The sequence below is a fragment of the Schistocerca cancellata genome, chromosome 3 (genome assembly GCF_023864275.1).
Source record: "Schistocerca cancellata isolate TAMUIC-IGC-003103 chromosome 3, iqSchCanc2.1, whole genome shotgun sequence".
Taxonomy (NCBI): Eukaryota; Metazoa; Arthropoda; class Insecta; order Orthoptera; family Acrididae; genus Schistocerca; species Schistocerca cancellata.
Genome location: NC_064628.1, coordinates 9,854,058 through 10,142,415, shown reverse-complemented (window position 1 = coordinate 10,142,415; position 288,358 = coordinate 9,854,058). Strand labels below are relative to the sequence as shown.

The 288,358-nt window shown below is 44.7% G+C and overlaps 1 protein-coding gene across 1 annotated transcript; it reads right to left on the bottom strand.

Annotated features, from left to right (window-relative positions):
- Positions 1 to 62,267: 62,267 nt before the first annotated feature.
- On the bottom strand, positions 62,268 to 271,804 carry LOC126176778 (uncharacterized). The gene is made up of 11 exons (XM_049923946.1): positions 271,566 to 271,804; positions 128,512 to 128,827; positions 115,316 to 115,442; positions 108,382 to 108,592; positions 104,074 to 104,294; positions 98,207 to 98,411; positions 90,806 to 90,990; positions 81,095 to 81,290; positions 76,927 to 77,139; positions 72,653 to 72,883; positions 62,268 to 64,547 (listed from the first exon to the last, which is right to left on the bottom strand). The coding sequence occupies exons 1-11, from the start codon at positions 271,675 to 271,677 to the stop codon at positions 64,399 to 64,401; spliced, it is 2,166 nt and encodes a 721-aa protein (XP_049779903.1). The 5' UTR covers positions 271,678 to 271,804; the 3' UTR covers positions 62,268 to 64,398.
- Positions 271,805 to 288,358: the final 16,554 nt, after the last annotated feature.

Sequence of the window (288,358 nt, the reverse complement as noted above, 5' to 3'; positions counted from 1 at the left end):
CTATAAGACGCACCTCACATGTACACAAGCAATATGACACACTGTGCAGTGCCAACATTTAAAAAAACCAAGCAATCCCTTGATCTGCACACTTCTCTTTCTATTAAGCTCTGCTGACACTTTATCACTAATGCTTAGAAAATAATGAAATCTATCTACAAGTTTTTGCCAGTACCTTACAACCTATCGCTATCAGCTAACAGGAAGAATACGTGTACTGTACACTACATTCTGCCTTAACTTAGGTGGAACAGAACTGGCCCGTGTAAACAGAACAATTTGTGCACTGTCCTATTGTTTAGCGATACTCATCTATGTGAACTCTGTCCATTTGCTCCATATTCTTATATCTTAGCAATTCAGAAAAGTTTGTTTACAACAGTAACAGTTCCATGGTAACCTTGCTTTTCTTGTGGATTTAGATGTTGTGACTTTGGAATTTATCTAAACCTTATTCCTCACAACATATCGATAAATGTACAAAATACTTCATCATACTCATAATTCTAACTTCTCATTTTCGCAATAAGTCTCCAGTACTGCACAATAAACTCAATATCTCTACAAACACATACCTCTCATTCTAAGAGAAAACAAGTACTCTAGTGCCCCCGCTTCATTGAGCTCTCCAAAACCACTGACCCAGATACAGGCAGTATTAACAGGTTCACTTGGCCTGTTCTTTGGGAAATGTCAGGGGAATGTTAAGTTCTGGGAAAAGTCAGGAATTTTACACATATTTCTGGAATTTTGTTCATAGCTTCTAAAACTGCCCGCTTTTGTAATGATGCTAAAATATTTGAACTGCGCTACTAGTGCCAAGTGTTACAGAGTTCGCATTACATGGCTCACTACAACAGGCTTTGCTGAGTAGCAGACAAATATCATGTACATGGGAGCCTTGCAACCGAGGACATCATGTGAAGCAAGGTATTTGTGCTGCTGTGCAGCTGGCATCTGTTAGTGTTTTGAACTGGGTGATGTCACAAGACGTGCAATTTCCCCATTTGGCATAGCCAATGTTAGTGCACCATGCTTCATCACCATTTTCTTTTCAGTTCGTATTCTTGAGGAAAAAAACCTTGTTTCCCAAAGCACCTAGCATCCAGCGTACATTGGTCTTCCAATTATTCATATGATTTTCAAACGCATCGTTGTTGGGTTTTGAACATTCTAAGTTGATTTCTGAATGAATCATAAGTTGACTTTTGAATGTGTGCATAGTTTATGTGATGTCTCTGCCTCTGCCAGGGGAATCCTTGTTGCATCTAAATATAAACTACCCTGCAGACAAAAGAGGACATGGCTATACAAGCTGAGTGGAATAAAGGCGAACGAGTGAACACCATTCGCTGTTTATGTGGTTGACTGGGTTTGCGAATAATCTGTGTTGTTATATTTACTAGCAAAATCTGCAGATTCAGACTACCAGAGTGGAAATAAACAACTAACAGTAATAACAGGGAAGAAAGAAAAAGACTGTGTATTCTCAGTGTGTCCAAGAAGATGAGATGTTGAAGAAAATTTTTGGCCAGACCGCTACACTAGTAAGGGCCAGTTGTACAGTCCCTGGCTGGCAGCTACTTAAGCTCTGTTCTGGGAGTAGGGAGGAAAAAGCATTGTACGAACGCGTAATAATGCCTAACCGGAGAATAAAAGTTGGATAACTAAACCGGTGATGGTGGTAGGGTTAGCGAAGTTAATTGGAGAATAAGCATAGTTACAGAATTAGTGATGACAAGTTTGTTTGTTAGAACGGGGAAGGAAATGAGTTGGGGACAAAACACAAAATATGAAAGAATGTGATGCTTATGCATTTATGTAAAAATTTCTTACTACTACTTTTCGATCTCATGCTTCAGAAGTTGGAGCTTATGAATGACATGTGAAACTATTTCCTAACATAAAATGTTTTGCTTGTAGTAGGCCTAAAATAGGCATCTGATAAGGTACTTCGTGAATTATATTCTGTCGTGTTATAAAAATGACCGTTTGTGCCAAAACAGTCTCATTTATTTGGTGTGTGTTGCAATTGCTGCAATATGAGTCATGTGACGAAGCAAGGCGGGATAATTTTACTTCCCCTCTTGTTTTGCCATCTGCCTCCTTAAATTCGTCTTTTTTTCTGTTTCACTTTTAACTAATTACCATTAACAAATGTGAATGTAATCTGCATTTTCACAAAAGAGAATGATTGGCCCTCAGTTTTAAAGAATATAACACAAGATCTAATTTTGAGCTTAGTTTTATGTATGTCATTAATTTTTAAATTTATTTTGACTATTCCTAGTTAGTATATTTCATTATATGGCGAATTCACAGGGTGTATACGACCCGGGACAACCGGGAGATCTGGGAAAAACCCGGGAATTTTTTAATCTGGGAGAAAACCGGGAAAAACCCGCGAATTGTTTAGAATTCCGGGAATTTTTCATTGTTTTAGTTTTCAGTTAAAGTTTTGTGATTTTGACTGGTAAGAATCAAAACTCTAACAATGGATGTTATTATATCCCGTTACTGCAGAGTAATACTGTAGCAACGAAACATGAACGGGAGAAAAGAAAAACGAAAATAAAACTTATCTTCCAACGGAAATGCGCCATATACAACAACAAAACAATGCTTATACAAGTGTCTGCCAACAGTAAAGTGTGTCAAAGGCTTTAGCACTACTATGCAATCCTTTATAACAAGAAATTGCCTCCGATGAGCGTGACGTGACAACTGTTTAAATTAGATTCGTTTGAGCAGTTGAGTCGCATATGAATAGTACCTTCTCCCGCTTCTGGTTACGGAAGTATGGCTGGGCGCCACTACTTAATACCGTATTGCCCCTGTTCGGAAATATCATAGATCCGGGGCTGATGCACAGAACAATCAGAATTGTGGTGGGGAGGGGGGTCGTCTCCACGTGACCTGTGTCTACGTTTAGTGATTTTGTTGTTTCCTCTTCCTTTATTGCTCTCACGTTAAATGATAACAAAATGGATTTTTGTGGCCGGGAGCTATCAAATGAATTAAAATACGTTCGCGTTATTACGGCAGGCCAAAATATGTTAATAGTTTCAGATTTTATTTCCACCTTTGACAGTCGAGCATTAATAGCCTTACAGAACATTGAAGTTATTTTTACCTGTTTGCAAAAGAGATTTGGCTTTTATTAATCCTTTCTACTGAGGCAGTCAATTTATTTGAAACGAAGTGTTTAATTTCACACTATTGGCCAGTTTCAACTGTTCGCTGCATTTCAAGTGCACGTATGGCATTACGCTATAATAAAGAACCAAACATGAGTACTGGTACTCCAAGAAAATTTACATACGGATGTGAATTTTAATCCGAATTATGCATTTTAATATGGTTCGCGAAATCCCGACGCTCTTGGAAGTATCCTTTGATATCTTGTTTCTTTTATGACATAATGTAAGATCTTTTAATGTTTTACACGTACGAACATATGGGCTTCCTGCGTTATCGTAGCTGCGCAAGCGCGGTGATGCCAGTTATCTGGCGCTTTCTTGCAACTGCTGAAATGAACCTATTTCTAACAGGTTGTGGGAAAATATTGCGAATGGTGGTTTGAAAAGCGTTACATTCAAAGCAGATTTCCTTTTACACAAGATGAACTATGTGCGAGAATGTACGATGAATGTCTTAAATCACAAAGCATGTGACTCTCATTTAAAATTCAACTCTGAGGACGACCATTTAGAAGAATTTCGAGCCCAGAAGATGAGACATTTCCGTCGTTCTTAAAAATTTTACTGGCACATTTGTGTGATGTATCTTAAAGTGTATCACACGCAAAAAAGATCAACATTATATGTGGAAGCTTAGCTTCTCTTCCAACTTATTAATCTTCGAGACCAATATTATATGTGAATGCTATGTATATTAATTTAAGCGATTAACTTTTCTTATTTGTGTATTCGCGCTACTTAAGACTGATCTTGCTATTGGCTGACTACATCTTGTGTCCTGCTGTCATCAGCTGGCGACATCACGTGAATGAGCTATGACGCTTACAAAAGCCCATTGCAATCTCGATTTCAATGCTTCGGAAAGTAACATGCGTTGTTTGGTGGTATTCAAATTTATACCTTCATAATACGAAAATATGCAGCGTACATGTTGCTGCACATCAAAGGTCTTTCAAAATGTGTTTTCCCCCATGAGTTTCGTTTTCTAAAGTGCCGGGAAATTCTACGTCGGTATATAAAATTCTGAAGGTGGCAGGGGTAAAATACAGGGAGCGTGAAATCGCTTCAATCATTTGTAATAACCCTGTATTTGTTTATAACTCAACAATAGAATTTAAGTTACGAAACAAGGTGTATATGTGGACAAGGGAAAAAAATTCCCAGATTTCCCAGTTAAAAAATACACTTTCTCCCGGGTGAAAATACACTTTTCCCGTGTTAAGTGGCAGGATACTCTTCCTCGGCTCTGTAAAAGCCATCAATCCTTTGAATGTTTGTGGTTTTATATGTTGTTGTTGTTGTTGTCTTCAGTCCAGAGACTGGTTTGATGCAGCTCTCCATGCTACTCTATCCCGTGCAAGTTTCTTCATCTCCAAGTACCTACTGCAACCTACATCCTTCTGCTTCTGAATCTGCTTAGTGTATTCGCTTCTTGGTCTCCCTCTACGATTTTTAACCTCCACGCTGCCCTCCAATAGTAGTTGGTGATCCTTTGATGCCTCAGAACATGTCCTACCACCCGATCCCTTCTTCTTGTCAAGTTGTGCCACAAACTCCTCTTCTCCCTAATCCTATTCAATACCTCCTCATTAGTTATGTGATCTACGCATCAAATCTTCAGCATTCTTCTGTAGCACCACATTTCGAAAGCTTCTATTCTCTTCTTGTCTAAGCTATTTATCATCCATGTTTCACTTCAATGTATGGCTACACTCCATACAAATACTTTCAGAAACGACTTCCTGACATTTAAATCTATACTCGATGTTAAGAAATTTCTCTTCTTCAGAAATGCATTCCTTGCCATTGCCAGTCTACATTTTATATCCTCTCTACTTCGACCATCATCAGTTATTTTGCTCCCCAAATAGCAAAACTCCTTTACTACTTTAAGTGTCTCATTTCCTAATCTAATTCCCTCACCATCACCCGACCGAATTCGATACATTCCATTATCCTCGTTTTGCTTTTGTTGATGTTCATCTTATACCCTCCTTTCAAGACACCATCCATTCCGTTCAACTGCTATTCCAAGTCCTTTGCTGTCTCTGACAGAATTACAATGTCATGGGAAAACCTCAAAAGTTTTTATTTCTTCTCCATGGATTTTGATTTTAATACCTACTCTGAATTTTTCTTTTGTTTCCTCTATTGCTTGCTCAATATACAGATTGAATAACATCGGGGACAGGCTACAACCCTGTCTCACTCTCTTCCCAACCACTGCTTCCCTTTCATACCCCTCGACTCGTAAACTGCCATCTGCTTTCTGTACAAATTGTAAATAGCCTCTCGCTCTCTGTATTTTACCCCTGCCACCTTAAGAATTTGAATGAGAGTATTCCAATCAACAATGTCAAAAGCTTTCTCTAAGTCTACAAATGCTAGAAATGTAGGTTTGCCTTTCCTTAAACTTTCTTCTAAGATAAGTCGTAGGGTCAGTATTGCCTCACGTGTTCCAACATTTCTACGGAATCCAAACTGATCTTCCCCGAAGTCGGCTTCTATCAGTTTTTCCATTCGTCTGTAAAGAATTCACGCTAGTATTTTGCAGCTGTGACTTATTAAACTGATAGTTCGGTAATTTTCACATCTGTCAACACCTGCTTTCTTTGGGATTGGAATTATTATATTCTTCTTGAAGTCTGAGGGTATTTCGCCTGTGTCATTTATCTTGCTCACCAGATGGTAGAGTTTTGTCAGGACTGGCTCTCCCAAGGCTGTCAGTAGTTCTAATGGAATGTTGTCTATTCCAGGGGCCTTGTTTTGACTCAGGTCTTTCAGTGCTCTGTCAAACTCTTCACACAATATCATATCTCCCATTTCATCTTCATCTACATCCTCTTCCATTTCCATAATATTGTCCTCAAGTACATCGCCCTTGTAGAGACCCTCTATATACTCCTTCTACCTTTCTGCTTTCCCTTCTTTGCTTAGAACTGGGTTTCCATCAAAGCTCTTGATATTCATGCAAGTGGTTCTCCTTTCTCCAAAGGTCTCTTTAATTTTCCTGTAGGCAGTATCTATCTTACCCCTAGTGAGATAAGCCTCTACATCCTTACATTTGTCATCTCGCCTCCATGCTTAGCCATTTTGCACTTCCTGTCAATCTCATTTTTGAGATGTTTGTATTCCTTTTTGCCTGCTTCATTTACTACATTTTTATATTTTCTCGTTTCATCAATTAAATTCAATATTTCTTCTGTTACCCAAGGGTTCCTACTAGCCCTCGTCTTTTTACCTACTTGATCCTCTGCTGCCTTCACTACTTCATCCCTCAAAGCTACCCATTCTTCTTCTACTGTATTTCTTTCCCCGATTCCTGTCAATTGTTCCCTTATGCTCTCCCTGAAACTCTGTACAACCTCTGGTTCTTTCAGTTTATCCAGGTCCCATCTCCTTAAATTCCCACTTTTTTGCAGTTTCTTCAGTTTTAATCTGCAGTCCATAACCAATAGATTTTGGTCAGAGTCCACATCTGCCCCTGGAAATGTCTTACAATTTAAAACCTGGTTCCTAAATCTCTGTCTTACCATTATGTAATCTATCTGATACCTTTTAGTATCTCCAGGGTTCTTCCATGTATACAACCTTCTATCATGATTCTTAAACCAAGTGTTAGCTATAGTTAAGTTGTGCTCTGTGCAAAATTCTACCAGGCGGCTTCCTCTTTCATTTCTTAGCCCCAATCCATATTCACCTACTATGTTTCCTTCTCTTCCTTTTCCTACACTCGAATTCCAGTCACCCATGACTATTAAATTTTCGTCTCCGTTCACTATCTGAATAATTTCTTTTATCTCATCATACATTTCATCAATATCTTTGTCATCTGCAAAGCTAGTTGGCATATAAACTTGTACTACTGTAGTTCACATGGGCTTCGTATCTATCTTGGCCACAATAATGCGTTCACTATGCTGTTTGTAGTAGCTTACCCGCATTCCTATTTTCCTATTCATTATTAAACCTACTCCTGCATTACCCCTATTTGATTTTGTATTTATAACCCTGTATTCACCTGACCAAAAGTCTTGTTCCTCCTGCCACCGAACGTCACTAGTTCCCACTATATCTAACTTTAAACTATCCATTTCCCTTTTTAAATTTTCTAACCTACCTGCCTGATTACGGGATCTGACATTCCACGCTCCGATCTGTAGAACGCCAGTTTTCTTTCTGCTGATAACAACGTCCTCTTGAGTAGTCCCCGCCCGGAGATCCGAATGGGGGATATTTTACCTCCGAAATATTTTACCCTAGAGGATGCCATCATCATTTAATCATACAGTAAAGCTGCATGCCCTCGGGAAAAATTACGGCTGTAGTTTCCCCTTGCTTTCAGCCGTTAAACAATAATACATTGGCCATATTAAATGTGTATATGGGGTGTTGTGAACAGTGAAAGCAAACAACTGTGAAACGCAAATCTGCACCTGTCAGCTACATCATTTAGAGTAGTCCGTGTTTGACTTCCACCCCCATTTTTTAGCCAGTATAGCAATGCAATACGTTGACACCGAGGACAACAAATGAAGAAAAAAAATCGGGCGAACCATCACATTTAGTGGCCCGTGTGAGGAATATTGTACGTAGCCACAATAAACTATGACTTGCGAACTCTGAACAGTCAACTCAACAGCGAATTACAGTGCAGTGGTGCAACAGCCAATCAGTGCATGGGTTTCATAGCCACAGTAGAACAGCAACTGATCAGCAAGTGGTTTCTATGGAATCAGCCATTGAGCACAGGAGCAGCCAAGCAGCGTGCAGGTGGACACAGCTGACCGAGATAAACAATATGCCTTGCCGAGAGAATTACAACTTGTTGCAGCCGTGCAGATTGAGATGACAACCGCAACAGCAGCAGTAGAGTAGCAGAAGAAGAGTGAATGGGGATAAGATAATTTCATAGCTGTTTTGTATTAAGTGATACATAATGAGCGGCCTTAATGAACAAGACAGTGTGACTGAGGTCAAAGCTGTACAGGTTAAATTGTTAAATGAACAGAATGACGTAAGTGCGACTGGTTCTGTAGACGATAGCGGTTAAAAATCAGACATGAATGTAACTTTGAATGAGGGGGATGAAAGTCCTATTGTAGATGAAATTATAAAAGCGGCATCTACATTGTGTGGTGATGTGAGCGAAATGGACAAAAACAGTACTGAAGTGGGTGATACCGCACACCCTCACATATCCATCCACACTCGTGTCTGTATATGTGCAGATGGATATGTGTGGGTGTGCAAGTGTCTACTGTCCTTTTTTCCCCCTAAGGTAAGTCTTTCCGCTACCGGGATTGGAATGACTCCTTACCCTCTCCCTTAAAACCCACATCCTTTCGTATTTCCCTCTCCTTTCCTCTTTCCTGATGAAGCAACCATTGGTTGCGAAAGATTGAAATTTGTGTGTGTGTTTGTGTTTGTTATTGTTTCTATCAACGTACCAACGCTTTCGTTTGGTAAGTTACAGAATCTTTGTTTTTAGATATATTTTTCCCACGTGGAATTTTCCTCCCCCCCCCCCCTCTCTCTCTCTCTATATATATATATATATATGTATATATATAAAAACAAAGATGATGTGACTTACCAAATGAAAGTGCTGGCATGTCGACAGACACACAAACAAACACAAACATACACACAAAATTCAAGCTTTCGCAACAAACTGTTGCCTCATCAGGAAAGAGGGAAGGAGAGGGAAAGACGAAAGGATGTGGGTTTTAAGGGAGAGGGTAAGGAGTCATTCCAGTCCCGGGAGCGGAAAGACTTACCTTAGGGGGAAAAAAGGACAGGTATACACTCGCACACACACACACACACACACACATATATATATATATATATATATATATATATATAAAAAACAAAGATGATGTGACTTACCAAATGAAAGTGCTGGCAGGTCGACAGACACACAAACGAACACAAACATACACACAAAATTCTAGCTTTCGCAACAAACTGTTGCCTCATCAGGAAAGAGGGAAGGAGAGGGAAAGACGAAAGGATGTGGGTTTTAAGGGAGAGGGTAAGGAGTCATTCCAGTCCCGGGAGCGGAAAGACTTACCTTAGGAGGAAAAAAGGACGGGTATACACTCGCACACACACACATATCCATCCACACATATACAGACACAAGCAGACATATTTAAAGACAAAGAGTTTGGGCAGAGATGTCAGTCGAGGCAGAAGTGCAGAGGCAAAGATGTTGTTGAATGACAGGTGAGGTATGAGTGGCGGCAACTTGAAATTAGCGGAGATTGAGGCCTGGTGGATAACGGGAAGAGAGGATATATTGAAGAGCAAGTTCCCATCTCCAGAGTTCGGATAGGTTGGTGTTAGTAGGAAGTATCCAGATAACCCGGACGGTGTAATACTGCGCCAAGATGTGCTGGTCGTGCACCAAGGCATCACAGGGTGATCCTCATTACCAACAAACACTGTCTGCCTGTGTCCATTCATGCGAATGGACAGTTTGTTGCTGATCATTCCCACATAGAATGCATCACAGTGTAGGCAGGTCAGTTGGTAGATCACGTGGGTGCTTTCACACGTGGCTCTGCCTTTGATTGTGTACACCTTCCGGGTTACAGGACTGGAGTAGGTGGTGGTGGGAGAGTGCATGGGACAGGTTTTACACCGGGGGCGGTTACAAGGGTAGGAGCCAGAGGGTAGGGAAGGTGGTTTGGGGATTTCATAGGGATGAACTAAGAGGTTACGAAGGTTAGGTGGACGGCGGAAAGACACTCTTGGTGGAGTGGGGAGGATTTCATGAAGGATGGATCTCATTTCAGGGCAGGATTTGAGGAAGTCGTATCCCTGCTGGAGAGCCACATTCAGAATCTGATCCAGTCCCGGAAAGTATCCTGTCACAAGTGGGGCACTTTTGTGGTTCTTCTGTGGGAGGTTCTGGGTTTGAGAGGATGAGGAAGTGGCTCTGGTTATTTGCTTCTGTACCAGGTCGGGAGGGTAGTTGCGGGATGCGAAAGCTGTTGTCAGGTTGTTGGTGTAATGCTTCAGGGATTCCGGACTGGAGCAGATTCGTTTGCCACGAAGACCTAGGCTGTAGTGAAGGGACCGTTTGATGTGGAATGGGTGGCAGCTGTCGTAATGGAGGTACTGTTGCTTGTTGGTGGGTTTGATGTGGACGGACGTGTGAAGCTGGCCATTGGACAGGTGAAGGTCAACATCAAGGAAAGTGGCATGGGATTTGGAGTAGGACCAGGTGAATCTGATGGAACCAAAGGAGTTGAGGTTGGAGAGGAAATTCTGGAGTTCTTCTTCACTGTGAGTCCAGATCATGAAGATGTCATCAATAAATCTGTACCAAACTTTGGGTTGGCAGACCTGGGTAACCAAGAAGGCTTCCTCTAAGCGACCCATGAATAGGCTGGCGTACGAGGGGGCCATCCTGGAACCCATGGCTGTTCCCTTTAATTGTTGGTATGTCTGGTTTTCAAAAGTGAAGAAGTTGTGGGTCAGGATGAAGGTAATGAGGAGAGAGGTTTTAGGTAGGGTGGCAGGTGATCGGCGTGAAAGGTAGTGCTCCATCGCAGCGAGGCCCTGGACGTGCGGGATATTTGTGTATAAGGAAGTGGCATCAATGGTTACAAGGATGGTTTCTGGGGGTAACAGATTGGGTAAGGATTCCAGGCGTTTGAGAAAGTGGTTGGTGTCTTTGATGAAGGATGGGAGACTGCATGTAATGGGTTGAAGGTGTTGATCTACGTAGGCAGAGATACGTTCTGTGGGGGCTTGGTAACCAGCTACAATGGGGCGGCCGGGATGATTGGGTTTGTGAATTTTAGGAAGAAGGTAGAAGGTAGGGGTGCGGGGTGTCGGTGGGGTCAGGAGGTTGATGGAGTCAGGTGAAAGGTTTTGTAGGGGGCCTAAGGTTCTGAGGATTCCTTGAAGCTCTGCCTGGACATCAGGAATGGGATAACCTTGGCAAACTTTGTATGTGGTGTTGTCTGAAAGCTGACACAGTCCCTCAGCCACATACTCCCGACGATCAAGTACCATGGTCGTGGAACCCTTGTCCGCCGGAAGAATAACGATGGACCGGTCAGCCTTCAGATCACGGATAGCCTGGGCTTCAGCAGTGGTGATGTTGGGAGTAGGATTAAGGTTTTTTAAGAAGGATTGAGAGGCAAGGCTGGAAGTCAGAAATTCCTGGAAGGTTTGGAGGGGGTGATTTTGAGGAAGAGGAGGTGGGTCCCGCTGTGACGGAGGACGGAACTGTTCCAGGCAGGGTTCAATTTGGACAGTGTCTTGGGGAGTTGGATCATTAGGGGTAGGATTAGGATCATTTTTCTTCGTGGCAAAGTGATACTTCCAGCAGAGAGTACGAGTGTAGGACAGTAAATCTTTGACGAGGGCTGTTTGGTTGAATCTGGGAGTGGGGCTGAAGGTGAGGCCTTTGGATAGGACAGAGGTTTCGGATTGGGAGAGAGGTTTGGAGGAAAGGTTAACTACTGAATTAGGGTGTTGTGGTGCCAGATTGTGTTGATCGGAATTTTGAGGTTTTGGAGGGAGTGGAGCTGGAAGTGGGAGATTGAGTAGATGGGAGAGACTGGGTTTGTGTGCAATGAGAGGTGGTTGAGGTTTGCTGGAAAGGTTGTGAAGGGTGAGTGAGTTGCCTTTCCGGAGGTGGGAAACCAGGAGATTGGATAGTTTTTTGAGGTGAAGGGTGGCATGCTGTTCTAATTGGCGGTTGGCCTGTAGGAGGATGCTCTGAATAGGCGGTGTGGATGTGGGAGAGGAAAGATTGAGGACTTTTATTAAGGATAGGGGTTGACGGGTGTGTTCATTGGCTGAGTTGATGTGTAGGTGAAGGATTAGGTGGGTGAGGGCAATGGATTGTTCAGTTTGGAACTGGTATAGGGACTGATGGAAAGAAGGGTTGCAGCCAGAGATGGGAACTTTAAGTGTGAGGCCTTTGGGGGTTATGCCAAATGTCAGACAAGCCTGAGAAAATAAAATATGTGAGCGTAATCTGGCTAGGGTGAAGGCATGTTTGCGGAGGGAATGTAAATAAAACTTAATGGGGTCGTTGTGGGGGTGTTGTGAGGGTGACATGGTATTAGAAGGTGGAAAGTTTAACATGAGGTTGAAATGAAAAAGAAAGATAGAAATGTATGGGGAGAGATAAAGGTGAACTAGAAAGCAATTGGAGATCTGGTATGAAAAAAGGCGAAAAAGTGTTGGTTAAGTTGATCCTGTGGTGAACTTGGGTTGGTAGACAGCGATGTGCAAAAAGGTTAGGTGGTTGTGTTGCCGCTAAATCACGTTAAAGGACGGAGAAATTCGGGAAAATTTCGAAAAAAACGTATTAAAGGAGTGATGTTGTGGTGAAAGATTACGAAAATGGGGCTAACAATTGTAGAAATAATGACGTTAAAACCTGTGGGGAGTGGCTAAAATGATCAGTGATGTGCGAAAAACGGAAGTGGAAATAAAGTTAAAGTTATTAGAACTAGCCGAAATGGTTGTTAAATACGTGAAAGCAGCTGTTATTGAACTAGAAACGGTGGATTTTATAGCAGCGGTAGTGTTGAAAGCGGAAAATAAAATTTTTTGGTTATGGTTGGGAAGTGGGTTATGTATTGTTGAGCATATATAGGCGGGATAAAATTATATAGTAGATTACGGTAAAAGGGGAAGGTGAATACAAAGTGAAACTACTGGTAAAAACAGAAAGAGAAAATAAAGAGAAAAAAGAGAAATAAGACGACAGGAAAGATTTCGAAATGCAAAGGCGACAATAACAAACGTAATTGTTGGGTTCAAATTAATGATATGGTTATAATAGAAGGAAACATTCCACGAAGGAAAAATATACCTAAAAACAAAGATGATGTGACTTACCAAATGAAAGTGCTGGCAGGTCGACAGACACACAACCCAACACAAAAATACACACAAAATTCAAGCTTTCGCAACAAACTGTTGCCTCATCAGGAAAGAGGGAAGGAGAGGGAAAGACGAAAGGATGTGGGTTTTAAGGGAGAGGGTAAGGAGTCATTCCAGTCCCGGGAGCGGAAAGACTTACCTTAGGGGGAAAAAAGGGCGGGTATACACTCGCACACACACACATATCCATCCACACATATACAGACACAAGCAGACATATTTAAAGACAAAGAGTTTGGGCAGAGATGTCAGTCGAGGCAGAAGTGCAGAGGCAAAGATGTTGTTGAATGACAGGTGAGGTATGAGTGGCGGCAACTTGAAATTAGCGGAGATTGAGGCCTGGTGGATAATGGGAAGAGAGGATATATTGAAGAGCAAGTTCCCATCTCCAGAGTTCGGATAGGTTGGTGTTAGTAGGAAGTATCCAGATAACCCGGACGGTGTAACACTGCGCCGAGATGTGCTGGTCGTGCACCAAGGCATGTTTAGCCACAGGGTGATCCTCATTACCAACAAACACTGTCTGCCTGTGTCCATTCATGTGAATGGACAGTTTGTTGCTGATCATTCCCACATAGAATGCATCACAGTGTAGGCAGGTCAGTTGGTAGATCACGTGGGTGCTTTCACACGTGGCTCTGCCTTTGATTGTGTACACCTTCTGGGTTACAGGACTGGAGTAGGTGGTGGTGGGAGGGTGCATGGGACAGGTTTTACACCGGGGGCGGTTACAAGGGTAGGAGCCAGAGGGTAGGGAAGGTGGTTTGGGGATTTCATAGGGATGAACTAAGAGGTTACGAAGGTTAGGTGGACGGCGGAAAGACACTCTTGGTGGAGTGGGGAGGATTTCATGAAGGATGGATCTCATTTCAGGGCAGGATTTGAGGAAGTCGTATCCCTGCTGGAGAGCCACATTCAGAATCTGATCCAGTCCCGGAAAGTATCCTGTCACAAGTGGGGCACTTTTGTGGTTCTTCTGTGGGAGGTTCTGGGTTTGAGAGGATGAGGAAGTGGCTCTGGTTATTTGCTTCTGTACCAGGTCGGGAGGGTAGTTGCGGGATGCGAAAGCTGTTGTCAGGTTGTTGGTGTAATGCTTCAGGGATTCCGGACTGGAGCAGATTCGTTTGCCACGAAGACCTAGGCTGTAGGGAAGGGACCGTTTGATGTGGAATGGGTGGCAGCTGTCGTAATGGAGGTACTGTTGCTTGTTGGTGGGTTTGATGTGGACGGACGTGTGAAGCTGGCCACTGGACAGGTGAAGGTCAACATCAAGGAAATTGGCATGGGATTTGGAGTAGGACCAGGTGAATCTGATGGAACCAAAGGAGTTGAGGTTGGAGAGGAAATTCTGGAGTTCTTCTTCACTGTGAGTCCAGATCATGAAGATGTCATCAATAAATCTGTACCAAACTTTGGTTTGGCAGACCTGGGTAACCAAGAAGGCTTCCTCTAAGCGACCCATGAATAGGTTGGCATACGAGGGGGCCATCCTGGTACCCATGGCTGTTCCCTTTAATTGTTGGTATGTCTGGTTTTCAAAAGTGAAGAAGTTGTGGGTCAGGATGAAGGTAATGAGGAGAGAGGTTTTAGGTAGGGTGGCAGGTGATCGGCGTGAAAGGAAGTGCTCCATCGCAGCAAGGCCCTGGACGTGCGGGATATTTGTGTATAAGGAAGTGGCATCAATGGTTACAAGGATGGTTTCTGGGGGTAACGGATTGGGTAAGGATTCCAGGCGTTTGAGAAAGTGGTTGGTGTCTTTGATGAAGGATGGGAGACTGCATGTAATGGTTTGAAGGTGTTGATCTACGTAGGCAGAGATACGTTCTGTGGGGGCTTGGTAACCAGCTACAATGGGGCGGCCGGGATGATTGGGTTTGTGAATTTTAGGAAGAAGGTAGAAGGTAGGGGTGCGGGGTGTCGGTGGGGTCAGGAGGTTGATGGAGTCAGGTGAAAGGTTTTGTAGGGGGCCTAAGGTTCTGAGGATTCCTTGAAGCTCTGCCTGGACATCAGGAATGGGATAACCTTGGCAAACTTTGTATGTGGTGTTGTCTGAAAGCTGACACAGTCCCTCAGCCACATACTCCCGACGATCAAGTACCATGGTCGTGGAACCCTTGTCCGCCGGAAGAATAACGATGGACCGGTCAGCCTTCAGATCACGGATAGCCTGGGCTTCAGCAGTGGTGATGTTGGGAGTAGGATTAAGGTTTTTTAAGAAGGATTGAGAGGCAAGGCTGGAAGTCAGAAATTCCTGGAAGGTTTGGAGGGGGTGATTTTGAGGAAGAGGAGGTGGGTCCCGCTGTGACGGAGGACGGAACTGTTCCAGGCAGGGTTCAATTTGGACAGTGTCTTGGGGAGTTGGATCATTAGGGGTAGGATTAGGATCATTTTTCTTCGTGGCAAAGTGATACTTCCAGCAGAGAGTACGAGTGTAGGACAGTAAATCTTTGACGAGGGCTGTTTGGTTGAATCTGGGAGTGGGGCTGAAGGTGAGGCCTTTGGATAGGACAGAGGTTTCGGATTGGGAGAGAGGTTTGGAGGAAAGGTTAACTACTGAATTAGGGTGTTGTGGTGCCAGATTGTGTTGATCGGAATTTTGAGGTTTTGGAGGGAGTGGAGCTGGAAGTGGGAGATTGAGTAGATGGGAGAGACTGGGTTTGTGTGCAATGAGAGGTGGTTGAGGTTTGCTGGAAAGGTTGTGAAGGGTGAGTGAGTTGCCTTTCCGGAGGTGGGAAACCAGGAGATTGGATAGTTTTTTGAGGTGAAGGGTGGCATGCTGTTCTAATTGGCGGTTGGCCTGTAGGAGGATGCTCTGAATAGGCGGTGTGGATGTGGGAGAGGAAAGATTGAGGACTTTTATTAAGGATAGGGGTTGACGGGTGTGTTCATTGGCTGAGTTGATGTGTAGGTGAAGGATTAGGTGGGTGAGGGCAATGGATTGTTCAGTTTGGAACTGGTATAGGGACTGATGGAAAGAAGGGTTGCAGCCAGAGATGGGAACTTTAAGTGTGAGGCCTTTGGGGGTTATGCCAAATGTCAGACAAGCCTGAGAAAATAAAATATGTGAGCGTAATCTGGCTAGGGTGAAGGCATGTTTGCGGAGGGAATGTAAATAAAACTTAATGGGGTCGTTGTGGGGGTGTTGTGAGGGTGACATGGTATTAGAAGGTGGAAAGTTTAACATGAGGTTGAAATGAAAAAGAAAGATAGAAATGTATGGGGAGAGATAAAGGTGAACTAGAAAGCAATTGGAGATCTGGTATGAAAAAAGGCGAAAAAGTGTTGGTTAAGTTGATCCTGTGGTGAACTTGGGTTGGTAGACAGCGATGTGCAAAAAGGTTAGGTGGTTGTGTTGCCGCTAAATCACGTTAAAGGACGGAGAAATTCGGGAAAATTTCGAAAAAAACGTATTAAAGGAGTGATGTTGTGGTGAAAGATTACGAAAATGGGGCTAACAATTGTAGAAATAATGACGTTAAAACCTGTGGGGAGTGGCTAAAATGATCAGTGATGTGCGAAAAACGGAAGTGGAAATAAAGTTAAAGTTATTAGAACTAGCCGAAATGGTTGTTAAATACGTGAAAGCAGCTGTTATTGAACTAGAAACGGTGGATTTTATAGCAGCGGTAGTGTTGAAAGCGGAAAATAAAATTTTTTGGTTATGGTTGGGAAGTGGGTTATGTATTGTTGAGCATATATAGGCGGGATAAAATTATATAGTAGATTACGGTAAAAGGGGAAGGTGAATACAAAGTGAAACTACTGGTAAAAACAGAAAGAGAAAATAAAGAGAAAAAAGAGAAATAAGACGACAGGAAAGATTTCGAAATGCAAAGGCGACAATAACAAACGTAATTGTTGGGTTCAAATTAATGATATGGTTATAATAGAAGGAAACATTCCACGAAGGAAAAATATACCTAAAAACAAAGATGATGTGACTTACCAAATGAAAGTGCTGGCAGGTCGACAGACACACAACCCAACACAAAAATACACACAAAATTCAAGCTTTCGCAACAAACTGTTGCCTCATCAGGAAAGAGGGAAGGAGAGGGAAAGACGAAAGGATGTGGGTTTTAAGGGAGAGGGTAAGGAGTCATTCCAGTCCCGGGAGCGGAAAGACTTACCTTAGGGGGAAAAAAGGGCGGGTATACACTCGCACACACACACATATCCATCCACACATATACAGACACAAGCAGACATATTTAAAGACAAAGAGTTTGGGCAGAGATGTCAGTCGAGGCAGAAGTGCAGAGGCAAAGATGTTGTTGAATGACAGGTGAGGTATGAGTGGCGGCAACTTGAAATTAGCGGAGATTGAGGCCTGGTGGATAATGGGAAGAGAGGATATATTGAAGAGCAAGTTCCCATCTCCAGAGTTCGGATAGGTTGGTGTTAGTAGGAAGTATCCAGATAACCCGGACGGTGTAACACTGCGCCGAGATGTGCTGGTCGTGCACCAAGGCATGTTTAGCCACAGGGTGATCCTCATTACCAACAAACACTGTCTGCCTGTGTCCATTCATGTGAATGGACAGTTTGTTGCTGATCATTCCCACATAGAATGCATCACAGTGTAGGCAGGTCAGTTGGTAGATCACGTGGGTGCTTTCACACGTGGCTCTGCCTTTGATTGTGTACACCTTCTGGGTTACAGGACTGGAGTAGGTGGTGGTGGGAGGGTGCATGGGACAGGTTTTACACCGGGGGCGGTTACAAGGGTAGGAGCCAGAGGGTAGGGAAGGTGGTTTGGGGATTTCATAGGGATGAACTAAGAGGTTACGAAGGTTAGGTGGACGGCGGAAAGACACTCTTGGTGGAGTGGGGAGGATTTCATGAAGGATGGATCTCATTTCAGGGCAGGATTTGAGGAAGTCGTATCCCTGCTGGAGAGCCACATTCAGAATCTGATCCAGTCCCGGAAAGTATCCTGTCACAAGTGGGGCACTTTTGTGGTTCTTCTGTGGGAGGTTCTGGGTTTGAGAGGATGAGGAAGTGGTTCTGGTTATTTGCTTCTGTACCAGGTCGGGAGGGTAGTTGCGGGATGCGAAAGCTGTTGTCAGGTTGTTGGTGTAATGCTTCAGGGATTCCGGACTGGAGCAGATTCGTTTGCCACGAAGACCTAGGCTGTAGTGAAGGGACTGTTTGATGTGGAATGGGTGGCAGCTGTCGTAATGGAGGTACTGTTGCTTGTTGGTGGGTTTGATGTGGACGGACGTGTGAAGCTGGCCATTGGACAGGTGAAGGTCAACATCAAGGAAAGTGGCATGGGATTTGGAGTAGGACCAGGTGAATCTGATGGAACCAAAGGAGTTGAGGTTGGAGAGGAAATTCTGGAGTTCTTCTTCACTGTGAGTCCAGATCATGAAGCTTCAAGGAATCCTCAGAACCTTAGGCCCCCTACATAACCTTTCACCTGACTCCATCAACCTCCTGACCCCACCGACACCCCGCACCCCTACCTTCTACCTTCTTCCTAAAATTCACAAACCCAATCATCCCGGCCGCCCCATTGTAGCTGGTTACCAAGCCCTCTCAGAACGTGTCTCTGCCTACGTAGATCAACACCTTCAACCCATTACATGCAGTCTCCCATCCTTCATCAAAGACACCAACCACTTTCTCAAACGCCTGGAATCCTCACCCAATCCGTTACCCCCAGAAACCGTCCTTGTAACCATTGATGCCACTTCCTTATACACAAATATCCCGCACGTCCAGGGTCTCGCTGCGATGGAGCACTTCCTTTCACGTCGATCACCTGCCACCCTACCTAAAACCTCTCTCCTCATTACCTTAGCCAGCTTCATCCTGACCCACAACTTCTTCACTTTTGAAAACCAGACATACCAACAATTAAAGGGAACATCCATGGGTACCAGGATGGCCCCCTCGTACGCCAACCTATTCATGGGTCGCTTAGAGGAAGCCTTCTTGGTTACCCAGGTCTGCCAACCCAAAGTTTGGTACAGATTTATTGATGACATCTTCATGGTCTGGACTCACAGTGAAGAAGAACTCCAGAATTTCCTCTCCAACCTCAACTCCTTTGGTTCCATCAGATTCACCTGGTCCTACTCCAAATCCCATGCCACTTTCCTTGATGTTGACCTTCACCTGTCCAATGGCCAGCTTCACACGTCCGTCCACATCAAACCCACCAACAAGCAACAGTACCTCCATTACGACAGCTGCCACCCATTCCACATCAAACGGTCCCTTCCCTACAGCCTAGGTCTTCGTGGCAAACGAATCTGCTCCAGTCCGGAATCCCTGAAGCATTACACCAACAACCTGACAACAGCTTTCGCATCCTGCAACTACCCTCCCGACCTGGTACAGAAGCAAATAACCAGAGCCACTTCCTCATCCTCTCAAACCCAGAACCTCCCACAGAAGAACCACAAAAGTGCCCCACTTGTGACAGGATACTTTCCGGGACTGGATCAGATTCTGAATGTGGCTCTCCAGCAGGGATACGACTTCCTCAAATCCTGCCCTGAAATGAGATCCATCCTTCATGAAATCCTCCCCACTCCACCAAGAGTGTCTTTCCGCCGTCCACCTAACCTTCGTAACCTCTTAGTTCATCCCTATGAAATCCCCAAACCACCTTCCCTACCCTCTGGATCCTACCCTTGTAACCACCCCCGGTGTAAAACCTGTCCCATGCACCCTCCCACCACCACCTACTCCAGTCCTGTAACCCGGAAGGTGTACACAATCAAAGGCAGAGCCACGTGTGAAAGCACCCACGTGATCTACCAACTGACCTGCCTACACTGTGATGCATTCTATCTGGGAATGACCAGCAACAAACTGTCCATTCGCATGAATGGACACAGGCAGACAGTGTTTGTTGGTAATGAGGATCACCCTGTGGCTAAACATGCTTTGGTGCACGACCAGCACATCTTGGCGCAATGTTACACCGTCCGGGTTATCTGGATACTTCCTACTAACACCAACCTATCCGAACTCCGGAGATGGGAACTTGCCCTTCAGCATATCCTCTCTTCTCGCTATCCGCCAGGCCTCAATCTCCGCTAATTTCTAATTTCAATTTGCCGCCGCTCATACCTCACCTGTCTTTCAACATCATCTTTGCCTTTGTACTTCCGCCCCGACTGACATCTCTTCCCAAACTCTTTGCCTTTACAAATGTCTGCTTGTTTCTGTGTATATGCGGATGGATATGTGTGTGTGTGTGTGAGTGTATACCTGTCCTTTTTTCCTCCTAAGGTAAGTCTTTCCGCTCCCGGGATTGGAATGACTCCTTACCCTCTCCCTTAAAACCCATATCCTTTTGTCTTTCCCTCTCCTTCCCTCTTTCCTGACGAGGCAACCGTTGGTTGCGAAAGCTAGAATTTTGTGTGTATGTTTGTGTTTGTCTGTGTGTCTATCGACCTGCCAGCGCTTTTGTTTGGTAAGTCTCATTATCTTTCTTTTTACATATATTTTTCCCACGTGGAATGTTTCCCTCTATTATATATATATACACTCCTGGAAATTGAAATAAGAACACCGTGAATTCATTGTCCCAGGAAGGGGAAACTTTATTGACACATTCCTGTGGTCAGATACATCACATGATCACACTGACAGAACCACAGGCACATAGACACAGGCAACAGAGCATGCACAATGTCGGCACTAGTACAGTGTATATCCACCTTTCGCAGCAATGCAGGCTGCTATTCTCCCATGGAGACGATCGTAGAGATGCTGGATGTAGTCCTGTGGAACGGAATGCCATGCTATTTCCACCTGGTGCCTCAGTTGGACCAGCGTTCGTGCTGGACGTGTAGACCGCGTAGACGACGCTTCATCCAGTCCCAAACATGCTCAATGGGGGACAGATCTGCTGATCTTGCTGGCCAGGGTAGTTGACTTACACCTTCTAGAGCACGTTGGGTGGCACGGGATACATGCAGACGTGCATTGTCCTGTTGGAACAGCAAGTTCCCTTGCCGGTCTAGGAATGGTAGAACGATGGGTTCGATGACGGTTTGGATGTACCGTGCACTATTCAGTGTCCCCTCGACGATCACCAGTGGTGTACGGCCAGTGTAGGAGAACACTCCCCACACCATGATGCCAGGTGTTGGCCCTGTGTGCCTCGGTCGTATGCAGTCCTGATTGTGGCGCTCACCTGCACGGCGCCAAACACGCATACGACCATCATTGGCACCAAGGCAGAAGCGACTCTCATCGCTGAAGACGACACGTCTCCATTCGTCCCTCCATTCACGCCTGTCGCGACACCACTGGAGGCGGGCTGCACGATGTTGGGGCGTGAGCGGAAGACGGCCTAACGGTGTGCGGGACCGTAGCCCAGCTTCATGGAGACGGTTGCGAATGGTCCTCGCCGATACCCCAGGAGCAACAGTGCTAATTTGCTGGGAAGTGGCGGTGCGGTCCCTTACGGCACTGCGTAGGATCCTACGGTCTTGGCGTGCATCCGTGCGTCGCTGCGGTCCGGTCCCAGGTCGACGGGCATGTGCACCTTCCGCCGACCACTGGCGACAACATCGATGTACTGTGGAGACCTCATGCCCCACGTGTTGAGCAATTCGGCGGTACGTCCACCCGGCCTCCCGCATGCCCACTATACGCCCTTGCTCAAAGTCCGTCAACTGCACATACGGTTCACGTCCACGCTGTCGCGGCATGCTACCAGTGTTAAAGACTGCGATGGAGCTCCGTGTGCCACGGCAAACTGGCTGACACTGACGGCGGCGGTGCACAAATGCTGCGCAGCTAGCGCCATTCGACGGGCAACACCGCGGTTCCTGGTGTGTCCACTGTGCCGTGCGTGTGATCATTGCTTGTACAGCCCTCTCGCAGTGTCCGGAGCAAGTATGGTGGGTCTGACACACCGGTGTCAATGTGTTCTTTTTTCCATTTCCAGGAGTGTGTATATATATATATATATATATATATAAAATCTCCTCCATCATTGATACACCACTCCCAGTGCCGTTTCCACTTCTGGAAGCAATCTTGGTATGCCTCTTCCTGGTTCATGCAAAGTGTTGTCTGCAAATTTTCTTTTATATCATCTATTGCAGCAAGTCTTCGTCCTTTCAGTGGGGTTTTCAGCTATGGAAATAAAAAATAGTCCACAGAGACCAGGTCTGCGGAGTACGGAGGATGAGTCAGCATAGTGGTTTCATTTTTTGTGCAACAGTCATGTACCAACAGGGATGAATGTGTGGGTTGTTACCGTGATGCAAGAGCCGTGAATTGTCTCACCACATTTCAGGCCTTTTCCTGCTCAGATTTTCTTGCAGGTGTGACAACGCTTCCAGATAGTACCATCGATTAACATTTGTGCCTGTGGCATGAATTCATGATGAATTAATCCTTCAGAGCCAGGAAAACTATCAGAATGTCTTTGACATTTGACCTGACGTGATGAGCTTTTTTTGGTTGTGGTGAACCCTTCCCTACCCATTTTGAAGACTGAATCTTGCTCTCAGCATCATAATTGTAGACCCACAACTCATCATCAGTTTTAATTTTCTTAAGGAACATCCCTTTCTCATTTGTGCAATCCAAAAGCTCTTCACAGATTGCGAGGCAAAGATGTTTGTGGTCTTGACTCATGAGCTGTGTGACGAACTTAGTGGCAGTACAGTGCATTCCAAGCTGCTGTGTCAGGATTTCCTGACATGATCCAGCTGAAATGTTACATTCTTCTGCAATCTCTTGGACAGTCAGTCTTCGATTAGCATGCACAATTTCATTGACTTTCCTGACATGAGTGTTGTCAGTAGATGTTGTTGGACGTCCCGAACGAGGATCATCTTTAACTTCTGTCCAACCATTTTAAAACCATGTGAACCATTTGTAACACTGATTATGGCTTAAGCACTCATCGCTATAGACTTCCTGTATCATCTGGTGTGTCTCTGTAAAGGTTTTCTTGGGTTTTACGCAAAATTTAATCCAGACACGCTGCTCCCCTTAACTGCCGTCTCAAAATTTGCAAACTGTGCGACACAATGTTCTACTCAATACAGCACTGAACAATAACTAGCAGACATATAACAATGACACTTCCAGCAATTGCACACTAAACACAGGCGTGTGCAGGGATGCCAACTAAATTTCACTCCAACATGCTATTGGCGCAAAATTACGAATGCTCCAGAATTTTTTGAACAGACCTCCTAAATAAAGAAAAGTGAAAATTTTTACAGAAAGCTTAAAAAACACACTAATACACAAATCTGATGAGTAACCTATTCTAAACTAATTGTTATTACAATCCAAATAACTTATCTTTACAAGAGTGCAAAACTGACATGTCTCATCTAGTGCAGGGCTGCCAGCGATGTTGCTCTGCAGCTCTTGCCATCGATTTGAAGACTGTATTGCTAAAAGCGTCTCTGATGTCCAGGAAGTTGAAGAGAGCAATTTCCTGAAAGTGTATTGCTTTTTCTACTTTTGCAACAAACTGATTAAGTGCTGTTTCACCTGATTTGCCCGTTTTATATGTATGTTGGTTTACATGTAGAGAAACCTCCTTTCCGTAAAATGCACATTAACCAATTTTTCTAATGTATTTAGGAGAAAGGATGACAGACTGATTGATCTCACATCCTTAGCCCATGTATGATCACTTCTCCCTCACTTCGAAATGAAAAAACCATCAGATTCTTCCAAGCATTAGGAATGACTCTTGCTGCTAGGCTGACTCGTAACATTCTGCATGGGAATGTAATCAGTTCCTTTCCTGTCTCTTGCAGTAGAGCCAGAAAAAGTCCATAAGATCCTGATGACTTGAATGGTTGAAACATTCCCACATCCCACTGGATTTTTTTAGTTTCCAGTTCTGCCTTTGGTTTCCTGTAAACCAGTACCTTCCAGGGACTGACTCTTGGTTTGTGTCATCTGCCAGCATGCATTGAGGGAACTGAGTCATGAGGTGCACATCCAGTGTTCCATGCACTGTCCTTGTGTATTCACTATCCTCCTTCCTTACAGTACCTCATGGACTGGTTGGTATTCTAGTGAGGATATCATAAAGTATGGAGTAAGTAGTTGTGCTTTCCCCCTCCTCACAGTATACCATCTAGGATAATAGCTCCGCTTGCTTAATCACAAGATTGTATTTAGCATGGGTCTCCAGATAGTTTGCTCGTTGTCCTTTCTTTCTTACAAGTTTGAACAGCCTTTCTTACCATCTTCCTTTGCAATCTCATGGTATGTTCCACCAAGGTGCATTCCTGTTGGCTCACTTCTTAATGGTATGACAGTTTTCTAAGTAAAAGGTCATAATGACAGAGGGCACTTCATCTGCCATTTCCTCAATGTCTCCTGGATTCCTTATTGACAGGCATGAGTTAAGGTCTTTCCTATATGAGGCCTAATCTGTTTCCGTAGGATTCTTATAGGCCATGGTCTTCGTAGCACTCATTTCAACCTTATACTTGATGTATGGTATATGTGGTAAGATAAGGATGGCTCCATTGGCACATGCCATTGTTTGACAAAACTACCCATTAGAGTGGACCCGAAAGTTCCATCAGTTATTTCTTCCTTTCATCTATTCCTGAAGGATGGTTCCCTGCCACTGGCCAAGATTTCTACACTATCTTCTAGTAGAAATTCAAGTAGGTGCTCTCCTCTGCTGTTGGTGTTGCTGCTTCCCCATGCAAAGTCGTGGGCATTGGCATCACAACCAACCAGCAGTTGTTAACTCTGCTGTGAGCATCTCTTTACTAGTCTCCTCAGTTCCTGGGAAGGAGGAGCTCGTCCTTGTAAGGAAAGTAAGCTGAAATTAGTACAATTTCCTTTGTGCTTCCTTCCTCACATTGTTTCATCCTGGTGGTCACTAAGTCCAGGAACAGAAGTCTGCCAATCAGTGTGAATGAAATTCCATTCATAACACAAATGCATGTTCTAGAGTTCTTTAGATTTCTAGCATAGTTGAGTTTACCTCCAGGTCCTCTGGGACCTGAAATGCCCCATATATATCGTTAAGGGTCCTGGATCGTAACCACATCCAACTCCTGTCTTCCCAGAAGGCGATTCAGGGTGGCAGTTACCTCTTACTGTGTTACACCTTTAGCTACAACACTTGCAGCTGTGAGCTTGCTGCAATAGTCCTTTTCAATGTCTTTGATTATCCTGATGGTAACCTGTGAGAACCCTAAGTACTGTTTCAGGTCGTTTTCTTACATTGCCTCAGGGATTCTTCACCATCTTCCTCCACAATGGTTTGGCCATCTAGTACAACCTTTTGGGTGATTATCCTCCTGTCCTCTGTCCTGACTGTCTGTTCCTGTACCCATAATTGCTTGAATAGTGTCTTCTTTGGAAGAGTATCCTTACGAGGTTTTGATACCCTATCTGATATCTTTGTGGTCTTGAAGAGATGAGCCACAGTCTTGACCAGCAGCATCGTCGCCTCCTATGGGGAACTCTTGGGCACCACCTGCTTAAGCCAGTCCACTGTTCCCATCATCTCACAGATGAAGATTAGAGCACCTTTGTCCAGACAGATGCTGCTGAATTAGGGGACTGGGCCTGCGTGCGTCAAATCTTCTCAAAGAGAGCCCATTGAATAAGCTCCAACTGCTGTGAGGTGATGACCAGTGGATATCCCTGTTGGATAACTGCCACCCTGGAAACCAAGACTGTGTTATTATGGGTCTGTTTCCCTATTTCTTGCCTTGGCTTGTTCTGTATCCAGTTATTCTGAGAATTGGATGTATTTGACTCCTCCCTTGTTCTGTTGTTCCCTGTCTGGGAGGTAGAAGCATTCTGTTTACCACCTTCTCTCTGAGACAGTCTTTTTTGGAAGTCTTAGGTTTGAGACCTTTTAATGCCCTCCATTTATGATTGGAAGTCATTTTTTCCCTTGCTTTCTCTTTTTGTTCTTTGGGATGTTTGATGCTGTGAACCCCAGAGAAGGACTGACTTTGACGCATCCAACTCCTCATTGATGTTTTCCACTTACTATATTAGTCTCTCACCTGATACAGTTGTAGAAACGGTTTCCATTGGTTCAAGCCCCAATGTTTGGTTATTTGAGGTCTCGCCAAGTCACTCAGTTTTTGTTTTGTTGTATTCTGTGTTCTCCATTTGGGTCCCTCGGGCATAGGGATTTGTTAGCCCCACATAGTGCAATGCTAATTACTCATGTATGTCACCTGGTGTTCCTGAGGTTGCATTCATGACACATCTTCCCTCGTGCCATGACTCTCTCTACATGGATCACATCACACATTCCCCCAAGCGGGCTCACGATTCTTTCATGAGTTTGTGTGTGGCGCACACGGGACCCCGAGCTATTGCAGCCAATTATTCCTTCCCTGGCTGCATTTCCTTCGCCCTGCCCTCCCTCCCCCCTCCCTCCCCCGCTCCCTCCCTCTTTCTCTGTTGCCACCTTCTTCCCCTCTCTCGGTGTTCTGATTTATGTCAACCTGGCTATCCATCTGGTTTTCTGTATTGGTTGCAATTTTGTTCCTTTTGCCTGTTCTTTCATCCTTTTTGATGTATAAGTTCCCACTTGAGGTTTGACCTCCACTTCAAAATTTCCTGTTTTTAATGTGAGCCATACGGGGAAGAACTCCCTCCCTAGCATCTATGGTGTGGATTCCTCTCCCCCCTTCCTTTCCCTCCCCCTTCCCCACTGGAGCCCCCTTCCACCCTGCTAGGTCACCAGCACATATAACCAGTCCGTGTGGTGGGGCTGATATGCACCCATATGACTGAGCCCCCGACAACACAGGGATCACACTACTGATACCTGAGCTGTTTCCTCCCCATGTATGACAAGGAGTGGTTGCTTGTCTTCTTGGAGCATCGGAACTCCTGGCAATGGCTGTCATACCACATGGCCCTTGCTGTGGCTGGGAGGCACCCATGGGGAGAGCCCCTGGTCAGAGTGGGGGGGGTATCAAGGCAGATGCATGACACCTGAAGTTTATCAAGCTGCAAAAATCTGGCCGTTCTCAAACGGCCGTCTCTTTGAATGGTAAAGGATCATTAAATGCTGCTTTGTATGACTCGGCAACCTTCCTTCCCTGGCTACACCATGGGAGGAAGGCCAGGCTCGCCATCTTGGGATGAAACCCTTCCTTCTTTGGTTTGATTTGATTTTGTCAGGGAAGCTAAAACAGCTTAGGTCCAACCCGCCACTGCCCGCACCAAAACCACGTTTATTGTGTGATGTCACTCACTGTAAATCTAGTAAAGCCAACCAATGCCCCTCAATAGTGCAAGGAGGCCCTCTATCAGGTTTTTGTTAGACACAATTTCTTCAGGTCTAGTTGTCCCGAAGATTCTGTATCTTTTGCTCTTCAATGCCATGCATTCAAAGATTAGGTGTGATGCAGTTTCTTCCCCCTCATCACAGATCCTACATTTAAGGTCTTCTTCCATTCTACCCATTGTGTGTAGGTGTTTTTTGAAATTCCCGTGGCTGGTCATCAGTCCAGTCGTGAGTTTGATCTCTTTCCTGTTTAATCCCAGGATTACAGAGCTTCCTTTAAAACTTGGCTTGGGCATCATTACCTTACCATGTTTTTGTTTATGGACCTTGGTCTAATATTCTACGCACTGTTTCCTGAGCCAGTTCTGTAGTTCTAGTTTGATCATAGCCTTGGTGATTGTCAGGACAGGTTCTGGTCCAATAAATGGAGTTGTTGCCCCCATCCTGGCCAATCTGTCAGCTTGTTCATTGCCACAGATCCCTGAGTTGACAGGGACCCACACTAGGTTTACCCTATTGCTTCCCCCTAGCTCCACCAGAGCCCTGTGGCATTCTGCAACAATCTTAGATTTTGTTGCAGGAGCTGCCAGTGATTTCAGGGCTGCCTGGCTGTCTAAATAGATGTAGTTGCTACGGTCATTGTGGCACCTAAGCATATTCTCCTCCGCAAATGCCCTGATTGGTGTAATTTCTGCTTGGAATACAGAGGCCAGTTTTTCTAGAGAGATGATGCCCTCCAGTCTTGGCTGAACCCCGTGCACCCCTGCCCCAATGTCTTGGTCTGATTTCGACCCATTGGTGAACCAATGTCCGCCGGACAGAGTTTAACTGTTTTTTCCCACTGCTCCCTGTTCCCAATTATTATATTGTAAGGCTTGTTGAAGCATTTGGGAGTTATTATATAGTCAGCAGGCATTTCCCCAGCCATTCCTATGTTTACCTCTCTCACTATGTTAGTGTGTGATTCTGGATATCCTGATGAGATCTAGTTTCTGAACAATCTTCTTAGGATTAACCCTCAGATCCTGTTTAATGCACCACTTTTGCACAATGTCCAATTCTCCTTGTGCCATATTTCTAACAGTGTCAATAAATTTGCCAAGTATTACTACGACAAGGTTAACTGCGTATCCTTGGCAGAAGCATTGTCTGAAATTTAGTTCCTCAATGAGTTCATTCACCACTAGATTCTGCAATAAAGGGAACAGTACTACTCCTTGTGGGCAGCCACTAGTGGTCTTAATTACCATCTTTTCGTTCATCATGGTAGCCTCTACCTTCCTTCCACTAAGCATGGCCCTGGTCCACCTACGTATAGAGGTCCCTAGGTCATGCACCTCTGCTGCCCTTACCATGGAATCGAAGGTCGTGTTATTGAAGGCCCCCTCGATATCCAGGAAGATGCAGAGGGCTTTTTCTTGGAAGTGAAGTGCTTTTCCCACCCTCCCAACGAGTTGGTGTACAGCTGTCTCACGTGAGTTACCTGGCTGATATGTGTGTTGGACTGAATGTAGAGGGGCCCTAATTAGCCTTTTCACCCCAATGTACACATTAACCAGTTTTTCCAATGTTTTGAAAATGAAGGAGGACAGACTGATTGGTCTCATATCCTTGGCCTTGGTATGATAAATTCTCCCTGGCTTTGGAATGAAGACAACCTTCACTGCCCTCCAAGCACTGAGAATGATTCCTACTGCTAGGCTAACCCTGAATAACCTGCATAGGACTCTTATGAGATTCTCTCCTGCCTGTTGCAGGAGAGCTGGAAAAATTCCATCTGGGCCAGATGACTTGAACGGTTGGAATGTTCCCACCGCCCGCTGGATTTTATTAAAGTCCACACATTCCTTGGCCGATTCCCAGTCCTCTCTTTGAGTGCCTGAACCATTGTCTCTCCGGGATCACATTCTGGTGTGTGTTGTCTGGCAGAGCATTTTGAGGAAAGTGAGTTTTGAGGAGCAGTTCCAGCGTCTCGTGTGCTGTCTTTGTTTATTCCCCATCCTCCTTCCTCAATGTACCTCTTGGATTGATTGGTACTCTAGTGAGGATTCTGTGAAGTCCGGCTAGAGCAGCTGTGCTCCCCACTTCCTCACAGAATGCCTTCCAGGAAGTCATCTTTGCTTGTCTGATTGCAAGGCTGTAGTTGACAAGAGCCTCATGATATTTAGCCCATTGTCCTTTACATCTCACAATGTTAAACAGTCTTCGCACCTGTTTTCTTTGAATTTCCAAGTTATTATTCCACCAAGGCACACTCCTATTTGTGCACTTCTTGGTGACTGTGCAGTTGTCGTGATATGAGGTGGCTATGGCAGCCTCTGCTACTTTCTCAAACTACTGGATTCCTTATCGAACACTTTCCTCATTACCTCGTCTGTACTAGGACGGATGGGGACACATTCACCGCCACAAAGCCATTACTTTTCGTGGAAAATATTGAGGACAAGTTTGGTGAAGTGTAGTCTCCTAGTAAGATGCGGTCGGGCTCCCTGTTGAACAAAGCTGCTTCTGCCACCCAATCTGCAGCTCTTCGTGCCTGTGATAATCTCGGCAATGTCCCAATGTCTATCACTCCTCACCAGTCTCTGAATATGGTCCAGGGAGTAATTTTTCATAGAGACCTCATCCTGGAAACTGATCAGGAACTCCAGGCTAATATAGAGCGGCGTGGCGATCCTTTTTGTTTGACGTCTACACAACTGCACCGATACTGGTGCTTTCATTCTGGCTTTCAAGGGGGATACCCGCCCAGAGAAGGTCAAGGTTATGTGCTACAGATGTATGTCCCTCCACCTATACAGTGCTTTTGGTGCTTGCACTTTGGGCATATGTCTTCCCACTGTATGGTGGACCCTTTGTGTGAAACCACCTCTTCAATACTTCACTGTTGGCACAACACATGACGGGTAACGCTCTCTAGGTATTTGCCAAACCTAAAGCTTTCCATCGGGTTCCCAAAGGCTACAGTGTGAACCATCACCTTAAATCACTCGTATACAGCCATCCACTGTCCAGTGGCTTCAGTCTCTACACCACCTGAAGTGGGGCTTAGCACTGACCACAGAAATGTCAGACGTTTCAGGACCTTCTCGATCAATGTACCCCATTCGGCTGAGAGTGGACATGCTTCCACTACACCTTTAGCTCAAGATGGAGGCAGCAGCTGGGGCATAGAGACTTAAAACTGGCAAAAACTGGATCTCATCGGGATATCCAGAATCACACACTAACATAGTGAGTGAGGTAAACATAGGACTGGCTGGGGAAATGCCTGCCGACTGTATAACAACTCCCAAATACTTCAACAAGCCTTACAATATAATAATTGGAGGCAGGGAGCAGTGGGAAAAAACAGTTCAACTCTGTGCGGGGGACATCGGTTCACCGATGGTTCGAAATCAGACCAAGGCACTGGGGCAGGGGTGTACAGGGTTCAGCCAAGACTGGAGGGCATCATCTCTCTAGAAAAACTGGCCTCTGTATTCCAAGCGGAAATTACACCAATCACGGCATTTGCGGAGGAGAATATGCGTAGGTGCCACAATGACCGTAGCAACTACATCTATTTAGACAGCCAGGCAGCCCTGAAATCACTGGCAGCTCCTGCAACAAAATCTAAGATTGTTGCAGAATGCCACAGGGCTCTGGTGGAGCTAGGGGGAAGCAATAGGGTAAACCTAGTGTGGGTCCCTGTCAACTCAGGGATCTGTGGCAATGAACAAGCTGACAGATTGGCCAGGATGGGGGCAACGACTCCATTTATTGGACCAGAACCTGTCCTGACAATCACCAAGGCTATGATCAAACTAGAACTACAGAACTGGCTCAGGAAACAGCACGTAGAATATTGGACCAAGGTCCATAAACAAAAACATGGTAAAGTTATGAAGCTCAAGCCATGTTTTAAAAGAAGCGCTGTAATCCTGTTATTAAACAGGAAAGAGATCAAACTCATGACTGGACTGACGACCGGCCATGGGAATTTCTAAAAACACCTACACACAATGGGTATAACGGAAGAAGACCCTAAATGTAGGATCTGTGATGAGGGGGAAGAAACTACATCACACTTAATCTTTGAATGCATGGCATTGGAGAGCAAAAGATACAGAATCTTCAGGACAGCTAGACCTGAAAAAAATTTATCTAACAAAAGTCTGGTAGAGGGACTCATTATCAGACTGCAAAAGACGGTCCTTGTGAAATATGATACCCTGGACCATATTTAAGCTCTTATGGGGCGTGATGGTTACAGAAACGCCGCCCAGCTTGTCACAAGTGACTGGTCAGAGGATGCTGTTTTGATCAAGACTGACCCAGATCTCATTTTGGACAATCCGTCCATCTCCCCAAGCTTGTCCTCTAAATGCTCAACAAGAAACTGAGGCTTAATTGTCATGAAAGATTCCTCATCAGCTCTCGAACATACAAGGTACCGGGGCGAATAAGAGATGCTGCCATCCTTAGCCTCACATTGCTCACATGATGTGGCCAGGGAGGGGAACAATTTGGGGTGGTACTTCTGCGCATTGAATTGAGCCTGTGGAAACTTAGACACTGCTGGTGTTTGACCACCAGCAAGAGATGATGTACTATACTTCATCACATGTCATCCACCCTGATGTCACCCACTCCAACACGGGGCCCTTTCCCACGGCTGTCCCCAGCCGCAGCAAAGGCCACCTGGCAGGATGACCATTGCCGGGTGTCCCGATGCCCCAGGGTGACAGGCATCTACTCCTTGGCATACGTGGGGAGTTAACAGCGCAGGCATCAGCAGAGTGATCCCTGTGTAGTCAGGTGGCTTCAACCAACAGGGGACATGGCGGTCCCACCACAGCGGACTGGCTACCGTGCTGGATATCAGGGGCATCCAAGCAAACAAGTTCTTTATCTTCATCAGCGTAGAAACCTATACTGCACAGTTGATGGAAAAATATGCACCCAGGAGGGTGACCTTGTCCAACAGTTGGAGAATGAGCAGAAGTGCAGATCCACGTCAATGAAGGATGCGATAGGTTTCAGCATATGGTGGACATGATGCACCATGTAAGGTGCCCTTCCCCATTTGGCTCGCTCTTCGGGAAAATTTTGAAAATTGGAGGTCAAACCATATAGGGGACCATCACATAAAGGCCGAAACATGTGAGACTCCTTTTAGTCGCCTCTTACGACAGACAGGAATACCTCAGGCCTGTTATAATCCCCGGACCTGCAGGGTGAGATTTTCCATTGTTTGAGTTTATTACAATAGTGTTTAATGATATGGAATTAATGTTTACTGTCAGCCCATTAATGCCTAGGGGCAACTAAAGTTGCCAATGAGTTTAAAAATTAATCTTGGCAACAGTGATAGTACTGTACACAATTTAACTTTTGGAAGCAGTTAAGGACACTTTTGTTTGTTGTTTAAAATTTGAAGTATTAGTATTCATTTTACTGTTGTCTCTTATGAATGCTAAATCTGTTGGTGTGTATGAGATTTAAATAATGGTTCAACGAAAAATGCAAGTACAGGACAGTATATGAGTATTTGAAATAAATTTTCTTTGCTGTCTTGCAATAAATAGTTCAAATCATACACAGTATTTCTTTGGAATTTGTGAATTTGTTTTTAACATGATTTATGTTGGGGAAAATACGTCTGGCATCTTTAGTTGCCAGTGCATGCTTATGTTGCCTTTCAGGTGTGATGATAATTATGGACTGTAGAGGAAATAATAAATTTTCTTGAAGCAGATCAAAACAGAAAAAATATGATCAGTTGGTGTCATCCCTGTTTATGGGCACAAGATACTGATGAAGATTCCGATCTGTCAGATGATGAAGTTAAAGGAAAACCATGTTATCTCCCTGCGCATATACTAAGAGCACGGGGACAGGTTCAGTTCAAGGAAAAAGCATGTTGTACATACAGAGGGAAAGAAGGAGGGATGTGAAGGCCAAATTTTGCAGTGACTGACAGAAGTGAATGAGAAAAAGAAATTGAAAACTCCACAAACATTCAAACTACACTTCCTGCTGCAAAAACTGAAGGAAATAGGAAGTTGAATTGAATTTTATTTGATCCTGTAAGATTACATTGTGTACAGTAAATGTACGTGTAATATAGGATACGTCAAAGTATTAACATTCTTTATCACTTATTTTTCTACACCTTTAGCTTACATTTTTACATCACTGATAATGAATAACAATATATACAAATTTAATGGCATAAGTATTCTGCAACACTGTAAAACTCTTTTTCAATGAGATAGTCTTTAAGTTTCTTTGGAAAGTCATTGTGAAGCACACTATCTTGCAGGTTTTTGGTCAGACTTCTTAGTAGTCTTATACCAGAGTACTGGGGTCCTTTTTCTAGCATTTCCAGTCAGTGGGATATGCTCCGTACTTCATTCTTCCTTCTTGTATTGTGGGTGTGTACACTAGCATTTGTAATCCAGTCCTCATTATCTTTTGTGATGTACATTATTGTTTTGTATATATACAATGATGAAAAAGTTAAGATACCTAAATTCTTGAAACAGTTTCTGCACGTTTCAGAGGTCTTTCTTCTTAAAATGGTCCTAATTGCTTTTTTTTTTGTAATGTGAACACTCGTTTTGTCTCTTGTTTGTTCGAGTTCCCCACACAGTCACTGCATACTGTAAGTATGGTTCGAAAAGTCCATGATACACTGTACCAGGTGGTTCTTGTCTGAATACTGTGATAGCTGCATCATTAAGAATATGACAGAGCTCAGTTTCGTACAGACATTATTAATATGTTTTTTCTATTTCAGTTCATTATCCACAAGAATACCTAAGAATCTAGCAGATTCTACTTCTTCCAGCCTTGTTCCATCAACCTCTAAATCCATGTCTACAGCCTTTTCCTTGTTTTTAAACACTGCATACATAGTCTTTTTTAGATTTATAACCAGTTCATTTTCCAACAGCAATTGAGCTGTGACATTTGCAGATATGTATGCTCTTCTCTCAAGCTGTTCCATATTTTTGTCACTATTTAGTATTGTCATGTCATCAACATACAATATTTTCTTTTCTTCCTCCTCAACACCTATATCATTAACAAACACATTAAATAACAATGGCCCCATTACCGAACCCTGCGGCACTCCATATTCGATGGGTTTGGTTTCTGATTGCTATGAGTTTCCTAATGATACATACTGCTTGCGGTTGCACAAGCATGATTTTATCCATTCACCTGGTTGCCCCCGAATGCCATAGATGCTTAATTTTTGTATCAGCATTTCATGGTCAGTGGTGTCAAATGCCTTTGAAAGATCCAGAAACATTGCAGAGACAACCTTTTTCTCATCCAAGGACTGTAAAATGTAGTCTTTTAGACTGGCAATTGCTGATTCTGTAGATTTACCCTTTCTGAAACCATGTTGTGAGGGTATGAGAATGTTATGTTTGTTGAAATATTTAACTAATCTGGTATACATAAGCATTTCTAGGATTTTTGAGAAACCTGATATCAGTGAAACTGGTCTGTAGTTGTTGGGATCATCCTTATACCTTTTCTTGTACACTGGCACTACCTTCGTTATCTTCAGTTTTTCTGGAAAAATTGCATCTCTGAAAGAACAGTTTGCTATGTTCAGCAGTGGTGTTATTATCTCCTCACATACCAGCTTTATTACATGATTTGATATTTCATCATCACCAGCTGATTTCTTGGACTTCAGTTTCTGTATAGTTTTTCGCAATTCATCTTCCGTGACTGGTCTTAAGAACATAATACTGCATGATCTTTTTGGTACCTTAATAGCCTTCTGTTTTTGACTATTTCTTTCCAATTTTAAGTTATTCAGTGTGTTTGCTATTTCCATACCATCTGTGACCACTGTGTTGTCTATTTTAATTGACCTAATACCTTCTTCTTTGTTTGACCCATCTTTTTCCTTTCTTTCAGCATTGATTGCATTCCAAGCTGCCTTTGCCTTGTTTTTTGAGTTCGCTATAGTGGTGTCAATTGCTCTTGCTTTGGCTTCTCTTATTGTTTTTCTATACTTCTTTTTTAACATTTTATAGTTTTCAGCTTCGCCCATCCGTCTCACATCTTGAAGCTTCCTTCGCTGTTCTAGTATTTCACTGGTAATCCACTGTGTTTGATCATGCTGCCTTTCTTGTCTCTTTACTTTGGGAAATGCTACATTAAAATGGTACTTAATTGTTGAAATAAATGCATCATATTTTTCATTTACACTCTGGGCCTGTAGGGTTTCATTCCAGGTTTCCTTACTTAACATTGTTCTAAAGATGTTGATATTTTGTTCACTGATGATCCTAATTTCTTTGGTTGTTTGTTTTGTTTCTGATACTGTGTCATTACTTCTGCAAAAGCTGATTAGTTGTCCATGATGATCAGATATTTCTGTCTGAACTACATGTGACTCATAGTTACACACATTAGTAATTATGTTGTCAATAACTGTCTCACTTTTGTTGGTCACTCTTGTTGGTGCAGTTATTGTTACTTTCATGTTATGCTGTATTAACAATTCTTCCAAATCCTGTCTTATTTTTGTATCTTTTCCCATGTCAATGTTGAAGTCTCCACATACAATAATATTTCTCTTCATATTCATTCTCAGTAAGCTAGCAATTTTTTTCAGAAAGATGCTAATATTGCCACATGGTGACCTGTACACACAAAACACTCTAAAATCCTCAGCCACTATACCAGTAACTTCAAAGACTTTTTCTCTAGCTATGGGCAATGTAGCAGCTTCACTGTTTACATTCTTTGATAGAGTAACTGTTTTAATATATATACAAATGCGAGCACCCTTATACGAGGGCAGTTCAATAAGTAATGCAACACATTTTTTTTCTCGGCCAATTTTGGTTGAAAAAACCGGAAATTTCTTGTGGAATATTTTCAAACATTCCCGCTTCATTTCGTATAGTTTCATTGACTTCCGACAGGTGGCAGCGCTGTACGGAGCTGTTAAAATGGCGTCTGCAACGGATGTGCGTTGCAAACAACGGGCAGTGATCGAGTTTCTTTTGGCGGAAAACCAGGGCATCTCGGATATTCATAGGCGCTTGCAGAATGTCTACGGTGATCTGGCAGTGGACAAAAGCACGGTGAGTCGTTGGGCAAAGCGTGTGTCATCATCGCCGCGAGGTCAAGCAAGACTGTCTGATCTCCCGCGTGCGGGCCGGCCGTGCACAGCTGTGACTCCTGCAATGGCGGAGCGTGCGAACACACTCGTTCGAGATGATCGACGGATCACCATCAAACAACTCAGTGCTGAACTTGACATCTCTGTTGGTAGTGCTGTCACAATTGTTCACCAGTTGGGATATTCAAAGGTTTGTTCCCGCTGGATCCCTCGTTGTCTAACCAAACACCATAAAGAGCAAAGGAGAACCATCTGTGCGGAATTGCTTGCTCGTCATGTGGCTGAGGGTGACAATTTCTTGTCAAAGATTGTTACAGGCGATGAAACATGGGTTCATCACTTCGAACCTGAATGAAAACGGCAATCAATGGAGTGGCGCCACACCCACTCCCCTACCAAGAAAAAGTTTAAAGCCATACTCTCAGCCGGTAAAGTCATGGTTACAGTCTTCTGGGACGCTGAAGGGGTTATTCTGTTCGATGTCCTTCCCCATGGTCAAACGATCAACTCTGAAGTGTATTGTGCTACTCTTCAGAAATTGAAGAAACGACTTCAGCGTGTTTGTAGGCACAAAAATCTGAACGAACTTCTCCTTCTTCATGACAACGCAAGACCTCACACAAGTCTTCGCACCTGAGAAGAGCTCACAAAACTTCAGTGGACTGTTCTTCCTCGTGCACCCTACAGCCCCGATCTCGCACCGTCGGATTTCCATATGTTTGGCCCAATGAAGGACGCAATCCGTGGGAGGCACTACGCGGATGATGAAGAAGTTATTGATGCAGTACGACGTTGGCTCCGACATCGACCAGTGGAATGGTATCGTGCAGGCATACAGGCCCTCATTTCAAGGTGGCGTAAGGCCGTAGCATTGAATGGAGATTACGTTGAAAAATAGTGTTGTGTAGCTAAAAGATTGGGGAATAACCTGGTGTATTTCAATACTGAATAAAACAACCCCTGTTTCAGAAAAAAAATGTGTTGCATTACTTATTGAACTGCCCTCGTATTTAGATCTGCAGAAGTAACTAGCTAGTTTGTAGTCCTTTATTGCAACATTATGTATTTTACTTTCAGTTAGTCCATGTTCACTTATGCATAATATGTCTGGTCTTACTTCACTCAGGAGTACTTCTGCTTCTAATTTTTTGTTACCAAAGTATTGAATATTTTGATGAAGTATTTTTATGTAATTTTTCTTTTGTTGGTTTACATGTTGTGATCTGTATTCTGGGACAAATTCTTTAGTATCATCTTTTTTTGTATGGTGCTTATATTTTTCTTTTCCAGCTGGAGTGTATGATTTTTCACCCCCTTCAGGCCATATTAGTTTCTCTTGCTTCTAATGATTTTGCAGACATCTGCAAACATTCTGCTGAACGTTACAGACCCCAGTCTATTTAAATGCAAGTCATCCTTTGCTAGTGAGTTTTCACATAGGAATTTGTTTGGGTCTATAAAAATTGCCCCAAGACGATCACATTGTTCTTTAAGAGCACAGTTTATTTTGGCAATATATTTTTCACTCACCGACCTTCTGTTTATGATTCCGCTAAGTATCAGCCGAGATCCTGCATACATATTTCTTGCAGAACGAATCATGTATCTTGTTTTGTTTGCCATTTCTTCCTCACTGCTGCTCCTTAACGAATTTGTTCCAACATGTATAAACACCCCTTTATAGTTATGTCTGGTTTCAGAATCTGGTTCTGTAGTATCTTGTCTTGCATTTACCATATTTTTGAAATGTTTACCGAGTTGTTGCATTGTAATTCCAGGTCGTACGTCGATCTTGCAATTGGGGACAGTGATATTCTTCAGCAGCGAATCGCCAATGATTAAAAAGTCATTTTCCTTTTGTTGCGTATCTGCCGCCTTGTTTTTCCTTTTGCTGTATGTTACCACCTTCCATTTATATTTATCTTCTGGTTTTTGGCTTACTGAGTTTACCGAGACATCAACGCAAACATTTGAAATGTTGTTTTTAAAGTCCGATTGGTCACTCATATTTTCGCGATCTTCTTGCTTTTCTGTTTGATGGCTTTTACACACACAGGACTTCTTTTCTTATATTAATGTATCGTTTTCTTTCTTGATGGTTGAAAGTTCGGTTTTTAATGCCTCAATGTCACTTTGTAGTAGCTTTATAATTTCGTTTTTTGTATCAACTGCACTTACAAGATCGGCCGTTTCGTCACGTAAACAACCGTGACATGTCCACGGAAAATCATCGCTGATGAACTTTAGATTTACTTTCGCGCACTTTTCGTGTAACCAGAAGTTGCATTTGATACACAGAATACCCTTCATCACACGCTTTTTATTTATTTATTTATTTCATGTTCTGTAGATCTCGTATTGTGAGCATGTCACATGAGATGTGGAACGAGTCAAACATACAAAACAACAAACATACAAAAAGATACAAAACAGTCTTCATTAAATATATAAAAAATTTCTACATAACTGCATATAGTTAATACAAAGTTTAGAGGAAAAACAGATATTGTACATATAACAGCAGATTTCTTTGAGTGTTAATACAAAATTTCATGTTTTAATTTGCAGAAAAATTGCAAGCACATTTCTTTGTTAACAAGATGGATAATTCTATCTAAATACTATTTCCCTTTTTGCATCATAAAACTCTTCTAATGTATAAATAGACATATTTAACAAATATTCCTTTAGTTTTGCTTTAAAAAGAGATTCATTTTCTCTTAAACATTTTATCTGATCAGGGAGACGGTTAAAAATTTTTGTTCCTGACCATTTGACACCTCTCTGAACAACTGTCAGGTTCTGAAGTTCACAATGAGGATTTTCTTGCCTGTATTATATTTGTGATAGTTCTTATTTGATGGAAATTGTGCAGGGTTCTTAATTACAAAACACATCAGCGAATATATGTACTGTGATACAGTGGTCATTATTTGCAGCTTTTTGAAAAGGTTATGGCATGATGTCCTAGGGGGTACTCTCCACAAAATTCTAATAGCCCTTTTCTGGGCCACAAAAATTTTCTTTGCCAAAGCTAAATTTCCCCAGAAGTTAATTCCGTAACACATAACGGAGTGAAAATACCCATAGCATGCGGACTTCATAGTGGTTAAATCTCCAATGGAAGACATCATTCTGATACCATACATAGCCGAGCTCAATTTCCATTCTCTACACGAAGAACTGTTCATTTTTTGCCTTTTTAGTGAGAGAGAAGCGTCACTACACTTTCCTATCGGCACCATTTAGAAAAAAAATGGTAATTCTGCAAAAATGCTGATACAACTATTACTTTTTACCCCTACAAAACTTCAATTAAAACCTCTTAACCAATTTCCCAATTATTAATATTACTGTTAGTGCTACAGATTGTGGTCTGCTTATTTTCAATTATTAGGATGCATCTCAATGATGTTTTTTCTCTGCTGCTGGATCCCCCTTGCACTACACCAGTCAGCAGCCATTGTCTGTTGGATTCCTTGGGCGTAGGGCAGCACGTCAGCAGAATTTTCACTTTACATGTGATTCCACAGTACACTGTAATGTCTTAGAATCCACACTTTCATTATCACTTGCACTATTGTAGTGTATTACTGGGTTCCAAGTCCTGCTACGAGGAAAGCCCTCTCAGAAGGCATAGAACACTACTATCTTGCATCAAAATGCAGTGTTCTTTGGTATGGCTGCCCCAGTGCATGTCAAGTCAGAATTTTGTAGTGAATGGAGGAAGTCAAGGGCTAAAAGAGGTAGAAGCTGGGGTTTGCGCAGAGATTCCAACTGTATCAACTGTTGTAAATACAAGTGGGAGGCTAAGTAAAATTTTTGCAGTGAGGGAAGTAAGCGAGGGACAAGAAGCAGTAGAAGATATTGACGACTCTGTAGAGTCTCCAAAAGCTTGAGAACCAAATGTTGTATAAAACCCATCGCCTCGACTTAGGACCAACTAAAGAAGCCAAGCTGGAAACCAGAAGAACTGAATGAGTCTTATCATCCACATTATTAGATTTTCTTTCAAATACAGTAAAATACCTGCTGAGTTCCTTTAAAAAGTTTTTCTATGTGGAATTAATAAATTTTTCATTTCTCGAACAAATTTATATGCTGCACAGAAAGATAAGCATAATCTGAATGTTTCCTTTGACGAGTTAAGCACTGTCCCAGAAATACTGATTGGCTCATGTTGTTATAGTTGGCAAATAAAAGGAAGTATTGGCAGGAGGAACTTGGTGGGAAAGTATCTTTAGTTTTGGAATCTATTAGGCAAAACAGATTTAAAGAAATCTTGCAATATATACACGTGAATGACAACACAAACATAAATGAAGATGGGTTTTATAAAGTAACGCCACTGTTAGACTTTCTCAGTGACGTTTTCAAGGAAGTTCCCTCTGTCAATGCAGTGTTTATTGACGAGTGTGTTATACCATATTATGGGAGGCATGTGGCTAAACAGTTTATCAAAGGCAAGCCAATTAGATTTCGTTTCAAGCTATGGATTTTGGCAAATCCTGATGGCCACATTATACTTGCAGAACCTTACTGGGGCATACATATGAAAATGCCTAAAACTGGTCGTGGTCAGTGTGGGGCTGTAGTAATTGGTTTGATTCAGCATGGAAATATTTCAGGTGGAACAAAAATCTACTTTGACAATCTGTTTACATCAGTTCCACTGTGGGAAGAACTGTGTAGAAGAAACCTGAACGGCGCAGGTACAGTGCGAGAGAACAGAGTTGGAAGCAACTGAATTTGCCATCGAAGAATGAGTTTGGAAAACAAGACAGAGGAAAATGTGTTTCAGTGTCTAATGACCGGATGACAGCAATGAATGGAATGACAATGCAGTAGAGACAGTTCTTCCCAACTGTGATTGTGTAAAACCTTTACGAAGTGTGAAAAGATTTAGCATAACAAAAAGAAAGATAAAGATGCCTAATGCTGTGAAACAATGTAGTCTGCATATGGGAGAGGTTGATAGGAATGACAAATTTACAGCTCCATACAGGTAAAAAATGAGAATTAAAAAATGGGGGTGGTCTCTGTTTGCATGGAGTATTGACCTATTTTATATAAAGGGATGGTTGTTATATCGGAGGTTGGGAAATGATCTGCCATATCTTCAGATTCAAAGGCAAGTTGTTCTTCAAATTTTGAAATCTCGTGGAACCCCAAGAACAAAGTCTCGTCCACCATCATGATTTCCTTTACGGGGGTAATCCCAAAAGTAAGGTCTCCTATTTTTTTATAAGTACATAGACCTGTTTATTTCTGCAATGGTTTACGTCTTGAACATTTAGCTATTTTCTGACATAATCACCATTTCTGTCGATGCATTTTTTGTAGACACTGTGGCAGTTTTTGTATCCCCATGTCATACCAGCTCGCTGCCATGCTGTTCAGGAAGTTATGAACCTCTTATTTCACCTCGTCGTCATCGACAGAGCACACACCAGGTGGACATCAGAGACATGTTGAACTGTCGAGCTGCACGGCGAACAGATTTCTGCGTTCTTGCATTCTTGTGAAACTATGGCGGTTGTGTTCGACGTGTGTGTCAGGTACTCTGGGACGCCCCGGCGATTTGCCTTTACACAAACAACCTGTTTCTCGGAGTTGTTCATGCCACTGCCTAATGCTCTGTGCTGTAGGAGAAACCACACCTTACCTAGTATGAAAGTCACACTGAACAGTTATTACTGACCCACACTGAAGTGGGCGCATACTACTGCTACCTAGCAGGAACCATGTAAAACTCGAGAGTTTGCTTTTTCCATCAGTACATTGTTCATGCACATATCTCAAATAACATAATAGTTATGATTTTTTTAAAAATCGGATGATTCTTTTTGATACATTCTGTATATTCTTCATCTTGTCTTCTGTGTCTGACCATTCTACGTCACTGTTCAGTTCTAACGGAAACATTTCTCTTACAAGGGAAAGATTTAGTGGTAATATGGCCCAATGGATAGCCCGTCAAAAACTGAACACTTATCAAGTATGAGAACAGGAAGATGATGTACCAAACTGTGAAAAAAGAGTCAAAATAGAAAGTGAGTGGTCCAAGCTTAAGATGTTGCAAGCTTACATTACACCACCACATAGACACAAATTTAAATACAGCGAACAGACAGATCAATGACTGGATGGACAGTTCATAATTTTGTGGAAAAAAATTGTACATGAGGGAGCTTTGAATGCAGATCTCCCCTTATGCAGTCCAACTCCGTGACCACATAGCCACTACGCCATTGCCATTGATCACTTGCTGTAACATATCTTTAGCTTGGACCACTCACTTTCTATTATGCTTCTTTTTTCTCAGTCCAGTACAGCTTTTTTCTGTTGTTGTGCTTGATTTGTGTTCAGTTTTCACAGGCTGTCAACTGGCATAATCTGATAGGCATGCAATGGGGAGTTTCCCTTGTTAAGACACATGTTAATTTCGTTCTCTCTTATATACACAGAGTCACGGTTTCCTCCGAATGTTATTAGTTCTTTTTCTTTCACAGTAGGCTCTTCGTCTGAACTGTCATTTACATTGGCCCTACCGACATCAAGCTTTACTTTGTACCTAGTGTATTTTTCGTGAACTTCAATAATTCGTAAACAATCGTTCGTATGTACTTCTTCCTCATTTCTGACAAAAGTTTGTTTGCTGGCGATTCGTTAGTTAGGAATACTTCATCAGCACCTTCTTCCATTTTCCTCATTGTGACCTCATCTCTTTCCTTACTATTGGGCCACATCCTATTCTCGAAGTCCGTTTTCCTTGTTTCACTATTACCTAACCTTTTGGTCGCATAATTCCTTTTGAAATCCTCCCACTCGCACTGCTTCAGCCCTCAGTACAGTTCATCAATTTATTCTTACCAACTAGTAATCCCTGACAACTTATTTTCGCAAATTTTATAGTTGTTCAAACTGTCATCAGCACTTTCTACCGCACCTAGGCGAACATGTTCACATTTTTGCTTGGGTCAGTGTCATTATCTGCCGAAACAGGTTCATTGCATTCTACTGTGACGTCTTCATTTTGTTCCATAGCCGTAACTACAGTTTCCATACGAACAGCAGATCGGCCTGATGTATTCTCTGCTGGCGGACACTCTATTCGCATGCTAGTATAAGTTTCATCGCCTGTCTGACATGACTTCCCTGAACACATCTGTCGCTTTGCTTGCAGCGACCTACGGTGCTTCGCAGCAGCTCTCTCTATCGAGTATAAGATTCATTAGGCCTACACTGTGAAAATCTGTTCGCGTTAGTTCGGCCCGCATCATTCGCGGTCTTCTATTTTCTGCCTTGTTGCTGTCATGTTAATGTCATGGTGCAAATCCGCTTCCACGAAAGGCTGCAGTACCTCGACTTCCGCCCCTACCTCGTTGAACAATATTAAACCGGTACCTATCGCCATCATTGTGTTGTATTGTCATTGTAATTAATCCTGTTGTTGTTATTATGGCGATAATCACAATTACTTCCTCAACGATCTCCATCCTCTATTCTTTCTGAAAACGAAAAGCTTTTATGATTGCTTCCTACATATCTCTTCAAATTCTGTGGCAGATTTTTCCACAGCTTCTATATAATTCCGGATACGGAGCGTCTACTTCATAAGTGCGTCAATTTTGTGTACCAGGATTCACAGAAATCTTTCATAGAGTTTCTGCCCCTATTATAATGCAGTCTAGTCATTATGAATTCTCACCATAAGTAATCTTGTTTTGGTTCTGATCAGGAGTTCTCGATAAACTTTTGTTTGAATTCGTTAATTTTCATCGGATCAGTGTCCCTATCATTCAGCATCACCTACTAATGCACTCATAACTATGCTAATCTTTTCCTGATCTGTCAAATATTCAGGAAAAATCCCTTCACAATTGTTCAGAAAATCCAATTTGTGCCAGCCAGTATGTCTTTTGGCAGGATCAAAGGGTTCTTCCACCCGCTAATAGTTTGTTATGAGGTATCCAATCATTGACACAACTATACTTGCCTCTTATTTTCTTTTCAAGGTCGCAGATCGTGCCTTGCATTTGTAAAGTGTTTTGGTTACACTTCTGTTCGAAAATATTTACCTTTTTGCTTATTTGTTTCTCAGAATCAATCACTATCTGTCTCAAAAGTGAGATTTAATTTCTACATTTCGGTTTTCAGACTGAAAGCTTTTTCGTCTACATTTGTTACTACTAAAGGTTCTACCGTTTATAACGATATGTTTACGTAATGTGTATACATAAACATACAGTTATAAATGTCCCCGTTCGTAGTCGCTAATTATAACAATATGTTTACTGTTGTGCTGTAACATATAGCTATAATCAGCGGTGGAAACATATTTGCGAACGCCGACCGTGTGCGGCTGTTTCTTGTTTGAATGTCTGATCAGTCGGAAGTTGCATTGCAGAGGAGAGTAAATGCCTGTTTAAAATATAATTATTTTTGGATAGCTCAACATGAATTTCTCAAGGGACCGTAGTTTATCATGCATTTACCAGTAGAATATGGCGCGGAGAAAATATTTCGCCGCATGCAACTTCCGTCCGAACTCGACGAAAGAATTCGTGACTGTGAACTCTCTATTTGGCAGAAACATAAAGAAAATTAAATAACTTCATGAAGGAGTGAGACATAGATTCTATATTAAATAAATAGTCCATACATCAGTTCCATTTAAGTCTGAATTTATGGCAATTAATAGACGAACTTACACTGCAATGAAGGATTTAACATGGATGCCGTTTTGACTGGCACTTCTCGTAATGAAAACAATTCATTCGACGTTTTCACATACACGTCGCACAATAAATCTACTGCTAGGCACTTTTAGTATTACACATTTACTTTACACTAAAACAATATTATTTTTAACGATAATAATACGGCGGCAAGACATGCACGTCCGACACAAGTTACAGGAGACAAGAGAAGAATGAGTAACTGTTCATCGAAAATATCTTGTACATAAAAAAAATGTGTAAAAGTGTTCTTCTTCTGTCCGCTTTTCGCGCCGCGGTTTTCAAAGTCAATAACTCACTGCATCTCTGACGGCGCTTCGACAATAAACAAGTTACGTCACAGGTCGTTCACCTTTTACATTCTCGCAACATTATTTGCCAGCGGTAGCTGTTGCCGAGCGACTGCTCGATTAGTGAATGATTTAAAATGATAAGGCAATCACATAATGTCACACGTTCCTTGGATCTGTATGATTTCTATATCAAATCTTTCGCCAATATAATTGATCTGCCCCTTCATAGTGGCCACTCTGGTATTTATGGAATTTATTTCAAGTCTCATGTCTTTGATTGCAGTACTGAAGATACCTACTGTCTCGTCTACTTCTTTGATATATTTACTAGTCTTTATGCTCTGTGTTGCCATTTGATTATTGAGGCTACTAATACTATTTGCCTGTGTTTTCAGTTGGTTGTCAAGATCATTAGCTTGCATTTTGTTTTGGTTACCAGGACCACTGACTTGTGACTAATTGGACTATTAATGCTGCTACATGTGCTTTAATTTGTGTAGATGAATTTTTTAACATACCATTCACGCTCAAGGGTTTTTCACTGCCATTCTCTAGTGTATCTTCATGTTCTGATTCTACCTCATGGTTTTTGATAGGTTCGTTCTCCGAACATATCAACTGATTCATTCGCATAATGAATGTGATCATTTATGTATGCGTGGTATGCTATGTAAGCCAATTGCTGTCCTGTGGCAGTACCAGTTCAGTAGATTTGAAGTTACCATACCGCGCGATAAAAAACTCATTTAGAGAAAAACGCGTTTGAAGTTTTGACTACATATAAATGCAATATTATGCAACTTATGTTCAATCTGCTATTCCGGGTCCATAAAATAGTCCTTCCTCTTCTCCATAGAGGGCGTTCTGCTCGACCTGGGCCATCCTGCGCTGCTCCAGAGCCGCTCATACAGCCGGTGACAAACGGTTTTTGGGCGCTTGAATACGGTGGTCGTCCGAATGCTTGGCGAACTGCATCGAATAGAGTCCCAGGGTGACGTCCATCCTTTTCATGGTCTTCAGAATTGCTGAATAGCCTTCGTTGAAGCTGCTCACTGCCAGGAAAGTCGCAATCTCCTCTGTCTTCGAACCAGAATGCAAATGTTTGGGGGCTAACTTCCAAACACACGCGTTCAAACTTTCGTTTGAATTTTGTGTGTTTCCTCCCAAGCACCGGTACAATAACTCGTACTCTGAAAGGGCCTCGTAGATTGGATGACTCACTTTTTGAACTTCTTTGGAGAGCTGCTGGTGGTGTTGATATTCGTCCAGATGTCCGGTAGCCTCTGCAATGCGCAATTTCGGTAACTCTTATCGGGCTCCATGGTGTTTATCGGCATATCCTGTACTGTCTCGTTCTGTTCGCTTTGATCTACTACTGTTTTTGTATCCATTTAATACTGAATACGAATCACAGTTTACTTTGTAATCTTCTGAAATATTTGCTTCATTTGTTTTATTGAATTTACTGCAAATTTATGCCGCTGGACATTCAGTGCCCATAATACGTTTGTTTCCCGCTTATGGCCTGTATTTTACTGCATAAGACGCTAACATATGTCATGTCACAGTCACCACATACAAAACTACCAGCTACTATTAAATTACTGATATGCCAATAATGTTATTCTTGTGAAAGGATTTTTATGTGACTGTGTGTAGTGGTAAGGTATCGGACTAATTTTGTTTCCTTAAAGATATTTATTGAAAGGATGCAGTAGCAAGACAACCAGGAATCGAACCAATATTCGATTAGTAATCAAGTCACCTGTAATTATATAAAAGGAAACAGTTGTCAGCCGAATTAGGCAAAGTTGTACCCAGTAGTAGCATGGCTCATAAAGAAGTTAGTTTTTGGGATAGACTATATTTTATACTGATCTTCTGTTTTGCTGATAAGATACAAAACAGTAGCACAGTTTAGCATGTGATGTACAACTGATTTGATTTGAAATACACAGGAGGAGCATTAATGCGTTTAGGCAACAACTGGTTCTCAGTAACACTCACTGTACATTACAGTGAGAAGATAATGATAACTATAGGTAAATGGTTGCTAATGGTGTAGCACTGCTGACTCGGGCAAGAGATTCTTTTCTCAGTTTAATTATAGAAAATTGCAACTGTTGCAATAGATAGGAAGTAATTGTACCTTTGGTACTGATTTTTATTTGCGTTCTCAAGGAATGTTCTCTTCATTACATTATTTAGCTCAAGTGGAGCATGTGATACCTGGATCTAGTATAGTTTGAATATTTGTAGCGAGTTGCTTATTCTTGATTGCTGACATAGTAATATGACATTTAAATCTGGCTCAACTATTAGCATGGGGACCCAGAAACTAATCTATAGGTAGACTCAGATCGAAGAGTCACAACGCAATATGGGAAACACTGTCAACCACCTAACACATGAAATTGTAAACAGTAGTATTTCAAGAAGAAAGATCTTTGAACTGAATACTTTAAATCTGCTCGTACTAATTGCACTTTGATGAAACTTTAACTGTCCATTTACGAGAACTATGGGGAGTGTTTCAGAGCTTATGCCTAGTAAATAATTATGTACTTGACAACTCATCAAAGTTTATTAACTTTTGTTAAGAAAGAGAATTGCTTTTCAGTTCAGTAACATAGGATATTTGGCTTCATCATAGCATTTGGGATAGGACCCTGTCTAGGTAAACAACTAAGGAAAAAATATGGTGGCTGAACACAAAGTTTACAGGTCATAAAATTACTACTGAAAATGAAACCACGTAACTGGTCCATGCAATTATACAGCACTTAACTGATAATTGGAGATGACAGTAGTGGCAACGTTGATGTACTATGCTATTCAAAAAAGGTGGCAAAAGTGTTCATGGATCTTCTTGTGTAACAAGCTCTGAAAATTCTCTTCTTATCGTTGTGTTTTCGTAGTACAGAGCTAACCAAAGTATACAATGAATAATAAGTTGAATTATTTCCATATCCAAGTTTATGTTATAAAATCTTGCCGTTCTTAGCTCTTTCAGTTCACAAGATGTGCACCCTTTGCCTGCTAGCCACCGATTATCTCGTGCCACACGGGAGCCTAGCAGTTTGACTGCCAGATCCAACTTTTCTATTTCTGCCTAGCCAGTTCCATTGCAGATATACTTCTTTCCAAGTTGACATGATTACAAACCTACTTTCCCTATGCATGAACCAGTATTACAATTAAGGTTTTAACTTTTACATTCCTTTACAGCAAATGACTTTTGAAATTGCAACCACAGGTTAACTACAATCACATAAATTATCATAAATAATGAATAAAACGTTTACATTGATGTTATATCAAAGAGCATGGATGTACAGAAGTCACATTAAGTCAGTCAAAGAAGTTTGATAAGACAGTTATAGGTAATATTAATGATAGTGTTACAATCTTTTTTAAAAATTTATTGTTAGAAATATCTGTTACAAATAAACTTTCTTTTGCAATGCTCCCATTCTCTTTAACAAAAATAAAATCATCTTCTGTGTCTTCTTTCCCTGTCTCTCTTTGAACAATATGCCATATTGATTTTACTTCATTATCTATTCTGTCAGTTTCTGACAAAAGTACGTACTCTTGGATTTTTTACAACTTTTCTTAATATATTATAGCAATATTTATAATAAGAAAATATTTCTGTGCCATTACTTGTTTTGGCTATTTTGAACTAGCCCATTTTTGTTATGGTCAGACTGATGCCTATATTGGTTTATGGCTACTTTAATGACTTACAATTATTACATTTAATTATCTACTTTCAAAAATGGGTACAAAACCATAAGAAATGTGTTGATTTTAGAGTTTGCATTAGCTGCGTTCTAAATCTCACACCACCCAACGTTTTTTTATGTTTTCTTTAAATTTTTCATTGGTTTTGTAATTGATCAGACACATTGTTTTCTTATAGTGTTTCTGAAGTGTATGTGGAGCTAAATGTATAATGTGACTCATTGTCCATGAATGAATACATTATCTATAAGGTTACTATTAACTTGATCAGCTTGAGTAGGGTATTTGTGACTGATACCAAATTATAAGTGGCTGAAAGCATCTGTAGATCACTTTTCCTGTGAGTTTTCTTTGAGAGATTTACATTAAAATCACTGCAATTTAATAAGTCCTTCTGTCTGACATATAGCACAATAAGTCACCAAAATATTTCATGGTAATTTCTCGACTATAGACGTGCATACTGTAAAAATCACAGATATTACATAATTACAATTAAGATTTTCTACTTGTATGGTTATGTGGTTCACAGACAGATAAATGCCATCAATTTTTGTCCAGCTACTAAGATCTTCCAAATAAATTAACAACTACTTTTTTTTTTTACCCCCTAATATTCTGATGAAGCAAATTGATTTCACTTTATAGAATGAGCTGGGGGGTCTTCACCAATTTCATTTCAATTAATGTTGTCCGTCTCAATTCTGAATTTGATCTTATATCCATGTCTCACCTGACCAGAGGGATTTGCCTTTGTGTGCTAGTGGCCCACTTGTTTTTTTGTTAATAGATCTAATGGCTTGTCCTTACCTCTCTTATCCTGGTGTAGGCCATGAGAAGTGTATCCACATCTTCCGATAGCCACTTTTACAGTAGCACCAATGTGAAATTTTGCATCCATTTGAAGGCGCCCTCTCAACTTCATGTTTACTTGCCTATGGTAGACTAAACCAAGGGCTGATAATGGTGCCACATAACCTCAACAAAACCCACATTTGTATGCTCAGCAGATGCTTCAATTTCGTACAGATCACTTCTAATACTGTACTTTTTCGTTTTTAGTCTGGCTGTTTCCAGCTGCCCCAGTTATCAACACCTAATATTCTCTCTTCAAATCCATGCATATTTGTCCTAAGTTTTCTGTTACCTGGCACTTGGTTTCACAAAATGTGAGACCTGGAACTTGGCACCTAATTTTTCTTGTAGCTGCTGGCCTACACCTCTCCTGTGACTGCTAGCTAGCAGCAGAACTCTTCTTTTTATGTTCTGTTTTTCACCCAGCTTATCTGCAAGTTTCTTAGCATTTTTCTTCTGCGACCTACATCTCTCTACATCTGTATGAAGTTCTTCTTTCTCTAATCCTGGTAGCTAGTGATATCTGTCGCTTAAGTGCATTTCTGATTTGTCAGACAACAAAACAATTGTAGTTCAGCAGTTCATAACTAAATGTCCCTTATTGATTTAAAACAATAGGAAAACATTGTCTCAACTTGCACGTCGTACAACCTCATGAAGCAATGAAGGCACTCCGTTCATCAGTGTGGAAGTTGCAAGGTTGATTTTGACATACTAATTATGTAATTGTTATTTATAAATTATGGAAAGTACAAAGAATTTCTTATTAATATAATACTTATATGATTAGTACAATACAAGGTTTTGTATAAAAGAAAAAAAAGAAATACTATTTGTCTGGAAGACAGTTCAAACCTTTGCTTGCTCTTCCATGTGAGTGTAATAAACATTCGTTCACTACTGAGCTCTAGTTTCATTGATCCCACTTTTGAATCCAGTGCATGATTCTGCTGACCATATGACTATATCCAAGGGAAGCAGAGGCTTCATTTTTAATAGAGACAGCTCTCATACCTATTATAAACACATACAGCTCCTTTGCAGCATTTTGGTTTATACCATTGACATTTTGACTATACTGACTGCATTATATGTAAGAAATAGTGAAGTAAGAAATCTGATGCAATTTTTTTCGAATGCCCATGAATTGAAAATGAACTCTTACAAAAACTATGGGAACTAAAATGCTGTGCAATCTTTGCTCATTTCGTTTATGAATCCTAAAATACGAGTGGTGTGATGCCTGAACCAGATCACTTCATTTTAGTTTGGTGCAATTAATCGTTTTTGTTATGTCAGGTATGATCCATTCAGCCTGTTCCAACCCTGGATGGCGTGATGCACTATTTCTCACATGTTTCTCCATTTATTCTTGAACAACTCTTATGATCCTGCAAAAATATTTTGTCATCTGATTCAAAATTTTAGTTTGTCATAGTAAATTATGTAATTATCGATTTTTTAGCCAAGAATTCCTATAATAATTTTCCTTAAATTTTCTTCATTGAACTGTGTCACAAGAAAGTCACTACAATGAAAGCTGGAGGGTTTTATTTTTTTTTCTCCTAAGTGTCTTGTTGAAATCAGCAACACTGCAGACAACTGTTCAACAGTTTTAACAGTATATCAATATTATGGCATACTGAGATGTTATTTGTGCACAGTTGATAAACAAGGTTGGTCCTGCTCTATTTCTTTATTTTTATTTCATCATCCTCACACTGCATGGGTAAACTGTGCGCAGTCTGTGGTAACACATCTGCCCTTGAGGTACTTAAAATATTTATTTATATAAATAGTTTAAACACTTAAAAAGATATTAAAATGCATATGATTTATAAATAAAAATGTTGGTGACTTACATGGAGTCTGCAAGAGATCCACATTTCTGCTGAGTGTGGGAATGTTGTTGGTGTCAGATGAAGTTGAGCTGACAGAGTGTTTATTGTAATGGCATAGCAGGAGGAGTATCATATTGCCTGAGAGTGTGCCCCCTCCACTGTGTGCTGATCCCTAGCAAAGAGAATCATACCAAATGGTGACAAAGTGATTTAGCAAAAGGTGATTAAAAAATGGAGTGCTGATATTATGGGCATGTGTCTTCTGCACCAGCCAATGGATTGCAGTGAGGCTAGTGTATGCCAATTATTACAATGGCATGTGACAATATTTCAGTCTATTTAACTTGTGTCAAGTTATATATATATATATATATATATATATATATATATATATATATATATATATATATAAAAACAAAGGTGATGTGACTTACCAAATGAAAGTGCTGGCAGGTCGACAGACACACAAACAAACACAAACATACACACAAAATTCAAGCTTTCGCAACCAACGGTTGCCTCGTCAGGAAAGAGGGAAGGAGAAGGAAAGACAAAAGGATATAGGTTTTAAGGGAGAGGGTAAGGAGTCATTCCAATCCCGGGAGCGGAAAGACTTACCTTAGGGGGAAAAAAGGACAGGTATACACTCGCACACACACACATATCCATCCACACATACACAGACACAAGCATGTCTGCTTGTGTCTGTGTATGTGTGGATGGATATGTGTGTGTGTGCGAGTGTATACCTGTCCTTTTTTCCCCCTAAGGTAAGTCTTTCCGCTCCCGGGATTGGAATGACTCCTTACCCTCTCCCTTAAAACCTATATCCTTTTGTCTTTCCTTCTCCTTCCCTCTTTCCTGACGAGGCAACCGTTGGTTGCGAAAGCTTGAATTTTGTGTGTATGTTTGTGTTTGTTTGTGTGTCTGTCGACCTGCCAGCACTTTCATTTGGTAAGTCACATCATCTTTGTTTTTAAATATATTTTTCCTTCGTGGAATGTTTCCTTCTATTATAACTATATATATATATATATATATATATATATATATACCTAAAAACAAAGATGATGTGACTTACCAAATGAAAGTGCTGGCAGGTCGACAGACACACAAACGAACACAAACATACACACAAAATCCAAGCTTTCGCAACAAACTGTTGCCTCATCAGGAAAGAGGGAAGGAGAGGGAAAGACGAAAGGATGTGGGTTTTAAGGGAGAGGGTAAGGAGTCATTCCAGTCCCGGGAGCGGAAAGACTTACCTTAGGGGGAAAAAAGGACGGGTATACACTCGCACACACACACATATCCATCCACACATATACAGACACAAGCAGACTGCTTGTTTTACATGGCTGTGTGTTTCGCCTTATAGGCGGATGACCTTGAAGCGGACTTAGCCGCAGAGCGAGGCAGCCTGGAGCTCAGGGCCCTAGTATTACTAGGCCCCGAGCGGGCTAAAATCAAGTTGCTTCCGGTTGCGCAATCCATTGATAAGCGCGCTGGCGCTGGGCGCGTGAATGAAGTGACGTAGTACAGGAGTGGGGGCAGGAAGTGCACATCCTGTTCTGAGGCAGCAGCATGCTCAGTCGACTCGAGGCACAAGCAGACTGCTTGTGTCTGTATATGTGTGGATGGATATGTGTGTGTGTGCGAGTGTATACCCGTCCTTTTTTCCCCCTAAGGTAAGTCTTTCCGCTCCCGGGACTGGAATGACTCCTTACCCTCTCCCTTAAAACCCACATCCTTTCGTCTTTCCCTCTCCTTCCCTCTTTCCTGATGAGGCAACAGTTTGTTGCGAAAGCTTGGATTTTGTGTGTATGTTTGTGTTCGTTTGTGTGTCTGTCGACCTGCCAGCACTTTCATTTGGTAATTCACATCATCTTTGTTTTTAGGTATATTTTTCCTTCGTGGAATGTTTCCTTCTATTATAACTATATATATATATATATATATATATATATATATATATATATATATATATATAGTAGAGGGAAACATTCCACGTGGGAAAAAATATATCTAAAAACAAAGATGATGTGACTTATCAAACGAAAGTGCTGGCAGGTTGATAGACACACAAACAAACACAAACATACACACAAAACTCGAGCTTTTGCAACCTAAGGTTGCTTCATCAGGAAAGAGGGAAGGAGATGGAAAGACGAAAGGATGTTGATTTAAAGGGAGAGGGTAAGGAGTCATTCCAATCCCGGGAGCGGAAAGACTTACCTTAGGGGGAAAAAGGACAGGTATACACTCGCACACACACACACACACACACACACACACACACACACATATCCATCCGCACAAACACAGACACACACATGTAGTGACTGTCTCAAATTGCAATTATAGTGAATATGTATAACTTTTCTTCGTGCCTACTTTTTGTGACTTTAATTAATGTAAAAACTTCCATTCTTTGGATGTAGCATTATTGAGCAGCCAAAATCCGATTGCAAGAACTCCCCTAGTCATCAGACTGGTTAGCATATGTCCCTTAGATCACAGTCATTTAAATAAAGAAGTTAGACTGCTACATTATTTGACAGCTAACAGTTCAATAATGTAATCAGAGGGGGAGGCGTGTTTTAAGTTTTTTCCTTAAAAGTTAAAGCTGATTTTTTATGGTTATATATGTAAAACTGATGTCTTTGTCTGGTGTTTAGTATTGTTAATATTGTTGCATGATTTACAATTGTCATAAGGGGAAAGTGAACGAAAAATGGGAATTGTTGAATTTGAGAAAGAAGTGAGCAATAGCTGGTGAGAGTCACTGTGTAAATGTGTTTTGGAAAGGATATATTTGGAAATGATAGGGATATGATCCCAAAACCTGCCATTCAAAGGGGGATGAGAGAAGCTGTGACATTAAGAGGAAGAAGAGTGTTCAGTTAAATATGGAGTGATGAGTAGATCTCTGAGCAGATCTTATGATGATGTAGAGGGAGATGGTTAAAAGTTTCATTGGGACATGATGTGAAAAGTATGTAGCTGTAAAGCCTGGGGTATATATTGGTATGACAGAAGTGGAGTATGACGGTTGGTAGTCCTACTCCACATCTTTCCATCACAGACCCCTTCTGAAATGCAACAAACCACCTCACCTACTGCTCATTTCCTATAACGTAGTGCAGTGAAGTGGTATGTATCTTTTTCATAAATACTATCGCCTATTTGTATTTTAGAAAAAACAATCTCTTACTTAAAAGCATTAATGTGCAACCGTTGATAATTTTAAATGTGAAGCTATGCTTCTAATATACACTGACTAGGAAAACATAAGGATGAATGTAATTTTCACATGATATATCACTGCCAAGTAACATAGCTTGATAAAACTAGGACCATGTGCAGAAAGACCTGCTACAGTATAGTACGGAAGACAACTGAAAGAAGTACATAATGAGACCAACAGAAATGACACTTTTATTCAAAGACTATAATTGCATGAAGTCACTATGATTTATTATGGTCCCCTAGACATTACAAAAGGTAGGACATTGTTCTTAGTAGGGTGTGTGATCACACATGGACAGTAATGCATAGTCTACAATGTGCTCACATGCTGGCCACAGGGTTGGTAAGGATATCTTGTGGTAGGGTGTACCATTCCTCTAATAGCATGACTGACAACTGTTGGATGGTTGCTAGTGCATATGGATGTGCTGCTATATGTTTCCCCATCACCTCTCACATGTGCTCAATGGGATTTAAATTGGGAGACAGGGCAAGGAGGCAATCCATTCGCCAGATATCCTCTCATTCCAAGAGCTGCTCCACTTGTACTGTTTGATAGGATTGTGTGTGAATATGTCACAACAATGTTGACCAATGTACTTTGTTCAAAGATTTGTAGGTCATTATGCCCGTGCAGTATTATGCCTCCACACTGTGAATGAATGGACCACCAAAATGATCATGTTCGATAATTTTCCTGGGTGCATGAAATATTCTCACTTTATGAGAGTACATCAATGATCACTACTCAGACTTGATCTGTTCTCACCTGAAAAGAGCATGCGACCCCACTCCTCATTGGTCTATTCCGCAGTCCGTATGCCCTTGGTACCCTCACAAACGGTGCCATTGATGTGCAGGTGTCAGTGGAACATAACATACTGCTTGTCAGACATGGAGACCATCCCTATACTGTTGTATTGTGCAGATTGTGTAATTGCATGCATTGCAGTCTTGTTAAATGTGGTTACAATTGCACCCAAACTTTGATGTGGGTCCCTTGTTACCTGATGCATGATACAGCAGTCATCTGCTGCTGCAGTTGACTTTGATCAGACTCAGCCTGTGCTCCAGGCAGCAATGACTGTGGTTCCGCCTGCTCCCAATGCACGTGGAACAATGGTGTGAGCAATACCAAACTCCTGGGCTACACTGGTCACACTTCATCCTTCTTCCAGTGTCCTGATGATTCATCCCTCTGTGAAGTCAGGCAAATGATGACTCTGGGCAACTTTATAATGAAGAAAACCACCACAGTGCACCATAACTGCTCTTTAGTTGACACACGTTGTTTTTTTTCTGCCCCTTCAACTGCCTCGTGTTGTGGGGCCAGCCCCATTTGGTGTTCCAGCTATGATGATCTCATACTGGTGTGCAGTTTAACATTCCGTGCACAACTGGGAGACCTCTGGAAACATGCTCCCACACTTTCATTCATTTCCACTGACTGGTTAATATGTTATCTCATCTATAAGTTTTGCGGAGAAGTTTATTTTGCAAATGGTGGTGGCTGAAGATCGAGAATGTACTGCTGCTATCCCACACTCACTATGATAAGCGTCTGAATGACTGGGGAATGACTACTGCTTGGGATGATCGATATCCTGTCAGTACGATTGTAAAGTGGCGTACAGGTTGATCTAGAGTGTTAGCTCGATGGTTGGGCACTGTGTACTTACGTGTGCAGCGATGATTGAACAATGCCTACTGTGGACTGGACTTCAGGTTCGCTTATTATTCCATACACTTCTGTTGTACACCAACTACATACATGTATGCCTCAGACTGCAAAGAGCAGGTGTTGAGTGACAAAATGTAATGCTTTTGGACAAATCTTTAAGTCCTGTTTGTGTTGTAAATGCTGTGGTCATTGCAGTCTAGTAATGTATATTTTTGAATGGCACACCTGAGGAATGCCAAGTGTCTATATTTTATGCAGTCTCCATTTCTACATACTGATGACAGTTTGAAGAACAGCTTCTGTATCGAGAATGGAGGTTCTGCCCTCCATCTGGTAACGTCGTATACCATAGCTCAATAGGAAAACATCTGACCATACTTGACAAGAAGTGTACAGGCCTTATTTGAAGAACAATTGTTACCAGTGTTTCCATTACCTACATGTCTCCTGATGCCTCACAGAACATGTAAGGGATATCTGTAGTAAGTAACCTCTTTGTTACGGTCCACCGTTAATGCCTTGTGGACTTTCAAATAAATTTTACTGAGAGAGACCCACTTAGAAACATATTCAAGCTACTTGGATACCATATTGCTGCTTTTGGAGATTCTAAATTAAGTATTCTGTGTATGGTGTGAAGTCCTCATATACACTCCTGGAAATTGAAATAAGAACACCGTGAATTCATTGTCCCAGGAAGGGGAAACTTTATTGACACATTCCTGGGGTCAGATACATCACATGATCACACTGACAGAACCACAGGCACATAGACACAGGCAACAGAGCATGCACAATGTCGGCACTAGTACAGTGTATATCCACCTTTCGCAGCAATGCAGGCTGCTATTCTCCCATGGAGACGGTCGTAGAGATGCTGGATGTAGTCCTGTGGAACGGCTTGCCATGCCATTTCCACCTGGCGCCTCAGTTGGACCAGCGTTCGTGCTGGACGTGCAGACCGCGTGAGACGACGCTTCATCCAGTCCCAAACATGCTCAATAGGGGACAGATCCGGAGATCTTGCTGGCCAGGGTAGTTGACTTACACCTTCTAGAGCACGTTGGGTGGCACGGGATACATGCGGACGTGCATTGTCCTGTTGGAACAGCAAGTTCCCTTGCCGGTCTAGGAATGGTAGAACGATGGGTTCGATGACGGTTTGGATGTACCGTGCACTATTCAGTGTCCCCTCGACGATCACCAGTGGTGTACGGCCAGTGTAGGAGATCGCTCCCCACACCATGATGCCGGGTGTTGGCCCTGTGTGCCTCGGTCGTATGCAGTCCTGATTGTGGCGCTCACCTGCACGGCGCCAGACACGCATACGACCATCATTGGCACCAAGGCAGAAGCGACTCTCATCGCTGAAGACGACACGTCTCCATTCGTCCCTCCATTCACGCCTGTCGCGACACCACTGGAGGCGGGCTGCACGATGTTGGGGCGTGAGCGGAAGACGGCCTAACGGTATGCGGGACCGTAGCCCAGCTTCATGGAGACGGTTGCGAATGGTCCTCGCCGATACCCCAGGAGCAACAGTGTCCCTAATTTGCTGGGAAGTGGCGGTGCGGTCCCCTACGGCACTGCTAGGATCCTACGGTCTTGGCGTGCATCCGTGCGTCGCTGCGGTCCGGTCCCAGGTCGACGGGCACGTGCACCTTCCGCCGACCACTGCCGACAACATCGATGTACTGTGGAGACCTCACGCCCCACGTGTTGAGCAATTCGGCGGTACGTCCACCCGGCCTCCCTCATGCCCACTATACGCCCTCGCTCAAAGTCCGTCAACTGCACATACGGTTCACGTCCACGCTGTCGCGGCATGCTACCAGTGTTAAAGACTGCGATGGTGCTCCGTATGCCACGGCAAACTGGCTGACACTGACGGCGGCGGTGCACAAATGCTGCACAGCTAGCGCCATTCGACGGCCAACACCGCGGTTCCTGGTGTGTCCGCTGTGCCGTGCGTGTGATCATTGCTTGTACAGCCCTCTCGCAGTGTCCGGAGCAAGTATGGTGGGTCTGACACACCGGTGTCAATGTGTTCTTTTTTCCATTTCCAGGAGTGTACTATGATATATACAAGGTGACTTTTTGATGCATGTGGAAATGTTTCATGCAGAGAAATGCAGAAAATTTGCAGACGAAAATTCCTCTTCCTTTTTACCACATTTTATTAGGTCACTTTCTCGACTGTCCCTATGATACATATTTTGCAATTTATTTTAAACTAACTCTCCGACGAGCCAGAGACTTGAAATTGTAAACTTAGTTCAGAATTGGTTGACAGTGCAATATGAGCCCGCTTTCTGTCAGTATTTTCGATAGGGGTGGGGGTGAAGGTGAGAAAGGTCGGTAACGCCAAATACCTCAGCTGCCCTGCAGGACCAGCTTGTTGTGCATGCAGTATCAGAATATGTCCCAGGTGGTATGCGAGTGGATGAGTATGACTGACGGGGGAAGAGGAGATGTATATTGCTCTCTTGTCTTTCTGTTTTGCACAAATTTTGTGATTGGTTTTAAGCTAACTTCCCAAATGAGCTAGAGGCTTGAACTGTTACACATACCTCAGTACTGGGTAACAATGTAATGCTGACTGCTACGAGGCCTTTGGCAGCCACAAGCACAGCCTCACGCCCGAAGCCGTGTACCTGCCGGCACTCGTAGCAGACTCTCACAACTAACGCCGAGTACCTGGTCTGGCCTGGTGGTGAGACATCCATCATTATGCATACGGCAGTCAATGTGTTAACTCGCTTTCTTGTCTGGTATGTGGCGGAAGGTACTTTGTTTACCCTGTTGTTTCTGGATGTGCTAGATACTTGAAACTATCAACATAGTTCAGAACTGGATGATAAATGCAGTATCAACTCCCTTCTTGTCGGTGTGTGGCAGAGGGTACTTTGCGTACCGCTGCTGTTTCCCCCTTTCCCTGTTCCAGTTGTGAATGGTTCGCAGGAAGAATGATTGCTGGTAAGCCTCCTTGTGAGCTCAGATATCTCTAACACTGTCTTTTTGCGAAACACACTACACCTGTAGTATACCACATGTCTCTGTTATAATCTCATCAAAATATTTGAAATTTCACACATGCTAGACTAAAAAGCAGAAAAAATTTAAATAAAAATTAATTTTTAATATACCGCAATTTTAAATCGGACTAGAAAGTATCGAGTAATTTCTCCTAGACGCAAACAGATTCCTAACCCCATAGAGGCAGTCCTGAAAGTTCCTGTTTGTGAATTTTTAATGGCAATGAATGAAAATATTTGTAAGGTTTAAAACGAAAGACGTGGACTGCAAGTAATACATACTTACTGACTGATGTATGAATAGTTCATCTTCTTACTGTTAACTGCTGCTTGTGTCCCACATTTATCGTTTTAAATCTTACAAGTATTTTCATAGCTTTTAAAAATTCACAATTACAAATTTTCCAGACTATCTGTATGGGGTTAGGAATCTATAGGGGGTTAGGAGAAATTGTTTTATCCATTTTAGTCCAAATTAAAAACGTGGATATTAAAAACTCATTTTTATTTAAGAAAGTATTTATTTTGTAGCCACGTGTTTAGTCAGTATCTAATGTCAAAGTTTTTTTTTATGGAAAATATTTTCAGAAACCATCTGTCGCCAGGACTTGCCGTCGCACGCGGATGTCGGAAAAAGTAGCAGTGCAGCAGAGTGGTGTGGTGGGAATGTGCAGGAAACAACTTGTCACATTTACTCGATGACGTTCCTCAAGTATTCTACCGGCCAGGTGTTTCCAAAGTTGTGATCCTCTTTCCCTTGGTTGACTACTGAAACTTTTGCTGCATTTTGTGATCAAAGTGCTTCGTTTACACGAAGTAGTTTCACAAAATCTTTGCATATGGATTACTTTTATGTTCTTCTGACTAGTCGTTTTTGAGTTAAAGAAAAGTAGCGATATCTTCATAAATATTTGTTTACGTGAAAAATGGTACACAACTTTTCGATCCCTTTCAGGATTACCTTTACATCGTTTGATTTTCCATAGACATCGAAAAGTCACCCTGTTTGGATTGGTTGGGACAAAGGTGAGGAATGAAACGTGCTGTTGTCTTTTCAGAGGAGACATTTCAGTAGTGTCTTAAGTGATGTAGGGTAACCAAGGCAAACTGTAGTCTTTGTCCTTGGACTAGAGCTGGGATTTCTCGCCTTCGTGTCTCAATCACTGCACCACCAATACAGGGTGAGTCAAAAAGGACCCTACAACTTTGGAAATATATAGAAATTTCTATCTCATTCCAAAGTTGTAAAAATCCTTTTTGACTCACCCTGTATCCCATTGGCTCTGCATAGCTCCATTCTCTCGTCATCATAAAACACAAACATAACATAACACTGTACGCACAGCCATTACAGTCACATACACTCAACATGTGTACTTAAGACCTAACTCTCGTACACCGCGTGGAAAGGGGCCGATGTGTACCAAGGAAGAAAATAGTTTTCGATTAGGCGGCTGAACAACCGCCTGATGATTCCCAGCCGACTACGCCGCACGACTCTCGTTTATGAAGCTCGTGTGCAGTTCTCATGTAAGTGGAAACTGTAAGGACAGTTGATTTTTCGAGTCACTAACTTACCTCTTTCATCAGTTAATGCCGTAGCGAAACCCAGTCTCCTTGTGAAATAAAGAATGGAATTGAAGGGGAAAAAACTGTAGAAGAGGACATTGCCGTGTCTATTTTTGAGATGGATGATGAACTGAGGCATCTTGAATACCATATTTCTACAGAATCTGGGTCCTGGCGTTTTTACATTCATCTTTCTCTGTACGTCGCTGTTGCGGCTTTCTAAATGACACTGGATATTACGATAAAATTGTTTTTTCGTGGATATTACGACGACCCAATGCTGTCATCTTGGATTGTATCTACGTCTAACGCTATTTAACTTTTGTATGAGCAACATATTGCTTCTCAGAACAAATCTGCCGTAAGTAGACCAAAAATATTTTTTGATGTCTTCTTTAAGGGCTGAATTGATTTCAGAAAAGTGTTATTCTCATTTTTTTTTACATATTTATGTATTTTATTAAGCGATATGATAGCCTGAGGGCATCACTACTAACTACCTTAACATACACCTGAGACTTACTAGCACGTTATTTTCTTCCATGTATCAGATTCTCACAACATAACTTCTGTTTGCTTCTTCTGTTAATGATTTACAACTTAAAATGAGACAGAACGAGGTGATTCTTCAGTTGTGTGAGAAGAAATTAATCTTCGATGCGAAGACGTAGAGCAGTGAAATGTACCACCAGAAATGATTCCTCCCCATAACAGTTAATAATAGTGTGTCTGGCAAAGGAGGTGTAGAAAAAACAGCTACTAAATTGCAAACATTTCAACAACTTTATTAACTGAAAAAATTATCGTGTACTTACATATATGCACAGGGCAAGCACTTCAAATACTGATACAGTTTTTACTAACTAAAAAGAATGGGATAACTTGAGTGTATCTTACGTTTTAACAATTAATGATATGGTGCCGCGAACAAGTAACAAGTAAAACGTAAGATAACCAAGTTACGTATTCTTCGCAACGGCGCGTCTGCAGGAACCCAAAAAGTGAAAAATTATGTATGTTATTAACAGAATTAGTACATGACATGAACAAATTTCATATACATCTGGAAACTGGATGACCGTTGCGTAATCTTCAAGTGTGCTTCACGGTAACTTTTCATATTTAGGAAGTTGGTGCATCACATTTAGCTATAAAATCAATCATTAACAACAAACAGAAAATAACACGTAGTATTTATGATATGTACAACCGTGAATATTGTCTTATGCACGTACCATTCTAGCTTTGTTTACATTAATGAGAGTTTAATTTCTCTTCCATTACTGGTACTAAATGAACGGTGTTAACATATTTAAATTCACATAAATACTAAAGCTCAATAAATACAGTTAAAAATATGGTACTGGTGTCATAAGTCGCGGATTTTCGCACCAGCCTTTTATGTACAGTGCTCCAGAGTCATTAAAATGGTACAGTAGTAGTGTTTCGAATACGCAGTGTCTTACGCTCTCGACATATGGTCACCGAAAAATAGTCACAAGCTGTTCTGAAAAGCTGGTGCGATGTTATTGTCACGACATGAAACTTTGTTTCGTAGTTGACAATGAAGAACGTGTGCTGTATGCAACGCGGGGGACGTGAGTATCTGGCGCTGACAGTGGGAGGCTCTGGGAGTGGGGGAAACAGAAGCCTGCGCCGTGCCGGCGCCGCTGCTGTCTGCGCCAAATGACACGTCTGGGTCAGACGTCGAGACAGGAAGGAAGGATCGTGTTCTGAAAACGAGAGAGGGTGGTGGGAGCGGTGATGGCAGGTGAATCTTTGGACGTCGGTCACAGCCGGCGGCAAGCGGCGGGCCTAGCGGGAATGTGAGAGGGAGGGAGGGGGGGGGGGGCAGGCGATGCGGGGATGAAGGGTCGGGCGAGGGACGACGACGTTCATGTCGAGAGGGTGAATCGCGGAATATTTTTTCGCTCAGATTCCAGTGACGGGAAACCTCCACAAAGCGGGTGCTTTCTGGTCGCTGGAAAACAGGAACTTGTATGTCGCATCCTCTCAGTGAATGAATGGGGGCGAGGGAACAACTCGTTTTCGGTAAGGTGCCTAAAAAAATTCACATCACCTGGATAGATATCCGAGTATCAGGCAAGAGGAAGGGTTGAAGGCAGTTTCACTATCAAAACATTCATTAGATCCCCACCAGTTCGAAAAAGTGCCTCAATCGGGACGAAGGATGTGTGGTCTGTTGGGTTTCTCTTCAGTTGTGGAACTGATTGTGGACAGACCACCGAATTTCCCTCAAAAAGCACTTTGTAAAGATGTTTCTCTGTGCTGTAATGGTCGGTTGGAACCAAATGGAGACACTTCCAAAGTGGAAAGGCACTACTACGTCAGTAGATGCAGTGATCTATGTTTCGCTGGGCATTTTGATGAATGCTAACCAAGCGGCCACTTCGGTTTACAGCTTTTAGTATAACAAAGTTTGTGCCTCTCAATTACAGTAGTATCATTTTACTTCAGGCTAAAGTGAAGTCTAATGATAAGGTCATTAGCGAAAATGTCCACGTTATTACGGTAGACTACAGTGAGCATCATATGACATGGCGCTATCGTACCTATGTCCGATTCGCTGTATAGCTAGCTGAAAGGACGATGTCTGAGAAGTACAAGCTGGACGTCTCCTTAGGTTCATCTTCCGCTGGATTCTGTCACTGCTAGGTTCACAATGGAAGCACATTTGCTGGTGGGGATTTATTAGGAGCTTTCTGTCAGGCCGTGTTTGATACTCTTTATAACTGTTCTTTTTGCAAGAAATCCAGTGTGGAGGAACTTTTTTGGGCGCCTTACAGCGGTGCGGGATTAGGCAAGGAGCGAGCTCGCTGTGGCGACCGCCTTTGCGCGCTGTCGATGGCCGGAGGCGAGGTGCGGGCTGCTCAGTGCAGCTCGATGGGTGGCAGGAAGTCGCCGCAGCGCGGGAACCCGGCGGGCACCGGCGGCAGGTCGGCGTGCGTGCCCACGTGCACGATCAGGTTCATGCCGATGACGATGTGGAACAGGAAGTGGCAGTGGAACAGCCAGTAGCCTGCAACACACCGAGCGCCGCGCCTCCGTCAGCAACAGTGCACGTTCAGTGAGGTGGGTCACCCCACGGTTTCCTAGCCTTCTCACTCCGCAGAAACAAGATTTCCGGCAAGTATTAGTGCCCCCAGGAACGAGTGCCTTGCTTTACAGTTAGTAATCTAACTACCAGTCAACCGTAGTCGCCAAAACCCAGTAACTCTGCTGTAGCTGCTGCGAGTCATCCGACCCACAATCTATCCACATAATTTAAGTCTATAGGCTTTCGTGGCCGTTGTCGCTGAAGTTAAAATCTTCTGGGTTGTTAGGCCACGTCATATTTCTTCAATGGACACCACAAGATCCTGAAGAAGATCCCAGCAGAGGCGTCGAAACGTCGATCATTTGAAGAAATACGATGCTACCTAACAACACAGAAGATTTTAACTTCACTATCTACACAATCTTTTAACAAAACAGTAACTGTCTTGTGGTGTGCGTACTGTAAGACCTTCGGTGCACACACCGTCAGATTATTTGACTTGTCGCTCTAACGAATTAGGCGAGCGTCAGCAATATGTCTCGTGGTCTTATCGTGGCGTGTTTATCTTCTGCCGTTAGGTCAGACGATAGAAATGCCACTTGCACGCTTAGAGTAGCAGATTGACGGTGACCAACTTTAAACAGAACTTGATTAATTTTCACACACATTTATTAAAATAATAAAAATCATGTATATTACGTAACTTGATTCTGCATGCTGTTTACAAATGACAATCTGAAGTTCATTTGGTCTTGGTACGTTAATCTTATTCTCTCATATCTCTGATAACTTGACAAAGTGTCTATACATTTCTCTTCGTGGCTATGTGCAGGAATATGATAATCTTATTAGGTGCAGACTGAAACTTGACTATAGACTAATGCAGACTGACTAATCGGAGGTCTGTAAACTCATAATAATACCTCGAGCGTTCATGTATCACTGCGCGAGTGTGATCTGCGAGGAGAAAAGGTTCTACGTTAGCAGCAATCTCATTGGCTGCGTTACATATTAATACGCGGATCGCCGGAAGCAGAATTTGGTCCGTCTCTGAGACAGCGCCATCTCGTAATGCGGAGACGGACGAGCGCTGCGCCTGCGCTTTTGTGCTTAGTGGGGCGCTCTCTAGTGGGAAAGTCATGTACGCGCTGATTACGCGGAACTATGTACACAACATGTCGACTTCTAGCTTGACCAGCATGTACACTATGTGATCAAAAGTATCCGCACACCCCTATAAACATACGTTTTTCACATTAGGTGCATTGTGCTGTCACCTACTGCCAGGTACTCCATATCAGCGACCTCAGTAGTCATTAGACATCGTGAGAGGGCAGAATGGGGTGCTCCACGGAACCCACTGACTTCAAAGGTGGTCAGGTGATTGGTTGTCACTTGTGTCATACGTCTGTACGCGAGATTTCCACACTACTAAACATCCCTAGGTCCACTGCTTCCGACGTGATAGTGAAGCGGAAACGTGAAGGGACACGTACAGCACAAAAGGGTACAGGCCGACATCGTCTGTTCACTGACAGATGCTGCGGACAGTTGAAGAGGGTCGTAATGTGTAATACGCAGACATCTATCCAGACCATCGCACAGGTATTCCAAACTGCATCAGGATCCACTGCAAGTACTATGACAGTTAGGCGGGAGGTGAGAAGACTTGGATTTCATGATCGAGTAGCTTCTCATAACCCACACATCACGCCGGTAAATGCCAAACGACGCCTCGCTTGGTGTAAGGAGCGTAAACATCGGACGATTGAACAGTGGAAAAACGTTGTGTGGAGTGACGAATGAAGACACACAATGTGGCGATCTGATGGCTGGGTGTGGATATGGCGAATGCCCAGTGAATCTCATCTGCCAGCGTGTGTACTGCCAACAGTAAAATTCGGAGGCTGTGGTGTTATGGTGTGGTCATGTTTTTCATGGAAGGGTCTTGCACCCCTTGTTGTTTTGCGTGGCACTATCACAGCACAGGCCTACATTGATGTTTTAAGCACCTCCTTGCTTCCCACTGTTGAAGAGCAGTTCAGGGATGGCGATTGCGTCTTTCAACACGACCGAGCACCTGTTCATAATGCACGGCCTGTGGCGGAGTGGTTACACGACAATAACATTACTGTAATGGAGTGGCCTACACAAAATCCTGATCTGAATCCTAAAGAACACTTTTGGGATGTTTTGGAACACCGTCTTTGTGCCAGGCCTCAACGACCGACATCGATACCTTTCCTCAGTGCAGCATTCCATGAAGAAAGGGCTCCCACTCCACAAGTAATCTTGCAGCACCTGACTGAACGTATGCCTGCGAGACTGAGAGCTGTCATCAAGTTTAAGGGTGGGCCAACACCATATTGAATTCCAACATTACCTATGGAGGGCGCCACGAACTTCTGTCATCAAGTTTAAGGGTGGGCCAACACCATATTGAATTCCAACATTACCTATGGAGGGCGCCACGAACTTCTGTCATCAAGTTTAAGGGTGGGCCAACACCATATTGAATTCCAACATTACCTATGGAGGGCGCCACGAACTTGTAAGTCATTTTCAGCCAGGTGTCCGGATGCTTTTGATCACATAATGTATGTTCTGATATCTTTCCATAAAAAAATAAACTATATTACTGCTGGCCTCATTTCTGTATTATGACACTTATTCACTAAAATAGCCAACTATAGTATGGTAAAAGTACCAGAAGTTAATCGGCAAAGGGGCAAGCTGGCCTTAGAACTAGTTCTAGAACAATAAATCAGTTTCAAGTGGTGAATGAAAGTTTAAGACAGAGCAGTGAGTTTGGAATGCTGCCTTCTCTAGGATTATTATATTTTAAGAAAGTTTTTGATTCAGTTTCAACAAATCTGGACAGTAAACCTTGAGAAATAAGGCATTGATTCAACCTATATTATTGTACTGACAGATGTACGTCATTGCGGTAGTGCGAAATTCAGAATTTAAAGAACGATCAGGTGGAGAGGTTTCTTATCAATTTATTCTCAGCAGACTTAGAGGAACCGTTCAGATCGTTCAACTGAAAAAAACGAACGAGCAGTACGTACATGCTACTGGAACCTTCATCACCGATTTCACCAGTGGTGCTTTTTATGTTTCATGTGTTGATACGTGCCATTTGTTTGTAATAGTAAGATTGTTTGTTTGAGGTGCAGCGGAAATCAAGTTACCTTTGAATGGCACTCAACTTTTATGCATTTTAGCACACATAGGCAAAAAGAAGATTTCTTATGCCACTTCGCCATCATGAAGATCCAGAGCGACGTACGTAGCCGACGGCACTGTACTGTGCTGCATTTGGTGCAGATAAACTTCAGCAATGACTGGCAGAACTTAACAAGCTTTAAATTATGCCAGAAACTCAATTACGATAAAACTAAAACAGCGCAAAATCAATACATCGAAAGGAAACTAGTACAAATCAGCGCTAAAACCATAGAAGTAGTGTATAATATAAGACACGGCGGATGGGGAAGAAAATAAATACACAGAGGGTCAGAGCTGACCTGGAATTCTTTGGTATACTAAATAGGCTTTTCAAAACTAAGCTTGTGATGTGCCTGGAAAGCAACGTTAATAGTCAGTGTATATTACTATTTCTGACTTACGGTAGCGACAGTTCAGGACTCTTAACGGGCAAACTATTCGGTAACTGAAGGTTTGTCAGCGAATGATGGAGTGGTACATGCTAAGAATTACTGTTAGTTACGTGGTAGGTGGTGGTAAGTTCCTATGGGACCAAACTGCTAATGTCATCGGTCCCTAGGCTTACACAGTACTTAATCTAACTTAAACTAACTCACGCTAAGGACAACGCACACACCCATGCCCGAGGGAGGACTCGAACCTTCGACGGGGGAGCCGCGCGAACCGTGGCAAAGTGCCTGAGTCCGCACGGCTACCCCGCGCGGCTGAGATGCATGATAGCAAACAAATAAACCAGGGGACAGAGTGAAGCGCAAGAAGGTATTATGACTGTGATAAAAGTGAAATTGAGGTCGGTCGGGATGTAAGGAGGTGTTACTGACAGGCGGACTAGGAAAGTTCTTCGCTGGATTCCAAGTGAGAAGAAAAGAACGAAAACCATGACCTAATGGAAGGTGGGCAGACGACGTTAGAAAACATGGAGAAGCAACTCATATGTGTATAGCCCGCAAATGCTGGGTAAAATCTAGAAGAGGCCTTTATACAGCAACTAACGGTGATCTACACCTTTTTCCAGGTTTAACAAAATCCACCCTTTCCATATCACTTTTCCTTCCTTCCTACTCCCATCCTTCCAACAGCTTGGTGTGAGATCCTATTACCACCCACCCCATCCTGTTACTTTTCCAAACATGCTCTCACATAAAATTCACATGAGCATTCGCCTTCTGGGCGTGTCATACATAATGCACACAGCATCATCAGAATCTACAAAAGTGGCAGTCTTTTTCTATCCTTACTTTTCACACCTACGGTGCAGGTCCTTCTCATAAAAATGATCTAGTGTCGTCACCTACAAAAAAAAAAGGGCAACGTAAATCAACAATTTTTCTTACTTAGACGTCAGCGAAGTCTGCTTTCACTCCAAGAAAGTGTCATATGTGTCTTAATTCTTAAAGCTCTGGTAGTTCATTCAATATTTATTGTTTTTGCATGTTTTAAATCCTTTCAGTAAAGAACAAATTAAATGTTATTACAGAATCGCTGGCGGCATAATCTCTATTGGTGTGGTACTATAAGAATGAAACATAAACAAATAATATGAAGATAAATAATCAAGAATAGCTTCATTTATATTACAGGTACATAATTCATTTACAGGTAGCTCTATAACATGTTTCACCACTTGACTTGCTCCTTATTTCTAAAGCATTTTCAAGAAAGTGTAGTTTTACTCTAGACCGGCTGCGCGTAGTTAGAAATTGTATGCTCCGACACCTACCTGTAGTTAAAATATCGAGGAATATAAGTATTGACATCACTGGGAATCGAACAGACTAACTTCGCATCTATCGCCACTTCGCCACTGCCATTTAGTGACCTCGCCCAGATGCTGTTACCTACCAATCTGTAATCTTCCTGTCAAAGTACACACGAATTTCAGTTTAACATACCTCTCACGTTATTCAGATTTATGCCGGTAAGCCTTAATGAGTACCCTCACAGCTTATCTCGCAACCTGCTGAATACAGAGCGCAGGGAGAGTAAGAAAGTTCTCACGGTCTGCACCGTATGATCCCGTGGGTATCGCCGACACGGAAGTATCGGTAAACCAGTTATCGATCTGATCTGCACCTCAACTGGGCTCTCGTGCCATTTCGTTCACTAAGACACAGTTTTCAGTTATATTGTTCACGAAACTTTGTAGCGATGCTTCACGCCTTCCACATGGTTTGCAATGTTTTGAAATGCAGCTTGCTGACTCCCATTCTAAATACACTCACAAAACTTCCACCACCTCTCGCGTCTCAGTAATCGATCTCTGACATACGCCGTTCCAGAAATATGGTACAAAGTTTGTAGTATATTTGCACCAAACGTGTAAATCGCAGTGGCATCGCTTGAATGTACGATGCACAAGTGAATACTTGGGTGTATTACACGTTTGGATCAGACAGTCCTTGAAAAGTGGATAGGCAGAGGAGGTCGTGCTTCGTAGCCAGCACATTCGCTTGATCTCACTCCAGTTGATTCATTCTGTTGAGACGGAAGAGGATCTCCTGGCAAGAATTCTCTCTTTCTGCGACATTGTTCGGACGTCACTGGGAATGTTAGAATGGGTACAACACAACTTTGTGTGACGATGCCATGCCTGCACTGACGCTGGGAGACGCCATTTTGAACAACTGTGTTGTAAATGTAGCAGCTTGTGAAACTTGTGCACGTAAATGGGATTCATTATTATATTACTGTACCATAGACTTGGGACTTTCTGCTTCTCTGACTTCACATTGCGTGCGCCATCAACGGGTGAAATTGTCTGAGGGTACTGAACAGTATTCAGCAGGAATCCCGTATATAGTGGTCAGGATTCCTATGTTGGGGCCCTTTGTTTGAACGGTGCGCAAGTCTAAGACGGAACTTTCGACTTGGTCGTTTGCGGACTACGATCAGTTACCTCAAATGGCTGAATTTACCCTTCTCCAACATTCCTGAAGGTTTGTACACATCACGGAAATACCACGTAAATCCATAATGCACAACCCACCTTACGCTATGCGCTAAAGAGTAGCCTACTTTTAGGTACACTATCATTACCTATCGAAATTTCAATAGGGTCTGACGAATTTATGCGGCCGCATTCCCGCGAATTATTTGTTGTCGTTACTGTTGTGACCTTCAGACTGAAGACTGATAGAGGCGGCTCTCCACGCTGATCTATGCTGAGCAAATCTTTTGATTTGTGCGTAACCACTACAACCTACATCTATTTGAAACCACTTACTGCAGTCAAACCCTAGTCTTCCTCTACAGTTTCTACCTTCCACACTTCCCTCCATTCCCAAATTTACTATCCCGTGATGCCTCAGGACGGGTCGTATCAACGTATCCCTTAAGTCAAGTTGTGCCATAAATTTCTTTTCTTTTTAATTCTTCAGAATTCTTTGGTAGCACTGTATTTCAAAAGCATCTGTATCCTTCTTATCCGAACTGTTTATCATCCACGTTTCAGTTCTGTACAAAGCTAGACACTGCAGATATACACTTTCAGAAACACTCTTCTTGCTGTAGCTAGTCTACATTTTATATTTTATCTGCTTCAGCAATCGTCAGTTATTTTGCTGCCCAAACAAAAACACTCTTCTACTATTTGTAGTGTAGCATTTCCTAATTTAATTTCCTCAGCGTCGCCTAATTTAATCCGACTTCATGCTATTACCATTTATATGCTCCTGTTGATGTTACTCTTATAAACTCTTGTCCTTACAATTGCTTTCCTGCACGACTCAACACTTGCCGTCTCTGACAAAATTACAATGTCTTCAGCAAACCTCAAAGTTTTAATTTCTTCTCCTTTAACCTCAATTCCCTCTCCAATTATCGCCTTAGTTTCCTTTACTTCTTACTCAGTGTGGAGATTGAATATCGTCTCACTCCCTTCTCAACCATTCGTTCCCTATCGTACATTCGGCATTTACAACTGTAGTTTTGCTGCTGTACACACCGAGAAATAATGCTTGACTGGTTCTTATGTTCTTTGTTTGAGTCATCGGTCTTCTGACCGGTTTCATGTGGTTCGTCACGAATGCCTCTCCTGTGCCAACATTTTCATCTCAGAATAGCACTTCCAACCTATGCCCTCAATTATTTGCTGTATTTATTCCAATCTCTGTTTTCCTCTACACTTTTTACCCTCTACAGATCCCTCTAGTACCAAGGAAGTTATTCCTTGATGCCTTAACTGATGTCCTACCGTCCTGTTCCTCCTTCTTGTCAGTGTTTTCCGTATGTTCGTTTCCTTGCCGATTCAGGGGACATCATCCTTATTCTTTACCATCAGTCCACCTAATTATCAACATTCTTCTGTTCCGATTTTCCCACAGTCCACCTCTCACTATCATACAATGCTGTGCTCCAAACGTATATTCTCAAAAATTTCTTCGTCAAATTACACCTTCGTTTGCTACTAGCAGATTTCTCTTGGTGAGGAATGCCTTTTTCGCCAGCGCTAGTCTGGTTCTTATGTCCTCCTTGCTACGTCCGTCATGAGTTATTTTGCTGGTTACGTTGCAGAGTTCCTTAACGTCATCTACGCTGTGATCACCAATTCTGATATTAAGTTTCTAATTTCTGCAACTTCTTATAACTTTGGTCTTTCTTCGATTTATTCACTAAAGCTTAAGGTTTGTATATCCTTGTATGTTTTGTAAATGCTCCCGGATGAGCAGCGCCAGTGTACTGCTCAAGCCCACGATCCACCTGACTGGCGAAGGAATGACATAACTTTTGGAGCGCGATACATTATACTGATACTCTTCCTCAGTGTACCGTAGAGTATGAAAAAAGTCAATCAAAAGCAGATGAAAGAAAAAACAGAACATAGGCGACAAAGGCAGACTGGCGCACGGCGCACTCACCGGGGTTGTCGGCACGGAACCTGAAGACGACGTATCCGTTGTTGGGCACGGCGATGGTGTCCTTCGCGGGTGGGTGGTTGAACTGACGGTGCAGCAGGCCGCGCCTGTCCAGGTCCAGCGCGTGCTTCAGGTTGATCTTCTTGACGTTGCGGTCCGGCGAACGGCCCATACCGATCACGTTGAAGGCGTACCCGTGCAGATGGAACGGGTGGCTGAGGTTGGGCTGCTGGACTGTAACAGAGGCAGGGAGGCGCCGGCTGTGGCCTTCAGTCTCGCCCAGCACACCTGCACACACACTGTGTCCTCTGCGCCATACACTAGACTGACATTCACATCCTAGCTGACCGATGACCACTTATAAGGGACGGTTACGGATAACTTCTGGACAGTTTATCTCTTGTGTGATGGTTTGAGAATATTGCAATAGCAGTTCTAAGAACATTGCAATACAAGTGAGAAAAACACAAGTGCAGCATTAATTCTGTTACCTTTTTTTTTTTAACTCAGCAGTCTTCCATGTACTCCTAAACTTTATTTTACATTATGGTACTATATGTCTACATAACAAGATTATTCAGCTGCCCCTATCTAGAGGTTTTATGCAACCCGCAATGCCTTCGAAAACCAGGTGCGAGATTTTCATATTCTCTTGCTTACTACACACGAGGTATTTGTCCTGCAGAAAAAATGATCAGGACCTTTCTGTAGCAAATTTAATGTAGTTAAATTTTGTACTGGGATACGGTTTCACTGGAGGCCACGGTTTTCGACTCATTAAAGAAAAACGTGTTTGAGGGTCACTTTTGTACGTTTTTCTAGAGTAATTCGAAAACTATGGCCTCTAGCGAAAATGTATCACAGAACAAAATTTAACGACATTTAACTCCCTACAGAAAGGTCCTGTTCACTTTTTTCTGTAGGACTTTGGCGTATAGCGACTGAGACAATATGAAGATCTTGTCTGTGTTATTTGAAGGTGTTGCAGGTTGCATAAAACCCATAGGAAGGGGTTGCTGAAACACCCTGTATGTAGCATCAAATATCGCCGTTTCAAAAACTTCCCTTGAAATTTCAGGCCATGATGCAGCTCAGAGTAGATATATTTTTTGCTACCCCTTCCTCCCTAATACGCTTTATTCCTTTTATGAACCTGTTCTAGAAATACACAGTTGAATCGCTTGTTTTGTTTTAGTTTTGGCAATATCTTACCGCTATACCAACTTTTTATTCATAATTATTATTGTGATTCAACTCTTTTGTCTTGCTTGCGTATTTTTGAACATCATTCTGTGTTATGCAGGGCGCAGATTAATTTAATAGTTGCGCTGCTGGCTTTCAGCTCTAAGAAAAATGTTGTCAGTAAAATTTACTATTTTCCTTGCGTATGTAATCTTGTGTTGCATATTGATTCTTCTAGATAGATCTTAAACGGAAGGGATGATAAACTATTTGTTGGAGTTTATAGGCGAATTGTTTTCTCGTGGTCCAGCAGGTATCTGCAATTTCGTCTCTGCAGACGGAAGAATCCCAAAGTAATATTATTCATCGTGCTTTTTCATTCGACGTTCAGCGTCGGCGGAAAACGTCTTTTCGTTTCTCTTTCAAACACTCTTTTTATGTACAATTTTTTGTTCGACTTCGTTAGAATGTTGACACATTAGTCCAGTGCGATATGTGTTGACAAGGACAACACAACACGAATAATAAGTAACATTCCATCAGCGACAGGGTTGCGGTAATGCATTGCGGTAACAGACACCGCGACTGGAGAGCATGCTCGTGACGGGGCAAGTCTGTTGTCGATTGACCGACAGTAAGCCACAGCTGTAGTTTAGCCTGTTACAGTTACCGTGCTCAAGATGTTTTCGCAGATCGCCGCGCTGTCTGCTACCACCACACAGCAGTAACACAAGGGCTGCTTGGAAAGTAACAGCCGATCGCTCGCTATATGGAAACCACGACGAATATGAAAAACGTTTAGCTATACCTACCAGCTACTTTTCTGCATAGTCGCCCATTCTACTTAGACATTTGTCGTTAAGTTTTACAAACTTTCCAACACCCCCGTCTTAGAAAGCAGCACCTGTGCTTTCTGTCAGTTCTCTACGCTAGTCTGCTTCTTGTGGTCTCTAGCAAACCGTTGTTTTCACAGGCAGCGATTCACGTGAACAGCTATGAAACTCAGGGGTAGCCAGTTAGGGGCTGTATTGTGGGTGATCAATCACTTCCTACCGAAAACGCTGCAGGAGTATCTTCTTTGTCCCTGGAGAGTGTGGCCGAGAACTGTCACGAAGAAGGAAACGCAGGGCAGTTATGTTATGTGGTCTGCATGACATCAGGCGAAATCTCTCATCAGGCCATCATACGAGGCGCATTCGGAAAGTAACGTCCGATTAGACACGAAATGGGTACCACTGGGAAAATCCGATGGAAATTTGCACAGATGTGTTGGGTAGTGTGTTTAGTGAGCCCGTTGGTCTTTTCAGTTCAGAGTGGAAAGTGATCACGTAGAAATGCCTGAAACAACAGTGTCTCCGCCAAGTATGTCGATCTGGCGAGAGGTTTCACCTGAAGCTATGCAGCCCACATAACATAAATGTTATGCCTTTTCTCTTCAAGACAATTTTCAGCCGCATTCTGCAGGGGCAATGAAGACGCTCCTGCAGCGTTTTCGATGGGAAGTGTTTCATCACCCACAATACAGCTCTTAATTGGCTCCCTCCGTTGTTCATCTCTGCTCACATGGACCGCTGACTACAAAGACAACATTTTGGCACAGACAACGAAAGGCAGGCCAGCGTAGACGTTGGCGGAAAGCACAGGCGGCTGCTTTATGTGACGAGCGTCCTGGAAAGTTTGTACAACGCCACGGCAAATGTCTAAGTCGGAGCGACGACTACTTTGAGATGTAGCTGGAAGGTGTGGCTAACTGTTGCGAATAAAAAAAATTTCATTTTCACTGTGGTTTTCATTTCGCAACCGATCGGCCCTTACTTTCCGAACAGCCTTCGTAACTGACACTCCGTCTTAAGACCACGAGTGGCCTACCGGTACCATCCGACCGCCGTGTCATCCTCAGTGGAGGATGCGGATAGGAGGGGCGTGGGGTCAGCACACCGCTCTCCCGGTCGTTATGATGGTATGCTTGACCGAAGCCGCTGCTATTCGGCCGAGTAGCTCCTCAATTGGCATCCCGAGGCTGAGTGCACCCCAAAAAATGGCGGCCTGGATGGTCACCCATCCAAGTGCCGATCACGCCCGACAGCGCTTAACTTCGGTGATCTCACGGAACCAGTGTAAACACTGCGGCAAGGTTCGTAACTGGCAGGAAACTATATTTTGTAGGCATCTTTACATGCTCGCTGTGCGCTGAGAACGAAAAGAGCGACGTATGCGATCGACAGGCATACTGTAGTCACTGCCCAACACACCTATGGAAATCTTCATCGGGTTTTCACTGTGGTTTCTGTCTCGCGGCCGATCGGAACTTAATTTTCGAACTGTGCGCGTACTAATCGCTGCTAGAATACTGATTATTCTTCGTGTTTTGGTGTCACTGTGTGTACATAAAGCAGCACGCTATACCAATTTGGGACAGGCCTATCGAATAAGAACCCAAAAATTACACCGTTAAAAAAATTGTAATGAGAAACAAATGCATGAAAAGCGCGATGTGCAATAGTAGTTTGCACTGCATCCATCTATACATTGCAAAGACGAAGCAGGAAGTACCTACCAGAATAGCAGACCTGTATGAGGCAAATTTAATGATACAATTCTTTTACAGATACGACAAAACGCGATGAATATGGGGTTTTGTGCTGTTCTTGCCCTATGTGAATAGCGTGCCGCCTGGAAGCTTTACACCACATTCGATGACTTAACAGAAACTAGCGCCATCGAGAGAAGCGGTACGTGAGGTTTGCGTTACTCTCGACGGAAAACGAAGTAAACGTTTGGGCGACGTGTCAGTGAACTGACTGCAGTAACAGCACAAAAAACCTGTATTTATTGTATTGCCAGTCTATAAAAACTGTCAGATGAAGCTGACTTTGAGTCGTTAAGAGTAAGGCCATATTTCTCAATCACTGAACTAATAACGTGTGTATCATGTATTCAGTAAAGGTACTCAAGACTTAACAACAGTGATGGATATGAATTGTGAGGAGTGTCATAGCTTAGGTGATGTCCCCGCTCCCTCTTCTGATCTGTTGACGTGAACCCCGGTGCCTGCTGTTGGGGACGGACACCCCTCGCGGCGCGCCGCCGCTTACCTTCGTCGACGAGCACCACCTCGACGATGGCGTTCAGCGGCACGTCCACCTTGTGCGTGCACATGCAGTTGGCGCCGCAGTCAGCCGGCCTGTTGTCACCGTTGCAGAACTGCTCGGGCGGGATGTCGTCTATCTGCGACAGCGGCGGCGACGGCGGGAACTGGAACGAGATCTCGTCCACCAGGCTGATCACGTGGTCGCCGTTGGGTGCCACTGCGGAAGAAATCGACTGTCAGCCTCTCTCGCGGCTCACTGCAATCTATGGAAAATCCGATGCGGGGCAGTAAAATGAACATCCGTGAATTACAAACTGTACTAGAATGATTGCAGAATGAGTGAGAATATATTGTCTGTGGGTCCCAACTCGTGTAGGATTTGATTACATCGATGAGGTAGACCAACTGGCGAAGGAGGCCAGTGTTCCAATGTAATTAACGTCAGTCTTCCGTTCTCCGATTTAAAGTTACAGATACGGAAATTGGCGGAGGAAGAATGTGCAGTGGTTGGCGCTTTACAGTCGGCTTTAAAGATCAGTACTACGCTGCGATCCAACCAGTAATTTCAAAGCTCTCCCTGATTTCGAAAATTTCACGCGACCGGCAACTTGGTCATCCCACTTATTTCGGCCAACTTTCAAGGATACCCTCTGTGGTACTGTCAGAATAAAGCAGGAGACGTAAACTACTTTCTGTTTCCAGGAGTTTCTTCGAAGCACAGCACGCGTACTGTAAATCCTTGTGGAATTGGGGATGCCTGTTCCAGAAAATGCTTCTCTTTTACTGTGTCACAAAGACACTCAAATATGAAATGATAATTAAATCGACACCCTAGCTGCAAACAGGCGTTGATATACATCATTGGGGACATGTTGAAAATGTGTGCCCCGACCGGGACTCGAACGCGGGATCCCCTGCTGACATGGCAGACGCTGTATCCATCTGAGCCACCGAGGGCACAGAGGATAGTGCGACTGCAGGGACTTATCCCTTGCACGCTCCCCGTGAGACTCACATTCCCAACACGTCCACACCACTACATTCGTACTGTGCCTAATACACGTTTGCCCATCGTACTCTCATTACTCGTGGCAGATTAATCTACCAAGTCCCGTACGAGTTGGGGCATAGCGTGTGCGTTCGCACAAGAAGGTCAATGGCCGGGTAGCCATATTTAAACTATATATGAAGGCAATATCTGTTTCCGAAAGAACAGATACCATTGATGACCGTGCAGCTTCTCTAGAATGAAATGGTAATTAAATCGACACCCTAGCTGCACTCAGATATACTTTTTGTTACTTTTTACGAGCTTTTAACAGATGCTTGTGAAACGTGGTTGCACAAACACACATCTCCAGGTTTACGATACTTGATCTCTGTTGAATTCTTGTTTATGTTCTATTTTGTATATAGTTAGTCAAGATTCTTTAGTTACACGTATTGTTCCCATGTAGATACAGTAAAATAAACGTAAATCACTGTTCAAGCTCTTTATATCGTGATTTCTCTGTATATATGTCTTTATGTTCGTATGAGCATCTTTACACAAGGTAAGTATGGTACATCGTGCGAACAAGTGGCATCGCTGTAATCACAGTAAATACACTCGAAAGCCCGCGGAAAGCAGTACCGAGATCAACCGACAGATCGCTATCGCATACGGGGATGGCTCGGTTCCAGCGCCTGAAACATTCAGTATGAGCTTGGCCGTCTTACAAGATGGTTGTAGAGACGAACAGTTAGCAAACGTCAAGATTACCTTTCTCATTGGCAAGAATTCTATTCAGCGTCATACGGAACTCCGAGCAGCTCTGGGTGACGGCGAAAACGAAGAGCACTGCTGGACAATGCAGTCTGCATGATAACGCTACAGCCCACACAGCAGGCGCCGTCAAGAATTGTGTGCACCATTGGGATGGGAAATCCTCTCTCATCCACTCCACACACCTGACCTCAATCCACACGACTTTGATCTCATTCGCATCTGAAGAAACCATTGTATGAGAGGAGCTCTACAGACATGGCGGATTTCCTTACGGCATTTCGGCGACAGGTGGTACTAATTAACGCCAATGACATTCAACGCCTTTCCCATCGTTGGCAACGTTGTCTGGATCCTCTAGTGGTAATTTTGAAGGACAGTAGTTGATTTTGATTCATTTTTGGTCCATTTGTACTCGTGCGCAATAAATTTTCACGGAATTCCAATGCGTGTGTTTTATTTCACGCTTTGCCGCGACCTCCTTTACTGGAACTAAACTGCACCAGATACACACAGCCTTACCGGTCAAACGCACATCGTGATGTAACACCGAAAATGCATGATGCATGGCACCTGCTAACGATATATAATTTTTTTTTTGAATTGTGTGTAAATATTTGTAATTTAAATGCTTTCTTTTAGTAAGGAAGGACATTGCTTCAGGGTATGTGTACATTTAGGTGAAAGTCTGTTGAAATTTCATTGTATTTATCTATGATTTAGTGTGAAAGTTATAAGCCCTGGGAAAAAGCCAAAGGAATTGTTATTTGCATCGACTAGCAACGATAATAGCGGTGCTTGTGCGTTGTAAAATCTTTGGCGGGGGGGTTGTTGCGCAGAGCGCGTGGAGAGAGCTGGAGACGGGTTGCAGCGCTTGTAGTTAACGGAAGTGTGGTGTTAACGCTCTCGCAGTAGAGAGTACCATTTCGGCGGCATCATGTACGCACGCCGGGCAGATGACTAGTAGCTGGAAGAAGGACAGTGGACGGGCGGAAGAGGCTGTATTAATTACGATTGCTCGTTCCTGTAATTAGCCGTGGCTCCACAAGATGCTACCGTCTTCAACAACAGCAGCAGTTCCAGCAACACAGATTCGTCGTCGGCTCCGAGATTCGTCGCACGCACAGCACTGAAGCAAGACTGTTCTTTGGTAGAAAGTATTATCGGCTAACCCAGCAGCACAGTACTAACATACAGTTTAAGTGAATATTTTCAAATCATTACTCGATTGCCTTTTTCAGAATTTAACGACAAACTTAACGTAAAAGTGACTTCTCAGTTTTCTTTATCATTACATACTCACTTGAAATTAGTGTCAAAAAACGTGACAACCGTCGGTTGCCATGTCAGTGTTTAATAATAGATGTTTTTCTTTCCCATCACCTTGTACAGGATTTTGGATGTAAATCGCCGTAGTGGGCTGGCGATCGAAATTATTTCCTTTTCGTTCATTAGTGTAACTTTGGGATTCATGATCAGTGGTACCCCTTTTCTGTCCAGTGTTGTTCGTGAGTGAGTGTACAAAATAACTTTCATTTTTCCAAATTGTATCCCTGTACGGTTTAATTACTTTTTTATTTTTAGTAGACTTTTCTATCAGAAAGATCGGTTGTACACTATCCCCCAACTTATCGGTATTACTTCTTCGGGAAAGATAGCCTTATCCAATTAGAAAAATTCCATTAGGTATACACTCGATCCACGGTCATATTTTATATCGCAAGCAGGATAGGTCGATTAGTAAGGGGGAGGTTACAGTGGAACACTATGTTGTCGCATTATCGTAAGATATACTATAGTTGCCACGACTTATGGAATGACCCTTGTATTAAACTGTCGGCAAATGGTTCAATAAATTCGAGTTAAGTTAGGAAAGAAAACTTATCACGTTCACAATGCCGTCAAGCTTCAGGATATTCACGCAAGAATTTCGCACTAACTTAAAGTATCACTCGAGCCATCCTCACACGAGACGTGAATCTGTACGTGGATTTGGATGGGAAAGACGGCATCGTGTTTAACGCGTTTGGTGAGGTTCAAACTGTCACAGTTGTGGATTTATAGAAAGCAAGGTGAGAACGTTTTGTGCGACAGATTTTATATGATGGCTACTGAGCGTGTATTAGCGGTTGCTGACAGCTTCGAATATCGAAACGCATTGCGATGCTTTGTGAAGACTTCTGGAAAGTGTATTGAAGGTACTGGTACCGATATTACAGTTGAGAAACGTTACATCTCCTGCTTGAGAGTCGGAGAGCAGAAGTTTGTGGTGGAAAAACTACCTTTCTGTGGTGGTCCTTTCCTATGGTATGGACATGTGCGCTGATATGTACGTGTAAAAATTACAATAAATTACAAACGGTTGAGCTGAGGGAAATGAAAGAAGTACTAGCTTGAGGCTACGTACCGAGGTATCTGTTGTAGACGTGCGGCACGAAGAGCTCCTCGGGCCTGTAGAAGAGGAAGCGGAAGGGCAGGAAGATCTTGACGTCGGGCCGCTCCTGCAGGATGCCGCGGTCCACGTGGCGCGCGTTGCGCAGCTGGTTGATGCACACCGCGTCCTGGCGGTCCGTGTTGCAGATGGCGTCCAGCGGGTTCAGCACCTGCGGCAGCCGTCCGGCGAATGAGCGCACCCGCTCTGCACCTCCCAGGTGGTTCGCCCAAAGACAGGGTGACCATCCAAACAGTTCTCTCACAGACCCAGAGCAGTCGCATTACACGCGCAGAAACTCACCGTTATCCGCTTTGTGGATTGTCCGTGCACAGTTTGGCGATTTAAAAACTTATAAGAAAACTATGCCTCAATATTCTGCTATAATCAGGTCATGTTTTCGTTCCCAATACACTGCTGTGGGTATGACTCATGTTTTTATATATTTCATAATAAAATTCAATCGTCAGTTGCTAATGCATTTTTAGTTTGCTTTACTGGTTTCCACAAATTAATTTGGAGTCTTCAGAACCCTAAAAAATTAGACATATTATATATCCTTAGATCTTGTGTAAAGCTTAAGAAGTATATTACAGAAATTTAATTAGTAGTTGTTTAGCAGATGTCAAGGTCTTCTTTATGGGATATATAATGCCACATAACCAAAACGGTACATATTATATGTAATTATTGTAAACACAGATTGAAAGTTTAAAGTAACTGAATCACACCTATGTACACGTCGAGCTATTGTGCTAGCAACAAGGAACTTATATAAAAGAATTAAAAAGTATAACTGAGGTATGTAAAACGCTCACAAGTTTCGTTCTGTGTGAGCGAACTGCAGGAGGAGGACCACGCTATCTGTCGGGTAGAAAGATCTGCCTGTCTGGTAATGATGAGTCGTGTCAGCCCATTTTTTTTTCAATTTTTGTGACTTGCTCAGCTTGGCAGCCAACCCGCCAATATGCCCGAGGCCACTTGCTTATCTATACGTTTAACGAGCCATTTGCCTTGAAGTGAAAGGTCGAGCAGTTTCAGCCTATTGTTTCAGGCGAGCTGTGCGCGACCAATACAGTGGATTTTCAAGTGTGACATGTAGCCTTTTTTTAAATTAACATGTGTAGGAATTTGCGGCAAAAACGCGTGTGCCGGCCGGGGTGGCCGAGCGGTTCTAGGCGCTACAGTCTGGAACCGCGCGACCGCTACGGTCGCAGGTTCGAATCCTGCCTCGGGCATAGATGTGTGTGATGTCCTTAGGTTAGTTAGGTTTAAGTAGTTCTAAGTTCTAGGGGACTGATGACCTGAGAAGTTAAGTCCCATAGTGCTCAGAGCCATTTGAACCATTTTTGAAAAACGCGTGTATTTTGGATTAATTTTTTTGGATTACTCGTGTTTTTCGTATCTGTGCAGTCTCGGGTTCGCCTTAAACCTGATAGTCGCTTACTGTATTTTGAAAAGCAACGACTCCGCTGGCAGATATATGTTAATCGACGACACCATTAGGTCATTTTTTCTGATTCTGAAATTTTTTGTTTTGTATGTTTTGGTATTTTGTTGTAAGGGTATCCTTAGATTTCGTTTCCTCTATCTATGTCTCTTCTTCTCTTCCTTTATTGTAATTTTATTTCCCTATAGGCATGGGCTGCCAACGGTTGTTCCCATTCTTCAGCCTTAGACATAAAATTTATCATGGAGATATTTCAGTGTTTCAGAAATAACAAAAGACAATTGAACAACAAACACGTATACTATGGCACGCGGCTTGATACGTCGGTTTAGATCACACTTGGTGGTTTTATAATGTACAGGTGCTGATGATGAGGTTTCATATTTTTTGCTATGCTGTTTCTGGTGGCAATGACAGTGTTGTGCGTTATCCTTTACTCGTGATCTGATGCAGGCAGACATAACTGGTAGACCGGATGGTGATATCTGCGCGTCTGATCGCGACTGGGTCATCACCGTCGAGAGGTTCATCTGCCGTGACCAAGAAGGTGTAGATCAACGGGGGCTACGAGCAACTGACTCTGCAACAATACCAATACGAGCCAAAACCCAGAAGATCATTCACCAATTAACTACTGCACAACATGTCAACAGCTGTGCCCTCCAGAACACGATACTTTCGCCAGTGAAATAGAATGCGTGACAAGGTTTTTGTCATCTCTCACAATCTGACAATATAGTAACATCATGGTATAACATACCAATCCAATGCTTTGGCGACTGCATCTTCTGCACCTTGCCAAGCAGCGTTAAACTCAACGAAAAGGAACATTCGTTTTGTTACTCACGTGCTCTCTGCTGGGAGAGGGCTGGGAGCAGTCGCGATAGTCTTTGATTTAAAAAGAAAGTTGGGACATATAAATATATCTGAACAGAGAGGAGTTCTTTCTGCTGGTATGAGGAAGAGAGGTCCTCTATGAAATTGTGATGCAGTTGTCGAATCGGATTACATTTCATTTGGAAAAAGACATGGAATTTGTGTGTGGGAAAAAACTTGACGCATAGAATGAGGGTTTTTAAAGGTTGGTACGTTTTGTCGATAGGAAGTAAAGGATGGTTTGCAGCCTTCATTTGGCATTGAGGGAGGTACAATTAATAGGACGCGAAAATGTCAGACGACTGTTTTCCGTATGTTGCTTTCTTCGCCGATTCTGCGGAGAACGCCATTCCACGTCTGTCCACCTAATTTGTAACATCCTTCTTTAGCACCACATCTGGAACTCTTCTACTCTATTTCCCCGCGTTTCCACAGTCCATGATTTATTGCCAGGCAGTATTGAGTTCCAAACGTGCATTCTGAGAAATTTCTTCCTCGAGTTAAGGCCTATGTTGATTACTGGTAGACGCCTTTTGGCCAGGCACGCCCTTTTTGCCTGTGCTGGTCTGCATTTTATGTCCTTGCTTCGTCTGTCATGTGTTATTTTGTTTCCAACGTAGCAGAATTATTTAACTCCGTCTACTTTGTGCTCTCAAATGTTGACCTTAAGTTTATTGTTGCTCTCATTTATGGTGCTCTTCATTACTTTCGTCTTCCTTCGGTTTACTGTCAGTCCATATTCTGTACTCATTAGACTGTTCCTTCCATTCAACACGTCCTGTAATTCTCCACTTTCAGTGAAGATACGAGCCTCATCAGCAAATTTTATCGTTGATATTCTTTCATCCTCGATTTTAATCCCACTTTTGATCCTCCGTCACTGCTTCCTCGACGTATAGATTGAACAATAGGGGCAAAAGAGTGCATACCTGTCTTGCACTGTTTTAATCCCGAGCCATTCGTTCTTGGTCTTCCACTCTTATTATCCCCTCTCGGTCCTTGCACGTATTGTATACTACCCACCTTTCCCAGTAGCCTACTCCTCTTTTTTTCAGTATTTATAATATCTTTCACCTTTTTACAACATTGAACACTTTCGGCAGGTCTACACATCCACTTAACGTATCTTGATTTTTAAAAAATCTTGTTTCCTTTATCAAGTCCAACGTCAGAAGTGCCTCTCTAGTGTCATTACCTTCCTAAAGCTAAACAGATCGTCATGTAACAGCTCCTCCATTTTCGAATGGAGGAGGCCAGGTTAGGAAATTTTATGAGCTGGTGAGCTACCGGGTGGTGAAGGTCAGTCGCAAGCCGGAAGCGAGGTGAAGTGCGTGTCATCTATAATTCGGGAAGTGCGTGGTTAAGCTCTGGAGGTGCCATGTACCACTATCATTTGCCTGCCTGCCTGCCTGCCTATTTGTCGCACTGTCAGTGTCGGCTAGATACCAAGACACGTGTGTATGTTTAGAAGCTCTTCGACGTCAAGAACGTGACCAACCGGGACTAGCCCACGAGTTCTGCAGCCGTGTGGCCGAGGACGTGACGTGGTCTAGCCCGTGCTAGCGCGGCGGTCGCACAGCCTCGCCGCCGATCTCTCACGTCAGCGTCGTAAAAGTGTACGACCCCGTTCCGCGCACACACTGCGACTCCGCCCAAAACAGCGACTCGCGAAATATGATAATGTACGCCCGATTCGAGCTGTAGATAAACAGCTGCTGAACGCTGATATTTAAGCCGGATTCGTGTTCCACGAAATTCTAAAAGCAGGTGGGAAGCTCTGTCACTAGATGTGAACCATTGGATGCCACGGCGGCACCATGGTTTAATACGAATTTTACGTGTACAGTTGCTTGCCAACAAGCACTAAAATAAGGAACATTTGTATTCGTTTCACAAAATGTGATTCTTGTACGCTAAACAGGAGAAGGATATAAATACCGTCAAACAATTTTTTTTTATAAATAATAGATTGTAAGTAGTCTTCGAAAAGAACTACTTGGACTGGAATGAGGTTTTTTTTTATCTAGTCATACTAAGGTTTTTGGTTCTAATCAACAGAAAATAGGAAATTAGTTATATACGTTTTCGTTTCTCAGGCGATCGATTCCATTTATTTATTCCCGTGATAACATGCTGCTTATTTGTTATGCACTGCGTTCATCTCATTTGCGATGCTGTCTGGGTCGTGAATGACGCGCAGTTACCTTAAGTAGGTCAGGAATGTAATTATTGTTACAGATGAAGAAGGAGATGAATGTTAGGTTGACTATTCTGCTTCATTTAATAACTTGGTCACAATCAAACACACCTTACTCTGATGGCTGAAATAGAACAGACTATGAAAAGTTTTGTACGTTTGACACAAAATAAGTCACCCTAGATGATGAACATACGATACGCGAAGCAGCTGTCTCTCAAGGATGGCAGCAATAGCGTTTTCCATATTCTGCAGTCCCCCTTCACACGTCTTGACGTTACTCGAGTACATCTGACGCGCGCGAGCGCGCCACACACACACACACAGAGGGAGAGAGAGAGAGAAGAGAGACATGAGGTGATTTTGGATTATTATTTTTTCCTAACTGTCCTCTACTAATCGAACACCTCATGATCTAATATTGTTACACGTGAGATGTGTGAGTTACTTCGTCTTGCCAAAAATATATCCACACTGTTCTTCATTTTCAGTTAGTCGATAACTACAAATTCAGTTCAACTTTAGGAGCCAATTTCAGTTTCACTGTCTTGTATAATTAGTTGTACAGAACAACCGGCGAAGGGCTTAGGTAGCACTTACACGCTTGTATGTAAATGCAGTCACCTTGCGTCCACCCGTAGCAAATCAGTGCCGTAAAAGATTTATAATGTTATGTGCGTTGTGGCTTCCCTTATATATACCAGGGATATTTCATGATACCAGAACTAATGTATGTGCTGCACTTATCTAGAACTGTGGGTAAGATTTACAAAAACAGCGGTAACAGATGTTTACTGCATGTTGTATCCATGAACAGCAACAGCGAAATTTGTCCTCGTTTGTTTACTTCATTCTTTAGGTCATTCGTAATAGTAAAGAGCTTGAAGAAGAGATGTACAGTCGTGGACAAAACGAGCGAGACCTCTCGCCTTTTCGTTATGCTGATCCGCACAGCTTTAGAGTCTGCTACGTAGCATAACAGGCGAGGCGACCAAGTGCTACCAACGTATTATGCAAGTTCGCTCAGCTGATGTGCTCAGATAGCTAGTACTGGAGAAACTCGCATCGTCTGCCACCACTTAGTGGGAAACGAAATACCTCAAGTATAAGCCAATGTGTTGTATTCGCATATCTGTGACTATGACTTGGATCTAAAGTGTGGTTATGGATAGTACGTATGCTCAGATTACGAATCTAACATCATGAATAAAGACAGCGGGAAATGAATTAGGCGTCCTTCCTCTTCCGTAACATGAAATATATTTTAGTTATTCTTTCTTAAGTGAGCTGCGCAGGAAATCATTCACCAGAAGTGAATAACTTTTTAGTAACACCAGATGATATTAACAGCTTGCCGGCGCGGGTTAGCCGTGCGTTCAAAGGCGTCATATCGCGGACCGCGCGGCTCCTTGCGCCGTCAGTTCGAATCCTACCCCGGGCATGGATGTGTGTTTGGTTAGGTAGGTTTAAATAGTTCTAGATCTAGGGGACTGATGACCTAAGCAGTTTGGTGGCATAGTTCTTAGAGCCATTTTTTGACCTTTCGCGTAAATTTTCTTTACATAAAGGGCCCTATCGTTAGATTGCGTTGACATAGCTCACATTTTTACACCACCAAGGGACCGTATACCGCAGGAAGTGCGATACATTTCAGCTTATAATGTCCACCTGTACTCGAGGTAAACGGGTTTTAACGGTTGGGTAGACAGATAGACGGTCAGGAAAGTGAGACTAGTAGGGTTCCATTTTTACCGATTTACTTGACGAAATCCTAACAACGAAAATAGTTACGACAGTTACTGAAGATGAGGGTCGCATGATAATTTCCCCTACTCTTTATTCGAAATGTTCCAGTTGCAGTCGATACAGCAGCATATTAATCGTAGCTACGCTTTCGATCCAAATCACGTTTACAGGAATGCAAATAAAATCCATTTGCCTATACACATGGTAATTCAGATCCCACTATTAATGCTACCGCGTTTTAGATGTGCGAGCATTCTCATTGCTAGAACACTTCGGCTGATGAACGTTTTCTGGCTGTGGCACGTCTAATGGAGAATTCGAAACATTGTAGAATACGTTTGGCAGCTACGTCTCCGTTTATTTCCTGGTGGTGCAGAATCATCCTACTAAATTTACTCGCTAGTAACAGTTTTTTGTTATTTCGATAAACATCCCGAATGATTGTCACATAAGTGGTGACACAAAGGTAGACAATTCATATTCTTGAGTCCAGAAAGCTCTATGCAACAGAAACTGCAGATCATTTTGCCATTTTCATTGCGAAATTGCCGTCTTATTCCCGTCTGGGGTAATAATAGAGGGCTGTTTGACTGGGTTGTCTGCTAGCGTAGTGAAAGGCGTTTGCTACTGCAAGGGAGGTCTGGTGTTTTCGGTTCTAATATCTATGGAGGCAGATAGACTATCAGTAAAGGAATTTTAAGTAATTCTCGGGCCCCCAATATGTTTTATTCCTACCTTTATTCTGTACTGGTGCCCTGTGGATGTCGATATGAAACACTTGTAGAATTTCATACTTGTTAGTGACTACTTTTTCCGCTTCTGTTAATAATTGAATTGACTTAAGTGTGGCACTGAATGATTTTTAACTGAATTTCGTTATGAATCTTCACGAATTGCTAAATTTGCACACTTTCATGGTAGGTCAGCAACGGTAATCCAGTACGACTGGTCTGAACGTTGAAACAGACCATTTCGCTGCCAAATGCGCAGAATATTTTGCTAATTCGTAACGATCTGGGGTACTTTGTCTTACTAAAACCGTTATGTTACCTCTATAAGCTGAAATTCATTTTTATTAGTACAGTTCATACTAATTAGCGTTTCTTCTTTCATTTATATCTTATATGTAGGTGTTGCGGTTAACACACTAATCAGCATTAATATAGTCTTACACATGATTGAAAACAGTCTGACAAATTTCGGATAGTTTTTCGATTTCACGCCTGTGCATAGTATGTTGGTAGCACTTCGTCGCCTAGCCTGTTATGCTGTGTAGCAGACTTTAAAGCTGTGCGGATCAGCGTAACGAAAAGGCGAGGGGTCTCGCTCGTTTTGTCCACGACTGTACGCCACAACAGCGAAGGTGAACGAGTGCTCGTAGCTCTCAACGTATGCATTTTAGAGCCCATGTTTATTGAACATTTTGTTCTTGTTTTGATGCATACTATCACCTCTCAAAATATGGAATACTTTTTTGTAACATGTTGTATAAAGCGACAGCTTCATTAGACATGGTGTGCTGGTTAATTTGAACCATACAGCAGCGCAGAATTGACCAGGGAACTGTGGAAGGAACAGTGTTGTTATCCTGCTGAAATGAGTAAAGAAACAACAGGAATACTTACCGCAATGCCTGGAGAAGTTTTCGACCACAGTTCTGTACCGTCGACTCGAATGAAGGAGGGGGGATGGAGCATCTCCATAAGACGAGAGAAAAACAAATCACCACGTTATTAGGGGGGAAACTCCCCATCGCACCCGTCCCTCACAATTAGTGGTAAGAGGGGCCAATGGACAGCCCGTCAGAAACTGAACACAGATCAAGCATGAAAACAGGAAGAAGGTGTACTATACAATACAGAGGTGTCGAGAACAGAAATGACGTAGTGGTTAGGCGGCTGCCGGCACGGTAGCTCAGCGTGTTCTGTCAGAGGGTTGCATGCTCTCTGTAATAAAAAAACTGAGTGAAGGAATCAACGATCAACTTGAACGGATGTCTTGTGAAGTCCGCAACGACCAAACACAACCATCAACAACGAACAAAATGAAAAAAAAAAAAATGAAAAAAAGTGGTAAAGCAGTTGGGGCTGTCACACGGGTGTGCCATGTTGAAACCTCCCTCGTGCTAACACTTTTTAAACCGCTACTCGCTGTATTCAAATTTGTATCTGTGTCGTGGTGTAACGTCCGTTTGGAACAGCGAGGTGTAAGCTAGGGGCCCACAATGACAGTTGATTCTGCACAGCTACTCTATTAGCAAAAAAATGGTTCAAATGGCTCTGAGCACTATGGGACTCAACTGCTGAGGTCATTAGTCCCCTAGAACTTAGAACTAGTTAAACCTAACTAACCTAAGGACATCACACACATCCATGCCCGAGGCAGGATTCGAATCTGCGACCGTAGCGGTCTTGCGGTTCCAGACTGCAGCGCCTTTAACCGCACGGCCACTTCGGCCGGCTACTCTATTAGCAGCCGAATGGAAGTGCCTTTCGAATGAGAACCGCAAACGTATGATGACAAGGCGACAAGTCACCTGATCCTCCACCGTAAAACAGGTCTGGTGTGTCATGTACGACATCACTGACATTACGTGTGCCATGTGACAGGAATCTCTTATCGAAGCACCTAATTTGTAGATTGGTAACTGAGTGACATATGCCTCCTTGCCTGATACTCGTGTTGGTATGAATATGAATGAGATGACTCCCAAGGAAACTATGAAAACATAATAATTTGTAGCATGAACTGCAACAAATGAACGCAACAGTTTCACAATCAGTTTGTGGTCTGGCAAAACACATGTTTTTAACGTTTTTGAAGTTGCGTTCCGTTTTGGAAGTCTTGACTCTTGAATTGCTTTGTTGTAACATAGTTCACACCCGTTTATTTGTTGTTTTCGTTTCTGTGAGACGTCTATGTGATATCTCGCCTGCTCTCGCTATTCATCATGTTACTTGCGACGGTAACGTATTCTTACCACATGAGTCATATTCTGTAAGCTATGTACAGTATGAGAACTGCCAACAGTACAGAAAAAGAGCAAACATTTCAGTGACGGGATGGGCAGTTTGTAATGTCGTGAAAAAAAAAGTAAATACGTACATAAATGGCACGAGGGAGATTGGAACACAGCTCGCTCGCTTGGCAGTCCACCACGATGACCACTTACCCACGACGCCGTTGATGTTTTAGGCTGCTCTGTATTGCACATTTTTTTTTTTTTTTGCAGTCCAGTACACCTTCTTCCTGTTCTCATGCTTGACCTGCGGCCAGTTTTTGACGGTCTACCCACTGGTCCACCTTACTGCTAAATCTGTGGGGGCTGCGATGGGGAGTTTCCGTTGTTAGTAATGGTCAGCCGACGCCGCTACCCTGTTGACTGGAAGTGAGCCAGCTGAGTGACGGATGCACTCACCACGCCCTGCGGCAGCCCCACGTCGTAGGTGGGCCTCTGGGTGAGCGGCTCGTAGGGCCCTCGCGCGTACCGCAGGACTCCGAGCTGCTGCACGCGCCGGTTGCCGCACTCTCCCAGGCCGCGCACCTGGATCCAGTAGGCGCCCACCGGCTGGTCCGCCGTGATCACGAAGTCGTACCGCTCACCTGCAGGGAAGGCAAACACCACCGTCACACCGGCTCCGTCAGTGCTCCAGGCGAGCACACCGTACATAGGCCGGTACTACACTATCAAATTTCTTTGTCAAATATCTTTGTGCAATATCATTGTCAAAGATATTTGATGGTGTAATAGGGTACTTTGTCAAATGTCGTCCAATATTTGATCAAATCTAGGGCCTCGCTGTAGATTTGATCAAAGAAGTCGCTTGTCTTCTGTTCACTGCAATGTGACATGTTACCACATAGAGCGCTAGCATCGCTGCAGCGTTCTGTCGTCTGTAGTGTTTTTATAAGCATTGCCGGTAAATACAATTGGTGTGTGCCGACAACTACAAAATTAATAGAGATGTGTGAAGCTGATGGGGCGCTTTACAACGTGACGCACGCTGAATACAAAAATAGATCTCTTCCGCATGCGCGCACTGTGCAATTGTGGTACATGTAACTGCTGCGGTTAATAACAAGTTGTTGTTGTCAGCCATCTTGAACTTTGACGAAAAATATGGTGACAGTGTTATACCTCTTCTAGCGCTACGTCAAAGATCTTTGTCAAATATATTTGACGGAATATTTGATCACACCTTTGATCAAATCTTTGACAAAGAAATTTGATAGTGTAACACCGGCCTTAGCTAGGCCGTGGTAACGCACTGACACTCGACCGAGAGGGGAGGTCATATAGGCAGTTTTGCTTGCTAGAATTAGGCGGAAAGCTGAGGAGAGTTGGCTGCATAGTGTGCTAGGTCGCCAGTTTAAGCGCTAATCTTACTGAATGACACCCGAACCGTTGCGCGGTTTTTTTGCGGATAGGACAGTTGTGCGCTACGGTTCAACATTTCTGACCTATTCTCGAGGGCATCGTTTTACATAAAAAGCCATTCGAAAGCCAACATCGCACAAAATATTTTTTATTTAAGACAAACGATTTCAACAGTCTTAGGTATCATCTTCAGGTCTTACATTTTTTTTAGTAACACATGTTAATTTTAGGCTGACCTCATGCTCAAGATATCAAGTGAATAAAACTCACCATATTATAAACGTTTATCCTCGGCAAAATACACTGAAGCGCCAAATAAGCTGGTATAGGCATCCGTATTCGAATACAGAGACATGTAAACGGGCACAAAACGGTGCTGCGGTCGGCAACGCCTGTGTAAAACGACAAGTATGTGGCGCAGTTGTTAGATCTGCAATTATATGCGTAGTACAGTTTCATTTTGAGAGGAACCTCAATTTTAACGTCATACATGTGAGAACGCGTAGGATCTTACCTCCCTAGGAAGGAGTAAACTCTCATGAACTAAAACTAGTTTGAAATGTTGGCCATAGTTTACTTGTTCCTCCTAGTTACTCACTCTACATACTTGTTCATAACGCAGACCGTTTGATGGACTGCTTCGGCATTCTAACTCAACGAGTCCTGACCTCTGCTGCTTCATTCTTTAGTCCTTATTTCGACAAAGCTCCCTGGAAACCTTCATCGTTACGAGGTGACTCACACATAATCAATGAAACTTAAAGGTCACATTCTTGCCGATCATTTTACAATAATAATTAAAAACAGGAGTTCTTGTGCTAGATAATTATCGCCCCGTTATGATGGAGCTGTAACGAGCGGTTAAGTTGGTTTACGTACAGAAAGACCAGTCGTCACCTTGAGCAAATAACTGTCTCACAACCGCAGTGTAGCGTTTTGTGAGAACAATGGCGTGTGTAGGTTACGGCGGTTTGTCTCTTGTGCACCCATGCAATAAACAGTTGGCCCTCAACTTTTCGGCATTTCCGTGAGAAAATGAGACTTTTGCACGCATGTAAGTTATCATTAAACTAGAATTTATCACAGCATTTTTGGATCGGTAGTTTCGAGAATTTGGCAGCCGTCCTTGGGCGTGTGGTAGTGTGCATATTAAGGCATGTGACATGGCATATCAGTAAGGTTAATCTGAGCTGAAATCTTTTTTCTTCTTAAAACAAAAAACGTTGTTCGCAGCAGTAGGTGTCACGGAAAACACAAACACACATCACCCGCTCCCAGCCCTCCTCCCCCCCCCCCATCCCCCCCCACACACACAAATATGAGTGTCACCTGAAGCAATTAAAATATGTTTGGTGAAAAAATAATATGTAGGATCGTAAGACATACTAAAGGTCTAACTTGATAACATGTACAGTAAAAGTTAAAATGACAAGGTTTTGCAAATAATTAAAAAAATTCACACATGTGTGTCAGCTGACGCAATTTAAATATATTTGGTGAAAAAATAATCTGTAGGATCGTAAAAAATAGTATAGGTCTAACTTGATAACACGTATGTGTCAAAGTTTTGCAAATAATTAAAACAATTCATCTCCATCCTCCAGCCAAAGACATAAACGGGTTACTTCCGTAAATCAATTAACAATATATACATGCCGTAAGTACGTTCTTTCCTTGTAAATAATATTTCATAATATGATTTTTATATAAATAACCAATAATTCAGTTTACATTCAAAGTCTCTTCGCCATGAACCTATTGTGAAAGTACTATCTATCTTCGTGAGAGGTGGAGGATGATTATGCGAAAAGGAATTCCATTTTCGTCCTTACAATGCTTGTTATGACCTTACTTTATTACTCACTGAGCCACTTGACAAAATGATCACTTGTCAATAAGAATTTTAACTTGAAATTTTTACGACCCTTTCGAAAGTAGAAATTTACGTTGATAAGCTTCTTGGAAGAAGACGGTGATAAATATAGTAAAAGGCATCACGACATTTTTCTGTGGTATATTTTTCGTTTCTCCCTGTGCTGTGGTGCTTTCATACGCAAATTTGGAAGGGCTGACGCGTCGAGTACTTGAATTTGTGTGGTGAAATTTTTTGAATTTAGGTAGTGAGAGTACTAAGGAACGATTCATATGACTTTTTGTAGCTGTGGTTTCCAGTTCGAGAGACCTTACCACAAATTTCCAAATTTTCCACTATCTGTTCCGTTCAGCTGATGTACGATGTCCTTTGCCGTCTTTGACGCAATTGCAATGTCATCGCACGCCTCCAAATTTTTATTTCTCCCCTTCCCAAATTTCTTCTTGCTTTCCTATACTGCTTGTTCAGTGGGCAGATTGACTAACATTGGGGATGCGCTACAAATCTATCTCATTCCTTTCTCAACTACGTTTTCCCTTTCATTTCCTTCGATGTTATGTCTGTAGTCTGTTTTATGTCCAAGTTTGAGGAACCTTCTACACCTACATTTATACTCCGCAAGCTACCCAACGGTGTGTGGCGGAGGCCACTTCACGTGCCACTGTTATTACGTCCCTTTCCTGTTTCAGTCGCGTATGGATCGGGGGAAGAACGACTGTCGGAAAGCCTCCGTGCGCGCTAGAATCTCTCTAATTTTACATTCGTGATCTCTCCGGGAGGTATAAGTAGGGGGAAGCAACATATTCGATACCTCATTCAGAAACGGACCCTCTCTAAATCTGGACAGCAAGCTACACCGCGACGCAGAGCGCCTCTCTTGCAGGGTCTGCCACTTGAGTTTGTTAAACATCTCCGTAACGCTATCACGCTTACCAAATAACCCTGTGACGAAACGCGCCGCTGTTCTTTGGATCTTCTCTATCTCCTCCGTCAACTCGACCTGGTACGGATCCCACACTGATGAGCAAAACTCAAGTGTAGGTCGAACGAGTGTGTTGTAAGCCACCTCCTTTGTTGATGGACTACATTTTCTAAGGACTCTCCCAATGAATCTCAACCTGGTAACCGCCTTACCAACAATTAATTTTATATGATCATTCCATTTCAAATCGTTCCGTACGCATACTCCCAGATATTTAATAGAAGTAACTGCTAACATTAGAACTACTGACATCCTTGGGAGAGCCAGTCCTGACGAAACTCTACCATCTGGTGAGCAAGATGTATGAGACAGGCGAAATGCCTTCAGACTTGATGAAGAATATAATAATTCCAATCCCAAAGAAAGCAGGTGTTGACAGATGTGAGAATTACCGAACTATCAGTTAATAAGTCACGGATGCAAAATACTAACGCGAATTCTTTACAGAGGAATGGAAAAACTAGTAGAAGCTGACCTCGGGGAAGATCAGTTTGGATTCCGCAGAAATATCGGAACACGTGAGGGAATACTGACCCCCCTGAACACTCTCTTTCAAATTCTGAATGTGGCAGGGGTAAAATACAGGGAGCGAAAAGCTATTTACAATTTGTACAGAAACCAGATGGGAGTTATAAGAGTCGAGGGACATCAAAGGGAGCAGTGGTTGGGAAGCGAGTGAGGCAAGGTTGTAGCCTCTCCCCGATGTTATTCAATCTCTATATTGGGCAAGCAGTGAAGGAAACAAAAGAAAAATTCGGAGTAGGTATTAAAGTCCATGGAGAAGAAATAAAAACTTTGAGGTTCGCCGATGACATTGTAAATCTGTCAGAGACAGCAAAGGACTTGGAAGAGCAGTTGAACGGAATGGATAGTGTCTTGAAAGGAGGGTATAAGATGAACATCAACAAAAGCAAAACGAGGATAATGGAATGTAGTCGAATTAAGTCGTGTTATGCTGAGGGAATTAGATTAGGAAATGAGATACTTAAAGTAGTAAAGGAGTTTTGCTATTTGGGGAGCAAAATAACTGATGATGGTCGAAGTAGAGAGGATATAAAATGTAGACTGGCAATGGCAAGGAAAGCGTTTCTGAAGAAGAGAAATTTGTTAACATCGAGTATAGATTTAAGTGTCAGGAAGTCATTTCTGAAGGTATTTGTATGGAGTGTAGCCATGTATGGAAGTGAAACATGGACGATAAATAGTTTAGACAAGAAGAGAATAGAAGCTTTCGAAATGTGGTGCTACAGAAGAATGCTGAAGATTAGATGGGTAGATCACATAACTAATAAGGAAGTATTGAATAGGATTGGGGAGAAGAGGAGTTTGTGACACAACTTGACTAGAAGAAGGGAGCGGTTGGTAGGACATGTTCTGAGGCGTCAAGGGATCACCAATTTAGTATTGGAGGGCAGCGTGGAGGGTAAAAATCGTAGAGGGAGACCAAGAGATGAATACACTAAGCAGATTCAGAAGGATGTAGGTTGCAGTAGGTACTGGGAGATGAAGAAGCTTGCACAGGATAGAGTAGCATGGAGAGCTGCATCAAACCAGTCTCAGGACTGAAGACCACAACAACAACAACAACAACAACTGATACCAGTGTTTGTTCCGCTATCATATAATCATACAATAAAGGATCCTTATTTCTATGTATTCGCAATACAAAAGATTTGTCTATGTTAAGGGTCAGTTGCCACTCCCTGCACCAAGTGCCTATCCGCTGCAGATCTTCCTGCATTTCGCTGCAATTTTCTAATGCTGCAACTTCTCTGTATACTGCAGCATCATCCGCGAAAAGCCGCATGGAACTTCCGACACTATCTACTAGGTCATATATATATATATATATATATATATATATATATATATATATATATATATATATACTCCAGGAAACTGAAATAAGAACACCGTGAATTCATTGTTCCAGGAAGGGGAAACTTTATTGACACATTCCTGGGGTCAGATACATCACATGATCACACTGACAGAACCATAGGCACATAGACACAGGCAACAGAGCATGCACAATGTCGGCACTAGTACAGTGTATATCCACCTTTCGCAGCAATGCAGGCTGCTATTCTCCCATGGAGACGATCGTAGAGATGCTGGATGTAGTCCTGTGGAACGGCTTGCCATGCCATTTCCACCTGGCGCCTCAGTTGGACCAGCGTTCGTGCTGGACGTGCAGACCGCGTGAGACGACGCTTCATCCAGTCCCAAACATGCTCAATGGGGGACAGATCCGGAGATCTTGCTGGCCAGGGTAGTTGACTTAGCACGTTGGGTGGCACGGGATACATGCGGACGTGCATTGTCCTGTTGGAACAGCAAGTTCCCTTGCCGGTCTAGGAATGGTAGAACGATGGGTTCGATGACGGTTTGGATGTACCGTGCACTATTCAGTGTCCCCTCGATGATCACCAGTGGTGTACGGCCAGTGTAGGAGATCGCTCCCCACACCATGATGCGGGGTGTTGGCCCTGTGTGCCTCGGTCGTATGCGGTCCTGATTGTGGCGCTCACCTGCACGGCGCCAAACACGCATACGACCATCATTGGCACCAAGGCAGAAGCGACTCTCATCGCTGAAGACGACACGTCTCCATTCGTCCCTCCATTCACGCCTGTCGCGACACCACTGGAGGCGGGCTGCACGATGTTGGGGCGTGAGCGGAAGACGGCCTAACGGTGTGCGGGACCGTAGCCCAGCTTCATGGAGACGGTTGCGAATGGTCCTCGCCGATACCCCAGGAGCAACAGTGTCCCTAATTTGCTGGGAAGTGGCGGTGCGGTCCCCTACGGCACTGCGTAGGATCCTACGGTCTTGGCGTGCATCCGTGCGTCGCTGCGGTCCGGTCCCAGGTCGACGGGCACGTGCACCTTCCGCCGACCACTGGCGACAACATCGATGTACTGTGGAGACCTCACGCCCCACGTGTTGAGCAATTCGGCGGTACGTCCACCCGGCCTCCCGCATGCCCACTATACGCCCTCGCTCAAAGTCCGTCAACTGCACATACGGTTCACGTCCACGCTGTCGCGGCATGCTACCAGTGTTAAAGACTGCGATAGAGCTCCGTATGCCACGGCAAACTGGTTGACACTGACGGCGGCGGTGCACAAATGCTGCGCAGCTAGCGCCATTCGACGGCCAACACCGCGGTTCCTGGTGTGTCCGCTGTGCCGTGCGTGTGATCATTGCTTGTACAGCCCTCTCGCAGTGTCCGGAGCAAGTATGGTGGGTCTGACACACCGGTGTCAATGTGTTCTTTTTTCCATTTCCAGGAGTGTATATATATATATATATATATATATATATATATATATTCCTGTATTTTATTCCTGATATCTTCAAAATTTCAATGAGTGTAGTCCAGTCAGTATTGTTAAAAGTTATCTCTAATCTAGAAATGCTATAGACGTAGGTTTTCCTTTCTTCAACCTCTGTTATAAGATGAGTCGTTGATTGCCTCGTGTTTTTCTTCGTTTTTCCGGAACCCTTACTGACTGGCTCCATTGTCGGGCCTCTCTTTGTCTTTCAGTGCTCGTAACGAAACTTACTTTTACTGTTAGTATACCTGAGAAGGATATGATGGTGTTGACAGCCACGGGCTGCACAGGTTCTCCGTCGGTGGCGATGATGACGAGCGGGTGGCCCTCGATGGTGAACTGCGCCGGGCAGACGGTGGCGAACGAGTTGATGAGGCGGAAGCGGTAGCGGCGGCCCGGCGTCATCGTGAAGATCTCCAGCGGCGTGTTCGTCACGAAGCCCGTGTTGGGGTCCTGCGGGCAAGAGGCGCTGTTAGGGCGAGCTAAGGGGACAGCCAAAAAGTTTGTTACTAACAGAAAATTACCGTTCTCGTGGTTTAGGCTTCCACTTCTGTCAGAAATTTTCGTGAAGGGTGGTGTGGCAGAAAATCAGTTCGAGGCAATACTGCCGGACGACCATTCTAGTGCACAGCTAAGGCGCAACAGAAAATATTGAGAGTTCAAAACCTTCATGGTTCAGAGTGCAAACATGTAAAATCTTGGAAGGTCCTGCCAATATACGAGGGCTATTCGGAAAGTAGGTATTAAAATCCATGGAGAAGAAATAAAAACTTTGAGGTTCGCCGATGACATTGTAATTCTGTCAGAGACAGCAAAGCACTTGGAAGCGCAGTTGAAAGGAATGGACAGTGTCTTGAAAGGAGGGTATAAGATGAACATCAACAAAAGCAAAACGAGGTTAATGGAATGTAGTCGAATTAAGTCGGGTCATGCTCAGGGGATTAGATTAGGAAATGAGACACTTAAAGTAGTAAAGGGGTTTTGCTACTTGGGGAGCAAAGTAGAGAAGTACAGAAGATATAAAATGTACACTGGCAATGGCAAGGATAGCGTTTCTGAGGAAGAGAAACTTGTTAACATCGAGTATAGACTTAAGTGTCAGGAAGTCGTTTCTGAAAGTATTTGTATGGAGTGTAGCCATGTGTGGAAGTGAAACATGGACGAGAAATAGTTTGGACAAGAAGAGAGTAGAAGCTTTCGAAATGTGGTGCTACAGAAGATTGCTGAAGATTAGATGGGTGGATCGCATAACTAATGAGGAGGTATTGAATAGAATTGGGGAGAGGAGGAGTTCGTGGCACAACATGACAACCGGTTGGTAGGACATGTTCTGCGGCGTCAGGGGATCACAAACTTAGTACTGGAGGACAGCGTGGAGGGTAAAAATCGTAGAGGGACACCAAGAGGTGAATACACTAAGCAGATTCAGAAGGATGTAGGTTGCAGTACGTACTGGGAGATGAAGAAGCTTGCACAGGATAGAGTAGCATCAAACCAGTCTCAGGACTGAAGACCACAACAACAACAACAACAACATTCGGAAAGTAAGATCCGAAGAAGGAAACGCATGACAGTTATGTGGGCTGCATCATATCAAGCGAAATCGCTCACCAGTCCCTCGTACAATATTTTTAGGCACCTTTACGTGCTCACTGTGCGATTAGATCGCGCGGTTTGGGGCTCCATGTCACGGATTGCGCCGCCCCTCCCGGTGGAGGTTGGAGTCCTCGCTCGGGCGTGGGTGTGTGTGTGTGTGTGTGTGCTGTTCTTAGCACAGTTTAAGTTGTGTGTAAGTCTAGGGACCGAGGATTAGAACTGGAAAGAGTGACGTGACACGATCGACGAGCATACTAGAGACGCTGCCCAAGACATCTGTGCAACGCTTCATCGGATTGTCACAGTGCTTTCAATTTCGCACCCGTTCGGAACTTACTTTCCGAATAGCTCTCGTAAATCGTCAGAAGCTTGTAAGAATTTATATATTGCACTTGGAACCGTGAAGGTTTTGAACTCTCAATTTCTTTTAATGCTGGTACTTGAAAAACATCGCATTTCAGTTGCCATCTTTATACGCAACAGGTTTCGATCTTCACATGTTTTAAGGTCGTTTGTAACAGTTTACATGGCAATATTAAAAGTGTGGCGTCAAATAACAAGAAAGTTGTTGACTGCCTCCAACGAAAGGACGGAACCAGATTGTATAAAGTAAAGAAGGATTAACAGTTTTAATATATTTTACTACTGACGACAGTCATGCAAGATGTCTTTTAGGTTGTTTGCGATTATTAGTTTAATATTTCTATGTCAGCTGTTACACATGACCTTAAGATAGCTGAATATCATCTGAACATTAACGCCGGTTGTGTTTAAAATATTATTTATCAGCAGCTCTTGGCGGTTGAAGTACGACGGCTTTTGTATTGCCAATGACAGGTCAAAATTTGAGACAAAACTTGAGAGAAATCTGTAGTTAACTAGCTTATTGCCCATGGGTTTCCTCTCGTACTCATCTATCACACATATCTGTATCTCATGTATATTTAACGTATTTTACTCATATTTGTACACAAATTTCATCTGTATCGAATTTCGCCCTACAGTTTCATCTGAATTCTAAGCAAAGTTTATTTCTGCCTGGGTAAGGAGTGTGCAGCATTATTGGCTCGCTGCGGTTCTCAGTCTTCAGACCTGGTTGACGCATTGATCAGTAAAAGAAAAGCGACAGATGGTGCTTCATACTTTTGAAATATTCCAAGTCAGCTAAATACAGGAAAGAAATGCAGGTGGTTTTCGAACGTTTTTACTTGCCCCTTCTCATTCCTACCCCCTCCACTAGAGGTATAAGGGGTTCCTTACCATCGCAGTGTTTTTATAAAAATAATAAGTCGTATATATACCAAATTTGGTTGAAATTGGTCCATATGTTTTTGAGTTATGTTGAATTATATAGTCATGGTGGTCATCAGCTTCTCTGTCTGCGAGAAACAGTTTGCGACGCAGCCACATAGCAGCAGAAGTTGTAAAGTATTCTGGTGTTTACGGCCGCTCATTGTATATGTAAAAAGGTCTTCTTTGCAAGAAAGTGAATCCAGGACTGAAGAATTAGAAAACAAATTTATGGAAGTAGAAGGTGATATGTATCAGTTGCAAACAATGTTAAAGAAGAGTAAATCTAGATATGAAAATTACTCATGGGTAGGACCATGAAAAGTCCCGAAAGTGATAGATACATCAAGAGTAACTATCAAATATTCTAAATAAAGTAATTTCTATTCAAAATGGCAATAATAAATTTGTGCAGTTGTTTAGTCAGTTAACATCTGGCAATTTATAGCTCAAGTAGAAAAGACAGCATTAAGAGCCTTTCTTAAAATTAAGCAGTCTTTTTAGATTAAACGAGTCTGAACAGAGCAATTTTTAGCGACTTAACATTGGCGCTTCGTGATTTCATTAGAATAGACAACACTTAACCTTTTCAAGCACGTCTTTGGTTAAAGAAAAAGTTAAATATGAACAATTGTTTAACTAGTTAATATCTCTCAATTCAGAGCTCATGCGTCTGTTAAAATAGACCGGGTATAAAACCTTTTTGAAGCTGAACAATGCGTAAACACATTAAAGAAAACAGTTTACCACGCACTAGCTCACAATTAATCATCTTAATAGAACTGTCGTACTTTCCCTTCTGTGGTGCTATTTCTGGTGTCAGGACAGCGTTTCCTCAACTTCTGACAATCACTGCTTGCAATCACCAATATACAACTTCTGCTGCTGGGTGGCTGCATTACAAACTGCTTCTCCAGACAGAGGACCTGATGATCATTATGGCTATCGAACAATACAGTTCTCAGTTGCACATATTACGGCTACAGCTTCTTATGCAACCAACAATGCAATCCCAGGCACCTGCCCCAGCTGACCGCCAAGACCAGCATAGCACAGCTAGGCGGTTATGTCTGTAGCCGATCAGGTTTTTTTTTTTACGTTTTACTGGACCATTTTATCCTTCATACTTGAAGGCATGTCTGTCATGTGATGTTATCATTGTAAACTCTTTTCGTAAAAAACATATGTTAGGGTGTGTAATTTGAGTGGCTCTTGTATTCTTCTTTGGTTTTTATTGCGTTTTCTTCTGTTCTGTTGTTTGTACAATACCGTGAGGGCGGCCAGTGACTGAAACCGATAGTAAATAAGTAATTTTACAAGACAGTATTGTGTCATGCATTTTTCCAGGAACATATAGGGTGATTCAGCTGCCCCTACCACCGGGACTATGCAACCCGCAACTCCCTCAAATACCCCTAGTAAGATTTTCATTTTCTCTCGCTTGTTACACACGAACTGTTAGTCCTACAGAAAAAATGGACACGGCATTTTTGTAGGAAATTTAATACTGTTAAATTTTGTACCAGTATGCGTTTTCTATAAATGCCGCAGTTTTAGAATTATTCAAGAAAAACGTGTAAAAGTTACCTTCAAACACGTTTTTCTTGAATAACTCGAAAACTTTGGCCTCCTGCGAAAACGTATCCCGGAACAAAATTTAACTATATTAAATTTCCTACAAAAAGATCCTATTCATTTTTTGTGTAGGACTATTAGTTTGCACGCAGTGAGTTAGGGAACAGTAAATTCTTGGCAGTGGTATTTGAAGGATCCGGCCAGAGTGGCCGAGCGTTTCTAGGCGCTTCAGTCTGGAACCGCGAGACCGCCACGGTCGCAGGTTCGAATCCTGCCTCGGGCATGGATGTGTGTGATGTTCTTAGGTCAGTTAGGTTTAAGTAGTTCTAAGTTCTAGGGGACTGATGACTTCAGATGTTAAGTACCATAGTGCTCAGAGCCATTTGAACCATTTTTGGTATTTGAAGGCGTTGCGGTCTGCATAAAACTCAGTGACTGATGCAGCTGAATCCCCATGTATGCGCTGTTACTGATGGCCTGAATAAAATCTTTGGAAATGGAAAGTATTTCACCCCAAAGCGCCAGTCCGATATTTATGTAGCTCTGTGGAGATGTCAGCACATTCCGAACTGATGCCCATCATCAGTATGAGGTGTGATCCCCAGAGGTAGAAATACAGGGTGATTTAAAAAGAATACCACAGCTTTAAGAATTTAAAACTCTGCAACGACAAAAGGCAGAGCTAAGCACTATCTGTCGGTGAATTAAGGGAGCTATAAAGTTTCATTTAGTTGTACATTTGTTCGCTTGAGGCGCTGTTGACTAGGCGTCAGCGTCAGTTGATGCTAACATGGCGACCGCTCAACAGAAAGCTTTTTGTGTTATTGAGTACGGCAGAAGTGAATCGACGACAGTTGTTCAGCGTGCATTTCGAACGACGTATGGTGTTAAACCTCCTGATAGGTGGTGTATTAAACGTTGGTATAAACAGTCAACTACCCGAGGCGATGGATCGGCCGCCAGGCAGCCCGTGACAGAGCACTTCATCACTGGCCTCCAAGAAGCCCTGATCTTACCCCCTGCGATTTTTTCTTATGGGGGTATGTTAAGGATATGGTGTTTCGGCCACCTCTCCCAGCCACCATTGATGATTTGAAACGAGAAATAAAAGCAGCTATGCAAACTGTTACGCCTGATATGCTACAGAGAGTGTGGAACGAGTTGGAGTATCGGGTTGATATTGCTCGAGTGTCTGGAGGGGGCCATATTGAACATCTCTGAACTTGTTTTTGAGTGAAAAAAACCTTTTTAAATACTCTTTGTAATGATGTATAACAGAAGGTTATATTATGTTTCTTTCATTAAATACACATTTTTAAAGTTGTGGTATTCTTTTTGAATCACCCTGTATATTCTTGTACTCGTTGTGGCATGGAAGCAAACAGTCTCTGAATCTCACCTAGAGGGATTTCTTACCATTGCCGAAACCTATACTGTCTCAGTTCACGAAGATTGCTGGCCGGAGCCTGGTATGAAAGTATACCTATCTTCCCATCGCGCCCCACCACGATACCGAGCAGCCCGGTTACGTATCCGTGCACTTGTTCTTCTGGAACTGATCGAACGGTTGTCGTGGTGTTGGACTGTGGGAAAACGGCAGCTCGCCCGCTCCTCGAGAGAGACGTGGGACGCGCTCAGTGGGTGGGAGGAGTACCTGGAACTGCCCCCTGCCGTTGATGAGCACGTTGTCCGGCTCCTGGCCGGGGTTGACGGCCAGCCGGCCGGGGAAGCGCTCGTTGGCCGACTCGTGCATCCAGTCGCTGATGAGCACCACGTGCGTGGTCAGGTCGTAGTCGTACAGGTGGCTGTTGGGGTCCTGCGACGGCGGCTGCCGCACCACGATGCTGCCGTACAGGCCGTCCAGCTTCTGCAGCCCTGTCGGCGAGAAACGGCAAGTTAGCTTCCCTCCTGTACCCCGCCCCCTGTGGGCCTCGTAGGCGAAAGCGGAGAACGGTGTCAGACGTTAGGTTTTCACCTGGGTAGCGATGAAATATTGCCAGAGTGTGGCTAGGAACAGAGTATCAAAGTAATAAATTGCTTGTAGGAAATCAGACATTTGACTGTGTAAATCAACATACTGTTTTCGAGAAATTTAACGTTTATGGAATTAATAAACAACTAGTTTGAATCAAAAATTAACAAAAATAATGCGAAACGTGTTGCCGAATGATTCTGAAAACGGAGAAAATGTTTTTGACTGGGTAGAAAAAACGAATGAATTTTCTGCCCACTACTACCTCTTGTATGTGTGAATGACCTTGCAATTGAAATTAGGTTTTCACCTGGGTAACGATGAAATGTTGCCGGAGTGTGGCTAGGAACAGAGTATCTAAGTAATAAATTGCTTGTAGGATATTAGAAATTTGATTGTGTACATCAACATACTGTTTTCGAAAAATTTAACGTTTATCGAATTAATAAACAACTAGTTTGAATCAAAATTAACAAAAATAATGCAAAACGTGTTGCTGATTGATTTTGAAAACGGAGAAAATTTTTGTGATTGGGTGGAAATCACGAATGAATTCCTTTGCCGTACAATTTTCTGTCCACTACTACCTCTTATATGTGTCTATGACCATGCAATTAATAGACATCGTACACGGTTGGTACTTTTGGTAAATGATATAAATATTACAATCAATCAGGTCTGGAAGACAGCAACAGAAGAAACTATGGACAACGTTTTTTTTTAAATAATAAGTACTTCTGTGCAAATAATTTAGAAAAAAAAAACAGAATATATCCAATTCTGTACGAGAAGTAGAATAACACAACGATTTATTTTGCAGTGAACACACAGTGTGCCGTGGGGCGATCACTCTGTTTTTAAAATAATTGAAAAGCCACGGTCGCTTCAATATCATTTACTAGATGACCGGTTTCATCACTCTGAAGGTGCCATCATCGGATCTGAAACGTGGATTAACATTTATAAAACCATATGGACATCATGGCACATGAGGCAGACCATCTGATAAAAATCATTGTCACAACCAATACAAAATGATTTTTATCAGATGGTCGGCCTCATGTGCCATGATGTCCATATGGTTTTATAAATGTTAATCCACGTTTCAGATCCGATGATGGCACCTTCAGAGTGCTGAAACCGGTCATCTAGTAGACGATATTGCAGCGATCGTGGCTTTTACATTATTTTAACAACGATTAATGCAGAACGTGAAGCGGAGTCACTGAATGCTCAGTACATAGCATGGAAAGAGTCACTGAATGCAGCACGTCCTTCCACATTCTTCTGTAATCCAATGCTAAGCTACGTCTTTAATGAGTTCGTTGTCGACGAGACGTTAAACCATATCTTACTTTCTTTGATACCATTTTCTCTTTGCACTGCGTACCATATTACGGATTCTACCCAACGTTATCTATCTTAGAGCTGCCAGTGTCATAATGCGTCGTATTAGTTCCTCGTTTGGAAACCAGTCTAAAAGCTATTTACAAGAATGGCGAAAACAGAACGTCGTTTTCGAGACTGGAACCTACCGGTGTTCGAGAGGAACGGCGAAACTTCGTTTACAAGTACCCGAATATGATCGAAATTTAAAAAGTTTGCTACACTGGCTGCTTATTTATTTTTAAATTAATAAGTGTAGGCTTTTATTAATTTAAATTGTTCAAAGACAGTGACCTTGCCATTGACTGATCACGAAATATCGCTGTTACTCTTTCATTATTTCTGTTTTTCTTTCTTAAAAAGACTAGAACTGAAAAAATTCGGAATTTTGGAATCCGCGAGGGTCTGCACAGTATTCGGGGACAGCATCCCCGCGACGAAATCTAGAACAATCTCTCGCACTTTATTTGCTGTCTTTCGGGACTCGAGTTCATTGTTCAGCTGAATACTGCTACGTTCTCTTCTGTACGTTGTCCTTGCCACAACAACGTGGATCGTAGCGGTGTGGCAGCTATTCGTGAGTAAGGGTGTTTTAGCAGTTGTTAATATAGCACGCTAACAGTGCAGACGATAAAACCGTCAGAAAACTATAAAATATCAGTCAGTAGGCTTATTCCTCAGATGTACATATGTGATCTACAAAACATTTCAGATGAGTTTAGAACAAGAAAAAATTCATCGGCAGATTCTTCAGAAAAAAAGATCAATTTTTTTTATTAAAAATGAAACTCCTCCAGCTGTACTTAAGATTTTATATGTATTTGGCTACTAGTTTCGACGTTGCGTCCACGCCATCTTCAGGTTCAAATGGTTGAAATGGCTCTGAGCAATATGGGACTTAACATCTCAGGTCATCAGTCCCCTAGAACTTAGAACTACATAAACCTAACTAACCTAAGGACATCAGACACATCCGTGCCCGAGACAGGATTCGAACCTGCGACCGTAGCGGTTGCGCGGTTCCGGACTGAAGCGCCTAGAACCGCTCGGCCACCAGCGGCCGGCCCATCTTCAGGCCCGTACACTTTGATGTAATCAGTTGTGTGTGGCTCAGTAACTGCCCGCCATCCATGTGGAGCACGTGTCGGTCTCACCGCGGTACTGAGCCACACACAATTGATTTCATCAAAGTGTACGGGCCTGAAGATGGCGTTGACGCAACGTCGAAATTAGTAGCCAAATAAATATAAAATCTTAAGTACAGCTGGAGGAGTTTCATTTGTAATAAAAAAATTATACGAGCTGTGTCCCACCTTCATCCTATTTAAATATGGATGTACGAAGAAAAGGAGCAATGTCGAATCACAACTATTTTCCAGAAACGGTTACTGCAGAGAAACAGGAACCGTCGTACCTAGTTTTAAAAGTACGTCATGAAGCTGAACTGTGAGGTAGGACAGTGCTGTAGGTTCATAATATAACACAACTGGCAACGTCAGTGAGCGATACAGTAACTGCTAACGAATGTTTCCTTTGACTCGATTTTAAGACCATTGGCTTCATTCAGTAGACAGGGCCTGGAAATTCATAATCGACACCAAATGGATGTTTCCAGTGAGCGTTTTGTTGTGTATTGGATCGACAGCATTGACAGGTGAGAATTGTGATCGAGAGATACGAGCTGCTGCGGTATAAAATGCTAACTGATGCATACCGGCATAGAGCAGTTTACAAAAAGCAGGGGGAGATCGAGAGGGGGTTACGGTAGAGTGGCGACGGAACTAGCATCATCATCATCATCATCATTTAAGACTGATTATGCCTTTTAGCGTTCAGTCCGGAGCGTAGCCCCCCTTATACAGTTCCTCCATGATCCCCTATTCAGTGCTAACATTGGTGCCTCTTCTGATGTTAAACCTATTACTTCAAAATCATTCTTAACCGAATCCAGGTACCTTCTCCTCGGTCTGCCCCGAATCCTCCTACTCTCTACTACTGAATCCATGAGTCTCTTGGGTAACCTTGCATCTCCCATGCGTGTAACATGACCCCACCATCTAAGCCTGTTCGCCCTGACTGCTACATCTATAGAGTTCATTCCCAGTTTTTCTTTCATTTCCTCATTGTGGACACCCTCCTGCCATTGTTCCCATCTACTAGTACCTGCAATCATCCTAGCTACTTTCATATCCGTAACCTCAACCTTGTTGATAAGGTAACCTGAATCCACCCAGCTTTCGCTCCCATACAACAAAGTTGGTCGACAGATTGAACGGTGCACAGATAACTTAGTCTCGGTACTGGCTTCCTTCTTGCAGAAGAGAGTAGATCGTAGCTGAGCGCTCACTGCATTAGCTTTGCTACACCTCGCTTCCAGTTCTTTCACTATGTTGCCATCCTGTGAGAATATGCATCCTAAGTACTTGAAACCGTCCACCTGTTCTAACTTTGTTCCTCCTATTTGGCACTCAATCCGTTTATATTTCTTTCCCACTGACATTACTTTCGTTTTGGAGATGCTAATCTTCATAGCGAGAAGGTAAAAATGTCTGCAGCTAGAAAGATGAGGGTGACGGTGAGACGTCGCCGTCGGTGGTGGCGTACCTGTGTGGGCGTGCCAGAAGTGCGTGCCCGCGTTGCTGGCGGTGAACTGGTAGCGGAAGGTGTTGCCCTGCTGGATGGGGCACTGCGTGACGAAGGGCACGCCGTCCGAGTACTGCGAGCCGCGCTGCCAGACGCCGTGCCAGTGGATCGTCACCTCCTGCCCGTCCATCGCGTTCTCCACGTCGATCACCACTTTGTCGTTCTCGCACACCTGCGGCCGCAGCAAGCGCGAGCGTTACAGCAGGCGACAACTGGGCGTTTCAGTGACTTACTGCGCCCGTATTTGTACAATCAGACCACACACCTCACTGCTTATGCTAGAGACATACGTGTGTTATGCGTGACAGCTAAACACGATGCGTTGATGCAGTGCTGCATCACTTTGTATTGACAAGTATATTCGCCCAACTATTGTTAAGTGCATGCGTGACAGAGGATGCTTCTTACTGTAGCACATACCGGGTAATCAAAAAGTCAGTATAAAATTGAAAACTAATAAATCACGGAATAATGTAAATAGAGAGGTACAAATTGACACACATGCATGGAATGACATGCGGTTTTATTAGAACCAAAAAAATACAAACGTTCAAAATATGTCCGACAGATTAGCATAACAAAGTAAGACAAAGCAAAGGAAATGCTCAATATGTCCACCATCATTCCTCAACAATAGCTGTTGTTGTTGTTGTGGGCTTCAGTCCTGAGACTGGTTTGATGCAGCTCTCCATGCTACTCTATCCTGTGCAAGCTTCTTCATCTCCCAGTACCTACTGCAACCTACATACTTCTGAGTCTGCTTAGTGTATTCATCTCTTGGTCTCACCCTACGATTTTTACCCTCCACGCTGCCCTCCAATACTAAATTGGTGATCCCTTGATGCCACAGAACATGTCCTACCAACCGATCCCTTCTTCTGGTCAAGTTGTGCCACAAACTTCTCTTCTCCCCAATCCTATTCAATACTTCCTTTTTAGTTATGTGATCTGCCCATCTAATCTTCAGCATTCTTCTGTAGCACCACATTTCAAAAGCTTCTATTCTCTTCTTGTCCAAACTATTTATCGTCCATGTTTCACTTCCATACATGGCTACACTCCATACAAATACTTTCAGAAACAAATTCCTGACACTGAAATCAATACTCGATGTTAACAAATTTCTCTTCTTCAGAAACGCTTTCCTTGCCATTGCCAGTCTACATTTTATATCCTCTCTACTTCGACCATCATTAAGTTATTTTGCTCCCCAAATAGCAAAACTCCTTTACTACTTAAAGTGTCTCATTTCCTAATCTAATACCCTTAGCATCACCTGACTTAATTCGACAAAATCCATTATCCTCGTTTTGCTTTTGTTGACGTTCATCTTATATCCTCCCTTCAAGACACCATCCATTCCGTTCAACTGCTCTTCCAAGTCCTTTGCTGCCTCTGACAGAATTACAATGTCATCGGCGAACCTCAAAGTTTTTATTTCTTCTCCATGGAATAATGTTGTGAACAGCACTGTAAAGCATGTCCGGAGTTATGGTGAGGCATTGGCGTCGGATGTTGTCTTTCAGCATCCCTAGAGATGTCTGTCGATCACGATACACTTGCGACTTCAGGTAACCCCAAAGCCAATAATCGCACGGACTGAGGTCTGGGGACCTGGGAGACCAAGCATGACGAAAGTGGCGGCTGAGCACACGATCATCACCAAGCGACGCGCGCAAGAGATCTTTCACGCGTCTAGCAATATGGGGTGGAGCGCCATCCTGCATAAACATCGTACGTTCCAGCAGGTGTTTATTAGCCAGGCCGGGGATGATGCGATTCTGTAACATATCGGCGTACCTCACACCCGTCACGGTAGCAGTTACAAAACCAGAATCACGCATTGCCTCGAAGAAAAAAGGCCCGATAACGGTAGATGTGGTAAATCCAACTCTTATCGTGACTTTCTCGTCGTGCAATGAAGTTTCCACGACAGTTTTAGGATTTTCGGTAGCCCAAATTCTGCAGTTGTGGGCGTTGACAGACCCTCGGAGCGTGAAATGAGCTTCGTCGGTCCACAACACGTAACTCAACCAATCGTCATCTTCCGCCATCTTTTGAAACACCTACACTGCAAATGCCCTCCGCTTCACTAAATCGCCAGGTAACAGTTCATAATGCCGATGGATTTTGTACGGATAGCATCGGAGGGTACGCCTCAGTGCCAACCAAACAGTAGTGTATGGAATGCCGGTGCGACGTGCGACTGCACGAGCGCTGACTTCCCCGTGCATAGACGAACCCGCTACGGTCTCCATTTCTTCCCGAACTGTCTCAGCAGCATTACGCCTTGTGCTCGGTCGGCCACTACGGGGTCTATCGTCTAAACAACCTGTGGCTTCAAACTTCGAAATCATTCTCGCCACAGCTGCATTTGTCAACGGACATTTACCCGTTCGAATCCCCTTCCTATGGCGGTAGGATCGTAACGCAGAACTAGCACATTCCCCATTCTGATAATACAGCTTCACTAAAAGCGCCTTTTCATGTAACGTCAACATGCTGCGACTGCTGGCGCATCTAATTCTCTCTCTCATTACAGCTCCTTTTATACACGATTCTCATGCGCGGTCACTGACGTTTTGCTGTCCAGCGCCATCTGTCGGACATTTTGTGAACTTTGTTTTTTTTTTTTGTTTCTAATAAAACCCCATGTCATTCCAAGCATGTGTGTCAATTTTTATGTCTCTATCTACATTATTCCGTGGTTTATTAAGTTTTCAAATTTATAATGACTTTTTGATCACCCGGTATTAACTGTTCTAGTACCATTCACGGGTTATGAGCTAAAAAGAATGGCTCCTTAACAGTAGTATAGTACACCTCTTAAATTGTGACACAAAATATGTATCACAGTCATAGTCACTGACACTGTTTTAAGCAAGGAAGCTAAATCCCATTAAGTTGTTATAATACCAACATAAAGAGAACAATATGTGAGAAGATCATTCTAGTTTCAAAATGACAAAAAAACCAGTGAAGTGGTGGAAGTAAGTATTCTTCTCTAAAATCGTTCATGTATTTCCACAAACCTGTCACGTATGGCCACTGTGCTGAGTGCGATATAGCTCACTGTATATCGACTCAAATGTGGGTAACTGGTGAAGGCATCACTAGATGAATCTATCAGTAAAATTCCGTGCGTAATTCTCAGATTTGACGTTGTTTAGACAACAGTGTTCTGAGCAACAGGAGGGTCTCTGATAACAGTGGGTTATGTTCTCCAGTAATGACGGTTTCTTCCTTTCATGACCCATTCAGCTGTACTTCCTGTCTGTGTACCTAAAGGTTCCACAGCAGATTAAACTCTTTCAGCTTAGTCAATATCTTCTCTGTGGATGCATCATTTTTAGAATGGGTTTGATTAGCAAAATAAAGTGACCCGCGTTTACTCATTAGCTGTTTTTGAAATATGCATCACATTCACAACAAAACGGTTCAGACGCTGATAAGAAAGTTACAAGTTGTATACAACTGGGTAACGTTTACGTTTCAATAATTATTTCTGTCGTATTCATGACAATAAAGGGCCATCACCTTCTAGACGACATACACTATTGAATTTTCGTTGATAACACCGCACCAGCTCGTCTGATAGCGGATGTTCAATTAAATAACAGAATTTAATGGGGGCAGAGTAACCATGCCGTGCATACTAGAGTTAAATGCCTCCGCTAGAGATTTTGTTAGTCTGCTCCTTATCTCGCTGATTCGTACGATTGTGCCATTTTGGAGGTTGTGGGGTATATATAGAATTCGTCGCCAAGAACAGTTCTTGCAGTTCTATAAGTAGATGTTCCTGTTATTAGAGGTATCATTCTACGAACATTTACCATTTCAGGTTGTTCAGCACTTGTCTGACAATTCCCAGCGCCTGACACAGTCCTTTTATCATTTCCCCTCTTCTTCTTTGTATGTGCTGTATGCCTGTTGCTAGTCCAACATGGTAAGAATCCCACAAAGTCAAGCAGCATTCTAGTACAGGCTGTACAAGCATTTCGCAATGCTTTCATACGCAAATGTAAATACGAAAGTGCCACAGCACTAAATTCGAATCTATAGCTCGTCCTTGATTCATTTTACATAGTGTTTCAGTTTCTTACCTTCGCATACTATTATTTCCTAATATTTGTATGATATTGCTGATTGTAGTTACTACCTTTTTAGGTTTCGTAAATTACACTATCTCACAAATGAACACATGTGACAAGTGCTAGACTGGGACACAAACTGAGATTCCCGCCTCTCTACTGTCGTACTCCTTACAAATGTACAGACTTCTCCTGTACTATAATCTACAGCTATTTACCAAAAATATCGTGGTTTATGGTACCTACCATTCATCATAGCGATATTCTTTCATTACAGCCGTTACACAATCATTACGGTTCTTTTTAAGATGTCGTTATTTACATATGTAATGAAGTGTTTTCATTCAGAGAGCTTTTCTACCATACCATAGCCTGTGTACCGGATGATGGTGCTGTGTACACTTTTGAGCCAAACATTATGGTCACCTGCTTAATGGAGTGTTGATCTACCTTTGGACACTAATACAGCGCCGATTATGCGTGGAGTGGATACGGAAAGTCCTTAGTAATTTTTCGGAGGTATTTTTCACCAGATGTCTATACTCAGGTGACACAATTAGCATAAGTTGCAGGCCAGTGGTTTTTGGGCACAAAGCTAGCACCGGTTTCATCGGTTTCAGATGGGGCAAGTTTTCGCTATCAAGACAAACATGAGCTCGCGGTCAAGCCGCTCGAGGCACTGTAGTACGCTTCTGGCCTTAGTTGTCCTGGTGCAAGACGCCATTGCTGTCTGGGGAGACATCGAGCGTTAATGGACACAGGCGATCCACAGTAAACCTCACGTACTCCACACCTGTATCACAGGTCCCATGGAACCCAGATTAATGTCAGCCATGGCATTGTAGCGCTCCTACTGGCCTTTGTTTGCGCTGCTTCTGCACGTTTCGAGCAGCTGTTCGCCTAGATGATGGCGTATCCGGACATCACAATCGACAAGGTGCAGCAAGAAACGTGATTCATCCGATTAGGGGACGTATTTCTGTCGATCCACGTTCCAGTTTCGAAGATACTGTGCCTAGTGCAGTTGCAGTAGGTGACGTCGCTGGGTCAACGTGGGAATGCGAAGGCATCGCCTGCTGTGGAGCCCCATGTCCACTACCGTGCACTGAACCACGTGCTTCGGAACACTTGTGCCTGTATCAGTACTGTATTCGGTCGTCAGACCTGCCACAGAACATCGCCTAGTGTGCTTGCTGCAATGATTCCCCATTCCTCTTTGCTTCGCCTATACCGAGTGGTCCAGCTGTCCCTATCGGTAGGTTTTATGCAACTGGCAATGCCTTCAAAAACCACGCGAGAGATTTTCATATCCTTTCGCTTGCTACGCGCAGACTATTAGTCCTATAGAAAAAATGAGCAGGACCTTTTTGTAGGGAATTTAATATAGAGAAATTTGGTAATTTTCCTAAAAAAATTCAAGTTCATTTTGTCTGTAGGACTAATAGTTTGCTTGTAGCGGGCGAAAGAATATGAAAATCTTTCGTGTGTTATTTGAAGGCGTTGTGTATTGCATAAAACCCACAGGTCGCGGCAGGTGAGTCATCCTATACACTTTTCTTTACTTTGTCATGTGCTTGCAACGTCACCAGATGGCATTTACACTCACAGTGGGCAGTTGTCATAATGTTTTGGATCATCGGCGTATATGTATTGTTTAATCTTTACTTTATGGAAGATATTATGTAACCACAATGGTATGTAGCACTTTCATTTCAGAAAACATTTATATGTATTACTCTTTACCTTTTGAGCTCCCAAGATACTGAAAGAATTACACTTGTTGCCAGTAGCAGGGTATATTATTATGACTTATTATCGAGAGTTCAGACACCACACAAGAGTTTAAAGCTTTACCACACTCTTCATGCCATCAGCTACAATAGAAGGCAGATCCCCACTTAAATTTTTGTGGCCTCTCACTATAATATAGAATGCACTTTGTTAAAAAGTTGTGTGTGGTGGTTTGTATGCCACATGCATCACAGACTGAGGAGGGCAAGGGGGAAGAGGGCCTCTCGCCGGAGTCTGAAGCAGTGTCATGCCAGTGTCCTATCCGAAAAACTGGCAGAGAAAGTAAAAAAAAAAAGAGCACTCCGTCTTCAGGCCACGAGTGGCCTATCGGGACCATCCGACCGCCGTGTCATCCCCAATGGAGGATGCGGATAAGAGGAGCGTGGGGTCAGCACACCGCTCTCCCGGTCGTTATGATGGTATTCTTGACCGAAGCCGCTACTATTCGGTCGAGTAGCTCCTCAATTGGCATCACGAGGCTGAGTGCTCCCCGAAAAATGGCAACAGCACATAGCGGCCTGGGTGGTCACCCATCCAAGTGCCGACCACGCCCGACACCGCTTAACTTCGATGACCTCACGGGAACCGGTGTACCCACTGCGGCAAGGCCGTTGCCTGGCAGAGAAAGTGCGCATTTAAAATGTTTTGCTTAGAATTTCTTGCTATTCTTGTTGGCGTGCTTCCTTTTCTTGGAGTTCGCTGCGTCACGAGTGAACTCGACGAATGTTGCGCCAACTGCAGCCTTCTTACGTTGTGTCACAGACAGGTGCGTGTAAACATTAGCTCTCACCAGCGGCTCGACTCCGAAATAATTACCGTTTCATAACCTCGCCGTAGAGAAGCAATTAGGCTGCGTTTCTGTAAACCTTTCGAGCGACGAAGTCCCGAGTCACTACTCCGTTGCACGGTTTCCCCGAGGACAGGAAATCTGCAATCATTGTCTCGTCGTCGTGCCCCTAACGACGGGAAGCCGCCTCAGATTACGGAAAGGCCGTGCCGTGAGACTCACTCACCTGTATGCTGGGTCCCGGCAGCATCCTGTTGACGGTGAGGATGCCGCGCTCGACGCCGTCGGCCAGCACGCACTGGCAGTGCGACCACACCGTGTTGGTCGCGTTGGGCGTGCACACCTGGCAGGCGCTGCAACACAAGGCAGGAGCTGGAGGCAGGGTCCAGGTGAAAAATACACTACTGGCCATTAAAACTGCTACACCAAGAAGAAATGCAGGTGATAAACGGGTATTCATTGGACAAATATATTATACTAGAACTGACATGTGATTACACTTTCACGCAAATTGGGTGTATAGATCCTGAGAAATCACGACCCAGAACAACCACCTCTGGCCGTAATAACGGCCTTGATACGCCTGGGCATTGAGTCAAATAGAGCTTGGATGGCGTGTACAGGTACAGCTGCCCGTGCAACTTCAACACGATACCACAGTTCATCAAGAGCAGTGACTGGCGTATTGTGACGAGCCAGTTGCTCGGCCACCATTCACCAGACGTTTTCAATTGGTGAGCGATATGGAGAATGTGCTGGCCAGGGCAGCAGTCGAATATTTTCTGTATACAGAAACACCCGTACAGGACCTGCAACATGCGGTCGTGCATTATCCTGCTGACATGTAGGCTTTCGCAGGGATCGAATGGAGGGTAGAGCCACGGGTCGTAACACATCTGAAATGTAACGTCCGCTGTTGAAAGTGCCATCAATGCGAACAAGAGGTGACCGAGACGGGTAACCAGTGGAACCCCATACGATCACGCCAGGTGATACGCCAGTATGTCGATGACGAATACACGCTTCCAATGTGCGTTCACCGCGATGTCGCCAAACACGGATGCGACATGATGATGCTGTAAACAGAACCTGGATTCATCCGCAAAAATGGCGTTCTGCCATTCATGCGCCCAGGTTCGTCGTCGAGTACACCATCGCAGGCGCTCCTCTCTGTGATGCAGCGTCAAAGGTAACCGCAGCCACGGTCTCCAGCTGACGGTCCATGCTGCTGCAAACGTCGTTGAAATGTTCGTGCAGATGGTTGTTGTCTTGCAAACGTCCCCATCTGTTGACTCAGGGATCGAGACGGGGCTGCACGATCCGTTACAGCCATGCGGATAAGATGCCTGTCATCTCGACTGCTAGTGATACGAGGCCGTTGGGATCCAGCACGACGTTCCGTATTACCCTCCTGAACCCACCGATTCTATATTCTGCTAACAGTCATTGGATCTCGACCAACGCGAGCAGCAATGTCGCGATACGACAAACCGCAATCGCGATAGGCTACAATCCGACCCTTATCAAAGTCGGAAACGTGATGGTACACATTTCTCCTCCTTACACGAGGCATCACAACAACGTTTCACCAGGCAACGCCGGTGAGCTCCTGTTTGTGTATGAGAAATCGGTTGGAAACATTCCTCATGTCAGCGCGTTGTAGATATCGCCACCGGCGTCAACCTTATGTGAATGCTCTGAAAAGCTAATCATTTGCATATCACAGCATCTTCTTCCTATCGGTTAAGTTTCGCGTCTGTAGCACGTCATCTTCGTGGTGTAGCAATTTTAATGGCCAGTAGTGTAGACGTTTGAGACTTGTCACTGGAAGCGTATAGCTTCACTTCATTAATAACTGTAGTTCAATAGTTGACTGTGGGCAAACAGACAAATAGACAAACAATCTGTAGGTCTACTGAAACAAAATTCAGTTTTCTAATCTCAGAGCGATTCTCGTACAATCTGAACAACTTTCTTGCTATACCAAAAGCGTGTTTATCTGTACTTCACCTACGGTGTAAATGTATCTATTGAAAAGAGAAAATACCATTTCGTGCGCCAGAAGGGAATGAGACAACGAGTGAAAAATCTACGTGGAGAAGATCTCCACTTCAAGAAACTGAGTGTTTTAAACCTCTTTTGGGTACCAGATAGCACAAAATGGTGTCATCTTGCTTCAGTCCTAGACACTTACGAGCCGATTGTACGGGGCAGTTTGTGATTGTTTGGAAGTTTTCGCACATTCATCTCGTCGAATGCTCGCCAAACAACCCATCAATGTAGCGTTGAAACCGCATGTTATTAAACTTGAATTATGACAGTCAAAACAAGAAGGCATTAAAATAATGCAATAAATTCACCAAAATGATGAGACGTGAAGTTTTGTACGCAAATACTATTGTACGTGGCATATGCGTTTTTACAGATTATTTTGTTTCAGACGTTTCTAAAGTTAATTTTCTGTTTCTCCACTTTGTCGATCATTAGTCAGTAAAATTTTTGCTGGTTATTTTTGTTAATAATGAACAGGATTTGGTCAGGTTCTCTGTAATCAGAAATGGCCATTTTAGAATCTTGTCTCGTCTTGCTCAAATCCATGTGGAGTACTTGGAGTGTTCAATAAAGAGGGGCACTAACTTTCTGAGTATGGAAGCTGTCTGTGTCTGTCTGAGAAAGCTACACGTCAGCCGCTTCAGACGCCCACGCTATCGTTCTTACCGCCCACGCTATTCAGTTGCAGCAGCGAATGGAAGTGACTTCATTTGTCACGACTCTAAAGCTGCGGCATGTGCTGCGTTTCGTGATCAGCGATACGCAATAAAATTTTGTGCTCATCTATGGTCTGTGACGAATTGAAGACAGTTTTTGGTGAGTTTGCAATGTCCCATCGAGCCTGTTTTCGATGAAACAAGCAGTTTCAAATTGGCGAGGCAAGTTGTGAGTTGTCTGTCACGGTCCTGGCATTGAGAACAGTTGTCACTATTTCGCAGTGACCCACGTCTCAAATCCGTCAGCTTGCGTGCATTCTGGAGATAACTGGAAGCATTCACACTCTTTTAAAGTCTAGAGTGCGCGAAAGCTAGATAGCGCTATTGACTAGTGTGGATCAAAGGAGAAATGTGTTGAGGTATGCTGCTACTGTAATCAGTGTGCGAATAAGGTCATCGTCTTGGAATCATCATCTGATCACTGTTACTGCAGTATAAGTCAAATGGACATGGGATGGACATCTGGTCAGGCTAATAGATGATAGGTAGGGGAATGAGATGGACATTTAATTGGACAAATAGATGGTAGATGGGCCAAAGTAATCCTTTTTTTTTTTTTTTTTTTGAATTCCAAGAGATCAGAAAAGAGTGTATGACCTAATAGAAGGTTGGTTGGTGTCAATAAAAAAAACATGTAGGAACGACATGGATGCGCTTAGAGCTGAACACCGTAATGTTAGGAGAAGTTTGCAGCAGGCATACGTCCAGCAGTGAATGTCGGATGGCTGATCTAATGACTAACATTTACGTGTAAGAGCTGTCAATAGTGTTGGGTATTAGGAAATTTTACCCTAACAAGAGTCCAACTAGCAGTCTGTAACACTGAAATGTGCCATGTTTACAAGAAGTTTACCGTTTGTAAGTCGCACAGCTTTCATGCAGCAGGTGATCAGGATTATTGTTTCTGATCCAGTTACTGGCAGACATTTTGCGAAACCGATATTTCATGCCTAACTGTCGAGTATTGTAATGAGGAAGTAAGCCGTACACCACAATTCTCGGAAAAAGTGTGTGGGAGAATTGCTTACTTGTGAAAGGCGTGTCGCACAAAACGGTCACGAGACGTGGTGGTGGAATGTCTTGTTTAACTGTTTTTTCACGCTCAAGACGGCTGAGATAGGCAGGGAAGTTCAGTTATATCGAAACCGTCCTGTACTACACGAAAATGTTCGCTTATTCAGCGCGAGACTGACAGGTGAAGAAGCAACTCCGCTTCGAACGGAAGGGAACACGTCGCTCCAATCGCAAAAAGCTTCTCTCTCAAGTTCCACCGGCCATTCTTCAAGCGGAATTCCGAGGCCATTTGACTGCCCACCACGTACCTCTGCCGCAGGGGCTGTGACGACTGGAGGAAAGAAACTGAGGCCTTTGAGGTGAAATACACTCGTTTTTGTCGCAGTTCGTCAGTCTGCATGGTAAGGCTAGGAGTGAGCTGTACCGGTAGCGCACGAGGCTACCGCAACAGGACAACAGCTGTCGTCTAATTGTCGCGTACATATTTGGACTTTCCACCGCTGACGGCGCTCGTTCGTCGCAACTTGCGCCGCTGCACGCTTCGAACCCATTCTGTGAGATGCTGTGAAATGAATCCTTCTCTCTATCGTATCAAATGCATAAAAAAAACTCGAAGGGGGTCGACGTACAAATGATATCAGACAATTTCTCTACAATGAAGAAAAAAATGAATTTTTACCTACTTCAGTTTGGCTCGCCGATTTATCAGGTGGCGTTGCCACTGTTATCAGTTAACAATGGATTTCCAAATAAATGTTCCGAGTTATTTGTTAACAGTATCGCGTTCAGTACTTATTATGTTTCTCAAAACAAATGAGCAGTGTTCTTGCAGTAGCTGACGAATTTTGTTTAGATCAAAATACATTCGTTGTGAAACGTGGTAATTAAATGAATGAAGCCCATTTCGCATACATTTTGGTAGTTTTTCCTTTCTTTGCTTGTTTTTGGTAATTGTTTTATTCCGCCCAATCAGATTAGAGTCTTTAGGAAAATTTTGCGTCACAACAGAAACTATACATACTAAAACCATGTAGAAAATTTGGTCCCTCGAGTTTTTCCTGTTTTTACATCACTGTCGCCTAGTAAAATATACATAAACATTTGAGTAACTATTATGACGAAGTTCATAATTAAAAATGAATGATAATGGGGATGATAGTAATAATAATAATGAAGCAACTTCAGGTTGTAACAGCAAGGAAATATCTTGATGATTGATTGTTTAATCCGATATAACCTGGGGTCTTTGAGAGCTTTAATGATTCTCTTGGGACGCCCGGCAAACAGATTATCAGCTTCAGATAGAAGGATGAAAGTCACATAATCGAATTTCAGAAGAGAAGACATTTCTCATGTCGAACGTCAGAGCAGCGCCTAGAAAAGTATTGATAAATCAGGCGGAAATAAAGCAGACAGAGAACTTTGAATACCCATCGTAGTTCATTCAGCTTAGAACAAACAAATAAAAAAAACAGAGTCTTTAGTCGAGGAGTTGTCACATGAAGTAATTAATATGAAAAATCAGGCAGAACAATTAGGAAACAAAGAAAAAAGGTTCTGGGAACGATCTTCGGCTCGATGGACTGAAGGGAAAAGAAAAGACTACAGAGGAAAACAAAATCAGTCTTACGTGAAGTCACGATCTCACATGACAGCAAAAGAAGAAGAAAAGGACAGGCGAGAAGGGGATCACTAAATGGTCGAAAGCTCACAGAAGGTGAATACGAGAATGTTGGGCGACGCTTGGAGCTCAAGGAGGAAAACGATTTTGAATACGTGGTAACCCAGATCGCCTGATTTGAGGTGGCAATAACAGCTCTAAACATATACATAAACAATACTTAACAACAATATCAGTTACAAGAAACATATTAATAATATCAATAACTTCAGTTTAAAGGCAGCAGTACCCGCGCCACTATTTCCTTACTGTGCATAATTCAGACGGATCATCACTGCCTGCATTACAGGAGCGATGAGTGTAAATATCCATTTGGTTCGTACTAATTATTTCCCAAAACCCAATTCAGGTGAGTGGTCTACGGTCCCTAAGTCCATTCATGTACAGCCGAATGAGTTTGCCAACCTTTTCTCCAATCAAGTCCAGCTGAGTCAGTGAAATACCCCCTGTGATCTGAAATCCGAAGTTGCTTCAACCATTAAATTGATCAAAGCAGAATGAGAACAACAAAACAGTTTCTCTTGTCTCTCAGACATTGGGGTTTTTGAACGATGTTGTATGTCTTACGAATTGTGGACCTCTGGGTACACACGTGATTGGCTAACGGAAAGAAAATGTGTGTAATTTTCAGTATTTTCTTGGTATTTTCCAAATTTAGAAACGTCTGGAAGTGGGTACACTTATTTTCCTGCCATTGACAATGGAGATACTTGAATAATGCATCACGCGAACTGATACTCATGCGTTGCCTGCACCCGTTGAAAGGGAGCGCTATTCTCGCATTTGTTCTACTTTTATTGCTTTGTACGATAGTAGTGAAACTGGATTTGGCTGCAACTCCAATCCGTGGTAGGATATCTACAAATTTACGATTTTGATTACCTAATTTCAGAGGAACAGTGTTTGTAAGTACGTTTTATAACCAAGATGCGCAGTCAGGAACGTGTTTTCGTTACGCCTACTTGTTATTCCGGCGGTTAATTGCTCCCGCCGCCTAACCAGAGCGGAGCGGCCGTGTAAGGCTGGGCTGTATACAGCGGCTACAGCATGCGACCTCTTTTTATTCAGGTTCACCAACAGTGGAGGCTAACGAAGGTAATGGCTATTTACAAGCTGAATTTCTACACACCGTGCTTTATTACCGTAGTAGTATATGTAGTGTAATTAGCTGGAAGCACGTGAGTTCTATTCAATTAGATGTATGTGAAAAACGTTCAAGTATTTTTTAGACAACGGATATACACTCATGCTCATAAATTAAGGATAATGCTGATACATGGTGAAACAACGCTCTGGTGGACGGTTTGCGGGTTTAAATCACCTCGGGGTATGACCATGCGGTGCATTTGACCTGCGGTCGTCGCACGGCGGCGTTGGCAGCAGTCCACATACGCAGAGTACGGTGCAGCGAGTAGGTGTGCAGACGTTTTCAGACGTGCTAATGGTGAGTGTGTTTTGAAAAATGGCTCAAAGAACACATATTGGTGACGTTATGAGAGGTAGAATACTAAGGCGACTGGAGGCTGGTCAAACACAGCAGATCGTAGCACGGGCCTTCCGTGTGCCACGAAGTGTGATCTCAAGAGTATGGGAACGATTGCAGCAGACAGGAAACGTGTCCAGGCGCTACAGTACGGGACGTCCACAGTGTACAACACCACAAGAAGACCGATATCTCACCATCAGTGCCCGCAGACGGCCACGGAGTACTGCAGGTAGCCTTGCTCGGGACCTTACCACAGCCACTGGAACAGTTGTCTCCAGACATACACTTTACAGACGACTGAACAGACATGGTTTATTCGCCCGGTGGCCTCCAAGGTGTATTCCACTGACCCTGTTCACAGCAGAGCCCGTAAAGCCTGGTGTCAAGAAAACTACATGGTCACTGGAACAGTGGTCCCAGGTTACGTTCATGGACAAGTCCAGGTATAGTCTGAACAGTGATTCTCTCCGGGTTTTCATCTGGCGTGAATCAGGAACCAGATACCAACCCCTTAACTTCCTTGAAAGGGACCTGGTTTGATGGTGTGGGGTGGGATTATCATTGGTGCATGTACACCCCTGCATGTCTTTGACAGAGGAACTGTAACAGGTCAGGTGTATCGGGACGTCATTTTGCACCAGTGTGTCCGCCTTTTCAGGGGTGCAGTTGGTCCCACCTTCCTCCTGATGGATGATAACGAACGGCCCCACCGAGCTGCCATCGTGGAGGAGTACCTTGAAACAGAATATATCAGGCGAATGGAGTGGCCTGCCTGTTCTCCAGACCTAAACCCCTTCGAGCACGTCTGGGATGCTCTCGGTCGACGTATCGCTGCACGTCTTTAAATCCCTAGGACACTTCAGGAGCTCCGACAGGCACTGGTGCAAGAATGGGAGGCTATACCCCAGCAGCTACTCGACCACCTGATCCAGAGTATGCCAACTGGTTGTGCGGCCTGTGTACATGTACATGGTGATCATATCCCATATTGATGTCGGAGTACATGCGCAGCAAACAGTGGCGTTTTGTAGCACATGTATTTAGGGACGGTTTTCTCAACTTATCAGCAATACCGTGGACTTACAGATCTGTGTCGTGTGTGTTCCCTATGTGCCTATGCTATTAGCGCCAGTTTTGTGTAGTGCCACAGTTGTGTGGCACCACATTCTGCAATTATCCTTAATTTATGAGCATGAGTGTAGAAATATGAAGAATAGGATCAACTCTGGATGGGTTGTTAAGCTCCTCGGGCACTCTTGATCACGCTTTTGGTCTCCCACTGGAGGAACTGTGAGTTTGGCTGAGAGGATCGACGCTGAATTTCACGAAACCCTTGAGTTGTCGTACCTTAATACACGCAGTGGCCTAATTGGCGTAATTAGGAGGGGAGCAATGTTTAACAGGGCGGATTTGTAAGCAGGAGTAACCGGAATCAGCACAGTCATTGGAGATCCTAATGTAACACTGTCGTAATGGATGAGAGGTACCAGGTCATTACCAGTGACTTTGTTAACCATCTTTCGCCTGCTTAGTCGGCCAATATGCACCCACCGAAGCACGCCTTGGAGTAAATAGATTGTTAGGTTCGCTTTCCCTCGCGACAAACTAACTAATGTGCTGGTATTGAAAAGCGTATGAATGCCTGCGGATATCTTCCGTCAACCAACAACACTAACTAGAACAATGTACCAGAAGTTGGTGTTGGCATTCAGTAATGTCACTTATCCATCAAAGCTAGTACTATGTTCCCAATTACCTCAAAACTGACGGTACTTTTTATAAAATGAAACGAGCAAACAGCTGATATCGGATCTCGAAGTATAGCTCTGTAATGGACTGACTACCGTTGTATAAACAGGCAGTAATAAAAGGACAAACATGACCAAATGGTGTATGTTTACACTGTCTGTGTTGCAAGGGGAGACGCGGTGTAGTTATGAATGTGGAGATCAGTGGCCTTCAGATACTACCGCCGTTCATAGTTTCGGCAGTTGGTTAGTTCCGTCGCACTCCATCAGAACTCTCTCTGTCTCTCGCTCTCTCTATCTCTCTGTCCTCGTTCAGACAGCGTCTGTAGGCGTTTCACCACTGCCGTGTTGTGGTGAGTCGGCAGCCAGGCATTCTTGACGGAAAAGTTGCCGTGCTTTCCCCAAAAAAGTTCCTACAACCCAGTGAAGAACGAGTGAAATGGTTCAAATGGCTCTGAGCTCTATGGGACTTAACTTCTGAGGTCATCAGTCCCTTGGAATTGAGAACTACCTAAACCTAACTGACCAATGGACATCACACACATCCATGCCCGAGGCAGGATTCGAACCTGCGGCGGTAGCGGTCGCGCGGTTCCAGACTGTAGCGCCCAGAACCGCTCGGCCACTTCGGCCGGCCGAAGAAAGAGTCAATTGGTAGCGTCTCTCCGCAGCGCAGCTATGTTTGGTAAAGCATAGGGCCATTCTTCTTGATCACGTAATAAGCTGAACAATGCCGTCACACTTTCTGTGCTGAACCCTCTTTCCCACAGTCCCAGGCAATACTGACGCGTCTAGTTGTGCTGTCAATATACACCTTGAACTCCTCCTTCCCTGGCGAGGATCTCTGAGCCCGCGGAAGGCTCGGAAGGAGCTCAATGCGGAGTAAGATGGTACATGGTAAGGCACTGGGCTCGCATTAATTAGGAACGGAATCCAAACCCCCAACTGATCATCCAGATTAAAGTTTCTCGTGGTATGTGCACCCGATCAGGGCACCAGATGAAGCGGATGGTGGAGGGTTGGGGGGTGGGATTTCCACGTTCGTCAAGTAGTTCTAATACAGCCAAGTGAGAAAGGGAGAGCGAGGAGGGGATGAGGAGGGCAGCAATCAGTGGAAACGAAAAGTAGACCACTAAAAATAATTGGTCAGAGTCTGCTTATTCTTCTCCATAGAGAAGGGACAATGACGATTTGGGAATACTGAAGGAAATAATTTTGTAAAATATGAAGTAATGTGTGTTAGTGCTTAGCTCTGCCAGTGGATTACGACACCCTACAAATGATTGTTTGTACTAGGTAGTAAGTTAACAAATGGTTCAAATGGCTCTGAGCACTGTGGGACTTAACTTGTGAGGTCATCAGTGCCCTAGAACTTAGAACTACTTAAACCAACTAACCTAAAGACATCACACACATCCATGTCCGAGGCAGGATTCGAACCTGCAACCGTAGCGGTCGCGGGGTTCCAGACTGAAGCGCCTAGAACCGCTCGGCCACACCGGCCGGCAGTAAGTTAACATGCCGATAGTTCTTTGTGTTAGTAGTAGTAGGCAAAGGCGCCCAACTTTTAGACATGCCTTGTAAGGGACGATGAAAGGAAACGCTAACGCTGAAGACCGAGTTCTGAGCCGCAGAAGGGTTGGCTGTGACGTCAGCGTCGCAGCTTGCTACTGTGCACACATCGCGTGATCCCTGTCATGTAGTCTACTAACCGTGCTTCAATCAGAACTCGACCAGATGCAAGTGGAATGTATGTTGCGCATAGCACTGTTGTGAAAAGTAATAGGGGAACAGCTGCAGTGCATTACTCCGTACGTATTTTTCTCCTATGAACTCTGTTTCAGGAGTGACAGAATGCTCAGTAGTTTGCGAGGGCATAAAGTGACTCCTGGATAGTCATTACCAAAGGATGGTGAGGGAAGCAATGGTCCAGAGGCTGTAGGCTGCTCAAGGAGTCAGTACAGATGACGAAGGACTCACCTGCGCAGGAGCAGACATGCTCAAGAGCGCCAGAGATGGCTACCAACTCTTCGTTGGAAACACTGCAGCCATCCGGCAAGGACCGCTGTTCAGTCTGGCCAACGTGAGTGTAAGCGAGCCATTTTGGGAGTCTGGAGAACATTCAAAAGAATGAGACCGACATGTTAAAGGCCCTACCAGTTGAATCCTTTCAGCGCTGCTACCACTACTGAGGACAACGACTCCGGCAGTGTATAGTTGCCGAATGGAAATACTTTGAAGGCAACAGTATTATTGTGTGAAACAAACAAAAACCTTGGTAGAAAGAATATTAGATTCATTACTTTTCCGACACACCTCGTATAATTTCGAAAATGCGTCTATACCTCTAGACAGAGATTTAGGAACCAGGTTTTAAATTGTAAGACATTTCCTGGGGCAGATGTGGATTCTGACCACAATCTATTGGTTATGAACTGCAGATTGAAACTAAAGAAACTGCAAAAAGGTGGGAATTTAAGGAGATGGGACCTGGATAAACTGAAAGAACCAGAGGTTGTACAGAGTTTCAGGGAGAGCATAAGGGAACAATTGACAGGAATGGGGGAAAGAAATACAGTAGAAGAAGAATGGGTAGCTCTGAGGGATGAAGTAGTGAAGGCAGCAGAGGATCAAGTAGGTAAAAAGACGATGGCTAGTAGAAATCCTTGGGTAACAGAAGAAATATTGAATTTAATTGATGAAAGGAGAAAATATGCAAATGCAGTAAATGAAGCAGGCAAAAAGGAATACAAACGTCTCAAAAATGATATCGACAGGAAGTGCAAAATGGCTAAGCAGGGATGGCTAGAGGACAAATGTAAGGATGTAGAGGCTTGTGTCACTAGGGGTAAGATTGATACTGCCTACAGGAAAATTAAAGAGACCTTTGGAGAAAAGAGAACCACTTGTATGAATATCAAGAGCTCAGATGGCAACCCAGTTCTAAGGAAAGAAGGGAAGGCAGAAAGGTGGAAGGACTATATAGAGGGTTTATACAAGGGCGATGTACTTGACGACAATATTATGGAAATGGAAGAGGATGTAGATGAAGACGAAATGGGAGATACGATACTGCGTGAAGAGTTTGACAGAGCACTGAAAGACCTGAGTCGAAACAAGGCCCCCGGAGTAGACAACATTCCGTTGGAACTACTGACAGCCTTGGGAGAGCCAGTCCTGACAAAACTCTACCATGTGGTGAGCAAGATGTATGAAACAGGCGAAATACCCTCAGACTTCAAGAAGAATATAATAATTCCAATCCCAAAGAAAGCAGGTGTTGACAGATGTGAGAATTACCGAACAATCAGCTTAATAAGTCACAGCTGCAAAGTACTAACACGAATTCTTTACAGACGAATGGGAAAACTAGTAGAAGCCGACCTCGGGGAAGATCAGTTTGGATTCCGTAGAAATACTGGAACACGTGAGGCAATACTGACCTTACGACTTATCTTAGAAGAATGAAGAAGGAAAGGCAAACCTACGTTCCTAGCATTTGTAGACTTAGAGAAAGCTTTTGACAATGTTGACTGGAATACTCTCTTTCAAATTCTAAAGGTGGCAGGGGTAAAATACAGGGAGCGAAAGGCTATTTACAATTTGTACAGAAACCAGATGGCAGTTATAAGAGTCGGGGGACATGAAAGCGAAGCAGTGGTTGGGAAGGGAGTGAGACAGGGTTGTAGCCTCTCCCCAATGTTATTCAATCTGTATATTGAGCAAGCTGTAAAGGAAACAAAAGAAAAATTCGGAGTAGGTATTAAAATCCATGGAGAAGAAATAAAAACTTTGAGGTTCGCCGATGACATTGTAATTCTGTCAGAGACAGCAAAGGACTTGGAAGAGCAGTTGAACGTAATGGACAGTGTCTTGAAAGGAGGGTATAAGATGAACATCAACAAAAGCAAAACGAGGATAATGGAATGTAGTCGGATTAAGTCGGGTGATTCTGAGGGAATTAGATTAGGAAATGAGACACTTAAAGTAATAAAGGAGTTTTGCTATTTAGGGAGTAAAATAACCGATGATGGTCGAAGTAGAGAGGATATAAAATGTAGACTGGCAATGGCAAGGAAAGCGTTTCTCAAGAAGAGGAATTTGTTAACAACGAGTATAGATTTAAGTGTCAGGAAGTCGTTTCTGAAAGTATTTGTATGGAGTGTAGCCATGTATGGAAGTGAAACATGGACGATAACTAGTTTGGACAAGAAGAGAATAGAAGCTTTCGAAATGTGGTGCTACAGAAGAATGCTGAAGATTAGATGGGTAGATCACATAACTAATGAGGAGGTATTGAATAGGATTGGGGAGAAGAGAAGTTTGTGGCACAACTTGACCAGAAGAAGGGATCGGTTGGTAGGACATGTTCTGAGGCATCAAGGGATCACCAATTTAAGATTGGAGGGAAGCGTGGAGGGTAAAAATCGTAAGGGGAGACCAAGAGATGAATACACTAAGCAGATTCAGAAGGATGTAGGTTGCAGTAGGTACTGGGAGATGAAGAAGCTTGCACAGGATAGAGTAGCATGGAGAGCTGCATCAAACCAGTCTCAGGACTGAAGACCAAACCTCTAGGTGCTGCGACACCTATTAGGGCTGCATAAAGCTGTTGGGACGCGTGAACAAACACACTGCACCACGAACTGTTGGGTGCCGCGGCTGATCCCACGGGCGTGTGGCGCTTACTGCTAGCCTAGGAGGAGAGCGGGGTGCTGTACTCACGCGCCCAGCACGTTGTAGAGCTCGAGCGTGAAGTGGTAGTAGCAGATGCGGGCGGGCTCGTCCTCGCGGCAGGCGCGCGCGCACTCGTCGGGCGCCGACAGCGACGGGTTGCGGCGCAGCTCGCTGAGCGCGCGGCTGCCGAAGTCGATGGTGCGGAGGCCGGCGGCGGCGGCGGCGCCGGGCCCGCGGGCCGGGTGCGTCTGCACCAGGCCGTGGCTGGCCGTGAAGTAGTTGGTGCCCGCCGTCTCGAAGACGGTGTCGGGCAGCCGCCACGAGGGCTCCGCCGTCTGGTCCACCACGACCGCCGCGCGGGGTTCTGCCGGGGCACACACACAAACACAAGCAGTCGTCAGTAAGCGCGCACTGCAGGCACACAGTATGCAGGGGTTAATAGTACAGCGTGACAATTACTGAAGTGTGGGAAATAAAAGGGTCGTGACATCTGAACGGTTTGCGTTAGGACGTTCAAACTGCACCACGGGGCGTGATGCGAATTAGTACGCGCATACGCAGTTGGTTTAGCAGAGAAGCCCACTTTCGTTTGGATGGGTTCGCCAATTAGTGCATTTGGGGGACTAAGAATTCACAATTCGCGATCGACAACTCTCTTCACCCTCAACGGGTGGTTCTGTGGCGTGCAATGTCCAGTCACGGAATAATTCCTTGACGGCACTGTGACTACCGAACGCCGGCCGAAGTGCTCGTGCGGTTCTAGGCGCTGCAGTCTGGGACCGCGAGACCCCTACGGTCGCAGGTTCGAATCCTGCCTCGGGCATGGATGTGTGTGATGTCCTTAGGTTAGTTAGGTTTAACTAGTTCTAAGTTCTAGGGGACTGATGACCTCAGAAGTTGAGTCCCATAGTGCTCAGAGCCATTTGAACCATTTGACTACCGAACGGTACGTGAATGTTCCATTCCGATTATCCAAAGAGACCCTGATTTCGACAAGATGTGGTTCGTGCAAGTCGGAGCTTGGCCCCATCGAAGCAGGAGAGTGGATGACGTCCTAGAGGAGCACTTTGGAAATCGTATCCTCGCTCTGGTATACCAACAGGCCACTGCCACCGACCTAGATTAGCCGCCATATTCTCTAGATCTCAACACATGCGACTCCTTTTTGTGGGGCTATATTAAGGGCAAGGCATACAGCAATAACGCCAATAATTGTGACCCAGTAAAAGAAGGTGATTGCTAATCTGTAACAGAAGTGTGGCGCCATTTTCTCTGAGTTCAGCGCCTGTGTTCAAATCAAATGGCTCTGAGCACTATGGGACTCAACATCTTAGGTCATTTGTCCCCTAGAACGTAGAACTACTTAAACCTAACTAACCTAAGGACATCACACACACACCCATGCCCGAGGCAGGATTCGAACCTGCGACCGTAGCAGCCTTGCGGTTCCGGACTGCAGCACCAGAACCGCACGGCCACCGCGGCCGGCGCAGCGCCTCTGTCATCACGATCATATGCTCACAGAGTTTCTCGTAGAGGCAGTAGGGAAGACAAGGAGACGTAAGAAATGTGTGGCAACATGGTTGTGGTCCTAAGGTGAGCGGCAAGTGTTTGAGTTTGTATCCAATGAAAGGACTAATTATTTCTTGTTAGTATGTTAACGCGTTCCAGGTTGATGTTATTAAAAATTCGAGAATGCGATATATCGATATTTAAAACAGTATCATAGTCGGCCATGATATATCGAAGTAAGTATCGATAAATCTGAAACTCTAGAATGTATTTAATTTATGAAAAAATGAATGAGCTGTTACGTTTTAAACTTTATGTTTAGAGAAAAATCAAATTTTGTAGTTAATCTTCTCAATTTTTAACCACAGTTTTTAATAGATTTGGAAAGTTCTAGAGTTTCATACACCTGTAAGTATGGTCCGAATGCTGTGCAAAATTCATCAAAGAATCTCTCTTACTTATGAAGAAAACTGTACCTATAGCAACAAATGCAGCCAGCAGTAAGTGAAATTTCATATTTTTTAAAAAATTATTTTGTTACGTTTTTGCACTTCCATTGCTGTGAGTGAGAATCCTGAATCCTTCCTGGTCATGCTGACAAAGTCTTATGACTTTATTTGTAAAAGTATAGACAGTAGAAAATAAAATGTCCTGTGGTGCCTCTCCTGCTCCAAGTCGGCCGGTCTGACGTCCTGCCCCCCTTAAGAAGTGTAAAGAAACAACACACCCTTTGCGGCAGAAATTGATATAAAGGCAGTTATCAATTGTTGTCAGAATAACCTGACGTATACACTAGATAGATCACAACTATGACCCAGTATTTAGTCACCCTCCATTGTTCTTAATTACTGCGAAAACCCTCGTAGTCATTGACTGTATAAGGGCAGGGATCTCTTCTTCCGAGATTGAGGTCTACTCCATTCGAATTGCATTTTTCAACTCGGCCAGTGTCTCAAACTGCCGTCGTTGCGATAAGCACGTCGCGCTATCATCTCCCATAGATCCTCAATGGAATTTAAGTCCGGACTTGTCGATGGCCAGCTCAGAAGTGGAATTCCTTTCTCTTGAAACCACGACTTTGTCTTGGCAGACTTGTGAATCCCAGCCTTATCGAGTTGGAATAGCAAATTATCATCGACATATTAATCAAACATACGGACCAATTCAATTTCCGACGTTCCCCTATAATCATCGGACTTCATTTTGTAGCGCAGCCGTGCGGCGATGGCACGCCTTTACCACAAAATGCTGCCGAGACCACAACGCTGCCACCGCCGAAGTTTCTGCTCATCCGACCGTGTTCTTCTGCACGGAGATCACGTCGGTAATACTGGAAACTATCTGGCGCATCCAAATTCAACTACTTCTCTTCACAGAAAATTATTTTGTTCCATAGTAAGCTCCATGACATATGTTGTTCCGAAAAGTTCAGTCGAACTTCCTGACATTCATTGTTTAAAGGCGGCGTACGGAGCCGTTTCTTGAATACCAGTTTCACGTCTTGAGCCAGCATTTGTCTGGTCGGTCTGGAAGTGACTGATGACTGCAAATCAGCCACGATTTGAGAGGAACACAAGCTGTTGGATTTTGTTTTACGCACAATTAAACGCACTTCTGGTAACGACAATTTTCGTGTCTGGCCATATTTACCATTTTTGCCATACTGTGCACCCAGTCTGACAACAGTTTTGATAAGAAAATTGGAACGCCCTAATATCTTAGTAATAAGGTTAGTAGATAGGTCTATTTCTTTGTAGCCCTTAATACTTGCTTGTTCGTCACCCCATAGAGGCCTTCCACGCGGCATTATCATAATAACCGTCGTACGACGTTAGCAGACACACCTCCAAACTGTATCTGTGGCGAACAGGTGACATTCACCACTGTGCGCATCATCTACCGGACCTGCCGTTATACCAACTTTCCGCCCGATCGTACCAGAAATTCCATCTTTTTTTCAACTTAAGTCCCTGTCCTAATTCTAATGGTGAGATTAGAATGTATTTCGTTTTGCTTTGTTGTAAACCGAACGGGAAAAATGCGTACAGAATCAAATACGTAAAGAAATATGTTATTCCACGAATAACCATGAGCCTTTATACCAATTTCCACCACTGTACATGACGTTCAAAACGCACACGCGAGATTTACATACTCTCTAGCTCGTTACACGCAAATTACTAGTCCGACAGAAAAAAATTAACAGGGTCACTTTTGTAGGAAATTTAAAGTACTTAAATTTTGTACTGGGATGTGTTTCCGCTAGAGGCCATAGTTTTCGAGTTATTGAAGAGAAACGTAAAAAAGTAACCTTTAAACGCACCCAACACTTCGCCCCTAGCGGTCGAGATTCCATGGCACTGTACAAAAATTTGCGACTGCACGAATTACTTCTCACATTCGACCTTTCCTAATTTTCATTGACCGGCCTTACTACGCTAGTGGCTTGGTAGAGTACTTACAAATTGTAAAATTGATGTTTGTGTAAATTTTTCCTAAAAATTTTTGTGAATTTCAACAGTATGAAATAAAAAATTGCGTCGTTGTATTCGTCAAGCCTTCTGACTACGAAAATACTGTGCTTGTAAGGGTTAAGTTTCGTTCGATTTGTCAACGTAAGTGTTTTTAGCGTAACGTTAACAAAAGCAGTTCTTCTTTCACAGAAAGGCAAAGATCTGCTGCACCAATAAAACTATGTTTAGTGAAATACAGTACTGTCCAAACCAATCTTAGACTTCATAAACTTTTTACTTGTAATGATTGGCTTACTGGTTAAAGAACGCAGCCTTTTGTTACTGATTTATCCAAAACACAGCAGAAACTCTAATTTTTACACAACCTTGACGTGGCCTTCACCTCTTGTGAAGAATGTTGAGCCGCGCAATAAACCGACAGGGGCGTTCGTACCAGCTGGGAAGCTGGACAACAGGTCCAGGAAAGGGAACGGCAAACCTGTTCCAGCAGCACGCTGTCTAGAAAGCGTTGACGCGGTGTCTTGCACGCAATTCTAGAGCCGCCGGACGTTTGAGGAGGAAAAAACCAGCTCCATAAATTGGATTAAGTGGCAACGAGAGGCGGCTGCTAACCATCTGTAGTCCGACGCGAAAGTCGTCTCAAGTGCCGTCGATGAACGGACTTGATAATCCAGTCGATAGTGCTATGTGTTCTCAAATGTCAATTCTGCTCGGTTCGAGATTCCTAGAATCGAGCCTCATTATACAAAGCGAGGCCGTGACACCGTAACCACCAGATGACATCCAGAACTGTCAAGCGGCGCAGTATGGACAGCGGTCGGGTTGAGAAAGTCTTGATGTGCAACTGTACTGCCGTAACTATTTGGAGTTACTCCAGTTTCAGTTCATATTACAGCTGTTAGCAGGCACGTGGTGAAGAACCAAATGAGTGACGAGAACGGCTGAGAGCATATCCAGATCCTCAGGACAAAATACGGAGCATTAAAATGGGAGGCAGCTAAGCTAAGATCTTAGTCATGATCTACCAGCCGTGGCCGGACATATACAACCGTACGACTTGTAACACTCTCTTGGAGGAATGTGAGGAATCGTGACTGGGTCATCACGATGCATACGAATGGCCGGATAAACGCACCGACTGGCAAATGTCTTCCACAGATTACTGTTGCCGAAGACGTTGGACTGATAACATGACAAGATTTTGTTTTCCTGTAGCTGAAAGTATTTGTCTAATTTTTTTTTTTTTTTTTTGGATTGTATACAGAATTCTGAGTTATCAAGTTTGTAACCTACCCCTCGTGTTATTCAGGCTGTACATAAAAGCTTTCGGGTCTGACAGTGGCATCGTAATTGTGTTAAATAAGACAAAGGACTTGGAAAATCAGTTGAACGGAATGTATTGTATCGTGGAAATAGGTTATGAGCTGGTCATTAATAAAAGTAAACAAGGGTTATGGAGTGTAGTCGAATTGAGTGCGGTTGTGAGGAGGGCATTGGACTAGAAAGTGATACACGGAAAATAGTAGACGAGTTTTCATATTTGGGCAGCAAAATAATGTGAAAGATTTGTACACCAAATGAAATGCTAGTAAATCACAGTTACTTTGGTATATTAACATTTGGTGTGCTTTGAATGCAAATGTAATGAAAAGTTTCAGTTTGTTCGGAAAGTCGTCACTTTAAATATCTTTGCATACTGAACACGTGAGCGATACACAGTCGCTGATTTCCAGAGGTTGCGTTGTTTAGAAAAGCGCGGGCGCCTTAGTGGGTAACGGGCGAATCGAATCGCAGGCTTGCGCAGTAGCAGTTGTGGAATCGTGGAGAGAGGGTATCGTTGTATCATGGCGGAATGATCAGCTTGGGTAGCAGACGTATGGCACAAAGATTTTGGATCAAGGATGATTTTTAAGTTGACTGGATAAAGAAACAGCACCTCAGAAAAGGGCAACTTATTTTCTTAGCGGCAAGCTTGAGTTCAGTAGCTACTGCTGTGCAAAGATTTTATCGTGTCCAGTAATATCTATTTGTTTGTAATCAGGGAGAACTATCAACTATGTGTTCAGTATTCTAAATATTCCTCCCCCGTTTAGAAGAGTTAAATAATAATGTATTACGAATTCAAGAAAAAAATTTTTGTGACAAAAATATTTTGTAGAATCAGACATTATCGAGTATGTCGATGCGGAGAAAGAGAATGCTGATTATTCGTATTAGATGGAGTTTACTTTTGGGTCATTAAAAGCGTTTCAAAATATTTCGTTTTGTCAGTTATAGATGTTTCATAAAGAATGTCCTCTATGTTCAGAGAAATATGTTGGGTAAAATTTGCATTGTCAAGAATTCCACTTTTGCATGAACAATAGTTAATAATTTTGAAAGAGAATCAAGAACTAATTTCGTGAAACATCAACTTGAAAGAAGAAAGAATAAGAAGGCAAACTGGCACGCAGTTATTTATTTCAGATCATTATTTGCGGTGCAGGCAGAGCAGAGCGAAGTTATTCGTTGTAGGATAAGAATTTATTGTACAGTCTGAAGGAACGTTCGAAGATATTTCGCTATTGTAGCCAGTCGTCTCCAGGTGTCTGGCAGGTGTCCAGCTGAAATATCGTGATGTTTACGACGACCGACTGCAATCCCGAAATTCACCGGGAAAATTTTATATTTCACTCTAAAGAAACGTTTTTGGCAGAATATTAGGAACAGATTTCAGTTAGTGAAATTTCATGTACATTCAACACTCGCGTTTTTGTTATAGGGCGCATTTAAAGTATTTAACAATTATGGGTATTCTTGTGAATCATTGTTTTGTGCAATCTAATGTACAGACAGTCAGATACATTTTAGATGACTGATAATCATATTCCTAAAAAGTAATTTTCACAAATAAGTTCATCTTCAGAAGTAGGGTCACTACACCGATCGTAGATCTGAATCTGGAATCGGAATTTAGAAGTCGGACAGTTCTCATATTTTCAGGCAACTTAAGGGGATTCAGCCAGGTAATATTAACAGCGACCGCCGATATTTCGGCTGGGGCACAGCCCGCCATTTTCAAGGCAAACTGCAACGGACAGGTCGCTGTTAGTACAAATATTACCTGTCTGAATTCCCGTAAGTTGTTTGAAAATTGTATACGCCAGGAGGACACTCAGTTCTCAGATTGTTATCGAGGAATTCAGTTACACGCAGTTTCTCCGTAAGACGCCCAGCTATAGAGGTAACTTTAAAACCGACTACGGTAGAAGTAAAGAAGATAGCAAAAAAAAGCGTTCCTGAAAAAGAGGAGTTTGCTAATAGTGAATATAAATTTAAGCGCCAGGAAATCTTTTCTGTAGGTATTTGATTGATGGTGAACGATGACCCTAAACGAGAAGAGAACAGAGGCTTTTCAAATGCAATGTTACGGAAGGATGGTGAAGGTTAGAAGAGAGCTGGGTTGTTTTGAAAATCAGCTTTATGCAAACAGAATTTCTTTTTGTATTTAGCCAGACATGTTTCGATACCTATGTGTCATCTTATGTGGGTCATTTTGTTATTTCTGTAAAATGCAATATCAAATTTATAATAATTTGTGTATTGTAGGACTAAGAATTAGAATATGTGGATTTTGCTTTGTTCCATTTAGACGTTCACCTTTAAGATTACGTCGGTAAATGAACTGCATTATTATTCATCTGTTTTTTGTGCCCTTTTTCGTCGTTTTTTTGACAGCATGTCATCTGCAAACTAGGCATGCTGGATCTGCAAAATGCACATATTGTAATTCTTAGGCCTACAGTAGATAATTATTATAAATTTGATATTGTATTTTAAAGAAATAAAAAAATCACCCACAGAAGATGAGACATAGGTGTCGAAACATGTCTGGCTAAATACAAAAATAAATTGTGTTTGCATAAGGTGGATTTTGAAAACAACTCAACTTTTAAATCGCAAACACGGAAAAACGTCAAGAGGAGCTTCAATCCTTAGTAAAATGAGTTCAAAGGCAGGTCGATGTGAATGTTTGGTGCAGTAATAGACGCGGGTACGAGTAGACTTGCAGAAGTTGATTACCGTAGAGATCTGCCTTTAGCCTTTAGACTGATGCGTGCAACGATGTTGGCGAGAGAGATATTTCGTGGACGTTATGACAAGTTCTTCGACAATAAACTAGCAATTTCGGAACGCGGACTCCCTTGTGTAAAGCAGTATAGTTTGGCGTCACTCGAAGTTTGTAGAAGTAGTTTTGTCCGCGCCGTGTGCAACGATCCGCCTGTCCGCGGGTGTAATTATCGCTGCACCGGGGCTCTCGTGAAAGGGACGGCTCGCGTGCCGGAGGTGTACACGCTGGGTGTGAGACGGAGTCCGGGCTGACTTTCGCCGCGTGATTTACGGCTGACAGGAGGGAGCAGGCGCGGAAGAGGGCGGCAAGTGGGCCAGCAGGCGGCCGGTCGCGTGCCCGCCTGCACTGCACCCGTTCTGCCACCCGGCGTCCCTCTGACTGCGCCAGGGGTGCCAAGTACTGCAGCTGTACCAGCGAGCGCGCACTTCCACGCCAACCGGTCTGCACTCGTCTACGGCGCTAACCGAAGAACGCCACCTCTTTAGCCCTCGCTGCAGCCACACCACTAATGGAATGTGCGTAGCAGGATTGTGCGTGCAGCCGGCGCACGCGGTGCCTTGTCCAGTGTTTCTGCTTCGGCGCTCAGGCACTGACTAGCACGGGTTCCGCTGTATAAGGCGCTGCAACTTGCTGGCGTATCGCCTGGCGCCGGCGCCGGGACCTGAAGCTGCCGGCATCCACTCACTTACCACGTTAACAGTAGAGATGTACCAGGTGTACCGGTATGAAATGAGCGTTTTTTTGTGAAAATGAAACATTAATTTTGAATTGAAAAGTAAAAACATTTTATTCAAAGTACTGACCATTGCTTTCTATACATTTTGACCACCTTTCTGGCATTTTGTGGACACCACGCCAATAGAAATTTTCGTCTTTTGAACCAAACCAATCAGACACCCAATTTTCGCCTTATTCGTAGGAATCGAAGTGTTCCTCAGCCAGTGCGTGTCCCATTGATGAAAACAAATGGTAGTCGGAAGGGGCAAAGTCTGGTGAATACGGCGGGTGGGTTAGCAGCTCGCAGCCAAGTGTTTTGATTGTATCCTGAACCAGTTTTGCTTTGTGTGCAGGTGCAGTGTCGTCTAAAAATATTACTTTGCCGTGTCTTCTGGCCCATTCTGGTCTTCTTTTCCATCAGTGCATAGTTAAAATTCATCATTTGTTGTCTGTAGCGATTAGTATTCACATTTTCACCGGGATTCAGAACCTCATGATACACCACACCTTTCTGATCCCACCAAACACAGAGCATTGTCTTCTTGCCGAATCGATCTGGTTTTGCAGTCGATGTTGATGGTTGTCCCGGATTAACCCATCATTTTTCCCGTTTATGATTCTTAAAATAAATCCATTTTTCATCGCCAGTAACAATTCGATGCAAAATTGATTTTCTTTCATGTCTTTGAAGCAAAATTTGAAAAATGGTTTTTCGGTTTTCCATCTGTCTTTCAGCCAATTCATGTGGCACCCATTTTCCACACTTTTGGATCTTTCCCATACCTTTCAAACGGTCAGAAATTGTTTGTTGTGCAACATTTAGCATTGCTGCCATTTGTTTCTGACTCAAAGTATCATCTTCATCCAATATTGCTTGCAATTCGGCGTCTTCGAACTTTTTTGTTGCTCTTCCACGTTCTTCATTTCTTACATCAAAATCATTATTTCTGAACCGTTGAAACTATCTTTTGCACGTTGCTTCTGATAGAGCACAATCACCATATGCCTCGACAAGCGTTTGATGCCACTCTGCAGCCCCTTTTTTCAAATGAAAACAAAAAATTAATGCTTTCCGCAAATCATCACTTTCTGGTACAAAATTCGACATTGTTAACACGATGAAAACGTATGACGTTGTTTGTTCCATGACTTGATGTATACTAAATATCTTTGACAGATGTCATACCAACCAAACAAAAAAAAAATTAAGGCTCGTTTACTACAAATGTTCCCTATCGACACATTTGTATCTTAACGCTCATTTCATACCGGTACACCTGGTATGATGTTTGCCGCTAGCATCTGGTTGCCGTGTTGCGCATGCTCAGAGGGCACTTTGCTCTTACCGTGCCCCTAGCGCCCCTGGTAGCGGACAGCTCGTGGCGCGACCACAGTGGTACCGAGGTGCCCCATCGTTCGCTGCTGCTTACAGAGACTGGAGTAGTAATGACTCATTTTGAAACGTGCACTCTCGCAATTTTGAAGTAACATTCTCCTCGATGTGCAGCACCTTTCTTGTAGCGTACACACCGTAGTTTCTAGGCACCTCGGTTGCATTTTCATACAATTCACTTTGAGCTAAATAGAGCGTGGCTGATAGGAAAAAATTGCACCATTACGGAATACGGGGAGCAAAAGAAAAAAAAAAATGGCTCTGAGCACTATGCGACTTAACTTCTGAGGTCATCAGTCGCCTAGAACTTAGAACTAATTAAACCTAACTAACCTAAGGACATCACACACATCCATGCCCGAGGCAGGATTCGAACCTGCGACCGTAGCGGTCGCGCGGTTCCAGACTGTAGCGCCCAGAATCGCACGGCCACTCCGGCCGCCTACGGGCAGCAGCTCACAAATGTTTCACCTCAAAAGGTCATTATTCATAATGTTGAGAATGGCTGTGATTTGTGGTCTGAGTGGGGTACGGTCAAGTGGGGTGTGTCTCAGGGATCAGTGTTGGGACCACACCTGTTCCTTATTTATATAAATGATATGCCCTCTAGTATTACAGGTAACTCTAAAATATTTCTGTTTGCTGATGACACTAGCTTGGTAGTCATGGATGTTGTGTGCAACATTGGCTCTGTTTCAAATAGTGCAGTTCATGACCTAAGTTCGTGGCTTGCAGAAAGTAAACTAACGCTAAATCACAGTAAGACTCAGTTTTTACAATTTGTAACGCACAATTCAACAAACCTTACGTTTTAATTTCACAGAATGGGCATATGATTAGCGAAACTGAACAGTTCAAATTCCTAGGTGTCATGGAAAGCCCACGTTCAGGATTTTATTCAAAGATTTAATGCCACCATTTTTACTATTCGAACGGTATCTGAAGTGAGTGACCGTTCGACACGAAAATTGGTCTACTTTGCTTATTTCCACTGCTTATGTTGTATGGTATTATATTTTGGGGTAACTCTTCCCATTCTGAAAGGATATTTTTGGCACAGAAACGGGCGGTTCGTGCAATAAGTCGTGTAAGTTCACGAACCTCTTGTCGATCCTTCTTCACGAGTCCGGGTATTTTGACAATATATATATATTGCTTACTATCGTTTCTTGTTAACAATATCAGCTTATTCCCAAGAATAAGCAGCTTTTACTCGGTTAATGCTCGGCAGAAATCAAACCTGCATTTGGATCGGTTCCTTAACTCCAGTGCAGTAATGTGTGCAGTATACTACTGCATGTATTTTCGATAAACTGCCACTCGAATTCAAAAATCTCAGCAGGAATCCATGTGCTTTCAAATCGAAACTGAAGAGTTTCCTCGTGGGTCACTCTTTCTATTCTGTCGAGGATTTCCTTGAAAAATTAAGCTGATTCTTGTTGGTATTGTCGCTTGGATTTACTTCAACTTACGATTTGCCTTTTTTCGGGTTCATAAACATTTTATTTTTATCTATTATTACTTTTACGTTGTAATTTCATGTACTGACACATTCCATTACCTTGGATCTTAGCTCCTCAATTTGGTCCAATGGAATGTGACGGTGGGCCGGTGTGGCGCTTCAGTCAGGAACCGCGCGACCGCTACGGTCGCAGGTTCGAATCCTGCCTCGGGCATGGATGTGTGTGATGTCCTTAGGTTAGTTAGGTTTAAGTAGTTCTAAGTTCTAGGGCACTGATGACCTCAGATGTTAAGTCCCATAGTGCTCAGAGCCATTTGAACCATTTTTGGAATGTGACGTATAAATAAAAAAAAACTGTCTTTTAATCTTATATTATCACTTCCTTTAACTGCTGTTCAGAGACTGTGTAACGCATAACTTCTAAGCATGTTTGTCAATTCAACCGAATTACAACATGAATTCAAATATAACCATTTCATTTTGGACGATGTATTTAGTATTTGGGGGAAAAGGTAACTGTTGGTGCACGGATTGGTGTGTTTGTCAAGGTCGATATATTTATGGGAGAAGTTCAAGTGGATAATAGAGACAATACCGAGAGAAAAGAGATCATTAGCAATTTGGAAAAGTGAGATAAGGTTTAGAGACACCACCTTAAAGCAACGTAGTAGAGGAAATGCTGGGCTACGATAACAGTCATGATTTTGACAGAGGACTATGTCGATGCAAGAAAAAATAAGAGATAAAGAATGAAGAATGTTCTCTCCACTAAGGAACTATTTATCCAGTCGTGTTGGTGCGCGGCTGTTTTTCTATCTCAAACAGAGTCGTCAACTCAGTGACAGATTACGAGATTTAGGGAAACGCAGGAAACTTAAGCCTGAATAACCGGAGACAGGTGTAAATGTCAGTGGTGCATCTGAACCACTGCACCATCTCTACTGCCACTGCGGTTCGAACCCGCTACTTGGACGAGCATGTATTACCGATACGAGCTAGGGAAGAGGGAAAATTAATGTGTAACTCTCATTCAAGCTATGCGGGCAGGTATCAGAAACAAGTAACGGGATGTGAGATACAAGTGCCCATTGTCTGCTGGCGATCTGGTTTTAAGGTCGAATGTCCTAAAACAAGCGAAGACCGTGAAATGGTGAGGTGAGAGAGAATGTGGCAAGCAGTTTCTTTTTTTTTTTTGTGAGAAGAGAATGGGCTAGAGGAACAAGGGCCGCAGCTGGGTGTCGCGAGCAGCTGAAGGTCGCTGGAGACGCGAGTGCCTGGCGGAGGGGGCCTGCGACGGGGGCGGGGCAAAAAGCCCGGCACCAGGCGGCGGCGGCAGCGCAAACCCCCCCCCCCCCCCCCCCCGCCCCCCGTCACGGGCGCTGCTTCCGCGTGCCGCTTTTTCGCCGCTGCGCGGTATTTGGCCAGCGGAGCGTGCAGCCGGCCACGGGAAATTCGAGAGAGCTCCCGTGAGGCGGCATTCGCCCGCCCGTGCCGTGGTACTAACCGGCCCCGCATTCAGTCTGCTCGCCGCCTAGGTCCGGGAAAACGTTTTCACCCGACGGTGCAAGAAATTTTTGCGGCACACGTCTCTCTAGGGACGGCGGTTATCACTGAAACAACCGGTTTTCGGTTGATTCAGTTTTTTTCACTTCTGTTTAACCTGAGTGTTAAAACCGCTCAAAATACCAGTTTCTGAAATAAACTATTTTCGGTTTTTATTTATACTGTTTCCTGAAATAAACATAGAAATCGGACAAAGATTGAAAAAAAAATTTTGCTCTCTCAGTTTCAAGATGCTTATAATCAAAATACCGCATGGTCACAAAATTGAAAGAACGGTTCCGGCGTTGACTTTCCTCCAGCGTTGCCACGAAAATGGCAGGAATTTCCGAACAGCATCGTGACTGGGAACGAGACATGCATGTGGTACGTGAACTCAAAAATGATTCAAATGGCTCTGAGCACTATGGGACTTAACTGCTGAGGTCATTAGTCCCCTAGAACTTAGAACTACTTAAACCTAACTAACCTGAGGACATCACACACATCCATACTCGAGGCAGGATTCGAACCTGCGATCGTAGCGGTCGCGCGGTTCCAGACTGAAGCGCCTAGAACCGCTCGGATACACAGGCCGGCACGTCAACTCAGAAACTAAGTAACAGTCCAAGCTGTGGATGCTCACTTATACTCCCAAAAAGCCCAAATCATTTAAGCAGAGTCTGTCAGATCGCAAAATGATGGTAACAGTTTTTTTGTGATCGCAGAGGAATTTTGACAAGAGATTTCATGAGAGTAGTGGTTGAGAATACTGGGACAGCACAGGTTTGTAGTGAGACTAGAGATACGACAAGAAGTCGTATAAGAAGCACGCAGCAACGTAATAGAATTGGAGAATTACTGCACAAAAGCTTAACAGGTCACTTACTAAAACGTCATCAACTGGTGAATGACTGACTTTATTATATTGTCGGGATAACCCGTCGTCAGATATGAGATACATCAATTTCTGCAGATCAACAGAAGTTATATGTTAGAAATATAACTGTCACAGGCTCCTAAGGTCAATCCAAAGCAAACACTGCCGGTTGGTTGCTAAGGGATCATTCTCTCCCCAAGATGAATGCCTTAGTCACTACTAAGCATTTCACGACCGACGATGAACTCAGAAGACATTGTTTACGACCAGCTGAAGCAGCTGGCAGTACTACTCTCTCACGAAGGAGAAAAGAAGCTGGTGTCACGGTGCCACAGATGTTCTAATTTGGGCGGCGTACACGCGAAGACTTAATGTCAACAGGATATCCTGCGAACAACGGATGAGGGGCAGCTGGCAGAATCGGTATACCCAGATATCCGGAAGCGTTTGACACAGTGTCCCACTGCAGAGTGTTAGCGAAGATCCGAAGACATGGAATAGGTTCTGAGATATGTGACGGGTTCGAAGACTTCTTTGCTAACAGACCCCAGCACATCGTACCATCAGAGACTAGGGTATCGTCAGGAGTGTCCCAGGAAAGTATGACAGGATCGATATTGTTCTCTGTATACAAGCGATCGGACACTTAGGCTGAGGGGCAATTTGTGACTGTTTTCCAATGACGCTCAAGTGTATGGGGAAGTGTCATCGCTGAGAGATCAAAGGGGGATGTAAGATGACTTAGAAAAAATTTGAAGTTGGTGTGGTGAATGGCTAGCTCTAAATGTAGAAAATGTAAGCTCGTGTAGACGATTAGGAAAAACAGTTATTTAATGCTCGAATACAGTATTAGTGGTGTGGCTCGTTTACGCAGTCATGTCGATTAAAAATATAGAAATAATTTTGCAGAGCGATGTGAAATGGAACGGCCAAGTAAGTCTGTTGTAAGAAAGGTGAATGGTCGACTTCGGTTTATTGGAAACTTATAGGAAAATGTAACTTATGTGTACAGGAGACAGCGTACGGAACATCATTGTTGAGTTCTGCTCGAGTAATTGAGATACTCAGGGGTCGGATTAAAGGAAGCCATCGAATCAAATCAGAGACGTGCGACTGGGTTAGTTACCTGTAGGTTCGGTCAACAGGAGGGGTGGGAGGAGATTAGTGTTTAACGTTCCGTCGACAACGAGGTCACTAGAGACGGAGCACAAGCTCGGATTAGGGAAGAATGGGGACGGAAATCGGCCGTACCCTTTTAAAGGAACGCTCCCGGCGTTTGCGTTAAGCGATTAAGGGAAATCACGGAAAGCCTAAATCAGGATGCCCGGATGGGGGTTTGAACAATCGCCCTCCCGAATGTGGAGCCAGCGCGCTAATCACTGCGCTAGAGCGCTCGGTGGATCGGTGAACGCCCGAGTATTACTGAGATACTTCGAGAACTCAAGTGGGACTCTCTCAACGGTAGACGACGTTCTTTTTGTGAAACTATAACAAGAAAATTTAGAGAACCGGGATATGCGGGTGAGTACAATACGATTCTGCTGCCGCCGACGTAAATTTCGTGTAATGCCTTGCATTTTTTTCTTTTTTTAGGACATTTCATTTCCTCTCTTGAGTGGGGAGTGCGGTTCTTATTAGAGCTTGGAGGTGTGCTTTTCTTTCAGCCACAGGTTATACCGTTTCACACGTTTGTTTTTGACTGCGTTTGATCCTAGGGCGGCTGGTCCCGGCGGAGGTTTGAGTCCACCCTCGGGCATGTGTGTGTGTGTGTGTGTGTGTGTGTGTGTGTGTGTGTTTGTCCTTAGGATAATTTAGGTTAAGTAGTGTGTAAGCTTAGGGACTGATGATCTTAGCAGTTAAGTCCCATAAGGTTTCGCACACATTTGAACATTTTGATGCTAGGGTATTGAGGGTAGAATTTTTGCTGATCTCGAAAAATAAAGACTGTAGGAGGAGTAGCAAGGGACGGTTGTGACATTAGGAGGAGGCGCAAGGACCGCGGAGAGAAGATAAATTACGACTTGTTCAAAGGTCTATAGACAGTAATTATTATTACACTCAGTTTGCGACTGGAACAGGAAACACAGTGAGTGGTAGGGGTACAATGTATCCTCAGTCATGCATCGTAAGGTGGCTTGCGGAGTGTGTATGTAAGTACAGGTTGCAAATTTTTAAACATTAACTGTGTTTTGTTTAAGAAATAGAAAATGTCAGTTTATGAAACTTCCTGGCAGATTAAAATTGTGTGTCGGACCGGGATCTTTGCCTTAGTGCTCTACCATCCTTTTTTTTCATTGCGTTTGGTCTGAGCGGACGTCGTTGATTCCTTGACTCAGTTTTTTTAATTTTTTTTTTATTACGGAGAGCATGCAGTCTTCTGACCGAACACGCTGAACTACCGTGCCGGCACCATCTGAGCTACCCAAGAATGAAATTTTCACTCTGCAGCGGTGTGTACGCCGATACGAAACTTCCTGTAGGAATTGAAGCTGTGAGGACGGCTCGTGAGACGTGGTTGGATAGCTCAGTTGGTTTGCCGGCACGGTAGCTCAGCGTGTTCGGTCAGAGGGTTACGCGCGCTATGTAATAAAAAAACTGAGTTAATCGATCAACAACGAACTTAAAAGGATGTCTTACGACGTCCGCCCCGAGCATACGCAACGAATAAAAGCGAACAAAATGAGATTAAAAAAAAAAAAGTTGGTAGAGCACTTGCCCGCGAAAGGCAAAGGTCCCGAAAGGTCCCGAGTTCGAGTCTCGGTCCGGCTCACAGTTTTAATCTGCCAGGAATGTTTCGTATCAGTACACACTCCGCTGCAGAGTGAAAATCTCATTCGGGAATGTCAGTTTAACTTATGATGATCACCGTAATCAACATTAATTTGGTTTCCGAGTGCGGGGCGAGGCAAAATTCATGATGCTGGGATTTGCCTTGAGATACTTAGGAAGATCACGCAAAGTGTGGATGTGGATGGCCGGCAGAGGATTTGGAGCCCACTGCTCGATGCTGCGCCTCAGGCAACGCACCAAGTAGTTCGGCCGTGCTGCACTCGGGCCACAGTCGAAGCCGGTTGCACCGTTCCCACGGGGCGGCGACGAGACTCGGCGAGGGACGCACAACGGACAGACCTGCGGGGGGGAGGCGGCGGCCAGCGCCGAGCGGGCGGTGCGCAGGCGGCGTGAGCGGTCGGCGGTCGCCGGTCGGCCATCCGGCCCGTTCCGCTCTGCCCGGGGCGGGGTGAAAGTCGGCCTGGGCCGGAACCTTGCGAAATGCTCAAAATCTGCCGGCGCGGCGGGACAAAGGAGGCGGCGGCGCCGGGCCGCGCCACCTCGCGGAAGGACGCCTTTTTCTCGGCCGCCGGCGCGCCGGTTCACAGTAGTGGTGGAGACAGGCGGCGCACCGGGGGGACACGCGCCGCGTTGCGACAGGCGGGCGGAAGGCGCGCGCGTTGCTCCCAGGGAAAACGACACTGCTGACCTCGAGGCCGTGGCGAGGTTGCTTTTTCCACTCGCTCTGACCCCCCCCCTGTGTCTGTCTCCTGTACGTATTGCATTTGTACAAATGCATCTACACGGTACAGGTTACCACCGAATTACGTGGTCATTCAGACTGAGAACACGACGCCAATTTCTTAACATGGCGCAGCAAAAATGTTGTGACAGACTAAGAGCAATTCTAGCGGGTGTCTAGGGAAGCAAATTCACGCATCCATACATACACAGAAACGCCAGACAACTGATATAGGCATGCAAATTCAAATACAGAGACATGTAAACAGGCAGAATACGGCGTTGCGGTCGGTAACGCCTATACAGGGTGTTACAAAAAGGTACGACCAAACTTTCAGGAAACATTCCTCACACACAAAGAAAGAAAATATGTTATGTGGACATGTGTCCGGAAACGCTTAATTTCCATGTTGGAGCTCATTTTAGTTTCTTCCACCTACGCTCAATGGAGCATACGGGATACTCTACCTGTGCCGCTAGAACATGTGCCTTTACGAGTACGACACAACATGTGGTTCATGCACGATGGAGCTCCTGCACATTTCAGTCCAAGTGTTCGTACGCTTCTCAACAACAGATTCGGTGCCCGATGGATTGGTAGAGGCGGACCAATTCCATGGCCTCCACGCTCTCCTGACCTCAACCCTCTCGACTTTTACTTATGGGGGCATTTGAAAGCTCTTGTCTACGCAATCCCGGTACCAAATGTAGAGACTCTTCGTGCTCGTATTGTGGACGGCTGTGATACAATACGCCATTCTCCAGGGCTGCATCAGCGCATCAGGGATCCCATGCGACGGAGGGTGGATGCATGTATCCTCGCTAACGGAGGGCATTTTGAACATTTCCTGTAACAAAGTGTTTGAAGTCACGCTGGTACGTTCTGTTGGTGTGTGTTTCCATTCCATGATTAATGTGATTTGAAGGGAAGTAATAAAATGAGCTCCAACATGGAAAGTAAGCATTTCCGGACACATGTCCACATAACATATTTTCTTTCTTTGTGTGTGAAGAATGTTTCCTGAAAGTTTGGCCGTACCTTTTTGTAACACCCTGTATACGACAACAAGCGTCTCGAGCAGTTGTTGGATCGGTTACTGCTGCTAAAATGGCAGGCTATCAAGATTTAAGTCACTTTGAACGTGGTGCTATAGTCGGCGCACGAGCGATGGAACACAGCATCTCCGAAGTAGTGATGAGTTGGGCGGTTTTCTCGTACCACCATTTCACGAGTGTACCATGATTATCTGGCAAAAAAACAAATCTCCAACATCGCTGCGGTTGGAAAGAGGTTCCGAATCGTTCAACGTGACAGAAGTGCAACCCTTTCGCAAATTACTGAAGATTTCAATGTTGGGCCATCAATAAGTGTCAGCGTCCGAACCATTCAACGAAACATCATCAATATCGGCATTCCGAGCCGAAGGTCCTCTCGTGTACCCTTGGTGACTGCACGACATAAAGCTTTACGCCTCGCCTGGGCCCGTCAACACCGACATTGGGCTGTTGACGACTGGAAACATGTTGCCTGATCGGACGAGTCTCGTTTCAAATTTATCGAGCGAATGGACGTGTACGGGTATGGAGACTACGTCATGAGTCATGGACTCTGCAAGTCAGCAAGGGTCTGTTCTAGCTAGTGAAGGCCCTATAATGCTTTGGGACGGCTACTGTTGGAGTGATATGAGATCCCTGACCTGTCTAGATATGACTCTGACAAGTACCACGTACGTAAGCACACTGTCTGATCACCCGCATCGATTCATGTTCATTGCGCTTTCCGACGTTTTTGGGCAATTGCAGCTGTACAACGCGATACCCCACATGTCCAGAATTGCTATAGAGTGACTCCAGGAACACTCTTCTGAGTTTAAACACTTCCGCTGGCCAGCAAATCCCCGGACACGAACATTGTTGTTCATATCTGGGATGCTTTGCAAAGTGCTGTTCAGGAGAGATCTCCAACCCCTCGTACTCTTACGGATTTATGGACAGCCCTGCAAGATTCGTGATGTCAGTTCCCTCCAGCACTGCTTCAGACATTAGTCGAGTCCTTACCACGTCGTGCTACGACACTTCTGCGTGCTCGCAGGGGCCCTACACGGTATTAGGCTGGTGCACCAGTTTCTTTCAGTCTACAGTGTATTATACAAATGTATGTTTATACGGGATATGTATCAGGTTATAAGTAACATGCGTCTACACGGAACAGGGTACTACTGAATGGCGTGGTGATTCATATTGAGAACACGACGTGAATTTTTTAATATGCTGTAACATTCCCTAAAACAAAACAAGCAAACATAATTGGTGGCCAGGTGTCGATGGGTGTGGTTTGTGAACTGGAAAGTAACGATTTAAGGGAGAGGGAATCGGGCAATAACTTTTGTACCTAATTGTGGAATGAGTTAATGAGGAGACAGGTATGTCGCGAGAATGGACAGATTGAAGAGATGTCCATAGAGCCTCCATTGCACTTTGTAGAAAACTCGCAATAGAAGACCCAAAAGCATACTTTTCCGCTCTGATAACGTCGCGAAGGTGCTTCTGTTTTCTGTTAGCGTGTCGATAGCCATCTGTGGGAAGCAGTATTTCTGAAGACTAAACTGGAGCCTACTACGTTATGGCTTCTGTACCTTCCATCGCCAGAGTTCTAACTGGGTACCGGCAGGTCTCGTTTCGGTCGTGGCTCGGCTGTTCGTCCCATTTCCATGACGGCTGTGCACTAGCTCTGCTCTCTGACGGTGAGCTCCTTGCTATGTGATACTCGGGCTCACGAGCGCGTCCTGAGGAACTCTCTACCGATTTCCTGGCTCGATAACACCCTGGCTGTCGGAGAGATTTCCGGAAGAAAGTGCGCAGCCGGCGGAGATGACCTCTGGTGAAGACAATTTGCGCTCCCGGCGCTCGCTGCTTTAATGGGTCTCCGGTGGGCAAGTGAAACTGCGAGGTCGGCGCGGGTGCCTTTAAACAAGTGAAACTAGACTTGATGGGCTGGCCTGCAGAAGGTGGCCTGTGCGGTCAAACCGGAGCACGAAACTGCGCAGGTGTTGTTTACTACGCAGGACACAGAAGGACATATATTGAGCAATTTGATATAGTGTTAAAGTTCATGGTGAAACCGTCAGCTGTCTTTTATTTAGCACAATTCGCTACTTGTTTCGGTCAGTGACGATTACCGAGGTTAGCTGCCAAAAGCGGCAACGAAGTTATACCATAAATTGTGCAAAATTACATTTTTAAGTCTACCGTAGTACTTAAAAAATTTCTCACAGTAATAACTGTGCACGATAATTTTAGTCAAGAAGCAAGTCCACATGCGTGTTATTAGCTGTCGATGTGGACCTGCTTCTTTGTTACGTTTTATCGTGGGATTAAAAATTTAGTTTTGTACAGGTGATGATGATGTTTGGATTGTGGGGCGCTCAACTGCTTGGTTATCAGCGCCCGTACAATTTCCCAATCTTTGCTCAGACCAATTTAACCACTTTCCTGGATGATGATGAAATGATGAGGATAACACAAACACCCAGTCATCTCGAGGCAGGTGAAAATCCCTGACCCCGCCGGGAATCGAACCCGGGACCCCGTGCTCGGGAAGCGAGAACGCTACCGCGAGACCACGAGCGGCGGACTAGTTTTGTACAATTTATAGTATAACTTCGCTGCCATTTTTGCCAGCTAACCCTGGTAATGGTCATTGATCCAAACTAGCAGCGAATTGTGCAGAATAAATGACAGGTAAAGGTTTCACTATGAGTTTTAATAATTATTATTATCCCCACCTGCAGGCATACATAAAAATAATTCAATATACCTGTGCAGTTCTTGATGATACATCCAAACCGGCGCGAGTGTGTGATGTCAACTATGCAGACAAATCGCAGTATGCATGTTGCTAAAACGGCAGTGCGTACGTTGATAAACATGGGGATGGTGCCTTGAGATGAAAGACGAGTCTATCGAGGTGTTTATAAAAGCCTACCGCAGCGAGACATCGAAACGGAGTATGGCACAGAGAAAGCCGAAATACTGAACGTCTTTTTCCAGTACTGTTTCGCAGAGGAACATCATACTGTAGGTATTGCTTTAAACCTTCGCACGAGCTTCAGAATGACAGACTTGGAAAGTGGCCACAGGAAAGAAAAGCAACTGAAACCGCGGAACAGAAGAAAGGAAACTGGACCTTACGGGTTATCAGCGTGGCTCTACATGGCGTATGAGAGAGAACTTCTCCTCTTCTAGCGGCTTTGTACCGTGCATCACTGGAGGTGTGAAGCGTCACCAATGATTCGAAGAAGTCATTCCCGTTTTAAAGAGGAGTCGTCGAACAGACGTGCAAAACTGTAAGCCTCTATCTCTGACGTCGGTCTGCTGTGGAATTTTGGAACACGTTTTATGCTCACGTATGATGAAATTTCTGTCCCCTGTAGGGATCAACATGGACTCCGAAAACAACGATCACGTGAAACCCAGGTCGCTCTCTCCGTCCACGAGACCCAGAAGGCAGTTCACTCCCTCGCTCAAGCTGATTCGCGTACCTTGACTTCCGGAAGGCGTCTGGTACAATTCCGCACGGCGCTAGTGGTCCCTTCTCGCTGAAGTCGAGTCTTCCCCTCTTATCAGATCTCCTCCAGATCCACTCACGCACACATCCAAGGTGTATACCTAGATCACAGCGTCGTCTGGACCTATCACAAGTCCCAAAAGACTCGTTTCATCTTGCGACCCTCCGCCACCGATTTCTGTCTATTCTTGACGCGTCCCATGGTTAAGAGGTAATTTACACTAATGGCTCGATGGTTGATGGTCACGATGTGTTCGCTTATGTTCATGCAGCACATACTGAACGGCGCCCCTTGCCAGATGGCCGCACTGTTTTGACTGCGGAGTTGGTAGCCGTCTCTCGCGCTCTTGAGCGTATCCGTTCCTGCGCCGGACAGTCCTTCCTCATTTGTAGCGACTCCTTGAGCGCCTTACAGGCTCTCGACCAGTGTTACCCTCGCCACCCTCTGTTAATGGTCAGCAAAGAATTCGTTTACGTCCTCGAACAACGTGGATGATCAGCTGTCTTCGTATGGGCTCCGGGAAAAGACGGAATCCCAGGAAATGAACGTGCCGACAGGATAGCCAGAGCGCTACTCATAAACCGAGGTTGGAGATCGGCACGCCGGAAACTGATGGCCGATCGGTATTACGCCGCAAAGTTTTCGGGATCTGGCATACTGGATGCCACAACCTAACTACGCTTGATAAATTACATGCTTCAAAGGAGACACCAGATGTGTGGAGGTCATCCATACTAGCCACTCTCAGCGACTCCATTGTCCTTTACTACCGTCATCCTCTACGTCGCGAGAACCCACCCCAGTGTCGCCGGATCTCTCGATTAACAGTGCTCCACATCCCGTTGGACTGTCCCAATCCAGCTGCCCTCAGGCGGACTTTTAACCCTCCTGACGTATTACAAAATGGTTCAAATGGCTCTGAGCACTATGGGACTCAACTGCTGAGGTCATTAGTCCCCTAGAACTTAGAACTAGTTAAACCTAACTAACCTAAGGACATCACAAACATGCATGCCCGAGGCAGGATTCGAACCTGCGACCGTAGTGGTCTTGCGGTTCCAGACTGCAGCGCCTTTAACCGCACGGCCACTTCGGCCGGCTTGACGTATTACCTTTGGTGTTAGGCGCCAATGCCTCGACGGGTGGTCTAGTTTTAAGTTTTATTCGAGAGGGGTTCGTTTTATCACTCAATCTAAGGGTGTGCGTCTGGCCTTCTCCTCAGGTCTTCACCCTACCTGTATTTTAATGCTTCCTCGTTTTCTCTGGCGCTCTTTTTTCGACTTGGGTTCGTCTTTTCACTATTTGTGTTTGTCTTGCCTGTGTTTTTAGGCTGGAGATTTTAGTGTGCTGCAGAGTGGGTGGGTCATCCTTTTTTTATTCTTGCGATCAGCCAGCCGAGGATGTTTGCTATAATGTTTTAGTACCTTCTACCGCTTTTTCGGTATAGGTAATGTCTTCCATTTTTGTTTTGTACTTTGGTTTTCTCTTTCAGTGTGGTTACACACTTAGTTTTACGCATTTTGTTCTTTTCCCGGATTCCAGGCGATAGGATTCATTTGGGGTATGTTTTTAACTCGAGATGTGTGTGACTAAGGAAACAGGGACTGATGACCACACAGTTTAGTCCCTTTAATCTTCAAACCAACCAACCAACCAACTTCCCTACTGGACAAAACACGACCGTACGGACTATCAGACGAGTAATGTGATTGGCCTGCAGAGTTTCTAGCAAACAGAACATAGCATGTCATTCTCAGAAGGGAGAAATCTTCGGAGGAAAAAGTGACATCGGGCATGTCACTGTTAAAGGCCCATAACTTTTCACAGTATATGTAAAGTTCCACGAGGCATTCTGTAGACGCTGCTGTTTAATACAGAGAAGTCACAAGGCTTAAAAACTGTAGCGAAACGCAGGAAGGCCTGCGGAGGACCAGCACCTGGTGCACGCAGCGGCAGTTGACCCTAAACATAAACAAATCTAACGTATTGCGTATAAATAAACAGAAATACGTGTTTCTGTGTGATTAAGCGATTGCAGAAAAATCACTGGAAGCAGTTACACCCATAAAACATCTAGGAGTATGCATACGGAGCGATTTCAAGTGGAACGACGACATGAAACTAACTGCAGGTAAGGCAGAAGCCAAACAGATTCATTGGAAGAATCCTCGGGAATTCCAGTCCACCCAGAAAGGAGTCAGTTTATACACCTCGTTTGACAAATATTTGAACGTTGCTCGTCAGTCTGGAATATGTGCCAGGTAGAATTCATAGAGGAAATACAAGGCTTGTCCAGAAAGTAAGTTCTGATCTGACGCGAAATGGAAACTACATTCAAAATCAGAAATGTTTTATTTGCGACAGTTGGCTTCGCCTTCCAGCTACTTCCCTACATAGTCGCCGCTCCAGCTAGGAGATCTGTCGCTCCGTTATACTAACATTCGCGTACCCTCGTCATAGAAGGCAGCCTCTTGTACTTCCCGCCAATTCTCTACGCTCATCTACAGGTCGTTGTCTGCGCGAAAATGTTGTCTTCATAGCCAGTGGTTAATGTGAGCAGAGATGAAACACAGAGGGAGACAATTAGCGGGCTATAGTGTGGCTGATCAAACACTTCCCCTGCAGATTGCGACCGAGAATTGTCACGAAGTGGGAATCCTATGGCAGTTCTGTAATGTGGGCTGCATAACATCAGGCGAAATCTCTCACCAGGGACTCATACTTGGCGGGAGACACTATTTTCTACGCATCTTTATGCGCTCGTAGCTGAAAAGAGCGAAGTGATGCAACCGACAAGGATACTAGAGACACTGTCGAACATAACTGTGCAAAGCTTCCATTTCTTGACCGATCGGAACTTAGTTTCCGAATATCCCTCGTAGAGAGGTCCAAAGAAGAGCTGCGCATTTCGTTACAGTTTCATTTAGTTAGCGCGAAAGCGTCACGGACATGATGCAGTAGCGGCTGCGAAAGAGGCGTTCTGCATGTTCTCAGAAGAGGCAACAAATATACAGTATTGCTTCCCTCCTACGTACATCTGGCGAAAAGACCATAAACGTAAAATCAGGGATATTCGAGCCCACACAGAGGCTTACCAGCGATCGTTCTTCCCGCGAACCATCCGCCTCTGGAACAGGGAAAGGGGTAAGCGACAGTAGTACACAAGTACCCTCCACCACACACCGTAAGGTAGCTTGCGGAGCATAGATGTAGATATAGATGAGCCTTGCCTGTCGCAAGGGAATCGCAAAGATGCTGTTGATCGAAAGGAGAAACAAATCGGCCATTCAAAATAAAATTTAAAAAAAAACGGAATAAAATGAAACAGAACCTGCTAACGACGGCCATTTCGTAGATTCAGAAATAAACAATATGAAAATTATCGGAAGGAAGTGAATAGAGTGAAGGAATCTTGAAAATTAGAAAGTTATTCAGGTGAAATACAACTAGTATAGCAGTGGTACTTCAACATTTTAAGTTTCGCGAGTGGTGTAGAGGTACCATGAAACCTGTGTTGAAATATCAGAAGTAATGGTGAGGGTGAAACTTCCTGGCAGATTAAAACTGTGTGCCGGACCGAGACTCGAATTCAAGTCGGGACCTTTGCCTTTCGCGGGCAAGTGCTCTACCCAAGCACGACTCACGACCCCTCCCCACAGCTTCAATTCTGCCAGTACCTCGTCTCCTACCTTCCAGACTTCACAGAAGCTCTTCTGCGAACCTTGCAGAACTAGCGCTCCGCTGCAGAGTGAAACTCTCATTCTGGAATGGTCATGGTGCTGGAAGTGGCACTAAGGCAAGTAAAGTAAAACAATTTCTTATAATATGTAGAAACGTTAAGACGCTATTGTTTACATAACATTTTTTGTCTGCAATAAAAGAAATTTGGCTTGTCAAAACTATATTGAGCGTCGGTAGTGAGTCGTCTGTCAAAGCCACGACGCACCGCGAAACTGACAGGCAACGTAGCGCGTCTGTGCAGTTGTTAACTGCACGGCCTGGAACCTCGGCAGCAGCTCTCGCGTCACTTTCTCGCCGCGGACCGCCGGGCCGCCTCCTCCGTCCGCTACCATCCGTGGTGTCACGTGACACAGCCCCAGGCGCTTAGCGCGACACTTCTCTCCTGGGCGCGTCAGTCCGCGAACGCCGCCTAGCAGCTCACCGCTATAACAGCACCGCACCGGTACAACTCTGACACACTGGCCGTCCCCCGAAATGTCGCGACACACTTCGAGAGGCCGTAGAGGGTGCACTGAGGAAGAAGTCGAGGATAGGAACCTGCGTCCGGAAACGTCATCCAGCGACGCTAAAGGGCGTCTAAGTTACAGGCGCCGGCACCTGGCTCTAGGCCACCCCTTGGGCGGTAAAAGTGACTTTTGTACGCCGACGAACAGCAGGCACATCGTCTCGCAATGTTGTTTGTTAATCAGTGATCGCTACTGTCTGCCATGGTCGCCAGTGGAAAAGATGGAAGCTAGCTGCTGCGTAGACAGCGCTTGTCTCTTATGAATGCGATGCTCTGTTGCCTTGATGAGTGACAATTGCCGGCCGGATTGGCCTAGCGGTTAAAGGCGCTGCAGTCTGGAACCGCACGTCTGCTACGGTCGCAGGTTCGAATCCTGCCTCGGGCATGGATGTGTGTGATGTCCTTAGGTTAGTTAGGTTCAAGTAGTTCTAAGTTCTAGGGGACTTATGACCACAGCAGTTGAGTCCCATAGTGCTCAGACCCATTTTTGAGTGACAATTTCGTACATGTGTTTCCACCTTCTACCAACCCTACCACAACAAAGGATCAAAAATTAATTACGATTGTAGTGTTGCTCACGCTGCTAAATATTGCATTTTCGGGCAACAACAAAGTTATATTATGTCGCAGGTGTCATTAGAGCACAGTTAATAAAGTCATTTCTTGAAATAATGGATAAACTGGGCACTCATCTTTTCGTGTTTCCCACGCTGGTCTCGTTGTGAACTCATGGCTCAATCGTCGAAAATCTAGATAATGATGATTCCAAGGTCGGATGCAAAGAGGCCTAGGTGTTATTCTGCGATATTCAAAATTTTTATAGTTGTGTTTCATAAACCATTCTTGAAGACTAAACTTTTGCAAGTTAGGACAATGGTGATGTAAAAAAGTAATCAGCACTCCGAATTTAAGTTACACTTCTTTTTTTATTACTTTTCTTGCAATATCACGTAACTCGTTCCAAAACATCACTTCACAATATAAAACATACTTGAAAATACCTTCCTCACCGATAAAGTTCACATTTCATAAACTGACTAAAATTTGCGTCTTTTTAACATGACGACCAAAGCTTGACTCTCTAATAACCGCTTACGCACCCAGAAATCAGAGTTACAAGTACGTCAGTGATCATAGTGACAAAAGAAAGAATACAGACAAGAATAATATCATTGCAATATATACATATCGATGTATCGAAGTACCTCTACATTAATGAAATCAAATCTGAATGTTGTCAGAGAAATATGTTAACTATTTTACAGAAACACAGTAGAATATTGCTGGTATCGAGATGTTGAGGTGAGGTGCCGTAATGGTTACGTAATTCAAGTACCATTACAACCTGCAGTTTATTTTTTTTCTATATACCGAAAAAATGGGAAATTTTACAGGGTTCCAGGAGGAAATAAACTGCAGATGCGAATCCATGTCTGAAACCGTCATCCACTGGGGCAACCAGAGTATCACATTTATAGGACGCAGCAGCTTCCTTCATCTTCTCCACTGATGATTATGGCAATCAATCACGCTTACTGAACGGCTAACAGCATTGCTGGACGCTCCGTCAGCATACAAAGGCATCTTTGCTGCCGAAGGGGTGGCCTAGTGTGTCAGGCGCCAGAGTGTACAACTTCGACGCTCTGTACCGCCGGTGGATGACGCTTCAGAACACGGGTTCCTATCCTCGATTTTTTCTTCAAGGCATCCTCTACCACCCCTCTTAGTTTTTCGCGACATTTGTTGGACACGCTGTATAGGCGTATCGCTTCTTCCTCACCGCAAGATCGAGACAGTCTATTTTCTACTTTTTATTTATCTAATTGCACTCATCCAACGAACTTTATTATTTTTTTAACAGGCACTACTTCTGCGGTGACATCATCATCATCGTCGTCGTCAGTACCGTCGTCATCATCAGCTATGAGGGGCAGAGAAATCCATTGTAAATCTCGTGAAGTGGGCGGGCCCGTTTCCGTACGTCTGCCATAATTCGTCAGTTATGTCGACTGTAAATTGCATTTGCGGACAGTAGGCTCCTCCCAGTTCCCAGAGATTCCTCGTTAATCACGCGCCAGTGTGAAGACTCTAAAGTGTTGAATGCCAGCCGTTACTTCTTTCTCTGAAGCTTGTCAAAGGAGCAATCTGGACCTCTTAACCTCACACCCACGCCCTGCGAGAACGGAGTACGTCATCGGCAGGGGAGAGGCAAGGCCGCGACCCACAACTCCGTTAGAGGGGGGGGGAGGGGAGGGGGAGACGAGGAAGGGGGGAGGGGTGCGGCGGTGTCGCCTGCCCGACGCCTGTGCAATTGTTCATTTTAATTTGTCCAGTGACAGAGAAACGGGCGCTTGAAATTAATTAAAATTACGAGAAAAAGGAGACTGGTGCGATACTGTCTATTCTGTTGATGAGACATGTCAATTTGTCGTTAAAAGAGTTTTACTAACTTTTTTACATTTCGTAACTCAAGGGAGGCGAATGCCCGAATGGTTCCTTTGAAGAGGTCATAGCCGATTTCCTTTCCAGTCTTTCCCCAATCCGAGTTCCGTCTCTAATGGCCTCGCAGTCTACCGTACGTCAAACTAAAATCTTTAAAACCGAAACAGATGGCGCAGCGGTTAGCACACTGGCCTCCCATTAGGGAGGACGGAGTTCAAATCCCCATCCGGCCACCCATATCTAGGTTTTCTGTGGTTTACGTAAATCTCTGCAGGCAAATGCTGGGATGTTTCCTCTGATAGCGCACGACCGATTTCCTTCTCTTTTCCTTTCGTAATTCCACGTTTTATTGCGTCGCTAATGACTGCTCTGTCGATGCCGTGTTAACCTCTAATTTCCCTTCTTCCTTTCTAATCTTCCACGTTCCTTTTACTAGCTGTGTATTTGTGGGAGGGGTATCTGGTTACGCCGGCCGCGGTGGCCGAGCGGTTCTAGGCGCTTCAGTAGGGAACCGCGCGACTGCTCTGGTCGCAGGTTCCAATCCTGCCTCGGGCATGGATGTGTGTGATGTCCTTAGGTTAGTTAGGTTTAAGTAGTTCTAAGTTCTAGGGGACTGATGACCTCAGATGTTAAGTCCCATGGTGCTCAGAGCCATTTTATCTGGTTACGCCATTTCCTTACAACCGAATTCTCAGGTCAAATTTGTGGATCCAAAGCGTTATTCTTGTATTGTTGGGGCACTAATTCCATGATTAGAAATTACAACCCATATTCGTACGTGTCGTTCTCTGCGTGTATCTTCACAATCTCGTGCTGTTGATTTGCCTGCGGTATAGTTTAGTTTGCCAATAGATGGTTCTGTGTAACTGCAGGTACGTTTATTTCTTTATTTTCCGATGTTTTGTACAGTCCTTAGCTTTTCCGCAACGTAAGTTGAATTTGTGGTAACTGGGGGCCTAGAAGAACGTAGAATTGATAAGCGTCGCAACAGACAGTTTTCCAGCCTTCGTGAGTGGCTACATCTACTTCTACTCCTACATCTACATGACTGCTCTGCAACCCACATTTAAGTGTTTAAAAGAGGGATCATCGTTTCGCAGAGTGTTCATCAAATTACCCTTAGACTGTTTCTCTACCATTTCTGTGCGACCTCTGATTTCTCATATTTTATTACGACCATCATTTCTCCCTATGTAGTTGAACGACGACAAAATATTTTCGCTTTCGTAGGAGAAAGTTGGTGATTGAACTTTCGCAAAAAGATCTCGCCGCAACGAAAAACAGCTTTCTTTTAATGATTGCCACCTCAACTCACGTATAAATCCGTTACAATCTGTCCCCTATTTAGCAATAATACAGGACGAGGTGACTTTCTCTGAACTTTTTCGATGTTCTCCGTCAAGCCCATCTGGTAAGGACTCCATACAACGCACCAGTTCCTCACAAGAGGACAAGCAGTGTTTCTTTTTTGCGGTTCACTGCGTATTACCGCCATTCGGATGGACTTTCGCTTTTCGGATACATCTGAAGCTGTTTCAGTTGTCGAGGAGACGGCAGTTTTTCCGCGCGAGACACTCGACAGTCTCCTGTAAGGGAAAAACCTGGACACGAAACTAGCTGTACAGATTGGCTTTCTTGCCGCTCCGATGTTTCATGGAAACGGTAAAGGGTATGGAGTGAAACCGTTGCATCAGACGTCTGGCGCTGCAGAAGAAGCGAGAAGTGACGCGGCCGGCGGCGATGCACGGTGGACGTGCTCGGTTTCGCGGTCGGTTTGCGACGGCGCGCATGCGCGTGTGGTCAGCCAGTGGCGGCAGTCGCCCCTTCCAGCTCCACAACCCGCTGGAGTGGCGAGGCCGCTCTCTGGTCCGTCACGACCCTCTCACGGCAGACGCTGGACTCACGAAAGCGTCCTAGACTGCGAGAGAAAACCGTGATTCTGCTTTATGAGGCTGCCAGGGGCATTTCGTCCCACCGCCGTAGCTCTTGCCGTTTCTACTGATACGGCGCTGGGCAGGCTGCGCCTTCCCAGTTGATAATTAAGTCGTAACTAACCGGCGCCAGATGCAGGCAAGAAGGAAAGGAGGATTAAGGTCAACGTGTCGCAGACATCAACATTACCATCAATTCATTTAGATGATGATGTTTGGTTTGTGGGGCGCTCAACTGCGCGGTCATCAGAGCCCGTATAAAGCCCGAGTTTTTAACACAGTCCAATTTTGACACAGTCCATTGTAGCACCTGTCACGAATGATGATGATGATGAAATGATGAGGACAACACAAACACCCATTCCCCGGGCAGAGAAAATCCCCAACCTGGCCGGGACATTTATTTAGAGAAAATGGGGAAAGGACGCCATTTTAGCGGCTTTAACTAGAAGAAATTTGAGGTAACAAATAAATCAGGATATCCGGACCGGGATTTCGTCTCCACTCCTCTGGAATACGACTCCTACTGCACTGCCGTCCTAGATTGACTAAGGCAATGACTTTGATGAGGGTCGCTTAAAAACGGAGTTACGGGTACCCTTTTTAAAACACATTCAGATCAACGCGGTTAAAATATCGGAAACCTAGAAACTGACAACACAAAATTTTCGATCAAACTTTCTCTCTTGCTCCATCTCCCTTCAGGTTTCAACGAGTATGGAATAACCATATTCCCTGTGCCTAAGTGATTCTGCGGTTCATAACTTTCTGCCAAAACATAAACACACAACCACACATGCAGCTTTCTAAAGCAGACCATAAACTTGTAATATGTAATAAACTTTAATATCTGATAGAGCGAGCGAGGTGGCGCAGTGGCTAGCACACTGGACTCGCATTCGGGAGGACGACGGTTCAATCCCGCGTCCGGCCATCCTGATTTAGGTTTTCCGTGATTTTTCTAAATCGCTCCAGGCAAATGCCGGGATGGTTCCTTTGAAAGGGCACGGCCGACTTCCTTCCCCGTCCTTTCGTAATCAAATGAGACCGATGACCTAGCTGTTTGGTCCCTTCCCCCAAACAACCCAAACCCCCTTTAATATGTAATAAATGTATGTGATGTACAACCTGTAATATTTATTTTGGTGCTCGTTTTCCAAACTTTTCTTTGGTACAGAGCTGTATAATCGTGTACATTTAATTTTTTGAAGTGCACTGTCAAGATACTTGTGAAACAAAAGCGTTGACGTCATTGACGGTAAAGGTTTTGAGCTTACGCACCGTCTCTTTGCACTAGTAGTAATGTTATCCACCGCTTCCAAGTCGTCACTCGATCAGAGGACTCCAGCAAGCAAGATGAAAGGTTGGACGCAAGAAGTAGTTTTAGTCCTGTTGCGATACTTAAATCGAGTAGTTTTTACTATCATTTAGAACTGAGAGAACATTAGCTGTCATGGCCGGTAGCATTAAGCGGGTTCTCGGTGTCGTGTGCGTTGAAGACAAATCTGTCTCACTTGAATAACAAATGGAGTTAACAAATGAAGTGAAGACATACAATTAGTACGATCGCTTCGTAAATCTAATGGAGAAAAATTTCGAGTTGACCGTAACTGCCAGTTAGAGCAATAGAAAAGATGAATTGTTGATTTATTTTTCAAAACTGTGGATAATTAATACGATCGCTTCATAAGTCTCACGGAGAAAATTGTCGACTCGAGTGCGATTAGCAGCTGAAGTAACAGAAAAGGTAAATTGCTGTTTCATTTTTCAAAACTGTAACAACGATCAAGTTTTGAACCCAACCAGGAGAAATAATTCTTCCCGATAAGCCTGTAATTTACTGCCCTCGGTTTCTACTTATCTGTACAGTACTACTGAAGTCACCAGTCCTCCTCAATCACTCAAAGCAATATGCATCGAGTGTCGAAAACGTAAGTGTGAAGTAGATATTTATAACTGAACTAAGAATGCACATTTATCGCCCTTCAAAAATGAGCAAAGAATGCTTGCCTACTTGACCGTGGCTAAAGATGTCTTTAAATATAGAAATTGCATGTTCATGCAGAAACGTGTTTTGGTATTCCATGTTTGTACGCATTTCCAGAGCTAAGTTGCTTTTGCACATGTAGTACTTTTCACATCAAAACTGATTTCTGGTATCAGCGCAACTGTTTGAGAAGTGATACAACATTTTGATTTTCTAGCGGAAATCGTTTATCAGGAGAAGCGAAAGAAAGGAAAGCAAGTCAAAGAGTTTAATGTCCCGTCTCTCTCGAGGTTATTAGAGACAGAAGACAGTTCAGATTTGGTAATATAGAGCGAAGGAATAGGCCGTGACTCTTGTGATAAACATCCTGGCGTCTTGCTGAAGTCACATAAGGGAACAATGGCAAAACTAATTCTCGAGTGTCGATCAGCAATGTCAATCCCCGTCTTGACGGGCTGTAAGCTAAAGAGGTGACAGTGAAACTACGTGTCTCGGTGTCTCGAGGACGTATAACATACAAGATACATTCAAAGAGAAGCGGTCCGGAGGCTGTTAACTGAAAACCGCTGAAGTGATCGCTGAGGTCCCAAAATGTCCTCCACAAGCTGCGACATGGTCGCGAATGGAACAGTGACCCGAAAATGTACAATAAATTTCTTTTATTTCACGTCTATGGTCACAAACTTGTAGGTCCTCGGACAACCTGTTTCGGGTAACAGTGACCATCTTCACGCCTATTTTGTATTAGGACATGTTTTTAAGAAAACAGATCTAAAGATGACCTACAAGTTTGTGACCATAGATGTGAAATAAAAGAATTTTTTCCGGTAAACATCTATGCCGTCTTCCAACTTCAGATTCTATTTGGTTATTTTTGTAGAAGATAGAGATTTTCTATGGCCACACGTAACGGAGCGCAGTTTGCGCTGCCTCCAGACCATCCTTGTCGGTATAACGTTGCACCTTTGCACATTAAACGTGAGATTCGAACTAATTTAAATCAGGCTGTGGCGGTCAGCATTTCAGTGTAGTGTTGCGGTGAGGTGGCGTATCTGAAAACTACAGCGCAACTGACTCAGGCAGAGTCTGGACGAGTGGCTTCCGCCACGGAAATTGCGTGTCAGACAGCGACGTGTTGCAGTGCCGCAGATCAAGTGGTGCGTTGTTACTGAGCTACAGACACGGGTACCGCGTGAAAGCTGTAAACCACCTGTTATGTAAAGTCGCAGCGGATGTCTGCGGTCTCGAGGAGTTCCTTTTCTGCTACCAGAAGAAGAGCGGTAGCAGACGCAAACTACCCTGCTTACTTCAATTATCCCGTAACTCGAATATCTGCTCCGCACTGTCCACTCACGCGCCCGTTTTCGAAAACGGAAAGGGAAACTCGAGATTGACTTTCTACGGCTCGCTGGTTCTTCAGATGTGGAGCAGTGTCACTTTTCAGAGCAGTCGGGGAGAAACTGGGTCCAGTGGAGCGGCTGCTGCTGCTCTAGGTGATGCGTGTGTGTGTGTGTGTGTGTGTGTGTGTGTGAGTCGGAGCCGCCCAGTCAAGTTCCGCCCGCCTCCTCATTCGGTCCGCCCCGGACGTCGCACGGATGGCGGCGGCTTTCTTCGCGCTGTCAGAGAAAGCGTGGAAAAATGGACGGACCCTTGCGGCGCGCATTCAGAGTCGGCTGACTCCCTTCCCGCGGGCCGCCTGCGGTTAACGGGGACAGATGGACAACCTGGGGACCGGCCGAGCCGGCCTGTTCGAGCGGGCGACAGCAGGTTTAGGCCTTGGTAGCCAGCAGCTTTGGAGCGAATTACGGCAGCAGTGCGGTATGTCGGTGGGCAGATGCAGTGTGGTTTGGGCCCAGGTGACGTCTCGTGATCGTCAGTTGCTACAAACATGGGTGGTGTCGGCGTGAACTCCAGATAAACCCAGAGACGCATAGGATTCAAGTCAGAGACCGTAGCTGGCCACTGCAGGTGTGGAAAGTTGCACATATGCTCCTCTCCTCGAACCAGTCGCTGACATTCCTGGATCTGTGGTACCTGAAAATTACTGTCCGCTTTGCGTGTTGTTTGAGATAAGTCTACAGGTCTCTTATGAATTGCACGTTAAGCGAACGACCTAGTTATTGAGGACGTGAGGAGACCAACACCTGCTCCTCCACAATATCATGCACCTTAACCAGTATTATACTACTGGCCATTAAAATTGCTACACCAAGAAGAAATGCAGATGACAAACGGGCATTCATTGGACAGATATATTATACCAGAACTGACATATGATTACATTTTCACGCAATTTGGGTGCATAGATCCTGAGAAATCAGTACCCAGAACAACCACCTCTGGCCGTAATAACGGCCGTGATACGCCTGGGCATTGAGTCAAACAGAGCTTGGATGGCGTGTGCAGGTACAGCTGCCCATGCAGCTTCAACACGATACCGCAGTTTATCAAGAGTAGTGACTGGCGTATTGTGACGAACCAGTTGCTCGGCCACCATTGACCAGACCTTTTCAATTGGTGAGAGATCTGGAGAATGTGCTGGCCAGTGCAGCAGTCGAACATTTCCTGTATCCAGAAAGTCCCGTACAGGACCTCCAACATGCGGTGGTGCATTGTTGTTGTTGTGGTCTTCAGTCCTGAGACTGGTTTGATGCAGCTCTCCATGCTACTCTATCTTGTGCAAGCTTCTTCATCTCCCAGTACCTACTGCAACCTACATCCTTCTGAATCTGCTTAGTGTATTGATCTCTTGGTCTCCCTCTACGATTTTTACCCTCCACGCTGCCCTCCAATGCTAAATTTGTGATCCCTCGATGCCTCAGAACATGTCCTACCAACCGATCCCTTCTTCTAGTCAAGTTGTGCCACAAACTTCTCTTCTCCCCAATACTATTCAATACCTCCTCATTAGTTACGTGATCTACCCACCTTATCTTCAGCATTCTTCTGTAGCAGGTGGTGCATTATCCTGCTGAAATGTAGGGTTTCGCTGGGATCGAATGAAGGGTAGAGCCACGGGTCGTAACACATCTGAAATGTAACGTCCACTGTTCAAAGTGCCGTCAATGCGAACAAGAGGTGACCGAGACGTGTAACCAATGGCACCCCATACCATCACTCCGGGTAATACGCCAGTATGGCGATTACGAGTACACGCTTCCATTTTGCGTTCACCGCGATGTCGCCAAACACGGATGCGACCATCATGATGCTGTAAACAGAACCTGGCTTCATCCGCGAAAATGACGTTTTGCCATTCGTGTACCCAGGTTCGTCGTTGAGTACACCATCGCCGACGCTCCTGTCTGTGATGCAGCGCCAAGGCTAACCGCAGCCACGGTCTCCGAGCTGATAGTCTATGCTGCTGCAAACGTCATCGAACTGTTCGTGCAGATGGTTGTTGTCTTGCAAACGTCCCCATCTGTTGACTCAGGGATCGAGACGTGGCTGCACGATCCGTTACAGCCCTGCGGTTAAGATGCCTGTCATCTCGACTGTTAGTGATACGAGGCCGTTGGGATCCAGCACGGCGTTCCGTATTACCCTCCTGAACCCACCGATTCCATATTCTGCTAACAGTCATCGAATCTCGACCAGCGCGAGCAGCAATGTCGCGATACGATAAACCGCAATCGCGATAGGCTACAATCCGACCTTTATCAAAGCCGGAAACGTGATGGTACGCATTTCTCCTCCTTACACGAGGCATCACAACAACGTTTCACGAGGCAACGCCGGTCAAGTGCTGTTTGTATATGAGAAATCGGTTGGAAACTTTCCTCATGTCAGCACGTTGTATGTGTCGCCACTGGCGCCAACCTTGTGTGAATGCTCTGAAAAGCTAATCATTTGCACATCACAGCATCGTCTTCCTGTCGGTTAAATTTCGTGTCTGTAGCACGTCATCTTCGTGGTGTAGCAATTTTAATGGCCAGTACTGTAGTATTGTGTCCAGCTTACATCTCATGTTGAGTACAAGACATTCACAATTGTTGTTACCAGTTTCGTGATATGGTAACTTCAATTGCATAAAAACGTATTTATTTTCCGGAGCGGTTACGGCTCCTACGCCATCACCGAGGGGTACAGAAGTCGTGTCATAAATAAAATTCACCACTTGATAGCGCTCTCGGAGTCGAAACAGCAGGGGGAAAATAAACACGTTTTTATGCAGTCACAGCTGGAATTTAATAAAATTTTGAGCACTTTGCCACCAAGCGCAGTACGATAAAAGGAAGGAAGATTACATTCTATCGTCCCGTCGACGGCATGGTCATTGTAGACTTCGTACAGTAGTGTAAGGTACGAGAAAGCGATGTCACAGGCCTTTGTACGTACTTCGAATATTTTGTGGCTATTTCTTCAGAGTCAATGTTTTACCCGCCGAGCCCAAACTGCAGCTCCCTGTTCGCATTTGCAGAACCGTAATGAAGAAGAAACGAGAACAGTGTGTTAATAAACAATGGTAAAATTCTGTCCGTAGGAAAAGGAACAGCTGTCAGAGGTTCCTGATCACCAATGCCGCGTTGTCTGAAACTCTTGATTCTTGTATTTTGTACTTAGATCTGTTGCAGGATGAATGATACAGAGAGACGATAAGGGAAATTATCTGGTTAGCGCACGATAAATCGCAATCTCTCGACCGCATCGCCTGGCACGGTGGTTTTGCTGCACATGCAATTTTATTCTGTGTACAGGAAACAGAATAGACATATACGTACACTAAGCGTACACAACTTACTTTTCTCTGGGATCATATGTGCCAAAATTAAATTAAAAAACATTTCTCATCCCCCGGACTGACCAAGATTTTTGGGATGTTTGTCTCAAGGCGAATTCCGGAGACAGAAATCCCCTGCCAAATTTTCTGAACTTGGACTCACTCTGTCCGCAATTACAGCTCGCTTGAATTTTTGCTGTGAAGACTCTGGCCCTGAAATGTTCCTTTCGTCGAAGCTTCAGAGCTTCACCAGCGCGGCCAGAATCGACATAAAGATGCCGACGTGTGGCGCACGAGGCAAATTACCTGATGTACTGCTCCACAGATTTAAACGCAAACGTTTATTGGCGGACCTGGCTTAATTCTCTACACCGCTACACATGTAAAAGAAAGGGTTATCAGCCTCGCTTTGACGTACGAGGCGAGGTTAAACTTCTCACAACTCCAAAGTTAATGATTAAAATTGGAGTACGTACCTAATTACTATCGAAAAATATTCCGAGATCCGACTACTGGGATGTTGACCGATGACAGTTGACAGCACCGCCTGCAACTGGTTACTAGCGACACCCGCCCATTCTCCCGACAACAACAAAACAGGACTACAGTTCATAGTCAGTAGGAAAAGGGTCAGACAAATACATCACACTCAAATTTGTACGGAAATGTAGGGAATTATTAGCGTGAATTAACGCTATCCAAGTCTGTCGCTTGACCCGGCAGTCACACCGCCTCGAGCTAGCTAATGGCTCGATGTTTAGCTCTGAGGCGCTTTTTTTTGGCGAACAAGTTCACGCTCGCTAATCCGCGCAACTCGCCGTGATAAATCAGTAAAGTGCCTAAGCTGAATTCCACGCCCGCGCACGGGACCGTAATTTCAGTGCACTTTTTAAGCTTTCCGTAGCGGCAAAGAAATCTCGTTGATCACGGAGGAGGACTGACTCCAGAACTGCGGAATGATAATTAGTTTAAAACATCGAGCGCCCATCACTTCTCGATTCAACGCCACGACGACAGCTGGCGCCAATTCCACCACATTATTTAGCACACAGGCCTTTCAGCCAATCGGAATCAGGGGCAGAATGTAGACATTCTCATTGGCCATTTTCTGCTGCTCCTCACAGCGCTTGTGTGAGGTGCTGCCATCTGCCCGGTCATTGAGAACTTTTTGGGCGCCGGAAGTCGGAAACACTGCCCTTCATGGCGAAATAACTCCCTCTCTGAGTCCGCCACATATACTCCGACCGCTACCCATTTAGGAGGAGGATTATGGAAAGACGACATCATTATCTGGAGGCTGGAGAAAGCCTATTCTCATGGCGGACTAAACAGTCACCGAAAGGAGCAAACAGGCGGAGTCCGTAAATGATATCTTACAATTCTACAGTGGGTAAGAAGTCGAACAGCGCACATTATCTTTAGCTGTAGAGGATGGGGAAAAAACGGTGGAAACTTTTGGTTTCTGTGGCTCTGGTGTGAAGAACACGAAAGAAGTTTCGGACTGAGGATACACCAACTAGTCTACATATACGTACACACTCCGGAAGCCACCTTACGGTGCGTGGCGGCGGTTTCCCTGTACCACTACCAGCCGTTTTCTTTCGTGTTCCACTCGCAGACAGAGCGAGAGAAAAATGCCCATCTACATGCCTCCAAATGAGCCCTAAATTCTCGTATCTTATCTTCGTGGTCCTTCAGCGAAATGCATGTCCGCCCCGGTAGCTGAGTGGTCAGCGCGACAGACTGTCAATCCTGAGGGCCCGGGTTCGATTCCCGGCTGCGTCGGAGATTTTTCTCCGCTCACGAACTGGGTGTTGTGTTGTCCTAATCGTCATCATTTCATCCCCATCGACGCACAGGTCTCCGAAGTGGCGTCAAATCGAAAGACTTGCACCTGGCGAGCGGTCTACCCGACGGGAGGTCCTCGCCACACGACATTATTATAGCTAAATGTATGTTGGCGACAGCAGAATCGTTGTGCAGTCAGCTTCAAATGCCGGTTCGCCAAATATTCTCAAGAGCGCTCCTGCAGAAGAACGTCGCGTTCGCTCCAGAGATTCCATTTGAGTTTCCGAAGCTTGTGCGTAACATTAGCATGTTGTTCGAATCTACCGCTAACAAATCTATCAACCTGCATTTGAAATGCTTCGATGTCTTCCTTCAATCCGACCTGATACGTATCCCAAACACCCTAGCAGTATCCAAGAATAGGTGGCACTAGCGTCCTATATGTGACGCCACCTTTACAGGTGAACCACTCTTTCGTAAAATTCTCTCAATAAACCGAAGTCGACCATTCGCCTTCGCAAGGACGGTTGTCACATGCTCGTTCTATTTCATAGCGATTTGCAACGTTACGCCCAGATATTTAAATGACGCCCCTACGTGGGGCAAGACGCCGCTACTGGAGTATACGAACGCTATAGATTTCTTCCTACTCATCCGTATTAAATTATATTTTTCTACGTTTAGAGCCAGCTGACATCTATCGCATCAACTAGAAATGGCGTATGAGTCATCTTGTATCGTCCTGCAGTTGGTCAACTGGCCGGCGGATATGGCCGAGCGGTTCTAGGCGCTTCAGTTTGGAACCGAGTGACCTCTGCGCTCGGAGGTTCGAATCCTGCCTCGGTCATGGATGTGTGTGATGTCCTCAGGTTAGGTAGGTTTAAGTAGTTCTAAGTTCTAGAGGACTGATGATCTTAGATGTTAAGTCCCACAGTGATCAGAGCCATTTGAACCATTTGAATTGGTCAACTGGACATGTTTCCGTACACTTGAGCATCATCAGCAAACAACTGCAGATTGGTGCTCACCCTGTCGGTGAAGTCATTTGTGTATATAGAAAATAACAGCGGTCGTATGACACTTGTCTGGGCGCCCCTGACGATGCCCTTGTCTCTGATGAACAGCCGCCGTTGACGACAACGTACTCGTTTCTCTTAGTTAAGAAGTCTTCGAGCCAGTCGCATATCTGGGCGTCTGTTCAGAATGCCCGTACCTTCTTTAACAGACTGCAATAAGGCACCGTGTCAAATGCTTTTCAGATTTGTAGGAATATGGAATCTGTGTGTTACCCTTCATCCGTAGTTCGCAGTGTATCTTGTGAGGAAAGGGCAATCTGAGTTTCACACGAGCGACGCGTTCTAAAACCTTGCTGATCCGTGGAGGTAAGCGTTTCCGTCTCTAGGAAATTCGTTACATTAGAACTCAGAATACGTTCTGGATTTATGCAGAAAACAGACGTTAAGGATATTGGTGTGAACTTTTGCAGGTCCGTTCTTTTAGCCTTCTTATATACAGGAGTCACCTGCGCTTTTTTTTTCACGTGCTTGGGACTTTGCACTGGGCGAGACATTTACGGTGAATGTAATTTAAGTAAGGAGCCAATGCTGTAGTGCGCTCTTCGTAAAACCGAACTGGGTTTCCAGCCTCACCTCGGGACTTATTTATTTTCAACCCTTTCAGTTGTTTCTCTGCGTCCCGAGTGTGTGGTGTCACCGCCAGACACCACACTTGCTAGGTGGTAGCGTTTAAATCGGCCACGGTCCGTTAGTATACGTCGGACCCGCGTGTCGCCACTGTCAGTGATTGCAGACCGAGCGCCGCCACACGCCCGGTCTAGTCGAGAGAGACTCCCTAGCACTCGCCCCAGTTGTACAGCCGACTTTGCTAGCCATGGTTCACTGTCTACATACGCTCTCATTTGCAGAGACGACAGTTTAGCATAGGCTTCAGCTACGTCATTTGCTACGACCTAGCAAGGCGCCATATTCAGTTAGTATAATTACTATCGTCAAGAATGTATTCTGAACAGATAATATTGTGAATCATGTACCGTCAAGAGCGAAGTTCATCATTAATGGATTAAAGTTAACTATCAAACTAATTACGTCCGCTTTCTGAATTCTAATTCCTTGTCATGTTCCAGACTTCACGTCAGTATAGTTCAAATGGTTCAAATGGCTCTGAGCACTATGGGGCTCAACTGCTGAGGTTATTAGTCCCCTAGAACTTAGAACTAGTTAAACCTAACTAACCTAAGGACATCAGAAACATCCATGCCCGAGGCAGGATTCGAACCTGCGACCGTAGCGGTCTTGCGGTTCCAGACTGCAGCGCCTTTAACCGCACGGCCACTTCGGCCGGCCGTCAGTATAGTTCTTCCCTCCTCACGCCAGCCTGCCTGAGCTAAAACGCGTGCATTTCGGCCTCCACTAGTAACACGGTGTTGGCTCTTCTGCTAACACAAAAGAATGCTTATTACTACGTCACGCATACGGGACTGTGTACATGGTCAAACGACGCTCTTTTTGTACGATTCACCTGCTTGAACGATTTCTTAGATGCCGAATTTATAATTTCGGCAAAAGGCGAGGGTGGAATAACGTGGGAGTGAAGGCGTAAACGCACATTGCACAGTGACTCCTCCTCGTGGCAGCCTCTGAGTTACTTCCCGCGGTAGACGCACACACCGTGGTGTTTACACAGCTTCCCGGGCCCCGTCCGCCGTCTGCTGCCCGTGTGGACACTGGGCGGGCGAAACCGGCCAGCGGGTGGCCTCCAGCGACGAGTTTCTCCGCCGTAAAACTCTCGCGGCCGCGCCCGGCGGCGCCAGCGTCGCAGTGGGCCCCGGACCCGTGTGCCGTCTCGTCCCGCGCCTCTGCGCCGGGTCCCAAGCCGTCCTGTCCGCGAGGCTGCGGCAGAAACTGGGCCGCGCCAGCCCGCGCCAGTCGCGGGTGGACGGCGACTCCCACGCGACCGCCGGCCGATCCGCCCACCCGCAGCGGGGGCGGACCCGTCTGTCCGAGAGTCGAACCGGACCGGCTGACTGCGCGGACCATCTGCGCGCCTGCTCCGATGCGAGTGGACCACCACAAACTAAAGGGAGTGGTGGTCATTTGTTTCGGGTGCGCAGCGCGTTGCGGAAACTACGTCGGTGCACACACACGGCCGCCAAAAGAATGCAACACCCCGAGGACAATTTTAAAGTGCAGACACAGGTAACTCACCACTGCATGAGTATACGATAACAAATTCAGACCACATGAAATTCGTATGTCAGAGCACAGGGTGCACGAACAGTCGCATCATTACACATTCGACCCCCGCCTCCCCTTCTAACGGCAAGGCATACGTGTATTCTCGCCTCGAAACGACCACCCTTATATGGATATGGTGTCCGAAAGAACAGACGCGATTTATGACCTGCAACCGTTTAGAACGAAATTAGAATCGTATTAATACCTTCAACTACCTGGGAAGCATGATTGAAAGTAAGGGGGGGAAACGCAATGGAAATAAATGAAAGGTGCAGAAAAGCAGGGCAGTTCTACAAATGCATTAGGGGGCTTATTTGGAGCAAGGGGGTGCCACAGAAATCCAAGGGAATTATATACCGAACCTACTTTGTCCCCATATTGGCATACGGAAGTGAGACATGGGTAATGCACAAAAGCGACAAAAGTAGAATACAGGCTAGTGAAATGAAGTTCCAGAGGAGCAGGTTGAGTGTCACAAGACGAGACAGATTGCGAAATGTGTATGTGAGGGAAAGACTAAAGGAGGAACCAGTACAGGACAGGATAGAAAAATCAAGACTGCAGTGGTATGGACACATGAAGAGAATGGATGAGGGAAGAATTCCAAAGAGGATGTTTGATCTGCAACTGGAGGGGAAGAGGCCCAGAAGAAGACCAAGAGATAGATGGGTGAAGGGAGTGAAGGAATGTGTGACGAGAAGAGGAGAGAACTGGAAGAAGGTGGAAGAGGGGGAATGGTGGAAAGACACAACACGATGGAGAGGCTTGTGTTCCCGACAGACCCAGCCAGTGGCTGGAAACTGTCCAAGATGATGATGATTAATACCTTCAGCTGCTAACGGGCGTTCATATATACCAACGGGGGCAAGTAAAAATGTGTGCCCCGACCGGGACTAGAACTCAGAATCTCCTGCTTACATGGCAGACGCTCTATCCATTTTTTTAAAAATCTCCTTTTGTTGTATCTGCTCGGGGCGGACGTCGGAAGACACCCATTTCGGTTCGTTGTTGATTGGTCAACTCAGTTTTTTTTACTACAGAGGACAGGTAACCCTCTGACCGAACACGCTGAGGTACCGGGCCGGCATCCACCTGAGCCACCGCAACTGCAGGGATATCTCGCGCACGCCTCTCGCGAGACCCACACTCTCACCTTATACGTCCACACTCTGCATTCGTAGTGTGCCCCTCGCGGGAGACGTGCGCGAGATAGTCCCTGCAGTCGCACCAGCCTGCACGGTAAATCGGCGTGTTCGGTCAGAGGGTTAGCTGCCCTCTGTAAAAAAAAAAAAAAAAAAAAAAGAGTTAATGGACCAACGACGAAGTGACACAGATGTTTTGCGACATCCACCCCGACCAGGTACAACGAACGAAAACGAACAAAATGAGATTACAATTTAAAAAAAATATGGATAGAGCGCCTGCCATGTAAGCAGGAGATCCTGCGTTCGAGTCCCGGTCGGGGCACACATTTTCACTTGTCCCCGTTCATATATTAGCATCTGAAGGTATTAATACAATTCCAATCCTCTATCTGGTGAACTGCGCGGCCTTTAATAATCGTCGGCGAACGACGCGAGCAGCCACAAATACTTTTTAAACGTTTTACTTTAGTGCCACAATCGGTTTTGGGCTGCCATGCCCACCTTCAGATGCCTAACATTTTTAGTCACACAGATGTGTTCACCATCAACATGTGTTCTGCTCCCACATTGCACAAGATTATTTGAGTATTCAGTGCCACTTGTTAAGTTCTTTGATCAATAAAAGTGCGCTGAAGTGCTTTCATTTGCTTACATATGATCCAAAATAGTTGCTTTACGTACCTAAGTTCCAGTAGATGGCAATTTGTTTTATAGTGAATGCAACTGTTTTGCAACATGTATAAGTTAATGTAAGCACTCAACCGTATTTTTATTACTGAAACAACTTACGAAGTGGCACTAAATACTCAAACATTCTCGTGTAGTGTCGGAGCAGAACAGATGCTGTTGGTCAAAACATTTGTGTAAGTAAAAATAGTGGCCGAGCGGTTCTAGGCGCTTCAGTGCGAAACAGCGCTGCTGCTACGGTCGCAGGTTCGAATCCTGCCTCGGGCATGGATGTGTGTGACGTCCTTAGGTTAGTTAGGTTTAAGTAGTTCTAAGTCTAGGGGACCGATGACGTCAGATGTTCAGTCCCATAGTGCTCAGAGCCATTTCCACCTCAAACTTTTATCTATCTTGGATGTGAAACACTGCGACTGTGATGAGTAAACCTTTCCAGAAATTAGCCGGCCGGTGTGGTCGTGCGGTTCTAGGCGCTTCAGTCTGGAACCGCGTGACCATTACGGTCGCAGGTTCGAATCCTGCCTCGGGCATGGATGTGTGTGATGTCCTTAGGTTGGTTAGGTTTAAGTAGTTCTAAGTTCTAGGGGACTGATGACCATAGATGTTAAGTCCCATAGTGCTCAGAGCCATTTGAACCAATTTTTCCAGAAATTACTGCAACCAATCGCTGTACAATAAAAATTTAAAAATAAAACAAAAGGCGACTGGTTGCACTAATTTCTGGAAACCTTTAAATTATTCTTTCTCTACACAGCTATATTTCGTGACATGACCTCACTGCCACACCCAGCGAATAGCCTTCATCACCCTTCAGACTGGATGCATATGACTGTGATGCACCTGATGATTACAGCATCCTGCCGAAACGTGTTGTGCTAAAACTGTGAGTAGCAAGTGACTAAGCAGTGAGAATTATTTCATAAAAGGCTGGCGCTACTTTGTTCCTTCACTTCTTACTACCAACCGCCGCACTCAGTACACACACTATTTGAAAGTGGAGCACTACACAACCTGTCAGCTGTCATCGGGACCTTGGCGACGATGTTTGTTTTTCATTTTGCGTACCGCAGCTTCCCATCTGACAAGTAATAGAGGACGAGTGCTACTCTGACACGAAGACGTTGAAACAATAGAGAAAGTCGTGGTGGGCGGCATCGATCCAGTCGGAAGACTGATGACTCCTGTCTCAGAATTAAACGTAGTCGATGTCAGTGAGTGCAGCGGCATACGGCTGACGCTGCATTTGAAAGCAACCGAACTTCTTTTCCAATTCACCGTCATTGCCTAGAAGTCCGTCACATTTGAGGCAAACTAAATGTCGTAGAGAATTTTCTTCTGACATCGTGTGTTCGCCTAGATACTTCGCGTGCTCATTTCTGTGTTGTCCGAAGACAGCACTGTGAAAAGCCTTTCGGTAGTCTTCGAGTGCGGAATGTCCTCGTCGCTCGAGTCATTAACTCGACTCGTGCAACGCAGTTTACCAGAAAAAAAGTATAATGAGAACTTAGGAAGCCTGTAGCCTGTACTCAGAACCTGTAGTTGTGGTCGAGGTGAGCCGCCTGCTGATTGCGAGATGCGATGCCCGGCCGTGTGACGGACGTCACAGAGTAACATATATCTTTGTCTGTGCGGACGTGCGTGAGCGCCAGGGGGGGGGGGCGGTATCCCAGGCGCCTGACCGCGGCGCCGCTGCCAAGTTCAAGGCGGCGCCAGCCCCAGCCAGCCCGGCCGGTTTCGGCGTCCTTGCCCGACACCTGTCCTCCGGACACCAACCCGTCAGCCAGTGCCGCCACTCGAGTTACGGCCGCCGGCGCCTGTCCTGTCCTGTCCAGCGTGCTAAATATCCCACGAAGCAGCCGGTACGAGGGAACAGGTATCGGTCGAAAAGCCTGTTTCTGTACCAGTCCAACGAACCTGGAGGATGGAGGAGAAGGCGGAGACTTCGTGTGGGATAAATTCCAGTTGCAGCATTCACACGAGGCGACTTGGCAACGCCGTAACAGAATTTTTCCCACCGCACTTATTAGTGCAGGCTCGCCCACTTCTCACTACATTACCTTTTTTGGTGAACTGCGTAATACCGTCTCATATTTTTGACAAAAAGAATTAACCATTGGGTAGAGTACCGATACTGCTGGAATCGTCGTGACAGTCGGCAGCAGAACTGTGAAGATGTAGCTGTAGAGTGTTGCCGTGCCAGACTCTCGGCAAACCATGAACAAACGTCCGCAGTGGGTGAGAGACACCTGGAGAACCTGCTCGTTAGGGCAACAGTCGGACACCCTCCCTGTCTGTGTACATCAGGACCGCACCAGCAACATGCAGTCTTGCGTTATCTTGTTGAAATACGAGGGGCGCACAACAAGTAATGCAACAGTTTTTTCTCGCCCAATTTCGGTTGAAAAAAATACGCAGTTTGTTGTGTGACAACGTGAAATGTTCCTGCTTCAGTTCCTATAGTTTCACGAAGTTCCGATACATGGCGGAGCTATACGTAGGGTTCAAAATGGCATCTGTAACGGAGGTGCTTTCCAAGCAAAGAACTGTCATTGGGTTTCTTTTGGCAGAAAACCAGAGTGTCCCAAATATTCATAAGGCGCTTGTAGAGCGTCTACGGAGACCTGGCAGTGAACAAAAGCACGGCGAGTCGTTGGGCGAGGCGGCCGCCATCAGCACAGTGAGGTCGCACAGACCTGTCCCATCTCCCGCGTGCGGACCGGCCGTGCACAGTTGTGACTCCTGCAGGGTTGTAACGTGCGGACACACTCATTCGAGTTGATCGACGGATCGCAATCGAACACCTCGCTGCTCAACTGGGCGTCTCTGTTGGTACTACTGACACATTCGTCCATCAGTTGCCGTACTCAAAAGCTGAGTGGCCACTGTGTTCCTCGCTGCCTAACAGAAGACCATAAAGAGCAACGAAGGACCATCTGTGTGGAGTTACTTTCGCGTTACGAGACTGATTGTGACCATTTTTTGTCAAACACTGTCACAGGCGCTGCAATGTGAGTTCGTCACAGTGAACTGGAAACAAAACGGCAATCCGTGGACGGGCGCCACATCACCTCTCCTCCGAACAAAAAAATTCAAAGCCTCACCGTCAGCCCGTCAGAGGTTATTCTGTGTGACACCCTTATGGTGCAACGGTCAAATTTGAAGTACATTATTCTACCCTCAGGAAATTGAAGAAACGACTTCAGCATGTTCGCCGCTACAAAAATGCAAACAAATTTCACCTTCTCCATGACATCGGAAGTTCACTGAGGCTTTTTGCGCATGATGCTGTGGTATATCGAGAGGTTGTAAAAATAGAAAATTCTACTGAAATGCAGGATGATCTGCAGCGAATTGACGCATGGTGCAGGGAATGGCAATTGAATCTCAATGTAGACAATTGTAATGTGCCGCGAATACATATCAAGAAAGATCCCTTATCATTTAGCTACAAAATAGCAGGTCAGCAACTGGAAGCAGTTAATTCCATAAATTATCTGGGAGTACGCATTAGGAGTGATTTAAAATGGAATGATCATATGAAGTTTATCATCGGTAAAGCAGATGCCAGACTGAGGTTCATTGGAAGAATCCTGTTGTTGTTGTTGTGGTCTTCAGTCCTGAGACTGGTTTGATGCAGCTCTCCATGCTACTCTGTCCTGTGCAAGCCTCTTTATCTCCCAATACCTACCGCAACCTACATGCTTCTGTATCTGCTTAGTGTATTCATCTCTTGGTCTCCCCCTACGATTTTTACCCTCCACGCTGCCCTCCAATACTAAATTGGTGATCCCTTGATGCCTCAGAACATGTCCTACCAACCGATCCCTTCTTCTGGTCAAGTTGTGCAACAAACTCCTCTTCTCCCCAATCCTATTCAGTAGCTCCTCATTAGTTATGTGATCTACCCATCTAATCTTCAGCATTCTTCTGTAGCACCACATTTCGAAAGCTTCTATTCTCTTCTTGTCCAAACTATTTACCATCCATGTTTCACTTCCATACATGCCTACACTCCATACAAATACTTTCAGAAATGACTTCCTGACACTTAAATCTATACTCGATGTTAACAAATTTCTCTTCTTCAGAAACGCTTTCCTTGCCATTGCCAGTCTACATTTTACATCCTCTCTACTTCGACCATTATCAGTTATTTTGCTCCCCAAATAGCAAAAGTCCTTTGCTGTCTCTGACAGAATTACAATGTCATCGGCGAACCTCAAAGTTTTTATTTCTTCTCCATGGATTTTAATACTTACTCCGAATTTTTCTTTTGTTTCCTTTACTGCTTGCTCAATATACGGATTGAATAACATCGGGGAAAGGCTACAACCCTGTCTCACTCCCTTCCCAACCACTGCTTCCCTTTCATGTCCCTCGACTCTTATAACTGCCATCTGGTTTCTGTACAAATTGTAAATAGCCTTTCGCTCCCTGTATTTTACCCACCTTTAGAATTTGAAAGAGAGTATTCCAGTCAACATTGTCAAAAGCTTTCTCTAAGTCTACAAATGCTACAAACGTAGGTTTGCGTTTCCTTAATCTTTCTTCTAAGATAAGTCGTAAGGTCAGTATTGCCTCACGTGTTGCAGTATTTCTACGTAATCCAAACTGATCTTCCCCGAGGTCGGCTTCTACTAGTTTTTCCATTCGTCTGTAAAGAATTCGTGTTAGTATTTTGCAGCTGTGACTTATTAAACTGATAGTTCGGTAATTCTCACATCTGTCAACACCTGCTTTCTTTGTGATTGGGAAGAATCCTAAGGAAATGCAATCCGAAAGAAAAAAGGAAGTAGGTTATAGTACGCTTGTTCGCCCACTGCTTGAATACTGCTCACAGGCGTGGGATCCGTACCAGATAGGGTTGATAGAAGAGATAGAGAAGATCCAACGGAGAGCAGCGCGCTTCGTTACAGGATCATTTAGTAATCGCGAAAACGTTACGGAGATGATAGATAAACTCCAGTGGAATACTCTGCAGGAGAGACGCTCAGTAGCTCGGTACGGCCTTTTGTTGAAGTTTCGAGAACATACCTTCACCGAAGAGTCAAGCAGTATATTGCTCCCTCCTACGTATATCTCGCGAAGAGACGATGAGGATAAAATCAGAGACATTACAGCCCACACAGAGGCATACCGACAATCTTTCTTTCCACGAACAATACGAGACTGGAATAGAAGGGAGAACCGATAGAGGTACTCAAGGTACCCTCCGCCACACACTGTCAGGTGGCTTGCGGAGTATGGATGTAGATGTAGTTGTAGAACGCAAGGCATCACACAAGGTCCCATCCCCATCCCAGCTACACGCTGTGAGGAAGCCATCAGTTGCAGCTCGCGGTCACGTTTGGTGTTTCTGCAGGGTAAAGTAACCACTGCCAGGCCCTTATTCCCGTGCTACAGCCATTTGTTCGACAGAAAGGTGCTGGGCTGTTCCAGCCGGGAAATGCACGGCCACATAAGGCTTCTGCGATGGAAGGTGCTCTACATAGTGTGCAAAACAGCGCTGGCCAGCAAGCTCTCCAGATGTCTGCCGGACTAAAGACGTGTGGGACAAGATGAAGCGGGAACTTAGTCGTTCTCCAGGGTCTTCAAGAACCGTTACCGAACTGCAACAGAAGGTCTACCCCAATACGCCGTTCGGCATCTTTATGATCGTTGGTGAATGACGCAACCAGCCACGAATATTTTTTAAATGTTTTATTTTAGTGCCATAACCGGTTCCTTTCCTTGCCTATTCTGAGGAGAACCCTGTCGTTTCTCACCTTACCAGTCCGCTCAGTTTTGAAGGTCCTTCTGTAACATCACATCCCATCATCTTCCGTTACCTTATTTTCATTATCTTCATTTCCCGTCTACCCAAAGTCCACGACGATTTCAAGACAATATTGTGCTCCAGCTGTACATTCTCAGAAATTTCTTCCTCACATCTTCCAGGGTAGCACAATTACTTTGTTTAGTCTACTACATGGCCTTACTTTTGATGTCAACTTAATCACTGATCTCATTTCTGCTACTTTCTGTTCCTCAGACTCTTGATTCAGTTCAAAAAGTTCTATAATTCTTCCCCGCTTGCAGTCAGAATTGCAAAGTCATCAGCGAATATTACAGTTGATATTCCTTCATCCTGAGTTTTACCACATTGCTCAGCCTTTCCTTTTTACTCGTCAATAATTCTACAGTGCGGGAGAAAGACTAAATCATTGCGTTCTCCGTCTCTCTGAATTCAGGCCCCTTTTTCTTATTAATGTTTAAGAATCTCCAAACTGCAAGCGGTTCTCTGCTCTAGGTTCATTCATTGTCATAATCTTCGATTACACGGAATCGCATGATTCATAGTATGAAACTCGGGATGAATGTGTGCGGATATGAACTTCAAGTACACCACTAATTACCAGTCCGCAGCACTGGCACAACAAACAGTCGTCGTTTTCATCTTTGCTTGACGGTGAGTGATTTTTAAATGCATCAGTGCTTTTACTAGGTTTGTAGTATTTACTTTCGTAAAACTAGCAGAAGTTACATATCACAAACATTTTAAAGGGTTTTACACTCTTTAGCCATCAATTATAACGGCTGCAATTATTTCTTGCATTAGGTCTTATCGCTCCATGTGTACAGTTTGAGAGTCACCTTCTACTTACAATGCTAATTTTACTATTAACAACAGCCCCTAATCGATCAGTATTATCGATTTCCTGTTACATTATGGGACATTGTAGCTTCCCGATTGTTTGAAGACTAATCATGTGAGTAATGGTTTTTAAAAGTGTTTTCCACAATTTTTCTGCTCATGCACGTTCGACAAATATTTTTGAAAATTTTTACAAAAAAATTTTTCCCTCTTTATAAAATCCTATTCTAAAAATTGCATTGTAGCTAACGGTGCATCAACTTAGGATGCTCCTAGAACGGTAGTAATCCTAGTAAAGGACTATATAACAGCTGAAGGTGCTTCAAGAGTCTTTATTCACTGTGAATCCGAAGTGAACTGAACAGTTAAAATAAGTTGAAAGAGGGGAATTTGGAGCAAATAGGCTTGTTCAGCAAGCTGAGGAAGGAAAGCTTTCTCGTTACTCGTAGGAAATATATGATAGGACCGCATTACGTACCGTTGTCATTGGATGGTCTGTATATCAACTTCATTTAACTCGTACGACGAAAATTCAGACAGAAATCCGGCCATTCATGTTTAGATTTCCCGTGGTTTTCCTAAATTATTGCAATCAAACCGCGACGGAATTATTATCGCATCCTTGTCCAATTAAGCCAATTATCCGCGTCTAAATGACCTCGACGTTGACAGCTGAGCAGCAGCCTATTTGCCTCTGCGGCGAAGACTTTTTTTTTCGACCTTATCGGGGACAAAAGAACTGCTCGGCCGAATGACAACGGCAGTCCGCGTCCGAGAACCCAATTAAGCGGCATCCGGACGCAGCGCGCTGGCCGCTCGCTCGGGTAGCGCCAGCATCGCCTGCCAGGACCAGACAACCGTGCGTAATCCCCAGGCGATACTCTGCGCGCCGGAACGTAACAGGATTTACATTTCGGCGATGTTTTTAAGACCCTTGACACAACTCCTTAAATTTTGTTAACTCGACTGTGGAACACTGCTGTCGACGGGAGGTTAAATCTGAAAAAGAAGAGACTGAAGAAACTTGGTCCATGTTACGCGGGGGAAGCGTTAGAGGCGGGGAAAGATCTTTGGTATTAACAGTGTGGGATATCATTACGTACATTACCGGGAAATGCAAGCAATTCATTCGCTCCTCTTGATATGCATCATGGTGTTAAGGACCCTTCAGTCTGATGACGGGATGGAAAGTGTTTAAAAAACACTGCGAGACACGATTTATTTGAGGTACTTTATGCGGGTTCCTGATGACTGAGTCATACCTAGGTCCTGTGCGTCGTATAATCCGACAAGATACACCCACACTGAGGCTTCGCGTTAGCCATGACAGCTGTGTTCTTACGCAACGGGGACTTCTTACACGCACAGCTCCTTGCGAGAGTTGAAATATGTGTTACGTGTATGAAAAATCTCTAGAAAATCACCGAACCGACGACAAGGTGTTAGAGTTTACTCCTTCATCAAGTCCCACGTAAATTGCGTATGTTGTGGAAGACCTCACTGTTGGATTAGCCGAGCGGTCTACGGCGCTGCAGTCATGGACTGTGTGGCTGGTCCCGGCGGAGGTTCGAGTCCTCCCTCGGGCATGGGTGTGTGTGTGTGTTTGTCCTTAGGATAATTTACCTTAGGTAGTGTGTAAGCTTAGGGACTGATGACCTTAGCAGTTAAGTGCCATTAGATTTCCCACACATTTGAACATTTTTCTCACAGTTCGCTTTCACGAGCGCAATACATGACAAGTAGCGAGTCGGCACAAGGCGCGTTTGACGCTCTACTCGATGTCTCACAAGCGAACAGAATTCGATTCGAGTCGCTACAGTAAGGAACCGCTGGAACAATATGTGAGCTTAAGTATAAAACGGGAACTGCTTCGTGTCCAGTACTTTATGGAAGACATGCACAAAGAAATATTTCGTAATTAGCTGACGAGTTAGGAAGGAGATGGGTAGAAATTAACCTTCATGTTACAAGGTGTAATATCAGAACACATATCACAAGGGCGTGTCGTACTCGACACTTAGACAAAAAACTGTTTCTCCCTTTATGAATCAGGTTTATTCGGTTTACTGACTCAACGCATTAGCGACCACCAGTGCTGTTTCTTGAGGAAAAGAAAACAAACAAGACTTGTCGCATCCGACACTGCCTTGTCACAGGAAGGTTAATATCACCGACTTTTTTGGGAATACTCACAAAAACACACTCAGACATCCATTTTTGTATGTATAAATCCGATAACTCTCGAGGAATGCGTTGATGTAGGCCTTTTCTATGTTTAAACTGTAAGTATTCCAAGTGCTTCCAAGCATTCCACGATGGAGATGAAATATTTCACTGAACCCTTTTTAAACGATGTTTACGTGTCGTAGAGGTGCAACTGCACTGTGTCAGCAACATAGGTATTTGCGTTAAACTTAATGTAAACCTGCCTTTACTGAAAAGTTCCACTGCTAACTTGAGCCAATAAAATATTGCTACACTCATTCGAAACACCACGAACTTCTCTGTCAGAATAAAAAAAAGTAAACAAGAATGACAGGTACTTCAGTAAATGAATGGCTGAAACACTGATGAGTATTAATCATAAAGAGAATTGTTCGCGACTTGGCGTACTATCGCTTGCCGAAAACGTTATTTTATTGCCCGGAGTGTTTATGAAATATTCGCGGGGTTCTGCCGTGAAAGACGTGATTATGAGTGCAGTAGGAATGACACAGGAACAGAAAGGTCTTGTACTCAGGACAATAGATAGTGGGTAATATTATTACGTGTGATTCAATAGCCGAGTGCAAGTCTTTCAGTAGGACGCTATTTCGGTATCCCTAATCTACTCCAGTTATCCAACCAACGAAACGAGACCTGCACTTTAATGTACAATCGGAACCAAGTGCCGGTCCTGCCAACTCATTGAGAGTTGAAGGGTAAATTAAAGGCACACTGCAAATTTCCGTGGTCCTCCCGGGATTCAATCCCGAGACCTCTCGGTTACCAGGCACGCATTTTACTGCTAGACCGCCAGGCCCGACAGTTCAAGAATTTAAAAAAAATGATCAAGAAGACGAACCAGGGGAAGATGAATGTATCAAACTGGAAAACATGCTCGGCCAACGTGGAATCATGTAGGTGAAGGCCGTAAAGTATGGATTAATCTGGAGGAGGTAGCCACCGTTGGACGTCGAATGGCTAACGATGTTGATGATAAACTGGTATATGCGGTGTCTGTTCTTTCCGACATGAGTGAATAATTGAGGCCCAATGATATCTTCAATGCGGGCTCGAACTCTTACGGAAATCGGCGAAACGCCGCGAGTAATGAGGATAATGACCGAGGGAGCACTACATTCGTAGTATGTGGACAAGTTGGGGATTTGGGTCTGACGGGAGGCATGGTAGGAGAGTCCGTGTAGTTGCCATGACAACTGTGTCCAGATGGCGCAGTGGTCGGCGCATCTCCCTAGTAAGCAGAAGACTCGGATTCGAATTCCGGTCCAGTACAAATTTCCAACTTTCTCTATTGTTTTAAATCAACGCTCAACTGAGGGCAATGTCTGTATTCTTTTGTGTCTGGATTGGTAATAGCTGAAAGTATAGAAATTACAGAGTCCCTTTTAAAAAGCTGGGGCAACGGCCTTGCCGGAGTGGATACACCGAAGTTAAGAGTTGTCGGGCGTGGCTGGCACTTGGATGGGTGACCATCCAGGCCGCCATGCGCTGTTGCCATTTTTCGGGGTGCACTCAGCCTCGTAATGCCAATTGAGGAGCTACTCGACCGGCTCCGGTCACAGAAAACCAACATAACGACCGGGGGAGTGGTGTGCTGACCACACGCCCCTCCTATCCGCATGCTCAACTGAGGATGACACGGCGGTCGGATGGTCCCGATCGGACACTTGTGGTCTGAAGACGGAGTGCTTTTTTTTTTTTTTAAAAAAAAGCTACCAATAACGGTTTATTAAAAGTTGTAAATAAAGTATAATGTAGCAGTTGATAGAAAAACGTTTTGCTTCGATAGCTCAGTTGCTTTTGTCCAGTGCGTGCTGCGAATAGCCTCGACTGCAAGCGTTTGGTACAGAGGATTTGCCCAGCGCAGTAAACAGCGGAAGGATGCAAAGAGTTACGACGCGCGCCGCAAGGAATTTGGTAACAACCGACGCCGGAGCATGCTGCCGGTGGGCGGATGCTCCGCAATAAGAGTAAACAGAAAGTTTGACCTGAGTAACGGGCGGCTGGTTGGGCAGCCGTGTCCCGCCCGCTACGCGACAAAACTATTAAACCCGGCGAGCGGCTTGTTAACACGCTAACACACGTCCACGTAATAAATACGGCCGCGGAGATAAGAATTGTGGGGCGCGCCAACGTATATAACGAGGCGAATTCTCCGAGGACGAAACTTTTTTTTGGTGCTGGTGTGGCCACTACTTACACGTACACGGTACTCGCCTAATCGCATCCCTCGTCTACCGTTCGTCACGCATTGTAAACCGTATCCTCATAACGCCGTGATAGTAACTTGCGGTAGGTTGTCGTAAGTGAAATCATTCTGCCCCGAGCTTTTCTTAGAAAGGACGGAAGGACGGAGACTGGAATAAAGCCGTCAGAAGTTCGCTGTCGACAGAGTAAAATCACTATTTTACACCAATTCGCTACAAAGAGCTACACTGCTGAAGGTGAGGCAGCAAGAACAGGAGGGTGAAACGAAATGAAACGTAACAGATTGAGGCGGTACGTGGTTTTTATTACAATGATTACAAAATCGAGCGTAATTTACGAAGAACTTGGCAACATGAAGTTCACTTGTCAGTATTACGTTGCAACCTCTCTGGCCTCGATACACGCACCTATTCGGATGGAAAAGTGTCATCAAGTCGTTGTGTACTCTCCTGAGGTATGCTGGTCCACAACCAACAAGTCTGTTTGCATGGCCGTCTTCCGCAGCAAGTTCTGTATACGAAAACCGCCTTTTCTAACTGCACTGTATTTTATTTCTCCCAGAGGCTGGTCCCGTCGGAGGTTCGAGTCCTCCCTCGGGCATGGGTGCGTGTGTTCGTCCCTAAGGTAATTTAGGTTAAGTAGTGTGTAAGCTTAGGGACTGAAGACCTTAGCAGTTAAGTCCCATAAGATTTCACACACATTTGAACATTTGAACATTTCTCCCAGACGCGTTTCGCCTTTTTTAGTTTACGGTATCTTCAGTTGGATGCAAGATGGCAAAGTTATATTTTGGTATGTCTTATTTGTAGATTATGAAACAGTTGACATCTCGTTTTTTGTGTAAGTAAGTAGTTACTTACAATTCTTCGCGTTTTCCGTTTTTATGTTCCAAATTTTCGTAAATGAAGTTATAGCGCGACCTCCAGCATGTGACCAGATGAGAGGAAACGCAGATGCCTGCCTAAAACGCGAAGAACTGTAAATAATCACTTATTTACATAAAAAACGAGACATGAACTGTTTTATTATCTAAAAATAACGCATATCAAAACGAAACTGTATGATTCTAGATTCCACTTAAGATACCTTAAAGTCAAAATGGCGAAACGCTTCTGGCAGAAATGAAATACAGTGCAGCAAGAAAAGACTGTTTTTCTTTACAAAACAAATATGGTCCACAACTGTTGTAGCTGGTCCTAGATGTTCCCGACACTGACACCGGGACAGAGATGACTTCGGCAGTCGTCCGAAGCGTGTTATATCGGGGACAGATCTGGAGATGTTGCAGGCCACGCCAGTAGCTCAACATCACGCAAACAGTTCATGGAGATATGTGACATGTGTCCTGTTAAGAAACAGCATCACCGTAGTTTCACGTGAAAAGTAACACATCACAACACAGCCAGTACCTCGTCTCCTACCTTCCAAACTATACAGAAGCTCTCCTGCGAACCTTGCAGAACTAGCACTCCTGGAAGAAAGGATATTGCGGAGACATGGCTTAGCCACAGCCTTGGGGATGTTTGCAGAATGAGATTTTCACTCTGCAGCGGAGTGTGCGCTGATATGAAACTTCCTGGCAGATCAAAACTGCGTGCCGGACCGAGACTCGAACTCGGCACCTTCGCCTTTCGCGGGCAAGGTATGCAGGAGAGGTTCTGTGAAGTTTCGAAGGTAGGAGACGAGATACTCGCAGAAGTGAAGCTGTGTGGACGGGTTGTGAGTCGTGCTTGGGTAGCTCAGATGGTAGAGCACTTGCCCGCGAAAGGCAAAGGTCCCGAGTTCGAGTCTCGATCCAGCACACAGTTTTAATCTGCCAGGAAGTTTCAAGACAATGATGATTTTGGAAGTTTTCTAGCTTTGTTCGTCATTTTTTGAGCTCCTCTCTGATACAGTCAAGGCATACCTGTGTCGGAATTTGTAACCGGGTCCTTGCTTAGACTCACGGAGAAAATAAATTCACTGTAAAGTTGCATGATAGGTGCATATCTTGTTAGCCAGAAGAAAGAAGAACGATGATTTGCTTGAGTGTTACGAACAGAAACAGATAACTGGTTAAATAAAACGGCGTGTAGTGTATGAAGTACCGCGGCACATTTGCTTCGTAAGGTCGGCATGCCTGCAATACTTGCGTGCTCGCCGGAGCGTTGCGCGTATGCCAGGTCTGTCTTATTGTCCTCGTATCATTAGTCCCTCGTTAGGAGGTTTATTCTGCATTCATTGTCAGCGGAATTGAAAAAATGGGGAAGAGAGTAGGAGGAATGTAGTTGCGTTTGACTGGGAGTCTGTTTTAAGAGCCAATGGACTACGTGTAGGGAGAATATAATTACTCCCCTGTCACTACTGGTATGTAACGAAACAGTGCTGCAGTACTGAGTGGTGGTCCTTCATCGACTGATAACCATCGTTATGGCTGATATTATTTGATTAACTGAAGTTTCTTTTTTTTTTAAAATATACAGTTAACTATTCAAACAAGTAGACAGGTAAATGTAAGGATAATGACTTTTATCATATCAAATTTTGAATCTTTTTCGGGCCACCCGCGTATGCTGGCCTTATTCAGTGTTGTAGACGTTCGGCCAGTTTGCGGCTGCAGGGGAAAGGGTGTTTTTGTTCGACCCGAAGAAGTTAGGACGCTCTTTTCCTAATCCTCCTAAATGTGTGACGGTCGGAACCGACTGGGTCGACTTTAAGGGCGAGTAAATCCCCCATGTCGGCCGGTGTTCACCGAGCCCATCTGGAGAAAAAGCCGTAAAAGTCCTACCAGAAAGCAGCACCTTCCATAAGGCCTATTAGAGAGAGCAGAAGGTCGTCAGTGAAAATGCCTATATTCTGCTCCTGATTCGCATTGGCTGTGAGCCTCGAATGTGTAGTAATTTCATGGCTAGGTGAAATCGATTAGGCGGCTAGCCCCTGGAGCAGAGGTGGTGATTTCGTAAAGTAAGATGCCGGGAGGAGATGATCTTTCGTGACCAGCTGAGTTATTTCTTGCAGTACGGAAAATTGAGAGGTTCCGAAACTGCGTTATCGTGCACGGCTGCGTATTTCGCGCTGAGCTTTCCGGTGTTGTAGACGAGGCTTGCCGTTAGGGTAGCGTGCGCAGACACACCCTTACATCAGATGGCGGAGCGAGTAGCCAGTTGGACAGTGGGGTCTTGGTGGACGAGGCTGACTTGTCGAGATTTTGATAGGACCAAGTAAATTCTATTTGCTTCCGCTGATATTTGAGTGCTCCGTTATTCTGAAACTTTTCCATTCGTCGGCATGGAACCGTATTTCTGTTTTTCTATGCGGAGATTATCGGCGGAAGCTGCTAGGAGCCAGGTGGAGGCAGTGCGTGAACAGTTAGCGGCGTACACATTCCAGTCGAGTGGTCGGATCTCTGAATCTTCTTGAGAGTAGTTAGATAGCTCTTTGGCTCTTAATTATTGACTTTGGAGCTGGGAGAAGTTTAACCCTGTCTCGCGCGTAAAAGCCAGGTTGGAGTTCCTTACTCAGACTGACTTTACACGTGACTGTACGTCGTTTTCTGGTGGGTTACGCAGGAACTGCTGCTGCTGGAAAACTTCTACACCAAAACACGCGTCCACTGCCACTGAGTTGATCCATTTTGATGAATTTTGTCTCTGCTTGAGGACACAATTCGACATGGAAAATCCGTCGCGTATTTACATGCCACAGAAAATTGTCCTCGTTTAATGCCAGCAGTCAAGAAAGCTCTTTGCCGGGAAGTTTCTTTTATTTTTGGCCATCACCCTACTGACTGGTTTGATGCGGCCCGCCACGAATTCCTTTCCTGTGCTGACCTCTTCATCTCAGAGTAGCACTTGCAACCTACGTCCTCAATTATTTGCTTGACGTATTCCAATCTCTGACTTCCTCTACAGTTTTTGCCCTCTACAGCTCCCTCTAGTACCATGGAAGTCATTCCCTCATGTCTTAGCAGATGTCCTATCATCCTGTCCCTTCTCCTTATCAGTGTTTTCCACATATTCCTTTCCTCTCCGATTCTGCGTAGAACCTCCTCATCCCTTACCTTATCAGTCCACCTAATTTTCAACATTCGTCTATAGCACCACATCTCAAATGCTTCGATTCTCTTCTGTTCCGGTTTTCCCACAGTCCATGTTTCACTACCATACAATGCTGTACTCCAGACGTACATCCTCAGAAATTTCTTCTTCAAATTAAGGCCGGTATTTGATTTTAGTAGACTTCTCTTGGGCAGAAATGCCTTTTTTGCCATAGCGAGTCTGCTTTTGATGTCCTCCTTGCTCCGTCCGTCATTGGTTATTTTATTGCCTAGGCAGCAGAATTCCTTAACTTCATTGACTTCGTGACCATCAATCCTGATGTTAAGTTTCTCGCTGTTCTCATTTCTACTACTTCTCATTACCCTCGTCTTTCTCCGATTTACTCTCAAACCATACTGTGTACTCATTAGACTGTTCATTCCGTTCAGCAGATCATTTAATTCTTCTTCACTTAGGATAGCAATGTCATCTGCGAATCGTATCATTGATATCCTTTCACCTTGTATTTTAATTCCACTCCTGAACCTTTCTTTTATTTCCATAATTGCTTCCTCGATGTACAGATTGAAGAGTAGGGGCGAAAGGCTACAGCCTTGTCTTACACCCTTCTTAATACGAGCACTTCGTTCTTGATCGTCCACTCTTATTATTCCCTCTTGGTTGTTGTGCATATTGTATATGACCCGTCTCTCCCTATAGCTTACCCCTACTTTTTTCAGAATCTCGAACAGCTTGCACCATTTTATATTGTCAAACGCTTTTTCCAGGTCGACAAATCCTATGAGAGTGTCTTGATTTTTCTTTAGCCTTGCTTCCATTATTAGCCGTAACGTCAGAATTGCCTCTCCCGTCCCTTTACTTTTCCTAAAGCCAAACTGATCGTCACCTAGCGCATTCTCAATTTTCTTTTCCATTCTTCTGTATATTATTCTTGTAAGCAGCTTTGATGCATGAGCTGTTAAGCTGATTGTGCTATAATTCTCGCACTTGTCAGCTCTTGCCGTCTTCGGAATTGTGTGGATGATGCTTTTCCGAAAGTCAGATGGTATATCGCCAGACATATATTCTACACACCAACGTGAATAGTCGTTTTGTTGCCACTTCCCCCAATGATTTTAAAAATTCTGATGGAATATTATCTATCCCTTCTGCCTTATTTGACCGTAAGTCCTCCAAAGCTTTTTTAAATTCCGATTCTAATACTGGATCCCCTATCTCTTCTAAATCGACTCCTGTTTCTTCTTCTATCACATCAGACAAATCTTCACCCTCATAGAGGCTTTCAATGTATTCTTTCCACCTATCTGCTCTCTCCTCTGCATTTAACAGAGGAATTCCCGTTGCACTCTTAATGTTACCACCGTTGCTTTTAATGTCACCAAAGGTTGTTTTGACTTTCCTGTATGCTGAGTCTGTCCTTCCGACAATCATATATTTTTCGATGTCTTCACATTTTTCCTGCAGCCATTTCGTCTTAGCTTTCCTGCACTTCCTATTTATTTCATTCCTCAGCGACTTGTATTTCTGTATTGCTGATTTTCCCGGAACATGTTTGTACCGCAAGTCTCTAGAGGAACAGAAGGTTCCAAATGATTGGAAAAGAGCACAGGTAGTCCCAGTCTTCAAGAAGGGTCGTCGAGCAGATGCGCAAAACTATAGACCTATCTCTCTGACGTCGATCTGTTGTAGAATTTTAGAACATGTCTTTTGCTCGAGTATCATGTCGTTTTTGGAAACTCAGAATCTACTATGTAGGAATCAACATGGATTCCGGAAACAGCGATCGTGTGAAACCCAACTCGCTTTATTTGTTCATGAGACCCAGAAAATATTAGATACAGGCTCCCAGGTAGATGCCATTTTCCTTGACTTCCGGAAGGCGTTCGATACAGTTCCGCACTGTCGCCTGATAAACAAAGTAAGAGCCTACGGAGTATCAGACCAGCTGTGTGGCTGGATTGAAGAGTTTTTAGCAAACAGAACACAGCATGTTGTTCTCAATGGAGAGACATCTACAGACGTTAAAGTAACCTCTGGCGTGCCACAGGGGAGTGTTATGGGACCATTGCTTTTCACAATATATATAAATGACCTAGTAGATAGTGTCGGAAGTTCCATGCGGCTTTTCGCGGATGATGCTGTAGTATACAGAGAAGTTGCAGCATTAGAAAATTGTAGCGAAATGCAGGAAGATCTGCAGCGGATAGGCACTTGGTGCAGGGAGTGGCAACTGACCCTTAACATAGACAAATGTAATGTATTGCGAATACATAGAAAGAAGGATCCTTTATTGAATGATTATATGATAGCGGAACAAACACTGGTAGCAGTTACTTCTGTAAAATATCTGGGAGTATGCGTGCGGAACGATTTGAAGTGGAATGATCATATAAAATTAATTGTTGGTAAGGCGGGTACCAGGTTGAGATTCATTGGGAGAGTCCTTAGAAAATGTAGTCCATCAACAAAGGAGGTGGCTTACAAAACACTCGTTCGACCTATACTTGAGTATTGCTCATCAGTGTGGGATCCGTACCAGATCGGGTTGACGGAGGAGATAGAGAAGATCCAAAGAAGAGCGGCGCGTTTCGTCACAGGGTTATTTGGTAACCGTGATAGCGTTACGGAGATGTTTAACAAACTCAAGTGGCAGACTCTGCAAGAGAGGCGCTCTGCATCGCGGTGTAGCTTGCTCGCCAGGTTTCGAGAGGGTGCGTTTCTGGATGAGGTATCGAATATATTGCTTCCCCCTACTTATACCTCCCGAGGAGATCACGAATGTAAAATTAGAGAGATTAGAGCGCGCACAGAGGCTTTCAGACAGTCGTTCTTCCCGCGAACCATACGCGACTGGAACAGGAAAGGGAGATAATGACAGTGGCACGTAAAGTGCCCTCCGCCACACACCGTTGGGTGGCTTGCGGAGTATAAATGTAGATGTAGATGTACTTCCTCCTTTCATCAATCAGCTGGAGTATTTCTTCTGTTACCCATGGTTTCTTCGCAGCTACCTTCTTTGTACCTATGTTTTCCTTCCCAACTTTTGTGATGGCCCTTTTTCGAGATGTCCATTCCTCTTCAACTGTACTGCCTACTGCGCTATTCCTTATTGCTGTATCTATAGCGTTAGAGAACTTCAAACGTATCTCGTCATTCCTTAGTACTTCCGTATCCCACTTCTTTGCGTATTGATTCTTCCTGACTAATGTCTTGAACTTCAGCCTACTCTTCATCACTACTATATTGTGATCTGAGTCTATATCTGCTCCTGGGTACGCCTTACAATCCAGTATCTGATTTCGGAATCTCTGTCTGACCATGATGTAATCTAATTGAAATCTTCCCGTATGTCCTGGCCTTTTCCAAGTATACCTCCTCCTCTTGTCATCCTCGAACAGGGTATTCGCTATTACTAGTCGCTATTACTGTCGGGAAGTACGCAACCCGAAAGTGGCTGCTAAGTGTCAGGAAGGCGATACCAATATACTTACGTAACAGCTACTGAGTGCTATCATCGGAATATTTTACATTCCGTCCATTACAGGACGTTGTCCATGCAGCAGCTGGTGCTGGTGCAGTTATTGATCCGGTTCGCGAGGCGGTGGAATCTCAGTTGTGACTGAGACGCTTCTAGTCGCTTGGTTAATGAGGGTCATGCGGTTGAGTGTAAGTACGACCTGCACGCAGTAGCACCCTGCCACCTGCGGCTCGCGATGCGGCTCTCGTGCTGGATGTTACCGCAAGTGGCTGCGCGAGGCCGCGGAGAAGACAGTAGCAGTGTTGTAGCACTGGCGGAGAGGCTGTAGTGCAGAGCTGGCAGAGAACAGCGTGCCGGGGAGGGGAGAAAGTGCAGCGGGGTGAGGGGGGAGGAGGGAGGGGGGAGGGGGGAGGGGGGAGGGGGGAGAGCGACCTGCGACCTCTGCTGGCGAGCCCAGCCGACGCCCTGTCCTCTGGCTGGCTGACTACAACTAGCAACTAGCACAACTAGCAACTAGCAACGCTGCCGGCAAATGTCCACCATCCTGGAGAGTGGCTGGCAGCGCTGACGTCTCTGGAGGAAGGCGTAATGGGATGGCGATGACGGCGCTAGGGAGGCACGCTATTTCTGTCCAAGCCATTCACTTACTATTAATTTCCAGAAAAAGGAAGGGGGCCGAAGTGTGTCCCTAGATTCTTCACTTAATACTGGTTCTCGAAACTTTGTAAGGGAACTTTCGCTGAATAATTGGCATCATCCTCTAAGCGGCTGCTATTGCAGATTATTCATTGTTGCGTGACGCTATTCCGTGAGTAAAACAAACTTGTGACTATTCGTGGTGCTCTTCTTTTGTATGTTCAATACTGCCTTTTAGTCCTATTTAATACGGGACCCAAATAATTTAACAATTTTGTGAGACGAGACGCAGGCCGGAGTGGCCGAGCGGTTCTAGGCGCTACAGTCTGGGACCGCGCTGCTGCTACGGTCGCAGATTCGAATCCTGTCTCGGGCATGGATGTGTGTGATGTCTTTAGGTTAGTTAGGTTTAAGTAGTTCTGAGTTCTAGGGGACTGATGACCTCAGAAGTTAACTCCATTTGAACCATTTTAAGAAGAGACGCTTAAGTGGTTTGTAGGCAGTCTCCTTTGTACACTCCTGGAAATGGAAAAAAGAACACATTGACACCGGTGTGTCAGACCCACCATACTTGCTCCGGACACTGCGAGAGGGCTGTACAAGCAATGATCACACGCACGGCACAGCGGACACACCAGGAACCGCGGTGTTGGCCGTCGAATGGCGCTAGCTGCGCAGCATTTGTGCACCGCCGCCTTCAGTGTCAGCCAGTTTGCCGTGGCATACGGAGCTCCATCGCAGTCTTTAACACTGGTAGCATGCCGCGACAGCGTGGACGTGAACCGTATTGTGCAGTTGACGGACTTTGAGCGAGGGCGTATAGTGGGCATGCGGGAGGCCGGGTGGACGTACCGCCGAATTGCTCAACACGTGGGGCGTGAGGTCTCCACAGTACATCGATGTTGTCGCCAGTGGTCGGCGGAAGGTGCACGTGCCCGTCGACCTGGGACCGGACCGCAGCGACGCACGGATGCACGCCAAGACCGTAGGATCCTACGCAGTGCCGTAGGGGACCGCACCGCCACTTCCCAGCAAATTAGGGACACTGTTGCTCCTGGGGTATCGGCGAGGACCATTCGCAACCGTCTCCATGAAGCTGGGCTACGGTCCCGCACACCGTTAGGCCGTCTTCCGCTCACGCCCCAACATCGTGCAGCCCGCCTCCAGTGGTGTCGCGACAGGCGTGAATGGAGGGACGAATGGAGACGTGTCGTCTTCAGCGATGAGAGCCGCTTCTGCTTTGGTGCCAATGATGGTCGTATGCGTGTTTGGCGCCGTGCAGATGAGCGCCACAATCAGGACTGCATACGACCGAGGCACACAGGGCCAACACCCGGCATCATGGTGTGGGGAGCGATCTCCTACACTGGCCGTACACCACTGGTGATCGTCGAGGGGACACTGAATAGTGCACGGTACATCCAAACCGTCATCGAACCCATCGTTCTAGCATTCCTAGACCGGCAAGGGAACTTGCTGTTCCAACAAGACAATGCACGTCCGCATGTATCCCGTGCCACCCAACGTGCTCTAGAAGGTGTAAGTCAACTACCCTGGCCAGCAAGATCTCCGGATCTGTCCGCCATTGAGCATGTTTGGGACTGGATGAAGCGTCGTCTCACGCGGTCTGCACGTCCAGCACGAACGCTGGTCCAACTGAGGCGCCAGGTGGAAATGGCATGGCAAGCCGTTCCACAGGACTACATCCAGCATCTGTACGATCGTCTCCATGGGAGAATAGCAGCCTGCATTGCTGCGAAAGGTGGATATACACTGTACTAGTGCCGACATTGTGCATGCTCTGTTGCCTGTGTCTATGTGCCTGTGGTTCTGTCAGTGTGATCATGTGATGTATCTGACCCCAGGAATGTGTCAATAAAGTTTCCCCTTCCTGGGACAATGAATTCACGGTGTTCTTATTTCAATTTCCAGGAGTGTAGATTGATTGGACTTTCCCAGTATCTTGCCACTGCATTAACTGCATTAACCTGCTTAACTTACCACTGATCCGATGTCATCATTCCTTTTCTTATCCTCACAATGCGTTACACTCGGATACTCGTGTGAGTCAGTTGACTCACTTGTGACTCACTGATATTGATATGGTGTTCTGTGATGCGCTCACTTTCATGATTGTGAACTTTTAAAACAAGGTGACAATCTTTGCACCATTTTAAAATCTTATCATGGTCTGTCTGAATATTTGTGCACCTGTTTTCACATAGGCCACTCTGAGGAATACCACCTCCAAGTTTAAAGTTAGAGGTGAGCTTTCTGAGAATTTCACCATTGAAATGGAACTTCGACAGCGTTGTGTACTGGAGAAGATTGTCAGGGAATGGACTAGCTCAGTGTCATGGCTATATGCAATGAAGATTCATGACTAACATCAAGTGAGCCCCATGTTCAATTCCATTAGAAAGCACCACTATTCGTTAAGTCACTCCAGCCAAGTATTTAGGAGAGTAGATTTCAGATGTGCTAAGCTGAAGAGCATCAAGAGCATTCACATCTCGAAGTACCTTTCCGTGAACCTTAAACCGAAACATTCCAGCTCAGCAGTAAGGCCCTCCATTTCGTACGCCTCTGACTGCCTCTTAGTGAACAGGAATGGCCCACTGAGGAAACTGGAGGTCAAGGAACGGAAAATCATAAGGAGAATTCAAATGGTTCAAATGGCTCTGAGCACTATGGGACTTAACATCTGAGGTCATCAGTCCGCTAGAACTTAGAACTACTTAAACCTGACTAACCTAAGGACATCACACACATCCAGGCCCGAAAAAAATGGTTCAAATGGCTCTGAGCAGTATGGGACTAAACTGCTGAGGTCATCAGTCCCCTAGAACTTAGAACTACTTAAACCTAACTAACCTAAGGACATCAGTCACATCCATGTCCGAGGCAGGATTCGAACCTGCGACCGGAGCGGTCCCGCGGTTCCAGACCGTAGCGCCTAGAACCGTTCGGCCACTCCGGCCGGCCCTTAGGAGAATACTAGGGACAAGAAGAGAAGAGGATGGCACATACACGATCAGACGCTTCAGTGACCTGCGTTACCTCGAATAAGACATCAATATCATACGTGTGAGGAAAAGGCGACTGGCCTTCCTTGTGCGTTTGACCGCATCAACCCTTGCCGACTCACGAACAGGACTGGCGATAGATAGGGGGAAAACCTCCAAGAACAAGTGGATCACCACAGTGAAATTAGACCTGGAGGAACTTGTAATTCCACTAGAAACCATGCAGGACCGTCCCAGATTGCAGCGGATGACTGCAAGGATCATTCCCAGAGTCCCTTAGCACCAAACAGAGCACGGGAACCAGCAGACCAAAGTGGACAGACGAAAGGAAGCTTGCTCACAGCCACAAAATGGAAGCCTTCTGGGCCAAGGGGAAATAGATGACACGCGTAAAGAGTCAAAACGAGCCCCATGTTCTTAAGTACGAGGTGCATTCAAGTTCTGAGGCCTCCGATATTTTTTCTAATTAACTACTCACCCGAAATCGATGAAACTGGCGTTACTTCTCGACGTAATCGCCCTGCAGACGTACACATTTTTCACAACGCTGACGCCATGATTCCATGGCAGCGGCGAAGGCTCCTTTAGGAGTGTGTTTTGACCACTGGAAAATCGCTGAGGCAATAGCAGCACGGCTGGTGAATGTGCGGCCACGGAGAGTGTCTTTCATTGTTGGAAAAAGCCAAAAGTCACTAGGAGCCAGGTCAGGTGAGTAGGGAGCATGAGGAATCACTTCAAAGTTGTTATCACGAGGAAACTGTTGCGTAACGTTAGCTCGATGTGCGGGTGCGTTGTTTTGGTGAAACAGTATACACGCAGCCCTTCCCGGACGTTTTTGTTGCAGTGCAGGAAGGAATTTGTTGTTCAAAACATTTTCGTAGGATGCACCTGTTACCGTAGTGCCCTTTGTAACGCAATGGGTAAGGATTACGCCCTCGCTGTCCCAGAACATGGACACCATCATTTTTTCAGCACTGGCGGTTACCCGAAATTTTTTTGGTGGCGGTGAATCTGTGTGCTTACATTGAGCTGACTGGCGCTTTGTTTCTGGATTGAAAAATGGCATCCACGTCACATCCATTGTCACAACCGACGAAAAGAAAGTCCCATTCGTGCTGTCGTTGCACGTCAACATTGCTCGGCAACATGCCACACGGGCAGCCGTGTGGTCGTCTGTCAGCATTCGTGGCACCCACCTGGATGACACTTTTCGCATTTTCAGGTCGTCATGCAGGATTGTGTGCACAGAACCCACAGAAATGCCAACTCTGGAGGCGATCTGTTCAACAGTCATTCGGCGATCCCCCAAAACAATTCTCTCCACTTTCCCTTCGTGTCGTCAGCCCAGCTTGTGCGAGCCCAAGGTTGTTTCGGTTTGTTGTCACACGATGTTCTGCCTTCATTAAACTGTCGCACCCACGAACGCACTTTCGACACATGCATAACTCCATCACCACATGTCTCCTTCAACTGTCGACGAATTTCAATTGGTTTCACACCACGCAAATTCAGAAAACGAATCATTGCACGCTGTTCAAGTAAGAAAAACGTCGCCATTTTAAGTATTTAAAACAGTTCTCATTCTCGCCGCTGGCGGTAAAATTCCATCTGCCGTACGGTGCTGCCATCTCTGGGACGTATTGACAATGAACGCGGCCTCATTTTAAAACAATGCGCATGTTTCTATCTCTTTCCAGTCCGGAGAAAAAAAAAATCGGAGGCCTTAGAACTTGAATGCAGCTCGTAGTTTCAAACGAAAAGAACAAGAAGAAGAAATAAATACAATGTTGGTTCTGATAAGAGCGAAAGTTAAGTAGCAGTAGCAGCAGAGACAATGATGTACAGTATATATGTATATATATAGGCAATTAATCAGAAACTTTCAACGGATATTTAAAAAGAAACTGTTGGTCATGCGTTGTCGACGGAATACGTAACGCTCCGGAGCGTTTCCGGCGCGGTGGGAGCTGGCCTGGGACTGGCTGCCTCTCACGGCTGGCCCTCACGGCTGGCTCTCGGGGTGACAGCGCTGGAGGCGGGCGTCTCCCAGCTGGTCGGCATCGGCGAGCCCCACCCTGCGCGATAGCCATTGTTTGGCGCGCAGCGCCGCCGAGGCAGTAAATAACCCCGTGGGGGCAGTCCCACCAGCTCCACGCCCGCGTCCCTCTCCGCTTAGGAGAACACGGCTCGCGAAGTTTCCTTCAACATCTCATAAGAAAAGACCCAGTTTGAGTGTGGGTGCTGCAAAGCTGTGTTTCGTCATATGGACAGATTATGCACTGTCGACAGTGACGGTCGTTCGCAAGTGTGAGGTCTACCAGATGAACAACTGCCCGAGTGTGTGACTCACTCACATGGCATCAGTGTCAGATCTGACTACAGTTTCTTCTGAATATCATTAATCTGAGTCCCCCACCAATAACATAGATTCCCAGAGTAACGACTTTCATGGATATCCTTATCCTGTAGTAGTGTGTTGTCTACGGTTGCACATCCATGGCTTCATGTGTGGATTAAGGTGTATTTTAGCTTTATAAGCAACGAGCAAAACTTCGAATAATATTTGTTTAATGTTCTAGACAAATATGATAACATAAGATCGATGCACTGAAATATTTCGCTGCCTCTGTGATTCGGTGTTGCCACCTACACCCTAGGCAAAACCAGTACAGCGCCATCATGGAAACAGACGCAATTTGTACCCGTATGCCAACTATAGTCGTCAGTATTGTGTTCAGAGTGTCACCACAGCTGCCCGGGTATGAAGTGTCCCTGTTCAGGTGATGGTACTGCCTTTATTATGATGCTTGTGACGTAATTCCATTGGCGTCAGAGAGTAACTGAACGAGTTAAGTGGTAAGCGTCTTATGACCCACATTAGTTTTAATATAATTTTAAGCTGTATTGATCGCTAATTATGCAGATAATTCAGTGCATCCAAATGACACAGGGACAGCCTTACAAATTTCCTATCACTTGCAAATAAAGTTTATAATATGGAAAGGCTAAAGCAAACTAAAACAAAAATCAGTAGAAAAAAGTCAAAATAAAAATCATACAGAATGTTACCGTGATGTATATCAAACCTTTCCAATTGATCAGAGGATTAGGAAACTGTAAGTAGATTGTCTCTAGGTAAAGTATTATGAGCGTTGTCGATGTGTCTTAATCCATGTATGTAATTAATTGAAAGTAATTGAAGCATCTTCCTTTAAGTAAAACTAAGTATGAGGGTAGAGGTATTTCGACTTCGTGCTTCGATTGAAACATGTCAATTACTTAAAGGTTTTTCTGAATGAACATGAAAATTAAGATGAGCAGTGTTGAGAATATCAGGTTTTGTAGAATTGGTGAAAAGGAGCTACACACAGAAAACATGTTAAGTCACTGGGAATAAGACGTAGTTCTGAATCAAATACACGTAAGGCTGGCGGTTATTTCTAAAAGAGAAACGAAATATGGTAACTGAAGCACACGAAGAAAATTGATAAGTAAAGATAAGTTAAAAGATTAATATTGAAAGGGACGAATAATTTCGGGCAATTTTGTGTTGTGGCCGAAAACGGTCTGTTATGTTACATTGGAAACACCATTTATTTAGTAGAATTTACGCTATCGTGAACAAAGCGGGTTTCACCTGATGCAACCCATTTGAAATAATTGATTGGTCGCAGTAGACCTCGGATCTATGACCGAACGAGACGGGTGAGTGGTCGGCACGCTGGACTCGCATTCGGGAGGACGACGGCTCAAACCCGCTTCGGACACCCAAATTTAGATTTTCCGTAGATTCCGTAAATCGTACCAGGGGAATGCCGGGATGGTTCCTTTGAAAGGGCACGGCCGATTTCCTTCCGGATCCTTGCACCATTTCGAGCTTGTCTTCCGTCTCTAATGGCATCGACATCGACGAACGTTAAATCCTAATCTCCCTTCCTTCATCTTCCTTACCTTCCTTCGAACGCATTTCCGACCATATATTCATGTGACCTTTTCTGCTCATCCCTCCGGGATCGTTTCCTGTGCTTTCTTCCCACTTGCCAAATTACCATGTATGTCTGGCAACATCTTTTGGCGAATGCGACTCTTGATGGACATAGCATCGAACGCTGTCCCCCTGCATAAGGTTTATCACGTCACTATTATGAGTATGATTAAAGAACTGCGTTTTAACTAGAGGAGGGTGTAGAAGACTCTCGAATTGTCTACAAATGGCTCTGAGCACTATGGGACTTAACTTCTATGTCATCAGTCCCCTAGAACTTAGAACTACTTAAACCCAACTAACCTAAGGACATCACACACATCCATGCCCGAGGCAGGATTCGAACCTGCAACCGTAGCGGTCTCGCGGTTCCAGACTGTAGCGCCTAGAACCGCACGGCCCGAATTGTCTACAGGTGAAAGGGATTGTGATTATGTTTATGACAGAGTAAAATGATGCAAGACGATCTGAAATCTCAGAAACGTACGTATAAAATTTTCGGAAAGACAACAGGTCATATACAATATCTACAACAGCTAATACGGGACAATAACAATTGAAGGCTGAAACCAAAGTGGGCGTGGTGAAAGGGTGTCAGAGAGGGATGCGGTGTCTCGCCCCTGCTCTTCAACCTGTACACTGAAGTAGCAGTGATGGATGTAAAAGAAAGGTTGCAGAGTGCGATTAAAATTGGGGGTGGAAAGATATCGATGATAAGATTTGCTGACGACATTGCTGTAGTGAGTGAAAGTGAAGAGGGTTACAGGATCTGCTGAATGGAACGAACAGTCCCGTGAGCACAGTGTATGGTCTAACAGTATATCGATGAAAGATAAAAGTAATGAGGAGTAAGAGAAAAGCGATTTAGTGATAATTGGGGGCCACGTAGTAGACGAAGTGAAGGAATTCAGCTACCTTGGAAGCAAAATAACACATAATGGACGAAACAAGGAATTAGTAATTTTTGAGAACATTTCTCGTGGAGAAGAGCGGTTTTTGTAGCGCTTTAAAATGAGCGTTAACAGTACCGCCAGAAAGCTTTATTTTTGGTGTAACTGATTTCGGTCATTTTTTGACCATTTTCAGACTTCACACCTTGAAGCGGTCAAAAACTGACCGCTTCTTGTGGTCGAGACTGTTCAGTTTAATGAAACAAGGAAGATGTAAGAAGCAGATCAGCACAGGTAGAGATGCCTTTTCTCGTAAAACACAGCACTTAATTTGAGGAACAAATTCGTGGAATTGAGCGTCTGGAGCCGAGCATTGTTTGCAAGAGAATAGTATACTGTGGGAAAACAAAAAAAATGAAGAGAATCGAAGCGTTTTCGATTTGCTGCTGTAGAAAGATTCTTAAAATGAAGTGAAGTAATGAGAAGTTAGGGGTTCTCTGCAGAACCGGCGAGGAAATGAGTATATGGAAAATAACAAGAAGAAGGTACATGAGGACAGCACATGTGTTAAGGCGCGAGGAAATAACTTGCATGGTGTAGCAGGGATCCGTGGAGGGAAAGAAACTGCAGGACAAGACAGAAATTGGAATATATCCAGAAAATAATTGAGGACTTTGGATGTCAAATGTTCAAATGTATGTGAAATCTTATGGGACTTAACTGCTAAGGTCACCGGTCCTAAGCTTACACACTACTTAACCTAAATTATCCTAAGGACAAACACAGACACCCATGCCCGAGGGAGGACTCGAACCTCCGCCGGGACCAGCCGCAGAGTCTATGACTGCAGCGCCTGAGACCGCTCGGCTAATCCCGCGCGGCCTTTGGGTGTCAGTGCTTCTCTAAGATGAAGAGGTTCACTCAGTGGAGCAAATCGTAAGCCGACAGCAAACCAGGCAGGGGACTTGCAACCTAACCTCGTACAAGTTGTACACAGTGGGCCTCTTCTAATTTTCGTCGGTGTGTTGCTGTTACTCTGAACTCGCAGTCTCTTCCAGCTGCCACAACCCAAACGCTCGGTCGAGTTTCGGCTGGCGAGGCCAGCTGACCAGCTGAGCGCGAGGTTAACCGCGTCGGAAATATTTGTGGCGGTGAGGGAAGCCGAAGAAGGGAAAGGGTCGGCCGCGCTGGGCGGTTCCGTGACCGTATCTGGGGGAGGGGGTGGGGGCGACCGTGCGGCCTGTGCGGGCTCCTACGGTCAGCGGCGTTTATCGGGGCGCGGCATCGGCGAGCCAAAAGTCAGTGGGGCTGTGCAAGTGGAGCAGAAACGGCGGCGGCAGCGCGAGGCAAGGCTGCTGCCCGCCGCCGCCGCTGTTATCTCAGCACGACCGCTTTGTTACCCGCTCTCCGCACGGGAGTTAAATTTTACGGCCGCGGCCTTGACGATTTTCGGGATACAAATCTCGACAAATAAAGCGAACGGGCTCCAGCCGTCACAGGCGTAAACACCACCTGCTCTCGTCTTATCACGTTTACTAGAAAGTTTCCAGAACCGTGACTTGTAACCGGAATGTTGACGCAGGTCTACGGACTGGACCCGAAACCGTTAAGTCGACTAGGTGCTGACAGATCGGTGTAGCACGCTTTTATATCTTTATTGTCGGAGCAGAATGCAACTTTTAGGTGTTTTTTTTTTTTTTTTTTTAGATATTAGGTTTGATAGGAGTCGAGTTCGTGACAACGGCACACTGGGTGTTTCAGAAGGACAAGTGCATACATTCTTAGGTGACAGACTGCAACAGTATAAGCCCTATTCATAATACAAATGTCGTCAGCCTTCTGTCCTTTCCATTTGCGTTTCGATTTGTGTGCTTCGATGTGGAGCTCAGCATTATTTATTTTGGCTCATGCCGACTTGAATATCTAGCCAATTTTAGTATTTCATAGTACAGGTCACAAATCTATACAAAAGATGTACAATTATTTGTAAAAATACATAACTAGTTGGGGCTGCCATAAATGAACAGTGGGACAAATACTAAGTGGTTCAGCTCCCCATGCCGACGTCGTTTTATGCAACCTGCACCTACATCAGGATTGTTATCTAGACAGGTAACAGCCAGGTGATCGATGTTAAGTTCTCTCTCAGAGCTTTGGACGACTTCTAGCAAACCGAATCATACTGTACGAAATACAACTGAGAATTGACCATGAGTTAAATAGTATTTTTGGACCAAAACGTAAATTTGGAGTGTAGTCACACAGACCGAAGTCTGTGCACAGATGTCTCTGTAAAATTTTATTCTGTGTATGGTACTTAATCGTTCGTAAATAGTTCAAAACGTTGCCTTATAAAGCGTGCTTCACCATCAGAAACAACGAAATTAACATGAAATGAGAAGTGTGGAAGTAACCGCTTTCCGGTATATGACCCAATGAAAAGATAAATACTGTATATAGGTTGATTCAACTGCCCCTACCGATGTCATTTTATGCAACCCCGCATAACAGAACAATGTCGTTGGCCAGTTCGCCCAGGAGATGTGAAGTACAATAACTGGTGATGTAAAGAAAGACATCTTAGTCCTATTGTGCACATGTTGTTTATGAAACTACGTTGTTGCTGCTTGTTATGATTAATCTTTCCACTCGGTTATATACCTGATAGTCGTGACTTCTACACTTATTATTTTAATACTCCTGTTAATTTCGTTGTTTTCGATGGCGAAACACACTTTATGAGGCAATGTTTCTGAATTATTTACGAAAGGTTAAGTATTATAAACGGGAGACATCCAAATATTGGAGACACTTGGACAAGTATGGCGGAAGTAAGGTATACCTTGGTCCACAAATACAGAATCAGTCATGACCAGTCCTCACTTGTACTTTTTAGAGAACTATTAATTTTGATAATAGTCGCCCATAGGTCTGAGAGTTGACGTATATCGATTACGTGACTGTCGCCTCTCAGGATACCGTTCCATATACAGATGTAGTGCAGATTGCATAAAACGACATCGCTAGGGGCAGCTTTCAAGAAAACTGCTTGAAAATTTCCTTTTATAACAGTAAGACTGTAACAACCATGGAAGTCCAATGTATTTTTCCTGGTAACTGTGAAGAAAAAAGGAATGGATTGGGGCGGCAAAAACTGTCTGCGGTCGTCATGGGTATGACAGTATCAAAAACATTATGTCTTGGGGTCTTTTACGGCATTACCTACGGCTTGGAAAGCCCCAGATGAAGGGCTAAGATGCACTGTCGTGATCTAGCAGCGGTAGTGTATTGGAAATTCTGTCGCATTCGGAATACAACAGACCGAGATGCGCTTTATATTGCCCCAGCACCGGTATTGCCAATTCAAAGTGCCGCTCCTGTATCCTGTCGTGCAACTGACGCACACACAACACTCTACATATAGTAGGTGCAGAACATCGGCAGCAATTGCTGGAACGCCAAGTCTGCCACCAGTAATAAGTACCTGAAAGTCATGTTATCTAGATTTTTATTGCTATGCACATGCCCCACTCACATTGGCGTTAGGTAATCACATGTAAAATCCTATTCTAGTCATACAAGTTGCATAGGATAGTTACTAAGTTAATGTCTTAACCGTTGAATGGCTATCATGAAACATAAACTCCGTCCTATTCTAATCCCTTCGTTTAGAATTAACTACGGTCACGAATTGATGGTTGAGCGAAAGACACAACGCCCAAGGAACGAAGTGTTTGATGTGCGAAACGTCGGCAGTAAAGCACGGCACTCAAACCTAGCGTCGTCTTTCTGCACGTCTGCTCCTCTCACGGTCCCTGTGGCTGCTGCCTTTTCAAACCTTCTTCTCCTGACAGGCTCAGAGAACCAGTGGGTGAGCTGACCACTCGGAAGCTGGCATATCCCTTAAGTCTTTATTTTTAATTTTTATATCAACTCCCAGTTGTACAAGGGAAAAAATCTGCCCAGATGACGTGCAGGCGCAATTTTTGCAGTGAAGTTGACTGACCCTTTTATAGTAAAGAGCAAATCCACAATTCAAGTGCCGGCCTGTGATTTGTTCATTTTTATTCTGGCGGTTACCAGCGTGCTTTTGCCGGCAAGGGAGAGCAGGCTGCGGTGCAAGCCGCTGCGTCTGACTCCGCTGGGTTTTGGCGCCTTGTTGTCGAAGGCATGTACGCCCCCAGTGTCCCTTTTGAGCCAGGTGTCACTTGGTAACACAAGCGGTAGCGGCAGGTTCTTTTCACTAAAAGGGTTTTGCAATACACGAAATACGTTTCACAAAAATAAGTGAAGTATTAACTTTCTGTTAGGTGAATGTGTTCCTCTGTAATATGACTGTGGAATGAAATTACGATCATTTCTATCCTAAAATGGAACGCTACTGTAAGTAAAATAAGGCCAAAGCACGAGACGGACACCTGCGTCTTACAAAGAACCTGAAGTATCACCATCTGGGCTTTTATGGAGATCAGGTAGATACAGGTAATGGAAGCTTTCGCTCATGGGACTACTGGGTGGTTATAATTAAAGTGCTTTGTGGGCTGTAATTATTGTGTGGCAGCGAACCTTGGGTAGAGATGCTAATGCGTTAATGCAGAACCGATTTAAGCTAAAAAAATTAGTTCCAATTTTGGCCAACAGGTGCAAATCTGGCGCTGTATAGTCCCACGTCGACGTCTCCGGTGCCCATACTGAAGTGATAGTGTATGCAGCAGTTAATAAGGAAACCAGTGTTGTGTCTTTCTCCCTGGTTTGGTCTTTTCCGTCAACATCCCGTTCCTGAAGTTGGAACCATTTATTTTCCAGCGCAAATCGCTTGCGCATTAACGTATTGTACTGTAGTTTGTACCATGCGACAGTCACAGCCAATTTTGCACCTCTGTAAGTAGCTGCACTTTAGTTCTGACCAGTATCTCGGTACTCGCCTGAAGCGGTTAAAGGAAAACTGCTGAAAGCATGAATCATGATGGAAATTTGCCTCTCACCTCTCGAGTAAAAATGCGGGGTCTCGAGTCGTCCTATATATGTCCACCGATGGCTCATTCCCGACTTTAGTTTTCATGCGTCACGTAAAATCTGGAGTAATAAGCACTATAATTTCAAGCAGTTCTCTGCTCTTTCAGGGCAAAACCTTTTAGTCTGATGCTGCCTCGACAAGCTGCACTCTAATTTCGTGTGGGAGGCACGTGCGGTTAAAAAAAAAAAAAAAGTGTCGCAATGACGCTGCGAGTTCATCCACCACTTCAGCATCGAGGGAAGGGCCCGCCAGCAGCCCCTCCCTAGAAACTTTCACACACCTTAATATGGAAACAACATTTCCTGCGGTAGATTTTGGAGCTCGAATAATTTCACCCACTCTTTCCGGCTCCGAGCCGGCGAGCTGGGGAGTCTTAGATGTGGTGCGTCGCCCACCTACCGGTGGACAGTTACAGAAATTATATATTTGTGGAGGAAGGAGTCGAGCAGTCCTCTCGTCTCCACTTCACTGCGGCCGTTTTTCTTTCCCCTCAGCACTGAGTACGCGCCTTTCACTGAGCTCTGAGCTGGACAAGGCGCCCCACTCATTCAGAGCGCGAATAACCGGTTCGGGTTGCCGTGTTTCAGCTGAGTAGTCGCACGCCGACACCTCTTGCGGACTACCGTCTGGGGTAGGCTTCCTGGAAAGACTCTGTCGTCAGCTACATGCTGCAGAGAGGAGAGGTTTACTGAGCCTGCAGGGGCTGTGTAGTAGCAGGTATCGGCGTTACCTGCGCAAAAGCGCTCCTAATCTCGACTCCCGTTGTCGACCTGACCGTTATATATAACCAGTCATCTGCTACCAAATTTACTTACTTGAAGTTAAAAAAGATATTGTTCTACGTGAAAACCTTATAAGAACGGAGCAACTGTCACCATTCTATTCTGCCAAATTCAGTCTCTGCATGGCGACTTTCCAACTTTTTACTCCTTGTACTGCTGTACAACTTCTAGGTACTTCTTTCTGATGGGTCGCCGAAGTTCTGGTGAAATGTTAGTTGCAGAGTACTACATCGAACAAGGTCTACCTTTTTCCCTGCCTATGTTGTCAGGGCGATCTCTTTGATGTTTTGACACATTGCAGACGATCAAGGTCTTCGGGAGGTTTTCCGTGGATGGGGGTCAAATATTGGAATAAGAAATCCCCACCAAGCAATGCGTAACTCCGTTGCGTCAGTTCTAGCTCGTTGGAATCCGACCGAAAAGAGCTCTAGCGAAAATGATCAGGGAAAAAGATAGGGCTAATTGGCTATTTTACACGCTAATGCGTTCTGTCGTCTGACGAAACCGTATCTTCGGAGAGAAATCGTTGAATTTACAGTCACGTTCGCCGTAATCAGATTTAAACTGGATATGCAACGTATAAGTTCTGCGCCGCGACCATCGACACTGTATTAACTCAGGTACTGTAAATGAGTCATTCCCGCGTACAGTATACTTCGATTTGCAGATGTAAAACATGGCTAAAGGGTGCTGACCTGGCCCGACCTGGCGGTTTTCGAAGGCGAGTTTTTCCATAGGATGACTGGTGTTTCGAATCATCCTACGGGAACAAACTAACGAAGGTTCCGGCAGACAGTAGTATTTTACAGCAGTGGTATCAACAATAAAAGGTTTCGGTGATTGGTCCAAAGCGTGCATGCTAAATAATCAGAATCTGTCAGATAAACAGAATAAATGAGAAGTAATATTATTGGAATAATTAGCCGGCCGCGGTGGTCTCGCGGTTCTAGGCGCGCAGTCCGGAACCGCGCGACTGCTACGGTCGCAGGTTCGAATCCTGCCTCGGGCATGGATGTGTGTGATGTCCTTAGGTTAGTTAGGTTTAAGTAGTTCTAAGTTATAGGGGACTGATGACCACAGCTGTTAAGTCCCATAGTGCTCAGAGCCATTTGAACCATTTTTTGGAATAATTACGATAATAGAATATAAAAAATTGAATGAAGACCCATCACATTCAAAAACTCAATGCACTGTATCTCCTGTCTGTTGTCAGTGGTACACCGTTACAATAACTACTGCTGTTTAGTGAACCAGCGTCCTTAGATAACACTTTGTAACCCTTAGGTGTCATTTAAAGCAAGGGGACTTGTCAATGTTAATTACAAGTAAAACATACAGGCATTTCATAAAATATGGAAATGTCCCGCTGAAATTCAAAATATCCTCTATACATTGAGCATACCGTCATTACATAAAAAATAATCTGTTAAAATAATGACTGCGTCTTCTGACGTTAAAAACTCAAATTTATGTGACATATTAAGGGCACTGTCATTTCATAAACATTAGTCTGTAAAAATTAAAATGGAGAATTGTGCTGATAAAACATTTCAGCGTATATCTATGACATTCTACAAGGCAGACGTTAACATAACTTTCGTTCTACTGTAAGGTATCTAAGCATATATTTCAACAACTTTCGTAAGCTGAGCTTATAAAGCGTAACGGCTTTATATTAAAATATATAGCAACGCATTAATTAAATAATAAATTCTGTTTTACTGCAATGGAAATTTAACATACGGATTTCTTCTGTATCATCTTTGTTTTTAGACTGAGGTCGTGTGCTGCTTACAAAGCAGGTGGTAGAAATCGGTTGTTGCCGATGTACTGAGCAACTGCGGTCTTCACTGTCCAATCCAATTGTCGATTTTTTTGTTCTTTCTCTTTGAAGTAGTCTGATCGCTTCAGGGTGATCAATGGTATAGAGAAAGTGACGATTTCAACCCTGTATCGCTCGCCAAAGCGAGCCTGGCGACTGTTATTTAGGTTGGTAGTATACAGCACTGCGCAGAGAGTATCCCAGTCCACCATCAAATGTTTCCGAGGAAGTCTGCGAAGCAATACATATTGTGTTCGTTGACTCTGTCAGCGTTGTCTCGGACGCATTGCCACGGTTCGTGCGGCTCCCCCCGTCGGAGATTCGAGTCCTCCCTCCGCCATGGGTGTGTGTGTTAAGTTAGATTAAGTAGCGTGTAAGCCTAGGGACCGATGGCCTCAGCAGTTTGGTGCCATAGGCACTTACCACCACCCGCGGCCGCCAGTGTGACTTCCCGAGATGCTATAAAAAAAACCGTGCGCAGAACGAGTTTCAAAAGAGTTGAACGACCTAGTATTTCCTGATGATGACAAGTACGAAACGTGCCGAAACTTAGCTCAAGGGTACGACGTCAATTGGCTGCTAACCCGTAGTGATTTCGCCTTTAAATTGTACAGAGAAAGTGTGCATTATGTTGTGATTTATAAGGCGCAGCTGCGGTAGCTTCCTGCATGCGCGGTCAGTACGCTACGTTCGCGCGGCCGGCACTTTGGTGTGATTTAGAGGGGCACCTGGGCGGAGCGGCGCGGCCGGGCTCCCTAAATAATACCCGGCAGCTCATTTGCCTAGTTGACAAAGGCCCGGCGGAAGATTTAACGGCCATCGCGTCGCGTAATGCTGCGCTAATTGAACCATAAACATCTGCAAGGGCGGGCTCACAATCGAGAAATTAAAAAGTACGGCCCGCGTGGGTCGTAAGAGAGCGCGCGCGGCGAGCGGCCGCCCGGCTCGCTTAGGGAGCGCGTAAATCCCTACCAGAGCTGGTCGGCCAGAGAGCCGGACCAGGGGCTAGGCGGCGACCGGGGACTAGGTACCAGGGACCAGCGACCGGGGACACGCCCACCCTCCGCGCCGCGGCTGCCGTCGCCGCACTCCCCACCAATCACCACCGTCTGCGTTGTGCCTTCTCATCTCTTCCTTGTCGCTCGACGATGTGTTTATTTACGAACAGTCACTTACAGAGACTAACTCACGAGGACTGAGAATTACCTTCTAGAGGCCTTAGTTTATTTGTTAGTTATTAAAATCTGGAGACTTCAATGCATGATTAGAACAGCAACTCTCAGCAGCAGGTGTGGCGAATGATGTGCAGAACTATAGACCTGTATCTCTAACGCCGATCAATTGCAGAATTTGGGAACACGTATTATGTTCGAGTATAATGACTTTTCTGGAGACTAGAAATCTACTCTGTAGGAATCAGCATGGGATTCGAAAACGACGATCGTGTGAAACCCAGCTCGCGCTATTCGTCCACGAGACTCAGAGGGCCATAGACACGGGTTCACAGGTAGATGCCGTGTTTCTTCACTTCCGCAAGGCGTTCGATACGGTTCCCCACAGTCGTTTAGTGAACAAAGTAAGAGCATATGGACTATCAGACGAATCGTGTGATTGGATTGAAGAGTTCCTAGATAACAGAACGCAGCAAGTCATTCTCAATGGAGAGAAGTCTACCGAAGTAAGAGTGAATTCAGGTGTGCCGCAGGCGACTGTCGTAGGACCGTTGCTATTCACAATATACATAAATGACCTTGTGGATGACATCGGAAGTTCACTGAGGCTCTTTGTGGATGATGTTGTGGTATATCGAGAAGTTGTAACAATGGAAAATTGTTCTGAAATGCAGGAGGATCTGCAGCGAATTGACGCATGGTGCAGGGAATGGCAATTAAATCTCAGTGTAGACAAGTGTAACATGCTGCGAATACATAGAAAGAAAGATCCCTTACCATTTAGCTACACTATATCAGGTCAGCAGCTGGAAGCATATAATTCCATAAATTATCTGGGAGTACGCATTAAGAGTGACTCAAAATGGAATGATCATATAAAGTTAATCGTTGGTAAAGCAGATGCCAGACTGAGATTCATTGGAAGAATCCTAAGGAAATGCAATCCGAGAACAAAGGAAGTAGGTTACAGTACGCTTGTTCGCCCACTGCTTGAATACTGCTCACCGGTGTGGGATCCGTATCAGATAGGGTTCATAGAAGAGATAGGGAAGATCCAACGGAGAGCAGCGCGTTTCGTTACAGGATCATTTAGTAATCGCGAAAGCATTACGGAGATGAAAGATAAACTCCAGTGGAAGACTCTACAAGAGAGACGCTCAGTAGCTCGGTACGGGCTTTTGTTGAAGTTTCGAGAACATACCTTCACCGAGGACTCAAGCAGTATATTGCTCCCTCCTACGTATATCTCGCGAAGAGACCATGAAGATAAAATCAGAGAGATTAGAGCCCACACAGAGGCATACCGACAATCTTTCTTTCCACGAACAATAGAAGTACTCAAGTACCCTATAGATAGATAGAGGTACTCAAGTACCCTCCGCCACACACCGTCAGGTGGCTTGCGGAGTATGGATGTAGATGTAGATGTAGAATGTACGGCCACGGCACCGAAAGCCCCGTCTATTATTAGAGACAACGATGATTGACGGACACATCGATTTATTTAATCTGGCAAGATTACACCCATCAGACCCTCTCTTAAATCTAATCAGGCATTCTACATTTTTTCATTGCATTCGTTGCCACAAGCATATGTTACATCTCGTGTCTACATCTACATCTACATTCATACTCCGCGAGCCACCCAACGGTGTGTGGCGGAGGGCACTTTACGTGCCACTGTCATCACCTCCCTTTCCTCTTCCAGTCGCGTATGGTTCGCGGGAAGAACGACTGCCGGAAAGCCTCCGTGCGCGCTCGAATATCTCTAATTTTACATTCGTGATCTCCACAGGAGGTATAAGTAGGGGGAAGCAATATATTCGATATCTCATTATTAAGTATATAGTAATTAATGTAGAAGCCACCTTCCGTTTAGGGGTTTACCAGGAGTAATTTAGTAATAATTAAAAAAAAATTCTCGCTGGTGGTTTTGCACTCCGTACCTAGCACTCTTTCCCATTGCCAAACCAAAAGTGAGCCCGTATTTCAGATCGGCAGCAGTTAATTCTAGTTCGCGTTGCCGACAGGCCACGCTTTTCCGAGCGGCGTCTGTAGGTGACCAGCAGCATGAGTGGGAGGAGAGCCGTGTTGTGTCCGGCAGAGCACGCGGCCAGGGCAGCGGCCGGGTAACGCCCTCCTCCCACCCCACCTCCCCCGTCTCTCGCAGGACTTGGCTCAGGGCCCAGAGTGACGCATCCCTCCGACTCTCCGTCTTCCTGACACCTTCTCAAACTGTGTCCAAGCGCCAACCGCTCCTGTGGCTCATCTGAATAACTGATGGCTACTGCGTCGACCCACGGTGCGTGACCTACGTACCACGTACCAAAAATACACATTACATTTTTATTTTTCAAATTCCCTCTTTTTATCACGCCCATATCGGACGCCCACTCCTTTCTCCGTCCTGGCACCGGTACATTAATATAGTGCATGAAGAGGAAAAACCGAACAAGTGCTATTAGGACTCGCCCCACTAGGGTTCCTTACAAACTTACTTATCTATATAGATGCCTCATCCGTCCCGGGAATCAAGAATGTCGATGATTTTCGCCTGCTGTCGGTATTGATACTGGCGAGATATCGGTCCCGGGGATTGCAAGACGTTCGAGAATATTTTAACTTGAATTGCCATTTATTTTATTAATTTCGGAGTTATCTTAACGTGCTATGCTAAGTGGGAATGGCAGATACGTTGACTTCACCTGCTCTCGCCCCTGTTGCGATTGCTGGTAGCATTCGACCGAAGTCTCCAGAGAAGAAAATGGATCATCCGACCATTGTGCTGTCGTTGTTACCCAGACGTCGAACTGTGCTGTGGAATGCTTCACCGGATATTTTGTGAGACATCAGGACCTGATGCCAAACAATGGAAGTGCAATCCTATGTGAAATACCGGTATTACATTGCTCCGAAACATTACAGATGTTATGCGTGTTGTACAGGCATGCACTGTCAGGGAATGTTTGCAAAATAGGCAGTTCGTAAAAAAAACTTGCGATGCTGGCGTCAGAGTGGCGCAGTAGTTTGGCGACCGTACGGCTATCACTGCTAGATGGCAAAGGCATCGTTTTCACGGTGCACAGGGGAATGCACTTCACCGTAGCTCGTCCAATTAGCACGAAACATTTGTAAATTATATGCAAAAACCTTCTCATCACTGTTGCTGAAAACCAGATAAAAATCCCTGCAGCAGTTCCTGAGATTTTTAACGGATTACTCCAGTGCGAAGTAAGCTTCCAATGGCAAAAAATATTTTTATCTGATATAATTGCAAATTAAGAATTTTAGAATGTTTTTCTCTACTTGTGCTCTGGAAACTTGATTGCCGTGAAATTTCTTGATTCTAGGTCAACGGGAAGTACCCTCTAGGTTTTGGTGAGTGAATTTGCGGGCATCTAAAAGTTTCCGTATCTTTTGACTCCATTGGCTTATAAGCTTACAGTTTGTACACAGCCAAGGGTCCATACATCTTAGTGTGTGACTTAAGTTACAACTTGATACCTCTGCCCGTTGCTGAGAGAAATTGGTCTTAACAGTCGGACAGACAGACAGACACACGGACACAAAGACGGACAACAAAGTGATCGCATAATTGGTGCGTATTTACCGATTCATGCACGGAAGCCTAAAAGGAAACGGAGAACATGGGGAGGTAGCTTTAAATTGGGAGCACTAGCAGCAATGGGCGTCACAGATATGGTGGAAGAGAGAGAAAGAGTAACGTGATGAAACACATTTTATGTAGATAGGGGAAAGGAAAGTGACGTGACTGGCTGATAAATGAAAAGTGCTAGAAGCGTAAACGAGAAAAGACGGAAACATGTGCTTTGCTGTTTAATGGAGAGAAAGCTGGCCATAAGCTTAATTTTTAGCGAAACTTTATGAGTGACAGGAGGAAGTGTTTCAACTTATTAGTGGAAGCAACAGGGCATTTTATTGTGAGCAGAGTGTTGCCTATTTCTTTCCATAGGCGGGTGGCAGTAACAGAGAAACACAAAATTGTTAAGGCTTTCGTGGCCACTTGTTGACAAACTGCCTATTGGCTTCTGTCTCGGGTTCTTCGGCCGACGTTCATCTAATGATTTTTCTGACGTTTCGCCAGCACGAGTGACTGGCGAAACGTCAGAAAAATCATTAGATGAACGTCGGCCGAAGAACCCGAGACAGAAGCCAATAGGCAGTTTGTCAACAGAGAAACAGTTTGCGAATGCTTTTGTTTTATGGATGGGCACAGCTATGGTACTGAAAAAATGAGATCTTGTGTTTAAATTCTGATGTGATGACAGAGAGCTGATCTCTACGCCAAGGTACTGGATGCTTACACACTGAGGTGCCGGTGAAGTAAACATAGCGCGTGACAGACACGTAAGTTGCCTGGCTGCAATCAACCTAACTGGAGCCTTGAAGCAATGAGATGATCGTATAGACAGGTGTTGCAGATAGAACGCACATAAGATTTCATAGTTAGTTCTAACCATCTAGCGTTAGTTGTAGGTAAGATTTCGTGACTAGTTCGGCCGCGTCATATTCCTCTTCAGTTTCAGCAGTTCGACCCCTCTGCTGGGACCGGTATCGCTCCACTTCAGGCTACAAGATTCCGACTTCAGTGCCTTTCCGTCACTGCAGGCAGGGACTATAAACAACCAGGAGTGAAACTGTTGGCATTCTCGCGGCCACTTGCTGGGTTGGCCGGCGGTGCTCGCCTCGACTGACGGATGGTTCTTCTGACGTACTGGGGCGCGCTAACGTCTGGGACTTTTCCCTTCACATTACCGCCATAGTTTTCCTCTCGCAATCTGTAACAATTGTTGGTTACGGCAGAGGGATCTAGGCTCCGTATATCTTCCTTGTTGTTGAAAGTATTGTCATGTTTCTGAATTTCGATTGCTTCCCTGGACAGACATGTGTGGTAATAGAAAAAAAAAGAGGAGTCCCTTCGCCAGCAAGATTCTGACAAAATATATGCACTCCGCGACCGCAATCGGAGTCAGTACCTGCCGGGATCAATGTCACAGGCTTTCTGCAAAATCGCGACTTCAAGAGTAAATACGGGCTGGCGAGTTCTGTGTGATGCTTCATGGCTCTGAGCACTATGGGGCTTAACTTCTAAGGTCATCAGTCCCCTAGAAGTAAGAACTACTTAAACCTAACTAACCTAAGGACATCACACACATCCATACCCGAGGCAGGATTCGAACCTGCGACCGTAGCGGCGCGCGGTTCCAGACTGTAGCGCCTAGAACCGCTCGGCCACTCTGGCCGGCTTGATGCTTCATACTCAGGACAACTCTTCGAGAAAGATGACTATGATATAGTCTTTCATGTATTGTAGGTTTGTGATGTTGAAGATTGGAAATGAACTAATTAAGTACATTAAATGAATTCGCAATTGCGAATGAGGACAAGCATCAGCTGTAGAATGGAATGACGACAATGAAAATTTTTTGCCCGACCGGTACTCCAATCCGGATATCCTGTTTATCGCGAGCGGTCGCCTTACCATTATTTTTCCTCTTTTGCTGATCTTATTTCGTTCGTTATCGTTCGTTGTATTTGTTCGGGGCGGACGTTCCTTGACATCTGTTTTCAAGTTCATCGTTGATCCGTTTTTTTACTACAGAGGGCAGCTAGCCCCATGACCAAACACGCTGAGCTACCGTGCCGGCACCATTTGGCTATCTGTGCACGACCACAACCAAACTCAAACTTCCATATGTCGTCAACACTGCGGCTACGACCTGTACCCGTGCATCCGTGCATGCATGTCCAAAGGACATGACCGCGTAGCAAATCAGCGGTCCGTTATTTAAGCGTATTACATGACTTGTGCATAGACATGCAAAGCTACATACGTCCAGAAACCTCCTGAAGAACGTCGGATACCTGATACGGATAATCAGTGATGCATTTCGTTCCAAAGGGCTATCCACAAAGTACATTACGTTTTGGAATTAAAAATAAATAAAGTATTGGAAATTTTTTTAATTATATAGAGATGAAAGCCACACTTCAATACTACTTTTCTGCATAGTTGCCATTTAAATTAAGGCACTTATCGTAGCGATGGACGAGCTTCGAAATTCCTTCGTCGTAAAAGTCGGCCGCCTGCGCCTTCAACCACGTGGTTACCTCTTCTTGAAGCTGTGCGTCGTCATCAAAACGCTGCATAGCCAAGCACTTCTTCATTGCTGGGAATAAGTGGAAGTCGCTCGGTGCCAGGTCGGGACTGTACGGTGGATGAGGAAACAACTCCCACTTAAAAGATTCGAGAACTTCACGAGTGGCATTTGCCGTGTGGGCCCGGTCGTTGTCGTGAATCAGCAAGATCTTTGAGCCCAACTTTCCACTGCGCTTGTTTTGTATTGCTCTTCTGAGGTTGTGCAGAGTTTGGCAATACCTTTGAGAGTTTATTGTAGTGCCTCTTTCCAGGAAATCCACAAAAATCGTATTTCTACCGGGTTACTGATTAACCACGTGGTTGAAGGCGCAGGCGGCCGAATTTTACGACGAAGGAATTTCCAAGCTCGTCCATCGCTACGATAAGTGCCTTAATTTAAATGGCAACTATGTAGAAAAGTAGTATTGAAGTGTGGCTTTCATCTGTATATAATAAAAAAAAATTCCAATACTTTATTTATTTTTATTTGCAAAACGTAATGTACGAGGGCAGTTCAATAAGTAATGCAACACATTTTTTTTCTGAAACAGGGGTTGTTTTATTCAGCATTGAAATACACCAGGTTATTCCCCAATCTTTTAGCTACACAACACTATTTTTCAACCTAATCTCCATTCAATGCTACGGCCTTACGCCACCTTGAAATGAGGGCCTGTATGCCTGCACGGTACCATTCCACTGGTCGATGTCGGACCCAACGTCGTACTGCATCAATAACTTCTTCATCATCCGCTTAGTGCCTCCCACGGATTGCGTCCTTCATTGGGCCAAACATATGGAAATCCGACGGTGCGAGATCGGGGCTGTAGAGTGCATGAGGAAGAACAGTCCACTGAAGTTTTGTGAGCTGCTCTCGGGTGCGAAGACTTGTGTGAGGTCTTGCGTTGTCATGAAGAAGGGGAAGTTCGTTCAGATTTTTGTGCCTACGAACACGCTGAAGTCGTTTCTTCAATTTCTGAAGAGTAGCACAATACACTTCAGAGTTGATCGTTTGACCACGGGGAAGGACATCGAACAGAATAACCCCTTCAGCGTCCCAGAAGACTGTAACCGTGACTTTACCGGCTGAGGGTATGGCTTTAAACTTTTTCTTGGTAGGGGAGTGGGTGTGGCGCCACTCCATTGATTGCCGTTTTGTTTCAGGTTCGAAGTGATGAACCCATGTTTCATCGCCTGTAACAATCTTTGACAAGAAATTGTCACCCTCAGCCACATGACGAGCAAGCAATTCCGCACAAATGGTTCTCCTTTGCTCTTTACGGTGTTCGGTTAGACAACGAGGGACCCAGCGGGAACAAACCTTTGAATATCCCAACTGGTGAACAATTGTGACAGCACTACCAACAGAGATGTCAAGTTGAGCACCGAGTTGTTTGATGGTGATCCGTCGATCATCTCGAACGAGTGTGTTGGCACGCTCCGCCATTGCAGGAGTCACAGCTGTGCACGGCCGGCTCGCACGCGGGAGATCAGACAGTCTCGCTTGACCTTGCGGCGATGATGACACACGCTTTGCCCAACGACTCACCGTGCTTCTGTCCTGCCAGATCACCGTAGACATTCTGCAAGCGCCTATGAATATCAGAGAGGCCCTGGTTTTCCGCCAAAAGAAACTCGATCACTGCCCGTTGTTTGCAACGCACATCCGTTACAGACGCCATTTTAACAGCTCCGTACAGCGCTGCCACCTGTCGGAAGTCAATGAAACTATACGAGACGAAGCGGGAATGTTTGAAAATATTCCACAAGAAATTTCCGGTTTTTTCAACCAAAATTGGCCGAGAAAAAAAAAGTGTTGCATTACTTATTGAACTGCCCTCGTACTTTGTGGATAGCCCTCGTATTAAGAAGGCGTTCATAATGGTTTGGGTCATCAGTGCACGACGACGGTGTCTTCCGGTGCCCACACGGTTTTCTAGAACGTGAGGGAACACAGTCAGTCTGTACAATCGCGCTCTCGCAGGCTCCACGACGTAGCTGGTGGTGTACCGTAGTTGTAGCCGTCTCTCGCGGTAGTGTTCCGGATAGTGACTCAGGTCGGCTGGGAAGTGTGACGCGGCGTAACGGCTGCCTCGCAGGTCGCGGTCCGGAAGGCGCGCAGAACAACGGTGGGCGGTCGCAGCGACTCAGCTAGCTGCGCTTTGTAAGCCTAAGGGGGCGGAAACTGACGCAAGAGCGCAACCGCCCCCGAGGACACGGCGCGCCGGAGCACTGCCGGCGCGTGGGACGCAGTAGATGTGTGTGTGTGTGTGTGTGTGTGTGTGTGTGTGCTGCTAGCTGCGAGGTTGCGCGCCCGCGCACGCCCCTATCAACCTCCAAGGGCTTAGTCACTCAGCGACCTACTGACCGGCGTTGCTGTCACGGCAAATCGCCAACAGATCACAGCAAGCGTAAACTTCGATGAGAGCTTCGGGCACTGTGGTACCAAGCAGGAGGTAACATACACTACTGGCCATTCAAATTGCTACACCACGAAGATGACGTGCTACACACGCGAAATGTAACCGACAGGAAGAAGATGCTGTGATATGGAAATGATTAGCTTTTCACAGCATTCACGCAAGGTTGGAGCCGGTGGCGACACCTACAACGTGCTGACATGAGGAAAGTTTCCAACCGATTTCTCATACACAAACAGCAGTTGACCGGCGTTGCCTAGTGAAACGCTGTTGTGATGCCTCGTGTAAGGAGGAGAAATGCGTACCATCAAGTTTTCGACTTTGACAAAGGTCGGATGGTAGCCTATCGCGATTGCTGTATATCGTATCGCGACATTGCTGCTCGCGTTGGTCGAGGTCCAATGACTGTTAGCAAAATATGGAATCGGTGGATTTAGGAGGGTAATACGGAACGCCGTGCTGGATCGCAACGGCCTCGTATCACTAGCAGTCGAGATGACAGGCATCTTATCCACATGGCTGTAACGGATCGTGCAGCCACGTCTCGATCCCTGAGTCAACAGATGGGGACGTTTGCAAGACAACAACCATATGTACGAACAATTCGACGACGTTTGCAGCAGCATGCTCGGAGACCACGGCTGCGGTTACCCTTGACGCTGCATCACAGACAGGAGCGCCTGCGATGGTGTACTCAACGACGAACCTGGGTGCACGAATGGCAATACGTCATTTTCGCGGATGAATCCAGGTTTTGTTTACAGCATCATGGTGGTCGCATCCGTGTTTGACGACATCGCGGTGAACGCACATTCGAAGCGTGTATTCGTCACCGCCATACCGGCGTATCACCCGGCGTGGTGGCATGGGGTGCCATTGGTTACACGTCTCGGTCACGTCTTGTTCGCATTGACGGCACTTTGAACAGTGGACGTTACATTTCAGATGTGTTACGACCCGTGGCTCTACCCTTCATTCGATCCCTGCGAAACCCTACATTTCAGCAGGATAATGCACGAGCTCATGTTGCAGGTCCTGTACGGGCCTTTCTGGATATAGAAAATGTTCGACTGCTGCCCTGGCCAGCACATTCTCCAGACCTCTCACCAATTGAAAACGTCTGGTCAATGGTGTCCGAGCAACTGGCTCGTCACAATACGCCAGTCACTATTCTTGGTGAACTGTGGTATGGTGTTGAAGCTGCACGGGCAGCTGTACCTGTAGACGCCATCCAAGCCATGTTTGGCTCAATGCCCAGGCGTATCAAGTGAAGTACATGCTTGGAAATGTGAATGACTAGTATTTCACAAAGTAGACACGAGTGACGCCATCAAATTTCTATGTTAAGGACGATTCAGCTATGCCTAGCGAGGTGTTTTCTGCAACCTGTAACACCTTAAAATATCACATGCAAGATTTTCACATTGCATCGCTCGCTACGCGCCGACTAGTAATCCTACAGAAAAAAGTGAACAGGAGCTTGGTTCAAATGGTTCAAATGGCTCTGAGCACTATGGGACTCAACTGCTGAGGTCATTAGTCCCCTAGAACTTAGAACTACTTAAACCTAACTAACCTAAGGACATCACAAACATCCATGCCCGAGGCAGGATTCGAACCTGCGACCGTAGCGGTCTTGCGGCTCCACACTGCAGCGCCTTTAACCGCACGGCCACTTCGGCCGGCGAACAGGAGCTTGTTGTAGGAAATTTAACGTAGTTAAACTTTGTACTGGGTTTAAGTTGTCGCTGGAGGCTACGTCTGCTGATGTAGCAGTTTGAATGGCCAGAGTCGCATTTTCCGATGGAGGCTTGTTTACGCTCGACGTACGGAGATTGCTCCCACGTTATGGACGCCGGCAGCGACCGGAAGCTGGAGGACGGAGGTGGCGAGGTGAGTACGGCGCGCCGTTAGCGCGCGGGCGCTGGACCGGTTTCTGAGCTCACCGGCCGAGAGTGAGAGGGACGGGGCGGTCTCCGTGGTTGGCCAGACAAGGCGTCCGGCCGAGAGCCGTGGGCGGCGGCGGTGACGCTGCACTCTGCTCTCTCTCTCCCCCTGTCGCCCCCGCGCCAGCCCGGCCTCCTCCTCCGCCGCCGGCGGTTTCTCCGATCGGGGAAAAGTGGCCGCCGTCACGCTCCGGTCTTCCCTGGACCCCCCCGCTGTGGCGCCCGCCCGTCCCGTCCCGTCGCCTCCAAAAACAACTCGCCTGCCCGAACCGCGTTTCACGCCGCTACTTTGTGGAAGGTGTAGGTCCGGTCGGCGCGTCGCGTCTCAGTTTCTGACGGTAAAAGTTCTGCGGCACCGAAATGGGCGCGTCGGTAGGAAAACTCCCTTTCGTTCGTCCCTGCAGCTACCATGACTTCACGCGAAGTCCCGACTGTCAACGATGAGCGACGCGCGAGACGGATTTCGCAACGTCCTGCCCTGCTGGCATACAGCGTGTCCCAGGAGGAATCGTCATTATTCAGACATACGGCAGGAGAGGCCGTTCGATGCAAAAAATTTGGTAAACACTGATTCTAAAATGCATACTTTAACAACCACAAGCACTTCTTCATCTTCGATACTATGAAAAAATCTCCTCTACTGCATGTTCTTCGGTTTCCATATTTTGGTAATAGGTAGTGTGAACCAAAACAAGGAAAAAATTGTGTAGTAAACATGGGCTCTAAAATGCATATGCATAAGTGCATATGTATAAGATGCATGCATACGGAGGTGTCCAATAGAAGCGATGTGTTTCACAGTATCCAAGAAGAACAACTCCTCGTGAGTCTTATGTGGGGTAGGACGTCAAACGGGCGGTCTTGGAGCAGGAGAGGCACCACAGGACATTTTAATTTCCACCGTCTATACTTTTACGAATAAATTCATAAAACTTTGTCAGCATGACCAGGAAGGATTCAGGTTTCACAGTCATAGCAGTGGGAGTTCAAAAACATAACAAAATAATTTTTTTTACATGTGAAAGTTCATCATTTTCTCACTTCTATTGGTTGCGTTTGTTGCTATAGGTACACGTTTCTTCATAAGTAACAGAGATTCTTCTATCAATTTTACGCAGCATACAAACCATACTTACAAATGTATGAAACTGTAGAAAGTATTTAATTTATGAAAAAATGAATGTGCTGTTATATTTTAAACTTAATGTATAGAAAAAACTCAAATTTTATAGTTAATTATCTCAATTTTTACCGCAGTTTTTAATAGATTTGGAAAATTCTAGAGTTTCATACATCTCTAGGTATGCTTTGTACGCTGTGCAGAATTCATGGAAGAATATCCCTTACTTATGAAGAAAAGTGTACCTATAGCAACAAATGCAGCCAATGGTAAGTGAAAAAAAGGTGAAATACAAATGTAAAAAAAAAAATTATTTTCTTATATTTTTGAACTTCCACCACTATAAGTGTAAATCCTGAATCCTTTCTGGTCATGCTGACAAAGTTTTATGAATTTATTCGTAAAAGTATAGACAGTGGAAATTAAAATGTTCTGTGCTGTCTCTCCTGCTCCAAGTCGTCCCGTTTGACGTCCTACCCCCATTAAGATATGTCCTTTAGAGCCCATCTTTAGTATACATCTTTTATTCTGCTTTGGTCCATACTACCATCTCTCAAGACATGGCAATCGAAGAACTTGCATTAGGATAGATTTGTTTCACAGTATTGAAGACGAAGAGGTGCTGATAGCTCTTAAGATGTGCTGCATAGAGCCGGCGTTCTTGGATTTTTTGCTTGGAATGATCGTTCCTGTCGTATCCCTGAATACTGACTGCTCCTCCTGGAACACGCTGTATTCGGAAACGTTTATTGGCGGGCCCGAATCAATCCTTTGCACTGGTACATTACCAGGTCAGTGTGAAAGTAGCCAGCCACGCTCTGATCTGCGAGACAGCTTAAATGTGTGCAATAATGATAATAACTTCAGATGTATATATTACCATAGTTATACATAACTAGTAGCTGCTGTCCCAATACCCGTTACAAAATGGATGTTTATAAAACGATTAAATTTATCTCTGCTGCAAGGTCAATAATTAAAAGCTCGTTCATACAGCGCTTGCACCTGGCTCCTAGTAACCTGTTATGATAATTTCCCCAACAACAAAGACAGGAATGCACTTCAAAGGCAGCGGGGAAAATGTCACGCAAAAGCAAGACAAACTTGCACAGGAAAAAATTTAATTTATTAGTTTCAATCGAACCTCGTTCACTGAACACAGCTAGGTGCTGCATCCAGGGTCTGACAAAGTGCGATCGAAAAGACGCGCGTACCTGAAAATGCAGGTGTCTGTGAATTGGATTCGTTCGATCAGCCACCGCATGATATTATCGACGACAAAGCCGAAACTGTAACGGACAGAAGTCATATAACATTCGTAGTATTGCAGCGTTCATTACTTGGCAAAAATATCATTACTACAAGAGCAACTACTTTCAAATGGCTCTGAGCACTATGCGACTTAACTTCTGAGGTCATCAGTCCCCTAGAACTTAGAACTAATTAAACCTAACTGACCTAAGGAGATCACACACATCCACGCCCGAGGCAGGATTCGAACCTGCGACCGTAGCGGTCGCTCGACTGCAGACTGTAGCGCCTAGAACCCCACGGCCACCCCGGCCGGCAACTACTTTCCATTATTCAATAGTATTTTGGCAGTTCAGTTGTTTGCATGGTCTTGTTGTAGACGCATTTCGTGGCAAACATAGTGATACTGCAGTGCCGAACAACTAAACTATAGCGAGAGTAATCGCCTGTTTCCGGGAAGGCGGACAGTTACAGAGGCGAAGAGAACCAGCACGCCGCCCATTTTGGCGGACGATAAACCATGTGAGGTGAGGAATGTGATGCTGTGTTGACCTTAAAAAAAGTTTAAGGAGACCGTTGGTCCACTCTCCGATTTCTTATGCTAGGGCTCACAGAACGACGCAGAAGTTTTAAATTTGGTGCATACAGGGCTATTACAAATGATTGAAGCGCTTTCATAAATTCACTGTTGCTCCATTCATTGACATATGGTCACGACACACTACAGATACGTAGAAAAACTCATAAAGTTTAATTCGGCTGAAGCCGCACTTCAGGTTTCTGCTGTCAGAGCCCTCGAGACCGCAGTGAGACAAAATGGCGACAGGAGCCGAGAAAGCGTATGTCGTGCTTGAAATGCACTCACATCCGTCAGTCATAACAGTGCAACGACACTTCAGGACGAAGTTCAGTGAAGATCCACCAACTGCTAACTGCATTCAGCGATGGTATGCGCAGTTTAAAGCTTCTGGATGCCTCTGTAGGGGGAAATCAACGGGTCGGCCTGCAGTGAGCGAAGAAACGGTTGAACACGTGCGGGCAAGTTTCACGTGTAGCCCACGGAAAATTGGGTCATGCCAGAACTGGAGACCGACAGCGCCGACTTCATCTTTCAACAGGATGGTGCTCCACCGCACTTCCATCATGATGTTCGGCATTTCTTAAACAGGAGATTGGAAAACCGATGGATCGGTCGTGGTGGAGATCATGATCAGCAATTCATGTCATGGCCTCCACGCTCTCCTGACTTAACCCCATGTGATTTCTTTCTGTGGGGTTATGTGAAAGATTCAGTGTTTAAACCTCCTCTTCCAAGAAACGTGCCAGAACTGCGAGCTCGCATCAACGATGCTTTCGAACTCATTCATGGTAACGTGCTGCGCCGAGTGTGGGAGGAACTTGATTATCGGCTTGATGTCTGCCGAATCACTAAAGGGGCACATATTGAACATTTGTGAATGCCTAAAAAAACTTTTTGAGTTTTTGTATGTGTGTGCAAAGCATTGTGAAAATATCTCAAATAATAAAGTTATTGTAGAGCTGTGAAATCGCTTCAATCATTTGTAATAACCCTGTATTATTTCCGCAGACTGCAGGAAGTGAAGGCACCGGATGAAGAAAAACCTCTAGCGTGTTCTACATGGTTTCGGTCACGTCCGTGGAATCGCTGAACTGCGCCGTGTTTTGTTCACTGATAAGGCATGATTTCACCGTAATGGATACGTGAATTTCTTCAGCCGAAAACACGTCGGTCTGTGGAGTGTGGTGTGCCGTATCGCGTTGTCAGAAAGTGAGTCATATTTTCTTTGAAACTACAGTGAACGGCGTTGTGTACCAAAACACTGTTACACAGTTTGTTTCGCTTCATCAGCATGACTTTTCAGTCACCCTGTATAAGACGTCTGTCTGCCGAGTATGTCAACACGAACTAAGCAGCAACACCCGCACGAAAACCAGGAACAGGTTGAGCAGAATTCCATGCTCGCGCACTGGGGCGCGCCTTAGAAATCGTGTAGGCTTTCCGTAGCGGTAACGCAACCTCACCGATCGCGAAGAATCCGCTAACTGCCGGCTTATGAAATTATAACCACTTCAAAACAGAGGGTAAACGGCTTTCCTCGTACCTTAGCGAGGGCTAGCGGCCAAGTACGTTACACAAGAGAACTTTATTTAATTTCTGCAATAGTGAGTTAAATCGCCAACAACGTTAATCTTGTAACAGTTGAGTGCTCCTTTCACCCGAACACACACAGACTCAGATTCGTTGATTTTGCGATGATTCCTCGTCACATTTTTTTCCTTTTACACCGTCAGCCACAGGAACTGAATTCATGCATTTCCTTTGGTCATTTCCTGCTCCCACTAATAGTACTTTCTACCAGACTAAAAGGTTTATTTCTCGACTGTGTGGGAAAACACCTACCTTAAGACAACGACGCAAGCTCTCAAAGAAGCGTTATGGATTGACAACAATCCATTTAGAAGGAATACGGAGAGATCGGCCTATCTCCCTCCAGGCTGAACAAAAGACCTCCTCTTCTGGATACCAGAAATTGCGTCTAGCACCCACAATAGCCAACAGGCCGATCCTTCCGGTGAAGCAAACAAGCGGAATGTTACACGCTGATAAAATGGAAATTACATAACTAATTTTAATGCTTCGCCATGTGTTAAGAAGGATGGGAGATTAGTGTTTAATGGTCAGCAGAGATGTGGCAGCTAGAACCGAACGCAAGTCCAGACACAACAAGGAACGCTCAGAAAATGGAAACGTCTCAGCGTTTACCCTGATCGATTTAGGAGAACAACGTGAGACGTAAAGCAGTGCGACAGCATGGGCTTTGGAACAGAGGTCAGAAATGAGCTCCATATACTCGCTTTAAATTCGCGAGCGGGTCGTATGGCGTCATCTCCGAACTGGCCGTCTCTGTATGCTCTGAGACTCAACTCGCGAGTCTACGCCACTGGACGTTCAACGGAAACCCGTCCCTCGGGTCTGCTATCGACTTTTTTTTCCCTTTATTGTCGTTTCCATTCCCCATCAGGGGCGGGCTGGCAGCAGGTTCAGCGCTGCTCTCCAGCCGAGAGGCATAAATAGACAGGAAGACATTTTGAAAACAATATGAAGAAGATAACATGGCGTAATATAGAAACAAAAATGGCGGAACAGAAGAAAAGAAAGCATACAAAGCGGTGACTGTAAATCGGAGATAGAAATCTAAAAAAGTATGTTACACAAAGAAAACACACACACTACATCAACAGGCACCAGACAAAGTACGGCCGGAGCATAAAAATTCGTAGAGCGATGAAAAGAGCCACGTGACGGACGGCTAGCAAGGAACAGTCATTGACGAAAAACACGTCGAGCACACAATTAAAACCACATCACTAGGTGACACCGTGTAACGGCACCCTGCTGTATTTTTTTTTTTTCTTTATTGAGTTTCGATCCCCCGCGAAGGGGTCGGGCTGGCAGCAGCTTAGTACGCCGCTCTTCAGCCTACAAAATTTGTTTTAAAAAGATGAAGATAATAAATAATAAAAACAGGCGATAAAAATCGGTGACTTAAATGGTAAAATGGCGTAAAATCGTGGAACTTAAAACATAGAACTTTTTTTTTTTTCTTTATTGAGTTTCGAGCTGCTGTCTAGTTAAATTGGACTATACCAGCGTAGAAAGGAAAGCGAGTGCACGAGTGTAGCCGAGGATTCACCGCATTGGCGCTACATACCCAACCGATGGACATTACGATTATTACGTATACGTATACCCTGCTATATGGTTGCGAAACCTGGACGTTATATCGCTGTGATCTGAAGAAACTAGAAGGCTTCAACCAACAGAAGCTAACATATATCATGAACCTGAAATGGGACGACTTCATATCCAACACGGCTGTTCTCGAGAAAGCAAAAATGTATAGCATGGAAGCTCTTATCATTGGGCATCAAGTCAGATGGGTCGGACATGTCCAGCGGATGAAAAATGACAGACTTCCACGCCAAATGCTGTACAGCGAAGTGAGCACAGGTAAAAGGCCACGAGGTGCCCCTCTCAAACGTCGAAGAATGGAGGATGACAAACGCCGGAGACGTAAACTCCTCCAGGCTCAGCCACGTCCTCCACCTTCCATCAGCTGTAATGTCTGTGGCCGCCTGTTCCACGCTAGGATTGGATTGCTAAGCCATCAACGACACTTCCACGCCTGAACCGTGACAAAGGAAATCTCAGGAGAGAAATGAAAACTCGGATACGAGTATCAGCCGACGACGACGAGTATAGTGACTGGTCGGTTAGCAATGAATATCATTCTGCCCGTGCGTACAGGGTGAACATTAGTGAAACCGACAAACTGCAGGTACGGGTTCCTGACTGCAAATCGAGAGAAGAAGTTCCAATGAGCGTCTGTCCGGAAATGCGTCGTTGCCACGGTAGATGGCGGTGACGAATGAAAGTTCCTCTGATCAGGTGCCGTGTGTTGCTTGTGCGTCGCAGGCTGTGCGATTGACGCAGCGTACTGTTAAGCAGCAGAATGGCCCGGTATTCACGTCGGGAACAAGCAGAGGTGGTGCTTGTGTACGGACAAACTGAGGGAAACGGTCGAGAGGCAGCGCAGCCACACCAAAACAGACATCGTCCACATCACACAACATTTCAAGCCCTTTTTTGGGCGTTTGTGTGCTAATGGGTTCCTTCAGACAGACGAAGGTGCAGGGAGGCGGCGGACTGTACGTACGCCAGATTTGTAGGACCGGTCTGTAGGAGATATCGAGAGGAACATACAAGATCCAGAGAAGTGACGTACGAAAATGGTGTAAACCAAAGTGCGATTAAGTGTATCCTGCACGACAGCCGCTATTATACCTATCACCTGCAGCGAGTGCAAGCATTGTCAGCAGCGGATTTTCCCCTGCGGGAAGGTTTCGTCCTTAGCAGACCATAGCAGTTATGGGGATATCTGTCATCAGCCCTCTTTACCGAGCGGAGCAACCTTCACAAGAACTGGCGTCATCTACCCGCATAATCGTCACCTGTGGGGTACAGACACGTCACGTGGTAGGAGGAACTTTCATTCATCGACACCATCTACCGTGGCTACGCTGCATTTCCGGTCACATGTTCATAGGACTCTTTTTTTTTCCCCTTCACTTCCAGTCAGTTATCCGTCCCTGCAGTTTGACGGTTTTATTACTGTTCACCCCGTATATGTATCATTGTGAATGTGTGTTTGCATATGTATATTTGCTTGTATTTATGTATACGTATGAAACTTTTTCGACGGTTACTGTACATTTATTGTAATATTTAATTTCCATTCACCTTGTTTAGTTGCCATCTCATGCCGGCAGTCGGTCATTGTATGTTACGACTAGCCTTACTTTTCTGCACATTTCAGTAAGACAAATAGTCGGTATGTAGGAATACATCAAAGCGCGGCCGTTGTCAGACTCTCCAAACTCGCGGAACTGCGACGAGAAGAAAGGGAGCCGTTACGGTACTGACGTAACGGCGGTGTCTCGATTTCTAATGTATACGACCCGGGATGTCAGACTGGTACTTCGTTCCTCATACCTAGTTTAGAAGCCCACTGCTCCCAATTACAAGTCCAGATCTCTAACCACTGCGCTATGTCGCTCGGTAGGCGGGTATGTAGATCAGTGTTTACTCGCCACAAGCTTAGCTGCAAGAGAAGAAGCCGCGTCCGCAAGAACTTCAAGTCATTTTACGTGATTCAGTCACAATTTATTTATGCAAAACAGGGTCACAGAGAGCTCTCTAATAGGCACTGATAACTGTAATTGTTTTCTAGCTTCAATGGTGATTAGTGCACGCTGATAAAGAACGGGATTTCAAATTCGAGTGTGTGGAAGTTTTTTAACTCGTGCACAAGGGGGTAGTGAATGGGATTAATTTAGAAGGAAAAGTGACTGAAAGGAGAAGATCTGTCATGAATGCAACACTCCTCTGAAACCAGGAAATGTATCTAGCGAAGAACTAACGCTAGGAGAGTGGCACCTGTCACAGAAGTCGTAGATTTCTACTGTGACGGTGGAAGAAATTTGGTCGGAAGGGGGAGGGGGACAAATTGTTATGTGAATGGTCGGCTCCATTTGGTTCCCAATTGTGATGTATATCTCCGCAGTGTTTCGGGGAATGACAGCAAGTGACTGTGTAGGTTACGATCCACTGGTCAGACGAGATATTCGTTACATCCAGTTTAGATTAGATTAGATTAATTTTTCATTCCATAGATCCATAAAAGAGTGAATCCTCGTGGGTGTGGAACATGTCTGATACATTACAAAAATGTAATTAGAAAAACTTGAATTTCATCAATTTTAATGATCCCCAGTCAATAAACAGTAAAACTATCTACATGAATTAAATTTAAACTTCTAATATTTACAAGTTTAATACTTGTTGCTTTGTTGTTGACAAGAGAAATACGGTGAGTGATGTTAGTGAGGTTGTTTTTCCTCAGTTTTTCTCTGCCTCGTGATGGCTGGGAGTTGTGTGCTGTCCTTAGGTTAGTTAGGTTTAAGTAGTTCTAAGTTCTAGGGGACTTATGACCTAAGATGTTGAGTCCCATAGTGCTCAGAGCCAACCAGCCATTTTCCACAGTTGTAGCAACAATTAAATGCTTACACACGACACACATAATCACTTGGCACATTACACCGACGAATGTTGTGGGCTAACGTCTGAAAGTCTCGCAAATAACCATGAAAGTGACTCACAACGCTCACGTCTGTACCAGTATGTTGGACATCTTCCCGTAAGTATGTTAATATACAGGGGGTATCAGAAACAATCATCCGATTTAAAAAAAATCATAACTATTGTCTTATGTGAGATATTTCCGTGAATAACGTAGTATGGGGTGAACAAACCCTCGAATTTTACAAAATGAGACGGACTCTCCAAAATTTAATGTCTTTCGTGCAGTTTCACGGGAAAAGGTGTGTGGTTCATTTGTTATAGGAAGCAAATATGTCGATATGCTTGAGAACTTTCTTTTCTCACAGCTGGAGGCTTATTCGAACGACTTGATTTACCAACAGGATGGAGCACCGCCACACTGGCATTTGGAAGTGCAGGAATTTTTACGTCAAAGGATTGCCGAACGACGAATCGATCGCAATACACCAAATGATTCAGCCGTACATAACTGGCCTCCAAGGTCACCGGACTTGACTGTATGTGATTGTTTCTTGTGGGGTTTATAAGAGGCTCTGTTTATGTGCCTCAGTTACCAACAACAATGAATGAAGTGAGACATCGCACAATAGTAGCTGTCGAAGCTAGAACTCAAGACACGCTCGCCGAAGTTTGGGAACAATATGAATACCGCACTGACATGTGCCGTGCATCTCAAGGGTGGCATGTCGAACATCTATGAAAAGATGAGAAAAAATGAGTTTCCCGTTCATCAAAGAAACAAAATTCATTGTATATGTTTATTACTTTCAGAAATATAGACGTGCCAAATCGGATGATTCTTTTTGATTCACCCTGTGTTTAGTGCAAAAAATTGATTGACTGCGGCTGTTTCGTAAAGGTAGGAAGATCAAATTCTGTGAGCGGTTTGGTGATGAGTCGAGGCTTAACTCCATAAATCAACAAAAACCAGAGTTTCTGCTATTCACAAACTGCACCTTGAAATATTAGTACTAAGTCAGAAGGAGAAGAGAGGTATGTTCGACACGTTATACGTCGCTACAAGACATTCCAATTTCAAGAGAAATGTGTTAAACAGCGACTTCCACGGTAGTCTAATGAAAGAGCATGTAGCGGGTACCGTGTCACAGTCCCTATGTGGACGACGGCCATCCGCAAGCGCAGCAAGTGTTTCTGCCGCTGCCGCTGCCTCAGCCCTGCTAGACAGCACCGGCAGTGCCGGCCAGTTATGCAACGTGCGGCGCGCTCCAGACGGCCAGCTGCAGCCCACGGCGTCACGGCGTCCAGGCCGGCTGCAAGCCGCATCGTTTCACGGACTCGGAGCGCCACTTGCCGAGCGAAAACCTGCCGGACAGCAGGTAGGTAGTCTTTCCCACGACGTGCCGCTATTTGTACGAACGTCGACGTAACGTCTCGCGGCATATTCAGTTGCAAAACACAAACGTGAATAAAAAAATTCCGCCATGCTGATGCTTCCAGTTTGAACTGGATGGTGCTCTACAATAACGGTTTAACGAAACGCCTACGATTTCACTAGTAATCCACAGTATTCGTCTATATTATGCAACTGTCCGTCCTGTTTGATAAACAACTCGTCAGGTTAGCGGCAGAGTATCCCATGATAACCCATCCCACATTTAATGAACCGCCACACATTATTTTCAGACATCACGTGGTAGATATCTGTTCTGGAAGACGCTACTAAATCCGTGAAGTCCACATGCTTTCCATCATCATGACCGGCTGACCTCTGTCTATGCAACCAGATGTCAAAAATGGCTCCGAGCACTATGGGACTTAACTACTGAGGTCACCGGTCCCCTAGAACTTAGAACTACTTAAACCTAACTAACCTAAGGACATCACACACATCCATGCCCGAGGCAGGATTCGAACCTGCGACCGTAGCAGTCGCGCGGTTCCGGACTGCAGCGCCTAGAACCGCGTGGCCAGCGCGGTCGGCGCAACCAGATGTCAGTTTAAACAGAAAGTAATAGAGATAATTCAGGTTGTGATCTGAATAACAAGTGGAACCTGTTATTTGCTTGTATTAGAGTGCGGTATACTCATTTTCACCGATCAGTATTAAATATTCTTGACGTGACAGATCCATTTCACATACCCCGACAGGCCTTTCCCTAAATCGCTCCAGGCAAATGCCGGGATGGTTCCTTTGAAAGGGCACGGCCGAATTCCTTCCCCGTCCTTCCCTAATCCCATGAGACCGATCACCTCGCTGTTTGGTCTCTTCCCCCAAACAACCCAACGCAACCCCGACACGGTATCGAGACTGGATTATTAAAAAGTAGAGAAAAGTTGCGATGGTGGTTTCAGTGCTTCAAGTGTTCTACATAGTCTTCCCCTATTGAGTTCAACGTACAGCACGTTCACACAACCGTGTGAAACTCTCAGAAAAGTCCTTCTTTGGGATGTTATTCAACCCGCCTCTTACATTGGCTTCAATGTCGGTTATGTCGTCAAAGCGTTGACCATTCATTTGAATTTCCCCACTTTGTGGTTTTGTGGTAGTTTCGTATTGATGACGTCAACTCTCGTAACCCGCGATGATTTTTTTTTCCCAGAAAACAACTGTACGCGTTTTTCATTTCAGTATATTCGCAGCAGGCGCCCACCCAGCTGTTTTTGTTCGGGAGTCGAGGTGCGCGGCACAAACTTGGCATATTTCCCTCTTCTTCAAAACATTCTGGAGAATGTCTTGCATACCTGTCCACAGCGATTTTTAACACAACGCGTTGACACACTACGGCCGTAAGTGCACTACTTAACACCGCCTGCGCATAGCTGACTCATGGAATGCACACCTATTGTTTCCAGTAGTTACTGTGCTGGCGTCGCTTGTACGCCAAGAATAGAATCGCTCTCGGAACATTTTGGACGGACGGCGCGCAGTGACGGCGGCCAACTTTGATATTTTATGTGTTTGCCGCCACACAATTCCTTACACACTGCTGAAATATGCCTTGCGGATCATGACTGCATGACTAAAACTAGTGGCTACTTACGACCACACTCTGAACGGCCACTTTGGATATTTCGTGATAGAATTCCTCAAACACATTCGAGCAGCAGAGCACTGGCAGTATAAAATTTCTATACGTGAGTATTTTCAGGATTTTATATCTTTTTTTGCAACTAGTTGCGGCTCACTCTCTATGACAGTTCTTGAATAATCCTACAAACCCTTTTGGTACGGCTATCGCGTTCTTGTGTAGCGTTAGGTATAGACCTCTAGGTAAGACGATAAAAACCAAACTGACCTAATACAAGCTCTTATTTTATTACATCACCAGACCAATACCTGGCCTACAACACTACATACAACACATTACGTCATTGTGTCAGCACATGTTTGCCTAAAAGGGTCACAGCCTGTTATTCAGACTTCCCACGAGACTCTGAATCAATGGAACGTATTTGTTCCTGAAGTGACTTCGCCAGCTGCCGGAAAGAACCTGGCGTGACCTCGCAATCAAGGCAGCGACGCTGTTGCCGTCGCGACCTGCACTCCACCACTACCTGCACTGGCACCCGGTATGTGCGGGAGGAATTTTGCACCTTTCGCGTCCATTTTCCTTCACTGTTACTGCCCAATGAAAAACTGGTGCACACCAAGTTCAGCAGCCACTGAAGAAGCAACTCTCATTGACAGAGACTGCTGCCACATTTAGACAGCGCCTTCCCCATACACATGTACGTCAACGCGTCTACACACCTTACAGCGTGTGGCAGAGGGTACTTCTGACACTCCTACGGTATACTCCCTGTCCTCTTCCAACCGCGAATGGTGCCCGTGAAGAACGAATACCGGCGGGGCTGAGTACTAGTTCCGTGTGGGATGGAAAAGGAAAGTTCTGCGAATCTCTCTGCATTGTCGTCCAGTGATAATGGGCGAGAAACTATTGTCGTAATTGTATTGTCCTGATTAGAAGTCGTTCCTTGACGATTAAAAAGTTCATTGTTTTGCCACTGCGGCCCCTCGCACAAAACCTGAAGAGTGATAGAATCATAGCATTAATCTGTTTCCTTTTTCTTTTTTCTTTTTTTTAGTCATTTACTGGTACGCAATAGAACAATGATCGACCAACTGTCGTAACTTCAGATCTTGAGAACAGAACTCTGAACTTTGATTCGTATTCCATCGTATCGATACAACATTCCTAGGGTCAGTAGGATAATACGTCCATAGAGAAATCAGAACGCTGAACAAGAAACTTTAGAGTGTTTCACATAGATGACATCCACAAACATAAAAAGCACCTTCCTCTCAGTCCTGTGAAGTACAAACTGCCTGCCATAAAGGAATGGAGTACCTTGCGGCGTTGGGTGGAGGACCCAAAACGGTTTTGCAGCTGGAGGCATTATGTTCCTTCGTGCCTACTTGCAGCTACTTGTGCAAGGTGTGATTTGTTGTGTATCTGGTTCGTGTAAATCAGTAAATCCTCATATCCGGTTGTAAAGAATCTAACTTCCGCGTATATAACGTCATAACTCTCGAGCTATGTGCCATAGAGTGACATAATTTAGCAGGTACATTGAGTGCTGTATGTGGACGCTGTCTGCAAAATTTGTTGCGAATAGATTTGGCAATAACGAAGTTATAAGCTGAAACGCTTTGCTGATACAGCAATTGTACTGCATAAATAGCTATCGGGTAAAGAAAACAGTCGTAATGTAAGAATTTCGGGGTCACAAAATCCTGGCGTCTTCTTCGAACACGAGAGAGACTCACCGAAACTTTGTGTCCTTTCTTTTCACAAAGTTGACAGACCTTTCTTTTCTGCAGAGGAAACAGCGAGAGGTATGTCATAGCTGGACTCGGTGCAGAATTGCGTTTTTTCCTCAACTTCACGAAGATTCCACTGATTTCATTCTCATGCATGACGGCGCCCCGCTTCAGTTTCACTTTGAGGTCAATCTGAACAACACCATCGCACAACGTTGTTTTGGATGAGATGAACAACAAGATCTTGTTGATGCACACAAAACAATAATTTTTGCTGATGACACAACTGTACTCCTCAAAGGGGAGAATACAGAGGCGGTGCAAAAAACTGTGAACGTGGCTACTGATCAACTCAGCAACTGGGCAAAAATCAACAGATTAACTATCAACACCAAAAAGACAGCTTCCATGAACTTCCACACAACACAAAATGCAAATTCCTCTCAGCCATCTGTCACTATAAATAACCAGTCAATAGATACCAACACTGTTATCATATTCCTAGGTCTGTGGGTTCAAGATAACCTGAAATGGAATACACATACAGGAAAGGTAAATGCCAGGATTTGTACTGGCTGTTATGCATTGAGTGTACTGAAAACATGTGCTAGCCTGAAAACATTAACCAGTGCATACTACGCTTATATACAAGCCCACCTAAAATATGGTGTAATATTCTGGGGAAATGCTCCAACTGCTCTGAGCACATTCAGAATCCAGAAGAGAGCATTGAGGATTATTAATGGGAGCAAACCCAGAGACTCCTGCAAACCCATCTTCAGAAAGTTAGAAATCCTTACATTGCCGTGCCTCTACATTCTTGAGACTCTAAAATTCTTCAGAAAACATATAGTGCCAACTGACTCCAGAGTCGTAAAAAATAATGAAATACATCAACACAACACCAGGTAAAACGCAAACCTGCATGTTATACGTACAAACACTCAACTGTGTAAAAAGGGAGTTTTCCACATGGGCCTCCAACTGTTCAACAATCTTCCCACTAGTATTAAGTCCATCGAAGACAACATAAAATTTAGCAAAGCCGTGAAGTCATATTTGTTGTGTCACTGTTTTTACTCTGTAAATGAATACTTAGATGAGTAATCTTGCTGTTTGTGCTAAATTGAAAACATTGTGCAATATAATACATTAGAATACTATAGGCTTACATTAATACATGTTAACAATGTTAAATGACATTTTCCGACATCTGCAACACTCTGTGTACCATCAGATCACATGGAATAAATAAATAAATAAATAAATGGTTTTTGCCTCCCAGGCCACCAGACCTCACACCTTGCCATTTTTCTCCCTGGGAGTACATAAAAGACGATCTGTGTCCCACATTTGGCAGCAACTCTAAAAGAGCTTAGAAATCGAAGTTGTCGGTTCATAAAGAGGGACCTGTTGGTTCGTGTGGAGTGGAAAGGACTATCGTTTCGATGTTACTCGAGCAGCACATGATGCACATGTCGACTGTACGACATAGTGTCTATGCTAACCTTTCTCTGTCCAGTGACATGGACAGTGTGTTGCTGTGTTTGATAGTTTCTTCGAAATAAACAACTGAAATCTGTTTTCCGTATGTGAGTCACGCAGTACAGAGTCCTTAGATGGTTCAAATGGCTCTGAGCACCATGGGACTTAACTTCTGAGGTCATCGGTCTCCTAGAACTTGGAACTACTTAAACCTAACTAACCCAAGGACATCACACACATCCATGCCCGAGGCAGAATTCGAACCTGCGACCGTAGCAGCAGCGCGGTTCCGGACTGAAGCGCCTAGAACCGCTCGGCCACAGCGGCCGGCTAGAGTCCTTAGAACCGCTGCTCGTTGTGAGAACACGCGACATGTGGAGACAGGTTGACGGCGGACGACGGCAGTACTGTACTGAGGGGAGAGTAGCACGTGGGGCAGGAGGAGTGTGCAGATTCGTTCCGCGCTCGCTGTTCCGACGGCATGGCGGGTCCACGGGCGGTGCTTTGTGCGGGGGAAGAACAGTAGAACGCGGCACTCGACTGCAGAGTACCGGTGCAGCACCGAGAGCTCTTGAGAGACGGACTCGCCTCGCTTTTCTGGGTTAGACGGTCAGCGAGTGGCGGCGAACTCACACTGCGGCGGCGGGCGCAGGTGGTACTCGCTGCCACCCCGACGTCACGTCTCGAGTGCGGTGCGGTGCGGACTTTTGACTAACAAGGAGACGGCACGAGCGTGGGGTCGGGGACTTGCCCGAATTTTGTGTGGTGAAAGACGACCCCTAACACCTCACGTGGTTGAAATATTAGGACGCACTACCCGGAAAGTCCCTGGAAAAAATCGATCCAAGGTTTCTTAGGTGTCTTATGAGTATAAAATGTTAGCCCATTGCCGAGCCGCCGTCTGGCCTAGATATTTAGGGCTCGCACTCTTACGCCAGAGGTCTCGGCTTCTACTCCTCGTCTGGCACTTTTTTTTCTTCTGTTTCATTTTCTTTTGTTAGTCCACCAATTATTCAGAAAGTTTCCCAAACCTACATTATCTTTAACAAATTAGTTACATTATTGAATGAAACCCCCCCCCCCCCCCCCCCATGAACCATGGACCTTGCCGTTGGTGGGGAGGCTTGCGTGCCTCAGCGATACAGATAGCCGTACCGTAGGTACAACCACAACGGAGGGGTATCTGTTGAGCGGCCAGACAAACGTGTGGTTCCTGAAGAGGGGCAGCAGCCTTTTCAGTAGTTGCAGGGGCAACAGTCTGGATGATTGACTGATCTGGCCTTGTAACAATAACCAAAACGACCTTGCTGTGCTGGTACTGCGAACGGCTGAAAGCAAGGGGAAACTACGGCCGTAATTTTTCCCGAGGGCATGCAGCTTTACTGTATGATTAAATGATGATGGCGTCCTCTCGGGTAAAATATTCCGGAGGTAAAATAGTCCCCCATTCGGATTTCCGGGCGGGTACTACTCAAGAGGACGTCGTTATCAGGAGAAAGAACACTGGCGTTCTACGGATCGGAGCGTATAATGTCAGATCACTTAATCGGGCAGGTAGGTTAGAAAATTTAAAAAGGGATCGGTTGGTAGGACATGTTCTGAGGCATCAAGGGATCACCAATTTAGTATTGGAGGGCAGCGTGGAGGGTAAAAATCGTAGGGGGAGACCAAGAGATGAATACACTAAGCAGATTCAGAAGGATGTAGGTTGCAGTAGGTACTGGGAGATGAAGAAGCTTGCACAGGATAGAGTAGCATGGAGAGCTGCAGCAAACCAGTCTCGGGACTGAAGACCACAACAGCAACATTGAATAAAAATTATTTTCTTTTTGTCCAACAACACAATTCATGGCGGTGGCTTTTCCATTTTTCATTGTAAAGTATGTAAGGAGAATCATTCGGTTTTTAATCAGAATAGCAAATTCGATTGGGAAACATTCAATTTTTATACATATAATAATTATAAACAAGAACCGCAGTGGTAATTATCGTAAAAACAAACAGAGCAATAATTTTTTCGACATCTTGCGCAACATATAAAAGCGGATTTTTTACAATCACAGGGCGTTTGTAATAAATCTGTACAAAAATATGCCCCATTAACATTTACGAAAATGTTTTGAGTTTCTGATAATTTTGAGCCAAACCAGGCATATTGAATCATGTCTCGGAATATTGCTGACGATAACTGATGGTGAATTATAGAATGAATTTTTATACAGTCTTGCTGGGAATTAAATTCACGATTCTCCTGTAACAATGCGCTGCAATTTTGCAAGCAACAGAAGGAAAAAAAAAAGTGCCAGAGGAGGAACCGAACCCGCGGCCTTTGGCGTAAGGGTCCGACTGCTAACCGTGTAGACCAGACGCTGGCTCGGCAATGGGCTGACATTTTATACTCATAAGGCACCTAAGAAACTTTGGATCGATTTTTCTCGGGATTTTCCTAGTAGTGCGTCCTAATATTTTAACCACGTGCGGTGTTAGGGGTCCTCTTTCACCACACAAAGTTTCGGTCAAATCGCGGACCCCAGGGTCGTGTCGTCTCCTTGTAAGTCCGGACATGCGGATTAGGTTCCCAGGTATGTGAGTGGCTCGAAGACTTCTTAAGTAATACAACCCAGTACATTGTCGTTGACGGCGAGTGTTCATCAGGGACAAGGGTATCTTCAGGAGCGCCACAGGGAAGTATGGTAGATCCGCTGTTAATTTCTGTGTACATAAATGATCTGGCGGCCATGGTAAGCAGCAGTCTACGGCTGTTCGCTGATGATGCTGTGGTGTACGGAAGGCGTCGTCACTGAGCGGCTGTAGGAGGACAGGAAGACGATTTAAACAGAATTTCTGAAAGATCTGATGAATGGCAGCTCTCTTTGCATGTAGGAAAATGCGAATTAATGCAGGTGAGCGGGATAAACAATCCGGTAATGCTGAAATACAGCATTAGTGGTGTTCTGCTTGATACAGTCACGTCGTTTAAATATCTAGGCGTAACGTTGCAAAGCGATATGAACTGGAACGAAGACGTAAGGACGATAGTAGAAAACTTTAAAGACAGTACCGCCATTAGATTGTTTTTTATTTGCAGTGTTACATTTACACGATCATGATTTCGGCTTCAAAGTGCCATTATCAAGTGTTTTAAGTGCCTAAGGTGGCATACTGTCGTATTGAAAATACACTATTAGACACATTGTCTACGGGTCAATATTTCTGGTAAAGCCTACTAGGTTTTGGTTTGGAAGGTAGGAGAGAAGGTACTGGCAGAAGTAAAGCTGTGAGTCGTGCTTGGGTAGCTCAGTTGGTAGAGTACTTGCCCGCGATAGGCAAAGGTCCCGAGTTCGAGTCTCGGTCCGGCACACAGTTTTAATCTGCCAGGAAGTTTCGTACTAGGTTTTAGGAGAAATATTGACCCGTAGACAATGTGTCTAATAGTGTATTTTAAATACGACAGTATGCCATCTTAGGCACTGTATAACACTTAAAACACTTGATAATGGCCCTTTGAAGCCGAAGCCATGATCGTGTAAATGTGACACTGGAAATAAAAAAACAGTCTAATGGCGGTACTGACTTTAAAGAAATATATTATGACCCACATTATAAAAAAAATAATTATTAAATGATAGTAGAGAAGGCGAATGCTCTATTTCGTTTCTGTTGTTGTTGTTGTGGTCTTCAGTCCTGAGACTGGTCTGATGCAGCTCTCCATGCCACTCTATCCTGTGCAAGCTTCTTCATCTCCCAGTACCTACTGCAACCTACATCCTTCTGAACCTGCTTAGTGTATTGATCTCTTGGTCTCCCTCTACGATTTTTACCCTCCACGCTGCCCTCCAATGCTAAATTTGTGATCCCTCGATGCCTCAGAACATGTCCTACCAACCGATCCCTTCTTCTCGTCAAGTTGTGCCACAAACTTCTCTTCTCCCCAATCCTATTCAATACCTCCTCATTAGTTACGTGATCTACCCACCTTATCTTCAGCATTCTTCTGTAGCACCACATTTCGAAAGCTTCTATTCTCTTCTTCTCCAAACTAGTTATCGTCCATGTCTCACTTCCATACATGGCTACACATCAGGAGAATTTTAGGGAAGTGTAGTTCATGTGTAAAGGACACCGCGTATAGAATACCAGTGCGATCCATTCTTGACAACTGCTCGAGTGTTTCGCTTCCCCACCAGCACAGATTAAAGGAAGATGTCGATGCAGTTCTGAGACGGCCTGGCACATTTGTTACCGGTAGGTTCGATCAGCAAGCAAGTATTACGGAGATGCTAGGTGAACTGAGATGGGAATCCGTGAAGGGAAGTCGACGATCTTTTCGCAAAGCATTATTGCGGAAATTTAGAGAACAGGCATTTGCGGCTGTCTGCACAACGATCGTCCTGCCGCCAACGTAGATTTCGCCTCAGGATGACGAAGGGAAGACAAGAGAAATTGGCGTTCGTAGCGAGGCATGTCGACAGTCGTGTCTCCCCCACTCCATTTGCGAGTTCAACAGGAAAGGCAACGACTCGCATGGTACAAGGTACCCTCCACCATGCGCTGTACGGTGACTTTCGGAGTATGTACGCAGACGTAGGCTGTGCAGCTGCAGAAACGCTGCAAACTGCTCTCGTGACATCAATCATTTCATCTTCCTTTGGTGAACACCTGGAAGACAGAGCAGAAACTTTTACTTTTGTATAGTAACAACACATTTTTTAAGACCTTTACGGAGGACAGAAATCAACACGCATCCCACAAACCACGATCTTGTAAAACTCGTCTCGCTTTGTTTCGTCCACGAGACCCAGAGGAAAGTAGATAGACGCGTCCCAGTTAACGCCGCGTTCCTTGACTTTCGAAACGCATTCGGTACAGTTCCGCACTGTCACCTCGTAAACCTAATACGGTGTTACGGAATGTTGACACAGCTTTGCGATTGGATTTACAACTTTTTAACAAGTGGAACAGCATGAAATTTAACATTGCCAATTTGGAGCAGGCGACCTGCACTGTCCGAGAAAGAAGGGAAGCGCCCAGAAGCAGAGGTGGAAACGAAATGAAACTTCATGGGTTGACAGGGTATGTGATGTTATTTCAATGGTTACAATATCGAATCAAATTTACAAAGAACTTGACGGTATGAGCCCATTTGTTAGTACGACGTTGGACCCCTCTGTCCTGCATGTATGCTCTGACTCGACTGGGAAGGCTGTCACAAATCTGTTGCACGCTCTCCTGAGGCACGCAGGCCCCCAGCTGCTGTACCTGGTCCTTGATGTCCTGGATGAAGGCGCTGGTTTTATTTCACATTCTAGATTTCGGCCTTACGCCATTATCAAGTGTTACAAATGCAACACATTAAATCACAATAAAAGGACAAGTGTCAGACAAAGTATCAGAAAAATAGCAGTCCAACAGTTAAATTAGTCAATAGGCTGTATAATTTGTTCTCTTACTTACGTACTAAAAATCATTGGACTTGAGTAGACCACAATTCATTGTCAAAACACGTATCTTCGGTCATATAAACCAATTTTGTCATACGTTAATGAGAGAACGTTTCTGTAATTCCCAGTAAATTAGCCTATGACACAAATTTTCTCGCATTTACTTATGGCAAAATTGGTTTACACGATTGAAGATATATGTTTTTACGATGAATTGTGGTCTACTCAAGAGTAATCATTTTTAATGCGTAAGTAAGAGAACAATTCATGCAGCCTAGACATTAATTTAACTATTTTCCCTGCTCTTTTTGTGATACTTGTATTTTTATTGTGGTTTAATCTGTTGCTCTCGTAGCACTTGGTAATGTGTAACGCCGAAATCTAGACTGAGGAATAAAACCTGTTGTACAGACAAATGGCGGTTATATCTTTCAAAAAGTTTTATATGACAGTGGCTCCACACAAAAGCAGAATCATTAAATGTGGTGTCACCGCCAGACACCACACTTGCTAGGTGGTAGCCTTTAAATCGGCCGCGGTCCCCTAGTATACGTCAGACCCGCGTGTCGCCACTGTCAGTGATTGCAGACCGAGCGCCGCCACACGGCAGGTCTAGAGAGACTTCCTAGCACTCGTCCCAGTTGTACAGCCGACTTTGCTAGAGATGGTTCACTGACAAATTACGCTCTCATTTGCCGAGACGATAGTTAGCATAGCCTTCAGCTACATTTGCTACGACCTAGCAAGGCGCCATTATCAATTGCTGTTTATCTTGTGATGCATGTACCGTCAGACCGATGTTCACCAATTATGGATTAAAGTTAAGTATTCCAGAAGCTACGTACTTTTCTTCCTACTATAAACTCCTATAACTGTTCCAGACCTCACGCCAGCCTGCGTGAGCTTAAGCGCGTGCCATTCGCCTACCGGTCATAGTGGCTTGGCTGTCTTGCCAAGTCACAACATTAAAAATTATAGGTCGTCAGTTTCTGCTTCAGCCCTTCCAGCTGGGAAAACCCATGGTACATCCTGGGTTATACTACGTACTAATACGCTGATGGCCGGCCGGAGTGGCCGAGCGGTTCTAGGCACTACAGTCTGGAGGTTCGAATCTTGCCACGGGCATAGATGTGTGTGATGCCCTTAGGTTATTTAGGTTTAAGTAGTTCTAAGTTCTAGGGGACTGATGACCTCAGCAGTTAAGTCCCGTAGTGCTCGGAGCCAATACGCTGATGTGTACTCATGGTGCTTAGCGGATCAAGGCGGATGATGATGATGATGATGATGTTGGGTTTGTGGGGCGCTCAACTGCGCGGTTATCAGCGCCCGTACAATTACCCAATCTTTGCTCAATCCAAATTTGCCTCTTTCCTGGATGATGATGAAATGATGAGGACAACACAAACACCCAGTCATCTCGAGGCAGGTGAAAATCCCTGACCCCGCCGGGAATCGAACCCGGGACCCCGTGCTCGGGATCAAGGCGGATTCTTAGTAAAGAGGAGAGTAGTGCTGTAGGAAAAGGGACTTTTCCTATCGGTGAACGTGTAATTAGTATTCTGCCAAATATAACTGCTTTGGTTCAAGTTGATGCAATAAAAAATGGCGATTGGCACACACACGTGTCGAGGAATGCAAACAGCTGGCGCTAACTTTACGAGCTGTGGCACCACATGGCGCCGGAACTGCGCTTCGCAGACGACACTTTCCCGGCGGCCTCTGCAGGTAGCTGTAACAGCAGCAGCAGCAGCAGGAGCAGCAGCAGCAACAGCAGCAGACAACACGGCCGGGGTTTCTCAGCTGGCTTTCTGCCTGGAGCTGGTAAATGGGCAGGCGGCTGTCCCACCATCACCACTGTGTCGAGAGGCGCTGTCTGCATTTGTAACAGCGGCTTCCTATTCAAGGGGACAGGGATTCAAGTTCCAGTTCGCTCAGGTAAGACACCGTGGGTGATCAAGGTAACGCTTTATTGCGCTGACGTACGGTGACCGAATTTCTCTGAAAATGCGAGAACGACTCACCAACTCTGATTCACAGCGAACTGTTACCAGTCCATAGGGACAACACAGTGAGTCAGAGTACCGTGAAACACATTACAGTGTTCACCATGGAGAGTGTAACACGTAGATGCACGAAGAATGAGGCTCAACAAGCTAAAGTGCGTGACAGCAAATAAGTCCAAAATAACAGGTCAAGGAGCTCACTGGTATGGTAAAAGGATCTGTGTTACAATGACTGAACGATTGAAATGTAATAAGAAATCGTCTTTCGGACTGTGCCCATAACAGTTGAGAAGATTAACTAATTTAGATGGATACTGAAGCGCCTATACAGTTTCGACCTACGAGAATCTAATTTCTCTCTGTTCGGGTTACTGAAGACTTATTTGCTGCGTAGGCAACGCCCGTATAAAACAACACGTGCCTGGCGCAGTTGTTAGATCGGTTACTGCTGCTACAATGGCAGGTTATCAAGATTTAACTCTGTTTGAACGTGGTGTTATAGTCGGTCCACGACGGACTGGACACAGCATCTCCGAGGTAGCGATGAAGTGGAGATTTTCCCGTACGACCATTTCACGAGTGTACCGTGAATACCAGGACTCCGCTAAAATATCAAATCTCCGACATCGCTGCCGCCGGAAAAAGGTCCTGAATCGTTGAACATGACAGATGTGCAACCCTTCCGCAAAGTTCCGCAGATTCCAATGCTGGACCATCAACAAGTGTCAGCATCCGAACCATTCAGCGAATATCGATGTGGGCTTTCGGAACCGAAGGCCCACTCGTGTAACCTTGATGACTGCACGACACAAAACCTTAGCCTCCCCTGGGCGCGTCAGCAGCGACATTGGACTGTTGATGACTGGAAACATGTTGCCTGGTCGGACGAGCCTCGTTTCAAATTGTATCGAGTGATGGACGTGTACGGCTATGGAGACAACCTCATGAATAGATGGACCCTCCATATTAGCAGCGGACTGTTCAAGCTAGGGGAGGCTCTCTAATGGTGTGGGGCGTGTGCAGTTGGAGTGATATGGCACTCCAGATGCGACTGTGACAGGTGACACGTACGTAAGCATCCTGTCTGATCACCTGCATTCATTCATGTCCATTTCGACGGACTTGGGTAATTCCAGCAGGACAATGCGACACGCCACACGTCCAGAATTGCTACAGAGTGGCTCCAGGGACACTCATCTGAGTTTAAACACTTCCTCTGGCCACCAAACTCCCGAGACATGAACATTATGGAGCATATCTGCGATTACTTGCACTGTGCTGTTCAGAAGAGATCGCCATCCCCTCGTTCTCTTACAGATATATGGACAGCCCTGCAAGATTCACGGTGTCATTTCCCTCCAGCACTACTTCAGACATTAGTGGAGTGCATGGCACGTCGTGTTCTCGGGGTCCCTATATGATATTAAGCAGGTGTACAAGTTTGAGAGGTGGCATGAGCCCCCTCACATATTTCTATGTTACGATTTTCCTCTCTAATTGCATGCGGTGGAAAGTTGCTATTCCTTCACACGCGGACTTCCCACGCAGCGTCTCTCGTCAACTGGGTGGTCCGGTGACAGGCGGGCTCTGCTGATCTGCAGACAGGGATTTTCCTAGGTGATAATCAGAGCTCAGCAGAGCGCGCCTGTTCGTCTTTTTCTAACTTTGTTCTGTCTTGGGTAGCAGCAATTAATGTTGGGTTGGCTATGTGTTTTCTCTTAAGATTTGAGTTGCAAGGAATTGGCTCCACATACCACTTCGTCATAATCCTCACAATCTAGTTTAGGGACAACTTCACATTCACAGCGTTTGTTTGAGTATCCAATTTGAGCCAATTTGATGTATTGTAAATGTTTCATGTGTTTTTGTTTATTATTTTGTGCTTAGTCTTAATAAATCATATTGTTATTTCGGACAGAACTTTCATTCTGTTAATCGGTAGAGCAACCCTATCATTTCTCACTATGTTAATGAAACCTTCGTTTATATAACTTATTTATCAAATTGAATTATTGCAGGTGCCAAACTCTCTTCTACTCCACTGGCAGGGTTGATTAGAGTCAGTTCGCATATTATTTTTAATCATTGTGCAAAAGCAAAAGTCGGAGTTAGAAAAGGGGGGGGGGGGCTTAGAGCATCATTTACATATATAGATTCTAGAAGAATTTAGTGTTAAATACACTGCTAGCCCCGGCACCTCACAAGTTTATTTCGCTTTTCAGTGCATATCAGCAGCACTGTCAGCACTAGGCATCCTACGGCTGTAGGGGACAGTGTGACGAGTGAAACGCTCGGCAGCGCGGACGTGCAGCGCCCGCATCTGCTGGAGCGCGCCCGACCACACACTCGCCGGCACGTGAGGCGGTGGTCGTCGGTCTGACAGCTTCCTGGCCGCCGCGGAATGCTCCGCGTAGCCCAAACTGGCCGGCCTTCTGCGTGCCAGTGACCGCCTGGCCGGCCGTGTTTGGCCTTCGGCGGCACGCTGCCAGGGGTCACAACACACTGCCGAACTCTGCACAGAAGCGCACGCGGGCGGTGTGCAAAGAGCGCAGCACGACGCGCGTCAGCTCCGAGTAGCAGCCCGACAAACCGGTCGCTGTCACGTGACACTCCACTCGATGGCCGCTCCGCGTCGTGCGTTGCTTCTTTTTTTTTTTCCTGTCTTTGTATCACTCGGTACAAGGCTGCTTCTGGGCGAGTCAGTGGCACCTGTTAGCGAGAAAAAGTGGGCCATTGTGTGAGGTTAACGTGCGTAGCCACTGCTAGTTGTTTTGCTTTATAGTCTCTTTGTCATCGGTGCACTGTTATCTTTACCCAGTATGGCCACCTTAACCGCGCGACTGCTACGGTCGCAGGTTCGAATCCTGCCTCGCGCATGGATGTGTGTGATGTCCTTAGCTTAGTTAGGTTCAAGTAGTTCTAAGTTCTAGGGGACTGATGGCCACAGCTGTTAAGTCCCATACTTAAAAAAAAAATGGCCACCTTCCTTTTCTAAATATGTACCTTACTGTCCGCAACGTTACAGCTGATTTCTTTCAAAATTAACATGAATTCTGAACAATTTCTTTCTGCAATAATGTCGTCATACCTGACAACCCATGAAGAGAAAAAAATTATCCCACTACCCACGTCATTTAAGACACCCACTCACGTATCAGATAATAGCTTCTTCAGCTTAAAGGTAGACCATCTGTAGCAAGCAAGCCAAGCCTTACAGGGATTCTCAGTTACGATGTTTCTGACGAATTTGGGTTTGTGCGATAAGAACTTCCTGAGGTATTCCTTTAAGCCATTGTTAATGTTTCAGTGTCACTTTTGGTGCTCTGCGTGGGAATATAAGCTGCAGTGCAGACTACAAGCTTCCATACTATTCTTAGCGGCTGACGTAGGGCCTAACCTAGAGTAAAACGTACTTCGTGTGACCTACGGACCAATCAGTTACATCATATTTATTGTAATACATTTATAGTAAAGGAAAGTTGATGGAGTGCCGATATTCGTTGGTATGGAATAAATTACAATGTATCTTGTTTACAGGTGATTACACGACAGTACGCAGATTCCTTGCAGGTGATTTTGTGAAGTGCCATGATAGTGACTGATATGGGGACCGTGTTGATGAGTAAGAAGTAGGTACGCTATCGGTCCACTAGATGCATTTGTGAAATACTGTCCAATCACGATCAGCATGATTTGTGCGATTTTACTATTATCGAGATGAATTATATATTTCATTGGCGGTTTACGGCTACAATTTTAGCGTATCTCCACAGCATTACGTAGCCAGTGTAACCATTGATCCTTCCGAGGAAGACGTTTTTAAAGACGTCAGAAGCTAGGTAAAGGAGTCAGAACAACCCTCTCTTTCTTGCAACTGACTGGCTGTGTCTCAGTTTATCCAGGCCGCGATTAATTCTGCATTTTGAACATCCAGCCTTGTTCAGCGCTTAAGTAAGTTGTAGGTACCTTATCAGCGATCCGAGATACATTAATTTTTGACGTGTGGGTTTTAGTTTTCGAGGAATTGATGCAAAACAAAGAAACGTACGCATTATAATATTCTAAATCACCAGATTTGTAGCCTTCACTTAAACTAGCTTGGAGACTAGAAAGTTTTTCGTCTGCAGAGATCCTGTTGCTTACAAGACATTAGTTACCCAAAAAAAATTCTAAATAGGGTATGCCAGAATGGTGTGTTTGGACGTAATTTCACACACGACTACAAATAATCTCGAGCTACTGTATGGAACTGAGGGTCTCTGCATTTGTAAATTTGTTTATAGAAGTTTTCTAGCAGAAGAGAAGAGAAAATGCAGTTATTGAAGACATTATGGAATGCTCAAAGAAAAAAGACCGAAGAATCTTGAAAAAAAAAAAAAAAAACAGGTCGAACATTCCATTCATGCAAATTTCTTCCGACAATGTTACCTGAACGAACAGAAAGCTCCGGAGTATTCCTGTGATCTTTTCTAACTAAGCAGAAGTTGACAGAATTAGCTGGAAAGCTGTTTTATCGCGAGCAGTGCTCTTAGCGGCCGTGCGCCTAGCTAGCTCAGACGGCAAGAACATTGCCCGAGAAAGGTTTAGCTAGAAATTAGTTTGGGAAGGCGTAACATCTTGGTCGCCAAATACGTGACACTTCCAACTAAGTCAATATAGTAATTCGCTATTGCCGTCATATTCATATGAGAGATCCCTCACCTGTACTGAGAACTGAAATTTATTTTTTATTTGACCGCTTGAGATACTGATTTAATTTTATTGTGACTATTTTAGATCAATATTTGATGATCTTAAGATGTAAAGATGAGAATAATAAATTGGTGCAAGGCAGATACTTTTTTTTTACTTCGTTTTGTTTTTAGATCTGAATATGATCAAATATGAATCGAAACTAGTCATCATAAAAATAAATGTCCAGTGGAGACTGAAGTGAAGGATAAATTTTAAATTTACTAACTGTCAAAAATGCAAAGAAAGTTTAAATATCATTGGATGATTTATGCATAAAAATAAAAAAAAATAGAATGATAGAAAGAACCAAGGAAAGTATTTACTCGTCTGCTAATCGAAAATCGGAAAGAGGTCTATACTCTAGATGTCTGGGACCGCTTCTCTTTATAAAACTGTACCGACGTAGGTACTGTAGTAATTGCGCAAAATGCCCGCGTTGTGTTGCGTGACAGAACACGACTAGCGACTTCTTGGGGATCACACAAAATGGATTTTTAGTGTGGACACGGGAACCACTTTTCCAAGGCACCAAGCGAGATGGCGCAGAGATAAGGATTTAGATTATGCGAGACAGACGGGATTAAATTCCCCCTCTGATCTGATTTCTTGATTTGGGTCTGATTATTTCAGTGGCTTCAACTAATTCACTAATACGAACTGCAGGATGTTTCCTGGTTCACGACCCGTTTCCTGCTCCATTCTTGTTCAGATCTGTGCTTTTTCTACTTTTCTAACAACGTCGTCACCGACAGGATTTTAAATGAAACTTCCTGGCACATTAAAACTGCTCTACCACTTGCCCGCGAAAGACAAAGGTCCCGAGTTCGAGTCTCGGTCCCGCACACAGTTTTAATCTGCCAGGAAGTTTCATATCAGCGCACACTCCGCTGCAGAGCGAAAATCTCATTCGGGAGGATTTTAACTGGTAATCGTCCTTCTTTTTGCAGAGACTCGCAGCTCCCAGGAAGATGACCACCTGCAATGTAATGGCGGGGTAGGTGTCGGAGTTCGTCGGCCGCTGGTCGATTTTCACTACTGCATCGTCAGTAGGAAGTGTGACGTAGGCGCAGGTGCGCGAGGCACACACGCTTTGGAATTGGAGGGGCTTCGCTCGTGTACGCACGTGCGGCGGCGCTTACTTCTGACCCGCAGCACTTGCGCGATGGGCTGTTGGCCAGTGCCTCACGGAAGGACTCCTGTGGGCAGGCAGAGGGGTGAGGGGTCAGCCAACGCTTTCTGGCCTCGTTGCACGTCCGGGGGCGAGGTGGCTGCCTGCGCGGGGGTGGTGCGTCGGCGCCGACGGCACCCAACACTCTCATTACGAAGGACTTCCGGCTGACGTGGACAATTTGATCTTCCGTTCTTAAATACACAACATATCTGAATAATTCGCAGTCTGCATATTCCTTCGGTCAAGGCGACTTAATGCTGTCGGAGAGATCGCGCCGTTGACAAGTGCTGCACATTATTCCGGAACGTGAGTAATGTATCGAAGGCGACACTTCGTGATATGGTTTTGCATAAACTAATTCCCCACACACCGAGCGAGGTGGCGCAGTGGTTAGCACACTGGACTCGCATTCGGGAGGACGACGGTTCAAAAAATGGCTCTGAGCACTACGGGACTCAACTGCTGTGGTCATAAGTCCGCTAGAACTTAGAACTACTTAAACCTAACTAACCTAAGGACATCACACACATCCATGCCCGAGGCAGGATTCACACCTGCGACCGTAGTGGTCGTGCGGTTCCAGACTGTGGCGCCTTTAACCGCTCGGCCACTTTGGCCGGCGACGACGGTTCAATCCCGTCTCCGGCCATCCTGATTTAGGTTTTCCGTGATTTCCCTAAATCGCTTCAGGCAAATGCCGGGATGGTTCCTTTGAAAGGGCACGGCCGATTTCCTTCCACATCCTTCCCTCACCCGAGCTTGCGCTCCGTCTCTAATGACCTCGTTGTCGACGGGACGTTAAACACGAATCTCCTCCTCCTCCTTCTCCTAATTCCCCACAGTGACTTAGGGATGTGTTACAACAGAGTCCCAACAACAAACTGAGAGAGAGAGTGCAGTGGGCTCATACCTGGGAGGATGTGGTTCAGATCCCCGTCTTGGTTCAAATGGCTCTGAGCACTATGGGACTCAACATCTTAGGTCATAAGTCCCCTAGAACTTAGAACTACTTAAACCTAACTAACCTAAGGACATCACACACACCCATGCCCGAGGCAGGATTCGAACCTGCGACCGTAGCAGACTCGCGGTTCCGGACTGCAGCGCCAGAACCGTTAGACCACCGCGGCCGGCGATCCCCGTCTTATTATACACGTCTGCGTTTTATGCGATTTCCATAAATGGCTTATGATGCTTACCGGAGTTTTCCATTCCACACTCTGAGTTTTTGGTCCGACTCCACAATGACGTAGTCGCCAGTGGGATGTTAGAGGTTAAACTTTCTTCCTCTCTTCACAACAACAATAAAGTAGTAAATTACTGATAAAATGGAAAAGTGCTGAACACGTTCAGTCGCGTCGCATAGTCACTCTCTAGCAATGTTGACAGGCCATTCACTGTAAAATACATTTGTTGCGCACCATATTAACCGCCATCTGACTCTGTCCTCGTCCAAGCGTCGAAGCTTACTTACTACTCACATTATATCCGTAGACACAATGTTAGTAGCGGATAATTAATAGCTACGATATACGCACTTCTTATTCTCTTGTCTATCGCACGTGAGAATTTTCTAGTCTTCATCTGAAAATGGGCGAGATGACCATCACCACCAATGTGCCTCCCACGTTCGCAATTTCGCACAAGTGTCCTAATGGAGACTCAATAAGGCATACGCCCATGATACAACCCTTGTCCTCGGTCAGCCCCTTCGAGGTATTTTTTTTTTTTTTTTTTAAATACGTCTCGGAATTTAAGCGCCAGCAAATGACGTGGTACCTCACGGCTCCTACACGTACATACAGGGCTATTACAAATGATTGAAGCGATTTCATAAATTCACTGTAGCTCCATTCATTGACATATGGTCACGACACACTTCAGATACGTAGAAAAACTCATAAAGTTTTGTTCGGCTGAAGCCGCACTTCAGGTTTCTGCCATCAGAGCGCTCGAGAGCGCAGTGAGACAAAATGGCGACAGGAGCCGAGAAAGCGTATGTCGTGCTTGAAATGCACTCACATCAGTCAGTCATAACAGTGCAACGACACTTCAGGACGAAGTTCAACAAAGATCCACCAACTGCTAACTCCATTCGGCGATGGTATGCGCAGTTTAAAGCTTCTGGATGCCTCTGTAAGGGGAAATCAACGGGTCGGCCTGCAGTGAGCGAAGAAACGGTTGAACGCGTGCGGGCAAGTTTCACGCGTAGCCCGCGGAAAATTGGCTCGTGCCACAACTGGAGACCGACAGCGCCGACTTCATCTTTCAGCAGGATGGTGCTCCACCGCACTTCCATCATGATGTTCGGCATTTCTTAAACAGGAGATTGGAAAACCGATGGATCGGTCGTGGTGGAGATCATGATCAGCAATTCATGTCATGGCCTCCACGCTCTCCCGACTTAACCCCATGCGATTTCTTTCTGTGGGGTTATGTGACAGATTCAGTGTTTAAACATCCTCTACCAAGAAACGTGCCAGAACTGCGAGCTCGCATCAACGATGCTTTCGAACTCATTGATGGGGACATGCTGCGCCGACTGTGGGAGGAACTTGATTATCGGCTTGATGTCTGCCGAATCACTAAAGCGGCACATATCGAACATTTGTGAATGCCTAAAAAAACTTTTTGAGTTTTTGTATGTGTGTGCAAAGCATTGTGAAAATATCTCAAATAATAAAGTTATTGTAGAGCTGTGAAATCGCTTCAATCATTTGTAATAACCCTGTATATAAAAAGCTGGTCACACGAGCCGTGGTATCTATAACTCCATAATCAGTGCAGGCTACCGAAGATGATCGAAAGTGACTGATTTTTCCGTCGTAACCTTCACAACGTGGTTGTCTGTTCTCCACCCGATAATATCTTGCGTACAGGTAACCGATTTTCCGTCACAAAAAGCACAATTTTATTAATTTTTATGTGATTTATATGTTGAACTGTGTGAGATTTTGAAGCGGTATTTAAACGTAGCGTACATAGTACATAAAATACGTTATGATGTCGCACGCAAATTCCACGAATTGCACACAAAGTAGTTTTCGATCGCTGCTGCAGAACCTTTCCCACTATCTATTCCAAGCGAGTTTGTTCTGAAAGCGAGCTCTCGTGAATCAGGAAGTATTGTATGTAGAGGTGACCTCGTATTGTTGATATCCTTAGCAATCTGCAACGATTTTCTTGTTGATTACGGTATCAGGACGCTTTCAAGAGATGGTCTAGTACATCCAATGGCCACGCGCAATGATGGCTAATAAATAATCAGTTTGTGAACTGTTATTTCATTGGGACCGAATTTCAGTTTTGAATAGTTCCCATGACGTATTCAGAAAGGGCAGTTAAAGTTTACAGCAACATGAAACAAGTGAATGGAAAGAAAGCATCGGCATCTGAAACAGAAAGTAGAAATCAGGTTCACGTGAGGCAGAAACTGAGAGTTGAAATCAGGGTTTTAAAGTCAGTGAAAGTTGGAAGTCCGGTACCAACTCTGATTGGATTTAGACTGGAAACACGAGTGGCAGATCGAGTTCCGAAATCCGCAGTTTCAGTGCAACAGTGAAATCGAGGTCCGGTTGTGGGCGTTTTAAGTTGCAAACTTGGCGCAGGTCGAGCTTGGCAGGATGGAGGAGACCACGCGAAATAATCCTGGCGTACGTTTTGTCATGCGGATGACTGTTAGAATACTGCTGCCACGTATGATAGGAGACCTTGGTGGATGACGGTTACACTGATAATTTACAATAGTGCTGCCATATATCATAGAGACCATGAGAGGAAATTCTATGACATTTAATGTATTTACCATTTATGTCATCTAGAGTAATGATCCATTGAGTTGTAGAACTAGTTTCTGTGTAGTTAAGTTAGGATCTCTGGATGTGAGATTTTAACATTATACTTACATTTTTTATTCAGAATAAATAGTTTCTGCCAGTTGCACTCGATACTGTAAACATGGTTGTTTCTTCTGAGACTGAGGCAAACTATTTGAAGCAAGAGTATGACTTTGACAGTCCAACCAAGAATTTCGATCACTGGGACACTGTGACGGGCAAAAAAACTATACGGGTGGGGTGGACTAGTTTACGAGGAATCACTTAAACTTGATCTCCAGACGATAGTACAGTTGGCGATTCCAAGGTGGAAGCCCCTTGCTTCCCATCATAACTCAGTCTTCGTCGTCAAAAGACACGTTAAGGTGGTTCAGAAGACCATTGAAATGGAAAAAAGTACATCAAGAGACTTGTCTTTCGAAGTTGCTATTCCAGCTGTTTGTGAGCTATTCTGTTGCACCTCTCAAATCAATCATTTGACTATCAATATTTTTAGCCCTTCGGACCTCTGACTGTCAGTACTCCAGTCTTTAAGATGGGCTTTCTCGTAATGCGGGAAATAACATGTCACCGCCACGTCTCAAATACAAACAGATTTTATCGAGCGATTTTGGAAGAGACTACTGTGTTTTATCCGAGATGTGAAGAGCTACCAAGAACTATGAGAGGTGAGGTGATCTCTAGGAAAATTTCCTCTCGTATTTTCCTTGGCTGCTTACAAATAAATCACTGACGTTACGTATCTGTCGTAGTTAGACAGTGATATTAGTGCAACGTTACTATTATTACCAAAAGAGTGGTTCTACATAAAGAGTACAATACTTAAGTATTTGACACTGCCACATCTATCAAACGGTCGTAAAAATAAAATGAACATTTTAACTTTTTACAGTAAAATAACGTGTTTGGAGATGACACTTTTGGCACACAACGAAGTAGTAATCGTAATAAAATTTTATTGCGTAAATTCAGATTTCAGCAACCTACGCGTACAGGCCGAAGGAAATAGTAAAATATCTTGTATATAATGACCGGATCAAGTAATTTCCTTCATTACTTAATCACTACCACTGCTTGAGACTTAGAGATATGCCGTTAACGTTTCATTGAACCTTCCTACCATGCAATGCGAGCTTAATACGACACGAAAAGATGAATAAATGTTCGATAGATCATGATTCATGCAGGTAAGCTAACAGAAAACCGTTATTTGTTCTTCTCATACCGTGATAAAGCAAATAAAAGTATTTATCACGAACACTGATCTATAATGTATTACGCACCGATGTCCGGGTTTTTAAATTAAAAGTGTAGACACCCAAGAAACCTGAAATTTGGTGCCTCATTTTATGCTTAGAGAACAGTCTAACTACAGGTGACTATTACGTAATATATTTACGAACTTGAACTGAAAATTCAAGGTCAGTCTAAATAAATGAAACACTTCTGTGCATGCCTTGTTGCTCCAACGCAGTAAATATTTTTCTTCCTTTATCGCCCCGCCCACAGAAGTAAAATGCCTAACAATTTCGGACACTTCGGCGACTTGCGAGGCAATGATGATGTAGGACACACAACACCCTGTCCCCTGCCGGGAATCGAACCCGGGCCCCCTGCGTGGTACGGGGAATGCTACCGCTTCGCTACGGAGACGGATAGGAAATAGGAACAGGTTCAGTGACTGAATTGAGTGGACCATTTTACATTCTTTCACCAACAGAAGTGTCTCTGCAAAGACTGTAAGTGAACAGCTGCAAAACTTTATAAACAGTAAATTGTTGTTTTCAAAGAAAGATTTTTTGGTGCAGTGCAATAGACTGCATATTCACTTGTAATGAAGACAAATCTTTGACTCTGAACCTGCACTGAACATCTGTAGCGCAAGATGTTAAAGAGCCCAGTTATCCCGGTGGGACTAATCACTAAGAAGAAGAATTTCTGTCACAAGACGTGTTTTGGGTAATGCTTGCAATAATAATCCATGAAAGTTATACGGTAACTGCAACTAATCAACACTATAGCCACGACGTTTAAAATAGCTCCTGCGAGGTAGACAACCCGCTCACCTCACTGTCTGTGGGGATATCGGTCGCCATCTACAGGTGTAGAAAAAATGACGCTGGTTGTTTTCGATGATTCATTTGGCTGAAGCGATCGCACTGTTCTGTGAAAACTTGCAGCACAAGTACCGGGAATGGCTAACACACCACTTTCTTACGAATAACGTGGCTTTTACAGCTGCCAAGTACTGTCAGTCACATTTAACGTTGCACTGTTAATGTTAGTTTACGATTTCCTAGTAAAGCACTTAGTGGCGATAGCTGCTTTGCTTTGTGCATACATTCTGCAATGAAACAAAGAGATCCATTAATAATGTCACCATATTTTGACAAAGGGAAAAAGAAGTAGGGTAGTTAAGAGTGTAGGGTTAGACAAAAAAGCTGTTAGGAATTTCTCAATCCTACACATACATTTCATTACAAGTGGGATCTATAAATCTAATTGATCCCTTGTGTAACAAGCAAGTTTCTTAATAGCGTTGCAGCCAGTACACTGGAAACATTAAAATAACATTGTGAGCCGAAGTGTTAATACATGTGAGAGATAACTTTAAAAACCACATAAAATATACAAAATGCACTAAAAACGAATAGATAATTGAAAGGAAACGCAGTCAACTTATCACATCCTACAGAAATGAAGACAAGGTAAAAAGAATGCTGGCTTTTTTAGAGCTTGTAATGTGTGGTTATAGCCTCCAATGAAGCACGTTGCGAGGCGTACAGCGAAGCCCGTTACGGAAGCAGGAATAGTACGACTAGCTGTGTCATGTTGGCAGTCGGCCACGTCGCAATCCGAAGAGAGCGAACTCGCAGAGCCGTCTGCGGGCAATCGGGTGGAAAGTCCGGAGAAGTCCTGCAAGCTGTTTCCTGCCCTTGTTGTTTCCAGGCATTTCAGTGGTTCTCTCAGCACTATAATTCGAGCAGCAGCTGGCACTAGGTCACTGGACATGGCACATTTCTATCCAGATAACATGTTTACACTGAACTGACTGTTACTGCTAATAGCAGGTTCTCTGATAGAACACGTACTCTACCGTACAACCTTGACTATCTTATCGGGTATCCGACGTTCGATAGTAACAGAATCTCATGTATTCTGGCTTTGAAGCAACAAACATTCAGGTGAATTTTCTACAAGGTTTATGCGGTCTTGCATAAAGTGCTATCGGTATTGTAAGCGCGTTGCCTGCGGTCCCGCAAGGTTTAGTGCTAGGTCCTATATTGTCCATTCTGCACACAAAAGTTGGCGGATGGGGAGGCTGTCCCGTATGGCAATGAAGTAATTTTATTTAAAACCAATGTTAACCTTAACTTCACAGCTAGGTAACTCCAGCGACATGCAAACGCATCTAGCTAGCTATGCAATTTACTACTTCCTAGCATATTGAAAGAGCTCGCAGTCAACCTTGTGGTCACTCCTACTTGATGTATACACCTTTTACAGTGCATGGCGTCATCGAGCAGGCAACGGATCAGGGAGGAGGTAGCTGACCCTGTTGAGGATGGCAGCTAACCGGCTACCACTTCTTGATGTGTGGCCTTATTGTGTTTAGCGAACAGATAAAGCGTATTACTCGATGTCTTACTGGTTTGACTTTTTAGACTAGCGAATTCTGAGATATTTGTTATCCCGCTGACAACACGTTAAAGGTTCTAACTCACACCACTTGGTGTTAAATTGAGTGGAGCTCCGAAACGTTTAAGGTTGCTGTGTCCCTTGCAGCAGACGCCTGCGTCCACTAACCTTACTGTATTTGTTTTACTATCGTATTTTACTGGTGTTTGGTGCTCTTATCGGGTTCTCAGCATCTCATTACTGGTGACTTAAAAAACTATGTTTGGGGTCATACGGACAGCGTAGTACCTGGTAAGAGATCATATTAACATTTTACAGTAGCTGGTGGAAATATAGGTCTTTTAGATATCTAAGGAAAGGAAAGTGGTTAACAGTACAAGTACATTAATTTGTACTGAGATGATACTGCGCTATAATAATCTTGTTATAAAATTACATCCGTCATGTAATAAATTAGGCCACACGTAGACATGCACTAAGGCCCCAGAGCTGGAGGAAGCTCACTGAAGAACCAGGCCGCTGTGGCTCAACCAGCTTCTGCACTGTGTTCGTTACTTTCCCGGTCAGAAGGCTTAGATACGTGGAATGCCTGTTTCAACGTGACGCACCGTGCGTTGTGTGATGCTCGTGTTGTAGGATTTTTCGTTGTTGTGGTCTTCAGTCCGAAGATTAATTCGATGCAGCTCCCCATGCTACTCTATTCTCTGCAATCCTCTTCGTTTCCGAATAACTTCTGCATTCTGCATCCTTCTGAAACAGTTTACTGTACACATGTCTTTGTTTCCCTCTAAGATTTTTATGCCCCGACACTTTTCTCCACTACTAAACTGGTGATGTCCTGATGTCTCAGAGTGTGTCCTATCGATCGAGCGCTTCTTCTGATCAGGTTGTGACGTAATTTTTTGTCTCTTCAGTTCTATTCAATACCTCCTCGTTAGTTAGGTAATCTATCCATCCAATCTTCAGCATTATTCTGTAGCGCCAAATTTCAAAAGCTTCTATTCTCTTCTTGTCGAACCTGTTCATCGTCTGTGTTTCACTTCCATACATGGTACGCTCCATAAAAATACTTTCAGAAAATACTTCCTGACACTCGAATCTATACTCTATGTTAAAAAATTTCCCTTCTTCATAAACGGTATTCTTGCCATTGCCAGCCTGCATTTTATATCTCTTACCCCTCGGCCGTCAACAATTACCTTGCTGCCCACATACCAAAACTCTTCTACCACTTTAAGAGTCTCATTTCCTAATCCGATTCTCTCAGCATCACTTCATTTAATTCGACTACATACTATTATTCTTGTTTTACTTTTGTTAGTGTTAATCTTATATCCTACTTTCAAGACACTGTCCGTTCCGGTCAACTGCTTCTCCTAGCCGTTTGGTGTGTCTGAGAGAATTGCAATGTCATCGGCAAACCGCAAAGTTTTTATTTCTTCTCCCTAAGCCTTATTTACTTCTCCAAATTTTTCTTCTGTTTCCTTTACTGCTTGCTCAATGTACAGATTGAATAACGTCGACGGTGGACTACAATACTGTCTCATTCCCTTCTCAACAACTGCTTCCCTTTCATGCAGCTCGACTGTTATAACTGTCGTCTGGTTTCTGTACATGCTGTAAATGGCCAGCCGGCCGAAGTGGCCGTGCGGTTAAAGGCGCTGCAGTCTGGAACCGCAAGACCGCTACGGTCGCAGGTTCGAATCCTGCCTCGGGCATGGATGTTTGTGATGTCCTTAGGTTAGTTAGGTTTAACTAGTTCTAAGTTCTAGGGGACTAATGACCGCACCAGTTGAGTCCCATAGTGCTCAGAGCCATTTGAACCATTTTTGTAAATGGCCTTTCACTCACTACATTTACTCCTGCTACCTTTAGAATCTCAAAGAAAGTATTCCACTCACAAATGTCAAAAGCTATCTCTAAGTCTACAAATGGTAGAAACGTAGGTTTGCCTCTCGTTAAACCATCTTCTAAGGTAAGTCGTAGGATCAGTATTGCCTCGCATATTCCTGCATTTCTCCGGAATGCGAACTGATCTTCCCCCAGGTCAGCTTCTACCGGTTTTTTCATTCTCCTCTAAAGAACTCGTGTTAGTATTTTGAAACCGAGACACCTGTCAGCAGCTGCTTTCTACGGAATTGGAATTTTTATATTCTTCTTGAAGCCTGAGGGTATTCCACCTGTCTGTTTCACCTTGCACACCAGATGGAAGAGTTTTGTGATGGCTGTCTCTCCAGTCTGAGTATTTCTGATGGAGTGTCATCTACTCCTGGGACATTGTTCCGACTGAGCTCTTCTGTCAAATTGTTCTCGCAGTATCGTATTTTCCGTCTCATCTTCATGTTCATCTTCATTGTGGGTATACACTTGTAAAAAATATGTCGCGTCTGTGACGGTAGTTGCGAAGCAGCGGTCCGGTGGGCTCCGTAAAAAAGAGTTCCGCCGCCGTGAGAGCTGCATTGGCGTATCTTGAGAAACAGGGCGGCAGCAGGCGAGACTTCCTGCCGCGGCGCGCATTGGGAAAGCCGCGCCGTGCCGTCTGTCTGTCTGTCGCAAGGGGCGGCAGCGCCGGCGTCCGGCGGCGAGGCGGCCCGGGGCAGCAGCAGGTGGCAGCCGGCGGGGGGAGGCGCGGAGGCGGGGGGCGCGCCGCGGTCAGCAGGTAAACGGCGCAAGTAGCCGTATTGGAGCTGTTTAGCCCGCGCTCGGTCTTCTGGATTCCAGAGACACTGTGCTACTGCCGTAGTCTTACGGCAAGTTGAAAGGGAGAGGGAGATGTTTACAAATGTATCGTAAACTCTTTCCCTTGAAAATTTCTCTCCTTCGTATCTCCTCTGCGTTACCCCATATGACGTATTACTGATCTGATTTGTATTAAGACTGCAGTACACGGGAGATACCTATTTGCTTCCATCGCACTGAGTGGAATGCATAAGTTGTAATGAAGGTTCACCAACCTGCAGTCTTGTATAGTTGTTGTCCCCTGCGCAGAAAAGAGCACGTAGGTCGTGAGTCCGTTGTGTTGAGGCTATAATAAACTCTTAGCGCGGAACTGATACTGTATATATAATTAAATCTTCAATCAGATTTTTTAACATGGGATGCAAGTCGCTTTTTACCAGTAGATTACTAGAAACTGGTATTAAAATCCATGGATAAGAAATAAAAACATTGTAATTCTGTCAGAGACAGCAAAGGACTTGGAAGAGCAGCTGAACAGAATGGACAGTGTCTTGAAAGGAGGATATAAGATGAACATCAACAAAAGCAAAGCTAGGATAATGGAATGTACTCGAATTAAGTCGGGTGATGCTGAGCTAATTAGATTAGGAAATGAGACACTTAAAGCAGTAAAGCTGTTTTGCTATTTGGGGAGCAAAACAACTGATCATGGTCGAGGTAGAGAGGATATAAAATGTAGACTGGCGATGGCAAGGAAAGCGTTTCTGATGAAGAGAAATTTGTTAACATCGAACATAGACTTAAGTGTCAGGAAGTCGTTTCTTAAAGTATTCGTATGGAGTGTAGCCACGTATGGAAGTGAAACGTGGACGATAAATAGTTTAGACAAGAAGAGAATAGAAGCTTTCGAAATGTGGCGCTACAGAAGAATGCTGAAGATTAGATGGGTAGATCACATAACTAAAGAGGAGGTATTGAATAGGATTGGGGGGAAGAGGAGTTTGTGGCACAACTTGACCAGAAGAAGGGACCGGTTGGTAGGACATGTTCTGAGGCACGGAGCGATCACCAATTTAGTGTTGGAGGGCAGCGTGGAGGGTAAAAATCGTAGGGGGAGGGCAAGAGATGAATACACTAAGCAGATTCAGAAGAATGTAGGCTGCAGTAGGTACTGGGAGATGAAGAAGCTTGCACAGGATAGAGTAGCATGGAGAGCTGCATCAAACCAGTCTCAGCACTGAAGACCACAACAACAACAACTAGAAACTGCACAATTACATTCCACTTTATGAATCGCAACTAATTTCCATTCTTCACACGTTCATAAAAAGTAAACAGACCAATGAACTGCGTCTTTACGTAGTTACATATCCAGATAACCACAGATTGCTAATTAAGTCCTTAACCGATACCGACTAAGGCAGCTGAACCAGCTCTGATCGTACAGCCAAACCACCTCGCCTGCCGTCCAGGTAAGGCGTGATCCGAAGTGCTTCCTCTGCCTTTTCGTTTAGCAGTTGTTTACTATTCTGCTGGTTATTAACACTTTTGAAATAACGGAATGATAGCCTGTTATTGAGAGACGCTTTTAAATGAAATACCAGTAAATTCGCTGTTTAGTTTTTTCTAATATTATTAACCGAAGTTGATCGTTTTGGTGCTCAACTTCCGAACGCAGCAGCCAATCGCGGAGAGGGACCGCAATTTAGGCGGTTTTTCTCACGGTACCCGTACCTGACACCACATTACGTCATCTTCCCACTGCTGCCTTCTCAACTGCTCCAAGAAAAGCTTCTTGTACCTGAATATTACAGGCCAGAAATATTACAGGCTGTAAACTTTCTTTTTCTTTCCTTTATTGTTATTTCGTGCCTCAGATGAGTCGGGCTGGCAGCGGGCTACATACGCCGCTCTTCGGGCAACAGACACAACAGATACACATAGAAAATAGAGAAACATATAAAGCATGGTAATACGTGATGAACATTTCACAATACATCAGAAGTCGTTAGACGGAAGGCACTGTACACCAAGGGTGCCACCAGTTGAACAGACGAAGACTTCCAGTTGGAGACGCGAACGTAGGAGAACACCGATGACAATAAGGCTGTAAACCTGGCGCCATCTATTTTGAAGTAAAGTTCAGACAAGGAAGGACCGAGATCTAAATTAGTAATGAGAAAGTAATGATCACTTTCATAAATGTAGTTAGTGAATAGCGATACTCTAATCATTAATTAGCTGGAAATTGTTGGCTCTTTGAAAGGAAGAATCGAAGGAAATTATAGAGTAATCGCTATTATAGAGTCTGGTTTAGTTTCTAGGTGGGACACACACGCACTGGCGGAAGAAAAGTGAGTACACGTAGAAAGACGACGTCGATTTTGATCCAATTGTAATGTCCCCACAGAAAATACCCTCAACCACGCAATAGTCAATCATTGCCAATCAAACCATCCACATTCATTCGCTTTGGAAAAGTATCTGATCTGATTTTCTAGTAATATATGCGCCGACAGCTCGTCAACGCCAAAGTATTTTCTAGTGCGTTTATTCTTTGGAATAACAGAGATACAGATATGTATTCTCCAAGGTTGTTAGACGGGTAACTAGGACAGCTTCGGAAGTATCTGTTGAAAGATTGACGGGTTTCTAAAAGAGACATATTTGCTTTTCTTCTCGCTAAAGCGAGCTATTAACATTTGTGCCACTAGCGGGTTGTTTGAAGAGAAAGAAACTGTAACGGAAAATAATTAAGACTTGGAATCAACAGAGATCTGGACATGTAATGGAGATGGATTGAATATACAATTTCCTTCATAAATAAGGTTTCTGACCCCTTTTATTCTGGAGTGAATGAACGAATGAGTTCTTTGTCTGAATCATTGACGATCGCGTCGGCCCTGTAATTAGTGGGTAAGTTTCAGCTGTGTCGAAGAGAACCTGCAACCACCGAGTCTTTGTTAAATCGTCCAAAAAGGCTTCGTACACATCTGGAATTCGAAATCTTTCGTAAAAGGAACGAATTGTTCAAACGATTGATTTTCCCAACTGAATGCAGCGCTTAACAATAATAATAAATGTAAAGATCTCTTACAGCAAGCCAGCCGCTGAATACTAAGGCGAAGGGCTCCACCAGATATTCTATTTGGCTGATTTCACGTAATGAAATATTATATCAAAAACTGTACATAGATAAAGGAGAGAGAGAGAGAGAGAGAGAGAGAGAGAGAGAGCGAATGAAAATTAGAGAAAATACTAATAATCCTCCATTAGTATAATTTTTCGCCTGTCTTATCACGGATCAGCCTAAAGACAAAACGGGAGGCCCTTACTTTACTGTATAGATTTATGTGTGAAAGTGAAGGGGTCTTAAAGGTAACAGATACACGTCTATACAGACAAGACATTACACAAAGTTAGCGGCAAGCTGCATGCATTCAGCATCTATTCTTACCATAACAGATTATACAATGACGGCATAATCCACCTGGGGGATAGTAGATGTACTGATAACGTTTTCAACGTCGTCCGCCAAGAGATAGCGTAGTGGCATAGCTACCAGAAGGCTATCTGTGTCCACTCTTTAATACGGGATGCTCACAAGAAAAAGGCTCAGTTTGGTGCAAACGTGGCGTGTGAAGTAAACAAGCAAACATGCCACGGAGACGCAATCGTGCTTCCTACAGCCAAATGAGCGAGTTTGAAATGGGTCAAATTGTGCCCTTCCGAGTGACGGGATTGTTCTTTCGGAGAACTGCCACACAAGCTGGACGTGCTGATGCAATTGTGCAACGATGCTAGTATCAGCAGTCACGTGATCATCCTCACACACGTAGACGAGGTTCCGGACGTCCACGCAGCACAGACGCCCGGCAGGATCGTCGTATTGTAAGGGCAGACAGCACAGGTAGGAGGGTTTGTGGGCCCAGACGTGTCAACAAGAACTGCATTGGAACGGTTAATTTGGTTCAAATCGCTCTGAGCACTATGGGACTTAATTTCTGAGGTCATCAGTCCCCTAAAACTTAGAACTACCTAAACCTAACTAACCTAACTACCTAAACCTAACTAACTTGAGGAGTTCCTAGATAACAGGACGCAGCATATCATTCTCAATGGAGAGAAGTCTTCCGAAGTAAGAGTGATTTCAGGTGTGCCGCAGGGGAGTGTCGTAGGACCGTTGCTATTCACAATATACATAAATGACCTTGTGGATGACATCGGAAGTTCACTGAGGCTTTTTGCAGATGATGCTGTGGTGTATCGAGAAGTTGTAACAATGGAAAATTGTACTGAAATGCAGGAGGATCTGCAGCGAATTGACGCATGGTGCAGGGAATGGCAATTGAATCTCAATGTACACAAGTGTAATGTGCTGCGAATACACAGAAAGATAGATCCTTTATCATTTAGCTACAAAATAGCAGGTCAGCAACTGGAAGCAGTTAATACCATAAATTATCTGGGAGTACGCATTAGGAGTGATTTAAAATGGAATGATCATATAATGTTGATCGTCGGTAAAGCAGATGCCAGACTGAGTTTCATTGGAAGAATCCCAAGGAAATGCAATCCGAAAACAAAGGAAGTAGGTTACAGTACGCTTGTTCGCCCACTGCTTGAATACTGCTCAGCAGTGTGGCATCCGTACCAGATAGGACTGATAGAAGATATAGAGAAGATCCAACGGAGAGCAGCGCGCTTCGTTACAGGATCATTTAGTAATCGCGAAAGCGTTACGGAGATGACAGATAAAATCCAGTGGAAGACTCTACAGGAGAGACGCTCAGTAGCTCGGTACGGGCTTTTGTCAAAGTTTCGAGAACATACCTTCACCGAAGAGTCAAGCAGTATATTGCTCCCTCCTACGTATATCTCGCGAAGAGACCATGAGGATAAAATCAGAGAGATTAGAGCCCACACAGAGGCATACCGACAATCCTTCTTTCCACGAACAATACGAGACTGGAATAGAAGGGAGAACCGATAGAGGTACTGAAGGTACCCTCCGCCACACACCGTCAGGTGGCTTGCGGAGTATGGATGTAGATGTAGAACCTAAGGACATCACACACATCCATGCCCGAGGCAGGATTCGAACCTGCGACCGTAGTCGTCGCGCGCTTCCAGACTAAAGCGCCTAGAACCGCTCGGCCACTACCGCACTGGCAAATGAGGGTCTCCACACCTACTATTCCAAACTGGGTTCCCCTATGTCCCGTCCGGCCTACAGCAATACTGGACTGAAAAGAACCAAATTTGTTCTACAACAGCACGCCCAACTCTCAGGAGTACGGAATCAGGAGTAAGGAATGAAAAAGAAAAATGTTCTCTGTCTCGTACCTAACCTCCAGTTCTACACAGAATCTTTCCTCGTCTTCTGTAGCACATTTCTGTCCAAATTTCTGTTCAATATCTATAATGACGAACCCGGCATCACCTGCTTGCACTGTCTGCCTAACCGTCAGTCCCCTCCTTGATGCCTACTCGAAACATAATCATTTCATATGGCAGACTCTGGGTGGCTATTATCCTTACATAACTATTCTCCACTGGATAAGTCAAGATGCAGATACAAGAAGGAAACATATTTAAAATAGACGTTTCACGCGCATTGAATTAAATTCACAACTACCCTGAAGCAAACAGAACACAGCATGTTGTTATCAACGGAGAGACGTCTACAGACGTTAAAGTAACCTCTGGCGTGCCACAGGGGAGTGTTATGGGACCATTGCTTTTCACAATATATATAAATGACCTAGTAGATAGTGTCGGAAGTTCCATGCGGCTTTTCCCGGATGATGCTGTAGTATACAGAGAAGTTGCAGCATTAGAAAATTGTAGCGAAATGCAGGAAGATCTGCAGCAGATAGGCACTTGGTGCAGGGAGTGGCAACTGACCCTTAAACATAGACAAATGTAATGTATTGCGAATACATAGAAAGAAGGATCCTTTATTGTATGATTATATGATAGCGGAATAAACACTGGTATCAGTTACTTCTGTAAAATATCTGGGAGTATGCGTACGGAACGATTTGAAGTGGAATGATCATATAAACTTAATTGTTGGTAAGGCGGGTACCAGGTTGAGATTCATTGGGAGAGTCCTTAGAAAATGTAGTCCATCAACAAAGGAGGTGGCTTACAAAACACTCGTTCGACCTATACTTGAGTATTGCTCATCAGTGTGGGATCCGTACCAGATCGGGTTGACGGAGGGGATAGAGAAGATCCAAAGAAGAGCGGCACATTTCGTCACAGGGTTATTTGGTAACCGTGATAGCGTTACGGAGATGTTTAGCAAACTCGAGTGGCAGACTCTGCAAGAGAGGCGCTCTGCATCGCGGTGTAGCTTGCTCGCCAGGTTTCGAGAGGGTGCGTTTCTGGGTGAGGTATCGAATACATTGCTTCCCCCTACTTATACCTCCCGAGGAGATCACGAATGTAAAATCAGAGAGATTCGAGCGCGCACGGAGGCTTTCCGACAGTCGTTCTTCCCGCGAACCATACGCGAGTGGAACAGAAAAGGGAGGTAATGACAGTGGCACGTAAAGTGCCCTCCGCCACACATCGTTGGGTGGCTTGCCGTGTATAAATGTAGATGTAGATGTAGAAGTTCTTCCAATGTTTGGATGATGAACCATTACGTCTCTGACCGTAATGTTTCCATCAACACGGCACTCCCTCACAATAGTTAGTCACTTTCTTCTAATGCACTAAAGCCAAAGTAACGCTTTACGTTGTAGATATATGAAATAGTAAAAAGGGCGCCCACAGCAGTCAGTAATAGTTCAACTTATTACTGCCACTGATGAAGATGGTATCATCTTTGACAATCTTTGAAGCTACGACTTTCGCGATGGCTTCTACGGTTAGTACTGGGTATCTAATCGCATACCAAAACTGCTTTGAAACCTGTCTCCACGATGTCACCTATGCTTTAATTGGAACAACTATATATTCATCTCCACTAAGACATATCTGACAGTATCCAGTCGTAATGTACCGCAGCTTTACGCCTTCCTTTGTTCCTTTGTAATAACCAAGTTTCCACAAACAGTTGATTTGGTTTGCATTTGTAGAGCAGTGGCAGATGCATTTTCCTGAACTTCATTCATTTATCTTGATCCTACCATCATTCGACTTACTTTTTCGTACTGATGCTACAGACCTTCCTTCACCACCAAGATACATTGGTTGGTTGGAGACGCAACCATATTCGCCTTTAACCAGTGGCAACGTAGTATTAAGTAGGAGCACTAGGCGGTCCTACCACTTCCAGGACTTTGGCTTCGGTATCCGTAATCATTTCATCCCTCTTAGCAATTTCTGTGCATACTGCCGTCAAACACATGACGAGAATGTAGTCCAAAGGCTCACTGAGACAGCACGGCGCCGATTACTCGCGGCAAAGTGGACGTTTCGCCTAAATGCCCTCTTCGAGACACCACCCGTCCGCAGTGGTCCAGCCTAAAATAATCACGTGTCACACTCATTTCCTCTTTGCCTGAAAACAAAAATTCTTCCTCTTATCTCATCCAACGGCTACCTATTGCTTCCTCTATCCATACACTTCATAATATTCACTTAATTCTCTACATTCGTTCCCACAGAAGGTGGGCTAAGACATCTCACATGCTGCTGTGCTGTCACCATATCCAAAGGCCTTCGTCATGTTACTCCCTATTTCGCTCTACTGTCTACCTGTATCACGTCCTTATTTGTTCAGGGTGAAGTCCACCAACTCTCACTCCCAGCCAAGGAAAACAAGCAGGCCTTTCCTTTCATTTTCGAATCCCCTTCTCCAACCGCCCCTGCTACCCCCTCCTCTGACTCTCCCCCACCCTCTTCCTTACCCCCTCCCCCCCCCCCCCGCCCTCACCGTCTCCACTGACATCTACAAAATGGCTGCATTGTTTAACAGTGGATTTCCCTAACGCGGAGAACATGAGAACTTCCGTTCGTATCGTCTGGCACTTAGGAACTGAAATATTTCGTTCACTCGTCATACTTAATGGCGCGATATCATTTAGGCAAGTGAATGTCTAATTTAGTTATATGATTTATTGATTTGTTGCCTGTCAGCTACAGTTGCAGTTTAGTGAGTCACCATGATGAAGTGGCGAACGTCTACAAAATAGCTGTGGAGTAATCAAGTGTAGAGAGCACTGTATCCTGTAAACTGAAGGTCGTGTGAAACAATGTTTTTATTGACAACGCGAAAAAGGTAAAATAAGGCGCAACCTGCGTACAGGCGTCAATTTCTCGTTCGTTTTAGACAAGAGATCCGTATTTCTGTGTGACGCCTTCAGGCTGGAAACTCACAATAGCTGTCGGGGATGGGGCACTATGATGGCGAAGGCTTGTTAAACAGTCAAAAATTACACGAATACTTAGTTAAAGAGTTTATACCCTCGGATACTGCAAGTCAAAGCGTTACGTAGTCACAGAGGATGAAAACGACATAAAGTATTCTATTTTCATAGACACTGGGGACGGGTTGAAAACAAAATAATCCTGTCAGGAATCTTTCGCTACCGGGACAGCTTTGAAATTTCAGCAAAAACGTGCGAAGAGCACAGTACTCTGTGTTTTCATACGTGCTATAACCATGAATTGGGCGTTATTAGTATTTGCAGTGGGTGAAAAAAATAGCTAGTCGCAACTTTGCTGGGAACGACATCATTCTATTAGGTGACGGAAACTAAAGCAATTTTGTAAACGAGCGAAAGACAGGTGACTGCCAATTAACGTAATACGGGAGCGAACGGCGGCATGTTCGCAGTTCGGCAGACTGGGAGCGTTTTGCGGTCGCAGAGTAGGAGGACGTGGCCGGCACGTGCCTTGGGCATTAGCCGAAGCCACGGAGGCAGCCACTGGTTACACAACTTAGCGCTGCGCGACCCGAGATTCCGGTCTTCGTTCAGAGAGTTCTGACGGCTAACTGCAGGCGGGCACCGGCCGCCTGTGTTCCTCCCCCTACGGTCACAGAACTTCCCGGAAAATGAGCCTGAAAACAGTGTGCTGAGGGTAGAGGACCTATCAAGCAGATGGCTGATGTACGCGAGCACAAAGCAATCAAATGGCTCTGACCACTATGGGACTTAACATCTATGGTCATCAGTCCCCTAGAACTTAGAACTACTTAAACCTAACTAACCTAAGGACACCACACAACACCCAGCCATCACGAGGCAGAGAAAATCTCAGACCCCGCCGGGAATCGAACCCGGGAACCCGGGCGTGGGAAGCGAGAACGCTACCGCACGACCACGAGATGTGGGCACTAAGCAATCGCGAACAGAAATTATGGAGATGTAAAACGAAAGTACCACAACCTTAGGCCAACATTTTGTGTTCCTCCACTGGGAGAACGTGTAAGGGTACCGGAAATATAATTCTATGTTTCTCAGATTCCAGATCCTGAGATGGTGATAAAATTATTAGTGGTTTGCCAAATTTGTATTACGTTAATATCAGAACAGTTATTACGGAAATATGTCTTAAAATACCATGCAAATACAAACGTGGTACAGTGGCTAACGTACTGAAATCACGTTTAGGACGAGCGTAGTTCAATTCTCTGTCTGATTATCCGAATTTAGTTTCTTCGTAGATCGTCTACATCATTTAACACGAGTACGGCGGTGGCTGACTAAAGGCCGATTTCCTACGTCACCCTAGTCCGTTTCCAGTTTTCGCTCTGTCACTAATGGATCCAATCACGACAGGACGTTAAATAATGACCTAATCATTATCCATTTCATAGTCACTGCATTTAGAATGTGTAGATTGTTATGAACACCTGCTGTGGTACAAGATGTCATCCGAGGGGCTACCACGACATATTCCGAGGGATTACGTGTAGCATATGAATGATGTATTGGACAAAACAAGGATATAAATAAGGTTTCATTTGACTTACGATATTGCGGCTGCTGGAGATATTGTCGTTACAGGTTCATGGTAATATATTTACTCACTGGTTGGAATGTATGGTGTTAGCAATCCGTAGCCACTGTTTCATGGAATCTTTCACAGATCAGTGACGAACGATTTTCTGGAACTTTGCGAGATTCGGTGAAACGATGAACGTTGCTTTCCCCACAAATGCTCTTTTGTTGTCGTCTTAGGTACATGAAGAGGTGGTTTGGAGAGACAACTACGTGTCTTTAGACCCTTTCCAGCTTTGTGAATATCGCGCAGCACAAAGCAAGGTTGACGCTGCCATAAAGCTACTAAGGTACACGAAATACTATTTACGATATCTGCCTTCGAACACATTACCCGGAGGAATATTTACGACTCTGTATCCGTGTTATGGGCACAGAACTGTTGCCACAGGACAAAGAAATGACGTTTTCGATGGCCTCGTAAACTGAGCAGAAGGTAGCCCGACTCGCTACACTTGGAATTATTTCTGGAATTCGCGCAGACCGTGTCACAGAGTGAAGCATGCTGGCCGAGAGGGGAACTGTCCTGTTAAGTCAGTAACCGCCTGCCTTATTGACAGAACCGGGAGAAAAACACGTGATGGATTTGGCGTCGCGCCAACATTTACCCGTTACTTTTCGCATTTGTAGCGCGGCTGCTGGCCGGCGGTGCTCTAGAAACGAGAAACACTCCTCTATCGTTGAAGGTCAAGGTATGGAATCGACACACGAACGTATACATCTGTGGGGCCCTTACCAGAAACGACATTTTTTCCGCTCAAGGAGCCCTCCGTTGTCACGTGGACGAATGTTGCCACAGCCCACCAGATGATGCTAATATGCTATCGTTAATCCGTAAAAAAACAGTTGATCATTAAATTTTTCGTACAGTAATAGGGGATGAAGCATCTGCTAAAGCGGTGTTTTTCCCTTCGTGAAAGAGCTTTAGCTCCAAATTATCGTGGTAATCTCAAGTAAATAAATAGATTTCGGGACTCAACACTTAGGATTTCAATTATATGTGTGTTACAGAGTAACAATTTTGTATGTTGTCTCCGCTCAGTGGAGAAACAAATTCTTCCGCAAATCGCTTTTGTACTGCAGTGGAAGCATCCACTGAATTGACACTCTGGAAACGCTGAGAAGATCACAACCTCAGCCCTTAAAATTTCGGAGAGTTGTTCCTTTTATGAAGCTCTTTAGACCCTATTTCTGGCCTAGAAGTATTACTGCAGTACTGTAGAACAGCAGGTAACTTCGTCGATGAAACGCTTGTGGCTAAGTGTACGTTAAACGGTATGTCCTAAAGAGGTCGGAAACTCTCACTGCTGAAGGAAAACGACTGCCGAGGTTACAGCAAGCACTCGTCCGTGGGTGATTGGCAATAATATCCGGAGTATTGGTTTTGTCGCGCGTGCGGCTAAAAAGCGGTCTAGAAAGTTACCGTAGCGACGTAATCTGGAAGAGGAAATGTTGTCATGCGAGACGAAAGTGTGTATCCGACGGGAATCGTTGCGGTGAGCAGGCGTGTATTCGTCTTGCACTAACACACAGAGTTGCAGGTATGCCATCGACTCTGAGGGCAAGTGTACCGCGAGAGCAACAACAGCACGCTGTTTAGCAGAATAACTGCAGCTTCGTAAGAAACTCGAAGTGTGAGCTCCATCTGCATGACAAATCGCACAACGATAATTCAAAGAGTGTGGACTCGTACTTAGGAAGACAGCGCTGAGATTCTTCGCTTCAAAATTTCCGTAGTTTTGGTTCAAGTGGCTCTGAGCAGTATGGGACTTAACAGCTGAGGTCATCAGTCCGCTAGACTTGGAACTACTTAAACCTAAGGAGATCACACACACGCGTGCCCAAGGCAGGATTCGAACGGGCGACCGCAGCAGCAGCGCGGCTCCGGACTGAAGCGCCTAGAACCGCTCGGCCACAGCGGCCGGCTGCGTAATTTTGCTAAACCACTTTCAGATTAATTCTCGGTTGGGATTACAGCTGAAACGTTGCCCAGGTCTAATGCTACATCGTTAATGATCACGATTTCGACGCAGCGTTGGAGCTCTAATTGCCCTGCTCCCGTAGAGCAACAGAAGGCACAGAAGAAGAGAAGATATTAAGGACGCGAAGATAAACAGCGGGTAGGAACACTTGTTGCTGGGACCTATGTTGGGGAAAAATTGTCGTTGTACTGCGCGTAACTTCGACGAACCTTGACAGTACAATGATGATCACGCAGGTCAAGGGATTTATATGTGTTATATTCTCGGTGCTACTTTGAGGAATTATTTCTCTGTATAATTTAAAAAAAATCCCCTTGGCGATTAATGGTGGTGTATTTCAACAGGTACACTTTGTAACCCTAAGTCGCTCTTAAGTAGTAGACATGCAAGGAGTTGGTGAGAAAACGGTCCCTCGTTTTTTAGCTTTCCAATACATAAGCACATCTGGTTTGGGAAATCTGAGAAGCCGAAGTTTACTTCTGGGTTCAAAAATGGTTCAAATGGCTCTGAGCACTATGCGACTTAACATGTGAGGTCATGAGTCCCCTAGAAGTTACAGCTGCTTGAAGCTAACTAACCTAAGGACATCACACACATCGATTCTCGAGGCAGGATTCGAACCTGCGACCGTAGCGGTCACGCGGTTCCAGACTGAAGCGCCTAGAACCGCTCGGCCACACCGGCCGGTCTTTCTGCTGGGATTGGACCACTAGTCGCTTCTGGAAATGACATAACACTGCGAAGAATCATGAATTTCGTGATCGATGGTAAATGGTAAGGGAGGTAAGTGCAATTTAAAGTGGATAAGAAGGTCAAAAATAGTCGCACAGGTACAGAGCAGCGTACTGGCGCGTATCGTTGAAGAAACCGTTGTGGTGTTTGCGTCAAGTCATATAGGGATGTAAAAAAAATCTGAAAAATCGGTCAGGAAAATGGAACTCTTGTCCGTAATAGAGCTCATTAAATGAGGTGTCTCCCAGGGTGATGTGAAGAGATTAACTTTACGACGATATCGAGGTTGTGGGTAGGGAGGACTACTAGCTCATTTGGACAAGTACGCCTTGGAGTCTGTGAGGAAAGAAATGTTCAATGTGTGTGAAATCTTACGGAAGGCAACTGCTAAGGTCATCTGTCCGTAAGCTTACACACTACTTAACCTGAGTTATCGTAAGGACACACACACAGCCATGCCCGAGGGAGGACTCGAACCTCCGCCGGGACCAGCCGCAGAATCTATGACTGCAGCGCGTGAAACCGCTCGGTTAATACCGCGCGGCTACTTTGTGAGGAACCTATTCCGATGCGGGTCTGCGCTGACAGAAGGCCACTGTCGACAATATTGAGCTAGGACTGGGGTTCCGTACTGGAGTTGCCGCCAGATCGTTCGGCGAGAGTGGATGTAATCTGTCGCGGACGGTCGAATAGAAGCGTCACTGAGAACACAACCACGCATACGATCCCTCCGTTCGACACTTGAGACTCGGCCTGCAGCACTTGTGGTAGTGAGGGCCGTTACTGTGGAGACGGCGCGGCTAAGCTACGGAGAGCAAAGTGGCGGCTGCGGCCGGACTCACCCTTCTTGGAGCGCCTGCGCGCCGCTCGGCCCTCGCGGCCGGCGGCGTCGGCCGCAGAGGCGGCCAGCAGCAGCAGCAGCAGCAGTGCGAGCCTCGGCGTGGTCCAGTCCATGGCGCTGGGGTGGAGGTGCAGGAGCGGTGCGGGTCCGTTCGGTGCGCGCTGCCGCCGAAGACTGAGTGGCGAGAGGCCGTCCCGTGGCGCCTTAGCGCGCGCCGTTCACCTGGTCGCGGACGGGGCGGCTAGCCTATATTTTCACTTCCCACTGCCGCGCCGCGCCTCGCCCGCTCTCCGCTCTATCACACGTATTAGAAAATGCGCGCGCGCGGGGGACCCCCCCCCCCCTCCCACAGACCACTCTGCTCTGTCGGCGGCCCCCACCCGCACCCCCACCCCCACCGCCTCGGCGCCCCACCCGCCGCTGCTGCGGCACGGGTACGGCGCGGTCCCCGCGCGTGCCGGTCGCGCGCCCCGGCGTGGCAGCTCTGGCTCTGCAGGTGAAGGGCGGCCTTGCGGCGGGGCAAGGCTGCGAGGCTGGCCACCCCCAGCCGCCTGCCGCGCTGGCCGCAGCCCGCGCCACTCCCTCGCCGTCACCTCAGCCGCGGACACGCACGCGACAATTGTCCGCTTGTGCGTGGAAAGGTACAGCGACGGAAAAGTCATAAAGCCTCGCCGACAGTCTTTTCACTGGACCGACGCCACACAGCTGCACAACAGTCGGTTGACAGCAGGTGGCGGCCGCACGGACTCCATTTATCAGACCGCGTGACACGCAGCCGGTTCACTAGGGTCCGGGACTGAATTTCTTTACGGGGAACTAGGAGCGCCGTTAGGCGACAAATGCGGAACTGTGCAGATACAAGCACCACTGCCCACTGCGATCTCCAATACCACCTGATGGCGGGACAAACTGCTGACGTGATAATGAAAGTAGTCTCAAAAGGTTCTAACGGTGTTGCTGTTCTGGAAATGGTTGCTGTTGTTGTCGTCTTCAGTCCTGAGACTGGTTTGATGCAGCTCTCCATGCTACTCTATCCTGTGCAAGCTTCTTCATCTCCCAGTACCTACTGCAGCGTACATCCTTCTGAATCTCTTTAGTGTATTCATCTCTTGGTCTCCCCCTACGATTTTTACCCTCCACGCTGCCCTCCAATACTAAATTGGTGATCCCTCGATGCCTCAATACATGTCCTACCAACCGGTCCCTTCTTCTGGTCAAGTTGTGCCACAAACTTCTCTTCTACCCAATCCTATTCAATACTTCCTCATTAGTTATGTGATCTACCCATCTAATCTTCAGCATTCTTCTGTAGCACCACATTTCGAAAGCTTCTATTCTCTTCTTGTCCAAACTGTTTATCGTCCATGTTTCACTTCAAAATGGTTCAAATGGCTCTGAGCACTATGGCACTCAACTGCTGTGGTCATAAGTCCCCTAGAACTTAGAACTACTTAAACCTAACTAACCTAAGGACAGCACACACATCCATGCCCGAGGCAGGATTCGAACCTGCGACCGTAGCGGTCGTGCGGGTCCAGACTGTAGCGCCTTTAACCGCTCGGCCACTCCGGCCGGCTGTTTCACTTCCATACATGCCTACACTCCATACAAATACTTTCAGAAACGACTTCCTGACACTTAAATCTATACTCGATGTTAACAAATTTCTCTTTTTCAGAAACGATTTCCTTGCCATTGCCAGTCTACATTTTATATCCTCTCTACTTCGACCATCATCAGTTATTTTACTCCCTAAATAGCAAAACTCCTTTACTACTTTAAGTGTCTCATTTCCTAATCTAATTCCCTCAGCATCACCCGACTTAATTTGACTACATTCCATTATCCTCGTTTTGCTTTTGTTGGTGTCCATCTTATATCCTCCTTTCAAGACACTGTCCATTCCGTGCAACTGGTCTTCCAAGTCCTTTGCTGTCTCTGTCAGAATTACAATGTTTTTATTTCTTATCCATGGATTTTAATACCTACTCCGAATTTTTCTTTTGTGTCCTTTACTGCCTGCTCAGTATACAGATTGAATAGCATCGGGGAGACGCTACAACCCTGTCTCAGTCCTTTCCCAACCACTGCGTCCCTTCCGTGTCTCTCGATTCTTATAACTGCCATCTGGTTTCTGTTACTGAGAAATAACTGTTAAGAAATTATTTTTTTTTCAGAAATAGCTGTTAAGAAAAAAATTCGTTGTCTTCCGCCGTTTCCGAGTTAATTAGCGCAGACGTTAGCTAGTCACGCCGTTGCGCGTGCATATTCGAACTCTCCGCTACGGACGGTGTCGCCAAAGATGTTCCTCGTTTCGTTTCCCAAAACCCAACAGAACAACTGTGGTGTGCGTACTGTAAGACCTTCGGTACACACACCATAAGATTATTTGACTTGTCGCTCTAACGAAGTAGGCGAGTGTCAGCAATATGTCTCGTGGTCTTATCGTGGCGTGTTTATCTTATGCCGTTAGGTCAGACGATAGAAATGCCACTTGCACGCTTAGAGTAGCAGATTGACGGTGACCAACTGTAAACAGAACTTGATTAATTTTCACACATATTTATTAAAATAATAAGAAGCATAAACCTTACTTAACTTGATTCTGGATGCTATTTACAATTGACAATCTGAAGTTCCTTTGGTGTTGCTACGTTACTCTTATTCTCACACATCTCTGATACTTGACAATGTGTCTACACATTTCTCTTCATGGCTATGTACAGGAATATGATAATCTTATTAGGCGCAGACTGAAACTTGACTATAGACCGGTACAGAGTAATGCAGGTAGGAACGAGAATGTCGGAAACGGCGGTGCTAGTAGGCTACTGTCGCGAGCACCTGTGGAAAACAGCGAAACTAGGACCAGACGGCGAGGTGCTGGACGCCCACGTCTCATCTCAGGAACCTGAAGTGCGACGCCTGCTCGCTCTGTGAAGGAGGATGGGCGGCAACCAGTGGTAGGTCTGAGGCTGGTGTTTCCTAGCGCAGCGTCCAGCGAACGTTATTGGCCACTGGGCTTCAGAGCAGACGACACTTAAGTATTCGCATGTCGACCCAACGAGATCGTCGGCTAGGATTGCAGTGGGCACCGGCTCACCGATATTGGACCTTGGCTCAATGGAAATGCGTCATCTGATCGGATGAATCACGTTTGTCGTAGCACCAGGTCGAAAGCAGCGTCCGGACACGCAATCGTCCAGGCTCGAAGCGTCCATCGCGCCACGGACGCAGCCCGGTTGGGGCGGCATTATAATGTGGGGAGCATTCAGCTGGGTTTTGACACCTGTGGTGGCAATCGAAGCGTCCACGATAGCTGTGGAATATGTCAACACTGTTGCGGACAACTTGCAACCCTTCGCGCTTCATGCCTTCACCGACGGCGACTCTGCCTTCCATCGGGACGGCGGGCTCTGTTACAAGGCCCAAGTCGTGTTGTAGTGGTCTGAGGAGCACGACAGTGAACTCGTGTCGACGTCCCGCCCACGAGATTAGCTCGTGCTGAACACGACGGACGACATCTGGATTGCTGTCGGCCACCGGTTCCGTCTCCCCAAATCATGTGCCCGTAATTTACGGGAACTGCCTGACCGAGGCGTAGACATGCGGTGCCATGTAAGTGCCCCCAGAAACGTACCATCGAACTGTCGAGCCCATGCCAGCCAGACACGCTGCCGTGTCGCGGAGGATCAACACGATACTAAGGAACTGATCATAATGCTTGGATTCATCAGGGAATACAGGGTATATTATAATTGATAAGAAATCTGAGGCCGGTGAACGCACACCCAATAACAGCAAATACGATTCAGCGAACGTGTGGCCCCAAGCGATCTGTTTGCGAGATAATTTCGAAAACGTTTTTACGAGCACTCTCTCACTTCAGTATGAAATATTGCCAGAGTTAAATCAAATGGATCTGAGCACTATGGGACTTAACATCTGAGGCCATCAGTTCCCTAGAACGTAGAACTACTTAAACCTAACTAACCTAAGGACATCACACACATCCATGCCCGAGACAGAATTCGAACCTCCGACAGCAGCGGTTGCGCGGTTCCACACTGAAGCGTCTAGAATCGCTCGGCCACACCGGCCGGCTTGCCGTAGTTAGTGCACACGTATTTCCAGTGTAAATTTTTTGACCATCTGGAGTACACAAAATGGTTCAAATGGCTCTGTGCACTACGAGACTTAACATCTATGGTCATCAGTCCCCTAGAACTTAGAACTACTTAGACCTAACTAACCTAAGGACATCACACAACACCCAGTCATCACGAGGCAGAGAAAATCCCTGACCCCGCCTGGAATCGAACCCGGGAACCCGGGCGCGGGAAGCGAGAACGCTATCGCACGACCACGAGCTGCGGACTGGAGTACACAAGTTGTCCGGAACTGTTACCACCATCTGAAGTTCAAAATGAAAAAGACATTTTTGAAATTTTTTCCGGATGTTCTGTTGGATTGGCCCATTGACTTTCCAAGCGTTCTCGGCAGTGGGAGTTGCCGCCACCATCAGTTCACTGGTGACGAACGTTCGGCCGCTCCACTGTAGGTCAGTTGTGTATCACGTCGCGTAATTTTTCTCGAGCGCCACACTTCGCTGTGAGTGTGCCACCATCAGGTTTTTTTGTTAGAGATGGGGCCCAACCACGCCCGCACCAACGTGGTGACCAAACCAGAAGTTCTACTGTCACCTCCGTAAACATGTTAGTTATCTAGTAAGTGGATCACAGAATGCTGGGCTGTGATGTTATCCGTGCGTCTGGGTAAGACTACGCATTAACACGGTCCATCACGTGATAGATTGTCGACGAAACGAGAGTAGCGACTTGAAGACCAGAGGGTAAAAAGTGCCAAGGCTCGTGCCGTGGGAAAAAAACCTCTGCGACAGTGGGGTGGGTAGTTAGGAGTAGTCACAGCCGACGAACGCTAGTCTGCTCCACCTGTCAGCTGTGTATCACGTTGCGTAACGCTGTGAGTGTGTACAATTCCGGCCACGCAGGCGCGTGAGATTTCGGCGACGCCGCGACGGCACGAAGGCGGAAAGAAGGGACGTTTCACTGTTCTCATAATTTTGAGGGACATAATAACAGTCTCGAATGGAAGCACTCTTATTCTCTGCGTATATGAACGACGTGTCAGCCATTGCGAGCAACATACTCACATAGTTTTCTAAGGAGGCTCATCTACATCTGCATGATTACTCTGCAATTCACATCGAAGTACCTGGCAGAGGGGTCATCGAACCACCTTCAAGCTATTTCTCTACCATTCCACTTTCGAACGGCGCGCGGGAAAAACGAGCACTTAAATCTTTCAATGCGACCTCTGATTTATCTTATTTCATCATGGTGATCATTTCTTCCTACGTAGTTAGGCGCAAACAGAATATTTTCGCAGTCGGAGGAGAAATTTTGTTATTAAGTAAAGTAATGTGTACTCACTGCACATTGGGCAATTTATCTCTGATACTTCTAGGCAGTAGACCAGTGTCTTACCACCTCATTTGAGATACTAGCATGTTTACTTAAAATATGACTACTAAGGCTGTATTTGAATTGCATGACTCTTTTCACCTTCAACGTGCGTGTTTGAGTTTCAGGTCCATGCCTGAGCTGTGTATACGCGTTTGCTCTACAACGAAACAACGCACTTGAAACACGGCATTGTGGAGAACAGCGTAAGATAATATTTTAATAGCAGAAATCGATTCTAAATAACACGTGTCATAGAGAGAGCTCTCTATGCAATCACGCACTGTTGCAGATATATCTGCCAGAATATGTTCTCACGAAACAAACAGGTTGCTGCATAAAATATTATTGTTACATTTGCAAGTTTGGTGGTTGTCCAAGATGTTATTTCTACGCACTGAAAGTTTGGCGCTCTGTTTACTATTTTTTGAAGCATCGTCCTGCACTTTTAGTCCAGTGTCTAAAAGCCTGTGTACTAGTAGCTACAGAAAACTGCTGGCATCGTGTCATCTCCTGGACACTACATAATGTCATAGGCCACTATATTATCTCCTCGTCCTGAATACATCGACACAGCAGTGACTTTCCGTTTAGAAGCGTAAGTTTGTCACGGATGTAGGATTGCAAATCGTGTCCGACGGTCATACGGTCTTCTTTGTCACTGACTGCTTCATTGTCCTCTAGCGACACTTTCTGTAAGTGATAAATACCAAGTGTAATCGAAGTTCGGTTTCCGCGTGAATCTGCAGGGACCAGTAGTTTATCAGTTCACAGGTCGGATAGAAGTCAGATAAATCATATCGTATACGAAAGTGACCAGTAAAGGCACTGAAGTGTAAGAACCAGCCTTCTGGTTGAGTATATTCTCATTGTTTTTTGGGGAAAACCCACGTATTCGGATATTACTGCTGAGTGCTTGCTGTAACAGCAGTAAGCCTTAAGGGATTGAGGCGAGGTGGAGCACATGACAACTCAAAGTGAGTGTACGCTAACGTTCTAAGTGGCCAAGGAGAAAAAATAGGCCAGTCCGTGTCTGCGTGGCTTGATTCTAACAGTTGATGAGCGTGGGCGCCAGAAGCGGGTGTTTGACTTCGAGTATACCAAACTCACTCAGTTAGGTAAGTGGCAAAGTTCGTAGGTGTATCGCGGCATACTGGCCTTTAGCTTTCTCAGTTGCCACGAAGACTGTATTCTCCAGGCAACTGACGTCATAACTGTGCCCGAAACTCGACCCACTCGGACAACGGCGCGAAGATGTTGCCGGCCTGTGACCACTTGGTTGCGTGATCAAGCAGCATGGATTCGCAGCGAGCGCGAGTAGTAATGCACGTTCCAGCTGTCTCTGGTTTGGAAAGTGGCTTAGCACCTCCATATACTCCTTTCTGATGTACGGTTTTACCTCTGACTTACACTGAAATAATCCCCAAAGTACTTCTCTCTGGTACATTCTGTGCTACATGTTAGCCGAAGACGAGTGACTCTGGGCATGAGAACTGTAGGACAACACGAGAGTACAACCGTCACATCCTACCACATCCTCACAAGGTAATTCTAATCATAGCAGTAATCTGTCCTAGATGCTGCATTAGAAATGTGCTGTACTTTCATATCTTGGAATAATATGGTTAGCACCCATAATCTTGTTGGTTAGCTTCAAAAAGCAATACGCAACTGGAATCTAAAAACGGGCGACAAACGGTTCAGGAGAGGCGAATCAATGGCACTGATAAAAATATAGAGATAGTGTATCTGAATGTATTTAGGTTTAATTTTTCATAGTGTCTTATCAGTTAGCTGCGGATAATAATAATAATAATAATAATAATCTAATATAGAGCTTATTATACCGCATAAAATCATTTCATTATTTGGGAAAAAGACATTCCGTTTGCGGAGACGATGATTGGCTTATTGTAAGGTATTATTTTTTAATTTCGACAAAATAAATTTTTTGACAACGCATGAACATTTGTTCGTCAACTGCTGCCCACAGCGTATTAAGATAGTCTTCCAAGACCGCAACCAATTATGATGATATCACAAAAAAAGTGATTGTCAAAAATAAAAAAATAATACGTTATCATTTCACTACAATACTTTCGTTTTTATTGAAGTTTTTCTGTAAGACGAACGGTCTAGGATACCGGAATGGGTTTCATGTTCTTTGGTTTCATTTCTTGGTTATCGTTTACGTAGTGAATCTTGGTTCCGTAAACGTTGATGAACTACTACTACAACGAGCAACGTTCGGATGGTTCAAATGGCTCTCATGCTATGGGACCTAACATCTGAGGTCATCAGTCCCCTAGAACTTAGAACTACTTAAACCTAACTAACCTAAGGACATCACACACATCCATGCCCGATGCAGGATTCGAACCTGCGACCGTAGCGGTCGCGCGAAGAGCAACGTTCGACCGATGGTTACTGAAGCAACCATATTTCAGGATCGACCAATGTGTAGGTCATAGTATGATAGCTTCCTCAGCTGGACATCGCATATGTTACAAGTCGTAGTTCAAAGGAAGATAACACTCTGTCCTGTGAAAGATCTATAATGTCTTACAGAGTACTGAAATATATTACAATGTACTGATAACAGTGGGCTATAGCACATACTCTACGTTCAAGAAGAGCGTCTCTGTGAGACCAAAATGGTTCAAATGGCTCTAAGCACTATGGGACCTAACATCTGAGGTTATCAGTCCCATAGACTTAGAACTACTTAAACCTCACTAACCTAAGGACATCACACACATCCATGCCCGAGGCAGGATTCGAACCTGCGAGCGTAGCAGCAGGGCAGTTCCGGACTGAAGCGCCTAGAACCGCTCGGGTTCAGTGGCCTGCTGTGTACAAAAGATCTTGAACAGAATGCTGTCGATGTGTATTGTCTCCAACGCGTTTGGTTTAGGGCCTTAAACAAGAGCTATTTCCCTTCCTATTCCATCAGCTAACGAAAGGGTGGAATTAGTTTGTGTACTCCATAATTAGTTGAGTCAAGCTGTGGCATTTTTCTATGTAAACGGCCAATTGATCGCAGTACTGAACAACAACAGACCTTTCGTAGGAATAACGGAATTAATTTTTTGTTGCAATTGTAATTATGTCTGGGCCACAAGACTCAGATTTGTCAGTATTGCGAATGGAACACGGCCTACTTCCTGAAAAACATATGTTTGAATTTCGTAGCCTGGTAGAGGCTGTCTCTTTAATAGCTGGTACTCATTCGGGTAAAAATTTATCGTTGCTTATTCTTCCACAGTGCTAATGACTCGTTTTCGCTGCCAATGATCAAGTACGCAGTTTTTGAAAGGCTGCTTAAAATCTCCGATACTTACGAGTTATGAAGCGGACCGTTGAGTGTAGTAATCGAGATTGGCGTTGTTGATGGCCCTTTAAAATTAGTACGAAGTTAATACAAGGGGTCGGTAGTTTAGAACTGTTATTGCGGCAATAAAGAAAATTCATTTACGTAACATCAGCTTTATGTAAGAACCGGTAGCCAACTTTCAGGTATGATAATGCTTAAATTATGGACCGGTCAGAGTCGCTACATTCAAAGAATCAGTAAAACAAGAAATAAATTCTCGCTGTAATTTACAAATTGTTGAAATACTGCGAACTGCACGTCAAAACCTAATGAAATGTAGAAAACCGACTCTAGTTTTTTTTAATTATATGGTTCCCACGGATTGATCATAATATAATAACTTAGCGTTAGGTGCAAGTCAAAGCTCAGGTTATAAAATACGCTAAAAAGATTCAGCTCATTGTTATTCTGTTCTTTTCCAGCTTATTGTTATCAGTAGCACATTACGATTATAGCGAAAATGATCTGTAGCAGTCTCGATTAACGGCTCTTCGGGAACTGAATGTGCTTTTTATTTTTCTGCAGAAGATGTGTGAGAAGCGCTGATAACTGACGCAAAACATCCTGTCCTTTGGTTAAATTTATTTAGTTTTGTCTGAAACTGATAGGGTTCTTACTGTGAACTTGATCTACTTACATGTTTAATGTTCCTTACGTACAAGCGGCGAATGCTCTTATTGAATGAAGTCATTTCACATTTAGTTAAACATTTATTGCGAATGCAAGCTATATGTCTGCTATTATTGTATTAGACACGTGGCGTGTGCTCACGTGATGTGTGGAATGGAGGGTGAGTTTGTAGCATCATACGTATTCGGTTTCAGACTGCAGGGAGCCGAGATCCAGCGTGTCACAACTTAAATTTATAGCGTGTGTTTCAACATCCCATGCAAGTACCCCTGTGTTTCAGTTTTAAACTACTCTTATTTAATTTAGAACCGTAGCGTGTTTTATTTGTCGACTACTTGCTTTCGTAATGCATGACAATGACTGTCTGTCGAAATTGCAGTCACAATAAATAATATTTTTAGAAGCCAAATGCGGAATGACTTCACTTAATAATCACTTTACGACTTTGGACCCAGTGCTCATCAAAATTCTGAATGCTGTTGTTGTTAAAACTTTCCAAGAGGAAGTGGAAACTTTACATTATAACATAGTAAACTGTTTCTCTTTTTACTTTCATGTTTCGTTACATCATATTAAAGACAAAATTTCTGGTTCCTTTCCTTACTGCCGAGAAAGCATAAACTAGAAAAAGAAAAAATACAGGGATGCAGAAATAACCAGAGAAAAGCGCGGTTGCTCAAGGAGTCATTAGAATGTGGACAAGATTTATCTACTCGTAGCAAAATGTGGTCAATAAAAGTGCAGAGCAAGTAGTGACTAGTTGTGGCTTTGTCCATTAGGGAATTGGTCCACATCCATCATTCACAAGGCGACAAGACTGTCAACCTGTCTATGGCGCACAAACACCTTTGACATTTCTTTTACGGTTCATTAAACAACTAAATTGCGAAATGTGACAGCTGAATGTGCGGCAAAAACAGACCTTTTTCCCTGCGATTAGTCACAAATGAGCTAACGGCGAAAGGGAGTTGACAAAAAAGGAAAATGAACCGGTGTCGCGCGCGCACCCGTTTTCCGGCTGGACAGCTTTTACTCTCGGGAGACGAGGTCAGGGTATCGGCTGCCATTACCGCTTTTTCCTGCCGGGGTTTCACTTGGCGGTCAGTCCGGAAGATGCGTAATAGCTCCCATGTCGCTGCGTGAGCACCAACAAGTAGAGGCCATCAGAGAGGGTCGTGGCTGCAGTAACAGCACACGCACGTTCAGGCACAGGTGTGAACCTATGCATTCTCATCCTATACACCACGGGCGGTCATAAAGTTTTAATTACGACATCGGAAAAAAAAATTGAGGTGTGGCCGTGATATATTCACTCCTCAATGCGGCACGTGCTTCCGAACGGTGACTTCTGTGCTATGCTGCTGTGACAGTTTCCACTTTACGCGTATAATCTATCAGCACCACACCACGACAGCCCCAAAAATCTCTCGGCGTACCTTGCTCGGTGGTGGTTATGTTTTAGCTCGTGAATTCACACACTTCCACTGCTTGTTTGGCTCCTTTGTCTCAGGGTTACAGTGCAAGACCCGCTACTTGTGCATGGTGTACTGAAACATCTATCAAGTCTTCTGAGATTTGCTCTCCTTGGCAATTTTACACTGATAATGAAGTTTTCCAAGTAGATTCCTTGTCTACTAAATATCAGTCACTGTCAGCCGCTCTACACATTTTTAAATTCTGTATGTTTTCTTCCACTACTTGTAGAAAAGGTTTCTCAATGCTTTTTCAGTAATTTACACCTCTATGATCCGATTTTTGTATTTTAATACTTCCTCAAAATATGTGCATTTATGTTGCTCTTGTAACTACAGTAATTATTATTTATTCGTTTATTCTGTTTGTACGTGGGTTGTGTTATTCAATGCCGTTGGAGACTGAGTGGACAAAAATCACAAAACACACACACACGCACACACACACATACATACACACACGCGCACACACAAAAATGGCTCTGAGCACTATGGGACTTAACATCTGAGGTCATCAGTCCCCTAGAACTTAGAACTACTTAAACCTAACTAACCTAAGGACATCACACACATCCATGCCCGAGGCAGGATTCGAACCTGCGACCGTAGCAGTCGGGCGGTCGCGCAGTTCTAGACTATAGCGCCTAGAACCGCTCGGCCACCGCGGCAATTTCCAAAAATCTTCCTGGAAAGGAAGTGCGATAGTAATGATAGAATCCATAAATCATAGGAGGAAGCCACGCAGTGTTGCCACAAAAATCAAACTACAGAACCGTACACTCCAAAATGTCAAGTAAAAATTAAATTTGTCCTGCTTGGTAATTTTTCCCTTATTTTGCCGGTATTGTTCTCCTAATCATTTCCTAATGTTGAGCAAAATGCTGTGAGTTTGCGCTGATTAACAATGTCCAGTTTACATCACAAAATGTTGAGACTTGGCGTAAAAGCGTGAACAATGTCTAAAGATTTTTTCACATCACCAGAATGTTGGCATGGGAAAATTAGTGTCAATTCTTAAGCTTTTTCTGTGTCGCCAAAATGTTGTGAATTTAGTAACTGAATGCTACTATTAGTTCAGCCCAACAATCCACGGCACCAGAAAATTGTTTTCCCGCAATGGTTCCTCAATGGTGCGTGGTGTTGCACAATTTTAAATAAAAACTTGTTGAGTAGGGTGGCAGTATAACACAGACTTGGCAACAAAATGACCAATAACAAAGAAAATTTATTAAGAGTATGTTAAAAAATGATACTTTGGGGCCGGCCGGTGTGGCCGAGCGGTTCTAGGCGCTACGGTCTGGAACCGCGCGACCGCTACGGTCGCAGGTTCGAATCCTGCCTCGGGCATGGATGTGTGTAATGTCTTTAGGTTAGTTAGGTTTAAGTAGTTCTAAGTTCTAGGGAACTGATGACCTCAGAAGTTAAGTCCCATAGTGCTCAGAGCCATTTGAACCTTTTTTTTTGATACTTTGGTACAATTTAATGCATACCACTGTATGTCCTGTACTTAGTACAGTGATAGCTAAATAACTATGCTGTCTCTTGACAGTTGTAAGTGTCACTGACAGTAATGTTGGCAGACACTCTGTTGCTGGCCACTATTCTCTATGAATAGCGACTGCTAAGTTGGAAGATATCTCCAGAGTACTGTACTATCTGCATGCTCTGAAGTGAAGTGTCTGACTGCTGGTTGATAAAACTGTCTGAGCGTAGCGCGTCGTGTTTTGGTGTCAGTTGGCGGAAGGGCTGACACGTCCACCCGTACAAGGCGGAAGCGAAACAGTCTGCGGCTGACAAGTGTCCCCTACGGGCTGTCCACGCTTTTGGCAGACATACACACATGACGCACACATGTAAAACGTGGTAGGCTTTTAGTGAGGCAGACTTTGATTATGAGAAGCGAACGTATTCACTGGTAACAGGGACACACGTGAGAACTGATGATCTTCGTGCAAGCAGGGATATTATAAAATTTGCGGTGCACCAATCTAGAAATTGCTTATTTTCTTTCTTCGTCAAGTTAGTATGTTTGTCACACCTTCACGTTGAAGCGGCTTGACGTATATAGATGAACTGTGGAATGAAGACAGCCAGTACCCTGAGTTAACACATCGACTGCCTGTTATTCCGAAAAAAAAAATCACTGTTCACGGGGGATGGTCAAGGTGACTACTTGATTTGGAGCCAAAGGAGAGACGCTATTGATACCACGAATTCCTGTCATGCGAAAAAACTTGCCTTTCCGGTTCAAACGCTTCCAGTTCCATTTGAAAGTGGCCTTCTCGATCACTATAATTAAGAGTGAAGGGCAAACATTAATAATGATAGGTATTCATCTGGACACATCGGGTTTTCCGCACGAACGGCTCTACGTTGTCTGCCCAAGTGTACCGAGAGCCAGAAATCTCTACACATACGCAGGGAACAAGAAGTCTCTGAATGTTGTTAACAGAGACGTATTACACTAGAGTTCTGGCTCTCCGTATACACCAACACAATTATGATGTATTCCGTGCTAGGCATGTCGCAAACAGACGTCAAATTATTTACTCTCTTTCGTGGCACATTCTGTAATTCGCTACTGAGTCGCGTGAAAATTTTTCCTTAAGTAAGCGAGTGAATTGTCAGCGACGTGGTCTAGCGGTTCTAGGCGCTCAGTCCGGAACCGCGCGACTGCTACGGTCGCAGGTTCGAATCCTGCCTCGGGCATGGATGTGTGTGATGTCCTTAGGTTAGTTAGGTTTAAGTAGTTCTAAGTTCTAGGGGACTGATGACCATAGATGTTAAGTCCCATAGTGCTCAGAGCCATTTGAACCATTTCTTTTGTCAGCGACGTGTATTCTGTCAGCTTCTGCCATCATCTTAAAATTAGATTTTTTCCGGATCCTGCTCGTTTTCGTGGGCTACAAATGGATCGCGCCTCAGTACCTCCAAGAGATAACTTTTGTGATGGCGCATTCGCTTGGATAGTGAGTTTCGGCGTTAACATATGTCTACAGGTTGTTTCCGTAAGAGCGTGCAAGAATGTAACAGGACATAGAGATTGCTCCTCTGAACAATCTGAGGTGTGGAGCCTGGAGTCGGAGAAGCCAGATTAAGAAGATACGGAAGTAGATTTATCCACCGCTTTGTCCAGCCTTACTGTTTTCCATCTTATTCAAAAATACCGTGCGGACAAGACTACAAGTACTGTGCTGTTTATTTACATGTACATTCTTTATTTTGTGCGACGAAACAAAAAGGACGAGCCTGATTACTAGGAAGTCATGTTGAAGGTTTTGTTTACTTTATTTGTCCATGAGGTGGCTGTGTTGTATCGTATTTACATTGTCCCATGACAGCACGCACTATCAATCAACGACAAAACCATTCATTACTCAGTGCTATTCAGAGACGTACAGTACAATGCGATGTAGCAGTGCCTGTACAGTTTCGTAGAATTCACTGACATGCACCTTGTGTATACAACGCTCTCGCAGCTCAAAGGCTGTATAGGGAACGATTTACTAACATACATCATCCGTCACGATGGGTATTTTTCTGCATCCACAGATGCGGGAGATTCGTTTATTGGAAAGAAGAAATAAAGGACCTGGCAAAATGACGAAACACTTGCCCTATTCCATGGCCCCCGAGGTCACCTGAACCCTCTGGGTTACCTCATTTCCTTGGGGCTTTGTCCCACTTGAACGCGGGATCGGCCCTGTTACTATGGATTTGACGATGCTTCTTTCAGAGGGTGCCCAGATACCCCTCCTATCGCCACCCTGCACCCCCCCTGACGGAATTAGTGTACCCCAACTGTCTGCGTCTAGTGTAAGCCAGGAAATAGTGCATACGTAATGCCTGCGAGTCATGTAACTGAGGCGGGACATGGGGACCAGCCTGGTATTCACATAATGGTATGTGGAAAATCGCCTAAAAACCACATCCAGGCTGGCTGGCACACCGGTCCTCGTCGTTAAACCGGGCCGGTGCGCCTGCGATCCGGGCCGGTGCGCCTACCCGAGTCCAGGAAGCAGCGCGTTAGCGCCCTCCGCTAAGCTGGCATGTAAACCACCTTGTTTACTTCCTATCGAGATGTGTATAGTCACTTCTGAATGAGATCCCAGTGAATACGGAGAGGGAATTACTTGCCAGAATTGTAGCTCCCTGTGATGTGATTGGAAACACACCAGGGACATTTGTCAGGGTGTGTCAGGATCTTGTTCACCGATGTCATGCTTGCATTGAGGTTGATAGCCGTTAGTTTCAGCACATTTTGAAAGATACAGTACAAATGGTACGTCCAATGTGTCAGTGATGGTACTTGCAGTTAACTGTATGTAACTAAAAAGTACACAGTAACGTGATTTTATTCCTATAATCTCCTTAAGCTGGCTTCTCCGATCGCAGATTCCATACCTCAAATTGTTAAGCGGAGCTTCCTCTGTGTCCTGTTAAATTTTTGCACACTATTACGAATAAACCCTGCATAAATAACTGTTTAAACGCGGCAACTCCCTGGGGCGCAGCTAGAAAATGGAATAAAAGGACGTAATTAAATAGCAGACAGTGCTCTCTAGAGGTACATAGGTAGCTAGTTTTTACCAGTATGGGGTGTAGTCGGAAATACAACAGATAATGTAATCAGAGTAAGCCTTAACAACCTGAGTGTAAGCGCATTCTCCCGCCGACCCCTTCATATGAAGAGAGGCGTAACTGTGCTCGTCACACCACACTGCACTCTTCCAGTCAGACAGCGTGCGAATTTCCGTTTTGTTCGACCACTGAACACGGGCTGCTTTATGTGTCGCTGTGAGAAACGGCGTTCCCCGAGGTACCCGACATCAAATGTCCCTTGCATATGGAAATGGAAATGAGCGTTTGGCGTCATTGGCCGGGAGGCCCCTCGCGGGGCAGGTCCGGCCGCCTTGGCGCAGGTCTTATTACATTCGGCGCCACATTGGGCGACCTGCACGCCGGATGGGGATGAAATGATGATGAACACAACACAACACCCAGTCCCTGAGCGGAGAAAATCTCCGACCCAGCCGGGAATCGAACCCGGGCCCGGAGGACGGCAATCCGTCACGCTGACCACTCAGCTACTGGGGCGGACTCCCTTGCATATACGAGGTGCATTCAAGTTCTAAGGCCTACGATTTTTTTTCTCCGGACTGGAAAGAGATAGAAAGATGCGCATTGTTTTAAAATGAGGCCGCGTTCATTGTCAATACGTCCCAGAGATGGCAGCACCGTACGGCAGATGGAATTTTACCGCCAGCGGCGAGAATGAGAACTGTTTTAAATACTTAAAATGGCGACGTTTTCCTTACTTGAACAGCGTGCAATCATTCGTTTTCTGAATTTGCGTGGTGTGAAACCAACTGAAATTCATCGACAGTTGAAGGAGACATGTGGTGATGGAGTTATGGATGTGTCGAAAGTGCGTTCGTGGGTGCGACAGTTTAATGAAGGCAGAACATCGTGTGACAACAAACCGAAACAACCTCAGGCTCGCACAAGCCGATCTGACGACACTATCGAGAAAGTGGAGAGAATTGTTTTGGGGGATCGCCGAATGACTGTTGAACAGATCACCTCCAGAGTTGGCATTTCTGTGGGTTCTGTGCACACAATCCCGCATGACGACCTCAAAATGCGAAAAGTGTCATCCAGGTGGGTGCCACGAATGCTGACGGACGACCACACGGCTGCCCGTGTGGCATGTTGCCAAGCAATGTTGACGCGCAACGACAGCACGAATGGGACTTTCTTTTCGTCGGTTGTGACAATGGATGAGACGTGGATGCCATTTTTCAATCCAGAAACAAAGCGCCAGTCAGCTCAATGG

Bases quoted from the DNA above. Each gene is read 5' to 3' on its own strand.
- LOC126176778 (XM_049923946.1), bottom strand. From the start codon at position 271,677: ATGGACTGGACCACGCCGAGGCTCGCACTGCTGCTGCTGCTGCTGCTG. The intron at 108,593-115,315 runs GTGAGTGAGTCT...CTGCGGCCGCAG, and splicing joins TGCCGGGACCCAGCATACAG to GTGTGCGAGAACGACAAAGT. The intron at 104,295-108,381 runs GTACGCCACCAC...TCTCGCCGACAG, and splicing joins CTTCTGGCACGCCCACACAG to GGCTGCAGAAGCTGGACGGC.